General features: G+C 51.0%; 1 protein-coding gene across 1 annotated transcript; it reads left to right on the top strand.

Moving 5' to 3' along the window:
- The first annotated feature begins 60587 nt into the window (after positions 1 to 60587).
- On the top strand, positions 60588 to 259767 carry CNTFR (ciliary neurotrophic factor receptor). The gene is made up of 10 exons (XM_054283452.1): positions 60588 to 60711; positions 62870 to 63035; positions 113779 to 113890; positions 178509 to 178590; positions 205630 to 205860; positions 239258 to 239375; positions 240191 to 240357; positions 247479 to 247642; positions 257980 to 258160; positions 259622 to 259767. Exons 4-10 carry the CDS (start codon positions 178509 to 178511, stop codon positions 259765 to 259767), a joined length of 1089 nt encoding a protein of 362 aa, XP_054139427.1. The 5' UTR covers positions 60588 to 60711; positions 62870 to 63035; positions 113779 to 113890.
- The last annotated feature ends 24270 nt before the right edge of the window (positions 259768 to 284037 follow it).

The following is a 284037-nucleotide window of genomic DNA, read 5'->3' as shown; positions in this document are numbered from 1 at the left end:
TTGCAGAGGAGGCACAGCCTCTGGTGCCCTTGGGGACACCCCAAAGGCCCCCAACATCTGCACAGGGCTGGTGGATACAATGGAGGGCAGGCTCTTGCACCCTTGAAAGGCCAGGTGGGATCTCCTGGATGGCTCCTCAGGGGCTGGAAACCTCCACCAGACACATGAACTGCTCCCTCAAGGTCACAGAGTAGAAAAGCAGCTGGAGCTGGTTCACATTTTCTTTTTTTAAACAAAATGAGCCTTTTCTTAGACACTGTTTTCAGGAATTTCACCAGGAAGGAAAAGATGTCTTTTATTTCAGGAACATTTTCTTAATGCTCCAAACTGACAGGCACGCTGACAGCAAAAACATCCTGAACCCCCCTAGACTTTTATTTTTTGCACACAAGAAAATTTGCATATGTTAGCATATATATTTGATATATAATGTGTATATCCTCTGAAAAGTAATTAGTATTTTTTCAACCAGCTGCAATGATCACATGTTCCTAGGCTCCGTGCTGGCATAATTGGATGAAACTCTGCTGTACGTGTTATACTGCCGGTTTGAAGAATACATCCAAAAGTTCCCATCTGGCCCCAGGATTTCTGAATTTCTGTCAGTGTTTTAAAGCATCTCTACCGCGGCCAAAAGGTCAGTACAACATGAGAGGCTGTGGAGGCTGAGCCTGGGTGCTGAAGGTCATGTCCAAGAAACCCATCAGAATTTGTGCAGGCTCCTGAAATCAGGAGCCTGGGAGACAAAGTAGTTTGGAGAGCCCCAGTCCCTGACAGCACCCTTCAGGAGTGGGGGCTATGGCTTCAATAATCTTGTTTCTGCTTGTTTTCAGTTATCACATCACACAGCTAAACCTGGAAAGCCACTCCTGACAGCGATGTGTCATGGAAGAAATGGTTTTGTTCTGAGGATACCGTGAAGGTTTTCTGAGGATAAAGGATAAAATTTGTGCAATTTGTTAAAGGAGCTGCAATACAGCAGGAAAACTGTTGAAAGGAGAACTCTGTGTGTCACTGAGGATATGAACTACCTGCCTAAAATTGATTGTCAGCATGCTCATGCTGTGGTCGGGTGAAAATGCTCCTCATTCTCCACTCTGGCTGGATTTTGTCATGGGGAAAGTAGGCAAGAGGCAAAGTGCAAGGGTGACTTACATGTTTTCTGATGGACCAGCAGATGGATTTTTTTTTTTTTATCAGCAGATTTAAAGGACTTTAAATCTTGTGCAGGGTTCAGGTGAAGAAGAGTTTAAGAAGTAAGAAAGGGTAAGGCTTGCTTTCAAGTCTCCTTCTCCAGGAGTTTTGTTGATGCCTGTGAGCAGAGCAGTTTTGGGCTCGAGGGGGGCTGAATTCCCCGTTGTTAAAAGGAGCTCAGCCGCACTTGTCCACCTTTCAAGGGCATTGTGGGCATAAATACTGCCAAATGCTGAGATGCTACAGCAATCACACACACACTTGAATAAGAAGGTTTCTGTGTTGCCCAGAGGCAGCCATTTGCCAGCTGGAAACCCACTGCATTGAGAGGTTTCATTTCAAAGCAAGCTCAGCCACAGCAGCGAATGACATCTTGGTGTGCCCGGTGGTGAAGGATGACGTGGTCTGAGGAGCTCTCTAACAGCATGCTCCGCAGCAATTTTGAAGGAGCAAGCGTTGATAGCCTTGCCTGGGGATGGAGAGCAGCGTGGAAGGCCATGGTGAGGTTGTTGTTTGCTGCCTGTGATGTGCAGGCTGGAAATCAGGCTCCAGGCTTGAGGCAGCACAGGAACCTCAGATCTTCAGCCTAAACAGCAGCAGGAAAATCTGTTTGCTGGTTCCTCTCAGCACATGCTTGAGCTAATTGCAAGATGTGAAGGATGATGAATGGCAGAAGGCTCAGGAAAAGGCCATGCATGTTCACAAGAGCTGGGACACTCACAAGCAAATGCTGTTTTTCTTCCAGTCAGGTGTCACCAACAAAGTGCAGCTCCTGTTACCGGTGCTGCTGAACCCAAAATGTGAAACGGTGAAAAACTTGGTTTAGGAAAGCTGAGTGGGGGCAAGAAATTCAGGAATATTTGTATTTCACTGGCCCTATTTGTGGGCAAAATACCAGTGCAGCCCTGGATTTCATGCTGTTGCAAGCTTCGAAGCTATTGCGCTGTGTCTCTCAGCCAGAGGAACCTGGATTCGTGGGCCTTCTCTGGTCAACACAGGAACAATTCCCCTTAGCAGAGGGGTCACTGGTGTGCTGATAGGGCAGATGGCCCCCTGGCATGAGGACAGAGCACACAGCAGCTCTGCCATGCAAAATGCCAGCCCAAGAATGCCAGCACTCGGACCTTGCTGGAACCACCAGGGCCGGGAGAGGCACCAGGGCCAGGAGACAGCACCACACACACCATTTAAAGCCACACAATGATAAACCCTCCGGGTTCTCTGATTGTTTTCTCACTCTGCAACCTTCTCCTTCAGCAGCCACAGGACTCCTGTTCCAGGCTCTGAGCGTTACCATGGTGCTCAGGCCACCAGGGTCACCTCACCAGCTCCATCAACGCCCCTTGAACAATAAACTGCTGAGAACACTGGAGATATCTGTGATTCCAGCAAAAGGAGTGCTACAGTTCTCCTCTGTCCCCAGAGCAGAGGCTCTGAGATGTGTGAGGGTTTCATGAGTCCAGACTCGGACCACTTTCCCCATGACCTGTGCAAGCTGAGGCAGAATGGGCTCACCCTGGTACCTCTTGTTGAACTCTTGTGCCTGTGGTGACACAGGGCACCCAGCACCCATGTTTTTCTCACACTTGCTCATCTCACAGCCTTACGAGGGACACAGAATTGCAGGAATATTTTTCACAACTGCATTTTTTACACCCCCAGATGTTTCACTTCCTCTTTTCCCTCCCACCCTCCATGACACGATGATGAGAGACCCATTCCTGGAACTGGGTTAAGACCTTTGCCTACCAGCTTGGGAATTATATTTTGGGGGATTGCTTTTAACTTGCTTTTCTCAACTCCAGCCGCTGCTGGTTACTCCCTTTTGCCTGATGCCATGTCTGTAGCTTGCTCTCCCCTTAAAGTACTCTGCTAAACTCCAGCCCACCCCTGCAGGGCCCTTGTGAAGCACAGACAGGCTTCCATGACTGCCCAGATTTGCATTTATCTCACAATCCTCCAGCTTATTCATCTCCCAGTTTGATAAAATCTTTTTAGGGCTTCTCACAATCCCTCATAGTTCTGTCCTTTCATCAATTTCTTTCCTTCTTCTATTAACAAATAAAACCCTACACAGTATGATGCCACCTGGATAGATCTCACCTCTTGCTCTGTCCTCTTGCTTCTCCAAACCATTAATAAATATTTCCAGTGATGCCCCTCCCAAATCTAGTCCCTTGAGTCTTTCCCATTTAACCTCCCTCTGCTCCAAGGATCATTTTTTCACTCCTACCCTTTGTATCCCATTGCTTGAGCAGTTTTTGACCCACAACAGGATGCTGCCCCTTACCCTACAGATATTTATTTTCCTTAAGAGTCTCCTGCGAGGAACTCCACCAAAAAGCCTTTAGAAAAATCCAAGTAAATTACGTCCAGAAGCGCCCTTTATCCTATTTGCTGTATTAACTCTTTCTCAGGTTTTGGCAGAAGTCACAGATTCCTGTGTCTGCTGCACTCGTGCTCATCCTCACATGCTGTCTGTTCAAAAATCTGACCAGATTTTTGTAGGGCTGGGATGCTCTGAGTTACTCACCCATCATCAGATTTCTCAGGATCCTACCAAACCAAAGGTCCACAGGACCCCAGAATATGGGGAGGGAGGGATTTTAAAACAAGGGAAAAACTGTGGAGCCCAGATGAATATTTCCACTTTAATTAGCCCAATCATCCTCCTGGAAAGTGTACTGGGGAGAAAAAACACTTTATTTTCAGATTTTTTATTAGATTTCTGTATCTTTCATTCCCTGGTTTTGTTTACTTTTAAAGTTTCTGGGTTTTTTAGAAACGTGTTAGTTAGTGTTCATTCTTTCACCATGGGATCTTTCAGGCAATCATAAGCCTTTTTCAGACAGAAAAAATACCCCTATGCTTTTCAAACAGAAAAAAAAAAATCTTTCTTTTAACAGGAGCTCCTGGGTTTATACCCTGGCATCTCCACAAGGATGCTGCTCTTTGTGAACCCTTCAGAAGGACCTTTGCAGGCTGCAGGGAAGGGTAGAGAAGACCCTGCTTGAAAGTCAGCAAAGCTGAACTGCCTGAAGTCCAGAGCCGGCCCTGCACGTGGGGAGCAACGAGCCCATTCACATTCTGGGGGAGAAACAGAGCTCGGCAGAAGGAGCTGGGGGTCCTGGTGGACCAGAACCTGCCCCCCTGCCCCTGAGCCAGCAGCATTCCCTGCTGGAAGGCCAATGGATCTTTGGGATGCCTCAGGAGGAGCATTGCCAGCCAGTCAGGGAGGTGATCCTGACCGTCTGCTGAGCCCTCAGCCCCTCAGGACATGGGAGATGTGGAGCTTTAGGAGCAGGTCCACAATTTCTTGGTATATAAGACATGGCCAAGATCTTTGTTTGAACTTTATCTGTAAGTTTGGTGTTCAGCTTTTGGAAAGATGTCGAAAAATGAATGATTGAAAAAGGGAGCTGTAAAAATGATGGGAGGCCAAGGGAAAAAAAGAAAGCTTGGAAATGAATGTGAAGAAATTCATCCTATTTAGCCTACTAGAGAGAAGGGTAAGAAGTAATTTGACCTATAGGTATCTATACAGGAAGATGGTATTTGATATTACAGTTCTCTTTAATTGAGCAGACAAAGCAAAATGAGATCCAATGTCTGGAAGCTGAAGATGGAAAAATTAAAGGTGGATATAAGGTGCAGCTTTTTTTTTTTTTTTTTTTTTTTTTTTTTTAATAGGCTGAGCAATTAACCACTGGAGCAATTTCCAAGAATGGAAAAATTATCCATCACTCTAGGTTCTGAAGTCAAGACTGGATGGCTTTCTGAAATGCACATCCCATGTCAGTGCCCAGTCACGAGTGCCACACAGGACTGCTGTAATTCCATGGATCGGGTCCTTCAGGAGGTCAAAACCAATTACCATAATTGCACTGTCTGCTTTAAATTCCCTGAATATCCATGGCCCTTTCTCCACCACGTTTCTAAGGCATGACTACTTAAGAGCAGCACATCAGAAACCTCTGTTTAGGTTGAAAAATATATCTAAATGAAGAATTGTCATCATGTCTTTTCCTTTCCCCTCTTTAGATGACCTTTGGGAGCACAGAGGCAGCACTGAACACTTTTCCCCACCACTTTTGCCTTGAAGGTGCACCCATGGAAAGGCTACCTGGGGCTGGTCCCTCCCTGTCAATCCCATCCTAGAGCTGGGCAGTGGATTCCCATCCGGCATTGCCTCTCAGCCCTGGCATCCCCAACCAAGCTACTCCCAAACCAGCCACTTTGTGTGTTTCCCCACTAGGGCTCGTGTTTGTGAATTCCCTTCACCTCTGTTTCACTGTGACTTTTGCCCCAGGACTGGCAAACCACACCTGGCTGTTTTCTAGTACCACTGCCTGAAACTGGCCTCATTGTTTTCCCGCGTTTACCCTAAAATGTGCATGCTATTGTTTCACACCTCTCATTAGGAAAGTGAGGTTATCATGTGAACCCCAAACTGGGCAGCCTGAAGGTTCTCTTACTCTTGCTGCCCATTTCTGGCAGCACGAAGAGCTGGCACAAAGAGTGACAACAGGAACTACGCATGTTTTTGTGCTCCTGCTTCCAGGAAATTCTCCTTGTTGTGTGTTTACAGAGCACCTCGCAGAGCTGGCCTGCAATGCAGGATCCCCAGGGGCAAGCAAAGAGGAACCGTTACTATCAATTACTGCAATTATTGCAATTATAATAATTATTATTCTGTCACTTAAATTTCGGCAATTAATTTTTCCAGAGTCTAGTTCAAGCCATTTTCTCTCGGCCAGATGCTGATCACAGCAAGAGCGAGGTGCAGCATCTGCTGCTGATCAGAATCTGGTTTAACTCATGAAATACTGCAGGGGCAGGTGCCTGGTGAAGTGCAGGCCTGGGTCTCTTTGGTGGGCTCAGGGAGAGCCCATCAGAGCAGCTGAGTGTGCAGTGTGATCAGTTTGATGGTGCAGACCAGGCACGATGTCAGTCTGGGTATTGCAGGCTGGAGTAGGACTGTGCTAAACTGGGCTGCAAGGGTTCAGAGCCAGGGTATTGCCAGAGTAAGGAGAAGGGTGGGGGGGTGGATTATCCAAATTTAGGCAGCTGAAGGCTGTGTCTCTGAGCTATGGCAGCTGTCTAGCAAGTCACCAAGAGAGCCTGGACACGCCACGGAGCAGTTCATCCCATCCTCGTAGGAGCACCTCCAGCAGTGCATCACCTCACCCTCTGGTGACACCACCTCATTTTCCCCACTGGTTTTAGTGAAGCCCAAAGTGTCTCTTTAGACCAGACACCTGCCTTTAGTGGGAGGAAAATCATACCCTTCACATTCTTAATTGTAAGATTGATAAGAAACCTTGACACGTGAGAAGAATCCGTCAATCCAGAGGTTTGGGAACCACCAATTCCAGATAAACGTAGGAAGGACAAAGCAAGTGGCGGTTTCCTCCCATCAACTAGCATCAAGTGACACTAATAACACACTGTTTTGGCAAAAACCTATACAGAATATACAGGTCACCTTCCTGAGTGACAGATCTGAGACCTAAAACTGGCATCAGTTGGACAGGTCCATTGAGAAGTATTTACCTTTTTTATTTTTTTTGTATCAGCTCAGAGCTGGCTTACATGATATTCAGGGCATAATATTAACCTCATATGAGGTGCTGCTTCCTTGGGCATCACTGCTGCACCTTGTTATAAGAATTCTTCTACTGCAAACCCTGAGAAATTCTACACCCAGGTCAGCAAACTTGAAATGAAGGCAGGGAGCTGTACCTCAGGAGGCAGTCATTCTAGAAATGCTCATAATAGATATTCAATTCACTGCTGTAAGAAAAGGACTGAATTATATCTTTGAATCTTTCAGTAGCAAGACAGTAGGCAGGAACTAGGAGATTGCTGCTGTCCTCTTATTGATATCGTGTCCAATTCTGTGTTTCTGCCTTCCAAAAAGACCTTTAGTTAATTAGAAGAGGATAAGAAAACTGCTGCCACGATGAGTTGATGTTGGGGAAGGTTGTCTTCTAGTGAAGAATTCACTTACATTATTTATCCAAGGGAAAATTAAGAGGCAATTGGATCATGGCCTATGGGCCTGGGCATTGAAAAACGGTCCAGGGAAATAAATGGGACTTTGATTTGCTGGGAAAAGACAGCTGAAAATCCAGTGGTAGGCAGAGGAAATGCAGTCACACTGGTAAGAAAGTGCAAAAAGTGAGTGGATAACAAGGCTTGGCAGGGTGTCCCTCACTCCTCTTAGAGCCAAGGCTGGGGATGTGCCACGATGCTCACAAGTTATCATGTGAGCAATGCAGAAACTGGAGGGGTGGAACTTTGCTCTCCCTGCTGCTGTTTGGTATTTTGGACTGTCTGATTCCCAGGGCTACAAACAGCTGCATTTTCTCACTGATAACAGATAAAGAGTCTTTCTCACACACAGCAGTATGAGTTAGGAGTGTAGCAAAAGTCTGCCATTTTAGGCATCAGGGACAATGTCTGTTCTTTAAAAGACACTATTTAACTTCACTTGTGTAGTTGCTTGAATGTTTCTTGGTGATGCATGGGAAGATATGCAGAGAAAAAACAAAATAAATGGACCAGAAACCAGACATGAAACACCTTGCTTTCAATTTGTCTTCTTCAAATGAAGAAAATTATAAAATGAAAGGCCAGTTTATTCAGGATCCACCAGCAAAGGCCATGTTTAATTCTTTGTAAAGTAGGTGAAGGTTTCTATTATTTCAGTAGTCTTTTCAGTGAGCTCTGCTTTAGTGGTGTTTAATGGTCCTCTAGCTGAAAAAAAGAAATAAAAGTAAGGATGATTTTCCCTTTTTTGATGGCAGAGCTGCAGAAGGCTGCAGGCTGAAACCCAGGGCTGTGAGTGGGGTTTCTGGGGTGTGTTCAAGACAAAGCGGACTCTGCTTCCACATTTTTGAAAGGCTTTGGGGCTGTAAGACTGGAGGTTTGTTACATGAAGGCAAGTTGCCCAAGGTAAAAAGAGATAGAGATGGGAGAAATAAACTGTGTAAACAACTTCACGAGTTTGCTGTGTTTGACAGGGATAGAGTTAATGTTTTCCACAGGAGCTACTATGGGGCTGTGATCTGGATTTGTGCTGAAAACAGCGTTGATAACACAGGAATGTTTTATTTATTGCCGAGCAGTTCTTGCACAGAGTCAAGGCCTTTTCTGCTTCTCACGCCAGCCCAGCAGAGAGGGGGCTGGAGGCTGGGAGGGGACACAGATGGGACAGCTGACCTCAGCTGACCATGAGGATACTCTGTTCCATATGGACACATGCTCAGTACAGAAATCTGGGTGAAAGAATCCAGGGGAAGGGGGAACATTTGGAATGGTGGAAGTTGCCTTCCCAAGTAACCGTGAGGCGTGATGGAGCCCTGCTTTCCTGGGGAAGGCTGACCATCTGCCTGCCCGTGGAAATGGTGCTTGAATTCCTTGTTTGGTTTACCTGGGAGGCTGTTTCCATCTCAATCTCTGGGTTTTCTCACTTTAACTCCTCTGATTCTCCACCCCATCCCCACACAGAGGGAGTGAGTGAGTGGCTGTGAGGGGTCTAGCTGCTGTCTGGGGTTAAACCATGACAGTGAGGAATAAGTACCATTTCTTTAATCCAGCAAAGGATTGCACCAGTCAGAACCAGCAGCTAGAATTCAATTGAGGCAGATGAAATTCAATTCAGAGGGAAAGCACAGGTTTTTCACTGTGAGACCAATTAACCACTGAAACAAACAATGAAGGAAGCAGTGGTTTCCAGCCCTGCTCATATGTTGGGCTGGCATGCCATATGGAGCCACAGGTGGATCCAAAGTGGGGTAAAATTGGGGTGCATGAGGTAAGAGAACATCTCCTGATGGTGGTAGCCAGGTGAAGCTCTGCCCTGCAGGTTAGCACAGGCCAGAGGGGATGGCTGTGTGGCCCATTTGCAGATTAAGACACAGACTGGACTTCTTAACCAGGAACATGCAGAGACGTTTCAGCAGGCTCTGCTCAGCTACAACTGCATAAAGAAGTCGTTTAAGGAGGAAATGTTTATGTTTAGTTCACTAATGGGGCTTCATTAAGGGCCTTTATAGACCAAAAGACAAAGAGTAACCCAATCAAAGGTTCCTGATGAAAACAGCAAAACAGGAAAACCAGAATTTCCAACATACCAGGGATGTATGAGCCCATTCCCTGCAATGAACAGAGACACAGTTTCTTCATTGACTTGCAAGGACACTTAGTACTTATTTGCATATGAAAACATGTGCACAGAGAAGCACAAGCCCACAGAGGTGCCAGCATTCCCAGGGATCCATTCTGGCTGGGGTGGAGTACATCCAGCCTGTGTTGCAGGGTGCAGGGCTGTAGGTGTGAGCCTGGGTCGTTGATGGTTGCATCTGGAGGATGGAGTCCAAAACGGCTGAAAAGATGGGTGAAAGAGGCTGCAGAGTGGTGCCACAACAGGACAAGGTCCAGCCCTGGCCCAATGCCCTGAGGACCCAATTTCTCATATTTTGCACTCTCTGCAGCACCAGCTTGAGCTGGATGGCTCCTTCCCCAGTTGCAGGTGATCCAGGAGGAAATGCACAGACAGCTACCAAACCATCCCTCCCTCTACACTCCTAATCCACGGGGTGGAGGGATCACGGGAATGATCCCAAACCCCCCAGTGCTTCTCTTGCTGAAGGCAAAGGGTCATGGCCAAACACAGCCCTACAACCTCAATCTCCAACAGCCCGGGACAGGAACCCCTCCACTGTGCTTGTTCTTATCATTCTTTCTTTACTATTTTGTCCAACTTTCTTTACTTTACTTCTTTCTTCACTGGCTATGTCTGCTGTAAGGAAGGGTAGAGCCTGCAAAGGGACCCTTGTGGGCACTGATGTCTCAGAGCTCACCCTGGCAATCAGAGTTGTGCAGTCCCAGCTCTCTCCAAGACACACCATAGTCTTGCCAGCCAACACCAGGGCCTGGCAGTCCTGAGAAAATAGACCTTTCTCTCACAGACAAAAACAGAGTAAAAATAAAATATTACCCCTGTGAAATGTCTCCCTTGCAGCGAGTTGTGGGACAAAATTTGCCTGTGGAAAGGACCTCCTAGGCTGCTGCAGTCACTCATCCACAAGAACCAAAGCCTCTAATCCCATTAAGAAACTTATCTTTCCTGATGGACAAAAAAGCTTTCTTCCATCAAACGTCTATTCTGATGGAAATCTTTATACCAGAACTCCTTCTGTCTCACAAAGGGCCAGGGTGCAATCTAAGCCTTTGATGTTGTGTTTGGAGTATAATGAAAGGCATTAATTTGAATAGAATTATTGAAATGGCATGTCTGTTTCTGCTATTAATAGAAAAATCTTAAAACAATGAACAGCAGAGATGGGGTCTATTGCAGGGAGCAGGAACAAAGGCAGAGCATTTTGCTCTGGTTGTGTTACGGGAATGGTTTCAGGTCTCTAATGCGCTGGGCTCTGCACAGAGCAGAAACAACAAACCCTGCACGAGGCCAAAAGAGCAAAATCTTCAGACCTGGGCTCTGTCTGCACATCTCCTACAGCTCGAAAGCTGCAGTGCTTCAAAGAAAACTGCACAGAATGGATTCCAACCAAATCAGAAGTCATGGGGCCTCATTTACCTGGGCAGGCCTTGCCTGAGGGTGTTTTGGCTGCTAAAAGTTCACCTGGGCCCAAGGTGAGACTGAATGAATTCACAAAAGAGAAATCCAATCAGGATCAAGCTTATAATTCCCTAATATTTGTAGCATGGGAAGGATGCAGGAGGGGAGGATCATACCTGTGTGACATGGTATTATGTCTTCCTTACAAATGCACTTTTATCAGGATGCTGAGATACCAGAGCTTTAATCTGACTTAATAAAATTGTTCTGATAGCTTTGAGTTCTTCTGATCCCTGTATGCAAAGAAGCATTTGAGCATTTGTATTTTTATATCTGTGCATCATTGCATAATGAGCTGAAAATCATAAATCTAGGTGGATTCTGTGGTGAAAAAATAAAAACCCCAAAAAACACTTCCCAGGGGCTTGAGTTTCTAATAATTGTCTGTTTGTCTTTGCTGTTTGCTTTCCAGGAACAGGCTGGCAAAGTGACTCAGGGATCATTGCTCCTGTTCTGTGTTCTGGGAGCAGAGCTGGTGAGTGGGATGAGGCACCTTGTGGGCACTGGCTCCACAAGGAGCTCACAGTGGGAAATGGCTGAAGGACAGCTCTCTGTGTGGGATGAAATTAGACAGTTCCCCTGTCCCAGGAGACTGAGAATCTCTGGGGAAAGATGGCAGAAACATGATTTTGTCACAGAGTGTGACACAGAGCCCAAGAGATCAGGAATCCTCAAGAAGAAACTACTCAGTGGTGGATGCCACAAATCCTACCAGCATCCCCAGCAGCTGTCTCCATGAGGGAAGGACCACAGTGAGTGATGTGAGTTTATTCTTTGCCCTAACAGGTGCTTTCTGGCTCAGACAAGCTCTTCACCTGTATCCACTGACTTTACCTCCAGGGCTGGTTTGATGGGCACAGGATGGTGCAAGTCCCGGCTTAGGAATGGGCTAAGAGCACACATGGGCAGCAGGGAGATACCTGCAGGAGGGGTCTGGAGAAAACCTGTGTGCTCTGGGATGTCATTCCCAGCATTTCCTTCTGCCCTCCACCATGCAAGGAGCAAGAAGCCTTGCCTTGCACATTTTGCTCTGGGTCCCTGGCACGGCTTTGCTTCTTCTCCCCAAGACACCAACACCAAGGCCAGCAGCATCCTCCCTCCCTCAGGTTCTCTGTAGCTCTCCACTGCACCGTTGGGGTTTGAAAACATGCACACATAGAGGTCCTGCAAAGCTCTGAGAAAGTGACCAAGGTTGGAAATTACCCGGGGTACAAACAGAAAGAAGAGAAACCAGCAGTGGGTTTGCAGAGCAGAGGAGCAATGGACAGGAATGGGAGGCTTAAAATTAAAGCTGTGAGATGGGGCAGACCAGAAGAAGCTGAGAACAGGAGGCAGCACCAAAACCTGTGGTCTTTGCTGCTTTGGTTTCAATTGCCTGGCAAACCTCCTGCAACATTCCCATCCCTTTCATCCAGGATGCTGCGGTTTCTTTCCTGTCAGTCACCGCAGACAAAGCCAGCACCACATTTTCCCTTCCCCAGACTGGGGGAGGACAAGGCTGATGCTCTGCATCCTGCAGTGGGAGCGGGCAGCCTGGCAGACAGCGCTGTGCTGTGCTGCTCCCACTGTGTGTGTCCCGCAGCAGCAGGAGCCTGCTCTGTGCCAGTGCCATCCTCTGGAAGGATGCTGGACCCACCTGCAGCCAGGAATCAGCGGGCTGGTGGCCACTGTATGACACTTACGGCTGGTGGAGGTGCTGTGTTTCTTCTCTGCAGCAGTAACCCAGCCCAGGCACCCGGTTTGACAGCCCCGAGCTGCTGTCGCAGCTGCATCGCTGTTGCTTTTGCATGCTGCTGCAGAGTGATGCTGCTGGATGGAATGTTCAGCAATGTGAGTGATTAAGGGCATGTTTGTATGCACTGAAGGGCATAAAACAAAGTTTCAGCACAGCAGGAGGGTCCGCTGGGAAGCTGGGAGCAGGAGACCCATGTTGAATCTCCTTTAAGGATGCATTCTCCAGCTCTGGAATGATCCTTGGGACCAGCTTTGTGCAGGGCATGCTTCATCCCCTGCAGCAGAACTGCCCGGGAACACATTTTGTTTAGTGTTTTATCAAATTCTTGCCCCAGCTGCTGCACCAGACCCTCTGTCTCACAGGCTGCCTCTGAAGCACAGCAGTGCAGCTTTTCTGGGGGCTGTGTGGGCTGACATAGAACAGACACAGAAGTTTACTCTACCTAAAGAACTTGCAAGCTGTAAACTTTTCCCCGCTTTTTATCTGACTGATTGGCTGCTGGGTTTTCACACACACTTACAGAAGCCTGGTCTCCCAGGAACACCAGCAGAGAGGACTGGAAGCCAGTGGAAAATGGCAAAGCCAATGAAGATTTTAATGGTGTCAAACTGGGCATCTACAGCTAAGGCACACATAAATACAGTATAATGATGCATTTAAGAGGTTACCTGTCATGATAAAAGGGAGTTGCAACAAGGAGATTTCTCCAAACTTCCTTCTTTCCCCTTCTTACTCTTCCCTGAAACTTGGCATTGTTGAGGAAATGGCAAGACCTGCAACACATGGGAGGAAACACCCAATAAAACCTGGGACAGGACCAGCAGCAGACAAAGGTGCATACTGTAACCCACCCACACATTCATTAGAGTCTGGCAATTATGCTGGGTGTTAATTGCTGCTGCACCAGGCGGGATTCAACAGCACTGGCACCTTGGGGCTGGCACCAGTGCAGCCCCACAGCATCCCCTGCTCCACTCTCCTTGGCTTTGCTCAGCACCTTGCTCCTCTGTCCTTTGGCAAACCTGGCTGGCACATTTGGAAAGGATGAGATAAAGCTCACAAAATGAAGAGGTTTTGAGCAGGTGCTGGATCTATTGATTCGTCTGCTGGCCTTTCAATCGCTGGGGGTCACATCTCCAAGTTCAGCCATGAAATAACAAGGGCTATAAATAAAACAAACAGGCTGAGATTTTTCACAAGGCTCCAGTCACTAGCAGCTTCTAGAAGACAAAGTGCCAGGTGATACAGAAGTCCTCAGGATATACAACCAAAGCTGTCAGGCTGCAATCCACGAACACTTCTCTTACCAGAAGTGTGTTCACCATATGGGTGAACACCTCCCTCGCCACCTCCTCTGCCACCAGCAGCTCTTTCTCCCCTCTCTGCACCACTTCTGTAAGCAGATGATCAACTCTAGGTGATCTGGCTTAAACATAGGTGTGTGTACATATTTCCATGTTTAATACATATATCTTTACAGACAGCTTACTTTCTGTTAATTCACTGACACTTGTTGTGCGGATTCAGAAAAGGGGGATGCTTTCCCATAATTTCCATCATTTGCCATGAACAACCACTGTGAGCTGTTTAGCCTGCCCTTAAATAATTTTAGCAGCAATTCCTCCAACATCTTCCTATGGACAGGGTTTGACAGCCAAAATCAGCTCTTCCTGAGAGCACTCTTCTCTATTTTTCAGCACAAATTTTCTTTCCCTTCTGTAAGACAGCTGTGGTACAACAAATGTTTTTTTTCCTCAAGGTCAACAACTCATAGGATCATTGACTCATAGGATCTTCGACCCATGGGATCATTTAGGTTGGAAAAGACCTTTGAGATCATCAAAGCTCAACTGTTAACCCAGCACCTCTGTGTTCACCACTAAACCATGTACACAAGCACAGCACATCTTCTAGACAAACCCTCCTGGAGTCACGCACAGCATCTGCTGTGCAAAATCTGCTCATTGCAGGGGCAGAGGCTGAAAAGGGGGGATCCCAGGGTGGGCTTCCCAAGGGGGCTGCTGAGCTGAGGGAGGTGGCTTTGCTTGGTGTGGGAATGACATAGGATCCCAAGGATTCATGGGAATAGAGAATCAAGACAAATGGATGCACGGAGGCAAAGCTGCGGCAGGGCTGGGCAGTGATGATAATGGCAAGTAACAGAGTTTCATGCCAGGAAGTGGTGGATCACCAAGAGGTGTTGAAGGTCATTTAAGCTTCCTTCTCTTAAGTATTACTGCAAAATATCACTAAGGGACAGGTGTGAGGTTCACTCACACCCGATCCTCTTTTCTGAGGATACTGGAGCGCCGTGCTCTGGTTCCAGCTGCTCCCTGGTCCCTTGTGTGCATTCATTCCACCAGGCAGACTGCTCTGGCTCTCCAAGGCACCGTGTGCCAGCTGGGACAGGTAACTCCTGCCAGGTGCTGCAGACAGAGTCAATGGCTCTGCAGACAGAGTTAACAGAGGCTGTTCAGCTGCAAGTGAGGGGGTTAAAAACCTCAGCCAACAGCAGCACAACTGTTTGCTCCTACCTGCTGGCACTGACAGACCACTCTGTGAAAGCCACCCCACAACAGGAGTGCCACAGCTGTGGGGGGAGAGAAAAGCTGGGTCAGTACTCTGCGAGCTGTGCACGGCCCTGCTTGGCATTTTGCTTTCACCCAAGACTCCATCCCCCTTCTGCAAAATGGGAGTTTGCAGTTGAGCTTCTTCCTCCCCAGCCTTTGCAAGCTCAGTGCTCTGGATGGGGTACATGGATAACCAGCTGGGTGGGCTCTCCTTTGCCTAGTGAGGTGTGAGCATCACCACCACACCACAGGACTTTTCTGCCAGCAAGAGCATTAGAAGGATTTCCTCTCCTCCACCCGCTGCAATGTCCCAGAAGCTTCTTGCTCTTCACATGCCCTCTCTCCTGCTGAGTGGGTTGAAACTGGTCCGTGTACTCCAAAATCGAGAGGGGAGGCACAGCAGCCCCCTGTGCACGTCTGTACAGAGGCAGTGCTGGAGCAGATGCCTGTCCCTGAGGACACTGAGCAAGGTGAGCATGTCGTGCCTCATCCCCCAGGAGTCAGTGTCCTCTGCAGGGATGGAACTTGGCAGGCAAGATACAAGGACAATTCAGAAAGGCAGGTGGTAAAATGTAATTTCAGATCCCATGCAGGCAAGAAAAGAGAAAAAAGAGACACTGAGAAGACTGAATTATTTGCTACTCTGGAATGCTTAATTTTTCATCTTTTCTAGAGCATTTGCATAATCTTTTCTTCTTTTTTTTTTTTTTTTTTAGGTAGGGTTTTTTTGTTTTGTTTTATTTTTTTGCTTGCATTTTTTTTTTTCCTAAATGAAATGCTTTTTCATCTGTGCTACCTTGGCAGCCTGTGAGTAAATTATTCTGTGCTTAGTGCCATCAGAAGATGCCAGCTCTTGGGAGCCTCACAATGCAATTGCAGCCAAAGCCTTGGAAAAGGGGAGAAGCTGGGGACAGGGAGGTCACCAATGTGAGTGGTGCCACCACTGCCACAGAGCAGGATTCCTGCACCCAATGCAGCATCCTGTGTGTATCACAGCCTGTCTCACCCCTGCAAAGACCCTGGGGTGTTCTTGGGTTGTTGTCGATATTTGCTGCCCTGAGATGTGCAGGATGTATCTGCTTCAGCCTGCGCAACTGAAGAACGAGTCTGGACTCTTCACTTTTCGGTCTTGAGGTTGTTTATTAATTCTTATCTATAAAATTTTCTTTCTGCCCAGCGAGATCTGCTCAGCAGGGCAGCCACAGTCACTCTGACCGCCCCTGAGGTGGTGTTGCCTTTTTATACTACAAACTACAGATATCATATTCACTCTTAATTCCCAATACCTATCACCTATGTTAGACAGTGCACCTCTACTCTAAACCAATCCCAAAGTGCCAACATCACTGCAGAAAATGGAGAACAAGAAGAAGAAGAAGAAAGGCTAGACATGTCCAAGTTCCTCCATCTTGTCCCCATAACCCCCATACCAAAAATCCTAAAATCTACATTTTCCCCCTGTGAACATTTTATTATTACACTATTCAAACATGTGTGACTTTCAGGTCCTCATACAAAGCTGGTAACTTGCTCCAGGGGTCAAAATCAAACCCACAGGTGCTGCCAGGGTCTCTGAGCCCCCCAACGGGGTCCTCTGCAGCTCTGGACACCCAGAGGGATGTGCTGAGTTCCTAATGGGTGTCCCTTTGGGTTTTCATCCCGTGGCTCTGCGCTCAGGCAGGGGATGGTGCCATGGGTGGAGGTGTTGCTGAGCAGAGGCAAATCTTGCTGCTCCTTGGCCTATTCAGCATTTCACTTGATCAGAAAGTACCAAAGCTCAGAAACTCAGCTGAGGCTCTGCCAGAGTGTTTCAACTGGTTATTGAGATCCCTTGCTAAGGCCCTTCGGCACATCGTCAGGCTGACAAACACAAGCATTGCTGAAAAAAATGGAGACATTTCATTTAAAAATTGTGCTGAAACTCAGCGTTCAGCCTTCTCTGCAAGAAAATGTGATTAAACATCTCCTCTTCAGCTTGAAAACCCTTGCCAAGTTTTATCTGAAAATTCATTACACCCTCTCTCCACATACGTTTTCCAATGAATGCACTATTTATCTCCATCCTATTTAAAAATATACATAAATATCCGTCTCTTGCTGTAACACCAGACTGCAGGGCTCATGTGTGGGTTCAGAGCCAGACTTGCTTTGAGCCTCTTCATTCTCCTGTGGGTCCATAACTGTGCTGGAAATCTCTGGGTGATGGACTTCCAACATGTCTTGGGGAAGGGAGAGGCCACTTCCAAAGCGAAAACTGATTTAAATAATTTTTTAAAACCCAGAAAAGCCAAAAAAACCCCAAGCCTACACAAACAAACCAGAGAAGCAAACCAACCCAAAACGTCTTGGAAATAAAAATGAGCAAACTTCAGGCTCACTGGTGGCTAGCACAGAGCTATCCGAGTGCCTCAAGTCCTGCTCTCCCCAACCAGCCCTCCTCCTAATGGGGAATATTTATTCTGTGTTGACAGAACTCTGCTCCAGGGTGGGAGCTAATATTAATTATATGACAAACACATCCTTGGGCAGTGATTTGCATGCGGCCTTACATCAAACAACTCAAGGTCCTGTAAAAGAGGAGCGGAGCCTGCTCCTGCTCCCTGCTGCATACTGAATGAATCCAGGCATGACATTTGATTGCTGTGACCTTCAGGAAGGTCTGAACCTGTTCCCAGCCCTTGCACGCCCACACAGGTGGCTGGCACACACTCGGCAGCCCATCCTGGTGGGGCTCTTCAAACAGTTTGGAGAATCTTCTGTGAAAATCTGGGTGTACAAAGGCACAGGGTGCCTCGAGCTGGGGTCTGCCTCCTTAAACCAGCATCATATTTACAGCTTTATCATCTGCAGGGAACAGCTGGTGCCTCATCCTGCTGCACGCTCCGCAGTGTGACTCTCCAACTTGCAGCCTGATTTATGGAGCGTGCCTTGCTTTACTCAGTAAAATTTATAAATGGCACAAAAATAAATAAAAAAAGAAAACCAACACCCCCACCAAAAAAAAAAAAAACCCACAAAAAAAAACCCAAACCAAACAAAAAAACAGAAAAAAAAAGGAAAAGAAAAGAAAAGAAAGAAAAGAAAGAAAGGAAAGAAGAAAAGTGGCTGAGCCTCTTTACTTCACATCCCACCATCAGAACTGACAGGTAAAAGGGCAGATGGGAAAATACCTGCTGAGAATGAAGGAAGAGCTACTAAACAGAGATCTATCTCCACTCCTCATGAGGTTATCAAAGCCCTGGTGATCTGAGTATGAAAATAACATATTGTCAGAGCCGGGTGCCAGCAGAGGAATAGCCCAGCTACACAGGGCCTCATAAAGAAACAAATCTGGGGTATTTGGAGCAGCCCAGCCAAGGGATATCTGATCCCGGAACTGTCTCTTATTTTGCTTATCCATTTCATTACCCGTGGTTGCCTTTCACTGCCAGAAGACACGGAAACAGCACCGTGAAATCCTCTGGCTCAAGGGGATCGGTTTGGAGATGTTTGGGAAGTCTCATGATTTTTCCCCTCCATCAAAAAAAGGAAAAAAAATAAATCTGATTTCTCAATACCAAAACTTGCCTTAGGGAATGCTTGGAATTGATGGATTTCCCAACTCTAAAAGTAATTGTTCCCAATACCTTTTGGAATTGTAAAACCAAGGGTCTCTGACTTCTTTCAGTGCTTACTTAGAAATGCAACCCCAGGGTAACAGAAATGTTTGAGGCGAGAGCAGAGCAGTCGGCAATGACAGTAGTGAAATACTTTGACTGTGCCAAACCAGTCTTGGAGGATTATTATTCCCATTCTAGCCCAATCTGGAATAGACATTTTGTTTGTTTTCCTTTTTTCCCTTTCCTTTTTTTTTTTTTTTTTAAATCTTAAAAATGTTCACAGCATAGGAAAATAGCTCTGGAGAGGCTCCTGTTCTGCCAGAATCCTATAATTTCTGAGGAGACTCCATGGTTATGGTACCAGTGGGAAACTATTGGGAAAAAAGGACAGAGGCACAGAGAGTGTTCTTGTGAGAGTGAGGCTCCCCATGCCCTAACTGTGTGAAATTTGGGAAACTCCTTACTGAAAAAGGAAAGACAGAAAATTAATCTATGCATTAAATTGGGCTGTTTCTTCTGGGGTTTCTTCTGAGCCCAGCACTGGGCTGCACCTTAATGACTTGAAGGTAGATATAAACCAGTTGTGTGGAGTTTCTGAGGGGGATCCCTTTCAAATACCCATCATCCAGAAAGGAGAGCTTAGTGACTTCTCATACCCACTTCCCTTAAATGTTTTGCTTACAAAATTACTACCTGCTCATCTTTTGTTTTTGCTGTGAATATTCCCTGAGAGCCTCCTCCCGCCAGCTGGGATTCAGGACCTGCATCCTCATTTCAGGAGAGCAATTATTTTTCAGCTCTTGCTAGTGCTCTGCCTGGCCTCTGCACTGGGATATGGTCCTGACAATGCTGGGAGCACTGCAGGGTGGGATTCAGGATGAGGTTGGCTGCAGCTCATGGGAGCCTCCCCAGGAAAGAAGCTTGTGCAGGCATCAGGATCACATACGTCACCCAGTAAGAGCAGACGGCCTCACAAACAGCCCTCAGGGTGTGTGTGTGGGGGGTCTTTGTGTTTTCCTTGGTGATGTAAAAAAGCCCCAGATATGCTGGAATCCCATTTCCTGGTGATCCCGAGAGAGGGTGCGCCAAGGATGGAAACAATTTAAGGCCGCAGATTAAAAAAGAGGGAAATGAGGAGAAGATGTTGCCTGATGGTATGAGGACTCTGGAAACCCGAGTATCAGGTGATAGAGTAGAAAAAGGAGGTTGAAATGTGGAGAACAGAAAGGGAAAAGTCTGAGAATGAAAGAGAACAGCAGCTGCTGATAGTGTGTCTTTGATGGAGAAAGGGATACACACAGCTGCCAAGGGTTTTTTTTCACCTTCATGTGTGAAAATTCATGTGAATTATTTAATGAGCGGATTTGCATATTTTCAAATAAATCGCAGTTTATCCTGCCATTGCTTCTCATTCTGTTTCTGTTGACAGAAGCTGTTGCTAATCGAGGAGCTCTTTTTCTGTGAGGTTTTATGAGAGGTGCTCACTGAGACACTGTTGCTCCTTCCAGGAACGCACCAGGAGGGGAAAAGCTTGGAGACAGGATGAGATCCCTCTTAGGACACACACCAAAATCCCATTTCCCAGAGGGAACAAAATCCTTTTCAGATTTCATGCTCTGCTGCGCTTAGGGTGGGAGGAAGCTGAAGGAGGACTTGCAATGGTGTGAGGACCAGAGGAGTTAACAGTGTGGGGACAGGTCAGGAGCCTCTATCCTCTACAGAACAGCAGGCAAAACAAATAATTGTGCTGTATTAATAAAGCCTGGGGATGGTTTTTCGATAAATATGCCTGGGGAGTAAGCACACAGGGGTAGGAGAGCTGTTTCAGCCAAAGGATAGTGCTGGCATGGGAACAAATGTATATAAACTGGCCATGAATAAACCAGGCTGGAAATTAGTCGAGGGCTGAGAACCATTAGAGCAATTGGGTTTGGGGCAACCACCCAGTAGGAGCCACGGAGGCAGAAATCCAAATAGCTTTTAGGAGAGAGCACACTCCAGCTCTGAAAGGGCATTGTGATGTGTTGCTGCAGCAGCAGGGATCGAATTTGGCAAGTCTGGAATTCCCTGCCAGCCCCACGTTCTTGTGTTTCAAGTGTTTGGGAGGTTTGACTTCTATTTTTTTGTAGATAAATATGGCTTTGTGAGCAAAAGCAAATAAACTGCTGGTGGAAAAAATTTGTTTGAACATTTTTCAAGGTATTTTAAGGGCAAAAAGAGTTGAAAACAAAAGCTGAAATGCCAGTTCTCACCTCTCTATCAGAGCTATGGCAGCCTGGGGTGTCCTTTCCAGATAGGAAAGCCGAAAAATGAAGGTGTATGGAAATGTCACTGACCTGTGGGCTCAAAGAGGGCATTGAGATGGGGTATCCTGGAGACAGCGACCATCGAATTCCAGAGCGGTTTCCAGTCTTAGGCAGGAAAAGGGTCCCACCAGTGATGGAAAGGATGGAGCTGAGTTTCTGAAACGAGTTCCTCCTCATCAGCGCCTTGACAGCCCCCGCATCACATCCCAAGCCAGCAGTGTACTTCCTGCCCAAGCCCAGGTTTCTATTTGCTAGCTCCCACGAGGATGTATCAACATCATGCAGTTCATGGGTGAGCAGCCTCGTGCACCAATGTAAGTCAGGAACCCCCTGCTGGAAAGCAGAAAAGGCCCTGGGGGCCTGGTGAGCGCAGACTGACCATGATGCAGCCATGTGCCTTCCAGCAGAAAAGGACAATGGGATCCTGAGCTGCTCCAGGCTCAGCACTGCCAGCAGGTGAGGGGAGCTGCTCCTGCCCTCTGCTCAGCCCTGTGAGGCCACAGCTGCAGCACCGTGTCCAGTGCTTGCTCCCCACGGTGGGACAGACGTGGGTGTGTGGGAGAGTGCCCAGGGAAGGACTGATGGAGGGGCTGGATCCTGTCTCCTGTGAGGAAAGGCTGGGGGAGCTGGGACAGTTCAGCCTGGAGAGCACTGAGAGGGAATCCCATCAATGTGCAGAAACACCTTGAGGGAGGGTGACAGAGAACAGAGCCAGGCTCTTTCCGGGTACCCAGTGACAGGGACAGAGGCAGGGAGCACAAACTGGGACACAGAAGGCTCCTCCCAAACATCAGGAAACACTTTGTCACTGTGAGGGTGACCAAAATGGGTTGGTCCCCAGCCTGTGAGATCCTCAAAAGGCACCCGGACACAGGCAGCCTGCTCTACATGGTCCTGCTTGAGTAAAGGACAGAGGGCTTGGATAAAATCACAGAGCTCCCTGTCAGTCTTAGCTAGCCTGTAATTCCATGAGATCCACAGGCAAATTATCTGTTTCAAAGGCTCTATTTTATTTGCAATCTGCCATCTACAGTTTTCATTTGAAGCCTCCTAACTCCAGAAAAAAACTGCCATCTCTCCATCTCTTCCTTCCCTCACAATCTTGCAGACCTTTCTCACGCTTTGGTTATCAGTTTGTCAAATCTTAGCCTCAGCTTATTGGGTTCCTCCTCACACAGCTGCAGTTCTGTTGCTTCACTTGCTATTTCTGCCTTTTTCCAAACCTTTCCCAAAACAGCTCGCTCTGGGGAGCATCGTGACACTGGAAAGTCCCAGGTCACAAACAGCAGGAGACACCTACAGTGAATTTATAGGCCTCAGTCGTTTACAGAAGATGAAATTGAGGTCTCAAAGAGGAGACAGGCACAGTATTGACTGGTAAGCAGATAAATCAACACACAGCTTTGGGATGCTGTGCCTGCTTGTTTGCACCAGGAGGATCACTCTGATGAAGGAACTCCAGATGGATCTCCTAAACTGTCCTAAAGCTGCATCTGCTCACCATCCCAGTGTGGCCAAACCCCATTAAACTGCCCCCCTTTGGGGCCAGAGTGGAACGTGTCCAAATTCATCCCTAAAGACTCTGAGGATGATATTGCTGGGGTTCAAAAGTCATCCCTATCCTTGAATTTAAAGGGGTGGAATCTGGTGCCAAGGTTTTCCATGGCTTGCCTACACATCTCCCACTCTCCTTCAGTCAGTGAAGCTCTCTTTGTTTGGACCCATCATTTTCTGGCATATGAATTGAGAAACAGCTATTGCCAGAGGTGCTGAAGCACTGCAATTTAGCTCTGGGTTGCTGGGCAGCGATTTAAACTACCATAATTTCAGGAGATCCATAGAGGAACCCTTCCCTAATTGAGCCTTTTTGCTTCAGTCAGTCAGAGATGCTTATACGGAGGACAATGAGTCACTATAGGAAACATCAATATGAGAAGTCACTGGGAAGGAACAAGACTGAGTTCAAACTGCCCACAAACTTCCTGCAAATTTCAGTTCAGCAACAGCATTTCACAAAATAAACCTTTTCTAAAGTATTTTTTGAGAGCTGCAGTTTGGTTTTTAGTTATTTTAAGAGAGAAAAAAAAAAAGGTAAGGACACACACAAGAAAAAGAGCAACAGCAATCCTGTTCTCTAGCTTGTGAAGCATTTTGTGGTTGAGAACTGAGACTTGGGAAAGGAAGTCAAGGATGAGTAGGAGCTCCTTGCCTACAGCAAAACACAGGGTGAAGTCACAGCTCCTGGCCGGGGTTTGTGGTCAGAGCAGCCCGTGTGGGAGCCCAGAGGGGTGACTGGAGCAGGGCTTTGTCTCTCCACCCATGTCCTCCACCCCAACAATGACTTTGCTTTGAATCTGTGTGAGCAGAGGGGAGTAGGGTGTGTGCCTGGGAGTAGGATGTGAGCTCACACCTCAGCCAGCACCACTTGCCCTTTCTCATTAAGGCAGCCCTGTTTCCTTGCACTCCCCTAATAAACCCAGTTATTCCTTCTTGTCCCAGCTTCTGAACACATTAATTAAAAGCATCTGGGCCAGTCCATCCTAGTGTGCAGGTGAATGTCTTTTCAGTATTCATCAAGCTTCATTCTGTGGTGCCTGGTGACAATTTTATCTTCCTCTGGGGAAACAAAAGAAGGAGAGATGATGTTGCTGTAAAGAGATGCTAATCGCACTATGGGGATCTCCTCAAGAATTCGAAGAGCTCTTTGTTGTAGGATGCTGGGTCTCCTTGTCCTCAGCTCTGTCTTTCCTCTCTGATTTCTAGAGGGGGTTGAAGTTATAAAGATCTTGAAGGGCAAGGGAAGGGCATTATTTAATATTGCATCTCAGAGAATGCCACAAGCTGTTTTGAATTGGGTCTGCCTTTTCATTGCGCATGTGCAGTGCCTGCTTGACAGGGACAGGGATCTGCTCTCACCCTGCATCAGAGGGGAGGGGTTGCTTTTTTCCTGCTATGAATTTTGGTTCCTTTCTGGCTTACCAAGAGCTGAAAATGGATCACTGTCCATACATATGCATTTCTTCTTCTGGAGTTTGACAGAGCTTGGGGAGTCTCTGGAGGAACAGTGGAGCCAGGTGTGGAAGGAAGATGGTTTTGGATGGGACTGACAGTGACTGGTACCTTCAGGTGACTGTGGTTTCCTGCAACACTGCCAACAGCAAAATCCACCTCCTAATGACATAACCCAGGGGGCATTTTCTCCTCCTCCAGCACCAGTCCATTTGCAGTCTGTAGATACATCCAAGACCTGTGCTCCCAGACACAGCCTAAGAGCCAGGCATCTTCTGCTTGGGTCCCAGCTGCAGGGAACAGCGCCCAGCTGGGCTGTAGGCTGATGGCTGAGATCAGCAGTGACAATGAGGGCTGCTTTGCTATGTCCATCAACAGTGACTTCTTTGGACCCTTCATGATCCCTGCAGGTGAAGTTACACAGACCCAGACCTGCCTTGCAAGCTCTCCCTAGTGTCTGACAAGCAGCCTAGCATGTCCTGAGAGTGCCAGATGCCTGCAAAGCCTTTTGGATCTGCATGCCACATCCCAATGTGTGTTATATCCCAATGTGTGTTACATCCCAATGTGTGCCACATCCCAGTGCATGCCACATCCCAATGTGTGCCACATCCCAGTGCATTCCACATCCCAATGTGTGCCACATCCCAGTGCATGCCACATCCCAATGTGTGCCACATCCCAATGTGTGCCACATCCCAGTGCATGCCACATCCCAATGTGTGCCACATCCCAATGTGTGCCACATCCCAGTGCATTCCACATCCCAATGTGTGCCACATCCCAGTGCATGCCACATCCCAATGTGTGCCACATCCCAATGTATGCCACATCCCAATGTGTGCCACATCCCAGTGCATTCCACATCCCAATGTGTGCCACATCCCAGTGCATGCTATATCCCAGTGCGTGCCACATCCCAATGTGCGCCACATCCCAGTGCATGCCACATACCAATGTGTGCCACATCCCAGTGCATGTCCTGGGCTCTGTGGACTGGCAGCTTTGCCACCTTCAAAGAGTTAACTTCCCTCCAGGTACTCTTCCCCAGTGAAGTGACTTGAAACAGGGGCCAGCACACAGCAACAGAAAACAGGCTGGAGCAAACCATATGCTTCTGCACAAGAATAACAGCATCATTAAAATCCTGAACCAAGAACTCAAAGGAGCATTTGAAGAGTACATAGCAGCAGGTCCTGAATCCTAACTATCAGCTTCTCTTCCCCTCAAATCCTTTGTATGGGCTGAATGTGAAATCAGAATGTGTACTCAATCACAGCAACCCACTTCCTCCTCAAGTGACTCTCCAGATATGTGTTCACCTCAGGAGTGAAATGTAGCCTAAAACAGCAGGGAAACAAACAGGTGAAACAATAGAGAGAAAAGGAGTATGGGGGGAGAGGGAGCAAGGCAGACCCCAGTCACTGCTTAAACTTTGCTTATTTACAGCTTCAGCATACATATGAAGATCTATAGCACTTACACCCAAATAAATCCTCCCCTGGAGACAGGTGGCAGATATCCCCCTCCATTATTTACAGCCACTTCTCAGTGAAAACTGCAAGCTGTAAAATGCCCATACAGAGTTGGGGAGATTTATAGTCCTCCTGTATTTCACACACTGTCTTGCCCTGCTGTGTTGCCTTTGGGAAGACATGGCAAATGGACTCCAAGGTGTTTGACAAAGATGAAGACTCATTTATTACTTGATGCTTTGGAGAGAAATATTTGTACGCAGCAGCCTACACAGGTGGCAAAGGTTAATCCTCTCCTCTCCCGTCAATCCAGCTTTTCGTGGGCAAGGGGAAAGCAATGTGTTGGCAAGGGAAGGAGTGAGGAAGGGGAGCAGCAGCAGCAGTGGTCAGTGTCACCCTGTGTCCTTTAGTAGGGCCAGAGGAGACCAGGGGACTTCACTGTCGCTGACCCTTCATCAACCAAGTCTGATCTCAACTTTTTCTATCACAGGTCTTGGTCCTACAGCAAGGGGACTGATGTCCTCTCTTTCGAGCAGCAGATGAGATTTCCTCAATCCGGCTGTTGGAGGAGATGTTTGGCTTGCAGGTCAAAAGCATCCATGGCACCCAGCAACCCGAAATCCAGCCGTGACACGCCTGATTGCCCCGGGCACAGTGGGGCACAGGACCAGAGGGGCTTTTGGCAAATTTGGCTTCAAAGGGGGCTTCAGAGCGTCTTCTCTCAGGCTGGGACTCCACAAATGCATCCCCTTGTCCTTCTCTGCTGGCAGGGCCAACATTTCTGCTCTCTCCTCTCTGAAGGTGAACCCTGGGAGTGGGGTTGAGGCAAAGAGCCAGCGTGGTGCCAGCAGGCTGCCTGCTCTGGATACAGACAAAGAGCTTCAATCTCCGGGGCTGTCGATAGAATGCTTTCCAGCAGCACTAAATTCTTGGAAAAACTCGAACATGAAAACATAAAAATAAAAACACGGTGTAAAAAACAAACAATAAAAATATAACACAAAATACATCACTTAACTAAAACCGCTTACCCAGTGGCTTTGATGTTAATGCATTGTCTGTAACAACGTGGCATTCCAGCTGAATACTAACCGGCTGCAGAGCCCAAGCCCAGCCTCACTCCGGTGGTTTCTGGTTTTACTACCCTGATTTCTGCAGTCAGCCTTCCTCTCCTGGGGTTTATTAGGTCTCGTCCCCTGCCATGATCAACTAAGAGCTGTTTTCACTTTCCCTCCCCAGTGTTAATTAAAGCTGGGGTGGAGTAACCCACAGAAGACTCCTCGGAGGAGGGAGAGGAAAGCTGAGCCCAGCACGACGACAGGGTTTGATCAGTGGAGAGCTGTGTTAACAAGAGCCTATGGATGTGAGTGGGATGAGCAGTCGGTGGGGAAGGCAGGAACAGATGGTACCCAACTACGTGCAGCATGGTTCCTGGGGTCTGCAGGCTCTGCACAAGCTCCTGCTCGCTGCACAGGCTGCCTGGTGCCTGATGAGAGCAGCAGCCACAGCCTCTGCAGAGCCACGCTGACCTGCTCCTGCACACGCAGCGTGGAGACAGCGCTGACAGGATCTCTGCTGCTCCAGCCCTTGCGTGCTGCTAGCATGGGCTCAGCCAGAAATTACTGACCCCTCTTTGACGTCAGATTTTGGGGGAGTTCCTGTGCAGACCTGATGCAAGTGTGGCAGCTCTGTGCAGGTATTCAACACCCAGGTGCAGGAGGAAGGCTGAGTGAAAGCCTGGCAGGAAGGGGGGTCTGCATCTGAGCTGTGACACCTGGAGGCACAACTTCTGTTCCATACTGGAAGAGGTACCAGTTGCTCCAAAAGATTCTGGTCGCTTTGTTGATGGAGCACCTGGATTTCAGTCTCACCTGCTGTGGTCTCTTGCTGACTGCTCTGCCAGACAGTGATGGAATGGGGTGAGGGTGACCCTGAATGGGTTAGTCAAGTGCCTGCACTGTAGGTGCAGTCATGGGGCAGGAACTGAGACAGGAGACAAACTGGAGGGCTTAACCCTGGAGGCTTTCACTGTAGGTGCTGTTCCAAGGACAGTTAATAAAGGCAGTACCACAGGGTGATGGCCCTGGATGGCCCTGCCTCAGCTCACATTGCTTGCTGAGACAGCAATTGCCAAACAGACAGCTGGGGACAGCTTCCATCCAGAGCCTGTAAATCCACACCCTGAGCTGCTCCAGCCTCATTCTGTCGTTGGATTTCAACAGGTGGAGTCATGTGGAGCAAAGTGATCCAAGTTTTCCATTCCTGCAAGGTCATGGTGACCACTCTCTCTTCAAAGGAAAGCATCCCATCTGTTCATGGCTGCTTCATGCTGCAGAAGGCAGGTGGTCTCTCTTCTGTCCCTGGCTTAGCTAACATTTACTTCCACACCCAATCTTCTTCCAAAACACATTTTTGTTCTCTAAGATAAATCCTGAGGCAAGCATCAAGCACATCTGTTGCTATGCTCTGTGTTTGGCCCTGGAGCTTCTCCCTGGTCCACTTCCCTGCTGCTGGAAGGAGCAAATGTCCTCTGCTTCTCCAGCCTCCCACCCTTTTCCTGCCTTGGTACAGGCAGTGGTGCTGGGGCTCAGGGTGAGAAGCCAGAGGTGTGCTTGCTGTCTGTAATCACACAGCAGAGGTTAAGAGCAAGGCTGTGGCCGTCACATTTGTTGGCAGCACTGTGGCCTCTTCCTGGCTCTTTTGGGTTTGGATGTCCAGTGTGGATGGACAGTGGGAAGAAGGTGGCATTGGTTAGCTGAGGCAAAGAAATTCTGTTCTGAGTCAGTGGAGAAAGTGTCCAACTTGACCTAAAGTGAGAAAGGAAGATAAGAAGCAGCTGAGGAAGCCAAATATTACCTACAGACCTGAGATTCTGCCCTTCTTTTATTTTTTTTTGGCAAATTATTCATCACTGTGAGGTGTTATTTTGTCTTGCTTTAACCGAGCTCTTGGCCTTAGGTGACCCAACCTGCAGCAAGGCTCTCTCCCACATTACTCCACAGCATGCTTGAAAAGCTGTGCAGGATCCTTCTGCTCCTCCAGGCATCCTGAGCTGCTTGGTGATCTTGCTGCCTGACAGCAGGGGATATGATGGGGAGTCAGGAGGAGGAGAAATGTCTCCCAGTGAGGACTGATGAGTACGGGGATTCCTCCTGTAAATGACTCTACTCACCTACGAGCTGGCATCAGGGATAAGGAGAGAGACATCCCCAGAGCCTCCCATACAGGGTGTGATGGCGCCTCCGCCCCTCTCACCCAGCCCTGGATCCAGCTCTGCTTCCCTCAGCATCTCCTGGGCTTGCAGCCCTGCTCCACAGCCCAGTGCCTCCCACACCTGCAGAACATGGAGATGCCCATCTCCCCCTGCTCCCTCCTGCTCCCTGCTCCCATCAGAAGCCTCAGGGAAGCATGATGCTCTGTGGGGGGCTCCAGCTTGTCCTGTCATGCACTCTGCTGTGTCGTGCATTGGAAGCACTGCCTAGTGTTAATTAAAGCTTTGAGGACCCAAGTCAGGCAGAAAAGAGGAGAAAATGCTAAGAACAGCTAATTTCTTAAGCTGCCCTCTGGCACCTTTTGAAACTTACCTCATGTAGCAAATTAAAAATGCTAATAGATGGCCAATAAAAAAAAAAACCCAAATCCTTTCTTCTCTGTAATTTCAGTGAGATGAGTGGTTCTGTGCATCAATTAGTGGTGGGAAATGAGATTTTCTTCACTGGAGAAGGGCTGGGCCGAACACACAAACTCACAGGCTGGCTTCTGAAAGGGTTCAGTCCCCTGAATATCTTCAGTAAAGGCACATGGGGCCATAGTGAGCTGCCCCTCTCACTTTTATAGTTCTTACAGACTTACTACTCCTCATTGCCTTTTGTCTCAAGGCAGACTGTAAGTCTGGAGACTCAAATGGAACAAGCACCACCCCTTGTTTTTCAGAGAGCTCCATCTCATCTGGGTACTGCTTTTACATCAGTAATTAATACAAAATTACAGCAGGCACTCCCCTTGTAGTGCCTGAGGTTGTCTTTGCAGAGATGCTATCTATTACACCCCCATGGCTGCAGCAATCTCAGCTTGTGCTCGGCTGGGATCGCAGCACCTCTAAGAGTTTAGAGAGAAAACGGCCCCTGAAGGCCTTGCAGATCCTGGGCACAAGGCATGGGAAAATCTGCCTTCTCCCCCCTCCACCCTCTGTCACTACAAGGTTGCAAACTGAAAATATAGATTCCCTTTTATTCTTATGGTCAGAGGTTTGAGTATCAAACAAGCACTGTACTAGCCCGGAGCTTTGGAGGAAGGATTTTTGATATTGATGAATACTGAATAGTTTGTCCAAAGCAGGACAGCCACCAGGGCTGAAATGGTAGTGGACACCAGCTTGTCTCATGTGTATCTGCACAGGACACAAGTGAATCAGAGGAGAGACAGAACTAGAATTTGACACTCTCAGTAGAGTGCCCAAACATCAGGCACCTGAAAAACCTGCAGTGCTTTGGATCTTGTGTGCTATGCATAGATACTCTGTGATTGCTCCTGGAGCACAAACAGGGACTTGAGCCTGGAGAAGGCAAGGCTCCAAGGAGACCTTAGAGCACCTTCCAGTAGCTAAACAGGCTAAAGAGAGCTGGAGAGGGACTTTTTACAAGGGCATGCAGTGTTACGACAAGGGGGAATGGCTTTAAACTGACCAAGCACAGGTTTAAATTGTACGTTAGGAAGAAATTGCTTACTGTGAGATTGTGAGATGCTGGCACTAGTTGTCCTGAGAAGTCATGGATACCCCATCCCTGGAAATATTAAAAGCCAGGCTGGATGGGGCTTTAAGCAACCTGACTTAGTGGAAAATGTTCCTGCCCGTGGCAGGGGGCTGGAACAAAATGATCTTTAAGGTCCCTGCCAATCCAAACCATTCTGTGATTCTATGACCGTGCTATTTCTACTGAGCAGCATGAGCTGATTCCCTTCTTGTGCTGATCTTTACACCCTTTCATTATCATCTCCCATTTGTCTTTTTCCAGAAATACCTACCTGTGATCTACATTTTTGAAGCCTTGGCCCAAGACGAGCACTCAGTTAAATATACAGTCCCAGCATATTGATTTTACAGATCATCTGGAACACCTGGGAGGTAAAAAGTCCAGGGAGCTTGAAGGAGGTCATGGACAGCATCACAGTCACACAATTTGGCCTATATCCAGTGGCTCGGCACTTAAAAGCTTTCAGCCAACTAAAAGCAGTCTTGGAGTACCAGGAAGGTCTGAATAATAACTCCTGAGCATGGTTAATGAAACTTCTGTGTTTGACATATTTCAGCCACATCATGCCTCCCTTCTGCTTCTGCCCTCCCATCGCTGCAGTGGAGCAGACGGGAAGGAGCGAGAGAATTGCAAGCAGAAGCTTCTACTTTCCTTTTGGAATTGCCTTGACTTTTGACTCCCTCAAGGGCCACACGAGTTTGTTGCACAGCAGGCCCAGCCAAACGAGCATGGACACCTTTGTAATTGCTCTGGGCAAGGGAAGGTTGCTGAGAGGGGAGGAGAGGGTGGTATGTCCCCAGGGCTCGGTGACCTCACCCTTCCACTGTCACAGCAGAATCACAGGGAGCAGGGAGATGAGGCAGCACTGGAGAAGGAGAGGAGCAGTTTCCAAGCAGGGTTTTGAGCTCAGGTTGCACACACCAGGTTCTTCAAGGCTGTTGTGGCCAGGGAGTTTCTCTTGTTCCTTCTGTGGGGCAAAGTGAACAGAAGGGTCCCAGTTGGGTGCAGGCAGATTCCCAGTCACCAGTTCCCAGGATACAGTGAAGGAAAGGACGTAGCTGTACAGATTTGAGGTGTTGAGTTTTTCCTCTCCTCACAGCCAAAACACGGGACAAACTTCTCTGTACTTGAAAAACCTTCATGTTCAGTGCAGCACTGCAAACACAACCCAAGGGCAAGTCTCCATTGAGAGCAAGGCCAGCTTCCACCTCTGGGGTGATGCTACAGAGGGTTTTCTCACTATTTTTTGCAGCTCTTTGGCAAACATGTTTCAGGATCACCTCTAGCTCCTTTACACTCACAGGAGCACAGCAAAGAAAGAAGGGCAGATCTATAGCTCCAGCTTGTCTCAGTAGAATAGAGAGAGAAAAAACAGCACAAGTTTGCAGGACCTTCATGATCAATATGTCAGCAAATTGGGACTGGATGGTGATGGTACTTGCCAGCACTGAGGAGAAGTTTCATTTGCTGTTTTTCAATGAATGGTTGGAAATTTTCTAAACACACAGTGTCACCAGGCTTTGTTTTTTTCTTTTTTATTGAAGATTCACCTTCACTTCTGGTGGGACAGTGTGCAGACTTTGTGTCCAGGCTTTGGGTGTCTAGATACTTGCCATATTTCAGACCACTTACAGATAGAGACTGTCTCAGGAGAGGTTGACTTTGATATCTAGAGGTTCAGCTTTTCTTCTGTTGCTTCCCTAAAATCTCACACAACAACTCAGGTGTTGCAGCCACCAGGACCATTTTGCCTAAGTAGGACACATTCCTGGGGTGCTAATCATGCTGATCATGCTTTTCGCTTCCCTCTGCTGCAGGTCACTGTCTGAAACCTGTTGAGAAGCCTAAGTCTCTCCATGATTCCCCAGTGGGAGTTGGTTACACTTTGGGCTAACTGGGCTATCAGCAGATGCAGCTGAGACTCCTCAGACCAGGGGCCATGGAGGAGAGGACCCTGCTGTCCTAAGCCATGTCCACAGGGAGTTAGAACAAAGATATCCAGGGCTATAAGCTCTTTATCTTACACAAACATTAAATTCAATTTAATACAAAGGGGGGGAAATGAGATTTATATCTTCCAGATTCTGCTGGTCTGGGACACAAACTTAATTAGAAAGACTGAAATGTCATCATCTCCTGGAGGAGGGTGAGCATCTTTGTTGGATGCACTCACTGGCCAAATAAATGTGATCTGCTATTTCTTAAATGCCAGTGTCTCATTGCAAAGAGTGGGGAAATGACCCTCCGGAAAAAGAACAAACCTCTGCTCATCCTCTAGTCCATTTAAGGAAAATTATTAACCTGGCCTATCCTTAAATTGTGCATGCTGTAAAGAGGATCCTGGCTGTGGCTTTGAAGCCGTGAGGAGAGTTTTAGGCACAGCTCCTCCCAGCTGGGCAGCGGCTGCAGGGAGGGCAGAGAGCATATGGAGGAGCACAGGTCTGTGCTCTTGGTGCCTGCCTCAGCTGTGCAAACCCTGGGCTGAGCAGAGCTGCAGTGACAAGCAATGAGCTTGTACTACCAGAGGCTGACATCGCCAAAGGGCCTGTGGGTTTTGCAAGTGACCATTTAATCTGGCAGGCAGTGAGAACTCTGACCTTGACAACTTCCTAGAGCAGTAAGTGGTACCCACGCCTGCAGGACATTAGGGTTGTGGTTCCCAAATTGGGACCTGGCATCCATGGCACGAAAAGGAAGCAACGGGAGATGACCTGTGGTTGTCCTTGGGAACTGTACTAGTCAGCTTTTCTTCCTCAGTGGTACAGAGAGCCTCAAAACATCTTCCCTCTGCCACGGGATTAAAGCCAAGGTCAGGCTGTTCCCATGGAATAGCCAGGTCATGGAGAAATGTTTGTGCAGTGTTTTGTGTTTTCCATTCCAGCTCTGCTCTGCTCACTGCAGCATCTTTCACAGCTCAGGGAGGATGTGTGCAGGACAGCAAAGCAGGAGGATGGGGAGTGTGAGATGAAAAGCAGAGATAGGGTGGAAAGCAGTGTCCAGGACAGGGGGAGCATGCATTGAGGAGGCTGGGGGATGGAAACAGCCCTGGGACTGAAATCTTGATCTAAGAATAAGAGTTTTGAAGGAGAGATGGAGATGATGGAGAGGGAGAAGGAGAGGGAGAGAGGAGCCGGATGTGCCTCCAGATCCTTGTGGCAGTTTGCTTTGCCTAAGGCCTGCTTCTGTGAGTCAAAATATTTGGAGACACATGTATGGGGAACAACCAGGCAGTGGTGGCAGGAAATAAACAGGATGGCAGTTCAGGACTTTTCTGATGATGTTTGTTCCTGACTCAGAGGGAGGGAGAGACTGGATTGCCTGAGCCTGGTGTGGGAAGGCAGAGCCTGTGAGGTGCTGGCTTCCACCTGTGGTCCTGCTGTGCCAGAGCTTTGCAGGGCTGACCCTTGTGTGCTCTTGGGATAGGCAGTTGAACCTGCAAGGGCAACCCTTGGGTGTGCTTGGAGCCCCAAGTTATTCACACTCTGCCTCCAGGACTGCTAAACAGCCCCCAGTGAATCCCAGGGCAGCAGCAGGAGGCTGGTCAAGAGATGGCTGTGCAGTGCCTTCCACATGATATTTCATGAAGGAATTGTGGGATAAAAGGAGGAAAACTCAGACTGAACAACCTTGGGCTGACTCCTCTCCAGGCCGCTCTGGGACACATCCTTAGAAATGATGGATCCCAATCTGCCTGGATGGCAATCCAAAGCCCAAGTCCTGGTCTCCACTCAGTTTGGAAAGAAGGTGATCACAGCTCTGTCCCAAAGCAAGAGCACAGTCTAGGCATGCAAATGGGACAAGGAGCTCTCTGCAGGTGGATATCAACCTGAACAACACAGTTTCTCCCAAGGAAGGCTGAGGAGCACCTTGAGCGTTGTGATCTAACTGGGATGGATCCAGGCTCAACAGCAGTGGTCTCCCTGCCCCAGTATGGCCCACAAAGCACACATTCCATTCAGCTGAACCCCATTAAACCATCAATTTCTCAGTTTCCCCTCAATTATGGAGATCAATGACCCCTTAACTCTGCTTTCCTCCATACATTTCCTGCTTCTTCCAAATGTGGAGCAGTTAATTGCAGTTCACTGCTCATCCTAATGTTTCCTCTCTTGCTCACTTTCTCTCTCTGCTGTAATTTACTGACATTTTCTGAGCACGTTTAAGCTATGTTGGCAGCTGGATTCTGCGATAAGATTTTTTGACATCTAGTGATTGTTGGTCGATAACATTTCTATCCCATAATGAACAGAGGAGGGGAACAGGGAAGGGAAGTGCAGACAAGGAGTGATCTTCAACAGTTAGGAGATGAGATCATTATCTCTTAGAAATATGGGAAAGGCAGAAGTGAGAGCAGAGAGGTGATGCAGTCATCACAGCTGAGAACAAACCTCATAATCACCTTTCACAGGACGGGCATTGCTTGGTACAAACACAGGTGGCCCAGGGTGCTCTCTGCTTTCCCAGCTCCAGCCTTGGGATGTCTCAGAGAGGGAGTCTGATCAGAGATCTCCTTGCAGGGGATGTGCCCACACAGGGGGAAGTGCAGGTCTTGCTTTCCCTCCAGCTGGAGTTATTGCTGCTGGCCCTGCACGTGTGTTCCTGAGTGCTGGTGGGCAGCCAGACACCCTAAGGTGGAGAAAGATGGGATGGGGGGTCCCCTTAAGGTGGTGCTGGGGACACAGCTGTGTCACACTGCCATTGTCACCATCGCTGGCTCGTGGCCCACCAGCATTTATGCCATTATCAGCAGTGGCAGTGTCACTTTGCCATTGTCACCCACTGCTGCCTGGTGGGACCCCATGAGCATTTATGGCTTTATTAGGGGTGGCAGTGTCACTTCGCCACTGTCACCATCACTGCCTTGTGTCTTGGTACCCCCTCAGCACTTGTGGCTTTATGGGGATGGCTGTGTCACATTGCCACTGTCACCCACTGCTCCCTTCTGGACCCCCCTCAACATTTATGGCTTTATTAGGGGTGGCTGTGTCACCACTGTCACCCATTGCTAGCTCATGGGTTGGAACTCTGCTGGGGCCTCCAGAGCTGTGGGATCACATCTCCCTCTGCCTTTCCTTCTCTTTCAGCTGATCTAAGACCATGTCTGCACTTTCCACCTGTGCCTGCAAAGCCCAGCCTGACTGGTGAGCCCAGCGAAGGCTGAGGAAACAGGGTGCCAAGCTCCTGGTTTCCAGGAAACATCCAAAGAAATCAAGGCTGCTAAAAGTCAGGATTTGTGCCTTGGGTTATCAAGACCCATCTGTGTTTGATCTAAGATTATAAGGCTTCAGAGTCCTCTACTATCACAGAGCCAGAGAATCACAGAATTCTAGAATAGTTTTGGTCAGAACAACCTTCCGAAGGCCATCTATTCCAACATTCCAGCTACTCAGGGGTGAGCAGGCTGCTCAGGGCCCTGTCCAGCCTGACCTTGAATGTTTCCAGGGACAGGGCACCCACCACCTCCCTGGGAAACCTAGGACTGTGTTCTACCACCATGATTGTAAAAAATCTTCTTTCCTATACCTAATTTAAATCAAGCCTCTTTCAGTTTGAAACCATTAAAGGCATTATCCCTTGTCCTTTCACACTTGCGGCTTGGGGTTTGGCTTGGGCCTCTGTTTAAGCTCAGGTAAATGCACCTAGGTACAAAATGCTGTCTCTGGAGAAGAGTCCCAGGAATTTCACACAAATACTGCTGTGTGGGCTGGGACTGTGGATGAGGGGTTGTGTTCTGGCTGTGGCACAGGCACTGTGTGAGGATTTGGCATAAGGACTGTCTTAGTCTCTCTTTTGTGTCCCAGACTGCAAAGGGATGATGGTTCCTAGTCAGGGAGTTCCCCTGGACAAGAGCTGCCTGTTCCCTGGCTGCTTGGCATGATGGAGGTTTCTCCTGAGCTCCTGTACTTCCACATCTCAGCAGACAGCAGAGATAGAAGTGATTTCATGACCTTGAGCTTGTGGCGTTGGTCTTGGTCTTGTGCTGGTCCATGAGCCTCCCTGGGCACTGGTCCTTGCCCTCAGCACCTCGGGATGGAGCCCCAGCAGTGACCTGGCCTGGCTGACCTGGACCTCAGCACGCTCACATGCACTGATGGGAAATGAGACAACACATTGCTTCTAACTCCATGCCAAATAACTTCAGATGAGACCCACAGCGTGCAGGGATCCACCAGGCAGCCAGGCATCTGCCTGTCTCTGACTAAAGGCATTGCAGCCTTTTGCAGTCACAAAATTGGCGATGGGGCTGGTGAGCAGAGAGCTGCTCAGTGCTGGGGAAGCCCCAGAGCAGCAGATTGCTGCCAGAAGGGATGGTTTGCTGGGGAAGCACAACCACAGGCTTGTCCTGCTGTGTTTGTTTGAGGTGGACACTCGTGGCTGCTGTCAGGTGAGCCTCGCTAGAGTCACCTTTACCACCTGCCCTGTGACACTGCCTCTTCTCTCCTGGCTGCAGAGGGGGCTGAAGGCATGGCAGATCTTGTTAAGGAGCCACACTGAAATGCAGATGGGGTAGGACTGGACCTGACTTTGCTTTACTGTCACTCTTCTCATCCCTGGAGTCTAAAGGGTGCTTAGTTCTGCTTTCTGCCTGCGCCCAGCCCACCCCAAATTTATACCAAAGGTTCATAAGGACAGGCAGAGAGGGGCAGAACCACCCTCCTGCTCCCAAATCTCCCCTCTGCCACTTCCTGCTAGTGAAAATTTTGGAGAGAAACACAAGAGACAAGGCGCATATGGCCACAGCCTCCCCACTCCCACACCTCCCAAGATGGTGTCTTTGCCCTTAATAGCTCTTGATGGGATTTTTTTTTCTTTTACTCATGTTGTTCACTCGCTTTGGGAAACAGATGAAATTCTTGTCATCTACAAGATCTGCTGGCAGCAAGCTTCACAATTTGAACACAAACCGGGGGGTGGGGGTGTGGTGTGAGGATGGGTGGCAGGAATCATCCTTTTGTGTTCATTTTAAGCCCATTGCCTGGTGAATTCCCTGAATGCTTGTTCACTCTTGTGCTGCAAGATACAGCAAAAAAAGAATACTTCATCTGCCACCTTCTTTTAACCTGTCAGGTTACTCCCAGCATCTCCATTCAGCTTTTTCTCTGAGCTGCAGAATCCTAAGTGATTTAGTCACTTTGTGTTTAGAGCTGTTGTGCCTCTGATCGGACCTGTCACCTCTCCTTTCCTCTGCTGTTTCCAGCTCTGTTTCTTGTCTGAGACAGAGCTCAAGGCCACATCCAAGATGCAGCTTGGCCATGGTCTGTGTGGTGGCACAGGTGCCTTCTCCATTCCTCCCCCAAAAAGGCACAGCTTTCTGTTTGCTTCTTTGGCTGCTAATGAACAGGAGACTGAGACTCCTGTGAAGCTGTCCACGCCAAAGCCGCTTTCAGGAGGATAATAGCTTGTTGTCAGTTGGATACAGCTGTGTGAGGTTCTTTGGGTTTTTTCCCCCCAGGTGCATCATTTTGCATTTGCAGGAGTCACACAGAGCCAGCAGAGCTACAGGCTACTCTCTGCAGCCTCCATAACTGATTCCAGTCACGGTGTGAGCAACAAACTAATTCAGCACGGGGTTCCTGCACCCCAAATCAGGCAGGGCAAGGTGGGGCAGGGCTTGCTTTAGGCTGTTAAAATATTAATGTGTCTGCTGGTTCCTGACCTGGTTTTTAAGGATGTCTGAAGACGTTCTCTTCAGCCCCGCTGCTGTCTCTCCTGGAAGACACAAAGCCTCTGCTTCCTCAGCACACCCTTTCTTCTTCTTCTTCCACCCACTGCTCCTAATTCGGTCCCTCATTTATTGGATCAAGAAAAGAGGAACATCCCCTATGTTCTTACCAATCCATCCAGATAAAACTAATGGGATTTCAGGCTGACAGGACTCAGAAAAGACTATTTTATCTGACTGAGAAACATAACCACATGCCTCAGACTAATGGAGAAATACCTGTTGAGAGCCAGAAATAAAGGAGAGTAGCTGCCAGATGCTCTGTTTGCTTGTTAATATCATCCAACTTTTAAAACTCCTTAGTTATCAGATTTTGCAGATCAGCTTAAAAAAGAATTGCAAGATCTAAAAAACGGGAAGCATTTGCTCTTTGCTATATTAGGAATGCATTGCCCAGCTTTTCTCTGCAACTATTACAGCAAAGACTATGCACCAGAAACTGAAAAAAAAACCCCCCAAGCTGAAATTCCCTGGAAATAGCTCGTTTCCACCACAGGGAAGGGCATTAAAAAAAAATAACAACACCACCAAATAGAATCATTAAATGTGAACTGTGGATTGTCTTTTCATCTCTGATAACCTTGTTATCAGGTTAACAAGGAGAGAGGGAAGCACCACTGGAGGAAGGATTTTCTTGGGGATGCTTGGCGTTGAGGGTACCTCAGGAATGGGATGCCTGATTTTTGTGTGCTCCTCGGATGGGAAAAGGAGCTCAAAGACACTTCTTCACAGTCCTCCCAGCAGAGGGAAGTGTCGGTCCTTGCTGCGGGCAGGTCACTTGGACGCTGGGAGGGTTTGCAGAGCCTCAGAGCAGGCGTGCAGGGGTGGCTGCAGGTTAGGCTGGGGGCCACAGCCCGCTGCTGCTGCATCTGCTGAGGTGCCAGGGGGTGTCTGCAAGGCCACGGGGCTGTTCCATCCTCTGCATCACAGCCCATGCAGCAAAGGCTGAGCCTAGCCTGGTCTTGGGTAGGGTTATGGGAGCTCCTGATGCCGCTCTTAGACACGTCCTGTGCCAAGATGTTTCTGTTCTTCTCTCTCCACACGCACATTCCCATAGAAAAGTAAGGAAAAATGGATGCTCTGTCTGTCCCCTACCACAGCCCCCATCTGTACAAACCCTGCCTGCATTTGCCACCCAGTGCCCAAATCCCATGTTAACTCTGTTTATCTCACAGCACCCAAGGGGCATCATAAGCTGCTGGACTGGTGCACCTGTAATATAACCTAATTTTTATTTAAGAGGCATCATAGAAGTGCTGAAAGCAAAAATCAACCCGGTAAACCCCAAAATCTATAATGGAAAAGCTGTATTTAAGGCAGTAAAGTAAAAAAACCACCAATTTTGCTTTTGCTGGAATGCCTTATTTCTGCCTCTTCCCACCTGTGCTGTCTGTACCGACACTCAAACTTATCATTTTTCATAGCTCCCCATATCTCGTTTAATCTTTGGTGCACAAAGGGGATAAATTAAAGTTAACCTAGATAACCACGAATTTACTTTTGCCAGCTTGACCTGAGGAATGTGACTTCGAGAGCAGTGTTTATGTGATGCTGCTGTGGCCGTACACTCAGCTGGGCACACTCTCACACACACACAGAGGCTGTGGCCACACTTGTGATGCAGGCAGTGGGTGTGCAGGGAAGTGAGGGACTCCCAGGGAGCAGATCACACCTCCCTTCACAGGCACGTGAGAATGCTCAGTGCACTTCAAGCACAAGCAAATGGCTAATGAGTGGAGGAAACTGGTGTTTTATTGTGCAGTATAATAGGATAGCGCAGCTAAACACAATGAAAGGCAGACAGCCATATTCCTGCAACACAAACCTGGCTGGGCTTTGGAGCACTTGGGGTCTATTATACGAAACTCCGTGGCCTGGGGAAGGCAGAGGATTTCTGCTCCATTTACTGACATTAGGCAGGGCTGCTGCTAGCATAGGTTCACCCCATTACAGCCACCTGGCAGGCTCTCCTGCAAGTTGTCTCTCCCTGAGACATCCCTGGAGTTATCTCAGGATACGCACACTGGAGAGCTGGATGCTCCGGCAGACGCCACAGCAGTTAAACCCAGTCCTTCCCTTTCCAGTCTGGCTGCCTGCTGGGGTTTCTTTGAGCATGGATTTCCTCTTGCCCCTTTTGTTTTGTTCTCTAAGACCTCAGTTATAGTCCAGTCCCAGCAGCTCCAGGCTCCCTGGGTGGCTGATGCAGCCCCAGCCCTTGTGCCCTTGTGGGGCATGGCTGAGGCTGTGCTTGCTTTGCCTTCTCACCAGCCTCTTTGGAAGATGGATGAGCCTTGTTAGTCAGCAAGCGGCTCTAGGAGAGGACTAGGGCGTAACACACCTGCCCAGAACCAAGAAACTGGGGTGTCTTCTGTCCTCTGCTTTGATGCCTTGTAATGCGTGTCACACCTTGGAGAGGGAGATTCAGAACTCTGCAATTAGGGCTGATTTGTTAGTATTCATTAGACATACATTGTTCCTGAGCTCCAGAAGCCCCGGGCTCCTTCAGGCTGTGCTATTCAGCATCCCCAGGAGCAAACCCCTTTCCTTGTTTCTATTCCCAGCCTCATGTGAGCCTTTCCCTGCTTCTGACCATTCCCTCTCTGATGCTGCTTTCCGGGCGGTGCTTGGTTACTGATGGTCCTTGACATCTCCATCAAGAGATGCAGGGAAAGATGAGTCCCCAGCTGCATGTGAGCTGCCAGAGCAGGGATGACCTGTGCTGGGGAATTTGGGTTTGTTCCCAGGACAGAGACCTGCCCATGGCTCCACAAGCAGTGCAGATGGGGTGCTCTGCCAGGATAAACTTCACATCCCCAGGTAATCCATCCCAAGCTGCTTCATCCCCCCGGTCACCCTTTCTGCTGCAGAAGAGCCCCAGCCTGTGTAAGTGCTCCCTACCTGGAAACCATCCTCTGTTCATCCTTGCCAGGATCCTCCAGACATTTTCCAGCTTCATCTGGATGAAAGATAAGGAACAGAGGCACACCCTGTGTCCCAGTTGAAGGTGTAGTGGCTCTGTTCCACACCATACTCTGTGTGCCTTCCTAATAATTCCTGCCTTTTGCTTTGCAATTTCCATCACCATGGTTTGCCAAGCTGACATTTCACACACAGGTGCCTGCCCCTCCATGATTCTTTACTGTGTAGCCATGCTTTGTTCAGAGCAAAGGAAAACCTAAGGAGGCCTTTCAGCACAGGCTTTCTTCCACAGGCTGGTGGAGCAGCGTGAATGGCTCCTGACAAACGCCTGCTGCATAATGCACATAAGTACATGCTGCAGAGCCTGCCCTCACAGAATTCACAGAATCACTGGGTTGGAACAGACCTTAAAGATCATCGAGTACAGCCCATGCCCTAACACCTCAACTAAACCATGGCACTGAGTGCCACATCCAGCCTGTTTTTAAACACATCCAGGGGTGGTGAGTCCACCATCTCCCCAGGCAGACCATTCCAGTACTTTGTCACCCATTCTGTGAAAAACTTCTTCCTAATATCCAACCTGTATTTCCCTTGATGCAGCTTGAGACTGTGCCCTCTGGCTCTGTCAGTGCTGCCTGGAGAAAGAGCCCAACCCCACCTGGCCACAACCACCTTTCAGGGAGCTGTAGAGAGTGATAAGGTCACCCCTGAATCTCCTTTTCCCCAGGCTAAACACCCCCAGCTCCCTCAGTCATTCCTCACAGGGTTTGTGTTCCCAGCCCCTCTCCAGCCTCCTCTGGATGTGCTCAAGTGTCTCAATGTCCTTCCCAACTGAGGGGCCAGAGCTGGGCACAGCACTCCCTTCCTGCCATGCCTGCATTCCCCGCAGCTGCGCTTCACCCATCCCTGCTCCAGCCTGCCGGCACAAACCTCCCCAGCGGGGCTGCAAACCAGCTGATGTTGCTCCAGTGAGCTCTCTGTGTGTGTGGCAGTGCCAGGGGCAGTGACACAGGGATTGTGAGCTCCCTGTAGGAAGGTGGCTCTCCCTCAGAGCAAGTCCCACAGGGAAGCAAGAGATGTGCTGAGAAGCACCACTGCTCTGCAAGGCAGACATAGGAGCCCAGGGAAGAAGGAGGGGGTAATTTCCCCTCCCCAGTGCTGTCCCCAGCCACCCTTGTGGTAACATCTCACCCACTGTTGCCCAGAGCCCATCTCTGCACCCTTGCTGTGCATTGGGATGCTGTCTTAGAGGAGCACAACTCCACGTGTGACACCTGAAGGCAAATGGACTGGTTTAAAATTATGAATCCTAAAAAAGAACCCTGATAGCATGGATGGAAGGGGCAAGGTAGGGCTGTGGGAAAATCCTTATGGTGGGGTGAGCTCAGGCATTCAATTGCTGAAGCGTTGGGGGAGATGTCTGTCCCAAAAAACCTGCAGTGAAAGGAAACAGAAAGGCTCAGGGATGAGGCTGAGGACAGCCCAGATGTGCCCAGAGAGGCAATGGCAAGTAACAGGTTAATAAGGCAGAGAAAAATCCTGCCTAAATATAACCACCGTGCTGCAGGGTGGTTAGGCCATGTCCCCAGCAGGTCATTCTGGTCCTGACCTGATCCAGTTGCAGCGACACGAATAGCCATCTGTGAGTTTTGGTGTGGAAAATATTACTAATTAAAATTAAAAAAAGGAAAGCAAAACATCTGTACTCGGCAGCATCTGTCATTCTTGCTTCTTCAGGGCATCGTGCTTGGAAACTTTAAAACAAGAGGGTATTTTTAGTTTGAAAAAAAAATTAAAAGCACAATTTTAAAATTATATTTAAAAAAATAAAACCAGCTCAACTTCCTTTTTTCCCCCCCACCATTGCTGCCTGTGCTGCCTGGAGAAGCTCTGTGAGCTCCTGCCAAGGAGCTGAGCAAGGGGAGGGAGCGGGTGTGCAGAGGGATAGGGGTGGCAGTTCTACCCCTCCACATCAAGACTTGAATTCTTCCTCCAGAAATGAGAAAGCTGAGCAGGGATAAGGTCTGACTCCAGTGCTGCCTGCGCCCCTCAAGCTGCTGACGGTGTCACATGCATTAAAAACAATGTTCTGTTAATTAGGACGGGGCTGGCTGGAGACCAGACCAGGGTAAGAAAATTGGGCGATTTTAAGAAATCTTCCCTGCTGGCATATTGGAGCAAAATAAATAAAAAGTTGCCCATGGCAAGCCAGTGGGAGACAATGTTAATTAAACCTGCTGAAAAAGAACCAGGGAAGGCAGAGAAGAAAGCAGCTAGCCCCAAAAAGGGGCAGGCATGCAGGTGGTGCGTGCCCTACCTGCGTGGGCACAGTCCCCATGACCCAGTTCAGCCCCACAGGGCTCCCCTCTGGTCTGTCCTTCCATCTGCCCACCCCGTGGACATCCCAAAGCCTGGTCCTTGGCCACCATCCAGCCGCACCCCTGTCTCTGAGGTACCATGTGCAGTCTCCAGAGCTCTGGAGAACAGCAAACAGAAGCCGAACCCTTGCCTGAGCATCATTCATCTCCCCCACATATGGACATGCCCCTGCCCCCTCTGCACTGCCCTATAGCCCTTGCTGCCTGCTGGCAGAAGCCCCACACCTCAGGGGTGGAGGGTGACCTGCTCCAGAGACAGCTCCAGAGCTGCTCTGTGGATCAGTTGGATTCCTGCAGCATCTGGGATGAGCTAGCTGGGAAGCAGCAAGGCTTCTCCAAAGGGCAGCAGAATGGTTTGCAGTTTTTCTCATGAATATTTTTGAGATTTTTAGGTTTGGGTTTTTGGGGTTTTTTTAGCTGGTGGCAGAATTACCCAAGGGCTTGTGTGGTTGCCTGCCTTAATCCTGAGAATTTTGCAGTTATTGATTGGAAACTTGAAAGATTGTGAGTGAGGCTCAAACCCTTGTCTGGGCTGTGTCTGCAGTAAATATGGAAAGCCCAAGGGGACAGAGCCAGCAGGGAGGTTTGGGATGCTCTGTAGCAGTGCTGAGTGCTGCAGGATGCTGGCCAAGCTCTCTGCATTGTCCAGGCTGTCCTTCACCCCATGCATCACTCACTTCCAGTTTTGCCCATGTTGGTGACACCAGCCTTTGAGAGCAGGCTCATAATTTCTTGGCTGCTGCCAAGATTAAGGGCAGTCACCCATCCTCTCCATCCCAGGCAAACGTAAAGACAGAGAGATCTAGGTGGGAAGTGCCAGAATTTATTCAATATCCAGGCAGAGTGCTGGCTTCCTTTCTTTACTAAGTAGGCTCAAGTAACTTTTAGGAGTAAGCTGCAAGGTACAACTGGTTTTCATATGTATTTAGGTGTCTGTACATGCACTGTCATCTGGGTGGCACTTTGGAAACCTCGGGGAGATGTTCTCTTCCTGGGAGCAGACACCAGCACCTGCTAAGCACGCTGGAGAGCACAGGGACCATTCAGGTATCTCCTATCCTCTTCTCCCCCCAGGATCAACATGCCTCTGCCCTGTGTCCTGCCCACCACCTGTGCCACAGTCATCTTGGCAGCTAACAGGTGGGGAGGACAAGATGGAAGTCTGGAAGAGAAATTAGCTGTCTTTGGAGGGGGTATCCCAACAATTATCCCCCATAAAAGACAAAAGAGAGACCTGCACCACCCTGATGAAAAATGGAGTTTGGCTCTCTAAAATCAGTGGGGAAATTAGGATAATAATTCCAGGCACGAGCTGTGGAGGGGCAGGGAGGAACCCAGGGCAATCTGTGACTCCGAGAGCCTTTGCATTTCCCAGACAGATGGCACTTGGCAGGGGCAGCTGTCGTGCCGCTCGTGCTCGAAGCCTGGCTTGCTTTTCTGGGGGAGGACAAGCCACAGAGGGGAAGTGGTAAATACTCCCAGCCCCAAAATGTCCCTGTTATCAACCCACAGCCCTGCCTAGAGCCTGGAGATGCAGGAAACATGCGGGATTTTGGGCAGCAAGTGCTGGTTTGTTATTGCAGGGGCACTCGGGAGCAAGGCGCTGCACACAGGGACACACGGCGAGTGCTGGAGGGGGAAGAGCACAAGTTGTTTGGTGCCCTGTTTGTCAACAGCTCCCAGGGCGAGCTGCTGTGGAGGGTTTTAGGGGTTTTGAGTATTTTTCAGAGGGTTCCCAGGTGAGCCTGTCCAAGGATCAGGGGTGTGCCAGGCGTGCAGGGCATGTGCAGGCACAGGGGCAGAGTCGCTGGGCGCGCGGAGCTGTCGCAGGGACGGGACAGGAGCATAACCCCACGCTGCCTCAGCTGCAGCCCATTAGCTGACCATGCTCTCTGCTCCTAAATCATTTCCTGAAGGGCTTTTTGAAACCAGAAAGAAAAAAAAAATTCCCCTTCAAGATGGTGGTGGAAAGGGAGGGGAGGAGGGGGGTAGAAAATGGTGAAAAGTTCAAACACAGACTGATGTCTCGGAGCTGCTTTCATGCCCGGCTCCATCTACCAGGAGCTTCGTGTGGGTGTGCAAAAGGTAAAGCTGAGCACAGGCAAACCCTCCCCTCCACGAGGGTGAGAGCCCAGGGACCCAGACTGAAGCTTTTTTTTTTTTTTTTTTTTTTTTTCCCCTGCTTGTGACTTTTTAGCAGTCCTTAGGGGACATTCCAAGTATGTGGCCAGGCATGGAGATAGTTTAAAACACATTAAGTTCACGGACAAGGTGTCATTAGGGCTTCTTTGGAGGAGGAGAGAGGGAGGAATTATTTGAAGTTCGTTTGCCCAGAGGGAGTGCTCTCTGAAGAGGAATGGTTTCGGGGCACGGCGGGTCTGGTTCAGGGTTTTTGCTCTTCCTGCGACTTTGAGGAGCTGTTTCGTTTGAAGACATTGGTTGTTTCGGTGCAGAACGGGACAGGGAACAGAAAAGCATCAAAAGTATTTTGCCTGCCCTGCCTGTAAAGTTGCACTCCCCAGACTGTCTAGGAGAGCAGGTCGGAGCCGCAGAGTCCTGTTTCATGGGAAATATCGACCTCTTTGTTGTTGTTGTTCCAAACAGGAATGAAAAATGTAAATTTCTGGTCAAGCAAACATTCCTCAGGGCTGTTCTGGAAAATTGAAGCGACACTTTCTCAGCATTTTTTGTTATATTAAAATTCAGCATGCTAATTGGCTGTGTGATATATATTACGTAACATACCGTGAGCAAAATGCAATAGAATATAAGGTATAAATCCAAAACATTAAATGGAGTGGTTTTCCCCTAAATATGTTACCAAAATTATACCTTTCTGGCAAAAGGTTTGGATTCTATTGAAATAGCTCCTTCTTTTGTTTTGGAAAATTTGCCTGTTGCAAACAAATCTGAGCCATCCGCAGGCATAGTCCCAAGAGAAGCCTGCCCTTCCTCGGGGCCATCTTTGCATCAGGACCATCTCCTCTGTGAGGAATGGGCTCCTTCCACTGCTCCCTGCTCAGATTTTGGAAGAGCTGCCTTGTGGCAGGGGCTGGAATTTTACCAGGTTTGCTGGGCTCCTAAATACCAGGCACCTACTTTCTGGAAAAGGCAGGAGAAAATTGGCCAGACTTAGGAGAGCTTTTTCCCTGTATTAAGTCTGCAATTACAGTTGGGTTTTGTTTGTTGGGTTGTTTGTTGGTTATTTTTTTTTTTCTTTTCTTTTTGTGCTGTTGTTCATTTAAGCAATTATGAAATCAGACTTTTCCAGGCCCTCACAAGCAGAAATGCTGCTTCACTGCATGTATTAAAGTGTATTCTGGATGCTGAGGAAGATGAGGAAGGCAGGTAAGCCTGGGCTGGAACTCACTGCCCAGTCTTACCTCAGCAATGGGCTGCCCCATAGTGATGTCCATGGGTCTGGAAATATCACTGGTGAAACCTCAACAGGAGACAGGAAAGGGCTGTTTTGCTCTAAAAAATAAACACAAGCTGAAAAGAAAGCAGATATGGAGTGACTTCTGAAGTGGCCAGACCTGAGCACCATCCCCAGAACTCTAAGAAGGGAAAAAACCCCACCTTTTGAAGACAGGACTGACCTTGGATTCACATTGCACACTAACAGCTGCAGGCCTGGCTCAGGCGGTGCACAAAGCTGAGCATCCCAGGCTGGCACTGTGCTTGTCCCTACAGCTTGGTGAGTCTCAGGGTCATGATTCCTTGGGGAAGCTCCTTGCTGTGCAGGCTGCAGCATGGAGCCAAAGCCTGGCTGCTGTGGGGCAGCTGCAGACTTCAAGAGTTGCCTCAGCAAAAAGCCCTTCAGCTTCCAAAATACTTTCTCTCCTGTTCAACACCGCACTGGTGACACTGACAGTGTGTGAGGGCTACAAGAGTCTCTAATGTCTTTTTAGTTCAATGAAGCACTGAGGAAAGCAGTGTTACATGTGTCTGTAGTTATGGGACAGTTTGGGGAGGTAAATTTTTTAATAATAATCACTGCAGTGAAGGTTGCAGGACACACCCTATCCTTAGCCTGTTTTTCTCCCTAAAGAAGTCACCAGATTAACAGATTAAATCCAGCACAGGGGAAAAAAATGACCGCACAAAGCTGGACTGGGGTGGGACAGGAGCTGAGCCCCAGCTCTGTGAGAAGGAAAGGTGTTAGAACCACTCCAGGACGGCACTGATTGGAAAAACAAAACCTCGCTGTCTTTAAAAACATCTCTGTAACAGCGAAGGAGGAGCGTGGGGCTTGAGAACAAACTGTCTGTGATCAAAGCTTCTCCTAGAAGCTGCTTGCTGCGAAGTGATGCTTTGATGATGTGTTACCTGTTCAGCAGCTGGCAGGGCCCCCCTGGAGCAGCAATCACCCCCAGCCCTGCAGCCCCTGCCCTGAAACAGCCTCGTTCTTGCTGGGGCAAACCGCGCTGGGCAAGGGGCTGCTCAGCCCGCAGGCTGTGTCACAGAGTGGAGACAGGAGCTGTGCCCCCATCCGCTCTCCCTCCCAGTGTGCCAGGGCAGACCTGGAAGCTCAGAAGGTGCCCTGAAAGGCTGGGAGATCCCCAGCCTGCACTGCTGCAGCTGGCCTTGCTGGAGAAGGTGGATGATGTTAATTAACTCCAGCTGTCTCCAAAGCACGAGTGGTTAAAATTGTTCTCCCGTCTCTGCACAGCACAGCCCAGGGAGAGCATCTGCTCTGAAGGGTTTTCAGTGAAACCATGGGGTGAGATAGTGGCTGGAGGCAGAGGAAATAACTGTGGATAGAATCCCAGAGTGGTTTGGGAGGGAAAGGACCTTAAAGATCGTCTGGTTCCAGTCACCCTACCATGGGCAGGGACAGCTTTCACATTAAGGCAACAGGAAAATTACCTGCACACTTATGAGTAGGCTGGTGTGACAATTCAGGTGTCCAGGCACGACCAGAATTCTAGGGAAATTTAACACCTATCAAACTAACTGTCATCATTGTAAAAGAAACCCATCTTTTTTTTTGGGACCCATCAAACCTTTTCCAGGTCTCAAACAGAAAGAGCAAACTTCAAAGGGAAATGCAAATGGGGAAGCGTGGCTCAAAGTTTAATTGGACTTGTTAATCAGCTAGACGGGGGATTGAAGAAATAGGTGATACAGGAACGTAGAGGAGAGTCTGGACCCTGTCAAACTGAGCCAATGTTGCAGAAGCACAGGCAGATCACCACATTGCCCCAGTTTGATTTTCAAACAGAGAATATAATCATTTAGATTACCCACTGACCTTCCCTGCTGAGGCAACAGGTGCCCTGGGGACTAGATCTGCCTGGTTCTGCTGGTGCAGCTCTCATTCCCCTGGGTATCAGGGATTATGGCACAGGGGGCCTGGAGAAGCTGCAGAGCTGAGCTGGGCTGGGCTGAGCACCCTCATGGATAGCCTGGCTGGGCTTCATGGATCTGCCACAGGTCACTAGAGATGGGAGTTTTCCTTTCTACTTAAATCCCTGATATTTTTCCAGCGGACACTTCATGAGGGATCTCAGTGAGCCTTTGCTTTGGGGGAAGTGTGTGTCAGGAGATCAGGAAACCATCCTATTCCTGCATGCTGAGAGCCCGTTTGGGGATCACAGCCTCAGGGCAGCTTCTTGGGGCTGAAGAGGGATTTGTGCCTGGCACTGCAGACAGAAACAGGCATGTCTGCCCTCATGGTGGGAGAACAGGAACTGGCAGCTGCAAATACCAGCAATGCTCATTCCCAAGGGGGAATCATATTCAAAAGCCCCAGTCTTGAAAAGCCTGACAGTCTCATTTTCATACTTTTGGTCACTACAGAAGAAAAATGAAAGTTTTCCCAGCCTGAAGCACTCTGCTTTAACTTCCTGAACTTGTTCCAAGTGATTGGAACTGTGTAAGCATCTCCTTGGAGATGGACATTGCTTTTGAGGGTGTTTCCCTCCTGAAGCCCAGTGCCTGTTTTTCTCACTGGGCCCTTCTCCTGGCTATGGAGCTGCACCTTCCAGAGCCTTCCTTGATAACTGGGGAGCCCATCTGGAGCAGTCTGTGCTGTGTGGTGAAGAGCGAGACATTCTGGGGGGAAGCTGCCACAGGAGGGAATGATTCACGGGCTCTAGGAAATGCAATTCTCTGTGCGAACACGCTGGTAGATTTACAATTCCTCATCCCTTTTGCACAGCAAGGAAACTTGCATGACAATAGCTTACCAACCTTGAGATGCAAATATCTGGCATTTCTGGAGATAGCAGAGGGCAGAGTTTTGTGCTGGGACTTGGTAGCAGCAGCGGTGTGTGACTGGCAGAAACTGATTTGAATAATTGGGTGTCACGTCTCTATTTTTCTTTCAGTTTAACTACATGTGCAATTAATTAAAATAATAACCTAAACGGTCTCCTGCTGGGGTTGTGTTTGCTGCTTCACTTCAGTCTGCCATCAACGCTGCTGAAAGAGTTTTATCGAGAGTTGCTTCTTGCTGAGAGGAGCTGGAGCAGAGAAAGGCTTTCCCAGCAGAGGAACCTCCAATGCTTGTGGCATCTGTGCTCTCCCCACCCATGTCGTCTGGGTGGTGGCTAGACAACACACAGGGATTTAACATATCGCTTCCCACATCCTCTGCCTGACCTGTGCTTTGCCTGGCACAGAGAACTGCCTCATCCATGTCGTGGGAAACGTGGTCCCTGTCCTGCATCCAAGGCAGCATCCTGGGATGCTGCAGAAGGGCTTTTGGGGGTTCCTGTGAAATCAGGACCTTCCCCAGGTGTAGACACAGAATAGCCCTGAGTACCTATGACAGAGACAAGGTACAGAACACAAGACTTGTGCTGCTGAAAGTTTCCCCAGGACCACTCCACAGAGCATCAACGTGTCCAAGACCCCAGGCACCGTAGTTTTTCTGAAAGTGCCAACTCCTTCTCCTCTAATTAACTCTAATTTCTGTCAGCTGAACACGGGGGCAGCTGTCTCCAGATCCCGTCTGATAATTTTGCTGTCTGTTTCCATACACATTCCCTGCCTCACCTCTGCTCTGCAAGCCCAAGGCTGGCTGGTGCCCTCAGCAGCCTTTGCATGAAGAGAAAGCTCTGGTCCATGAGGAAACCATTAGAGGCTCTTCATTCATTCATTCATTCATTCATTCATTCATTCATTCATTCATTCATTCACAATGCTCCCTAAGTGAAGGTCAAGATTTTGGTGCACACAACATGCCTTGCAAGATCAAGGTGCATCTTGTGCCCGTTGCTTCCATGCTGCAGTTCTCTATGGAAGAAACGAAATTACTTGGGGAGCTGCGCTCCTGCTTCTCACACTCCTCCTAAACACCCTTTATCTGTGAATATATGCAGTTACAGTGGCAGCAGGAGCATAGTTTAAAAAAATCAAGATGCTTACAAGTCTTTCCCTGTTACTGTATTCATTGCTGGTACAAGAAATATTGTTCCCCTGCAGCTGAGTGCATTCACATCTCATCTTGCTCCTTTTCCCAGTTCTTTTTCTTGCCTGGCTGATTCTTTGTCAGCAGCCAACACTAATCTATCCCTGGCAGTCCCTTCCCTGCTTTTAGTTTTAAGGATGCTTGAGATAGAAGGTATTGACCATGGTTGTGAGCATGGTGCCAAGCAGCCCCTCACCCCACAAGTCCTGCCTGCTCCTGGCAACAGAAGACAATGGTAGAGATTAAAGCGCCCGGCTGGCAGAAGCAAGATTATAAACTTGTCCAGAAGAAATTGAATTGGAATTTAGCTGAATGGGAAAGCAATCAAAATTCAAAAGGTTTTGTTGAGTTCATTGTTTTGTTGGGTTTTGGGGGGGTTTTTTTGTTGGTTTTTTTTTTTCTTCTTCTTTTTTTTTTTTTTTTTTTTTTTTGCTTAAAACAGCTGTCTGAAGTAGAGCTCCCAAGACTTTGAACTGCATTCAAAAACTTTAAGGACAGTGAGGACCATTTTGATCCTTCGGTCTGACTTCTTCCTTGGTGTGAACCTGATCACTCCTGCCAGCCTGAGCACTCCTGCGTCAAGCACAGGGTTTTTGTGCCTCTTTTAGAAAAACAATCTGTATTGATAGAGAGATCAAGAGAATGGCGAGCATCTCACATTCTTTAGTAGGCCATAAGTGCAGATTAAGCTGATTTGTCAATTCTCTGAATAAAAGGATGTCTCATGCTTACCCCAGAGATAGTGAGGACCTGCTTCTGTGCCCACTTCTGTGCACAGGGTTTGCAGAGCATGAAGGATATACCAGGAGGAAAAGCCAAAACACTGAGCCAGAAGAGAAGGGGAAGGAATCTAAAAGCACTGATTGACAAAATGTTACCACTTTCCTCTGAGCCCATTGTCTGAAAATAAGAGATGGTGTGCTTTTGTTTCCATCCCCACTTCAATTAGCACAGTGGGGACAGCCATTAGTACCCAGCACGCCTCATCCAGAACCGTGACCTCCACAGAGAGGTCTCTAAGTACAGTTGTGATCTACAGCGGGGTCACTGCAGTTATTTATCACTGGTTACAGCAGAGAGTGATGTGGTATGAGCTGTTACACCCCATGTGCCAGCATTACAGCACTTTCCTAGCACGGGCTTGAAATGGCTGCTGGAGGGGAACATTTTCCTCTGGCCCTGACAATCTGGATGCTTGGAGGTGCTGAGAGACAGAAAAGGTGAAGCCCCAAAAGAGGTTTGCACCCTGGCCAGCTCAGAGGAGCCTGTGGGAAGAATCCAGCCCATGAGAAGCAAATATGGGGCACTGCTGACCTGGGCACAGCCAGACCAGAGTGGGACCATTCATGGGATCCAGCACACTGAGATCTGGGCTGTCCCAGCCCCATGGGGCAATTTGGTAGTTGTTCAGTTCTCTGATGTGTTCTCTAGCCTCTGCTGGCTGTATCTGATGGGCTGCACATGCCTGGGGGAGCATTCACCTCACCAGCTGGTTGGGATGTCTGCCGCTTCTGTCCTGCCCCGAGCACATCCCTGCTTCACTAGCCAGTGCAGACCTCAGATGTGAGCCTCACACTCCTAAATCCCAGTACACCCTCCCAAACCCAAGTACACCCTCCCAGAAGCAAAACCGCTGCTCAAAACCTCTCACAGAGCAAGAGCCACCTGAAGGCATGGAAACTGCTCCTTCTCAGCACTTCTTGTGCTCCTTTGCCAGGGGTGCGTGAGGGCCCAGGACTCACTGCTTGATAATTTGAAGGCACAGGAGAATGAGCTCTTGCTTCCCCACTCTGCTGTAGGAGCAGGCAAAAGCCAGAGAAAGATGTGGGGATGGCACAGGGACACGGTGAGAGAGTCTCAGGGATATTTTCATTTATACCATACTGTAATGTCCAGCATGGTATAAATGAATGGTATAAATGTCCAGCATGGTATAAATGTCCACTCTTCCCCTTCTGTCCAGACATCAAGTTTAGCAAGGGTCATGCTATTTATCGGAGAACACCTATCTCAGTTATACACCCCCCACACGGGGTACCACTTATATCAAAGCAGGGCAAAACGTGAGACCGCCGTGTTCCCTTTTTCCCCGGCGCTCAGCCCAGCCCCGGGCAGGCTGGGGAGGCGTCCCGGGCTGAGCAGCGCCCTGCCGAGCCGTGTGCCCGCCCCGGCGAGCCCGCTCGGAGCGCCGAGCATCCTGCCGCGGTCCCGGAGCGGGCCCTGCCGGGAGATGGCACTGCAGGCACGGAGAAACACGGGCCGCCCGCAGCAGCGCCCGAGCCGGCGCAAGCCCTTTTATTTGGTCTTTCCTAGCCTTCCCCAGAGACCCCGCTGGAAAAATATCCTTCTCGTCCCCTGTGGTCGCTGCCTCCTGGCCGCTTTGCGGTGTTTCTTTCACCTCGCTGCTGAGGAAGGCGGCGGGTGCGCAAGGGATGGTTGGGAGTAGCTGCCACATCCCTGTCAGCATCCGAGCAAAGAGGGATGGAGGCACAAAAAGTCTGTGCCCTGTCCTTAAGCGGTGAAGACACCCCTTTCCAAACATGTGGTTTGCAGTCTCAGACTCTGCCTGGAACCCTCCAGAGCATGAATATTTCAACTGCAGCCTCCTCTGGATCCATAATCACCCAAAACTTCCCTAGGAGCTTTTTTTTTTTTTCAGTTCAAACAAAGAAGCTGTGCAAGCATAATTAATTTCCCTGTCTCTAGGTGGGAAGCTTTGCTAAAGTGGCTGTCAGGAAATCAAAATTTACAGCACCTGAAGTTTTGCTAACTCGCTGTTTCACGTCATGTTATCAGGGGAGATGCAGATTTTCTTGTTTCTCATGAGAGCTCGAATCTCCACCTGGACGAGACTGAGAAATTTCGGCAGCCTTTTGCAATGCTGGCCCAATTTCCTAAGGAAATTTCATGGGCTTTTCCTCACCCTGCCAGATTTTTCAACACCTTTCAGGAAGTCACAGCTGAGCAGTTTTGGTCAGGATAGTTATGCGTTTCAGGGAGAATATTTGGACTGTTAGGTCTTCTTGGCAAACAGTTGTTGGATACTCCCAGGATGGGTGTTTGTGCTCAGCAGTGGTGCACTGTCCCAGGCAGCAAGGTGTTCCCAAAATTGGATATAATGCGAAAACTCAGTGAGAAGACACCCATAATTCTCTTGCGAAAACACATCTGTTTGGGCTTAGATAAAAGGTTCCACACTGATGCTGTCTTAGGCTTGGGTTATTTTTTTTACTGATGGTTGGGTATGTGGTGGGGGTTTTTTTGTTTGGTTTTTTGGGTTTTTTAATATAATTTAGTTTGGGTTTTTTGTTGGCTGGTTTTGTTTGTCCCTTTTTTGGGGCAGGTGGGGAGAGGAAGGGGTGGATGGAGTGAGAGGAGCTCTTTTTTATTTGCAAATTCTCAAATCTGAAATTTTGAGAACAGGAACATGTAGGTGCCCTACCTGCTCTGAGGAGATGATAAAAAGCAATTATGCGTTTTGACGTAATGCCCTATTCTGGCGTTTTTACAGAGAAATGGTTTGCCCAGTTTAAAGAAGAAGCCAGATAAATCTGAAAGAAGATCAGTGTTGAAGGGTCACAAGTGGAACGTTTCAACTTGGGGGTAAACAGGCAGGTGGGCTGGACACCCTGTGATTGTGCCAGGCGTGTGAGAGAAAAGCAAACATTCGCCCCCTTTTGGGCTTGGCAGTGGTGAAGGTGAAGGCAGGGATGGCTGGAATGCAGCTAATGGAGAAGAAAGAAAAGGGAAGATGGCAGAGGGTGCAGGAGCAGAAAGAAGAGGGGGTATTTTTCCATTTTTATGAAAGGACTGTATGGTGCACAGCAGTGTCCATTGTGACTTTGTCAGTGCCCACAGGAGCCATCCATCTCATGGCATTCGTCTACCCCACACAGAGGCACCAAGGAGCTGTGGGGTGAGGATGGGGCTTAGCCCAAGAGGGTTTCACTTGTTTGATTGATCTTCGGGACTTTTAGAAATTTATCCTCAAAGTTAAGGAAGATAAACCAGCAAATCATTATTAAAAAAAATGCATCTTTGAAAGGTTCGTATTCACTGACAGCCAAAAAGTGGAGGGTACAGGAATGGTGGTAGTGGTGGTGGCATCTCTTCACAGGCATCGTGTTCGGGATGGTGACTTCCCACTGTAGCTGTCTCCTCCAAAGGCAGCTCATGGGATCTGCTGTTAGAGATGGGAGCTCTCTCTTCTCTTCATCCCCTGCTCCGCACACCCGGCACTGATGTTTCCCAGGTGTTTCTGACTTGCAGGGTTTGAAACTGAGTCACCTTTGATTTCTCCTGACGTTTCCCAGAATTTTTTTAACTGCAATATTGTATTTATCCCAAATGTGGATTTCTGGGGAAATCGTGCTTTTCAGCTAAAGGCAATAAAGAGAAAAAGTGAAACAAAATTAATCTGTCCCCATCAAAAACCCCCCAAAAAACCAAAAGTAAAGCCAATCAAAAAAAGCACCACCAAAAATCCCCAACCCTTTTGGAAGTCATGGGGGCAGGGATTTTCAAATTCCTCACCAAAAGACATTCAAAAAGCAGCTCTTTCACTTTTTTTCTTTCAAACCCAACCTTTTCATGCTAAAAACATCAAACTGCTCTAATCCCTGGCTTCTGCTTTCTTATGTGAAGAAGATGATTTGTGATAGAAGCCAGTCCCGCAACCAGAGCAAGGAGCCACGCTGCAGCAGATGCTGGCTTGCCTCGAGGTGTTAATCCAGAGGCGGATCGTGGGGATGAACCAGCCCTGCTGGCACCGGCCACGGCTCGGGAAGGGCTCACACGTGGCTGGAGAATGGTGGGGTTTTGTGGCAGGGGCTCTCAATCCAGGCAAAAGCCACAACCATCAGGACATCCTTGCTCTCTGCAGGGCTGTGAGAGCGTTTCTGCCACGCAGAGCCTGGGGCAGTTTGGTGCAGTTCTGCCGCAGAAGGGGCTGGAGGGAGAAGGCTCCAGAGCAGTGCTAACCTGGGTGTGCCCGATGCCATCCACATTCCCTCTGGACACCTCCAGGGCCCTCGACCCTGGCAGTGGTGAGCCCCTGTAAGATATCCTGATCCATGGGGAAAAAACAACCGACCTGGCAAACACACAGGATTATGGTGCTGATTTCCCCATTCCAGGAGCATTGCAACACTAATCCTGTAATTCAGTGCAAAGTGGTGCAAAACATGATGATCGCTTTAATGTCTCGGCGCTTGCCTGAGATTTCATGGGGTTGCTCTTCTGGCACCACAGGAAAGAAAGTGCTGGAGGAAACCTTTTCCAGACCCCAATCCTCTTGTTCCTCTCTCAGAAAGACATGTGCAAAAATGTATTATATATATGGCTTTGATTCCACGCTGAGCCCCTTCCGAGTGAGGAGCTGGCAGCCAGGGGTCATGTGGTGAGTGGGTGATGGGACAGGCGTTATTTATAACAGGTGTCAGGCGATACTTTGTCATCGATATCTTACCCGGCAGTGCCAGCAGCAGCAGCACTAGTGAGGGGTCTCTCCATATTCCAATCTCTGTTTTCCAGGAGTGGGTTTGGTAACAGCATGCACCGAACCTGGCATCCTTGTTGCACATGGAAATTTCACTCATTTATTTCAGCTGACTGGCAGGACCCGGTTCCCTCTGTACCACTCTGCATCCCAAATCATGCTAATCACCCATCTCCGTGCCACTTGATGCCCATGACCAGGGCTGCATCTAAGGACAGGATCTTCTCCTGCACAGATCTTTGTACACAGACATGGCCAAATCACACACCCTGTGCAGGCTCTGGAGGTCCCCACGGGCTCTCCTTGCCCACACATTGTTGTATGCATGCAGGTGCTCACCACCATCACCAGGACTCTTCCCAGGCAAATGGGTAAGGGGCTGGAAAGCCACAGCCAGGTCCTGTGCTTATTATCTCCAACTTTGTCTTTCTCATGCACCTCCCACTATCTACACAGGAAGAAGTTTTGGCAAATGTAATAAAGACAAGGTGAAGTTTTACATAAAATATTCTCTCCTGCTATGAGTCCTGAGGAATTTTAATCAGTCCAGGAGTACCAGCAGAATTCCTTTGCCTGCAATCTTTTCATGATCTTGCTTTCCCCTCTTGTTCCTCGTGGGGAGCATTTGCTGAGAAGATGATTAAATTGGGCTGGTAAAAAGCTCGTCGGCTCCATAGCTTCCATCTTTTCCTGCTTCTTTGCAAGAACATTTGTACTTTTTTCTGGCCTGCGGCATGCAAGGTCAGCTGCTTTCTTTGCAGTTTTCTTGTACGTTTCCTCACCATTGTTGTGGGGTTTTTCCCCCTCCAGAGAATCTCTTTTGTGCAGAGGCGAGAGACAAGGCTCCTAGCTCAGCCTGCTGTGTTGTTGTTCGCCTGAAGTCCAGCAAGAATTCAAGGAATGGTTCCCCACGTCTCCTATTCACCTTGCTCCTGCCAGTGGCAAGGGGTCGGGCAGGGGGCGGATATTTTGGGGAAGCTGTGAGCAAGGAGTGCAGACTCAGGGGCTGATGTGAGCTCAGGGATTTTGGAGGGCTGAAACTCATCTGCTGTTGCCTGCCAGTAGTTCAGTGTAGGAATTTGGGCATTTTCCTTTGAACAAATGATTCACCAGTAATCATTTAATCAGCTCTCCTGATGTTTGAATAATCTGTGAGTAATTTAGTCAGATGTTTGCCACAGAGTATCAAACAAATGGTTTGGAAAGACACTGGCTCAGACTCTCACCTCGTATATGCTCAGCTTTGGGGTAAACCAGGCCAGTGCTGTCCCCTGCGCTTTGGCCTCAGGTGTCCAAGAGATTCACAGCTGGCCAGGACCAGCCCCAAACTGGCCAGGTCAGGATGTGACCATGGCTCAGCTGTACTGTATTTCTGCCACGCAGCTGTGGAGCATCTGCTCTCCTGCCTGGGGTACCACAGCTGCTGGAGGCTGGGGGTGGCGTGCAGTGCCCCAGAGTGGCATTTCTGGTGATAAGTGTCCTGGCTGGACACCAGTGCACAGCCTTGTGAGGAGCCCCTTGCTCTCTCTGAGTGGCTCCCTCTGGGTGCTGTGGATGGGGAAAGCAGCCCAGGGTGATGGACTGATGCTGGCTCATAAGCTAATGGAGAATAATTTCCCCAGGTTCAGCTCCCTGCCTGGACCTATTAAAGCTCCAGTATCTTTCCATTCCTGTCCCCACAAAACCACCTGCTCTCCTGACACACTTCCCAATGGCATCAGAGAGCTGCTGCTCCTCTCAGAGCTTTGACTCCTTCTTTTGCAGCTCTGATCCTGGCTGACAGCAGGGAGGGGTGGAGAGAGAGAATGAGGGTTGGCATTTTTTTCCCTTTTCTTCCATTTTGTGACTACTTCAATCCAATCCCGACTTTCTGGGCAGGAGGGTCACTCCCCAGCTTTGCTGCATCCTGTTGAAAAGCCTTGGAGACATCTGCTTTTGCCTGTAGTTTTCCCTCCTGGTTTTTTTTTTTTTCTGTCTCTTTTTTATTTTTTTTTTCTCCTAGGACCTGCTGTCACAGATTCCCCCAGAGTCCCAACATGCTAGTTATTCTTCATGGATAAAACCACTAACAATAATAATTTATTGTGCACTTTCATCTGAGACAAAACATCATTATTTCCATCCAATTAATAGTGTCTTTTAGCAGCATCAGTGAAAAACCAGAAAAAACCTGGCTCCCACCCAGCCCCCTTCCTCTGCCTGTGTGACATTGTCTCCACAACTGCAAAGAGAGGTGGTAGCTTTGATTTGATCAACACTTATCTAGTTAAAACAAAAGAGAACTACTTTTGTAGGCTTGCCCAAATATTAGGTTTTTGGGTTTTTCTTTAACAGGAAGATCGGGAAGAGAGCTCTGCTGTTTTGTTACTACTGTTGTTTTCTTCAAACCAGGAGAAGTCCTGGGATGCCAGGGAAAGTGGGAACCTGCCAATGGGAGTATTTCTCCCAAGTCTCTCTGCAGAGTTTTCTCGCATGTGTTGTTTCCTGAGTCACGGGGATTTGAGCTGGGAACGCTCAGATATCTGGAAGCTGGAACAGCCCTTACTGCCGACCTGAATGCTGATGTCCAGGGAGCAGCACCCCTGCCACAGTCACTAGGCTGGAGATAAGGGCAGAGGATGTGCATAATGGGATTCTGGGCTCTGCAGGGCTCCCCAAAATCGCCTGTGGGCACTGCTCCCTGTGCCTTGCTGGCAGCTGGCCCCTGGCAGGGAGCAGGCTGTTTCTTCATGGGCATTTGTCTTTTCCAGGCTGGGAAAACAGAGGTATTTTTCTGCACGCTGGCAGCCAAGTGGGGGATGTGGCTGGGGAAGGCTATTTCCCCCAGGCCTCTTGCTCCATGGCATCCCCCAGCCAGTGCCACCAGGGTGCCAGTCGGCCTCTCCCCAGACCCTCCCCACAAGGTGTTTGCCTTTGCCTGGGCAGCTGGCAGGAGGCAGGGGTGGATGACCTGCAAGGGTGCCTTTCCCTCGGCCTCCTGCCCACCCTGCCCTTCCTTGCCCCGAGGCCGCTTGGCTGTCCTTGCTCACCCTCCCCATTGGCTCCTGCCTGCTTGGCCTCGCTGCTGCTTTAATTTTAGCAATTCCTTGGAAAGAGTCATTTTCCATAACTCAGCTCTCAGCAGAGCCCTCTGCCTGCCAGCTCTGCCTTCTCACACGTGTTGCTGGCGTGCCCCAGCAGCACACGCCTGCACCTGCCCGGCCAGGCCTGCCTGTCCCAGCCCTTTGCACACCAAATCCTCACACCCGGCTCCCGGCCCCGCTTGGCACATCTCAGCCTGGCACTCCCAGTCCTCTGGTGCTGTGGCTGGAGTGGCCAACCTGGCCCAGCTGCATGGCCACCCCGGGGGCTCCCCCCTCACCAGGAGTAACTGGGCACAGCACAGGGTGACATCTGTCCTCTTTGCCCTGCAGACCCCACCCACACGTGTGACAGCTCTCTGTCCTTATCTGTGATGGGAAATGCCATGTTCCCACATGCTGCAGGGGACCTCATAGGCTGGGGTTGTGATGGATGAGCAGGGTGGGCTTGTTCAGCACCCAGCAGCAGCTTTTATTGCAGTGGGGAAGGTGGGTGCAGGTGTGGCTGTGCAAGAGGAGCACAGCCCACACGTGTGGTGGGTGTTTGGTTGTGCAGTGTGTGTGAGAGGGGTGAGAGGCTTTCATGACAGTGAGCCTCTTCCTGTGGGCATTGCTGGGCACTCCAGGAGGGTGTTGGTGCGAGGGAGCACAGCACTCACGAGTGGGGCGTGTGCGAGGATGCGCACGGAGATGGAAGCGTGGCTCCTTCTCTTGGGTCCGCATCTCGTGCTGGAGGGAAGGGACAGTGCATGTGGAGGGTGCATTGTGCATGACCCTGTGTGTGGGTATGTGTGTGATTGTGTGTGTGTGTGTGATTGTGTGTGTGTGATTGTGTGTGTGCGCACAGGGCACGTGTGAGGTGACCACGACCCTGCTGCTTCCACTCTGGGGAGGTGGGGGGACTTGCAGGGACTGCTGCTGGTGATATGTGTGTGTGTCTGTGTGTGTGGGGGGGGGGAGGGGGGGGCGCCGTCCCCACGGTGCTTCCACGAGTGTGGATTTGCGCGGGGGTCGGTGGTGCGCGCGTGTGTGTGCGGTGCCTCCCTCCGGCTCAGCATCCGTGGGGAGGGAGGCGGCGGCGGCGTGTCCGCAGGGGCGTGGACCAGTGTGTGGCCGTGGGGGGTGCGTGTGTGGGTGTGCGTGTTTGTGATCCTGTGTGTGTGTGTGTGTGTGTGTGTTTGCGGGCGGGTGCGCGCGGCGCGGCGGGGCCGGGAGCGCGTCCCCGGCGCTGTGCCGGGGGGTGCGGGCTGAGCTCATCGCTGGCTCCCCGGCGCTCCTTACCAGTGGCTTCTGCGGTCACATGGGTTATGTGCTGGAGTTTAAAAGAGCTTATAGCCCCCGAGCCGGTGCAGAAGCAGCCGGTGGTTGCATGGGGTAGCGCCGGGAGCGGCGGCAAGGAAGGCGCCGTGAGTAGCGGGCGGCCGGGGCCGGAGGGCGGCACGGGATGTACCCCCACCCGCGGGACGGGGGAGGCGGCCTGCGGGCACGGGGGTCAGCGCAGGCGAGCCGCGGGGCCCGCCGCCCAGGGAGGCGGAAAGGAAGGTGGGGGGAACGCTTTCTTCCCCCGCATTGGCTCCCGGTCTTGTGCTCCGTCCCTCCCGCCCCGCAGCCGCGCACCTTTCCAGCGCCCGCGTGTGTCCGCGCCCCGACGTGGGCCGCGCGTCCGCCCCCCCGTGAGGAACCAATTTGGGCAGCTCAATACTTTCCTGCCCCGCCGGGCGCGTGTTCCCGGCGGGGAGGGATGGGGGGCGAGGGGCCGGAGCGTCCCCGCACCCTCCGAGACAGCGGGTCCGCATCGGGGCGCGGCGGTGGCACCCCCGTCCCCTGCCGGCGGGACCTCCGTCCCCTCCCGGCCGGGAGGGCATCGCGGCCGGCACCAGGTTGAGGGCTGCGAGGGATGAGCTCTCCCTGCGGCAGTGCGCGGGGCTGGAGCGGCTGGGACTGCGGGGCGGCTCTTTGTAAACCGGAGCCCGTGGATTTCCTGGGCGGGAGAGCAGGCTGCTTCTCCGTCTCTCCAAAGGCGCAACCTGCCTTCTTCTCTGCTGTGGCAGTGCAGATTTTATTTTTTCTTTTCTATTTTTTTAAATTTTTTTTTCCCGATGTGTGATTTTTTTATAAGAAAAGTGTCTGCATGGTGCTTCTGGGGAACTGCTCTCCCTGGGCTAGGCAGACAGTTCATCCCGAGCGTGAGTACAAGGGCTGCTTTCCAGAATTGCATAATACACACCGATCCCTATGCTGCTCAAAACTCCCTGACATTTCCACATCTTGGTGACTTCCCCCACTGCAATCCTGAAAACGAGTTGTGACTCCAGTCAGCTCGTGAGCCAATTTGTGGTGTCTCCACTGAGGACAGAACCAGGTCTGCATGTTCCAGGTTCCCTGGCTCCTCTGGCAGTTGTTTCCTTAACCCGTAAACTTTTTTTGGTGTAACGATCGGCACTTTTTTACTCTCTTACGTTCCCTACCCCAAACTTACGGACACATGTCCAGGTCTGTTCAGAGCACAGGTTACAGAGAGGGGATTGCCTGCAAAGCCGTTCAATTTCTTTTCCCCACCCTTTGTGTTTTACTCTGTGGGATGATTGAGGAGGTCCTTTCCTCGGATTGCTTTTTGGTCGGGAACTTGCTGACATCTCCTCAAATTTAGCGAATTTCACTGGCTGTGCCCACTCTCAGCACACCGCGCTGTGTACTCGTGTGAGGGACAGGACCTGCACACGCTGCTGCCAGTCCCACTGGCTGTGTGTTCAGGCAGTGAGGCTCTGACATTGGCTGCTTTCTGCAAAATGTGCAAATATTTGGGAGCAGCCGATCTTGCTCCCGGATCCCTGCCTTGCCCCTATCCGTGAGGAGTTAGAGCTTTGCTGTGATGTGTGGAGATGTGCAAGGGATGCTCGTGTCTGGCCGGGCAGCATGCTGACACCAGGTGCTGGGACCAGAACTCTGTGGGGTTCACTGCACTAGGAGGACTTTCCCAAGACAGGCTGAGCTTTAGAAATGAGAGCCTCATGCCTGCCAGCCTTCCTTGCGACAGCTCCTCAAGATAAGTTTATCAGAGCCTCTTGTCAGAGCAAGCCAAGCCATGATCTAATGATCGTACATTATCTTTGGTCTAATTTACCCCAAGAGGACCCCATTGTGCCAGGACTCTGCATCCCCTTTCCCCTGAAAAGTGCTCAGCAGCTTCTGGACTTGGGAAAAGCCCTGATGGCTCTCAGAGCCACAAAGCTTGTGATGCACACACACATTCAAATAACTGTGCAGCCAAGGCTTAGCTTTTGGGGACGTGACTGACTCTCTGAAGCTGGCAGCACGAGTTTTGTGGGTGCAAGCCCCAGCTCCTGGCCACTCTCATTTAATTCCCTGCAAGCTGGAGACACGCATCCTGCTCCAGCTCAGTCTGGGGCTGGGTGTGCGCCTGGGGAGCCTGTCTCTCAGCTCTGTCGTTTATTATTGCTGCCGCTGCCATTATGCCTGACAAATGAGAGTTGCTGAGTAATGTGCTGTTTGTGTGTAAATATCTGAGTGCTCGCAGCTGAGCTCACTCCTGCCACTTTGCAGGAAGCCATCTCAGCACCTTTCCCCTGTGAAGACCCGGGAGTGCACAGCGTCCTTCTGCGGGGACCTCCCCACCGCCAGCTCTAGCCTCCGCTCGCCTCTGCTTCCCTGCAAGCGTGAAGCCTCCATCCTCTCCGGCTATCGTGGCAGCCCTTCTGCTTTCCTGAGTGTGAGTCAAAGGTGGGAAAGGGCTGTGTGTGTGTGTGTGTGTGTGTCTGTGTGTGTGTTTCTCTGTGTGTGTGTGTGTGTGTGCACAGTTGCTCCCGAGGGTCCGTGTCCGAGGCAGAGTGAGTTTTGGGGACTTTGAGTGTTTTGATGGAGACAGTCATGCATAACTAGGAAAGGAGTTTTTTGGTTTGGTTTAGGTTTTTTTTCCCCTGCCTGCTCAGCCCCGAATTCCCCCTCATTTCATCCCAGTACTGATGAAGATGCTAAATTGCTCCTTCCCCTATTGTTTTCATCCCATTTGCAGATTAGCATCCAACTGCTTCTTGCAGTCAGTACTTGCTCAGCCCAGCTAGGCTGATCGCAGCTTTTTTAATCTCCCCTTGTAAATCAATCCCTTCTGCCTCCTGATAATTTTTGTCGCTCATTTTTCTGAAATCCCTCCAATTTGTCCATTTTGTGTCGGTGACGTATGCCTGGCCCTAAACATGATGTATACCAGGCATGGCAGCGTGAGGGAAGGACACCTCCTCCCCTCCCACCCCGCTGGGGCTTGTGATGCTTTGTCAGCACTGAACTGAGTTACTTCCCCATTATTCTAAGCTATAGTCCCTGCTCGGTGTTGCAGAAGAAAGCAGCATACTCAGGTCAGTGCCCTGGGGAGAATTCCTCCAAATTTTGGTGATGGGTTACTGAGGTTTGGTTGCATGCTGGTAGCAGATGCTGGAAGGGGCCGGTGGTCTAGGTGTATTCCTGGGGTGCCTCTTCCCACAAGAACTAATAGCTGAACAGGAGGGGCGAGGAAAATAAGAGAGGGCAAGATGGGCAGATGGGGAAACTGAGGCACGTGTATGCACATTTCCTGTGCATCTTTCCAGCTCTTATTTAGGTGCTCTGTGTGTGGGGTGTGGTTGCACTTGTTAGTGTTGCAGCTGGCATGGGCATTTTCTGAGGAGATGCTGGGTGTTTGGTCAGAGCAGGCTGGCACACTGGGATGCTGGGCTCTGGGCTGATTTTGTTCATTGCTTCTCGTGCTCGTAGCCAGAGCCTGATGCCACAGGTGCTCTCATGGGGAAGAAGCAGGGTAACAAAGTGCCTTGCATTCACGCACTTTGAAGTTTTATCATGCCAAACCCTGAGCTCCTAGGACTGAGCATTCCCATTCCCTGGAAGGGCCGTGCCCTTCCAGGATCTGTCTATTTTTAGGAGGAGTTGTATTCTGGACAGTGTCCACTGCAGATGCTCCCTGCCTCCTCCTCTTGGCGCTCCTCCAGGGACACCGTTTGGGCTCTCTGCTGGAGGGGCCGCTCTTGCCGGGGCTCCTCCAGGGCAGAGCAGAGCCGAGCGGATGTGGGACCGTGGGGATGCCCGCTGGGCTGTGGTACCCCGGGGTGCTGGGGAGGGACGGTGAGCTCACGCTGTCCCTTGCATGAACTGCTGGGAATTCGCCGTGCTCCAGGAGCCAGCAGCACACGGTGGCTTCCGCACGGCGTGGCCAAGCAGGGGTGCTGCTGCTGCCTGCGCCAGGTGGTACCCGGCGCTCGGCGGTGCCCGGCGCCGGCCCGTTCGCCAGGATGACACTAGGGGGCACGAGATCTGCTGGAATTCCTTTGTTGGGGATGGGAAAGGAGGCTGCGAAGCTGCTCCTGACCCTTCGAGCCCCGTGCATCATTCCCCCGCGCGTTTTGTGGGAATTACGAGTGTTAAACCCCACGAGCTGTCCCGGTAACTCCTCCTGCCGCCAGGGCAGGACGCGGCTCTCCGGAGGCTGCTCCGCTGGCTCTGCCCGTCCCTGGCCGTGGGAGCAGCAGGACAGGGATGGAAGCGGTCAGCCGGAAACATCTCCGAAGCAAGGAGGTGGTGGATGCAGCCGGAGTGCCAGGGAATCTCCGGGGAATGTGGGAAATCCAGGAAAACACCTTAGCATGGTTTTAATGCCTCTCTAGAGGCGTTGTCCAGAGCAGGGATTAAGTTAGATTCAGGGCTGGCTTTCAAGATGCAGCGTGTTATGGTTTCATTTTCTGCTGGTTGTTAAATTCATGCATGATGTCTCCTCAGGGTCATGTTTTCCCAAAGCAGCAGAAACTTTAGAGAGTCTGATTTAATGAATGGTTCTGATCGACCTGAAACATGGAGAGTGTGTGTGTATATGTGTGTGTGTGTGTGTGTGTGTGTATTATATGTGTGTCCATCTACATATCTGGGTGGGGTGCAAAGAATATGTTTTTGAAGGTATGTTTATGCATTTCTGCATACATCCAGCTGTAATATTGTCCTGAGTCCTTAAAATCTATTATTCCAGCTGTGAATGCGTGTATATATATTAAAGCACTGTATACTGGAGTCTTTCTCTCTTGTTATAACAAACCTCACAGAAAGCAAATAAAGAGACATTGTTCTCATAGCAAGCTTTTAAGGGCTCAATATTTATCTTCTATGAATTTTGATAGTTTTTGTTCAGCATGTTTGCAGTTATGATGGTGGTGGGGGGGTTTGCCTATCTACTTCAGATTTTGTGCTGTTGGGAAACTGAAAACATTTGGATCGTTTCAGCTTATTCATTAGGTAATGAAAACAGAAGTCAAGCTTCTGGATTGAAATGTTGGCACCTGATATCATTCTGGCATGTTAATTTCTCAATGGTTAGGGTTTTTTCTAATGCCTTCCGTTGCCAGATACCAGGCTCCTTTGCTGGAGCCGTGCTTCTCTCGCTAGCCCCCGGGCAATATTTTTAGTAGGACACTGATGCATCGCAAACACTCCTGTACTCCGAGAAAAAGCATTGCTGGCTGTTGTTGGAAGTAGCGCCAGGATGGGTAGAAAGGAGAGATCAGAGGAGGACGGTGCTGCCGCTGCGTCGGAGCGTTCGCTTTGTGCCTGAGACGGAGGTTTTGTGTCGGGTCGTGCAGGTGCTGTGCCTGAGCGGATGTGAGGGCAATTCCCCAGCTGGCTTCTGAGGCAGGGCTGAGGAGCAGGGGTTTATTTATTTTGAAATGCCTCGTGAATTGGAAGGAGGTCCGGGAAGAAGTGCCGAGTCAACTTTCAAGTCAATTAGGGATGTGTCTGGAGGTGTGAAGTGGTTTGAAGAGGACAGGGTGATTTGTCTGAAAGTGTTACCTAATTAGAGGGTATAGTCAGGGCTCTAATTAGCCATGACACCCTAAAGATGTTATCAAAGCCCTCTTGGGGCACGGCTGATCCAGTGCCGTGGCTGTGAGCTCTCTGGTCAGCGTGGCCGCGCACGGCCGGAGCTGCCGCCCTCTGGGTCAGAGGCAGCCCTGATGCTTGAAGAGGCTCTTTTCCTTTTCAGGTGACTCGTGATACCCTCCGGGGCTGCTGCCAACGTTGAGTGATGTTCATAAAGTCACAGAATGAAAGGAAAGCCTGCAGCAGTTGGAAGAATTAATACTGGTGCCCACTATGGGAAATCTCCTCTCTTTTCCCTGGGGGGCATCACTTTCTGCTGCTCTCTGCCTGGGGGGAGGCTGGAGGAGGAGGGCTGTGAGGATTTGCATTAAGTGATGCTGTACCAACAGCTGGTGGAGGAGTCGTGACCCCTTTCTTAGCATTGGCTGACAGAGGGGACATGGGATCTGCTGAAATCTGGCTTGCCCAGACCTGGTTGCATTTAAATACTATGCAACACACCCTGTGAGGGGGAACTGGTGCAGGAAGGAAGCAGTACAAGAAGTGCTGGGTAAGAGGGAAAGGCTCCTGGGAAAGCTTTTCTCTGACATTGGAAGGATCTTGCAGCCTGCACCTCTGCGGGCCACACCTGGGTGGTGGGTGGTTGTTTCCCTTTGGAGAGCTGGGGCTGGGGGTTGCTCCCTCTGGGGCTGCTCTCACTGCCTGCTGTTCATCCATCAAAACCATTGTTCAGTCAGCCCTGTGAGGAGAGGAGAGTGGGAGCTGCCCATTCCCAGCAGTGGTGCCAAGAGCCAGTAGGAGCCACCTGAAGCCAGGCTGGTGGATGGGTGTGGAGAGCAGGGCCCATTGCCATTCTCCGCAGCAGTGAGCAAAGGAATTCTCTCCTCTCTCAGGGCTGAGGTCCCTGTGCGTGTCAGAGCCCTCTGAATTGCCAGGAGAGAGCAGTGGGTAGCTCAGACCTCCTTGGCAGGAAGGAGCTACTGTTGCCCCTGCGTCAATGGGAAATGAAATGGATCCTGGGGCTAGGATGTTCCCTGTGTGCTTCATCAGTGCTGCGAGGAGCCTGGCTCTGCAAAGGGACTCTCTTTGCTTGTGTAGGTGGAATTGCAGCCCCCCAAATGCAAACACACAGCCAGGCACACTCCCGTGCTCCCAGTTACCGAGGGATGTGCCTGCTTTTAATTATGTGGGTGTTAAGCCAGTGAATTCATTTTGTTCACAAAGTTGCAGCCTGGTATTTTCCTACTGCTCCTGGTCTCTGGTGGCATTCCCAGACTCTGGAGCACATGTGAAAATAACTTGGGGACTGGGTTTGGTAACTTGGAGGACAGTGCCACGCAGGGTTGACCCAGGCAGCTCTCCCTGAGCTGTTGCTGTGCTGTGCCAGGGCTGCAGGTGCCACGCTGGATTTTAGGGTGCTGTGTTATGGGTGGTGGATGGGGAGCTGCTCCCTGTGCTGTCACAAGCTGATCAGCACAGAAGGAGGGACCTGCACTGCTGCCCTCCTGCCTGGGGAAGCAGCCTGGGTTGGGCATCTCAGCGCCAGGCACGAAATTTGGTTATGAATTCAAACAGTGTCTTGTATAATAAAACAGCCTTATCTCTGCTTTTGCCCTAGGTACACTCTGCACCACACTCCTTTTGTCTAGGGCCTAAAAATGCTGGTGATAATGAGGACACATCCTTTTTTGTGGTTAAAGTGTGGTTCTCAGATGCAAAGGGAGGCAGCCTGTGCTAGACTTCACCACCAATGTGTGATTTACCCTCCTCTGTGCCACTGAACTGAGGGCTTGAAAAACAAATATGTTAAAAGGAAGGAAAGACAACAAAAGGCTGCTGGTGCTCTGAAATTCGATCAAAAAAAGCTCTGTCCAGTCCTCTGGGCTTCTCGCTTAACGAAGAGTTCTAGAAATAACAGTGTTACAGGAAAGTGCACCCACAGATAACTGTGGGTTTGGGGATGGGAATGCTTTTGCGGAATGATGGGAGCTGGGTTGAAGTTCATTTTGGGTATTGAAGTTCATTTTGGGTATTTTTACACCCCCCAGAGCAGGGGTGTTACTGTCACTCCATGAATCCAAAGCCATTCAGAGCTGCATGGGACCTCTCTGCTCTGCAATCCTTGTCTAGCCTGTTGCCTCTCTCCAGCGTGCCAGACACACATATGGGTGGGAGGCTGCTGGATTTGGGAGCCCAGCTGGTGGGGGTGGGAGAGGTCCCACGGAGCTGCCGCCGCTGTTTCTCCCAGCTGGGTTCAGAGCGGTTTCCTCTCGCCCCACGTCCCGGCCATGTGCGGGGCGGCCGGCTCCCCACACGTGTTGCACAGACACATTTCCGTGCTGCCTCTCGGTGCCTGCCCACCTATTTGCAGCTGGGGGAGCTGAAGCTGCTCTTTCTTGTGATTTGTTAAAAAAAAAGTCTCTCTCTGGATGGAGTTGTCTGTGCTTTTATTGACCTGGTTACGGGAACGACAGAGGCTTTTCCGTCTCCTGGACGCGTGATTTCTGCAAGGGCTCTGGAGCAGGGGCCGGCTCTTGCTGCTGGTGTGTTTCCAGTTCTCCTAACGTGATTAGTTTGACAGGCCCATTGGGTATGCTGGCGAGTCTAGTTTTTATTTGGTGCATGAAAGTAAGTGCTGTGACAGGGCACAGAGCACCAGCTAATGCTGACATCTGTGCAGGAGGGACAGATGTCAATATTTTTGGACAGTATTTTTGGCTGTGCCTCGGACGTGCTCTGCCACCTGGCAGAAACCCCTTGCCCTTTTGATGGGGCATTTCTGTAATGTCTCAACTTCCTGACCATTTTGGAGACTCTTCCCTTGTATCTGCAGTTGGAGTTGTTTTGCCAGAAGGTGCAGTTTGAGCTCAGTGAAACCTGAGTGCTGAGGACATTCCAGGCATGCACCTGATGACTCTCAGTGAAGGTGTCCATCCTTCAGAAGTCCAACAAGCTACCATCAGTCATTCCCATTGGCATATTTGCCTGCTGGGCTCCAGTTTAGTGCATGTTGCCATCTTCCAGCAATGCTGAGGCACACCATGTTTTTGGGGCTTGTTGAGGTGGGAGGAGGACTGGAATGGGGATCATCGATCATCCCTGCTCTGCAAGCTGCTTTTTGCTGTACAAACACATCTGCTCTCCCCCAGTCCTCTTTGATCTGGATCAGCAGTTCCAGCTTCAGCCTGGCTTGTTCAGCTGCAGAGCAAGGATGAAGAGGAATTTCCCCAGCAGCCATGGTGGGTCCTCAACTCCAGGGGCATGCAGCACTTGTACTTTCTAGATCTGGTAAATCTGTACCTCTGGTCAGGCCAGAAGTGGTGGTGTTTTTTCCCAAGCAGGGCTGCCTTATGCATAGGGTAGAGCCATTTCTGCACAACTGGACCTGGTATCTCCCCATTTCCTTCCAGAGCAAGGAAGGACTTACATGACTTACAAAAGAGCCAATGGCAAAGGATTTGTGTTGATGATTTTGACTTTGCCTCTCCCAGGGAGCTAATCTGGCCTGTCTTTGGGTGTAGGACCAAAACTGGAGGTTTAATTCACTGCACATCTGCTTTTAGGCTTGGAGGGTTCCCCAAGGCTGTTTGCTGTGGTACATTACCGGGGTCAGCCTTTAACCTTGCCACCACTAGGGGTTGGAGGCAAGCATCATTGCCTTTAAAGAGGGGAAGCTGAAACCTGGAGTGGCTGTGGGATTTCCTTGAGGTCCCAGAGCAGAGCTGGTGACAGAAAACCAGATTTCTTGAGTTGCTAACAGCTCCTGCCAGCTGTGGGACACATTAGTAAACACTTGAGTAGATCAAAGTAGGGCATCCGGCTCTTTGCGCAGCACTGTGCTTATCTGTCTATCTGTCTGTCTGTCTGTAGTGCTTCTGGCAGTCAAACCTAAGATGACATTTAAAGGCTTTACTTTTTTTCTCTCTTGCTGGTTTCAGATCAAATTTGCTGAGTTGTCAAGCTGAAGATTCTTTTCTCCTAAGTGCTGGCCCAGCAACAGCTCACTGTGCTGCATCCCTGCCTTGGAGGAGTCCAGCTGGGTTCTTCCTTCCTCCCATCCCTGGCTTTAACATGTAGGGGCTGGAGCAACAGCTCTGCTGGTGGACAGGAGAAAAGAAACAGATTTTCACTTCCTTCTTCTCCCTGTTGATCAGGCCATTCTAGGCTCAGTTAGCAGCAGCTGTTCAAAAACAGCAGACAGAGCCAGGTTTGCACTGAAAAAGATGTTTTGGGGCGGAGAGGGCAGTGATAGAGGCTTGCAGGCAAACCCTCCTCCCTAAGCCTGGCCTAGGTCTCAGAGGCAGGCACGTGTGCTATGAGCTGGTGGGCTCTCAACAGAGTCCCAGCAGGCTGGGTGTCTGTCTGGAGACAGCCAGGACGAGTGGCACCGATCAGCCTCTGACCCAGCGGGTTTCAGCAAGGAAGGCGAGCGCTGTCCTTGTGTGTGATGAGGAAATTGCTCCCGTGTCCCTGGAGGCTGTCACTCCAGCACTTTGCCCTGCTCTGCTGGTGGGGAGCGGCATCAGAGGATGCCTCTGCCGCTGCTGTCTGCCTTGGGGACAAGCACAGACGTGTCTCCAGCTGGAAGTCAGCTTGGGGAGTGGAGAAGCCTCCCCAGAACATGCATTTGCAAGCTCTGGTGTGTGGCAGTCCCTCCCAGGCAGTCACAACCTCCTGCCACTGTGTGAGCAGGAAGGCTCAGTGCCTGCTTCCTGGCATGAGGAGAGGATGGAGCTTACCCTGCTCTGGAATAGGGAGCCAGGAGTGGCTGCAGGTGCTGGAGCTGGAACCAGAGCCATCCCCTGGTCCCAGCACCAGCAGGCGGCTCCAGCTTCAGTCCTTGGAGCATTTTTGAGGGTTTTGTGCAATGTGGTTTCAACTCCATCCCTTCCTCTTGTGCAAGGCTCCTCCCTGAGCAGGCACAGTGACAAAGTCAATCCTTAGACAGCTGTAGTTCTCTGGATTTTGCCAGCCTCTCACCTTCCCCTTTACATTCACCAGACCCTGCCTGCTGGGAGCTCTCTCAGCTGTCCCTGAGCAGCATCTTTCAGCAAGGATGGCAGCTCAAGAGGGTCCCCCATAGCTCAGTGGGGTGCTGCCAGTTTAACCCAGCCAGTGGCCCTCTGGCAACCCCAGCTGTGCTTGTGGGGGATACCAAGCAGCTGCTAGACAGCAGAGACACAAACTGACCGGCACCTTGGCTTTTCAGGGCAGAGTCATGTCTATGTGGATGGAGCAAGGCTGTGTGACACAAGCACTTACAGCATGGGCTTCAGTGACCAGAAAAGCCAGAGGCTGTTCCTGTTACCCAGACTACGAGATGGAGGAATTTATTTATTGTTCTAACTCCTTTCCAGAAGTGGTTCAGAAGTCTCAGCAACAGGCAGCTCTCTAAAACTGAGACGAAAAGCACAGGATTTTTCCTCTTGCTGTGTCTTGGACAGTTAACCCTTTCAGCCACCAGGCTCCATGGGACTCAGGATCATCCCTCTGGAGACACCTTTGGGCATGGCCCTGCCCACAGAGCAGTAGTGCTGAATCCTTCCATCTGCAAATTTGGGATCTGCCCTGGGTACAGACTCTGTCTCACTACTGCTCAGTTTGAAAGCCTTGCCTCATCATTGTCCCCCCAACAATTGCTGCTGTAGACATTAATTTTTCCCAGATTTTTGCTTCCCTTTGAATATCTCCGCTATGGATCATTTTCCTTGCATGTGTTAGCCGGTATTTTCACAAAGCTGAAGCTTGTGCTATTTCCTGCCTGTCTTTCTATGCTTTCACTTGCTCCCTCTTCTGTCATGCCTAAAACCACCCTGGGCTTTTTTTCTGCTCACATCAGAAGAAACTGCCCCTCTTCTTCTGAAAGGTCATAAGATGGGAAGAAAGGGCCATTTAAAACATGAGGAGTCCTGTCCACCCACATCGTGCTTAGCACGTCCCCAGCTGGAGAAAAGTGTCTCCAGACTCCTGGGGTGGGAGGATCAGCCGGGTGTCCTGTGGATGGGGAGAGCCTTGCAGGGCAGGGGCAGGCTGCTGAGGCTGCCAGCAGTTTGTGAGGGCTGCAAGGTGAAGCTCCTGGCTGCAGCAGTGATGGGAGGGGATCTGGGAGTTCCTGTTCCAGGAGGTCTGAAGAACCACACAGGATGGGTGCTGAGGAGGGGGCAGCAAGGTCAGGCTGGATGGGTAAGAGGGGTGTCTTCTCTCTGGTGTTGTAGCTGGGGTTCCATGTAGGGAAGCAGGGAGTGTAAAAATCAGTCAGTTTGTCCAGTTTGTCCTTTAGCTGTGTTTTTCCACCGTTCTCTGTAGATTCCCAAGTGGAAACTTATTTTAGGCTTGAAGCCACCCTAATGCATTTTGTTTGTCTAGCTGTGGGTGCTGTTCTAGCTGAGTCTGTGTGGGGAGTATGTGATAACTTCTGTTTTAATGTCTCCTTCTTTAGTTCTGTGGTCCTTAATTGATATTTTTAGTCTTTTATCTCATCCAGCTGCTGCACTTGTCTCTCCTGAAGGAGAGTGATGCTGCAAAGAGTGGGACAGGTTTGCTGCAGATCCTCAGGCCCTGAGCTGGGGACAGAGCATCCCCGCTGTTGGCTCCTCTTGCTTTGCCCTAGTCCTCATGCCATGCTATGGCATTTTCAGAAGCCATGAGCAGGCCTGTTTGCAGGGGGAGACTGACACAAGGTACTAAGAGGATGGAGTGGAAAGGTTGCTTTACCTATCTGGAACAATGAGCCCCTTTGTGCAGGTTTTTGGTTTTTTTTTTTTTTTTTTTTTTTAGACCTTACCTTCCTTGTACCCTGCCTCAAAGAAGCAGGAAAATACTGCTTTTCCCAAAGCCAGGTACCAGGGGACCATCGCCTCCTGCTATAAGCTCAGGAGTCAGACAGCAGCTTAAACACTAAATATATCTGCCTCTGCAGCTCTTGGCTTTTACAAAAATAAATCTTAAGGAGGTAACTTTTTGCTGTGCAGTTCTCAGGGCTGGCTCTGCTGTGGTTTCCACTGAGATAGCATTTGGCTAACACAGCCAACCAGGAGTGGAACAGGCCTGGAGCTGTATAGAAAGTGATTAAGATAAGGCAGGGTTATGATTTGCCTGTCTGATCCTGAAGCTTTGTGCATTATTTAGTGTGTGTAGCAGGAGGTCAGTAGCCTCCTGATAATTTTCATTAGATTAGTCAGGCAGGATAATCACCTGCTCAGGAAAAAACCAACTCGACACTGTCTGTTCAATAGTTGGGGTTTAACGAAAATAAATAGTCTTGTAATTATAAGGACATTGTCAAGGTCAAGAGGCTCAAAGATTCGCTTTCTTTTTTCCTCTGGTGTGTTTACAGAGATCCTGCAATTCTTTGTGAGATTATTTTTTTTTTTCCTCCCTTAAATTCAAACCGAGATCTTCAGGGCTCTTAAAAGAAATTCAACACTTCCACAGCAGCGGACGTGAGTGGTGTTGCAATAGCCAAGTGGTACTTGTGCCCTGCTGCAGCTGAGTGACCCCATGCTAATGAGCAGGGCACTTGCAAGCGAGCTGGGAGTATGTGCAGCCAGCACAAGCAGAGCTGAACTGGAGTAGAAATGCTCTCCCCTCCTCCTCTGGGCTGACTGCAGGATGGATCCAGCCCAGAAGCCTGGGTCCTGCCAAGCAGGCAGAGGATATCCCTCCCTGGGAGCAGGCAGCCCCGCACGAGTGCCACCCTTTTGAAATGAGGGTGTGCATTATCTCCCATGGGTGACTTTGCTGCTGTAATTAGCTGAGACTTTCAGAAAGCCAAGGAAAGAAGAGGTGGGAGTGAAGGCTGATGCCATAATCAGTACCAATGGGTTCTGCAAAGGGTGCTTTGCTAAAGCAACTGATAGGTTATTAAGGCTGGGGTTGGTGCTTGTGCAGTGCTGAAATGCCTGCCCTTTTTCACCCTAGAAGGGATTGTGCTTGCTATTTATCTTCCTCATACAACAATAAAGCCCAGAGGGACCTTTGTAATCTTCTTAATCTGTCCAGCTGCAGGACTGGTGCTTGCTGGATGAGACTTAGGAATGGCTTGCAAGTGCTCAAGGTAGAGTCAGAGGTGATGGTACTAGTCCAAGGTGATGTAGAGCTTGCTGGTGCTGTGGCTCCTTGGCAGTGTTCTGCCAAAGCAGGTAGCCTTGTGTGGGAAGTGTGGCAAGCTCTCAGCTCTCTTTCCTGAGCTCAGCTGTGAGCCAAGAGAGCTGCAGGGAGCCTTCAAACATGGTAACCTATATGGCAGAAGAGGCAGGGTTTGCATGCTTGTGCTGGCTGTGCATGCCTCTACCATGGAAAAACAGCGCTGATGTTGTGGCCGCACGAGCTAGTTAGTGCCCTGAGTCCTTGCTGCTTTTGTTTTGTTTTGTTCCCAGTCTAATTGCTCATAAGTGGGGATTCTTGTCATCAGAGCTGGTGGGGCTTGTGCTCAGCCCATCTTCACTAAAAATCTGCTGCTCTGGCTCCCTGTCACAGGCTTTGACAGATGCCCAGAGGAAAGCGAGGGCATGGCTCGGCCTGATATGCCAAGTGACTGATGCTTGGTCTGATGACTGATGCCACACGTCGCAGCAGGCGCGCGGGTGCTCCCTTGCTCTTCCTCTGCTGGAGATGGGAGGAGAGGGGGCTGCCTTGACAGCTTGCTTTGAAAGCAAAATTACTCCAGGGCTGGATTTCTTCTCCCCCCTTCCCATCATCTTCCACCCCCCCCCCCCACCCCCCATTTCTTTCTTGCTTGACAGAAAAAGCATAACTCGTCTTTAATTGGTGCTTTGTGCCTGTCTCCTGACAGAACTCAGCAGAGAGGGGGCTGGCTGGATCAAAACAGCTTGAAGTTGTGAGACTGTTATATGTCTGGCCTCCCTGCTTGAAACAAAAAAACCCCTAAACTTTTATTTCCAGTCCCCCCTGTCTGTTTTAAGCCAATTCCTTGCGAGCCATGAAAGCAAGCAGTGGGAAACCTGCTCCCAGTGCTTCTCAGACATCCCATCGAGGAGCACGCTGACATGGGGCTGAGCACGGCACACCATGCACCTGACCCTCAACTGAGTCTGGGATTTGGGGCATCTAATTGCCATGTGTGTGGAAGGTGTCAGACCGCTTCATCATCTTACAAATAATTCCTGCCAGTGCCTGGAGCACAAATGTTGCATGGCGGATCAGGAAGGGAAGTGGTCTGCGCTCCTCGGGCAGAAGGGGGAACAGACCTGGCCATGAGCTTGGTCTTGAGCAGTGGCCATGAGCAGTGCTTCCTATAAGAGCAGGGCAAAAACAGGGTTAGAGCAGTGCCCCTGGTCCTTTCAACTGCCCTGTTGTGGTTTCTCTCTCTGTTGAACATCTGCAATTTTAAGAGGCCAGGTAGCATTTCCTGGGGGTGGGTGGGGTGATGGGAAGAAGCCCTTGCCCTTGTAATGCCTTCAAGCTCCAACTCTGGCAGAAAACAGGATTATGACACCCCCTGGAGCCTTTGCAGACTGGGCTCGCCCTGGTCTTTGCAGAGCAAAATCACAGAATCATAGAATGGTTTGGGTTAGAAGGGATGTTAAAAGATAATCTCATTCCACCGCCATGCTATGGGCAGGGTCTCCTTCAACTGTCCCAGGTTGTTCAGAGCCCCATCCAGGCTAGTCTTGAGCACTTCTAGGGATGGGGCACCCACAGCTTCTCTGAGCAGCCTGGCCAGTAACTCAACATCACATTGTTTGCTGTAAGATGTGCCTCCTGCTTGGTCGAGCACTCCTTTCTCCAAGGCGCTCCAGTTCCTCTCCTGGATTTCTGAAGAGGCTTGGGTGTCTCCTAATGCTGCCTGTTCCAGCACTGTCTATTGGAGTGGCTTCCAGGGATATAAGGCATAGACTAGGTGTGTCATTGAGATCCTTGCCAGTTGGATCTGTCCCTGTGCAAGATGGGGACAGCAAGAAAATAAATTGTTGGTAATTGTTTGTTTATTTGTTTGTTTGTTTGTTTCTGCTCTGGGGCTTGCAGGTGTTTCTGCCTTTCCCCAGCCAGAGGCAGGGATGAGACATCAGCCTGCAAACTGTTCCTGGCTGGGAACAGTTCCCCTAAACTCTGCTGGGCCGTTCCCCTAAAGTCTGCTTTAGTGCAGACCAGCCCTGGTGCAGGTGGGGCAAAGGCCATTGCAAGTGGCTTCACAGCAGTTGCTTGGTCCTTTCTGAGGTATCAAAGCAAGCCTAAAGCTGGGGTAATATTTCTGTAGGTGTTCCTGGGGCTCCTATTAAGATGATGGGAGAAAATTACAAAGGGATTGGTAGCTAAATATTGGGCAATTCCATGAGCATCATCAGGAGCCATGCTACTGTTGGTGAGCAGCACTTTAGGGGGAAGGGGATGCTAGGAAGAGACTTGTAGGAGGATGCAAAGAGGGAAATATCTGCAGCTGGAGGCTGGAGAGGTCTGAGCAGGGTCTGTTTGCCTCAGGAAGGCAGCTGCAATGAAGGCATGTGCAGAAGTGGGGGCCTGGAGGAGCTGGGTGCAGTCAGAGGGGTGGAGTGGTGTTACAGGTGATGTCCTTGAGCCAGGGAAGCACCATGGTGAGCTTGGTGGTCAGGGGGAGGATATAGTTGTTGTGGAGACTGAACTGGTAAATTGGCTTGTGCTGGGCTGAACTGGAAGTGACAGCTATGTCTCCATGAGGAGAAGTCAGACTTAAAATGCTGCAACTACTTCACACAGCCACCAAAGGGCTCTGAGCAGGGTCTTCTCAATATTTGGTCGGTGTTGAGTACAAAGGAGGAGGGAAAGAGCTGGAGCTGAGTCTTGGCTGGATTGATGCAAGTCATCAATCTGTGGTGAACTGTGGCACTGCCCGTGGTGAACTGTGGCACTGCAAAGATCTTACCCCACTCTTGGGACAGGCAAGGAAGGGAAACATCACCTGAGAGAGACCAAAGACCTGATGGGCTGCATGTTCTGGGGATGTTCAGACTGTGGGCAGGGCTGAAAGCCCAAAGGAATAGGTATTTGAGGGAAGCAGACCCTTTCAGCTTGTTTCTTATTATAGTCTGCATGGGAGCTTGGACCCTCTTATGGGAGGGAAGAAAAAAAAATGTATCAGTTCCATCACAGTAAAATCCTTATTTGCCAAATAATCATGTCCACCGCTGTCTTCACTCTGCATTGTCGGATTTTTCTTCACTTTTTTGGGGACTGTTCCAGGCATTCTCCCTCATGGGTGGTCTCAATCTCCTATCCACAATGCTTCTTGCAGCCACCCAGAGCCTTTCCCAGCTTGTTCTCTGCTCTGGGTTGAGCAAGGCATTGATGCTCTGGATTGTTCTTGTTTCTGAATTTGTGCAGTCTATTCAGCAGATCAGTATTTAAGACCCTCCCCAGAGCTGGCTGTGTGGGAGAAGCTGGCAGCCACATTTGGGAGCCACTTCTGTCCCACTTTTAGTTCCGGGTCTGCTCAGGGTTCCCACCCCACCATACCAACAGAACTGCTTGCCCTCCCCAGGGATGTCTGGAGAAGAGCAGAGCAAGGTGCTGTAACCTGGTAGTTTAGGTAGCAGTGCAGTCTTTTTTGCTTTTACTTCAGCTTTAGTTACTGTTTTCTTGACAGTGGAAAATAACCAGTGTATACCTATTAAGTTCCTGAGAGGTCCTAACTTTATTTCTAGGCTGGAAACACCGTACTCCATATGTCAGGAGCTGAGGGCTGCAGTACTCCCAGCAGTGCCCTGTCACCTCTGGGGAGCAGCCCACTGCTTCCACAGCACAGGTGCTTTATTGGTATCTCCTTGTTCTTACTGCTAGGTGTGTGATAGACAGTGGCTCCTCAGCCCTGAGTCTGGAGGCAGGAAAGTGGGTCAGAGCAATGTCCTCCAGCAGAGGAGGTTGTGTTAGGAACTTCTGGCGCTGTGCTTATGCTGTGGGCACCATTTTTCTGCCCCTTCAGCCTGCTGAGAGCCCAACCTCCGATGTGTGTGCCCCTCCCAGGTGGAGAAAGTGCAGAGGCTAGAGGAGGGGATAGTCTCTGCCTGGATCCCTCTTTGAATCGGTGGGATTCAAAGCTGGGGAGGGAGTCCCTCTGGCAGAGGGAGTGGGGAGCCCTAATTGCCCCTCTTCCCAAGGCTCCCGCGCGTGTTAACGACCTGTAATGGGACGGGTTGTGCTAGCCCATTAAGCCCCAATGGGGTCCTTGTCGACTTAAAAGTGTGAGGAATTTCACTCAACCGTGTTAAAACACTTCCACCCCCTTTAATAGCTTCACGCATTGATTTAACCCCCTGGCACCTGGGGTTATTGGCTGGGAAAAGCCATCTGGCTCTCCGCAGCCTCCTGCCCTGCCTTCACGCAGCTACTTTGGCCATCATTCGCATTTCTGGGGGATCTTATTAGCGGGAGGGTTGTTGGAGCTCTTGCCTTTGCCGTGCTCCTGGTGGCCGGCTCGGCACAGTCGGTGTGGGGAGCAATTTCCCTCCCATCGCACCGAGCGCGGCCTTGCTTTGCTGCTTTTAATGAGAGTGCTTTTGCCCTGGCTTGTGTCAGCTGCAGCCCACCTGTGCTGCCAATTACTCCAGCGAATCTGGTGTGACCTGCCGGGCTGGATGTCCGAGGTTTAAGTGTTTCTGAGCTGCAAGGTGTGAAAAATCTCACCAGTGTTGAAACGGCGGGGTGGGGGAGCGGCTTGCTGCGTTATGAAAGACCTGAGGACACGCTGGTATCAGGTGCTGTTGATCGCCGGGGAATTTAGAGAATCAAGGGCTCGGTAATTGCAGGCGTGTTGCCAGCATGTTGAGAAAGAAATTCTTAATCACAGGCTGTGTGCCCTAATTCTTTATGATTTTTTTTTTCCTAGTAATTGAATTAGTTGAATGTGTACTGTAACACCTCGCTGCCTGGGTAGGCCGGGAAGGACGCACACGCAGGCCTGAGGTGTGCCTGTGTGCAGACGGGCTGACAGGGCTCTGTGGGAGCGGCTCGGCCGTTCTGCTACATAAACACCATGCATCTGTCACACATTTCCCTTTTCTGGAGAAGCTGGCATGCCAGCCTTGCTCACGCTGGCCCAGGCACCGTCCAAGATCAGCTCTCTGCAGTGCCCATGGAGCCATGACTTCCTTCTGGCTGGTGCCTGATGCTCAGATTCTTCCTGTCTCCTTGTAAAAACTGTTGTTATTGCCGCGGTTTGAGTCATTGCAGGGCAGGTTTGAAGGGGAATATTGGCTGGGCTGGTGTCAGCCCAGGTTTGTTTTTTATCCTGCACTGGACAAAAGGCAGTAGTGGTGTGTGGAAATTGTGGTAGCTGGGTTAGTGCTGGGGAGTGAACCCTCTTTTGGGGCTCAGTGTCCCTTCTGTTGTTTATGCACCAACAAGCAACTCCCGTGTGTAAATGCACTGATGCCTGAGGCACACATTTAGAGTTACAGCTGGCTTGTGATCCTCTGGTAGGGCACAGCAGCTGAAAGCTAGGAGAAGACACACATTTTGGATGCTGGCTGGGCTCTGCAGTGGCTTGGATGTGCTGTGGTCCCACCTGGGTGCTGAGCAGGAAGCACAGTCCATGGGGAGAGCAGTCCCTGGCAGCACAGCTGCAGGTCAGACGTGTCACAGCAATAGCAACTCCTGTTAGCTCTAGCTCTGTCAAGGTTTCTGCTGTGGAAGAGAGCTTGCCTATAGCAAGCAGCTCTCAAAAGGCTGCAGCAGGGCACTTGGTGAATTTTAGGGCAGAAGTTCTGCTGGCTCTTGCCCTTTGTGGGATCAGCTGTCTCCATGTACCATTCAGAAGTCCTGTGCTCCCTAATAAATACCTCTGCAGTGAGATGCAGGGAAGAGAGCTACAAATATCCAAGGTGGGGGGATTTCAGGGAGAGCAGTGAATGAGTGAAGAGGGGTGTGCAGTCTCCCTCCTTAGAGTAGGGAGGGCAGGGGGATAGATGCATTTAAAAGAAATAGGAAGATACTGTTGGTGAAGTGAAGCCTGTTTCAAACGCTTAAACCTGCCCTGGACACCTGTGGCACAGCCTGGCCTGGGACTTTTCTTTTTTGGCAAAGATATGCCTTGTACATGAAAAGCTGGTCTGAGTGACCTTCTGCGTCTGGCTGTCAGAGGAAATGTGCTGAGTCGAAGCAAGTGTTTCCAGAGCTGAGTGCTCAGCTCAGGGTCTGTTTATCTCCATGCTGAGATGCTGGGGTTGGCAGCCGGGCTGTGGTCCTTCTCCAGTGCCTGGGCTCGCTCCCAGCCCAGGCCCATCAACCACTTGTGATATGAGCTTCCTTCTGACTCTGAAGGTCAAATGGCTTGTAGCAGGGTGACAAAGGAGCCCTTGATTTCAAAGAGATTGTTCTTGTGCCTTGCCCTAGGAAAAGTCTCATGGGCCGGGAAGCATGCTGGCTGAAAGGAATGCTTAAAATGTTCTTTCTTTGCTCCTGTCAAAAGCCCTTGCAAATGTGAATCAAAATATCTGCCACAGTGCTTTCCTGCTGCATGCTTTAGGCTGGCTTATTCCTTGAGAATGGCTTGGTCAGTGCAGCCAAATGTCCCAGGATTCTGTCCCTGGCAGCGGACAGTACTGGACATGCAAGGAATGGCATAATAACAGGGTGAGCATGTGCTATAACTCCAGCCTTTGACCGTCTCAAAAGAGGATTTTTTCCCCTCTGCTGTCAGTGTGTCTAAGTGCATCGATTCTAAGAAAGCAAGTCCTGATCACCCAGAGCATCACCACCCACCCACCCACTCTTGGGAAGAGCTGAGGACCTGGCTGAGCTGGATTTTTCTCCCTCTCTCTTTGGGAGCTATGCTGCTTGTGGGATACTCATCCCTCACCCTCCACCACTGCAAAGCCTGTGTTTCTGTGCCTGCAGCTGCAAGGTGCCCTCCAGCAAGGCTCTGTGCTCTGAGGAGCCTTGGTGATGCTGTGCACCCCAGCTTCATGCTGCATCCCTCCTCTGCCCAGACATGCCTTGTCAAACGTCTCCAGGTACAGGTTTTATGCTGTATGACAGTAATCTGGTTGTACATCTTCAGCACTGATGTGTGACAGCTCTAAGATCAAGCACATCCCAGCTGCACCTCACAGAGGTTTTCCCCATCCCTTGCTGTTCTTGGTGCTTTGTTCAACTTCTGCAATAAAGCAGCTGAGGTTGCTCATACTGGACAAAAAAAATATCAACATCTCGGCCTGAAAAATACCTCACAGATTTGTCTACACAACTTTAAATTCAGAAGGAGGACCCATGAACTGGCAGCACCAGTTCTGGTAAACCTTTGGCAGTCCCCCTGCGATCAGGCAGAAAAGGGTCTTGAGTGACTTTGCCATGGCAGAAAGTTATGCTGGGGATGGAGTAAGGTTGTGATCACTAAATTGATCATCAGCCTTAGTCCGTCGAGATGAGGTGCTAATTACCGTCGTCATGTGTAAACTGAAGGCAGTGTTCAGGTGCTGGGAGGCAATGACTCCACTTATGCACGGCCGAGGGCTTGCCAGTTGGAGCAGCCGTGGCTGTATCGCATTTGTAGCCTGATTCGAAGGCTTCCTGCTCTGCTCCCGCCGCAAGTGTGGCTTTCTACCATCTGCTTGCCCTTGAGCTGCAGAACGCAGCTCTTGGCCAGGGCGGTGATGCGCAGGGATGTTTGCAGAGCAGAGATGAACTCCATTTTTTAACCAGAGGGGAAACACTAGCAGGAAAGATGCTGAGTTCTCCCAGCTCTGCCATTGTGCTTCACTGGGAGTGATGCTGGGGCAGATGGGAGCGTTTTGGTGCTGCTCCCCAGCTCAGTGCAGTGTCTTGCTCTTTGTATAGATCATAGCAGGCTGGTTTGGTGCTTTCAGGTTATGATAACCCTAACCAGGACCTAGCCTGCAGATGTGGTGCTCTGCCTCCTTGGTAGCAGTGTGCCTACATTCTTTTAGGTAACCAAAACCTGAGTGGCTGTAGCTCTTTCCTTATGGAAAAAACAAAGGACCGGCTGGCTCCTGCTCCCCACGGTGGGGCAGGGTCTGAGCAGCCAGTGGAGAGCATGTTCCCTGCATGGCATTAAGCCTTGCACATTGCTGTTACATCTGGCTGTGAAGCCTTTGGGGGAACTCTCTGCTGCCCGTGCTGTGTAAGTGTAATACAAAATCCAATCTACTTAAGATGCAGGTCTGTATCCAGTCTCTCCATGCTGCAGCTGTGGGTCACAGATGGTCACTTAAAAATCACAGAATTCCATGCCTTGAACTGAAGGAGGCTGTTTGACCCAGAGCCTCGGACCGAGATGCTGCACAGGCAGGTGAGGGAGGGAGAAGGGGAGAAGATTTTTTTTTAACCTCTTTTTCCTTGTACCATCCCTTTAAAACGATTCAAGCTGTTTAGGGAGTAGGTGGGTCAGAAGGCTGGCAAGGATGGGAGAATGAGGATGAACTGTCACTTGGTGATGGTCCAGAGTACCCGAGGAGCTTATGCAGGGCTGCCCAGACGTTCCTGCTGGCGGAAGATGAAGTGTCTGTGCTGTCAACAGCTGATGGAGAGCCCCAATCTGATGCCTCCCTGCATCTGCTGGCCCGAGTGACCTTCCCTGGGAGAAAGGGACCTGCCAAAGGGTACTTTTGCTTTCCCTTCTGCTGTTTCCCACATTTGGATTGGCGGTTTGGATTTGCATTTGATTGCAGAGATGCCACGTTTCTCCAGCATTGTCCAGCTCCTGGGGGACAGGCATGGGTAAGGCCAGCTAGTGCTACCTGCACCTGCCTGACGCTGGTGCTTCCCTGAGAACTGAGAGAGTGGGACAGAAATGGCACAAGCTGCAAAGGAGCTGGTTGGTGTGCTTTGATCTTCCCCTCTTAAACAGATCATGCAGGTGATCAGCAATCCTGGCAGGCTCCTTGTGGCCGGGAGTGAGAGCATCGTGGCAATGCAGGGAGCAGAGCGCAGAAGGTTTGAAAGGGCACTGGGAGGTCAGGGCTCAGATCCAGCCCAGGGTAGTGTCACTCCAGGCTCTCCCAGGTGATATGCGGGAGGATATTGCTGTTGTGTGGGCAGATTGCTGTGATCCCTTTAGCAGGGCATGGTCAGAGGCATTTAATTAGCTATCTGGCCCTAGATGGAGTGCTCAGTGCCCTGTCATGTCCGGCTGGGCTGAGGACAGCCTGGTAAAAGGTTACTTTGTGGCACAGCACAACGTGGGTTGCTTTGAAATACTGAGGAAGGAAGGAAGCAAATCTCCCTTCCTGGTTTGTGGTTTGTTTTTTTTTTTTTTTTTTTTTTTTCCCAAATCCTCTTCTAATCAGAGGGATTAGGCTGATTGTTGGCATGGCAGTACTCTGACTGTCCAGATGATAACTTCCATTCTTTTGTCTTAAGCGATGGAAAGTACCAGCAAGAAGTCTGTTTGCAGGAAATTTATTGAAAAACAAAATTGTCTGATACCCTGCTGAAGCTGGTGGTTTCTTATCTGCCCTTTGGTTGTTCAAGACCTTAGGCCAGCAGAACCTCAGGTGGAACAAGCTCCTGTTTTAGTGCTTGAGTGCACAAGGGCACCTTGTCCTACTGTTAAGGCTAGAGTCTGTGCACATCTTCTGCATTCTCTGCATCAAGGAAACAGTGGGAGTTTTAAGGTGCCTTGGTTTTAAGGCTTCTCTCTTTTGTGGTCTTGCTGTGGCCATGAAGATCTGAGCTTTCATGACTGCATTCCCTGACTTTTAAGGGCCACCTTGTCTCTTATGACAAAAATCCACGGGCTGTTTTATGATATATTCCAACATTTTTCTGCTCACAAACCTGCTCTCCCTCTCCTACAGCTGCTCCTGTGTGCAAGTGCTGCTGTGTGGCTGTGAGGTTTTGCCTTTGCAGCGGTTTTTGGGCTGCTCAGTGAAGCCTTCAGTGTCTTGGGTTGAGGATGGCTGGTCCTAGGGAGCAACGTGCTGCTGCATGGGGTTGGGATGGAGCACCTGGAATTCGTCTCCTCCCAGCATGGGTTGCATTTCTCTCTTCTTGTTTCAGTCAGTAATGCCTGACTGAGCTCATCTTGCTCAGGAGAAGTTTGTGCCTGCCTTGCCAGCTCTGAGCCCTTCTAATACGCTTCCCCAGGCATTTATTCCTGTGCTTTCTCCAGAGCTGTCACCAGCTCAGAGCACAAACGTCTTCAAGATTGAATGCTCTCGTGTTATCATTTGGAAATACATGAGCAAAAAAGATTTTTGTAGGGAATGATAATGATCTTGATGTGTTTGCAGTCAATGAGACATCAAACTGCCTCTTCTAGGGCTCCTCTTGTGTGAGAGAAGCTGAAGCCTTACTTTTAGGGAAGGATCTCTTGCTTGGTCACACATTTTTGCGGTACCTGCAGCCACCAACCTCCTGTGATGGTTATTTGTCCTGGGAGGTGAATCTGTCCTTGATTCAGGCAATTTCTTATTGGGGACATTTCCTGGAAGGGAAGCTGTGGGGTGAAGGAAAAGGGTTTTCTTTTGCCTGCACCCCAAACTGGGTCTCAGCGTTGAAGCATCCTGATGTCTCTCTAACACCTTGCATGTGCTGGTGCCGTGGGTTGCAAGCAATGGCGTGGCAGGTCTGTGTTTGCTCTCCCATTGCTCCTGGAAGCCCGGCTGTGCCAGAATCCAGCTTCAGACTGGCAGCTGCCTGGCCCTCTGAGCGGCGCCACTGGCCAGCAGGCTTCAGAGCTGGTGGCCCGGGGGGGCGCAGTGCAGGAGCTGCTCTTGGCACCTTCTCTGCTGCGCTTGGCTGCCAGCTCCGTGGTGTCTGCCACCCCTGCTTGGAGGGGACAGGCGTGCTGAGGGTTTGATCTTGCCAGCTGCTGGCAGAGGCACATTTTAATTTCTGTAATGGACCTGGTTCCTGCAGAGATGGTCCGGAGAGAGATAAATCACACGGCTTGGAAAAGAGAGGTTGGGGTACCAGGTGAAGGAAGAGCCCATCTAGTTCCCATCCAGTTTCTTCCTCTGCTTCTTGTCTTTGCCAAGGCAGATATGCTTCCTGCAGTCCTGGATCCTCTCCAATACCTTATAGTTTACCAGGCTGGAGATGTTATAAATCACATAATTCACAAAGGGAAGGTGCTGAACCAGAGAGTTTCCCGGCCCTAATGGGAGCAGGGAAGGAAGAAAAGGAGCAAGAAGGGCTGAAGAGAGGAGGGAGGTGAGGTTTGAGCGAGTGGGAGATGGTTTTTGGGTGAATATGAAGCAAGCAGGACCCTGATTCTCCACAGGCAGAGGCTGATTAAAGGAAGGTGGTATGTTGCTGCAGCCTGTCACTGCTGCTTCCCATCACTCTTTCCCCATCTGTCCCCACATTTGTCACAGCAGCTGCAGGAGATGACTCGGAGGTGGGTGATGTTTCCAGATCTGTGTCTCCCACCATCCCTGAGAGGAAAACAGCCCTGCTGTGGGTAGTTCCATCTGCAGTTACTCTCTGTCCAGGTTGGCCAGGCCTCTTCTGCTTCCTTGATTGAGACTAATGCTATTAAAAAAAAAAAAAATGCAGTCTGATTTTAGCATGTGGGCTGCATGCAGCATCCCGTCTGGAGAGAGGGACCTTGAATGTGCTGCCAAAGCAAAATTTTTCCCCCCTAAGTCTTCTTGCTTATCTACCTTTTCTCTGCTTTTCTGCTAGTGCCTTGCTGCTGAGCATAGGGCCTTTCTGCAGTGAGCTGGTGAAATGTGGTCCTTGAACACCTTTTTGAAAATTCTCCAACTGGGGAGGAGCTGTGAGGTGCTGGGATGCATGGCCTGCATCCCATGTGTCTGTCCAGTCACCTCCTGAGAAGGCTCCAGCCAGCCATGGCAGCACAGTAGAAGCAGAAAAAGCTCAGTAGCAACTAACTCCATGTGTAATGGCAAAAACAAAAACAAAACAAACAAACAAAAAAAAAAAAAAAGAGAGAGACTCCTCCCTTCTCAAATTTAAGAAAATGACTGAAAAGAAAGAAAAACTACTTTTTCTGAGGACTCATTTTGTCAGACTGACCGGTGAGGTACTGTTGCCAAGGTTAGGAGGCAACCTAGAGGAGGGCAGGACAAAACTCCAGAAAGTCAACAGATGAGAATTGAACTCTGGCTCTGATGCCCCAGGACTGTCCAGTTAAATTTACTCTCTTAGATAAGCTCAAGGAAGCAACTTGGGTCGTGCAAATGCCCTGGTGCTTTGATATCCTGGCCTGAGCACAAACCCATGTGTCTTTGCAGGTCCTTCATGAGCTACTGAGAGGTTTTGGTTTGGTTTTTATGCATTCCCAGCAGCAGTTCTGCCCCTTATCCCTGTGCTGCACTTTCCTGTTTGCTTGGAGCTGATGGAGACCAGAACACGCCTCTCAGTTTGTAATGAGCATGGATAATACAGATCAGAAGTGCTCTGGGAAATGACGTTTTCCTTCAATTATATGTGCTTGTTACTTGTGGCAAGGGCAGGAAGTGTCCCTGAAGGTGAAGGGTGGGTAGAGTTCATGCAAAACCAAAACAGCCTGTTTTGGCTGGTTCTTCTAGCCTCTCCTCCCTTCTCAGGGAGGTTTCTTTGCCCTGGTGCCCGGAAGCCACACTTGTGCTCCTATCTCCATCAGGAATGGTTGCAGATGAGCACCTCAGGCAGTGCAGAGGGAGCACACAGCCTGCTCTGCTTGCTGCCCTGCAACAAGTTGCCTTCCTCTCTCCCGACCTGGTTTTGTTTTGGTTTTGGTTTTGTTTTTTTTTTTCCTTCCCTACTGCTGCTGTATCTGCACAGGCTCTATCGAAATCTTTCCAGGCAGGGCCTCTTTCTGTGTGAGTGGTGTTGGAGCTGCTGTCCAGCTGAAGGCTCTGGGAATGCTGCAGAGACACAACTGGAAGTGGATGTTGGGGACAAGGTGGCTCAGCACTGATGCTGAGTGGCAGCACTGCAAGCACACCAAAGTCTGGTGACCAAAGAACTTGTGTTGGTTCTACTGCCTTCAGGAGAAGGTGATGGGAAAGCTGTGATGAAACAGTGAAGGACTCTTGTGGGAGGAAAAAGTGCCTGGGGCAGGATTCTCGATGTGTGGTTGTAGGAAGCTTTACATCCCCAGAATATCTTGCCCTGTTGCATTTTTAGGCTAATAATTCTGTATCTGGGGAAACTGAAGTAGAAAGTGGACTTTGAAATGGGAGGCTCTTAGAGGTGTGAAGTGGCCCTGGAGAATTGCATCAGGGAGAGGAAAGGAAAAAAATTGTGAGAAGACATGCAGCAGTGAGGGATATAAAATTAAGAAGTGTGCTCATATGTGCATTTCTGCAGGCCTGGGAAGAACAGTCAAACTATTAAAAAGTCATCTGCAAGGTGGCTGCTAGATGTCAGAGAGGAGTGTGGATGCTCTGGAGTTCACAATGGGATGAATCTCTAAGTGTCAAAGTGTCTGTGGTGCATGATCTCAGCCTTTCCAGCTGGTGATGGAAGGAAGGAGAAAATCTTTTTCACAGTACTGCCAGGGAGAAGAAAATAGGAGAGACAATAAGCCCATTAAATAGAATTGTTTTCTCACCAATTTCTTTTCCTCTCTCAAATTGAGAGAGAGGAAAAGATTGAGATCCTTGCCATGTCTTTATACCTGTCTTTAGCAAGACTAAAAAAGCCCAAAGAGATGTGAGGGAGATTGGGAACAAAACATGACTATACAGAAATAGCTATTAAGGAAAGCTTGAGGGTACTTTGAAAGCATCTCAAATGCTTGGCTAACCTCAGCAAATACTCTTCAGGGCATTAAGGGAATTAATGATAGAATTTAAATAACTGTGTCCCTTTGCTTTAAAAAAAGAAGGTAGTCTGGTGCCAGGGGTGTTGACAGTGCAAATGACGCCCCAGTCTGAGGGGCAAGAAGGGCTCCCAGTGAGTTGATCCTGTCCCCACATGAAGTGGTGTAATGTCTCTGCACTCTCACATGCAAGTTCAGCTCCAGGATGCCCCTCTGAAATGGGATTACAGCCCCAGCCTGAAAGCTCTGTGCCATTTATTACTCAGCTCAAAGAGGCATCCCAGGCAGCCGTGCCTTAAAGGTGAAGTGAGCTGCAGCTGGAGGGGTGAGTGAAAACCAGGCTTTGGTGTTGCAGGTGAGTTTGAGAGTTGCAGAGCTTCCCTGACAAAACTGGTTTCAATATGGAAGCAGGAATGGAAGAACAGTGAGACTTCAAAGTGATGGTGAAGCTCTTTGAATGCCTGTCCTGACCTTTTGAGGTTGCTGGTCTATCCAAAGTGATCTTCCCCTTGATCCAGTCAGGATGGCTGACTTGCATTTTGAAAGCAATATAATCTGCCTTCTCTTTTTCCACTGGCCTGACTCTGAGAACATGGGCTTCTCCTCTGGCAAGTCTCTTACATGTGAAATTAAGAGATAAAGGAAGGTGCAGAGGGACATCTGAGGGTGGGCTGTCAGTAGATGCCCTTGGTGTTGTGATGCAGGTTGGCTTCTGGTTCATCTTTTTGGCTGGTCCAGGGAAGGGCACCAGGGCCTCTCCAGTACTCATCTGCCCTCCTCTGTTACAGCTCAGGCCCTAATGGGTCTGGTGGCTTTCAGATGTAGCTGAGACCTGGGCACAATACTCACCTCTCCAGCCTAGTTCACCCTCTAAAAGTGACCCATAAGCTGAGTTTTCTCCTTAGCCTTTGTTGTGTAGAATCTGGGCAGCCCTGGACGTGAGTCCCACTGCCAGCAGAAATCTCCCTGCACTTTTGCAGGGGGTGATTAAGTTCTCTCCTGATCATCTCTTGGCTTAGTTGAACCAATCAAGCGCTCAAGCCTGTGTCTGCACAGCAGGCTTTCCAGTTCCCAATTCATTCTACTAATTATTTTTGGAAGCTGTTCCACTTCCACAACCTCCTTTTTTTCCACAAGTGTGGACACCAGCACTGGAGGCAGTAGTCAGGAATAGTCTCACTGTGCTCTAGCAAGAGCTAATACTAAGCTCATGCTGTTAAGGATACTCCCTGGTGTATGCAGGGCATTTTTTTCCCTTAATTATATTACTGTGCTTAAACAGCCTGACTTGTGTGTAGGAGCCGCAGAGCAGATTTGGAGCAGCATTTTGGGATGTAGGAGGCTCTTTTAAGTTAACAAGTGGGCTGCAGTGTTTGATTGTGCTGGCATAGGTGGTGCTCAGCTTGGAAGGGGAGCTTCAGCCAAGGGGACACAGCAAGGAGAGCCAGTTGCCCTTGTGACACTGGGCGTGCAGCTGATGCAGCGTGGCAGGGCTGTGCTTGTGCCATGGCCCCGGGTCCGAGGGTAGGGACGGAATAGTGATGATGACTGGGGAGGATCGGTTTTCCGCTGAGCAAGTAGGTGGAAAGTCAGGCAACAAAATTAGCTGAGTACACAAACAGTCTGGGCTGGAGGAGGTTCTCTCCCCTGGGAGAGATTGAGGCATGTGGTGCCTTACGTAGCAGCGATGGCCCGTGTGTGCTCACCGTGCCTTGGCGCTCTGAGCTGACAGTTGTTGAGCTGCTGGCTCTGTGCTCTGTCCTCGTCACTCCCAGCCCCTTTCCGGTGACCAGCTGTGGTAGAATATCTCCTGACACATGCTCCATCCTTCTTGCTGCTCTTTTCCCACCGGTGGTTGAGTGCCCTGTCCTCCATCCCTGGGGCACTTGAGCTCAGTTCTGCGTCTTGCTTGGATCGATATGTCCGGGTGCAGATGGTACTGTGGGACAGGTAGGACTCTGTAAGCCCTGTGCCCTTTGGTTTGTGCCAACTGAGCTTTTAACAGCAGAGGCTGTACCTGTGAACATCATATGAGACTTCAGAAATAGCTGTGATTGCACTCAGATTGTGTCCCTGAGCTGCTGGGTGCAAATGTCAGCACACCCCTGAGCATGGAGCAAGTGCCACCCCTGTCAGCCTCTTCCCTGACACACAGAGGATCACAGAGCAGAGGTGATAGGTGCAGCTGAGCATAGCAATAAAAGTCTTCAGATCCTCAGCTGTTTGTCACCTGGAAGTGACAAACATGCATGCTCTTGTCCTGGCAGCAGGCTGGTGGGCAGTGATTTTCCTTGGATCCCTGTAGCTGTGGTCTCTGTGGGAGGTTGTGGCTCACCAGGACCCTGCAGGTGGTAGCTGTTTCTAGCACAGGTCTGGAACATCCTACCCAAACTCCATGAAACAAACAAACAAACAAAAAAAAAATTGTTGCATGGTTTGGTTTTGTTTTGGTTTGGTTTTGGTTTTTTTTCCTGCAGTGGGCCAGATCTGCTATTAAGTGTCAAAACACCTTAGCAGGTGGTAACTTTTTTTGCAACAAAACTTGATGCAGGAATGGAAAACTTCCAGCAAAGTCTTAATCTGACTTTATTTCTGAGAAGGATGGGAGCTCTTTCCCCCCAACCTATCTAACAGGATGCAGATAAACGTTTGGCAAGGTCTGAATGTAAAGTCCCTTGGTGGGTCAGAATTCACGGTACATGGTAAAGCAATAAGAGGCTTGAAGGTGTCTCAAGTGGCATTGCAAGTAATCTCTTTAATTCTGCTTTTAATTTATGTCTGCTAATGAGCAGGGAGGAGTGGCAGAAGTTTTAAATTCATCTTGTGTAACTTGGAAAAGAGAATGAAACTTGAGGAGCCGCCAAAAAAAGGGAAAAAACAGGCAAGGATGTGAAAAGACTGTAAGGAAACCAAAACAAGAGAGGATGAGAAATGAAAACTCCAGGCTACTGCAGGAGGGAAATTAAATCCTATGGTGTTAGGAGTTTAGATGTTTCCTGTGCTGAAAGCATCAGACTTCAAGCATTTTGCAAATGGAGTCCAGGGGCCAGGTTTCTTTCTGCATAGTTTGGTGTGCACCATGCTGGGTTCCCATCAGCTGCCTGGCTCCAGATGTACAATTGCCCTGCTTAGGCAGGAGTGGGAATGGGGGGAGAACTCTCTGGTGGTCTCCTTTCTTGGTGTGCATCCCTGGCGACTCTCCCCTGCTCTGAGGCTGCTGGTGTCTGGGCTGAAGTTAACACTGTGGGTCCTCCAGGTACTTGCAAATAGCAGCTTGACCTGATTCCCTGGCTGGTTTTGGGTCAAAGGGTCACTCTGACTCATAAGCTGCTTCTTTGGCAGCATTTATCACAGAGCCAATAACCTTGGTGTCTTGTAGCTCCTTTGTCATGGGTGTGTGCCACCAGAAGAGCAATAAGGAAGGAGCAGGGAGTATGGGAGGAGCAGGTCTGGATTTTCTGTTCTTTCTTTCTGGCCTCAAATTCAGTCTGAGAAACCCTAAGGAGGTGTCTCAAGGTGGAAAACACATTGGAGAGGACTGGAATTGTGTTTTGCTAGATCCAAAGATGGCCTGTGGCTCTGCCACCAAAAGTAAAAAAAAAAAAATCCAGGCTGTGCAAGCTGGGGGAGATTTTGCTCTGTCTCACACTCACCCACTGGAGTGGGGCTTTGGAACCAGGCATCTTAAACCCCAGTTTATCTTTGTCTCCTCATGGCTGCCTCTGGACAAGGCAGATGTTGAATTGCATTGCTTCCTCTTCGTGCTCACGTGCAGACCCCCACATCCCTGGCTAGTAAATTCTAAGCCTAAACTTCTCCACAGGAAACTGCAAAGTAAATATTCTCTTTTGGAAACTTCTTTCCTGGTTGAATTGACTCTCTTGGTACTTTCATGCATTTTAAGAAGTCAGAACAGCTCACAATTGAAAACAAGCAATGTTTAGCTCCTGTGAAGGGAAATAGTCAGGTACCAGAAAGACTGTCATTTTCACCATGCTCTTACAAAAGAGGGTGTTACAGTAAGCTTGCTTATTTCACTGGAGGAAAATTCAGCAGGCTTGATGGAAACCGGATGAGACAGGCAGAGTAAATGGATTTTGCTGGGCGAATTGAAAGCAAAGGAACGCACGTGTGGTGGCTGGTCAAGAATTAACTGCGTCTTGCAGAAACCAGGAATGAATTAAGGACAGAGAACTAGGAAGCCCTGAAACAACATCTGTCCAGCTATATTTAAGATCTCCTCACCTGTGATATGACTCCAATGAAAACTGGACGCAGTGAGCCAGGTGGCTCTGTTGAACTGTCTCGCCGCATTTTGGCTCTCCGTGGGCTGGAAGGATTAGGAGTGTTGAGCTCCAGCACGCTGCCGTGATGGTGTAAGGTGAGTTGAGGGGGCTTTCTCCAGATGCAGCATCCAATGGGGTCACCATCACCTGCTGGAGGTGGCCAGGAGCTTGGGAGAACTGCTGGGGTAGGGCAAAGGAAAAGGTCAGATGCCTCCTGGTCCCTGACCTCCAGGGGAGGAGTGATACCCAGCCTTGCTCGTGGGGCAGGAGGTTCTGCAGTGTTTTCCCACTTTTAGAGGGTGATGCCCAATGAGAACAGTGTGGGGATCTCTGTATCCCTTACTGGCACAAAGCATTTATTCCCTGTTCCTGGTGCAGCATCAGCAAGGACCCTTCTGTTGCAGTGGGACCTCTGTCCTGTCTTGCTAACAGCTGTGTGGGGGGCTGGGGAGATGGGGCACTGGAGAGGTCTACAGCATCTTATTTGTGCCCTCTTCTGCAACAGCTCACTGCCATAACATGAGAACAAGGCTCCCATCCTGCAGCCCTGCAGGCTCTGAGCAAAACTACTTGTTTGTACCATTATAGCTACAAAAAACAATATTCCAAGGCCAGGGGCATGGGAATGTATTGGTTTTGTATGCAAGGCTTTGGTGGTGGGGGTGGGAACTGCAGAGGTGGTTTCTGTGAGAAGAGCTGCCAGAAGCTTCCCCTGTGTGTGACAGAGCCAAAAACAGCTGGCTGCAAGACAGACCTGCCACTGGCCATGGCCAGGCCCACCAGCAGCTATGGCAGAGACTCTGGGATAGCAGATTTAGGAAATGGGAGAAAAAATGCAGTTGCAGCCAGAGCCAAGAGGAGTGAGGGTGTGTGGGAGTGGCAGCTCTGCAGAGAGTGAAGGCCTGGAGGGAAGAGGTGCTCCAGATGTCAGGGCAGGGATTGCCCTGCAGCCCATAGTGATGACCAGCGTGAGGCAGCTGTGCCCCTGCAGCCCTTGGAGTCCCTCCTGGGGCAGATATTCATGTGCTTTCTGTGGAAGACCTCATGCCATAGCAGGGGGATGCCCAAAGGAGACTGTATCCCTCACTGGAGCAGGCTCCTGGCAGGAGCTGCGGCCTGTGGAGAGGAGCCCACACTGGAGCAGGTTTGCTGGCAGGACTTGGGACCCTGTCCACGTTGGAACAGGCTCTTCCTGACCCTGTGAGGGGATCTGTGCTGGAGAAGTTAATGAACTGCAGCTGGTGAGACAGACCCACACTAGAGAAGTTTGTGTAGGACTGACTCCTGTGGTAGGGAATCCACTCTGGAGCATGGGAAGAGTGTGAGGATTCCAGTCTCTAAGGAGGAAGGAGCAGCAGAGACAACATGTGATGAACTGACTGCATTCTCTAATCCCCATTCCACTGAGCCTCTGGGAGAGAGGAGGTAGAGAAAATTGGGGGTGAAGTTGAGCCCAGGAAGAAGGAAGGGGTGAGGGGAAGGTGTGTTAAGATTTGGTTTAATTTCTCATTACCTTACTCTGATTCAATTGGTAATAAAATACATTAATTTCCCCAAGCTGAATCTGGTTTTCCAGTGGCTGTAATTGGTGAATGATTTCTCCCTGCCCTAATCTTGACTGAGGAGTTTTTGCTGTATTTTCTACCTTCCCTGTTCAGCCGAGGAAGGGAGTGATAGATTAGCTTTGGTGGGCATCCAGCCTGGGTCAGCCCACCACAGGGAACTCTGAGCTTCATCCCCAGGGAATAACCAGGCAGGAGTCCAGCAGAGGGGAGGGCAGCATGGTTGGGTGTGCTGTGCTTCTCCCAGGCTGATGAAGGAGCCTCAAAACTGCTGAGGGCTCTGTTTAGTGTGTGAGGACAGCTACAGGCAAACAGCCTTTCTGGTGTCATCCTAAGGTAAACCACCTTGGCAGGGAAAAGTCTGACTGCCAGCATAAAATATCCTCCTTAATCATACCCCAAGATACTCCTCTAGCAGAGACTTCTTTCCTAAACAGGAGTGACATTGGCCAGGTATAATGCACAACAGCAGGCTCCTTGTGTAGCAAATATGACCCAGTGTTAGCTCTTCCATGTTGGCTGTCTTGCTACCCCGGTGAGCACTGAGGCAGAAATATGCTCATTAATAAAAAAATATTGTGCTCTGCCTCTTGGTAGAGACTCTATTTACTTTAGTAAAGGGAAGTTATATTCTCCATCAGTATAAATCAGGAGTAGTTGCCAGTGCTGTGTCCCTTGGCAGGCTCATGAGCTCCAGCCAGAGATGAGGAGCAGAGGCACTCGAATAGGGGGCAAATAATAAGCAAATTATAAAGCTTACCATTTATAAGCTTATAAAAAAATAAGCAAAAGCAGGTAAAAACTGAAGAAAGGTAGGGCATCTCAAGATGAGGGAGACTGCTTGGGAAGAGATAGCCTGGGAAATGCTTAAGAAGTGTCTGTTTAACCTTAGAGCACTACACCCTACATGTAACCCATGAATTCATTTGGATCTCAGGGCTGATGATCCATACATGGCTCTTGGACATTTTATTTATGTTTTCTGTGCATTTGAAGCCAAAACACCTGGAGTCCCTCTTCATCACTGACCTGTATAAGGTGCAAGGTGGAGATGTGCTTGGGCTCAAAGCCTTGACTGCATATTCACAGATTCACCTGGGTCTTGCCTTCTCTGTTGGAAATGGCTGGATGTGAAGCCTCTGCTGTTCAGCAGAGAGATGCTGCCCATCTCTGTGTGTTGGTTGGTGGCACAGACCAGTTCTGCATCATGGCTGGTGTCAAGGCTGAATGGAAACTCCAGGATGAGAGGGATGGACAGTCAATCTTACACAGGCCCTGATGGCAAGGGTGAGCTAAGTTTATTTCCTCTTTGCCAAAAATTAAGTCCTTCAGCTTGCCAGGTGTACCAGCAGCCCTCAGTTTTGCAGAGCTATCAGTGTCCCTGCTGTTTCCAGCACAGGGTTCCGTGTGGCCCCACTACTGCTCTCCTCTGGACCTGTTCCATATCAGCCTCTCCCTTGCTCCACAGCTGGCATGGCCACTGCCTGGATTTCCCCTTCCCTGCCAAGGTGCTGCCTGCATCTCCCTGTGTGTCAGCAGGCACCTGGATTTCCCTGTTCCTTTGAAGGGAAAGGGAACTTGCTTGCCTGGAGCTCCCACTGGATTTAGAGGCAGACTGTGCCCTGGGGAGCTGTAGGGCGATCACTTTCCAGTTGCTGTCATGTCAACAGAGGCTTGCTATGGAGCCACAGCTGCTGTGGGACAGGCTCTCTGTCTGCTGGAGGGTTTGTTTTCTCTCACTAGCCTCCTTTGCTGGGTTAAAGCCTTTGACCTGATGAAGTCTGGCAAGCTGGGCTCCTTGTGGAGTGTGCTTTGGGAAGGGCATTGCTTAGCATTGGCTTGTAGCTGCCCATTGCAAAGTTAGCAGCAGGATTTTTATCTGCTGACAGCATTCCTGGGTTCAGCAGCCTGGCAGGAGGCTGCCTGGACCCAGAGCTGTGGTTATGCAGCTGCTGCAGTGCCTTTTGCAGCACTCTCAGAGCCCTGTGCCACTGCCATTGCTGGAGCTGTTGCAGGGGCTGGAAGTGCTTATAGGTGTGGTGGTATCCAGCTGCCAGGCTGTGTCCTCATTGAGTGTCTGCATCCTGGGCTTTCCCACTACACAGGAGTACAGGCAGGGTTCTGCCTCTCCCTGATACTGCAAGGGCAGAGCATTTTCAGTGTGAACTATTTCTGTGCCTTTCACTCGCTTAGAAATGTCCTAATCTTTATGCTAAAGCACTTCCCTGCTCTCCTCTAGCAGGGCTGGGCCCCAGTGCCCCACACCTCCGGATTTGTCTTCCTTACCTCTCCATCCTTTTAGGCCCCCAGCCCAGCCTAGCAGTGCTCTGGGGAGAAGCATCCTTTGGGAAATGGAAGCTGGGGAAGCAGAGAGCAGCAGGATGAGCAGAGAGAGCACCTTGTTGCATCCTAGTCAGCAGTGCCACCTGCGACTGTCACGTCTCCTGCCAGCCAGATGCTGCCCGTGGATCCCGTCTCCCACAGATGGGCAGGCACGGGGAGCCCATCGAGTGCCTTTTAGCAGGAGGCCAAGGCTGCTTCTGGAAGCTGGGAGGACAATGAAGGCACTGAAGCAGCCAGAGCACGGCCGGGGGCAGAGGGGGACAGGCAGGCAAGGGGAAGCCATGCAAATGGGGACTTTGATGTGGCTGCAAGGACGGGGCTGGAGCATTGTTCCTATCACATCACATCAGTTTCACATTCCTCATGCAGGAGTGATCAACGCTTTCAGGGCCAGACAAAAGAGCGGGGAGATGAACAAAAGCGAGAGGGGGGGCTTTACCTACTGCAGAATAGGGGCAGAGGATGAATTGCTCTCTTGGCAAGCCATGGAGATGGGCTGGCGGTTGCTATGCTTTAGAGCACCAGCTTAAAATTTTTCCCTTTTATTTAGAGGAGGGGAAAAATAAAAGGTAGGAGAAAGGGTTTCCTGTGTGTAAAAGAGGGTATAAATAAGATAGCATGACAAGTATCTGTGGTCCTCTTGCATTCCCTTGCCTGGTCTCCCCAAGTGATGACTCTCATCCTATTGCAGAAGTGCCTCTTGAGAAGAGCTGGCAAACATGGGTTTGACCCAGACTGCAAGGTGAGAATACTTCAAGGGAACCTTCTCCCAGAGTTAGCAAGGTGAAGGGGCTTGGAAGGGCCTGACCACAACCCATGGAAGATGGGGCTCTGCAGACCCAAGAAGGTTGCTGGCATCAGCAAGAGCTGTGTTGGAGGGAGCTGACCATTGTGCCCACCTCTCCTGAGCTGAAGTGTGAGGAGTAGAAGGGTGGAGGAGGTGAGGAAGCACTTCATCTTTGCAATTGGTCGTTCTGGGGTCCGGCCTGCTGCTGCAGGGAAAACTTGGTAAAGGCCCTTTACTGGGCTGGGTTTTGCTGGAGCTGGAGAGCAGGGATAGAGCCCAAGGCAGAATACGGCACACGTGCGTGTGTTTTTGTGCTGCCATCTCAGCCTTTGCTGCAGCCCCAGTGGCTAAGCCCAGGGTCACTGAATTCTGGCTCTGCTCACTTGTTTTTCCATCCCTGATGTCTCCTGGCTCTCGCCTGTCACTGACTCCTCTCTTCTCTGTGAGCTGGATCCCCATTCTGCCTTGCCCTCAGCTTCCTGCTTTCTCTGCTGTCATGCCCTTACCTCAGGAAAGAGTGCATTGTAACAAATCTCTATTTCCCCTTTGCCTGTGCTATCTGCAATTCGGATTTTGCCTGTGTTAAGTGGAACTTAATAGCTCCTCAAGGATACTCCAGACTCTCAGCCGTTCCCAAAAACCTCTCTCCTGTGCGAGCGCAAACCTTGAACATTGTCCCCACTGCACAGCCATGCCCTGCTCTCCCAGCCCCATGCACTGCTCTGGCTGCCCCCCCTTAGCCCTGACCCAGAGCCCCCTCCCCTCCCTCAGCTCCGGGCCCCTCTGCCTGAAAGGCTGTCAATCAGGCTGAATTGTCTGGTGGTTTTGTGATGTGGAAAGACTCCCACCAAGGAGTCAAGGGCCAGGCTGAGACCTTTAAACTCGATCCCATTTGTGTCTTAAATCAAACAGGAATCCAGGTCTTGGGATGGAGGGGGAGGTTTAAGGGGATGCAGGGGCTCAAAACGCCTCCACTGCCCCCCCTGAGTTTTCCTGGAGTCCTTTCCCCACCTGCACTGTGTGGAGCAGGGAATGTGCCCATGGCCCTGGAGTTTAGAGCTTTGTTTCTCTCTGTAGTCCTCTGTTCTGGGGGTTGGCAGCACTGCTTCCTTTGGTGCTGTCCCTTTGAACCACCCTCTGCCGTGGGGTACATGGCAGAGGTGGCCCTCTGAGCAAGGATTGAGGAATATGCTGGGAAATGGAGACTTCCCTAGGGAAGTTGGGAGCATGTGGAGCTGGAGAGGCGGGCAGAACTCAGCAGCATTTCTGGTCTCACCAGTTTGTGGTGGCTGCTGCTGCACGGGAGGATGTGGGTGCAGAGGACAGATCAGTGACTGATGCCCTGGAGATGGTTGCAAGGTTAAAAGTGATGGCTTAGCCTCCTCCCAAGACTCTACAGGTAAGCTTGACCTTACTGGACTGTTGTCATTGCAAAGAGGAGAGTGCCCTGGTTACAGTCCCTGGTGTGCCCATGGCTCAGTGGCTTGAATCACACAGTGCCTGGTGTTGAAATTCATCTGCTGGTGTCCATAGAGTGGGGATAAAACCAAAATGAGATGGCCCAAATTCCCAATCTATTGCCAGAATAGGGCATTGGGGCAGACAAAGAGTGTTAACCACTCTCTGCTTGTCCTTACTGTGTTTAAAGATAGGCTCAATCTGTAGAAGAAGATCATCTTAAATGGCAGGTTGAAATTTCTGGTTTTTTCCCTAGAAGGGGGTTTGACAGCAGCAGAGCTAGAGCTGCCCTAGGGCTGATCCCCATTTCATCTCATGGGGTTTGCTGGGGTTGCCCTTGAATGAGGGCTGCTGCAAAGAGGAGGGAGAGCAGGGCTGGGTGGGGAGCCAACTGCTTTTTCAGCTCAGTTCATGTCTTTCTCTGCCTGCTTGTGAGCAAAAGGGTTGCTGTTCGTTTTTTTATTCCAACTTCTTTCCAAAGTCCGCATAGGTCAGAAATTTCATTTTATCTTCCCCAGGGTAAGTTGCAAATCTCTCTTCCCCTGACAGAGCCGTGTTTTCAGGAGAAGCCTGGAGCTGCCTTAAGACATGTACAAGCTCAGAAATGCAGTGGCTGTGTTTATTTTTTGTGTTCTGGGCAAAGTCAGAGCTGCTGCCGGTGCTAAGTAAATACAGAGCTACCCTCATGAGTGACTGCATTAGCCAGGGCCATACTTGCTGCCTGCATGAAACCAGATGGATCTATCTGGGGACTTGAACAGCAGCTTTCTTGTGACTAGCAGAGGCAGAGCCACTGGCATTTGGATTACCAGCTCTCCTGTGCTTTTAACAGAGTGCCAATGTTTGACAAAACCATTAAGTTAAATTAGGCCCTACGTGTTTCAAGTGGATTCTGAGACTTCTGACTGACTCATTAGCAGAGCTGTCTCTTCTCCCTTTCGTCTTTCTCTCTCCCTTTTTTTTTTTCCCTTCCTCTCCCTCCTCCATTTAATACCCTCCCTGTAGCAGGTTTTACTGCTGACATTTAAAAGCAACATGTGGAGACTCAAGGAGAGACCTGGCATTGGGATGGCGCTGCTGTGAGCCCAGACGTGCCGGGTCCCGCTGTGGTGGGCAGGGAGGATGTTCGGAAGGTGTTTGCTTGAGGCAGGCGCTGGATCCCACAGAGCCTGCGTATGGATCAGCCAGGGATGCTCCGCTCCCTGCAGAGCCCACGGCTGCTCTGCTTTTACCCATTGCCAGTGTTATTTATGGCCGGGGTTGCTGCTTTTGCTGGGCCGTTTCCAGAGGGCAGAGAAGGATGCCCTGGGCTCCCCGGGGCTCTCCAGGGATAGCAGGGAGCATCGGTGGGAACGGGGGCAGCGGCAGCACGGTCTGTCCGAGTCACCTTGACTTGCCTCTGGCGAAAGTGAAGTGCTTTAAAGAGGCACAGGGCGATGACCTTGTAAATGGATGCGTGACCCAAGTGCTTCCCCGTGGCGTCGGCTTCTTTGTGTCCCTGATACTGCTCTTCATGCCTGTGGGGCTGGGGGGTGGTTGCTGGGGTCTCATTTGCACAGCTGTGTCTCAACCGTGCAAGCTCCGATAGTCACTGGTGTGAGAAATGCTGTCAGCCCTTCCCTGTCTCTCCAACACAGCTTTTCCTGGGGCAGCAGAGCCCCTGTGGAACCTGGCTCTGGCTCCTGGTAGAGCTGTAGCTGCCCTGCAGGGTATTTGCGGGGTGGAGTGTGAAGAGGCTGAGCGCGACAGGGGCGCCAGCACCTGCGGCGCTGGGATTTGGAGGGATGGATGAACTCTGCATGAGGACCAGAGGCAGCTGCTTCACCGGAGCTGTGCTGCTGTCTGAGGTGGTGTCAGGAAAGAGGGAGAGCAGTGGCATGCAGCGGTCTTAAAGGCCAGGAGGCCAGGGATAGAAAAGCACTCAGTAGTGTTGGAGTGAAGGTTTTCCAAGCAGTAAATGTGCTGAGGGGGATTCGATGGAGCTTGTGCACTAAGGAGAAGATCCAGCAGCTGGATGGTGGAACAAAGCTGGAAAGGGCTTTCTGCTGGTGTCTGGGGTTTTGCAGCACTCTGGTGTGCTGCTCTGTAGTCCTGGTCCATGGAAGCGCACTGTGCCAAGCGCTGTACTGGCAGACAACATTCCACATAGAGGCTTCTGTTCCTCTGCCTGAAAACTTCAAAATATCAGTTGCAGATTATGTGGGGACTGCAAGCTTTGGAGAATCTGGTCTGCACTGCTGGAACAGCCTTCCCACTGAGCAGGTCACTGCTCTTTGCACTGAAATGCCCTCAAACCCCTCTGCTCCTGTGCACCTCTTGCCCCGGGTCTTTGCTGCCTTGGCCCCATGTTTATCAGGTCATTCTGAGATGTGGCCTCTTGACGCACACGCTCTCCCCTCTTGCTCTTCCTGTCACAGACTGTCTGGAGAGGAGCCAGGAGCTGCACGAGGGGAGCTTTCAGCAGATCAACATGATTTGGTCTTGGGTGTGCAGAGCTGGAGTGTTAACCCACGGAAAGCACATCTGGGTGAGGCCTTGGGAGAATGTCAGCACTGTGGAAGCTGCTCCCATTGACAGCAGAACATGGTGCCTGTCACCATATCTCCCTGCTGTGGGCACAGCCCCCACCCCCATCAGTGTCTTGTTTCTCTGGGTGCTCTCTCGTTATTTCCATGTTCATTAATGCTGATACGCTCAATTGCATCAGCTCGTTTTGAGGGACCAAGTGCAATCCTGTGCCTTCATTTGCATCCCCGCTGCCTAGCTGTTGCCCAGGCAATGCCAGGTGCTTTGACATCATTACCCAGCCAACTGGCATCCTCTCTGCCCCATTAACCTTCCTGTAATTGACTTCAAATTGAACGGGGAAGGGAAGGGGAGGGGAGGAGGGAAAACTGTCTTGAAACCGCAACTGTTTGTGCCACCATGGAGCAGGGCTCTTCGCTTTTTGAAGGTAAAACTGTGGCAGTTGTTTACAACTGGATACAACTAGGTTCGGGAGAGGTTTCTTATCTGTTCGGAAGCTGTGCAGTTTGTCTTGGTTTGTAGATTTCCCCACCACCGTCTCCTGGGGGAATGAGATGTCAAAACTCCTTGGGGTGGTTTTGGACAGGGGAACTCAGAGGGTTTGTGGGGAAGAATGATGTTGGAGATGCTGGGAGCAGTGGATCTGTGCAGCCCGGGGAGGGAAGGTGAAGCAGGATGTTGAGGGGCATCATGACAATCTCAAACTCCTTGATGGGTAGGGAGAGGCAGGAGATGGAGGGGTCTTTGTAAGCACCAAGGGACAAGGCACATACCACAGCCCAGTTTGGGGTCAGGCATTGAGAATTATCTTGTCCCTATGTCAAACACTGCAACAGGAGTAGGAGATGGGGATAAGTCCCATCTTTGAGATTCTCAGCCCTGACCTGCAGAGCCTCTGTACCTGAGATGGCTGATTCTGTGCCCCCTGCATGGCATTGAGTTGAGATCTGAGTCAGGCTGCAATATTCTATAGCTCAGATCCTAAATCCACTCTGGTAACCACAAGTACTCCTCTTTTTTTTAAAGTCTAAAACTTAAATGTTGAAATAGTATAAAACTTCTCTGGCATTTTTCCTATTTAAAGGTAGAACTTGCTTTTTATGTCATTTTTGTTTTGTCCCCTTTTGAGCCAAAGTCACCCAAACAGATGCTTCACTACAGATTCTCTACCACTGAACTGGCATCTTCTATCAACTTGAGTCAATTTTATTTATTCACCTTCTGCTTGCACAGCACAGAGGCTGCCAAGTCTTCCTGTGTTTGCTCATGACTTGTGCTGGATGTAATTCGTTAGGCTTAATTGAGCTGCCAGAGGAGAAGGGCAGTGCAAGAGTGGATGGATGGAACCCTTGGCATCAGCTGCTTGAGTGCCAAACCCAGCAGAACTGCTCCAGCAGAGCCCCTGGATAAGGCAGGTCTGTCCAAAGTGGGTAAGTGCTGAGCTTCTCTTGCAAAAGAACTTCCCATGTGCTTCAAAGCTGGAGCAAAGGGGTGAAATACTTTAGAACTTTACTGCCTTTTATTCATTATTTACTAATATTATTGTTTTATTACTTATTACCTGATACCTATTAAGAGAGGAGGTAATTCTGCACTGTGCCCTTAGCTTTTCAGAAGGCAGAGGAGCTGAGGAACTTTTGGCAGGAGGGATAAGACCTAGGATTTCACATGGTGTGATCCTTCCTACCTGGCACGGGCTGTTTCTTGCATGGCTTCATCTCCTTATTCCCTGCAAGATGCAGGAGTCCACACAGGACCAGAAAAACCTGGGGCTTTTTGTGCAGACCTTGAATTGCTGCTGGGCTGTGGTGATAGGAAAACTGCTCATCCCCTCCAAGAGAGGAAATCTTTATTTGGGGTGAGCCTTGGGGCTGTGACTCCTGTGCTGTGTTATAGAAAATGTCTGATGGAGGCAATCACTGGTGCTTGTGGGTGGTGGTCTGGGGTCTGACTCTCATCTGGGAGAGGGTGTTCAAACCTTTGGTGGCCACAGTGCTTTGAGGCAGGTCAGGGATGCAGGGAGTGCAGCATTAAGGATCTCTGGGCTGAGGCAAGCAGCTCAAGCTGGAGATGGTGTGACTGTGCCCTCAGCAGCTCTCTTGGGGAGCTCAGGCCCCTCATATTGCACTTGCAGTCAGTGAACCGTGGTGTGAGGGGCACAGCTCTGCCTCTATTTCCCCTAGAGCCAACAGAGCTTGGTATCAATTAGCAGCTTAATTTGTAATTAATAACTTGCTGTCTCTTTTCTAAATGCTTTCGGAGGGGGCTGATACAGAAGGGTCACGCAGCCTGCAACGTGCTGTCATCAACTGCCAAGGAGCATCCTGAAATTTGGGGGATAGGTTTGGACATGGGTGTTGTTGGGGACCAGGGAAACAGCCCTGGCAGGGGATTGGTGTTGGGGAAGATGAAACAGGAAAGCCTTATAAATATGATTGTCTGGCAAAAAATTTTGAGAATATAAAAAATATAAGCAAGATTGAAATGAAAGCAAGCTTTGAGATCCCTCAGTTACTGAACAACTGGAAAACAATGGTGTGGCTGGCTGAAGGTAACCCCCTTTTGATGAAACAACACCCTCTGCTTGCAGGCAGGTCCAAGGGTCAGAGCAGACCCTGCCAGCTTGGCAGAAGGGGTCCAAAGAGGAGTTTTTAGGGTTTAAAATGTAACACAGTATGGTAATGTAATGATTCCTATAGGCTGTATGTAAATGCTATAGGATTTGTATATGGTACTATATTAGTTAGTGAGAATCAGAATATTCAACACAGAAGAAGATTTATTGTATTGTAACAAGAACCTCGCTCTCTTGCCCTTTTTACTCCTCTTACGCTCTTGCTGTCTTACCCCTCTTACCCTCTTACCCTCTCATCCTCTCTATCCCTCTCTTCTCTCGGGCCTGCTCTGAGCTGTGGCTGGCAGCTCCCAGCAGGGCCCTGCACCCAGGCCCTCTGCAACAAACCACAAGTTCTACAACCTGGCTGCAGAGATCTCTCGTCTCTGTCCGTCCTGACCGTCCTACCCCCCGATGTTCCTACAGATTGGGATGCAGGCTGTCCTGGAGATGAGTCTGGGACCTCAGGACACCAATGCTTTACTGCATTTGCATGTAAATGATAACCGTGGGGTGAATGTTGATCCCTGAGCAGGGCTCAGTCCAGGCACTTCCACCCTTGCAGTCCTTCAGTGGCAGCCAGCTCAGCAGTGCTGGGGGCTGCCCATGTGTCTGGCGGGTGCTGCGAGGGGCTGGCAAGGCTATCCATCCCTTCCCCCTGCGAGTGGGAGCTCCTCCAGCAGCACAGGCTGCCTGTGCCCCAGTCCAGCTCTGGATCTTCCTTTCTGAGCCTGACATATGCCATCTTCCTTGCAGCTCTTTGTGGGTTTCCCTTCCTGCCCATATGGATGGTTGCTTTGCTGGCTGTCCCATCCTGTGGCGGTGTGAGGGGACTCCAGCCTGCAGGGTGCCCTCTGCAAAGGTCCCTGCTGTGTAGAAATTGGAGCTGCTTGCCAAAAGTGGCAGTGAGTGAAGAGACAGCAGAGATACAATCAACCCAGGGCCTCCCAGCAGAATGAACTTGCCCTTCCTTGTGCCCTGGGGAGATCTGCTAGCTTTAACAGTGTAATATGTTGCTCTCCAAATAGTCTTCCTGGTACTGTCCTACAAGAAAGAGCTGGATATAACAATTATGCCATTCCTTACCAATCCCCATTCTGCTCCATCCTTCTCTGGCATGCATGCTCCATGTAAGTAGCACAGAGGACTCCTGCCTTTGTGTCTTGCTCCCATCTGTCCCTCCCACTTTTTTTGGAGCCTGTACTCATTTTAGGACAGAAGTGCTGTCTTCCTTTTTCTTTAGTGATTATTCCTGAATGATCAGGAATAATCAATCATTTTGATTGAGAAATCAAAAAAAGTGTCTGTGTACAGGGAGAAAAAAAAAATTTCTGTGCTTCACCTGGCAGAGGAGAGATGGCACAGAAAATGCAGAGAGGATGTGTGCAGCTGTGGGAACTGCTGGAAAATGATGGCAGGATATCAGCACTGGGGGATGCTCTGCATGTCCCAGGTGGAGTGGGAGACAGGATGTCTGAGGGATAGATGTTCTTCTGTCACTCCAGCCTAGCCTTCCTTGTGTGAGTGATGTAACTGGGTTTAAGTTGTTTGTGTTTTTCCATTCCAAGGCTTTTCAGTGCCCAGCTGTTTGAGCCAAGTGTTCCCTTAGCACTTGAGGCTCTCTGTGCAGGGAGAGATTTGCATCTGAGTTGTTTGGCATTCATTCGCTGTCCAGTGGGTCTCCTGTCTGGAAAGGTCTGCAGTCGGGTCAGAAGCTGAGTTAATTTGCACTGGAAGGCAGGCATACTTTGTTTTGCATGCTGGTTTCTTCCAGAAATCCCATTTGAGGTATTTGTTCTCTTATTGAAGCCGTGTTAGGAGCCATGGCAGCCTCCCTGCAAGGCTAGAAAAGAGACAGCTAGCCTGAAAGGTGCAAATTAAACCTGTGCTCAGATAAAAACCGCTATTGCACTGTTAATGTGGGCCTTTTTACAGAGTTTTGGGGCTTTTTGCTTCCAGCTGAGGAAGAAATACTTAGCAAGAGTCCTGTGGGAAGTAAAGCAGGCTCCAGAGTTCAGTTTGCAGCTACATTGGATTAAATACTTTGAAAATTTGGGGGAAAAGTGCCAGAGGGTCTTTAACTCTCATTTGGATCAGCTCATGGAATGATGAGACAGGGCAGGCATTTTGGCACAGCCTGCCTGTGAGGAAGGAGACTTAGGAAGAGCAGCTGTGTGGGGCTGTGGTGCTGCTGAGGATGGGGAATGTGGCCACTGCTCAAACACAGGAGGTGTTTGGTTTGAATTTGATTATGCAAAACCTTTGCTCTTCCCTGCCTGGGTGCCAGACTTGGCACCTGTGTGGGTCATCTCCTCTGTGTCCCCAGGAATATGTCCTTCAGGGATTGCTCCAGAGCCCACCTCCAGCTCCCAGCAGTGTGTGTTTGCACCCTGGGTGGTTGTCATCACTGACAGCCCAAGGGCCATGGGTACAGATACCCCAAAATCATGTGTGTGGGGAGGGCAGATCCAGCTGCAAGTCTGGAGGGGATCAAAACCAGGAGAGGCCATAAACCTCTTTGCTGTTAAGAGGCTCTGGATGACTTGTTAGACCTCTGTGTGTTGGAGACACTGTTTGCACAGTCCCCAGCTCATCCCAGCCTGGGGGTGCTCCTGAGGCCTCAAATACACCTTTTTCATGCCCTGCAGCAAGATTGTCAGGGCTTTGACAGGTAAAAAGTGATCCCTACTGAGTGGTATCAGCACTTGAGCCTTCCTTCACCTCCACTTGCACCCTGCCCAGCCCAGGAGGGAGCTGGGAGAGACACCCATCAGTGATGCCAAGGCTGTGCCATCTGTGGAGGGTCTGGTGCCAGTGGAGAGCCAGCTGTGGAGTGCAAAGGGTTAAAGAGACATTGACAGTAAACAGAAAGAGAGGACAAAGCAAGTCTGCTGTAATTATGTAGCATTTATTATTAATACGCTGGAATTGCTGGAAGCAGGCTCTGTAATGTGAATACTGATACAGAGGTTCAGAAGACAATTTAGCTCATCTGTCTGTTTATTAGTTCCCTCAGCTCCGGCAGGCAGTGAACTAAAGCCTTGTTTGCCACTGCCTTGTTGCTGTCCCTCCCTCTGCCCTGAACTCTTCACTGTTGCCATAAAGAAACCTGGTTCTGTTGATCCTGCAGCCGGGCACTGCAGCAATGTGTGGCATGATCCTGGATAGCCAAGCAAGGCTTTAATCCTTGACCTGAGCCTGCCTGTTTGCCAGGCAGGGCCCAAAGCCTGGCACTGGGCTGGGCAGAGCCTTTGCCTTTCTGAGAGCAGCACAGCCCCAGCTGAGGCTGGAGTGGGATGTCCCAGCTCCCAGGGCACAGGGCTGCAAATCCTTGGGGCAGCAGCAAGTCCATGTGGCATGGGCTGCTGCAGGTTGGGCCCCACAGCTCCTCATAGGGCTGTATGAAGGGAGAGGACAGAAGAGGTTTAGGAAGCTGGGAAGTAATTGGGAAGGTGTCTAGGAAATAATTAAAAGCTGGTGGGGTGGAGAGAGCACGAAGAAGTTAAACCATCTGTCAGGGGTTTCAACAAGTTTCCTTTTCCTTCTATGGCTTGATAGGATTTGTCATTCTCACTTCTGTCCAAGTTTCTGAGCTTCAGCCTGGGTTTTTCTTGCATATCCTGAGCATATAGGACATCCATTCCCTTATGTATTATACAGTAGTTTAAAGAGGATTAAGACAATAGCTAATCTAAATGATGAATGATGTAGATTGCTCAGCCTCTGAGCCACCATGGTTTTTCTTGCACACAGATTAGTCAGCTCAGTAGCTAAATATTGGGGCAAACAGTACAAATCCATACACATAAGCCTCCCTGGCTTGAATAGGATAGAAGGATTTAGAAATGGGCTCCGACACCGCTCTGTGTCTTGTCACGGCGTCTGCGGCCGCCTCGCTGACACGACGGATGGGGAAGGCGGCTGCTGCACAGCCCAGGTGGCCGAGGAAATACAGCATCCAGTGCTGCTGGGTCGATGCTGCCATCGGATACAGATGGTGGCAGGAGGGGGAAGGGATCGATGCTGCTCACCTCCCTGCTGCTGGAGCCGGCTGTGTGCTGCTTGAGCCCGGGGAGGCTGATCCTGCCTCCGAGAGAGCAGAGGGATAACACAGGCTGGTGGGGTTTTACTGGCCTGAAAAGGCTGGTGTGGCTGGTACCTGCCCTCTGTCCCAGCATCAGTGCCAGGGTGGGCAGGGATACAGGGCAGGCACCAGCCACACCAGCCTACAAGCCCCAGGGAGTGTGACCTGTAGGAGAGAGTTTGTACTAGCACTGGACTGACAGCAGGTTTTTCTTAAGCTCTGAAGCAGAAGGATTTAAATCTTTTATTTATATGTCTGGTCGAGCCTGTCAGAGTTCTGTCAAATATTTTTGACAAGCAAAAATGCCATTTGCTTCAGCTTAATGAAAAATGATTTTTATTTTCTCCCCCCCTCCAGGAACTAAAGGAATTGTAGTTTCAATTGTAGTTTCAACCCAAAAGCTCCTCAGGAAAAAAAACAACACATCACGAAACAAAACCTAAAACCTGATTGTTGTGAGAGTTGGCTGTTAAAAGAGGCTCTGGGCTGATGTTTTGGGTCTGTGTAAAATGAGGGTCTGGAGAGCATTCAATCATATGGTATCTCCTTTTATGAAGCTTTCTGGGCATATTATTCTAATGACGTTTAATGGCACTGATTTCTTCTTCTTAACCAAGTGGGTCTTTTCCCAGTCCCACATCATTTTAATTTGTTCTCCTTCTGAGAAGCATGAGAGCTGGGACTGGCTTGACTTGGCACAGAGGAGGAGCTGTGTTGATGGTTGTCTCATCCCTCCTGGTGGGGATGCATCTGGCTGTCTAAGGCTGAGGGTTGCGTGGAGGCAAAGCTTGCATCAGGACCAGCACTTGTCAGAAGACCTGTTCTCGAATGTTCTCTGTTCCTCTGGAAATAATTTGTTTTCTGTTGTTTAATAGGGAACAGTGTGGACAATATGGTTTGGCCAATACAGTGTGCCTAGCCCAAGGTCTTGTAGCTAAGCAAGCCCTGCCTCCTCCTTCCTCCCAGGCTGAAAATTCTTGGTGTGCTTGGAATGCCATGATGCAGAAGATGCTTTGTTCCCCTTCCCATGTGCCTCTGTGTGAGGACCAGAACTGTGTGTGGTGACCAAATGACAGTCACACAGTGGACTTGTGCAATGGCCACACGGCCTGGTTGGGGGCAGAGGAGTGCTGGACCCTGTGGGATAGGTCATCTCCACCTCCCGAATTGGGTACAAGCCCTGCTCAGGGATGCAGGATGGATCTGTGTCTGGATTTTACGTAGTCTCCTCATTGAGTGAGATCTGGGTTGAGATTCAGTCTGGGTCACAGCTGGCTGTGGAGAAGGTCTGGTTGCCACAGCTGGAACTGCACACAGATCCCTTCAGCTGGCTGGGTGGTGTGGCCAGACACACAGATACTGCAGGCTTGGGGAAAAGATGGTATGTCCCCCACACGCTCTTTCCTCTTCCAGAGTTTCAGGCAAGGCTTGCTTTGCCTATGCCCCCATCTTTGGGCACAGATCTCCTTTCTCCATAGCCTAGCCCAGTGCTTGGTAAGAGAGGCCCTTTCTTGGGTGCCAGCTGGGAGGAGGGTAGGGCAGTGGGGCAAGCTGACAAACACTCTCTGCTCATCCTGAGCTGTTTGTCTGTGCATCCTGACTCAGGATCAAGCTGTCACAGCCCCGTTCCCTGCCTTGTGTTGCTTCCCCTGGGAGCTGTCAGGAGGCTGCTGGAGCCATGCGGTAACATGGGTCTCGGGGAGGCAAGCAAGGTCAGATGTCTGCTCAGAAATGAGATTGGCAATGATGCCACCGGTGCTGACAAATGGCCTGTCATTAATCTCTGACTCATGGCAGCGGAGAGGGCAGCACTGGAAGAAACCCATGAGGTCACTGGCAGCCTCTCTCCCACGGGACCTGCACACAACTTCCACCCTAAACCTTTCTGCAAGGGGTGAGCTCTTCCCTGGGATGGGCGGGGGTTCTTTTGCTACACACCTGCCCTGAGATTTTGTGTTTGTGTGCAAGTGCAGGGCACAACTCCAGACGAGCTGCAGTCAAGGCCCTAAGCACCTGGGAACTGGCACAATCATACAGTCCCTCTGGAACTGGATTTTGGCTTGTGGCATAGCTCTGGCTCAGCACTGCTGCAATCAGGATGAGGGTTGAAACAAAGCTTGTGTTTTCAGTGGGTTGCAATACCGTTGTGAGACACGAGGTGCTGTGCTGCTGGGAAAGGCTGCAGGGAGCTGGGGGAGACAGACTGGGATGCTCAAACCCTGGCTGAGCTCCCTCATGCTGGGGCATTGCCAGGGCTGAGTCTGCAGGGTGCTCAGCCCTCTTTCAGAGGAGTCTTTCCTCCTCTCCTGCTCTTTGAGTCTCTTCTCATGCTTTTTGTAGAAAAGGGGTGTTTTCTCAGTTGCAAAATACTCATTGGAGGTGATAGCCAAACAGACAGGACTTTCTGTGGTAGTGGATCCTGATGCAGATGCTGCGCTCCCTGCTCAGCCATGCCGGTGAGCTGCACAGGGCTGAGCTGCCTTTTAGGGCAGCTGTTGGTGCTACAAGAACAACCTTTGCCCACGAGCAGGGAAGAAGTGACTTTCTCCTCTGGATTATTTGTGGGTTGCTTCAATCTTTTAGGACGTAACAGGAGATGGTTAATCCACCTCAACTCACTCCAGATGCTTGAACCTCTCAGCGTGCACTGGGGAGTGGATGGGCAGCAGAAGGCAGAGGCTGCAGTGTGGGATTTGGATTGGGATTGGGATTGGGATTTCTGTGCCTGGAAGGGCAGGGGAGAGGGGTGCACTGATAGTGATGAGGAGGCACTGATTTTGGAGAGTGAGGGCTGCCACCACCCCAGGCTGCTGCAGCAGTGGCAGAGCCTGAGCTGTGCCTCCAGGACCTTCCCTCTCTGCCTCTGCTGAGCTACGATTTAATTTTTCACTTTTCTTCCATCCCCTCTTAACTGGAAGAAGTCCTAAATAAAGTTGCTGTCACTTTTATTTATGGGCACAGAGGAAGACACGGACAAAAAGCCTGTGTGCTCCTGACAGCTACAAAGCATCCGGCTGTTTTTCCTCGCTCGCCTTGGCGAGGCAATCGATCTGGGCACAGGCAAGCACCCTCCCTGCATGCATGGGGCTCCCACGTGCCCCTGCCCAGGGCACCCACGAACATGGATGGGAGGGGGCTCTGCATCCTGGCCCTCAGCTGCTGCAAAGCCAGGCTTGTCTGGGAATACCTGTCCTAAAATCCTGGACCCCTAAAAATACAGATGCATGAACACGCCTGCCTTAAGAATCCATCACAGGCTTCTTGTCTCCATCTTGATTGGTTCCAGTGAGGTCAACTTTTTTTAATAACTCCTGGACTTCAGCAGGGAAAACTATTTCCTTCAGGAAATAATATAATTAAGGCTGCCTGACACTTCTGATTATAAGCCCCTGTCTTCAGTTGCTTGAAACTACGCCAGCCTTTAACCATTTGGACTGAAACTTCACATGTCTCTGCCTCCGGCTGAATTTTTTTGGAAAATTTTAGCAAAGAGAGTTTTAAGCTGCTCTCAGAACAGGGTTGGGGGGGGAAGGCATTAGTTTATCCACAGTTAAAAATAAAATTAAAAAAAAAAAAAAAGAAGCAGAAAAATTCTTGCAGTTGTGCTGAAGGAATTCCAGTATCTTTGTGCTGTGAGTCTAAGCCTGACAGTTTTTGGGAAGGTTTTGAGCCAGGCATCAGGGTTCTGCTCGTTGCTGACGGCCTAGGAATCCGCCTTCCCCGCGCCAAGCGGCGAGGCTGTGAATCGCGGGCTGTGCGGCTGTGTCACACACAGGATGTGCGGGGCTGTCCCCGCAGCAGGAGCTGCCCTGCAAAACCTGTGCCCCCCGCTCCTGCGGGGATGCCTCGCTGCTGGGAAATGCTGGGCCCCTTCTGCTGGTGCAAGTGAAATTTGTGGATCCCTGACCAGCTTGTGCTGGACAGAAGGATTTTTGGCAAATGATGTGTGTTTGGATTTTTAATTTTTTTTTTTCCATTAAGCAAGTGGTTGAGTTATCCGTTAGCCCTCGCTGTGCCATGCGGATGCATCATGTGGGACATGCAGCATGCCATGAGTGCTGGGCTTCCTCCAGCATTTTGCAAGGACCTGTTTAAAAAGTTAGTGCTTTTGCAGGCAGGTTTCTCTTAAGTCAGCTTGTTGCTACAGAAATGGCCAAAGCAGGAGAATTTCAGTGAGGCAGCCCAGACAGGCCCTATAAAACAGGTGTCATGCTGATGATGTGCCATGACCATGGCATTGCTGATGTCCTGGTGATGCAGGGTGAGCTCAGCACTGATGCAAGCCCTCCTGCAGAGACCTCACCCAGGATTTGTCCCTGCTCTGTGGCTGATGATATTTGCTCCTTATGTGAGCCCCCCTGAGCTGTGACCAAGGCTGTCCCATTATTATGGGGAAGCACAGCTCACAGATCTTCCCTCTGGCTCAGCAGTAACTCATGCCCCAAGTCAGGTCCTTCAGCTGGTGACCTGTTTTGGACATTTTGAGTTCCTCTAAAATCCAGTTTGACCTCAATTTGAAGCCCCTACAAAAGCAAGTCATGCCTTGATTTCCATGTGGAAAGCTGGGCTGCTGGATCTGTGGCTGGGCTGGCTCATCTGGCTCAGTGCAGGGCACAGAGGTGGCAGAGAATGTCACTGCTTTCCACAGGTTCCAGAGATGTCTCTCAGAAAAGGCACTGGGATTATGCACTTTGCACCCACAATAATGCACTGTCTCCCTGAGGGTACTCACTGCTAAGCTCAGTCTCTCTTCTCAGGTCCCTGCCAAGCTGGAATTAGGGCCTAGGAGGGTCTCTGGCAGGTAATGATAAATGATCCTCATCTCTTGCTGTAGCCTGGTCTCCTTTCCTGTTCCGCTTCATCTGTGGGTAGGGGAAAAACCCAACACTCCCAACCAAAACTGCTTCCAAAGAATAACCAAAGAGTTACATTTGCATTGCAGAGAGGAGGCTTGGTGGGGAGCAGCCCCCTCCCCTCCTTGCCAGTCACTCCTCAGCTTTGGGGTGCCTGGCAGAGCAGGTTTTGAATGGTGGGGCATTGTGGGTGCTGAGCTGGGGGCAGCTGGAGTTAAATTTCTTGGTGGCTGACACCTGACAAGTGTGATAAATTGCGGCACACCGTGGCTGCCGGCATGACAAACAGTCAGCTCCCCTCCTTGTAAACTCTGGGAAAATTTTGTAATTATTTCCAAGCACTTTGCAAATGAGGGTTTCGCCATCAGGCGCCCAGTGTAGTTTCAGGGGGTGGTCATTTATTTATTTAGGTTTTGTAGGCAGGCGGGAGGTGGAGGGGGGGTTGTAGTTTGAGTTTCTGCAGCGTCTTCCCATTGGCTTCTCCAGGCTTTGCATGAGGTCCTGGGAGGAACTCTGGCAAGCTCATCAGCTGAGGGTTGGGTGCTAATTAAAGCCTGTGGTGTTCCAAGCTTGGAGTCACTGTCACCCTTGGGAAAGAATCTCTGCAGGAGTGAGTCCCAGACTTTTCTCTTGCCAGTGGGTTTTGGCTCCTATTTTTCATTTTTAATAATGCAGAGCCACAAGACTTGGTTTTTTTTTTTTTCTCTTCAAAGCATTTAAAAAGAAGTAGGGGGAGCAATACAACCTCGGCCACAAGAGCTGGATAATGAGCACAGATCTTGACTGATAATTTGTTTGTCTAACACAAAAAGCGTATTTCCTGCTGTAAGGGAGGGCACCACTGGTTACACCAGTGCCTCTGACTCCATCTCACCACACAGCGTGTCAGACCTAGCACAGAAAGTCCTCCTCCCGTTTCCAGTCCTTGGTGTCTGTGCTGCAAAGCCATACAGGCATGTTTTCCTCTCCCCACCCCTGGGTTCAGTGGGACTGGCCTCTCCCTGCACCGTTTAACATGTGTGTGAGGCTTTTCAGGATTAGGGCTCCGGCAGCACAAGACCTCACGGGCAAATGGCTCAGTGCTGGGCTGGCAGTGTGGCGCTGCTGTGCTGCTCTGTCTGGGGAGCATTGCTGTCTGTCTTTAAAGAAGATCAGAGATGCCCCACACTGCAGGGGTCTTTTTTCCCCTCTCCCATTTCACGTCTCTGAATCGAAATAATTAAGCAAATACGTGCTTTGGGGCTGGACTGTGACGCTCTTGTGGGAGGGCTCTCATTCTAACCATGTTCATGTTTGCACCGGTTACCCCCAGCTGTCAGGGCTGGGAAACAGATGCCCCCCTCCTTGGTTCTTTGCTGAACCTGAAGCAATGGCAGAGTTTCACCTGGTAACCTGACAGGCTGTCTCTTCTGTTTTGTTGAAGAAAATCCCAGATCTGAGAAGTGAGGGTTGGACGAGCAGCCCGGAGAATCGCCCAGACGTTTATGAGAAGTTGGGGACACCCCAAGGACTCTGGACGGGTGGAGAAGTAAGAGGTGGGTTAAAAACCTTGCTCACCTAGCTTGTCCTGAGTTGGTGTGCCTTGTGGGAATGCAGGACATGTGTCTTCTGGTGAGGATGGTGGTGTTTATTAAAGTGTGGCAAAAGGCTGCTCTTGGCTCTGGCGTGTGAGCAGCCTTTTAGCTGCTGTGCAAAGAGGGCAGATGCTGAGAGTGGTTATTTAGCATGTGGAGGGGGAAGTGTGGATGAACAGCCTGGAAAATCCCATGTTATGGTCTGCCCATGGACAACTTCTCCAAAAAGAGCTCTCCCACTTGAAAGCCCTTGGGCAGCTCAAAGGTGCACAGTCAAACCACAGCAGCAGAGGTCCCGTGCTGTGGCTGAACCACTGGAGCAGGTAAGTGTCACCCAGCCCAGCTGTGTGGTGGAAGGTGAGGTGCCACCTCTTGCAGACAAGTACAACTTGGAGCTCTCAGGTCTGCTGGGTGGTTTTTTTTGCTTTCCTGCCCTGGCAGACTGCAGCATCAGGGATGAGGTGGATGGGCTTTGCTTGGAAAGGAAAGCACCTCCTTAGGAGACCATCACCACCAGCAGCCATGGGCTAGAGGCTGCCCCACCTCTGAGGCCTGCTACATAGGTTCTCAGTATGGGGCTGTGGTAACACACTGCTGTTTGAGGAGGGCTTTGGGATCATGTTCTTTGAGCCATGGTGGAGCAGGGAAGGAGCCTGGAGATGGAGCTGCCCCACCTGGGGATGCAGACCCTGCAGAGCTGTGCTGGGGAAGCCTGGTGCTTGGTGGTGCTGTGCCTGGGAAAGGAAAATGATGAATTAAAATTTAACAAGTCTCTAAATGTCAGACAAGGACGTCTTAAGTGGGAATTGTCACCGTTTGACTATTGCAGCCTCTCACTTAGCTAAAACTGCATGGCTTTAATTATGTTGATCCTAGAAAGCAGTCGCTTACACTGAAGAGGAGAAACTTTTGACCAGAATAGCATGAATAATGAATTTTCCCTGCCCTCTACCCCTGCATCATGCTTCCCAGAATTTTTTTGCAGCCCCTTTAACCCTGGATAAGCAGAGTCCTTTATCCTTTGAGCCACAAGCAAGGACAGAAATGCTCCCTATGTGCATGCTTGATTGTTTGCCCTGGAGTTAAAAGGTCAAGACTGAGGATCCCAGGGGTGGGCAACACCTGATGGAGCCACAATGGTCAGTGGGCTGAGGTCTGGGCGTGCAGAGGTGCTCTGCAGCAGCAAAACCCTGCCCTTGGCGTTGCTCCTTGGTGGCATCTGTGGAGCAGCATGGAACAAGGACTCCTTCCCTCCCCATCCTCGAGGTGGATCAGCCCACCCACGGGACTCCTTACAGCTCTGCAAATAGAGCAGCTCGAGCAGGGTACGTCGCTAATAATACCAATTACTGTTACATGCTGGCTACAAGGTACACTGGCAGTAATGGGATCCTGGGGGGATGAAATGAAAGCGATATAATATGGTGAGATAAATTAGCGCTGTAAAATTAGCCATGGGTCTAGTCAGGGATCTGACAAATGTGTCGCAGCTTTGGTACAAGCTCGGAGCACTGCTGAATTGGATTTAGTGGCCCAGAGCAGAGCATGGGAGCAAGGGGAAAAAGGGTTTGAGGGGTCTCCATGCACACGTGCTACCAGTTAATGCTGCTTGTTTCTTCCTTGAATTCGCGCAGCGATATGTCCCCTGACACCTGCTTGTGCATGGCAGCAGATGAGTAAGAGCCCAGCCCAGATGATGTGCTGCTAGAGGAGCTTGGGCCTGGCAGAGAGCTGGGAAGGGGGTTGGAGAAGCATCAGCAGGCTGGTGCTGCTGCCAGCTTTGCTGCGTCAGCTGCCCATCCCTGCCCTGCATCACTGGCTGCCTCTCTCAGGTTTGCTCCCAAAGGGTTTGGTGGGATGTGTGGCAGGCATTTGCACAAGTTTTAGCGGTGTAGGAAGGGTAGGAAGCTGCTTTCTGCTTCTCTGTGGCAGGCTGACCAATTTTCCCAGACCTGGATGGGCTCTGGGGCAGAAGGATGTCTGGAGCTGGGCATCCCACAGCCCGTGGACTTCTCCTTGTTGATCAAGGGTGTACAGCCAACTCTTTCCCATCCAGATGCACACTTTATTCCTCACCCTCTGAGGCAGAGGGTGGAAGCCGGGAAATGGGGTTTTGTGCCTCATGGAGACTCAGAAATGGGTGTGGTCACTTCCAGTGGGATCCACTTCCTGGTGGCTCATTGGGACTGGCTCCACTTCAGGGATGTGAGCACTCCTGCCCATGAGAGGATGGGAGCTTCTCATGGATTTGTAAGTTGCATGTTTAATGGCTGACATATTACATTGGATATGGAGAGAGACAGGCATGATTTAGGTCTGGTTTGATAAGGCATGTTCTGTGACTCACTATAATAACAAAGGGAGAGAAAAATTCTGAATATGCTTTGTAGTGCCCTGCAGTGGAGCTGAGGGGGGCAGAGGGGTGGCAGAGCCATCTGTGCAAGGCCTCTCCCAACTCATGCCAGGATGGTTCAAGAGGAATGGTGGGCACGTGGCAGACGTGTTGTGGGAGGGAACCAACTTGTCACATCCCTGGGGATGAGTTTGTAGAGGTCAGGCACTGCAGTTCTGCAGCAGAACCAGCTTGAGAAACGAATGCCAAGGGATTGTCTCAGCACTGCCCAGAGAATCCCCAGGGAGCTGAGCCAATTTGTTTGCTGAGCCTGTGAGGACAGAGGAGGAGATGAGCTACCCTTTGTGGGAGGTCAGCCTGGCCACTGCCACTGGTCCCTGTGTCCTCCTGCTGCCCTCCTGCTGTAAGCACGGCACAGGGTGCAGTGGTGACACTTCAGATATATCAGACCCGAGCCAGCCCCAGGGCTGAGTTGTCCTGCTAAAACCAGTGGGGGGGATGAACTGCAGCAGCAGAAAGAACCCCTTCCCTCAACTTTCCTGCTGGAGAAGTAGTGGTGTAGGACTGCAGCAGGACACTGGGCCAGCAGCTGGAGTGCCAGTAGCAGCATAAATAGAAATACAACTTCTCAGCTTCTTGTGCAGCTATGATATATCTTGTTTATATTGACTTTCTTAAACCTCTAAAATACATTGTAGATTGATCTACAAATCTGCAAAAAGCACCTTTTTTTTTTTTTTTTTTAAGCCTAAAGCAATTTTCTGCCTGCTCCTTGTGGTTGGCTCTGAACAGACACATGTTCTCTTGTCCTATTTGAGGCTGGCATGCTGCCACAGTGGTAGGAAGTTTAGCAATACTTGAGCTGGATCGATTCAAGCCCATTATCTGTGCTGCCTGGGACTTGGTGGTGAAGGGGAAGAACATATTCTCCCCAGACACATCAAAGCCCTGTGATAAGGACACACAGTTAAGCTCTATTTATAGATGGACAGATGTCTTGCCAAAGCTTTGCTGCTGTCACTTGATTATGCAGTTTTTGAGTGCTTGGATCTGAAGGTGGCTGAGGTGTGTCCCCCCCAGGCACAGCCCCAAGCAGTACAGCTTCTAGGAGGTCTTTTGCCTTCTTTCAAGAAGGGACCTGATGTTTAGATATTAACAATGAAGTGGCTGAGAGATCTTTTCTTGGAGTTGGTGACCAAGATCAATAGTCCCTCATCTTGTTGTTGCAACTGCATAGACCTACAAAGACTTTGGAGCTCGAGAGCAGAGCTGCCAAGGATGTCATATCAGAACTGTGTGGCTGTTGAGCTGAGGGCTGGGGTACCTTGCTTTTAGCTCTGCCATCCTCCTAGCAAAGAGATTTTTTCCTACTGTCCACCCTAAACCTCCCAAGCACCAAGGTGTGTAGTCAATGACATGTTGTATCTCATGAGTTTTCCTTCTTTATGAAAAGCTTTCAGGGATATTTCAATCAGGGCCAGTCATGGAAGCTGCTTATTTGGAGTGGTTCCCCAGGCCAAGTTGTCTCGGGTCTTGCAGTGTATGTGCACATAAATGTTACATGAGTATTTGATTTTTGAGGGGGACGGTGGAAAGGGTGATGTGAAATGGGTTAGCCAATCCAGATTCTGCTCCAGATGTGAAGGAGTGCTGGTGCTCATTTCACAGAACTATCCTTAATTTCCTTCCATATGTTGCTCTGTCTCAGTAGTTGTGAATTTGGCAATGGGAGAAGGGCAAAGGCTTCATTCTACTTAGCCTTGAGTGTTGTTTTTAAAGATGCTTTGCTGGTTTTCTCTTGGTACTAACCCTAGATAAAGGAGGGAAAATCTTCTCCTAGCATCCAGTGGGAACCTTTTGTTTCAGATTTGCCCACTGTCACTTTTGTTTCAGATATGCCCACTGTCACTTACCTTCTTGCTATGGATTGCTGTGAAGAGCCTTGCTCGGTGTCCTCAACAGCTTCCCTGGATATTTCAGTGGACCTGGCTGAATTTCCTTTAATTAATCAACACTGAAACTTCTCTTGGGGCTTCCAAAACTATGGGCAATGTCTTGATGTGGTTCAAGTGCTGTGTGACATGCTGGCTATGCCTGTGTTCCCACAGCAGCCCAGCCTGCTGCTGATCCCTTTGCTGCCTGGGCAGGCAACTGGCAGGACCATGCTGGCACACCAAACCACAGCAATGACATGGAGAATTTCACAGAAAGTGCTCTTTTTTAGGCCTCAGTGAATTGTGGCTCCACAAGGGAAGTTGTTGTATATGGGCAGGTTTGGGGACCAAGACCTGACTTCATTCATTTATTTAACACTTACTAACATCTATTTAATCTTGATCAGGTGCAGGATAGGTGCATGGTGGATCCTGGCTGTGTGCCATTCCCAAGGCTGGGAGAAAGGAGATTTCTCTTCCCCGGGGTGCCCATAATGTGTTCTCCTGCACGGCTCCTGCAGAGCCCTCCGAGCACTGTTTGGTTTTATTCTGTCTCCAGGGTGCTGCTCAGCCCTGCTCGTATATTCCTCTGATGAGTGGGCAAGACAGGAAGCAAATACCTTTGTTACAAAACCACATATGGGCTTTCAGTGGGTGATGATACTTCCCCAAGCTATCTGTCTAGTGAATGCACTTTCCCTCCTGCTTGTTTATATTCACAGGAGCGTTGGCTTAGCTGCTCAGGTGAGCTGTAGATGTCAAGAAAGGTGTCAGTTTCAGGAGAAGGCTTTAATGCAAGCCTTCCTGCTGCTCTGTGATGGATGGTGGAGGACACCCCAATGTGCCAAGAACCAGGGGAGAAGGAGTGGGACATTCTGCGGGGTCTGAGCCATGGCTGGGAGAGTGGCTGCAGCAGTGCTGGGGGTGACATTTTACAGCTGGCCCAGGATGCTGATCTACAGTGTGACCAAGCTGATCATTCAGTAGATGAGGGGTCTGATGGAGGAGAGCTGTGTATTCCAATTCAAAGAAATAACCATCAGCAAGAAGGGCTGGACTCCTCTAAAGCCATTTCAGAGGGTGTTATGGGTGCTGTGGGTCTCATGGCTCCAGGAGGGCCTTGGTAGTGGATGCCTGCTACTCTGCCCAGTAAAGCTGGAAACCATGGGGCCACAAACATGAGATGCATTTGCCTGGGGCGGCCATTACCCCACTGAATCCTGGCTCTGAGACATGGGGAGCTGTTGTCAGCCTAGTGGAGGGCATATGTGTGTGTGTACCGTGGGCATCTGTGGCAGCAGATGGAAGGGAAAAGTGCAGACCTTCCCCCTTGTAGTGTCCCTTAATGCCCAGGGAGAGTGGCTGGAGGTGGGGATCTACTGGGGAAGCTGTTCAGCTGTGATGGAGATGGGCAGGATCCCACATCTAGGTGGGAAGAGGAGCGAGGGGCTCCTTTGTACACACCTGGATCCCTTCCATGGCCGTGGCACTCCCAGTGTTGTGAGCACCACTGAGGTTGTTCAAAGAGGAAGTAAACAGCAGCACTGATTGCACTCTTTAGCAATGTTTAATTTATTATTTCCCTCTCTAGGATTACTCTTTTAAAGTTCTGGATAGCTCCAGCAAGCCTGGACTGGGGCCCATGTCTCCAAGGCAATTTACTGCACACACCAGTCCCTCAGCACTCATTACAGCCCGCCGTGAGGACACCTCAGTGCTGCCCTTCAGTAAGATCACATATTACTGGCTCTTTTTTCTTTCTCTTGCCCCAAATCATTGCACTTTATATCTAAAAGGAGGGGCATGCAGGTGGGGAGCAGCACAATTTATGGATCAGAGATTTATATGCTGCTGCGACGCTGTATTTTTTCCCCACAGTGACACTTTATTGCCACAAATTACCAAACAGGCAAGGTTACGCGAGTGACAGCAGGCAGAGCTGTAAAGGACAGGAACAAATGGCAGCAGGAAAAGTACCCAGAGGAGAGGGGGAGGTCTGGCAGAAATAAAAGAAGGCGGGACAAGCATCAGAAATCAGTTTGCCTTACAGTGGGATATATGGGGGAAACCTGGGAATCAGTATGCCATCTCTGGTGCATGGGCATGACATGGGGATGGGAGAGCAGCTGGCGGTCTGGGTTGGGATTCAGTAAATCCTTTGTTTTTAACTTCTTTTTTCTTCCCCCTCTCCCTAAATTGAATTGCCAGGTCCTTCTCTTCTGCAGGCTGCTTCCTTTTTTTACTTTCTTCTTTTTTTGGCTTTTTTTTTTTTTCCCTGTAGAAATGGCAGGTTTGTAGTTGTTGGTTTTTTCCCCCCATCTTCAGGGTGGTGTCTGCAGGGAGATGTGGGGATTCCTAGGAGGTGATGGCATTCAGAGGGTTATTTAGAAGTGTTTTGCTGTGGAAATGACTGCTATATTTTCTTACTTTATGGTTGTGGAGGGTGCAAATATCCCCGTCTTGCCCTTTTTGGGGGGCAGCATGGTCACTTACCTCCATCTGTATTAATACATTCAATATCCTTGATGGTGTGTGGAGGACAAGTACCAGGCCTTGGGCAGAGGAGTGTCCAAAACATTCTTTGGCTTTGGTTGAGCGACTCTGTCTGCATCCACTCACCCAAGTTAGATCAGCTTAACTTCAAACAAACGTGAAAACTGACAGGCTGGAGTTTGGCAGAGGTATTAAGGGTGCCTTTGAGCTGGGGATGCTACTCAAAGCTGCCGGGGAGCTGTCACTCTATTATTCTTGCAACAAAACACTACCGGCAGAGCTGAGAGCCTCAAAGGCTCTGGAGCCACAGCCAAAATTGCATTTAACTTGCAGAAATGTGCTACAGCCATGGGGCTCACCATGCCAGCCCCAGGGACAGTCAGCACTGACATGTTCCCCCCTTGCTGGCAGCACAGAGGGGATTCGGGGGCACCTCTGCACCACACTGGACCATTGCACAGGGCAATTTGACTTGTCTGTTCCCATGCTTGTAAAAGATAATTTCCATTGAATCCCAATGCCATAAGCCAGGTATTTAATCTTGCTTGAAGGGAGCATGTCTGAAGCATGCAGGGCATCACAAACAATGGTAAGCAATCAATAGGCTAAATCCTGAGGTCTCTTACCCAGACTTTGCCGGAGTAAAGGTTGACAAAGTGCTGAGTAGTTACTCCAGACTTCAGCCTTGAGCTGAGGGCAGAAGTGATTGACTGATTTATTGATGATGCATTTTACTATGAATCTAGCCTGTCTGTTAGTCACAAACGCTCATTTAAGCATAAATCGTGGTCTGCCATGAGCAGATAGCTTCTCCTGCAGCAGAGCTGGGCAGAAAGATTTTAGATGAATGGCTTATTTGGTGAAAAATAGTTTTGGATCAACGCAAATAGCTTGTGTTTCTGTGTTGTGCTTGGCAAATAGCCTCACAGAAGAAAGTGAAAGCCCACTTGCGAAAAAGATGAAGAGCTGGATTCTGACATGATGTTTAGATCTCTTTTCCAACTGGTTTTAGGTTTTCTTCCCAAATCAAAAAGCCAGACAAGTTTCAGAAGATTCCTCTGAAACACTTTTTCCTTGCCCTCTGAAGCCCTTTCTCCTTATCCTCTGTTCCTGGTTTCTGCAGCAAAACCAGCGACACACAGCACTTCTAAAACCTGACGCTGACTCCCTGTGAACCCACACCTCATTTATTTTTAGTTGGCCCAGCAGCATGAGGGCTCAGGCTCTGGCAGGCATTCATTCACTGCTGCTGAGCTGTGGTCTGGGATGTGTAAGGCTGCTGGATTTGCTGCCCTGATGGGGGACAGGGCTTATCCTGCCTTGATGGAGCCTTGGAAGGTTTGGAAGAAGGGTACAGCAGCCAAGAACCCTTCAGCCCCAGTGCAAGGCTAGGCAAAGCATTAGCTGTTCCTGCTGCACAAGACTGTGCAAGCCCTTTGGAGGTGTCTGTGGTGTCACCTTCACCCCAAACTCTCAGCAGCTGGGGTGTGGCTTGCTTGCTCCCCTGTTCTCAAATCACCACCCTTATTTCGATTCCTTAGGAATAATTTCTTACTATTCAGGAATAAAACCATGCTACTCAATCACCTCCGTAGCTGCTTTTCTTTGTCATAATGCTGCTTTTTCTTTGTTTTGAGCCTGGCTGCTGCTGGCTACATCTGCTGTGGCTCCCAGAGCCTGTGCTTACCATGGCAGCAAGTGGGTGCATCCGCAGTGGATGCTGTAGGAAACCTCTCAGACAGATTTGTGCATGTGTGTGCCTCTCTCAGTATTTCCTGTTAATTAATGGACACTGGAGTCTGTCGCCTGTAACAGCACTCACTGGCGGGTGATAAATTGTTTGTATGACAAGATGGCAGTGAAAGCCGGGCGAGCTGCGGCTGTCGGCGCTGGGTTTGGGAGCCAGGGGTGAACGTCAGTCAATAACTGGATAGGAAGAGGGATGGTGAAAAGCCCAGCAGCTGATTGCAAGATCCCCGAGGAATCCTGCCTGCTCGTGCTGGAGGAATCCTTGCTGTGGGCTCCAGCAAAAGGGTAGCGGTGCTGCACCAGACCCCACGCTTAACTGGCACCCCCCAGCCCTCTTGATGCTTTTTCGTGTGAAGGGAGGAAGGAGGGTCTTACGCCATCCCTACTCCACAGGGATGGATGCTGGCTAGAGCTTGTAAGGATACACTTGGATCAACCTCTCCTGACCCACACTGGGTTTTGCTGCCTCTCATACCATGAAAAAGGCACCATGCCAGGGCCTGGGTTCTGTTCTTCTGCACAGTTACAGCTTCCAGCAAACCCTCCTTGATAGATGCAGTGCCCTGCAATGCTGCCAGCACCAGAAATCCCTGACATGCTTTGCCTGCTGATGCCAGCATGCTAACACTGGCACAAGGCTTGGCTAGGCACCTCTGTGTGGGACCAGGGCTTTTGGTGACCTTGATGGGCAGCCTTCGTGGCAGCAGCTGTGTCTACACCACCAGTAGCTGGGTTTAAACCAGCAGCAAGGCGTGGTTGAGGTGCTGTGTTGCAGAGCTGACAAGGCTCCATGGATGTGCTGGAGTTGGGGCTGGATGTGGTGAATCTGGGCTGCTGCTGTTCACTGTGTTTTCAGCCCGCTCAGTTGTGGTTCTGGGCCCAAATTGAGCCCTGCATAGGACACTCATCCTAGAAAAACAGCACTGGCACCAGAGTCCAGCCTCCTGGGGAGCAGACATGGACTGACATGGCTTCTTGCTGCATTCCCAGTGGGACTGGTCCCTGCCCCTGCTCTGCATGCTGTGCACTGTAAATCCATCTCCATTCCAGCTGGCACGCTGAAGCTGGGCTTTAGTCATCTCTTGTGCTCATTGGGACTCCAGCAGTCAGAGCAGGGATCCCACTCAGGAGGACAGTGTGGGATCTGTGCTGCCCTGGGACCTGTTGTGCTTCCCACAGTGCAGGGGGGACAGTCTGCATTTACTGGGAAACGGAATTATCTGCTTCCCCAAGTGGGGAAAATAATAATAATAAAAAAAGTGCCTTCCACTAGGTCATGAGCCATTACCTCGAGGGGCCCTTCATCAGCTGATGAATTCTACTTAATAAAATAAATACTGAGAGAAAATGTAATTGGATTTCATTTATTACCCAGTTCCGCCTAGCAGCCCCAGATTATACAAAAGCAATTAGAGAAAGCTCTCCATTAATAGCTATCTTCAAGCCGCCCAATGGGTTCATTCCATCAAACCTTCTGGCTTGTGTAATTTCCTTTCTTGGAGCTCGCTCCTGGCCGGGGGAGGATGTGGGGTGCGCAGCGCCATTGCCAGCAGCCTGTAAACAAAAGCAGCCCTGTCTCTAACATTTGCACAGGCATCATCTTCCCAAGCATGTGGCTCAGCCAAAGGGTATCCTGGTTTAGGGCGAGGAGCCAGGGCACCTGGGCAGTTTGGCTGCAAACTAGGGCTTGGTTGTGCCTTCCCTGGGATGAGAGCATCCTTCCTCCGTTGGCATTCCCGCGCGGCAAATCTGTGCTGCTTGGCAGAGGGTGGGTGTGCAGGGTCCCACAGGGGCATCAGGTACAAAGCTGTCCACCTGAGGGCCTGGCTGGTTCTCTGATGCTATTTTTTCCTGTAATGCCAGCGGGTTGCATCCCAGCTTCTGTCTCTGGCACTTTTCAGGGACACACAGTGCAATAGTTCCGCTTCCTTGGGTTTTTTGCTGGGAGCACAAGGAAAGCTTGGTAAAGCTGGCTAAGGTTGGGTGGAGGAGGATGTCTCATACTATCTCTCCGAAAGTCTTGTGGCAACACAGGGAAGCATGTCTGAGGATCCTCACGGGGCACAGGCAGATGTCTGGCACCTGTTGTCACTGAGGACAATGGCAGGTTAATCTGCAGCAGAGGCTTAATCTCTTATCTTTTTTCATAATCCCTGTTTACAGTGGTGGGTGAGGAAAGACAATTACAGTGGAGAAGGGAACTGGGGGGAGAGATGCTGAATGGTCCTGGAGGATGGTTAGTGAGGAGTGGTCCATGGTGGAAGCAGAAGGGGATGAGCACATCCCTTGTGTATGTAGCATGAGAGGGTGAAGCCCTCTCCCTCACTCTTCCAGCACTTGAGGAAAATTGTCTGGCCATGCTGCCTGCTTTTGGGCCAGTCTCATTTATGAAGGGACCACATTTTTGTTCTACAACAGCAGATGCAGGGCTGGAGGGACAGAAGGAATTTTAAATGTTGGTCCCCTTGCAATGCGGAGGAGGAGGGAGGGCTTGAGGAGCCAGAGGTTCTTATTTTCTGTCTGGGGGTGACATTGTCTTCTCATCCTGCGGTCACTCGGAGCAGAAGCCGGCACCCTTTCTCAGCTGAGACAACCAGATCTGTTCCAGCTGATACCTTGATGGAGCCAGAGTGGTTCATCAGGGATGTACCAGTGCCCATCACTCTTGGGAACTTGCACTTGGCTCTGGCATCTTTGCATTTACCCTGCTGTACTCTCTCCCCCACGGTCCCTTGCTGTCCCCTTTCCTGTCTCACTTTTCATCCCCTCCCTTTCATGCTGTAACCTCCCTGGCACAAGGCTGGGGTGAGAGTAACAGCACAGCCAGGAAGGAGCTGAAATTTAGTTTCAGACAAGAAGCAACATAAGGCGTAATGCAACCGGAAAGGTGAGGGCAGATGGAGAGGGCCGGCAAGGCTGTGTGGCTCTTCATCTTCATTACAAGGCTGATGTCTGTGGTCTTGCTTCCGTGCTGCTTGCCAGCAAGGGAGGGATGGCTAGCAAGCAGAGATGTGCAGGGACAGCTCTGCTTGCAGGAGGTGAGGCTGGTCCTACTGGATGGTAGGGAGAAAATCAGAAGGGAATTTACTGGGGGAAGCAAGCATGGGAGTAGGGGGGTGCACAAAGGTGATGTGGTGGAAGATCCAAAAGGGACAAAGAGGGATGCCCTTCTTGATGGGAGATGGCAAATGCCTCGTAAATGCAAACTGACTGCTCACCCTGGGTACTCAGGGAGCAAGGAGAATTGGAGTGTTTGAGAGCATAGGAGGGGAGTGGTTGATGCTGATATCATCAGCAGGGGAGGCTGGAGATTAATCTTGGCTGGAGAGATGGAAGGTGGTAAGAGGGTACCTTGCTCAGAGGAGGAAGAATTAGAGCATGAGATGGTGAAACTGTGGGTCTGAGAAGAGGGCTGAGGTGTAGAAGAAGGTGGACACCTTTCTAGCATGGAATGAAGGATGTGCAAAGCTCAGACACTGAATGTTGGGCTGCCACTGATGTTCCCTCCTTCCCAGAGCAACATCTTGTCTTTGGCCTGAGGGTTAACCTTGGGCTCAGTTCTGAGATGACAGAGAAAACTCCAAAAGAAGTAAATCCAGCCTCCAAAGAAGAGTGGGGACTTGAAAACTGCTTTTTTTCCAAGCCACCCAACAGCAGTGACCACATGAAATCTTCCTTTTTTACCTCACTGTTTATTTTTTACAGGGGTCTTTTATTTATACCCCCTTAACATCCCTGCTGTTAAAGCAGCCTTATTAGGATGCTGCCCATCACCAAGGAACTCTGCTATCGAAAAAGAGCATTAAAGATTCAACAAATAGCTGAGAATTGGGATTGATCCTAACCTCCCATAAATGGGAGTACCTTCCCCCATTAATCAGCCTTGGTTTTCACTTACAGGATGATGGCCTCAGTGCTACACTTCTTCAGGACTAAAAGCACGTTAAATATTTATCACAGCTGAGTATTCACTTCCCCCACTATTGCCAACTAAGATCCACTGCTTAAGCCTGCGTTGGCTTGACAGGTTGTGTAGTGAGGTGGCATGCCATTAGGAAACCTCTTGTGCCAACATGCTCTACTCATTTGCTGTGCTAAGCACAAAGAGATGGTGGCATCTCTCATCTCAAAGCATGGTCAGCATGGGACTGTATTATAAAGCCTCTCTGCTGGCGTTTTGCACTATTAAATTAAACATACTAGGGATAAGATGCTTGTATCTGCTCTTTAGCAGAGGGCTGGATCATCCACACTCCTCCAGGTCTCTTTTAATCTCAAAAATAGGATTGTTGAATCCAAACTTCTTGGTAGGAGTGGCCCTCTGTCTGTGCTGAGGCTTCGCCCCATGTCAGGGTCTTCATTAGCAGTCCAGTGTGGGGCTGTTTACATTGCTGTGCCTGGAAGCATTTCCCAGTTTATGACCATGCACTCTCCTCTGCTGAAAGGATGAGGCAGCACTCTCTGCCTTTCCTTAGGGGGCTGGGAGGCTTGAAATTATGACAGGGCGTTCAATGATCCAATTATTGGTCTATACATATGTAGATACATTTTTGCTAATTGTGCCAGGTGTGCCCATAGTGTTTCAGAGAGCAGCTATTTTAGGAGCATCTCTGGAAGCTGCCTTGCCATTTTGCTCTCTGATCGTGTGCTGGCATTTCTTAAAAGGTGGCACTTGACTTTGAGAGCTCCTGATGACCCTCAGAGGCTGGAGAAAGCATGGGCTGTGCCCTAGATGAGATGCTGCTGAGAGCAGACCCTGAGCCACGATGGGAGCAGTTTACCTGCTCAGGAAAAGCTCCCTGCGATGTCAGGTGGAGTTTAACTTCTGCACCGGGGCTCAGCGCGCAGACTTCGCTTGGCCAATTCCGAGAGCTGAGATTGAGCTGTTGTTGCTGGGTTAGTGCTTTTTTTTTTTTTTTTTTTTTTTTTTCATTTTCAGCTTGTTGGTTTGGCATCATCATGATGCATGTCCCCGTCTTGGCACCCACCTCCCGCCGCCCCCAGCTCCAGTTCGAGCTGCTGATGTGCGCAGCCTGGCTGTAGCCGTTTACATGTACGGGCGCACAATGTGTTTCATTATCCTTGTCTCAAACTTGTTTTGCTGCTGTCACGCACCAGAAAAGTTAAACACGTCTGATCAAAGGCATGTAAACACAGCTTCAAAACAAATGCCCTCGAGTCCTGCCAAAAGCACAGAGCTGTCTCCGAGCAAATCACGTCTCGTATTCCCCTGCCTGTGCCTCCTGCTTCTCCGAGAGGGTGTGCGATGCTTCCTGATCTCCGGGAGCCTTCTGGGCTGCTGTTTGCATCGTGGAAGGGTTGCCCGCTGAGAGGATTTGCACCATCGAGGCAGCTGGGAGGAAAGCAAACCCTCAGCCTCAGAGCAGGAGGGAAAACTTGCTGCATTCTTGCATGTGAGAGGCAGCAAACCCCAATGGTCTGCAGCTCTGCTGGGTCGAGGCAGAGCAAAGCGTGATATGAATTGGCTGGAAATAAAGGTGCCAAGTGTGCTTTTCCCAGGTGTGCCTCGTGCTCCAGCTGGTGTGCTACCCTGATGCAGTAGCTGTAGGACCAGGAGCACCCGAGGCTACAACTGCCTGTGCTGCCAGGGCATCACTGGGTTTGGGCTTGGCTTGAGGGAGAGTCAGCCAATTGCATCATTTGTGGGATGAGAGGGGCCGGACTAAGGGTCTGGGGATGGTCCCAGACCAGGAGATGCTTCTGCTCTGCTGGGTTTCCAGCCCTTTTGGGGGGCACGGAAGGGTGAGGTGAGGTGAGATTTGCATCTCTGGCTCAGGGACTCTGATGTCACTTGATTTGCCATGAGATTGGTAAAAATAGGGAATTCTCTGTAGTGGCAGACAAGTCAGGTTTTCATCTTAGTACAGCTTTACAGAGGGCTGGATATGCATTTTAAATAGGAATGGAAATCTTTGGGCTTTTGCAGCCTCTGAGGGCAGGTGTTTTCAGAAAACACTGGCTCCTTTCAAATCTGCCAAAAATCTATTCACAGCTTGGCTACCAGTACGGCCAGCAAATAGTTTGGGAATTCATGAGCTTGTGAACTGACCCGGACTCTGCAAATGAGTTGCCCAAGGTCTTTGCCAAATGCCTTTGAATAATGGACATGTCAGAACCAGATGGGGTTGCAAATGGCAGGTTATTAGTGCCCGGTGCCGGTGCCAAGCAGTGCTGCACGTGTGTGCAAGCACGCAGTACGTGCATGGCATTCCCTGGAGCGAATGGAGTGGCTGGGTTGCTGCAGGTAAGATGATCCAATGGGTCTCCTTCAAGCCACCTAATTGCATTAACAGGGGAGATAAAATCCCAGTCATCCCCCACATTGCTGCTGGACAGTGGCAGGCAGGCTGTGAAATGCCCCGCAGGCAGTGGGGACATGGTCAGAGGTTAACGATGGTGTCAGCCTTCATAAATCATCCCTAATGAGACCTGGGAAAACGTTGGCTTGCAGCTCTGATGCATGGCTCGTCTTCCCTGTACTTTGGGCTTTTTCTGCCATTTGGTTTCCAGGGTTATCTCTGTGAAACCTTTGTGAGGCTGAAGGCACTGGAGGCTTTCCTGCGTGGCAAGGAGTCCTGGGCTCTGCTCCTGGCACAGGCAGGCTGATGTGCTGCAGAATAAACACATTTCCCCCCTCTTATTTCCCCTAAGGACAAGTTCATGTGTCCCTAGGGTGCCAGAAATCTCGGGCTGGAGGGCACTGCCTGTGTCCTCGTGTGGAGGAGCAGCGTGCTCCGCGCTTGGTGATGCTGTGGGTTTGGGATGCCTCCAGGTAGAACCCGAATCATGAAGTCTGGCTGGTCCAGTGCTGCCTCTGGGCACCATTCTGGTCAGACAGAGGGCTGCGGGGCCCTCTCTCAAGCCTTCCTCCCAGCCCTTCTCACCTGCATTGGAACCACTTGATGGGGATGGCACCAAATCCAAATGCTTCGTCTGGGAGAATCTTGCGCAGGAAGCAGGACTCTGGCTAAGTTGTGCAAGGTAGGAAGATGGAAGGGGGTTATTAATGTCCCCACCAAAGGCAGCACTGGGGCTGGCAGTGGTGGGCTGCTCCAGGCTGTGTGTGGTCCCTGCAAAGGCTGCCAGACACCGGCCGGGACACTGGGAGGAGTGAAGCAGGGTACAGTGAATACTCCCTCCGATTTATTATTTATGAAGTACTGTCACAGCCCTGGAAGTGTTGTGACTCTCAGAAAAGCTGTAGGAATGTACTAATTAAAGAACACAATGGGAATGTAAATTGGGAAAGCTCCCCAGGGGGAAGCAGCCCTGGGGGGAGCTAATTTGCCAGTCCCCACTCCTCCCCTGCAAACTGGCTGAGACACTGGAGCAATTAAGGAGGAATTTGAGTGTTAAATATAATCTGGAATTGTGTTTTTGGCTTTTTTTTTTTAATTGGTTTATTTTTCTCTTGGGTAACTGTGTTACCAATTCTGTAATCGCAACTTTAACCCTCTGTTCTGCTACAATAGGGGCTTTTTGTGGGATTTTTTGCGGGGGTTGGTGGTGGTGTTGGTCTTTGTTGTTGGAAATAAATTCAGGTGAGTGTGCCAGCACCAAGGTGGCATGTCACCTCCTTGTGTGATGAAGGATATATGGCCCCAGGGCAGGGCTAACACTAGCCGATCTGGTAAGAGACAGTCCCTGACTTTGGAATCATGGAATCACAGAATGGTTTGGGTTGGAAAGGATCTTAAAGATCATCTAATTTCAACCCTGCCATGGGCAGGGACACCTTGCACTAGACCACATTGTACAGAGCCACATCCAGCCTGGCCTTGAAACACTTAGAGAGATGGAACATCCAAAACCTCTATGGACAACCTATTCCAGGAATAAAATACTGATTGTCAGAGTCGTCTCCTGAAATCCATCCTAAAAATATGGCTTTTTTGGTTGGTCTTTTTTCCTGCCCATTTCTCTTCTGTGTGGCCTGGCTTCCTCATTGTGCTGTTTTCGCTTGTCTTGCCTGCTCAGAAAATACATTTATTTGGTGTCACTGGAGCTGTGGCCTGTAGAGCGGGCTCAGGGTACTGGCTGTGACTTATTTCTCTTTTCCTGTCAATTTTTATACAGTCCAGGGTGAGAAGACAAATGTAGAGACTGTCAGAGATGTGAGGTGAAGTGAAGACATGCTGAGGCTGTGGTGGTCAGCAAGGGGTGGCCATCAGCTCATGTGTCCTTGGTGTTGGGCTCACAGGTCACTGTCTCCCCGTGTCCAGGCATGCAGCTGAGCAAAGGGCTTGTGTTCTTGGGCTTTGGGGTTTTTTCTTTCCTTTATCTCTAGCACACACTTCAGCATGCTGTTTACTGCAGGGTCTTCAAAGCTTGTAAAAGAGCTTTGAGAAGAAAAACCGGCGTGGTTGTAGCTGGCGTTGTTTGTGATGGCTTGGTGTTGGATCATTTGAAGATGGTGTTCTCAGGCAGGCAGCAGCTAGTGTGTTGCAGGGTCGTCCTCCCTCTCTCATTTTTATCCTTCTGATTAGCTTGAATATTTATTACATTTTATCAATAGGCATTAGTTGCCTGAGATCCTCATCCATTGCTAGCTACCGTTTGCAAGGGTTTGAGAGCTCTCAAAGCCGAGACATCGGAAAACATCATAGATGTAGATTCATGTGATAATGAGAACCCTCAGAGCAGTAGGATTTTGTCTGCCTGCAGGGGCTGACGTGCTCTGGATAAGCTAATGCTTTGTGATAGAACAGCATCCCTGGTCCTAACCCTGAAAATCCTGAATTCAGCCTTGCATGAGGGCTGCAGAGCATCCCTCTTTCTCCCAGGGGCATTGGAAGGGAAGCCCCCACCCACAGAGCCTGCTGCAGCAGGTGACTTCTGCTGCCACCAGACCAGGCTCCATCCTCAGGGTCAAGCCACAAAACCCCATGGCTTCCTTGCTGTGGCTGCTCCCTGACAGCCTGGTGGCTCTTCATCTCCTCTGCCCAGCTGGATCCAATATCTGCCTGTGGGGAAAAGTCACACCCAGCCCAGGAGCCTGGGGAGGGCTCCTCCCTGGCTGGGGCTGGACAAGCTTCTCCCTGGCCAGGGCACGAGGGTCCTCTGGTGGAAACCTCTCTGGTGCACATCTCCCACCACGGGCCACATCTGCCACTGCGCAGAAATGGGCCCTGGGGTTTCAGCATTGTTCAGAAGATCTCTGCCAGGATCCAGAGCAATCCCAGCCGCTTTCCTCTAAGCCTGCCTGTATTTATTGCCATTTGTTCTGGTTTATTTTTCCAAAAATAAAAATGGGTTGAAGTGGTACAAAAGCTGGGGAGGAAACAGGCTGGAGGAGCCTGAGGAAATAAAGATTTAGAGATTGTGCTGCCCCCTCCCTCCTCCTTCTCATCACTAACTCTGAAAAATCCATGGAAATGTGGAATTTAAAACCATTCCACCTTTTTTTTTTTTTTACTGTAGGGCTTACAGATTCCATCTATTACCCACAGTAGATAGTCTGGTGAGGCAAAACAGCCAAAAAGTTGTGTTTTCCCTATTTGAAGGTGGGGAGGGTAGGGCTGGGAACCTGTGGTGGAGCCAGGAGCATGGCCCATACCTCTCCAATCACTGGCAGTCTCTTTCTTCCTTTCTTCCTTCCTCCTTCCCTTCCCTTCCCTTCCCTTCCCTTCCCTTCCCTTCCCTTCCCTTCCCTTCCCTTTCTCTCTCTCTTTCTTTCTCTCTTTCTCTCTCTCTCTCTTTCTTTCTTTCTCTCTTTCTTTCTTTCTTTCTCTCTTCCTCTCTTTCTCTTTCTCTTTCTTTCTCTCTTTATCTACTACCTGCAGCACTAGCAATAGTCTTTTAGAGACCATGCTGGGACCTGCTGACACTCAGGATTGCATTCAGGTTCCAGAATGGCATTTTCCAATGTGACCTCTGACCAGCCTGTGCTGTTGGGGTATCCAATTCTCCCCAGAGCTGATGCTGATCACTCTCCCTTCCTCCCTCTCTCACCATCTGAAGTTAGTTTCCTCTGGAAGACAAGGGTCAGGAATACTCGGGTGCTGACGGATCAGTATGTGCTTTCCTGGATCGGGGCCTTGCATTCCTCCTGCCCGTCCAACTGGATGCGGGATCCCTTCAGGGCTTGCAGCCCTGGGGAGATGCTGCAGTGGGGCATGAGACCCAAAAAGCAGCAAAACTTCTCACCTGCAGCCCCTGCTGCTGGTGCTTTTCTGCTGGCAAAGGAACTCATTCACCTCTATTGTGGGGATAAATTAAAATCAAGGAGCAGCTGCTGTGCGCCAGGCTGGGTCAGGCTGGTGGTGGGTACCGGTACTCAGTGCTAACCCCAGCCAGCTCATTTAACTTTCTGACCTGCGAGACAGCAGCTTCCCGCTGGGAAGCAGCCCTCGGCTTTGCTTGTCCTGTCTTTGGGCACAGGAAGAGGCTTCCTGCAAGCGGGCGGTGTGCGACCTCAGCGGCGGGGCAAGGTAAGTCACCTCCTCGGCGGGGCTGTTTGCACAGCTGCGAGTGGCTCCAAGAACCCCACATTCTTCCCCGCGCCGAATATCCGGGACAGGCATCCATCCCTCCACTTTCATTTCCGTCGGCGAGCCGGGCGAGCCTCGCCCGAGCATCCGAGCTCTGGGGCTGGCCCTCCGTCATCCCGCCGGGCCGGTGGCAGCTCCATCCGTGCTGCTCGGCAGCGCCGGGAGAGCGCTGCCCGTGGGAATGCCGCCCTGGAGCGCACCCGCGGCAGCCGGGCTGTGGGAGCAGGAGGCTCTCTGCGACCCCAGGGCGCTGACAGCCTCCCTGCGCAGAGCCCTCGCTGTCACCCGGCGCGCTGTTGTGTTTCTCTGCGTGCGGATTTTATGGCGCTGCCTCCGGGACGCTGACAGCCTGCTGACATCCGTGGGTTGTGGGTTTCTTCCCTTTGCTCGGCTGCCTCCATCCCCCCGATACCCCGGCGTGACGCCCATCTTCACGCCAGCAGGCTCTGCGAGGTTTTCATGGCTCCTCTCTGTTCTTTTCCTGCTTTGCAGAGAGCTCCAGTCCTGCCCCATTTGCTCCGAAACTGCACAAAGTGGCGAACCCAGTGCAGAGAGCGCGCTGGGGCAGCCGCCCGTGCTGGCCCTGGGATTTACTACAGGCAGTTTGTTTTCCCGAGGAAGTTACTTTCCAAGATAGCATCTGGTCTTTTATGAGGTCTGATCAAATAAGGTGGTATGTGTGCAGGCAGGGGGTGGTGTTTTTATGCTTGTACATGAATTTAAAAGTTTTATAAATAGCAGAGTGATGAGATGCTTTCTTAGTCCAAAACTGCATCTCTTGTTCCTGTGGTTTTGCTGAAATTATTACTGGATCCAGGAAGCAAGCTGCTTGTCTGAAACAACACAAGGGCAGTACAAATACTCATGTCTTGGAAGATACACATACTAGTAGTAGAATACAAGTAGTATTCTGCAACGTTGATGCAGAATTGTTCTCTAAGAGCATTACTCACAGCACAAGAGGCAGTCAGCCACAAAGGTTATGGAGGAAACCCAAATATTTCTGCACACAACTTGCTGGCCCATGTAATCTCTTCAGAGAATGGCAAGAGACATAACCTGTTCTTAGGGGCTAGGGCTCAGTTTGCAAATAATTTTCCTGGAATAAAAAAAAAAAAAAAAAGGAAAAAGGAAGAAAAAAAGTGAGGTTTCATTGTGTGTTTGTGGGCAGAGCCAGAGAGATAAGCTATATGCAAATTTCCAAAGTGGTTCTGGGGTTCCACTGGTGCACAAGCAAGTCCTGCATGGAAAAAAGACTAGACAGAAACTTGCTGTAGAGCTGCTCCTGGTTATATCTGTTGCTGTTAAAGCTTTGGCTGAAAGAAAGGAAACGAGAAATGGAGGTGCAACTCTCAGGTGTTAGCTTTTGGGGGAAGGAGGATTGGCTGGAAAGCATGGTAGTGATAGAAGGGGAAACTGTGCTATCTGCACCCCTTTCATCAATGGGTGGTGAATGAGTGATGTGCTAATGGTGTGTGGGGACCTGATTACTTGAGGCTTTCCATCTGGGAAGTTTTAAAAGTATTTACAGAACTGTATCGTCTCAATTATATTTTCATGCTACCACCTCACCTCTTCCCGTTCCCTTTCCTCCTCTATGTGCATCCCTTTCACTACCAATGGGCTGGCTGCAGCGGGGCAGGCGGGCACCATCCCTGTGTGTCCCCTGTGGGAAGCCTGGCTTCCACGGAGGCCACCAGCACCTGAACTGCTCCAGGTGCTTCGGGCAGCCGTGGAACCCGCGGGGATACAGCCTCCCCAGGGAGAGCTGCCCTGCCCTCCTGTTGGTTTTCACAGCATCTGCCGCCTTTCCTCTGCCTTTGCGGAGGCGTGCCTGGATGGGAGTGCTTAATCCGCGCTCCCGCGGTGACCCCCGCGGAGCCCACCCTGCCGACAGAGACAACACCGCGCCGAAGCCACCCCTCGGCACATCCCCGGCTCCGGGATTTGTTTTTCATTTCCTCTCGGTCTCCCCTCTCTCCCACTGTGAGATGTAAGGGTTTGGCAGCGGATCCCATTCACCCTGTTTGCTTTCCTGCCGAGAATAATTTCTTCAGGGTGTTGCGTTAGCAGCGATGGGGGGCTGAGCCGAAACCACTCGTGTCTTCTTGAAGATGATGTGAAAAGCAAATCTGTGCTGTGTGACTTAACCTCCTACCTCCTCACCACTCCCCAGAAGACCACCACCAGCTTCCCCAGCTCCTTCCTTTTTGTGCTGTTCTGTATACTTCATTTTTTCTGGAAAGTTTTTAAGCTATTCCTATAAACTTGTACAGAAAGGGAAAGCAAAAGTCACTCCTGTGAGGCAGAATGACAAAAGACCTGGTATTTCCACTGCTTTAAAGCAAACCATCATCAGGTGGGACTAGAGTTTTCTTTGCCACATCAAAAAAGTATTACCTAGAAGCAAAAAAAATCCCAAACCAAACAAATCCCACCTTCTCAGCAGGATATAGAATTACCAGCTGATTTTGCATCTGCACCCAGGCTTTTCTGCTTGGCTGAACCTATACCAGGGTGTCACTGCAGTCATTTCTAGTTTGGTACCAGCTGTCCTACAGGCATCTGTGAAACAGTGCCCACATGATGACAGTGTGATGCTGTGTGATGCAGGCACTGGATTTTATGGAGATCAGAGCTGCTGGTCAGAGGTAGATGATATTTCATGTCATGAGCTTCTCCTCTTTATGCTGTAGAAATGGCCATGAAGCCATTCATGTAGAGGGGAAGGATTTTGGGAACAAGAAGCTAGTTGTGTGTGTGTGCATGTTTATAAGAGAGATGGGAGAGGTAAATCCTTTTGATAGATCCTTTTACTTCAGCTCAGTAAAGGGCCAAATAAAAAATAGCCCTGAGCTTTGATTGAAAGCCTGGGTGCTGCTTTACCAGGAAAATGCTACTTGCTGTTGTTTGCACTGCTGCGAGATATTTACTCAGTGCCTCCTGCCAGCAAGTGTTTACATCTCTCAGGAGCAGCTCGCCCAGCAGGAACTTGCCTCACATCCCCGTTTCTGGCTGCTGGTGGTGTGAGGACACTGGGATCGAGGCACTGGGGCAGCCTGCAGCTTCATGGAGGACAGCTGATGTGCCAGCAGCTCCTGCTTCAGCGTCTTCTGGAGCCTCAGTGCTGTCCCCAGAACCTCTGGGGGGCTCAGTGGAAGCAGGAGGAAAATGCCTCCTCCTGGTTTTGTCCTTTGGTTCTGCCTCCACCTTGGCTTGCTCAGCTGCCGTGCTGCTCTCTGCAGAGGGCAAGTCTGGTGCCACGAACAAACAGCACCAGGGGCTTTCTGCAGCCAGTGCACGCTTGTGTCTGAGTTCAAAGCCATCTTTCCATGAGGGCTTCATAAACCATGCTGCTCCCAGGCACATTTCTTACCTTTGGCTGAAGTTTTTCTGGGAAGCAGACGCAAACTGTTCATGGGAAATTACTGCGAGGTATTTGCTCCGTGCTGGGTGAGCACTGAGGAGGAGCAGGCAGTGCCTTACCCTGACCCAGGAGCCCCTGCTCAGTCCTCTGCCCTTGCAGAGCAGTGGAGCAGATAAGAGATAGCTGCCTCATGATGTACAGTTTTTTTTCGCCCTCCAGCTTTTCATTTGGGATGCGGTGAGCATAAGCAGGGATTAGTTTGTTAAGCTGTGACAGTTCATTAAACTTCTTGGACTTTTTCTCTGCATTTCCTCTGCAGACACTGATGATGGCTGAGCTGGTGTGGGGGTGTGTGTGCAGATACTATGGGACAGGGCAGGCAGTGGACATTTTTGAGATTTTAGTTTCCAGACACCCTTATCTATTTGCAAAGCCTGGCAAGTACCTGCAAAAACTTCTGCATTTTAGATATTTCTATTTCGAAAAGCCTCTGGAAGTAAAGTTCATTTTCCTTTGCTATTTTTTTTGCCTCGAAGAAGCCTCTTTTTCTGTTAGGAACTGATGGCTAAGGCTTAGATGTGTAAAACTTGGTGAAATTAATGGGAGCCAGGGCTTGGATCTCCTGCACGGCTCTTAAATCCTCTGACTTGTAAACAAGGAGCCTAGTTTGCAGCTGACTTTCAAAGTCTGCCAGAGGAAAACCCAGAAGGCTGAAGGTAAAACTATGGGATGCTCACAGGGAAGGGGAAGGGAGCTGTGTTGTGTTCTGTGATTAATACCTTGTTAATTGCTGCACAAATAGCAGTTTGGAGCTTGTTGTGGTGAAGTGTCAGGGCTGTGCCGGTGGTTATCACCATCACACCAGTCCTTTTTGGCTCTGAAGCCTGTGTAACCCCATTTTTCAGGCTTTGCAGGAGACCCCAGCACTCAGGACTCTCTGAGCCCCTGCAGTGGGTTTGGCTGCCCCACTGGGTTGCTGTGCATGGGAATGTGCTGTTGGCTGTATTCTTCCCACTGTGAAAAAGTCATCTTGGAAGGGCAATTAATTGCATGCAAAGCTGTGCCACCCCACAGTGAGTTTCAGCCGGCACATAGCACAGGAGGGGCAGCTGAAGGTAGACATGTGAGAGCATCTCTTGTGTAGCCACAGAAATCTCATTTGATCCTCACTGGTGGGAAAGGAAACGAAGCAATAACCCAGGACAGTTTAATAGAGTTTGGGTGAAATACAGTTGTTTTTGTAAGCTGGTCTCTGTGCAGTGAGGGCTCTTTAGCCCGTTTGTTGTGCTTGGCTCTGCTCTGGATGTTGGCATCAGCTGCTCTGCAGGTGCACGTGTCTTTGGCAGGAAGGAGCTGGGATTTGGGGATTCGCCTTTGTTGCGGGAGGGGGGAGAGCAGGGGGGTGGAGGGGGGAAAAGCAAAGAGATGATGGTTGTGTCTTTCAAGTGAGTAGGACACACTGGGGCAGCGGAAGGACACAGCCCAGGGTTCAGTGGGGTCTCAGAGAGTCAGCTGGAGAATGGGGTCCTATCCTGGTGTCTCTTTCTGCTGTTCTGGGACAGAGCAAGAGTGAATACTGCAGGCTGTGCGGCTGCAGAATTAAGATGAGGCCAGCTCTGGTGAGCAGAAGTTTGCCCCAGAGACAAGACAGGGAGAATTTCCTGTCATGTCCCCAAAATCTTGAGAGTTCAGGGCAGCAGGAGGGTTGTGCATTTCCAGAGCAGAGCCCACAGGGATGCAGAGAGATGACATTTTGGGAGGTTTTTGCAATGTATTTTCCTATTGTTTTCCCCTCCACCTTTGCTCCTTCTTTCCTGCCTTATGCCGTACAGGGGACCAGCAGAGGTCAAAGAGGACAAAGGCACAAAAAAAAAAAGCTCAAACCTCAGGCACCCCTGAGGAAGTGCTTTCACCCCCCCCAGCCAGTGGTGGGATGGAATTCCCAGGGCAGCTGTCCCCAAGGCCCTCGGATGTAGTTCTTGGGGGACATTACTGCTGTGAGCACTGCTGTGTTTGCCAGCTGCTGCCCAGTTTTGGAGCACAGGGACTACTGGGAGCAGGCTGAGAGCCCCTGAGGGGCTGCTGTGCCCAGCAGGCAGAGGAAGGGAAGAGGCTTATGTTTGCCCCAGCAAAACCCTGCGGATGAACAGAGCTCCGCACGCTGGCACCAGCCCAAGGCATCTTTGCTTCCTGCCACCCTTTCAAATTAAGCAAACGATTCATTTTATTTCTTTAATTTTCCAAATGGAAGTGAATTGGCTGCGCTGGCAGGTGCCTGATTGACATTCCAGAGAGGATGGGAGGCGGGGGCTGGGGGGGCTTTCTGATCCATGCCTGCCCCAGAGGGGATTCAGCCCTGCTGCTGGGGGCCACTTTATCCTCTCAGGAAAGAGAAAGGAATGGTCGAGTTTCAAGCCATAGGTAAGACAGTAGCAATGCTGAGCTCCTTCGAGGTCTTTCCAGGGCAGAGGAGAGAGCCATGACACCCCTAGTGCCCCCTATTAACTCCTGGCATTTGGTGTTTTATGAGTGTGGCTTTTCCTCTTGCTTTTATGAAGCTTTGCAGACCCTTTCTCGTGCATTCGTTCAGTCCCTGCCTGCTCCACAGGGATGCTATCAATAAATGACCCTGGCTTCACCAGTAAAGGGAACAGAGTACCCATTTGCAGGGAGCTTTGGGGTGGGATGCTCCTGCTGGGGACCCACAAAGAGGGCCATGCACCCCAGCCCCTCTGGGTGCTTGTTGCTGCACCCCTAAACCTCCCTGGCTCTGCACACAGGTGCAGGGCTCTCTGCAGAGCTGGCTGCAACTCTGCCGGCAGTGAAGGAAGTGTCCAGAGATGGAGAGGGGAAGATTAGCCCCACTACATGGCAGTGATTATCAAATCTATCCGCTGCATTGGTGAAATGAGCGGCAGCTGGTGGCTCGCTGCCCGAGTGCGTGGCGTGTAATTAAGGTCTAGCTCACCAGTCTCTAAAGATCCCTTCCTAATCTCTGGCATCATGGTCTCATTCTGGCTTTTAACCCCTGCTGCTGTTTTTCTGCTCTGTTTTTTCCCCTCAGCTGCCCTCCCCTGTCTCTTGGAGAGCAGCAGTGGGGTGGGAATCCTCCTCTTGACCCAGTCTGAGGCCCTGGAAATGTGAACCCTCAGGATCTGAAGGCATTGTTGGCTGTCCTGGAACTGAATCAATCCTACCGTGAGATGCTACTGAGCCACCAGGGCTTTTTCACCTTGCCTCCATCTCTCTGAAGTGTCTTGCCTGCTCCATGGGGTCCCTGGGAGAGTCCAGGGGGACCAGCCTTGGCTGACCATGGAAACCTCTGAGCTGTTCTACGGTGGAGCAAAAGAAACCTGGCTGTGTCATGGTGGTGATCCTAGTCTAAGCATTAAAACAGCAGTTTAATTGGCCATTTGAGGGAGGAAAGCAATTCTCACACTCCCCTCACCTGCTGCCAGGGAGGAAATCTCCTCTGAGTTTCAAACTGGGACTAATGTTCTTGGGACCCATGCTGCTGCCTGCTGCTCTGCTTGGTAAAGGTGTTGCCAGCTCTCAGTCTGTTTGTGGCAGTGGGGAAACTGAGGCACAGCATGCTCATGCAATGCATTTGGAGCTGCTCAGCCTGTGTCCCAGGCCAGCAGGACTCCCAGCAGGGCAGGACTGGCCGTAGGACAGCAAACCCACAGCATCATCCCTGTGCCAGCCCTGAGGAGTGACGGGGTCCTACCAACTGCCCCCCGTCTCTGCAGCATGCCCTGCTGTTCCAGCAGCTGCGGTCAGCTGTGCAGAGGTTGCAAGCTCACAGAAACAGAGTTTCTGCTTTCCATAATGCCCTGCCTATGGAGGACAAAACCCTTGGCAGTTTGAGAGTGGAAAGGTAAAACATGAGCTGTCTGTGAGCTGCATGGCAGCCAGAGGGATGCAGATAAAAGCTCTGCTGTCTAGCACCGAGATAAATTTCATCTCTGGCTAATTCAGGAGTAAAAAGGAAACTCGGCAGCTGGGTTTTGTAATCCTACACAGACAAGGTTTTCTGGGAGACACTGGAGCTGACTCATTTTTACGTGGGCATTAGAGATGTGACAACTTAATTGCAGCGAGTTCTTTGGAAGGGGAGCAGGAATCAATAGGTGTTGGTTAAGGCACTCGTTTTAAGATAACGTCTATTTGTTAAATTATAGTAATTTGTCTCCGTGCAGCCTCAGAAGCTGTTAATTGCGAGCAGCCCAGAGGGTCGGCATGCTCTGTCCCAGCTTGAAACCCAAATAGTGTCCGTGCCCTTTGGATGCCGGGGATGGACGCGCTGGCAGTGCTGCCGGCTAGTGGTGCCGCTGCCGCGGTTCAGGCAGGAGGGTCCCCGGCTCCGGGGGACGCTGAAGGTTATGAATCCAAGCCCTTAAGCGTGTCCTGTAATCCCTTTTCTGGCGCGGAGAAGAGGCAGCCTCTTCAATTTCCAGGGCATGAAGGGCCGGAGGGTATGCATTTCCCAAAGGCCAGCCCAAGGCTGCGGGTAGAGCAGCCAAATACTCAGCTTATTTGGGCACGGTGGGGATTCGCCTTACAAGGCTGGAGAGTAGTTTGTTAAACTAAAAAAAAAAAAAAAAAGGCCCTAAAAAAACAACGTACCCTGGGACCAGATGCTGAGTTTTGCATGCTGGAGCAGCAGGGAGGTCTCCACGGGCTCCCGGGGACTGGCCCTGCTCCAAATGTGCATGCCCAAGCCCCCCTGCTCCTGTCCTGGTCCCGCTAGGACACGGCTCTCCTGGAGCTTAGACGTTTCTCTCCGGGGCTTTGGGCTGATGTGCTCCGGGCTTGGAAGCGTGTTGCAACCAGGAGAAGCTTCGAGGGGATGCTGCTGCTCCTCGATGGGTTTGAGGAGTGGGCTGTCCTGCAATCACAGAATGCTGTGGGCTTGAAGGGACCTTAAAGACCATGGAGTTCCATCCCGCCCTGCCGTGAGCAGGAGTGCCACCCACTGGACCTTGGGGCTTTGGTGTGGCACGGTGCGGCGGATGAGTTCCCCCAGCTGGTGCGTGCTGCAGACCTCCTCCCTGCTCCTGGCAGCTCCTCCCTGCTCCTGGCAGCTCCTGTCTCCTTGAGCCACTTCGTGGGATGTGGATCCGGTGGGGCACTGCACACATGTGTGTAAAGGTTCCACAGGGTGATAACGTATCTGGAGGTGATGGGTAACCCCTGCAGGAGCTGTGTTTTCCAGCCCCGTGCAAACCACCCCTCAAAAACCCTGCATTTGTGTGTATTTTCGCGGGAAGCAGGAAAGTCTCAACAAGCCCCGTGTGTTTTCTACTGAACGTTTTGCTTAGAGCATGCTTTATTTTTCTGATTTTCCCTCTGCTTTTTCCGGCTCTTCTTTCACTCCCCGGCCGTGTGAGCACAACCTACTGCCACCTGGTGAGAGCTGTCTGATGCTACACATCCCCTGGGCAGGGAGACTTCCCCGGGCTGCCTCCCTACCTGGCCGGCTTTGCCCTGCCCTGCTCCTCACAGTTCACACAGCTGGTGCACAAAAGCAGCAAGGGACTGAGAAGAACAACATCCAGATCAGAGCATTAAGCAGAAAAGGCTCTTGATGGAGCAAGGGGTTGTGTATTCTCCCTGTCTGACACTAGGGATATCTGTTGTGCAGTGATCTGATGGTGCTTGAAGTATCCTCCAGAGCTTTTGGGAAGAAGGAGCACCCAGAACTGGTTTAGAGCTGTGCTGTGGCAGTCCAGATGAGGAGCGGGACCAGGTGGGCCCTGCTTTTCCCTCCACATCCAAAATGTGTGTCAAAACCATGCAGAAAAGAAGCCAGGAGACAGCTCTTTCTCCATCTCAGCCCTTCAGTGCAGAACAAGGTGAGGGCCTTGGGTCAGCAGGCATAATTTCCTTTGCAGGCCATGTAGCCAGCAAGGCTAGCACAGCTCACCCAGGGCTTTCAGCCTTTGGTACAGGCCCCACCATGCTCCCCTGTCTGCCTTCATCTTCCACTCACCCATCAGAGGGTTAGCCCCTGGATTTGGTACTGGAGGGTTAATAACTGAATTCTGCCTTCACTAGTGGCTGAGCTTTGGGTGCTGGAGGGAGCAGGATTTGACCTTCCCACTCCCATGGTCTCTCACTATCTCCATAACCAGCAGAGATCCCAGCAAGAAGGGTTCCACCCTTGTTCCCTGACCTGAAAGGGCAGGATGCTCCAGCACAGCCAAGCACGGAGCAATGTGGGTGTGCTGCTGGGTCCCGGGCAGGTCCCGCCAGGGCAGCCAGGAAAGTCCGTTGCCTGTGGGTGTCCATTGGATGTGTGGGTCTGCCCCAGGCTTTGTGTTTGCCTGCCCGAAAGGACACGTGTGTTCATCCGTGCATGTGCTCAGAGGGGTGGGCAGGGTGCCCACACGCCTGGGGTGTCGAGAGGGTTTCTGTGCTCGCAAGCTCCCGGCTGGGGGGACGGCGGTGTGCACGTGACAGCCTCCGTGCCTGCACACCGTCCCCATTGATCTCATGTGCTGAGATTCTCACAGGCACCCAAAGGAGTCATCGAGCTGCGTGCTGATGGCTGCACGCTGCCAAAATCCTCTGGAATCCTCTCCCCTGCGTCGCCCCTTCCCAGGTCAGCGTCAGGCTTTGCCGCAGCAGGTGCTGAAACCCGTTCCTCCTCGCGACCTGCCTCCCTTGCTTTTCCAGCACATTTTCCAGAGGTCAGTCATCCCCTCCCCACCGCTGGATTGCTTTCCTGCCCCTTCCCACCTGCTCCATCCACCCAGCAGATTTTTGGAGCTGGAGAGCAGCTATGTAGGGGTCTTGTTGGGGGAACATGAGTCCCAGGGAGAAATCAATCCTATCATGACCTGGAGCTGAAATCTTGGAAACACCATGTTCTGATCCAGCAGCTCTCGAAGAACCAGGGCCGAATATGGCACTAGCTATTTCTGGCCGCTGGCAGCTATTCCTGGCCTTGACCCCAAGGTCAGTCCTTTTTTCTCACCTCCTTCCCTGTGCGCCGGGTGAGCTCAGTGCAGGGTGTGCACACTGAGCCGACTATAAATAACAGCAGCTATGGATGACCCCTTGGAAGGGCTCCGAGCGGAAAGCATCCCCAGCTCTGCAGGCAACCAAGATCCCCTGCCCCAGGCCAGCTGAGGGTGATGGACTCTGCCTTCCCACCTGGGGTGTTTTCTGTGGGATTTTGAGTCCCAGAGCCCCACTCTTCCCTGTAAGCAGCCATTCAGACTTTCAGGCTGAGTGACTGCTCATGGCTGAGTTTATTTTTTTAATATTTCTTGAAATCCACTCAAGATCGACTTGCTGTCCTGCAAGACACCTGGGTTGAGATATCCTTTTTCCTCCAGATCTCTTTTCCTCTGGGGAGTATTGAGCAACCCGGTGGATGTGGCAAGGGGAGTGTCCAGGAGCTGCGTCTGCAGGAGCCTGCATGCTGCTACAACCTGCCTTTTCTCAGTGCTTTCCTCTTCTCCCTCTTTCCTTCTCCACACCCTCACTTTCTCTGCACTCTTTCTCCCTTTCTCCCCACTCTCTCCTTCCCTTTTCTGTGCTCTCGCCTTCCCTCTCCCTCAGTTTTCCTCTGGGCTTTTCATCCCTCCTCATTTCACTCTGTAGCTACCCTGCACTCAGACACACTCCCTTCCGTACTCCCACAGTTTTTAGCCCTCCTACTCTATTCCCTTTCTCTCCTTGATGCTCCCTCAGCCCCTCTCTGCAGCTGGGTACCATTTTGCTCTGCCAACACCAGCTGCCTTGTTTTTCTGGTGGCGCAGCAAATGTTTCTGCAGTGTTGTGGAGATTGCCGAACAAAAGGATCTTTTCATTTCAGCTGCGGGATGGAGAGGGACTGCGCTGCTGGCCTGAGAGGTCGACGCTCAGGTGGCTCCCACGCCTACATCCACCACCTCGCCAGCCTGAGCACTGCCCCCCATCTGTGGAGACGAAGGGAAAGCCTGGTGGTCTTGGGGTCGCTCGGGGTTTAGTTGAAAACACCCAGCTTGTGTTCACTTGTTCCCCCCCTCCTGCCTCTCCCGCTGCAAAACCAGTGTAATTGGAGCAGGAAATTAAACATTTGAAGCGTTAACGTGATAATCTGCTGGTTTAGGCTTTGTGGGGGGCAGGGAGCTATGAGCTGAGCACTTTGTTGCTGCCATGGTGTGCAGAGACGGAGAAGGGACATGGTGCCAACAGGGTCTCCCCAGCACGTCCCACACTCTTGACCCACGTGGAAAAACCACAGGGAGGGCTCTTCTTCAGTTCACTCTACCTTGAGTGGTCTTTAGGCCCTTGGTTAGGATGGGTTTTCATTTTTCCCTTGGTCCTGGTAGCTGTACTTCATTGTTCTTGCTGGTGAGATGAGGACCACTGCTGGTGAGTGGCTGCACCCATTGCCTGTGATGAGTTTCTCAGTGTTCTGCTGGTGCTGGTGGTGCTGGTCCAAGCAGCAATCCAAGACCTATGCATGGACCACATCCCCAAGACCGTGGTTTTGGAAGCATTCAATCTGGAGAAGAGAAAGCCCAAAAAAGCTGTAAGCTTTGAGAGATGCAAAAATCTCACAGGGAAACCAGCCCTTGAGTCCCTGGGTCAATACACTACAGGGGTAAAACACAGTGTGGGAGGTTCAGGCTGGGCGCCAGAAGAAATGATCCTGATGGAAAAGATGGATAGATATCCAAACTGACTGCCAGGCAATTAAGTTGGGTTTTCCATCTCTAGAGGCATTGAAGAGCTGAGCAGATCCTGATCAGGATGACTGCACCAGGATGGTCCTGGGTGCAGTGGAGGGTGCATTCCTCTGAAAGAGTTTGGGCACCAGGCAGGCGATGGAGAGAGGGTGTTCCCTTAACTCCCCAGTGGAATGTAAAGATGACTGGCACAACCATATTATGTTTTTTAATTTCTTTTTTTCTTTTTTGGTCAGGCTTGAATTGTCAAATAGATGCTCACATTGTAATTTTTTACTTTAATAGGAATCATTTGTAGAGAGATCTGCTGAGTTCAGCATCCTGGCTAAAGCTTTTGCATTATGGAGAGTTGCTGTCTTTGCAGATGGATGACTTTCAAGGATTTCTAAATACACAGGCCTGTCTGTCTAAACAAAAGTTCAAATGTTGTGCAGTTCACTGGTTTGGAGCAAATGTCAAAGAGGCAGGACTGGGCTGTCACCACTAAACAAACCTCTGTCCCATTTTTTTTTGCGCTTTCCACAAAATCCTGCACGAATTTGGTGTGATCAGCTTGTTTCTATTTATGGGGCGAAAAACCAGTGTGGAGCAGAGCTGTGGAGTTTTTTGCTCTGCTTGAGCTTGTGAGAATGTTGAAGGGAGGAACAGTGCCACAATTGCTATAACCCCCTTCCCTGTCCAAAAAGCCTTTCAGGGAAGAGATTGTGACCTTTCCTGAGAAGCATCAGTCTCTCTTGGCCTGAGATGCTGAGTCGATGCCTTTTCCCAAGGATCTTAGATGAAGATGAAGGTTGTCCAACATGCTCCCTTGTACTGGAACATGACCAGCATTCTCTCTCTCACCCATGTGGATGCTTGTCTCACTTTTTCTAAATAGTACCCCAAAATACAGGCTCTGGAGCCACTGGCTGCAGAAGTGGGACAAGCTCCTGCTTGTGTCTCGTGGGTTTTAACGTGCTGCAGGCCATGTGGAAAAAAAGAATATAGCTGTTTGCTGACAGGGATGCCACCAGGAGATGCCTTTGGGGTTAGCGTTTAACTCCTGCCCTGACCTTTGTCCCTTTCCTTGCTGCAGCTCTGAGGGCAGGGAGAGGGGAATGTGCTGTCTCCAATCACACTTGTAGTGGAATGGTGAGATGGTATTTGGGCAGGAGCTCATATGTGCAGCTCTCTGTGTCAGCATGGATGTATTTGAAGGCTTCCAGAGTAGGTGTCATTGCCAGATTCTTACTAGTGTCATCACCAGATTTTTACTGGTGCCAATGGGCGTGGTGAATCCTCCCCTTTCGCCACCCAGTCCAGTTCACTGACAAGCTCGTGGAGGGAAAGGATCATCCTTGGCTGCTAACCCCTCATGGGAAGGCTTTTTGGGATGGAGATAGCAGCCTGGCGTGGGAGACAGGAGACCTTTTTCCCTGACACCTGCATATGGTGCGACTTCGGCACAGCCTCTCACATCCGGTGTTTTTTGTGTGTTTTCCGAGGCGTTTTGTGTTTGCTCCTTGGCCGGTGCTGGGAGGACTGGATTGGAAAGGAAAGGGATTTTCATACTTCATCTTTTTCTCGCCGGGGCCTGAAACGTGAGCACCTCTGAGGCGTTGCCGAATGAGGTGGTAATGTGTTCATCAGCTGGGAAATCACCAGACCTCAGAAAACAGGGAGGGAGAGACACACAAGGATTTGTGTCTGCCCACCTGGCCCTGGGCAACTGTGGTTCTAGGATGCAGCTGGTGAGTGTGAGGAGTGCACTGTTGAGGAGCATCCCAATGGTGTTGGGAAAGCTGGGAATTCTGCCTCAGTTTCCCCTCTGTGGGCAGCAGCTGCCCTGGAGAGCTGTGTGGACATGGCATTTGTAGTGATGTGCTGAGAGTGGTGCTCCTCATCAAGGGCTGAGGGAGACATGAGAAGAGAGAAGACCCAAGTCATTAAATACCTAAATATGCCAAAAAGGTGCCCAGGGGAGCCTGCCTGCTGCAGGCCATCGGTTGACCCTTGGCTGTGTCCATCCAGGAGCAACTTTCTGTGGGAAACAGGTCCCATTTTTCTGTCTGGATAATCCATCCATAAGGCCTCATGCTGACTGTGGTGGCATTTCTCTAGACCTTGGTGTTCTTTTTCACAGAATGACTCTTCCTTCACCCACTCCCAGTGCCACCACACACCTATAAGTCTCTTTAGAAATCAAAGCACTTAATTTTTGTTTCAAACTCACCCTGGCTGTGGTTCTATGGGATCCTTGGTGGCAGCACAGACCTGGCTGTGCACCAGGTGCTACTTGTGTAAATACAGCAGCTTGAAGTTTCCTTTGTAGTGTGGACCCTCCTCCCCTTCCCATATTCAAGGAGCATTTGTCAGCTCCCTTTTTTTGCTCTCTGTGCCTCCTTTGTCTTCCTGTTTATCCACCTCCTTTGTAAATTAAAGTCTCAGGCTCCACTCCTTCTCTGTATCTCATTGCTTTTATTGCCTGTCTCTGAACAGATACTCTTTAGCCCTGATTTTTTTAATGCAGGATATCCAGGATTAATCAGAATGTTCCAGGTCAGGTGTATCGTTGATTTACAGCATCACATACGATCCCAGCCTTTATATATCACCTAACATTTTGTTTGCCATTTTAGCTGTGGCCACAGAGCAAAGGCTGACATCACTTTGCTGCCTGTTTTCAGCTAATTTAGGCCGCAGCAATGTATGTGATTAGTTCAAAATCTCCCTTTCAGCATGCAGTGCATTGCATTTATCATCACACCACGCTTCCTCAGTGCCTGGCACTGCTGCTGACTTTGATGGTCTCCCCTATCCATTGTATTCTTGATTAGCCTAAATAGTATTATCATCTGCCAGTTTTTCCTCCTCATTGCTCAGCCCCTCTTCAAAGCATTAATAAACAGATTATAGCATGCTAAGCCTCATCCAAAACCACGAGGCACAGAGACCTGGCAGTGCCAAGCTCAGTCCAAGCTGCTTTGGCTGCTTAGTAAATTCAGGGTGTGAGACATGACAAAGGTGACAACAAAAGGAGACAGAGAAAACTTTCATGGTTTTGTTACAAGTAAAAGTGTTTCTATTCTCTGACATGCCCATATTGCTGCCCCATTCATTTTATGAATGGCTAATGCCATTCTGCATAACCAGATATGCTCTTAGTGTTAATACTTTGAAATGGAACCATTGTGCATTTAAATAGCAAGGGCCTTTTTAGGGAAATACTTAGGACTTTGGTTTCATGGGAATAGCATAGTTTAATATGAAAAAAGTGTAGATTATTATTGATGTGAGATATGGTAAAATTATGGATGTGGAGATACGCTTGCAGTTAGATCAATGAATGTTATTAATGTGTAAAGATATGATTTTTATGTTTCTTTTTTTTTTCCAAAGGGTTTGTGGTTAGTTTGTATTTTGAGCTTATTGATGAAAGAATTGTATTTATTTTGAAAAGTCAATGATTCAAATCAGGGCAATTTTTTTAATGGGCTGTAACTTGTAAGCAGCATAATAAATTTTCTTTGTCATTTACAGAAGTATTTCCCTTTGTGCCCAAGATGAATGTGGCAGTCTTCAGGTCAATGGCTCCAGTTTTCCCTAAGGTAAATTCAGGAGGTGCTGAGCTGGCCTCTTCAGGGTGAAAGCAGCTTGCAAGCAAAATCCTTTAAAATTTGCATTATTTAGGAAAGGAAACAAGGGAAGAGTGATCACAGCCGTGTTCACAATTTTCCTACGTGTTGCCCAAATTGAAATAAATGTAGTTCCTAAAGTACATAGGAAATGTGGCAGAAATAGCACGTCTGTGCTCTGGTTTGTAGCCTCACGGCTTTTTGGAAGCAGCTGCTGCTCTGGCGGCTGCGTCAGCATTAGCAGACCTGCGCTCCATGAAGGTCCCTTCCCATCTGCAATCAGGATGGGTGGTTTTTTCCTACAGTATGCCCTGGCAGTGATTTCTGATGTTTCCTGCAGAAAGAAAATACCATGAGAGTTGTGTCTTGTGCTCGCTGTAACCAACTGCTCGGTGGTTGTATTGAGCAGCCTGCAATTGCTGCGCTGGGTGGAGGAGCAGCCTGTGGCTCCCTTTTCACTTCCCTGTTTATTTCGTTTGTTTTGTTTAGAACTTCACTGTGGAGAGGTTGGGAACTTTATCGCAGCTTGCCTACCTCTGAAAATCTCAGCATAACCTGCTTTGAAATGCTGGCTGGGAGGTGGAAGAAGAGCTCCCACTTTTGGGAGGGTGCCCTGTGCCGCACCCCCTCCACTGGTTGTGGCTTTCCTCTTGTCTCAGGGAAACTGTGCTCTTCATAGCCCTGAGCAAGAGCTGATCAGAGATGGGAGAAGGACTATGTTGGCATTATTTGTGTCTTTGCATTGGTGGGACCAGATTTCTGCTCTGACTCTGAATTCAGCTTGGGTCCCTGCTCTCCAGAGTCCCACTGCGCTCCAGAGCTGTAGGGAATATTGTTCCTCCAAAACCTCCATTTCCCTTTTTAGAGGATGGTGGTAACTTTCTTCTGCTCCTATTTTACTCAGTAAGTAGGATGAAAATAGATGAGGTCATTGGTGTCTATACAGGCAGATTTGGCCTCCATTTTCTGTTTACTAGGACTGCATTAGTTATGAATAATGGCGCGTCAAACTACTCGCTCCAAGCAATTTATTCATGGGATTTGGCCCTGCTTGCTGTCTGAGAGTTGCCTGCCAACAGAATCTGATTTTTAAAATACACTTACAAACATGCAGACATTTGCCCAATCTGTTTGCAAATATATCTGGGCCTCTGGGTGCTCAGCCCTTCTCTCAGGATGGCACGGCTGAGCTCCAAAAATCACATCCTGATGTTTGAATCTGTGCATGGGCAGTGGCCGTGTCCTTTGAACCAGTTAAAAGAGGTGGAAGGCAATAAGTCATGGGTGATTTTAAATAGTCTTCTTTCTCTTTTTGCCCCAGGGAATGTCATTATGTGAAGCTGGGGGCACACATGCAATCCCAAGCCTTTGAGACAGGATTCCCTCCCTAACCCAGGAGAGACGGCAACAATTTCTAGCTCATTTCTTGCCGTCTGGCAAATTTTACGTCTGATTTTTTGCTCTGTCATGTCCCCACAGAATAACCATTGATTTATATAGCATCCAAGTCCAAAACAAATGCTGGATACCTGTATTCTCTCCAAGAAAGGGTCCTGCTCCCCAGACTTGGATTAGAAAGCCGCAACCAGAGGGAAACCTCACTTGCTGTGGTGTTGGTGGAGAAGGGATGGAACAGCCCACGTGTGATGGGAGGCAGCCACCGGCCTGCGCTGCTCTGCTGCTGGTAGGATGTGCCTCATGGGCTGCTCTTTTCCCAGGCATTGCTTGCTTGATTGATTGCTTAATTCACGTGCCTCTGTGATAGCAACTGTCATGCAATGGCTCTTTTGTCAGGCTGGACTGAAGGATTTTATTCTTGGGAGACAGTTTAGGCTCCAAGATGCTTCCCGAGAATGCCTGGGCTGTTGTTCCCATGGGCCATATTTGGAAATCCCAACTGTTTCTGCTTGGCCAAAAGCACCAGTTGATTTTAAGGGATGTTTTGTTTGTGTTATTGTGCAAGTTTCTGGCCCCTGATGGTCTTGAAAGAAAAAAAGCACCAAAAAAAAAAAGAACAACCTAAGAAAACCCCACGTTCCCAGCTCACAAGACATTTGTACTAATTAAACAGCAGGGAATTTGCTTCACTTCACCACGGGTTTGATTTTTAGGCTTCTGTCAGGCTTTTTGCACACAGATTGCTACAAACCTCATTAATATGGATGGTAGATGTCATACAAAGTTGGGAAGGTTTTTCCTCTCTAAGTTGGTGGGTTCCAGATTGAAGATTAGGGATGTATTCCTAAACACCACCCAGTCCCATTTCCTGCTATTCCAGATCCTCTCCCTTGCCTCTACAGAAAGGAGGCTCCTCAGTTTATTAGGGAGTGATTTATGCCAGGAGCCTGTCCAAGGTCCTTTGTGCTGCTGTCTCTGTCCCTGGATATAGAGGGATTTTGGGAGAACTGCATCCCAGCCAAGACAACAAGAAAGATGCACAACCTCCCCTGGGTACCACACCACAACTGAAAGTCTTACTACTTTTATTGTTAAATTCTGGAGCCACAGGTGAGCTTGGGAATCCCCCTTTGTCCCAGGGAAGCAAAGCAGTCCCTGGAAAGCCACTAACAGATTGGTCTTTGGTGATTTACTTCTGCTGCCAGCAGAGCAGGCTGGGTGCCATGACAAGAGAACCCTCTGGACTGTAATAGATGTCCTGGTGTTGCTTGCAGTACTGGGACCACAGGGGCAAAGCTCCTGCTCCCCCCACTTTGGAGCAAGGGACTAAATCCCTAAGCCACATCAGGGCAAGCCCCTGCTTCTTGCTCTAGCAAGGTTTCTGATTTCAACCACAAATTCCCCTCCTTCATCCAAGAGATTCTCCCTGAAGCACCCACCCCTTCCAAGGAGTATGAGGATCTTTTTTTCTCCCCCTCCTATGCAAAATCACACAGTCAACGAAATCTTTTCCAGCGCTAATCCTCAGCTATGCAGGAGGACTCCTTCGGCCCCGCGATAGTAGGGGAGAGACAGATGTTCAGCAGATAATTAGTGCAGTTGTGCAGCGCCTTCCTGCTCGAAGCCTGGATGCCAGAGCCTCCAAGTAAGTTGCTGTGTGTCTGCCTGTATTGCTTTGTGCTGCAAGACCTCTTTGGAACACCAGCACCAACAGGACTTGCTGCTTTGGGAGACACCGTGCTCCCCAGAAAAGTCATCTCTCACCCCAGTTCTCAGAGTCATTTCTCCTCCATTATCCATTAAAACATCACTGAGACTCTCCAAAGTCTTTTTCCTATCAGTTGTCCCCAAAAGAGGTGCTTATTTTTCCCTTTTGGAAGTTTTCTGACTTCAAGGGTTAAATTCTGGGACAGAACAGCTCCTTCCCACTGAGGGTAGCAGCACTGAATGCAAAGGGAAGTGACCATTTCAGTACAGGACAGGGAAAACACTGAGAGTTTCTAGAGGTTTCAATTCTTAATTTCCATTTTTGAATCGTTTTCAGAAGCAGCCAGGACAGGCCTAGATTTTGGTTGAAAACCAGGGAAGAGGAGTCCTGACTCCTGTTTGACAAATGACGTCAAGTTGGGTTGCAAATGCCTTGCAGAAACTGGGCTTTGTAGGAACAGGTGGCTCCTTTTCACATTTTGCCATGGTGGTCCTGAGGTCCATCATCAGCTAAATTGTTTCCTAGTAATTGGTTTGTGTGGGTGTGATGGCATCTTTTAAGAAGCCAGGTCATTCACAGGGCACTGGAGTGCAGCTGGGGGCTGTGACACAAGCCTGTCCTCCCAGTGGGACTCCTGCACCAGCATCTGAGGATACCTGGCAGCCACGGGGGTCAGAGGTGCCCAGTGTTAGGAGCATTGGATGCTCCTATGTGAGAGGTCCTGATGGTTGAACTCAATGAGATAAAAAAGTCTTCTTTTCCAACCTTAACATTTCTATGAGTCTTGGTTTATTTGGCTCATTTCCCCCCGACTGGGAGGGAGTGGAAATGCGGAATGCTATTCCAGTTTCCCAGGGCAGCAGCACCACCCCCTGAGGATGAGCACCTGCATCCCTTCTGGTGTCAAGAAGACCTGCCCATATTTCCTCTGTGGTATTCTCCAGCTGCCTCTCCCACCTAGACTCCATTTGCTCTCAGAGCTCTGTTTTGCAGAGCTCCTGCCCCTCTGATACCTGCTCTCCAGGTTGAGTGCCTATGGCAGCTCATCATGGATCCGATGAGAGCTGGCAGCTCATTGCACCCACACGAAGGCAGCCTGGCAGGAGGACCTTCACCAGAGCATGCTCTTTTAACATGTTTTTCAGCAAATTTGGTGTTGTCTTTTAAATCTTGGTTATTTATAGAGAAGCACTGCTTGCTTGCTGTTTGCTCATGGGGTGGGGATGACCTCAGAGGGGGCCTACCATGTTTGGTCCCAGTTGCTGGAGCAATTTGCAGGTTGGTGAGTGGAATAGCAACTGGAGAGCCCAAAAATGGATCCAAATCATTTATCCTTGCTCTGTCCTCCTCTAGGCAGCTTTGTAGGTTGCTCAATATTCACCATGCAGCATGAACTGACTGTTCACAGCACTTAGCGCTGTAAGATTAGTCTTTTGGGGTTTTTCTTTGTTTAAAAAAAATCCTTTTTCAACCAAAAAAAGGGCAACTTTTGATGCATGTCATTCCTCCCTTCTTGCATATGTTCATTTTTGATTCAAGCACACTGTTGAAACCTTTCCTCCCTCACAGAGCAAAATCCCCTGGAAAAGAGCAGAGTCTGCTTGTGTGCATTTATTTTTACTGGCTCTTGAAATAATTTGTTACTTAAAAGGAGAGAGGCGGGAAAAAAGATTCTATTACTGATTGAGACCACTGAGCATTACTGTGATAGGAACAAAAATAATAAGGTAACAAGCAGCTCTAACCTCAGCTTAATTAACACATCGTTAAGATCAAGTGTGTGGAGAGGTAATGGCTCCGTGTCACTGTGCCTGGCACCATGTTCTTATGGGTGAACTGGGAGGTGTGGCGACCCAAGAAATGCATCACAATTTATTTCTTATTTGAGTGTTTATTCTTTAGCCCCAGTGTAACCTAAGTAATTTTTCCAGGGGAGACCAGCAATGCTCGTAGCAATTTTCAGGTAGGAATTGGAAGAAATGAGTATTGTGAGAAAGGGCAGCATGTGACGAGGGAAGGTTTGCTCAGAAGTGCAGGCAGGCCCAGATCTGGATCCTCGGCTGCTGAGAGCAGTCAGGAAAATGGGAGATGACTGAAAGCTTTTAGTGCCGGAGCTATTTGTTGACGTCTGAAGCAGATCGCTTTCTGATCTCATCTCCCCTTGCGCTGGGCTTGGAACCAGAAGGAGAGGTAAATGGGTCAAGATTCCCAGGGGGGTGGTGAGAAGGGCCAAAAAGCAGGCGTCCACAGGGGGAAAACAGTCGATTTGGCAGGTCTGGAGTTCATTGAGAAGTTATTGCTTTGGAAGGCACAGGAATATCTGTTGGGAGTCATAGAAGAGTTATTGGTGTTGGAAGTTATGATGTAGAATTATGGTGGAGGATATAGAGACCCTTATAGAAGCTCAGCAAACCTGTGAATCCATCTATCTAAGCACCCTCAATTCCCACTGAAATCCTCTTGGAACAATAATAATCATTTAACAAAGGAAATGGTTTTTGACCCAGACAACTAAATGCATTTCCGCTTAGTGCTTCCCAGCCCTCGCCTGATGCTCAGCCGTGTGTTGAGGTTGCCTGTTATTTTCCCAGACATCAAAGGCTTTGAAGGAAAAAAAAAAATGCAACTGGGGAAAAATTGATTGTTTGCCATGAAAACGTACCCTGAAAAGAGCAGTCTCAAGAACAATTAGCCAGAGGTATGCAAACAGATTGCAAAGGAAAACACGACTGGGGAGGGAGCGTTCCCCTGGGAGAGGTGGTGCAGTGCCCTGCTGGTGCAGGAGTGGTTAAGGAGGATGAGGGCATTGCAGTGACATTAATGTCTCCTTTAATCAGGTTTTGTATGAGTGGATGGTGGAGGGGGATCTACTCCAAAGGAGAGCTGTCAGGAGGGAATGGAGGAAACCTGGGGCTTTGCTCTGCCTTTGGAATGCCAGGTCCTATCTAATTCACCAAAACCCCAAAGAGCGCCATGCCCTGGATGGAAGCACTGATCTGCTGCTACCCTCTCTCCTTCAGCTGGGGAACTGGGGCTCTGAAGTGGTTTTTTTTTTATTGCCTTTCCTGTAAAAGGAAGTGATGGTACCCACACATGGTTGCTGCTGAATGTCTCTAGCATGGACACCTACCTGCACCAGCTCTCCTTCTATGAAGCCCCTTTTGGGGCTAAAAACTTAAACTAAATGAGAAATTTTGCTTAATGAAAACTCACTTTCTGCCTGCAAACTGCAACATCTCTTCCTTGACAATGGAGAGAAATAAATGCAGCTTTGTATGGCTCTGTCTGCAGAAGATATCATGAGCATCTGGTAAGGACCTGGTCCCCCTGCAATGGCAGTGCCATGGGGCCACATGCAAGCATCGAGTTCATTTTGCCATTGCAATCTCATTCCTTTATTTTTGTATTTATTTTGAACTAAAGAATGATCGTTCTGAGGAGGGATCAATAGCCCAGCTGAGTGTTCAAGTTATTAACTCACAAACAAACAGTGTCAGGGCTGATGGGAGGAGGAAGAATGTCAATTTTCTGTGCAAACGTTATTGCGAGGAGCCATCAAGGAGTGTTTTATTTAGCAAATCGGGGCTATAGGAAACTGCTATTCCCGTGCTGGGAGAATGGAGAGAGTTGAGGAATCAAATTATGTATCTGGTAAAGTGTCTCAGGAGGGTTAACCTTCAGGCTGAGGGTCAGCCTGAAGGGACCAGATGGGGAACAATGTCATGTTTCTTTTCTTATCCATCTGCCCATCTATCTTTGCCCTCTCCAGTGAAAAAGCTCTCTGCTGAGTCTTTTCTCTCCCCTCCCCTCATTCTTGGGATGTTTGCCTTCACAGGCAAAGGACATGAACCTGTCCTAATTCTTTCCATAGGAGGAAAAAGAGGAGCTGTCCTCTTCAAGCCATCCTCCATTGGAAGTGGCTGATAAAAAAATGGGGAATCACCCACTTAGCGCCGTTAGGGCTGCCCACAGAGCAGAGTATGTGTTTTATCCTCCTTTGAATCCCCATCCTCCTCTTGCCTAGAAAGGTGTACCAGTGTTTTACACCCCTTCAGATCATTTTTGCCTTGTGCCCATATTAAAGAGTGGCAGAGGGCTGGAGGGCCAGGCTGGCAGCTGGGGCTGTCCCAGCTCTTAGCAAATCCCACCATGCATTAAAATCTTTGGATTCCCAGCCCTTTTCCCCTTTTATGTCCCGTGTCAGCAGTGACTCAGGATGTGAAATGTATTACCAAGGTCGGAGTGTACACTTTGAAATCTCAGCTGCCACGGAGGAGGTGGCTTTGCAACACAGAAAATGTAGCTGGTGTCTTGCCACATCCCAGGCTTGCAATGTTCCATGCAATATGCTCCCTTGACTGATGCTTAGGAGGTACCTGGGGGAAAAAAAAATCTTCATTTCATTGCTCTGCACTCAGGTTTGTCCTGCTGCTAAAACAGAGAGGGTGAGGTAGGATTTCCGTAATGTTTTGGTGTGGATCTCTCTTGTGGAAGTTTTTACAGCAAGTGTGCTGAGCCCTTATCCTGCAAGGGCATTGCTGTGACACTAAAGGGCACTGGGAGGGCTGCAGCAGGGAAACCTTGGGGCTGCCTGCTCAGTTTTAGTGTGTTCCCTGATGAGCTTCCAAAACCTGGTGTTACTGTGGGGCAGAGCACATGACAGTGCCATCCCTCTGCCCTTTTGTGCAAGGCTGATTGTGGGAAGGCAGTGCTCTGCTCTGGCCCAGTGAGGGTGAAAAGGGTGAGAGGGCTCATTTGCCCATCTAAATCCCCTCCTTTTGCACCACCAAGGTCACTGCTCTCCTTTCTGCTGGTAAAACCTTGCAGGTGGCAGGTCCTCAGCAAAGGAGAGCCTGATGTTTTCAGGGAGCATGAAGCCACTTTGCCTTTACAAGCCCATAACAATAGGGTGGGAAAGAGTCTTTCTATTGCCATGCAGCCATCTGACATCTAAGAAAAAAATGTTTGCAATTGAGGCAAACATCTTTTGTTCGCTCAGCCCTGCATGATCCTGTTCTTGTGATGCCTCTATTTGCATGGTCCTGTGGGGATCTGTGGCTATATTGGGTACACCCCTGCCCACTGAATGGGGTCTGGCTGTGCTGGTGCATTACAGCCTGGGAGCTTTATATCCCCCAGAGAGCAGCCAGCCAGTTTTTGGGATTCACGAGTGTACAGTCCTCATGCTTTCTAGGTGTGTAAGGGAGAGGGGCCTGATGCTCCTCAACCCAACCATTGTTCCTTTGCTTGCTGAATCACGTCTCTCAGGCTGGATTTTTAGGTCCTGATGTTCCAGTTGCTGGAAGCAACAGATGTCATGCCAACCCCACTTGGCTGCACGATTGCTCCTTTACATACCCTGTGCTCACATGTGTGTACATCCCAGGCATGCTCCTGTGATCATTGCAGTGTCTTACAGGCTGATGAAATGCCTTTTCCTCAATTAGAGGTGGAAAAAATAGTGAGGGGTGGCATTGGGTTCACATCCAGTGAACTCCTCCCACTGCTGGTTTGCTGTGGAACATTGTGCTGGGTTCCTGTGAGGAAGTGCATGAGCTGCCTTGCTGAGCAGCAGGCATATCCCAGAAGGCAGTTGTCTGCAGTTCTGTGCCACATTTCTCACCCCAAAACACTCTTCCCTTCAAACACAATTTGGTAGTGACTTTCTGCTGTGCACATTAGGTCCTCATACACCAGCAGAGTTCAGGATGGAGAGGGGTGGTTTGCAGGGCAGAACAAGTTGTGTGAGGAGGCAGAACAGCACAAGCCTTGCCCTTGGATGAAACAGGAAAATCTGGCCATAAAGTCCAATGTTTTATTCCACATACAGCAATTGCTTTGAAAAAAAATTAAAATGAATGAGCCCTTCACATTTTTGCAGAGCTCTGGTCCCAATCAAATGGCTGGACTGGGAGAAGCATTAGAAAATGGGGGAACAATCTCATGTTAGTCCATTGGGAAAGTTAATAGACATTTTCCATCCCAAGTTTGTAGGATTCTGGGCTTTTTGCAATAGCTGTTTCACTTAAACCACAGCTCTGTGCATTGCCTTGCTCAAACTGACGGCTCCTTCCCCTCCAGTGGCCCCGCTTGTCTCATTAAAGCTCCCACCTTTCCGCTGCTCAACTGAAAATCAACAAAGGGAAATTTAGGCTGGATATCAGGAACAATTTCCTCAAGTTGACCGTGAAAACGCCTCCAGGGAGGAACAGCAGAGGCTTCGTTGCTCTCAGTGTCTAATGGGTTTCCCATCTAGGTGTGGGAGGGAGAGCAGCCTGTGCTTGGAGCCGTCCGGAGAACGCTTGGCATCCCTGGCTGTGGGCAATGGTCTTTCCCTTCTTTTGATCATCTCCCTAGGGAGAAGCAGAGCAGGTGTTGCTGATTCTCCTTCCTTGCTGCTCTCACCCCAATGCTTCAGGCATGTCAGTGCAGTGGATTTCCCCATTAATAAACCCTGAGATAACTCCCTGCCTGGGACAGCAACCGAGGCATATTCGACTTGAAACAGCATGTGCTCGCTAGCTGTCCAAAAACTGATTTCAGGTGAGAGTAACTCCACACGTGTGCTGGAAAAAGCAGGCGCCTTCGTTCAATGACTCACATTCTTTCAGCATCTCCTCCTTGGCCCTGTGTTTGCTGGAAGGGGGTTTCACTCACAGTTTTTCTGCCCCAGGTTGGCTTGGCTTGGCTCTTTCCCGTGTTGGGGTGAGCCTGTGCCTGCCCTGTTGGAGCTGAATCCTGGCATCACCACATTGCACCTTCTCTACAGTCTCTAAGGAGCAATCACAGGAGAGGGTCCCAAGGCATTCTCTTCCTGGGGAGGCTGGTTGTGGCATGTCACCATGTTGGGATTTAATTTCATGCTGGACTTTTTAACTAATTATTTTAATTGGAAATGCTATGTCTCACGCTAATCCTCCATGACCAAACAAATGGGCAGGGAGGACTGAGGAGCTGGGATTTTACTGAGGTCGGTCAGCTCAAAAGGAGAAAACCATGTTTTTCTGAAGGGAATGCTTGAATTATCATGGAGGATGCTTTGGGGCAGGGGAAGCCTGGAAAGGAGAGGGCATAGGCAGGGTTGCCATTTCTGGCTGGCTGGTGGTGCAGGCAGAAAGTGCTCACAGATGCGAGGTTCTGAATCAAAGTGAAGCAAACATCCTGAAGAGCTAAGCTGAGGGGTCAGCTTGCAACTCAGACAATATGAGAGATGGGAAGAAGAGGCGACAAGGAAGGAACAAAGCCCTAAGGGGAATGAAATCCTCACTCAGACTCCTGCAGCATGTTGGAGGACTTCTCGGAGATCAGTGGTAGTGAGCAACAGAAAACCTAAGCATCCTACAAGGATATTTGATCTTACCTTGAAACACTTTCAGCCTGGAAGCCTGGTACATGGAAAAATGCAAAGAAAGAGCTCATAGTTTAGCATCTCACCATATGGTTGCTGTTGCAGGAGCTTTGAAAGGAGGAGAAACCACATTTGGGGTGTGAGAGGGAGATCAGAGTTTTCGCTGTCCACATTCCTCATGGTGCCATGTGGATATCTTATGGCTATTTGTGGACATTCCCCTTGCAGGGACCTTGTGAGGCCATACATATGATGGAGAGAGAAACCCCAGCACTTCTGGGGACCACCATTTCAGGGTGTTGGCACGTAGTATCCCACAGTGATTTTTCTGGGTCACATGGCCTTCCTTTCCCACCCTCCCTCCACAGCTGGTGTTGAACAAATGCAGAGGAGGACATTTAATCCTTTCTTTGAATAATTTCATAACCTAAGGCCAAAGGCTACAGATGAGCATGGCCTGTGGGGGACAGGGAACTCTTGAAGGTTCTGGTCAGTGTGACAGGAGGTGGTGTCAGTGCAGCAGCCGCCAGGCTGTTTTAAAGCAGAACCCTCTCTAGATAGCTTTTAAAAATGTACGTGATATCTCACAAAAACATGGTCGAGGTGTGGATTCCAGCTGTGCACTTCAGAGATTTCCGATCTTTTGTTTCCCGTGCATGAACCCAACGCACTAATCTGCAATTTGGGTCTGTCTCTGCTCTTTGCTCCAGCCGGTGGAGCTGTGCCGGGAAGTGGGACGCCACGTGTGACCCGCAAGGGCTCAGCAGAGAGCAAGCCAGGAGCAGCGAGGGGGAAGGGGAGCAGGTTGGGCTGGATTTCTATGGCTCCGTTTGCAGAACACTGTCTTGCTGTGCAGGACGCTTCTGGGAGATGGGGCATCTCCTTGGATGCTCTTCTGAAGGCTGTGGATCCTTGCAGAAACCTGCTGCCCTCACAGAAGAAGCAGTGTGTCAGGGCTCTCCTGGCCTGCACCCACATCCCAGTTCACTGAGGAGGCAGAATCTTGCTTGGAGTCTTGCACAGAAGTTCCCTGAAACTTCAGTCTTTGGGCAGCCTCCCATGAGGGTATAGTTGTCACTGTCCCAAGCACTAGCAGGCTCTGGGTAGGGGCAGAACTATTTTCCTTGTGCGGAGCCCATTTTCCTTATGCATCACAGAGGACCAGCAGGACACGGGTACATCTCCAGGCCTTTTCTCTATTAGCATTGTCCTTAGCCCTCCAAGGTGGGCCCTGGGTGTCTTTGCCCTCCTGTGCACAGGAGTTTCATGGGCACTTGCATGGCATCACTGGGGAGACTCATGAAACAGGATGAAGACCTGCCGCCGACCACAGGGGCCAATACCAGCAGGATCCATGTCAAGCAGTCTGGAGCCAGGGTGTACCAGGCAGCTGGGAACACAGGCCTCAAGAGGTTCTTTGGAAAAGGAAGCCACAGCCATGTAACACAGGCAGGACTGTTTCTGTAGCATTCTGTGGGCAGGGAGCAATTCCCTTTGGGAAGCCCAGATGCAGCCCTGCAACTTTTCCCCAAACCTTCTTAATTTTGTCACTGACTCCAGCAACGTGAGGGCTTCCCTTGCGCCATGAATGCTTGTTTTGCAATGGAAGTGACATTTGTTTCCCGCAATGACGACACTTTGCCCTTCCAGAGCCAGCTGAATTCTTGCTAATCCTCCCTTCCCTCGATTCACACATTTTTTCTTCATTCTGCTCCTAGACCACGGCGCTTCGCTAAGCGTCGCAGTCAGCAGCAGGTAATTTAAGCACACATCTGCTTGCAATCTGGGAGGAAGGAGAGAGGCAGTTTGTCTTTGTTAGAGGCCTGGCGGTCATGGCTCTTTGCTTACCTGGTGGCACGAAGAATTTTCTGTGGCTCTGTGGGGGCCAGCTGGGAACCAGAGGTCAGCTAGGATGGGGACACAGTGCTGGGCTCTGATCCCTTGCCCAAGGGCATCTTTGGGCATGTCCGGCCAGGGCTGATGTGCTGCATGACCCAGCTTGAGCACTGGTATCTGCCACATTTGGCTTCCTCATCCCTCTTCCCTTAGGACCCCTTCTTGTGACTGCTGGACTTACAGCCTTCTCCAGTGAAGGCTTGCTGTCCTGCTGGCTGGTGGCACCCAGGCTTAAGAGACAGAGAAAGCCACTGGAGTCAGTGCCTAGACCCATGCCCTTATTTCAGGAAAACTGAGGGTTTGGTCCCATCTCTATGGATGAGACAGGGAACACTGAATTCACAGGAGGAGGTTAGAGCTATTGCTGGGGACGTGGGGGGATTGAATAGCACCAGCCATTAGGAAACCAAGGCTTGTGTCCTTCCAGTGCTTCAGGGCAAGCTTTTTTCAGCAAATTCTCCATCCCCTATTGCTATTCCCTCTCTTAGGTTTCCTCTCAATACACCAAGCTGCTCGGTTTATTTTTGGAGCTGCCCACTCCCCACTGGCAGAACAGACATGCCAGTGCATTTATATGTCAGAAAGGCTGAAGGTCTGGAAATCAGGAGGTAACTGCTGATTTTTCTGGGGAAATGAGGACATGTCCCTAAATTTTTCCAAGGAGCTGTAGGAGTGGAGCGCTGCTGAGATGCTACCATGGGAAATTTGGGCTGTAGAAGGATGCTGCAACCCTGAAACACTCCTCATGCACCCATGCAGCCCCCTCCTTCCCTGTTCCAGTCCCTGTGAGTAGTTTTTAAATGCACTGATGTCTTTTTTCATGTTTTGCTAAGTTTAGACTGCTTGCCTTTTCTCTTGGTGTCCCAAAACAGCTGCTGAATGAAAGGCAATCTTTTTCTGATATTCAATACCATAAGAAGGAGTGATTTGAAAATGTGTTGATTCCTTGGACTGTGGGAAAAAGACCTGTACTGCTGGCAAAACTGGGCTGAAAAGTAATGTGGGTTTTTTCGGGGTGGGTTTTTTTTTCTTTTTTTTTTCAATAGGTTCATGGAAAAACAACTCATATTTCTTCATTGCTTTGAATTTTCCCTGGAGGATTCCAAGGGGCTGAAGTCTTGTGTTTCTATAGACTTGTTTGCGGAGACGGCAAAATACGGTGGATTCACACAAAAGCCTCAGATTTGGTAGTATTGGAAAAAGGGGATCTGTGTAATGCCCTGAAGCATAGTTCTTACAGCCCACAAAAGCCAGACATCCCAAGGGGAGCCCAATGCCAAAATTAGCTGAATTCCCAGCCACATCAGTGGGGTGAAGTGGCTGTCCAGCAGCCCATGCTGGAGGAGCTGTGCTCCCTGGCCCTTGCTTTGACACAGATGTTTTGTGTCACACTCGGGTCCACTGGCAGCAATGGCTTTCCACTCCCTGTGCCTTCAGGGCACCCGTGAGGGAATTGCTCCCACCATCAGGCTTTACCCTGCTGGCTGAGTGTGGGGTGAGAGGCTGATACCCAGGCTTGGTCCAGATGCTGCGCTGCCGGCTGTGCGTGGGCTTTCCTCCACCCAGAGAGCAGCCTCACGTCCTCTAAAGATTGCATGTTTGAGATATGTGTAATATTAGTCCACGTAAATCACATCAAGCCCACAGTTTCCAGCACTGCTGGCTTGGGCTCTTGCAGACTGGCTCGCTGTCACTCAGCCACGGGCCGTTTAGGTTAGCTTAATGAGGAAGCCAGACTAAGATGAAATAATTAATGCAGCTGTAGGAGCCTTTGGGGAATTAGGGAGCTGGCCCAAATCTTCCTCCCCAACCAAAGCACTCCAGGCCTTTTGTGAAGGTTCGGAAATTCTCCATTTCCACTGGGTGCTGAAGGTGGGTCTGTGGTCCTTCCAACCCAGGATGCTCCCAGGAGCTCTCTGAATCAGCTGCATAGGCATGGAGATCTGGACTGGCTTCAGGGCAGCAGCTGGGCTGGGACTGTGAGCAGGGAGCAATGTGGGGAGTCACAGGTGTTTTGGGAAGGTGAAACTCCGATGACAGGAGAGGAGAATGGTGCCAGGCTCTGGAGGATGCTCTGTGGTTGGGATGCTCTTGTTGGCTCCAAGAATGGGGAGATGGGTGAGGGACTTTTTATTCAGGGCTTTCCCCGCTCCACCAGTGCAAATGGGCAGTGACAAGGGGAGGCACCCCCTCCCACTGTGGTCCTGCTGCTCAGCACGAGCCCAAATTAAAGAAGGTTTATTTAGTAAACCCATTCCAGGATAAAGGATTTGATTTATAGGCGCCCGATAGCGCTCCAAGGAGAACTTGTACAACTTTAACTGCATTTTCTCAGCATCACACCAGCCCAATAAAAGAGAGTTCATATGCACTGCACAAATTCTCACTTCCAATATAAAAAAGGTTTTACGAGACTGGAAGTCTCACTGGCTCTGTGGGGCCGGGTGTATTGGCGGATACTCCGCATGACAGACCCTTGATTCCTCTTTGAGTTGTCAGACTTCAGTAGCATTTACAGCTATTTAGCTATCAAATTTTATGTGCAGCTCTGAGAGAAATGTGTCTTTTAAATACTGCTCTGTCTCATAAACAGCAGTCTGTTAAACCATGTCAATGATACAAGCAGTTTGTGGAGTCCTACAACACAATCGCCTACAGGTCCGCTCGTTACCTGAGCAGCAAAGTGCTGAACAACTCACAAAGTTAATTTCTCGAGCCGGTTGTCTTGGCTGGGGATCAGCTTGCCAAGCAAAATCTGGTAATAACCATGCTCCAGCAGCCCATATTCAGGTCATGTTTTAGCTGGAGTCTCACTTGCTCTTTGGTCACTCAGACAAGGATCTGGTGTTAAGTCATCTGCACTATGGTTATGCCAAGAAGCCATCAGCAAGTTCACATCCCTGGATTTTTCCAGCCCAAAACTTTGAGGCTCAGGATCCTTTCCTTTCTACAGAATGACCCTTTGGTCTTCTCTTTCGTCTTTCTCCTCAAAGAAGGAGCTGGAGGCAGAGTGTTTCCAAGGTGCTGTCCTTGACCTTGGTCATAACAGAATCCCTTCACTGCCTCTTCAAACTTCCCCCTAGGACATCCTTTCCTGTTGCTTTCTCCCTCTGTGCTTTTCCCAGCCATGGTTCAGGGCAATAGTATGTACCACATTACATCTCCACTCTATTTATTCGGTGACCCAAGCTGAGCCTGCTTGTATCAGATGAGGAACAGAAGCTTTCTTGCCCTTTCTGCCGATAGTGCAATCACACCAGCTCCAACACTGGGATATAATTTATGGACTCTGAGCAGCAGGTCGGATCCAAGCCAGACATGAGCTTTCAGACTCTTTTATTTCATTCTTTACTTCTTCTTATTTTTTTTTTTCTCTCTTAAACTTATTATTTTAGTGTAAACTGGTAACTTTATGCGTGTTTTGAGCTTGTGCCGCTTGGAAGGTGTAGATGACATGGAGAGCCTGGGCTTTGGGCGCCTCCACCCCAAGGCGTGGGGTAACGAGCACTTGGATGCCTAATTGCTGCCGTGAGCTGCAGCCTGGGAGGTTTGCTCTCCCATCGCTGCCGTTTCTGTGTGCAATGAGCCGGGGGGATGGCGAGGAAAAACATATATATATATATATATATATATATATGTGTGTGTGTGTGTGTGTGCGTGTGCAGCATGGTTATTTTCAAATACTAAATTGCACCTGCAAAAATAGAAGCCAGGAAAAGGACTGGCAGGCAGCTTGGATCTGGGAGGCGCCATGCGTGTGGAGCAGAGATGGAGACGGCGTCTCCGAGTTCCTTTCCCATGCTCGCGACGCCTGATAGTTTTAGCGGACATGGCTTTTCCTCCCACTTGCATTTCAATTAATCATCTGCTTGTCAGCGCTCTTCTCCCCAGCTCCCCTCCCCGCCGAGTCCCGGGGAGCGCTGCGCACACATGCAAGGCGCCCATGCACGCAGCCTGCGTGCTGATGGGCTTGGCCGCTCATTAATCACTCACGGGTGTTGTGTGAGGCGGTCCCCCCAGAAGGAAGTTTGGAAGAGGGAGAGACAGACATCTCCTTGGTCTCTGCTTCATCAATGGGGTTGAGCTGAGCACAGGATCTGGCCCTGACATGCTGCGGTCCTGCGGTCTCTGTTCGTCTCCATGCTCGACGTCCCGCTCCAGGCAGAGAGCTCGTCAGATGTGTTCACCCAGATTTTGCCGTCCAGTATCTGAAACAAGCGCTGAGCAGGTCCATCCCCCTCATAATTTGTGGGGGACTTCATCATATTTCATTTTTCTTGGCAGTGGCATGCTCATCTGAAATGGCTTAAGAAATGGCCTGAGGAAGCTCCAGTCCATAATCCTGCCCCTCGCAGGGTAAATACTGAGTGTGGACCAGTTTACTTTGCCTATTTGGGTTTTGAAAACCTTCAGGCTTAGGTCCTACAACCTGTCTGGGTTCATCTTCCAGCAGGTGATTGTCATGACACTATGCCTTCCTTATGGCAAGCCTGAACCTCTCCTGTTGCAGCTCTTGCAGTTCATGCCTGTTGTCTCTCATCTTCCCACCATGGAGGAAATCAGCCTGTCTCCATCACCTCAGTGATCTCTAGGTAGTTGTTGTCAGGTTGCTGTTCAATCCTTCCAAAACCATCACTTTTACAGGCTGTGCAAGCCCTGTTTTTTCAACCTCTCCTCATCCCCAGCCTCATCACCACCCTTCATGGACTTGCTGGAGGTCAGCATTGCCAGTCTTATACCAGAGCCCCAAAACTGGGCACAGTGCTCCAGATGTGGTTTAAGGACTTTTTTTTTTTCTATTTAATTTTTTTCCACAGTGAATCTTACAGACCCTGCCTAGGCATACATTTGGCATCAAATTTCCCCTTTCCCATTGGGAAAGCTTGCCGCAATATATGAAAATTAATAAAGTCTGTATGTGTGTGCATGCTAGTGTGCACACTTATTTAGGGATGATTCCTCTTTTGAGCATTCAGTAGATTTTTTTTCTTACTAATACTTTTCACAAGTGTCTCTAGGAACTACAGTTTGAGCCCTGCACAAAGGTGCTGCTCTGCTCAGAGGCTCCTCTGCAACCCCAGCAGAGCTGTGCCCTTTTCCTGAGCCGTCTTTGACTTTGCTTCCACAGACACTGTGGGATCAGATGGTTCCTTTTCCTTTCCCGTCTTCTTGCCCCGGGTTTCTCCTAATTAGTGCTCTGAGTTTTATCTGCCAGGAAGAAGCTTTTTTTGGGGCCAGTCAGAATTGCTCCAGCATGGCTGGTACACTCTGTGCTGGGAGATGCTGTAGCTGGAGAGAGCAGATTGTTAGGAATGAGGGGTGCAGCCAGAGCTGGAAAAAGGGAGCACAAATGCCTTAGGAAAGCTTAAAGAAGGTTGGGGTCCAGGCAGGCTGCAGAGCAGGAGGCAGAGGTAGGGGCTTACAGAAAGAGGGGGACTCAAGGGGAGCAAGGGAGCATTTGCTGCAGGTGAGCATCCCAGTTAGAGCATGAGAACACTCAGTGTGAGCTTGGCTCCTTCCAGAAGAGCTCATTGGCATCTTGCAGAAAAGCCAATGCTGCTGAGAGAGGAGCTGAGGGTGAAGAGGGGGAGCCAGCAGCACTGGGGGGAGATGAGGGACCAAACAAGCCATGGCAGCCATCCCCTTGCTGGGTCAGGCTCTGCTCTGTGGCCACAGTGAGTATTTTCAGCCTTCCTTAGTTTTGCAGAAGGGCTTTAGCTAACAGATATGCCCAGTGGCAGGTCCAGGATGAGCCAACTCCACATCCCTGGAGTGGAGAGCTGGGATGTGAATTGAAACCTTTTCTGTGCCAGGGAAGTAGAAGCCAGGCTCCCACTCTGCATCCAGGCAGGATCACAATAGGCTCAAGCAAGTGGAAAGCAGCAAAACCAGGGGCAGAAATCTGTTTCCCCACATTTGCTGCTCATCTGTGGCTCTACCCTGTGGTGAGCTCAGTGAGCTGATGAGTACGAGCAGACCTGACCCTGGCTCAGTTTTTCCTTTGTTCTGCCATTGACAAATATTCGGGGATTGAAGTGAAATACTGTGCTTTTCTCTTCCAATGAAAAAAAAAAACAAAACACAAAAAACCCCCAAAAACCAACCAAAAAAAAAAAAAAAAAACAAAAACAAAAGGGAAGGAGCCCCTTTTGCATACTGCACCGGAGAACCCTTGTCATCCTGTAGCAGGAGGCCAGCACACATGAATATTCCTGTGCAATATGCGCAAGTGATGAGCCCCATATGCAGGCCTTGGGAGAAATTAAATGTTTTCTACGGCATTTTCCAAAAAGCCTTTCTATCAAAGTGCTTGGCCAGGAGCCAAAAACGCCCCAGCTTTCATGGCCCCAGCTGGTTGACACTTTTTTTATTATTTTATTTTTAAATGCTGATGAATATTTTCTAATTAGAAAACAAGCCTTCCCCTAAACTGAGTCTTGCCCCAGTGGATGGAGTGGAGCCAGAGACTGGGAGGGGGTTGGAGTCCACTGGGGATTCCATGGCTGCTCTTGGCTGATGGATTTCTCTTCCTTTGGCGCTGGAGCTTGCAGGAAGGGTCCTGAGACAAAAGGCACACGTGGCTCACATCTGCCCTGCCATGCCTGGGGGAAGGCAGCCTGCCAGGCAGGGGTGGCACCCTGGTTCCTGCCTGCTGCCTGGCCCCCGAGAGAGGGGAGGAATGCGGGCAGGCTCCAGGCAGAAGATTTGAAGCACACCAACTTCCTGGGGGTGCAGCTAGGCAAGGGGATTTCCAAGTCAAATTTGGCATTGCAAATGGCTGTCCTTCATATGCTGCCCACAAAGGCGAGAATGAGAAAAGCCATGGTGTAATTTTAGGGATGGAAGAGATTTTAGGGGTGGTTGTTGAGGAGAGGCAGATGCATAAGATGAGACTTGATGCTGGCACTTGCCTTGAGCACAGGATCAAAAAGTCCTGATAGTTTTAAGGCGTGTGAATGGGGTGCAGATTTGGAGGGCTATCAGGGGCATAAAAGGGAGATCAGCACTGGTTCTGTGAACTGGAAGGAAAGGAGAGTCCAGAGTCCAGTAAGAGCCTGGCTGGTAGGGCACGGTGATTGTGCAAGGAGTGTGGGGCCAAGCAGGAGAAGTATCAAGCACTCCCCTGCTTACTCCTGGAGTCTGGTAGCATGGCCACCTCCAGACTGCCCTAGGGTAAATAAAGACCTGGATGTGTGCTCCTTGGCTATGAGCCTTCATGGCAGATCGCAGAGGCCACTGCATTCATGTTTAGTGTTTGGCTTTGAGGGCTTGCTAGTGGAAAACGTGTCTTGCTGCAAGAATAGTGGCAGCAGCTGCCCTCACCTCCATCCTCTGTGACAGCCACATGGCTTGAGAGTGGGAGCTCACAGGGCAAAGCTCAGGGGATGAAGAAATGGCTTCTGGGGTCTGGCAAGGTGGGATTCTCCTAGCTGAGTTGTTTTTCTCCTATACAGCCAGGTTGGCTTCAGACTCCTTTCATTGTAGGTAGTTGGCTAGGAAGGTGATGGCATGTCCACCTTGGATGCTATATCCCATAAAAAATAGGAAAGAAGAAAACGAAGAAGGGAACTGAGCAGTTTGACATCACTAAATCAGTTCTGGGCCTTGGTACCAGCGTATGTATCTTCCCACCCTTGCAGGGCTGAAAACAAACTGGATTTTAGTCCAACCTCTTCTTTATTGAGTATTCATTTAATTCTGCTGGCTTTGCATGGCAAAATCTTCCTCCAAGAGTACATCTTCTTGACTTTGTTTTTTGGGAAGAGGCTGAGACTCACAGTCTCACACCATGCCTCACCTGCCAGTGGCAGCACACAGAGATGCTGGGCTTGCCAGAGCCATGCTTGGTGGAAATCTTCATTTCCAAAAGGGTGTTTTGTTTCCCCCATCATCACCAAGCACACCACACCATCCCAGCACGGGTCTCAGTGGACAATCACTCAGTCCTCCTCTCTGCCCTGCGGGAGCTGCTTCCCTGATGTCGGGCAGGGAATACCTCCAACAAACATGTTAATTTGAGAGCTGTTAAAGCCCAGGGGCAGCAGGAGGTCACAGTCGGCACAAACAGATGGTGTTTTGTCCTTGATAATTAAACTTTCCTGTAGTTTTGGGTGAGATACTTTCTTGACTTTTATTTCAGTGCAGCTGCCTTCAGCCAGCTCCATTTCTCCCTCCTCATCCTCTGCTTGCCCTCATCAAACACTGCCTGTGAGGTCTGGGGCAGGATCCCAGGGAGATGGAAGGTCCCCAGGGGTTTTCAGAGGGGTCCCCAGCAGCCCCTTGGTCTCACCCACATGCTCTGCTGGCTCCAGGCTCTGGCAGTCAGGGCCCCTCAAAGAGGCAGCAGTTGGAGGCCAGGAGAGGGGGCCAGCCTGGGGTTCTGGGGTACCCACAGCCCATTTCAGCAATGCTGCTTCTGCCTCTCATGGCTGCTTTTCCCCTTCCACCATCTGTATCCAGCCAGTGCTAAGTTGAGAGGGGGCAAGGGAGCAGGGGCCAGCGAGGTTCTGCTGCAAACTGAGGCAGCAGTGATGCCAAGACAGCTGCTGTCCATCCATGGGGCTTGGCTATGGCTAGGGACATTTCAGAGCAAAAAGAGGACATTTTCTACCCCCTGCTATCCCTGGAGGGTGTTTGCAAGGAGAAGAGGGGAGGTACATCACCCCAGTGCCCCTGCCAGCCTAGGCTCAGTTCTGGGGCAGACCCCTGGGCCTACTGAAATGCTGCTGGCCCCTTCCAGCATCACTGGGGCCAACATGGGCTGCGTTCACCCAAGGGTGGGATTAGCTCCTGCCTGCAATGCTGCCTCTGTCACTTGTCATCAGGGCATTATGAACCATCCACATGCCTCAGTTTCCCCCCTCAGTCGCCCCCTTCAAAAGCTGGGTGCTGCTCTGTCATATGGGCACAGACCCCAGGAGGCTGCTCAGGAGATGCTGGGCACCTGTGGAACCACATGGGGTGAGAGTCGTGATGGAACTGGGTGAAGCAATGACCTACAAACCCCATCTGTGTGCAGGGTGGGCAGAGTTCCCCTCCTGTCTTCTTTGTCCTGCCCAGGTTTTGAGCAGTGTTCTTGCAGTGAGGAGGGAGGCAGGGGGCAGCCCGTTTGCAGGTGGAGGACAAATGTCCTCGCTGTCACATCTGTCGGGTCTCCCTGCAGTGGGCTGTGATGCCACAGCAGCTTGTGGGACAGTGACCCCAGGAAAGCTGGTGGTCTGAAGCTTTAGAGGCAGTGGGGACACAGCACCTCCCGTGGAACCTGGACAGGGAAGGACAGCAAGCAGGGACCACTGGGGAGCACACATCCCCAGCATCCTGAGCCCCTGTCTGCCTCCTACAGTGTTTGCTGCTCTCCCTGGGCCTTGGAAGCTCCCTGACTCCTGCCTACCTCAACCTCCTGCCAACTTGTACTGCAGGCATGGAGGAGAGATGATACAAAGCAGCACAAGCCATAGTCACCATCCCTGGAGGTATTTAAAAGACATGTAAATATGGCACTTAGGAACGGGGTTTAGTGGTGGACTTGGCAGTGTTAGGTTTATAGTTGGACTTGATGAGGCTTTTGTCCAACCTAAATGATTGATTTTATGATTCCATGATCCTGAGGCATCTCTGGGGAGGCAGCATCAGAGTCATTGGAGTGTCTTCCTCTGTGCCAGCAGCTTAGAAAAAAAGAAAGCCCAAGCAAAAAGCCAAGCTGAAATGAAAATGCCCAAGAAGCTCTGTACAACAGGGTGTTTCATCAGTTACTCTCCCAGTACTGCTAAGCCAGTATCTTCTTCCCTCCTTGGACAAGACATCTGCCAAGATCTCTTCCAGTGCTCCTCAGTCCAATCTGCTCATGTCCCTGAGCCCCTGCTGCACAACTTCAGGCTGTCATCCTCCTCCAGCTCTCTCTCAGCATGTTGGCAAAAAGCAAATCTGCCCTGCTGTTTGAGCCGCAATGCTGTGGCCTCAGTCCTTGGATACCTGTGTTGGTTCAGGAATGAGCTGTAGCTGTCCCTGGCTTGGGGACATCACCACTGGGAGGTTTACTGGGGCCAAGCAAGCATGGTCCTGCCTGTGCTGGAGGAAAGGGGTCCTGCAGGGTGCCAGCAGCCTGTTTGGGGTTGCAGCTGGCAGTTTTGCCCTGCTTGCCTCTGTTTCCACAGCAGTGCTGTGCTCTTCCCCTCACACAACCCCAGTGCCAGCGAGCTCAGACACAGTGCCCACGCTGTGTCCAGCCCCTTCTCTGGGTGCTGCAGAGAACAGCCCTGCAGAGGAGCAAGACTGGGCTGGTAAGATATGCAGTCTTTGTGTTTTAAATAAGGTTTCTGTGGAACTTGTGTCTGCAGGTGCTATTGAGAGGGATGCTAAGCTGCTGTGGCCGCACATGCCCCAAAATCTCTCCTAGCAGTGACCACAGGAAACAGCAGTCTCCTCTGTGCCATGTCTGCTATGTCATGGGCATCCAGCTGATAGAAGAAGTCTGTCTGGACAAGCCCTGCCTGTCCTCCCTTTCCTCTTTGTTTTGCTCAGGATGGCACATGACTGTGCCACAATCCAGATTTTAATACTAGGCTGCTTTTCTCTGCCCTGGAGCTTTGGATCTGAAGGGATGTTGTGTATTTCATAAAGCAGCCTCACTACAGAGTCTCCCCAAGGCAGAAAACAGGGTTGTGAGAAAAATCCTTGGGGGACTGAAGGGCAATGCAGCCCCACAGACAAAAATAAGAAATGTTGCCAGCATTTGCTTGGAAAGCAGAAACTGAACCTGGCATGAGACAGCAGGACCTTCCTAAAGAATTTGGGATAATTTGCTCAGTGTATGGGAGTTTGGTTTTGATTTTGTGGAGTTGTTTTGGTTTTGTTCTGCATCATTAATTTTCTGCTTTTGTGGGTGGAGGCTGGGAATCGAAGTGCCAAAAGTCAGCATAACACCAAGAGCTCCATCCCACAGTAACCACAGCCTGGAGACTCAGACTGAGCAGGAATTGCTCCCAAATATGTCCATCTTAGGTGATTTCTCCAGCTTCCAGAGAGGAGCACTGGGAAGCACCTGAACCACCAGCACTTCCCATCTCCAGTTTCTCTCCCTTCTCTGTCTGATCCCTTCTGTCTGTCCCTGACGTGGCACCACCTATGGAAAAAGCACCGCTCAAGACCTCATTTGAACAGAGGCTCCAGATAAAAAGCGCTGGTTCTGGCTGCTCTTTAATAGAAGCAAAGATCCTATTGATTTCTGCAATCTCTCTCTGCAGGGAGCCAGGAAACGCTCAGTGCAGAGGAAAGCTGAGTAAAAAGAGAGGGAAAATTTCATTTTCCATTGTTGGTCTGAGCTTTCCTGCATCTCAAAGGCTGCCTGGGTGGGGCTGTGGGCTGTGGAGAGGCGAGGCTTGGGTATGGCAGCACGGCTGAGCTTCCTACCCAGGTGGCACTGGTGTCTCTGAGGAATAGAATAGTCCTGGGAAAATGTTGCTCCCCTGCCATGAGGATTCAAGCCCCTGCAGCCCTGCTGTGCCTCCTCACAGTGCTGGTGTTGAAGATGTGTGATGCTCATTAGTATGCTGCTCCTTGTGCTGGCTTTTATCACTGCTGGAGCAGACAGCCGGCCTTGGAGTGCTGCCCTCCACATGAGGAAAAGCTGGTGGGCATGGTGGGAGTTTGAGGACAGGTATGGGCTGTGAGAAACATCCCCCTGAAGGCTCCAGGAGGGAACAGGGAATGGGCAGCAGCAGGCAGCTGCCTGTGCAGCAGCACTGCCCCACAATGACGTGGCACCAGGGGCAGGGTCACTGGAGAGGCTCCCAGGGATTGTACCTGTCCCATGCTCTCTTGACATGGTGCTCCTGCCTGTCCTGGGGCCATGGAGGGATCAGAGCACCCCAGTGTGTCCCAGGGGTGGGCTGCACTGTCCTGATGCTTTTGGGCACCAATTTGAAGAGCTGCCAGTTGTGAAGTGAGAGCCCTACCCTGCTCCTGGAGCAGGAGTGCCCCAGCCCCTGGAGCTGCAGGGTGACAGCCTCACTCCTAGGACCCTCAGGACTCTGCTGGTCTTTCTACAGCTCCCTGCCCCAGTGGCAGCATGTCACCATGATCCACAGAAGCAAGAAATTACCTGGGAGCCAGCTTGCCAGTCTGGGGGATTCTCAAACAACATTCTGAGCCTTTTCATGGGTTGTTCCTCCCTAGACCATCCCAGCTGCCCCTGGAGCTCCTAAACTCTGCATTACCCTCTGAAAAGCAGCTCTGATTTAATCTGATGCTGGGAGGGGCTGATGCTCCCTCCCACATAGCTGCTTTCTTCAGCCCCATGGGTATGGGGAGCAGCTTTGGTCATTGCTTTTCACACTGACACACCTTGCCAGTGGCATCCATGGAGCAACCTTCAGCAGGGATGTTGGAACCAAGAGCTGTGCAAGCCCACAGCTGCCTTCGGGGGTGCACCTTCAACCCAAGCAGCTGGGAAGCTTTGTGAGGCCCACCCTTCCACCATTTGCCCATCTCCTAGACCACAAGGGCAGGAGGGTGTGTGCTGCCATCCAGGGGTCCAGCAGTGCTCACTGGATGGCAGAGGCAGGGTGATGAAGGAGCTCTGCTGTGGGGTGCTCCTTCCTCCAGGCTATCCTCCTCCTTGGGGTCTTTGCTTCATTACCAGCAAGGGAGGAGGTGGAGGGAGGAAAGTCATAGTCCATGAGAGCCAAGAGTGAATTTATTTCAGCGGGCCCAAGTCATCCCTGTGGCACTCATGGTCCAGTGGGGCAGTGCTAATTGCTCTATTGACAGTGGGGGTTTAAATTAGATTTAAGAAAGCTTTTCAAGCAGTGGGGATTCTGTCTCTGCTGATAAGGCTTTCTGATAGCACATATGAAGGAGATGATAAAGTCCCTCTTTTCTTTCTTCCTCTTAGGCAGCAAAGAGGAGTTTAGTGCTGACAGGGCACTGTAAGGCCCGAAGGCTTTAGGGCTGTTAGCAAGTGTCTGATATTAAGTGGCAACTATTTTTTTCCTCTGCTTCCCTCGCCTTGCTGCCAGGGATGATCTGAAAGGAGGAGACAGCACTCAGTGCTGTCGGGTGCGCAAGCAGAGCTGCCCACATGTAGTGCAACCCCTGGGAACCCAGGGCTGGAGGGTGTCCTGCCCCCTTTGGTGCTTCACTGCTCATGGCAGCACCACACCCTGCCCCTGGGAGGGATGGCATGCCACAGGAGGCACCCTGCATCCCCAGGGCTGGGAGAAGCTGTGCCAGCATCCCTGGCCTAGGCTGAGGAGTCGAGGGTGGCTTTGGTAAGTGTGTTGTTTCTCCTTCAGTAACGCTGGGGCCCAGGAGGTGCCTGCTGCCAGTGTAGGGGCACTGTGATGCCTGCAGCTGGCACCTGCACTACAGGCACAGTGCCACACCTCAGCAAGAGGCAGACTGGGACCTGGCCTGCAGGACAGGTGGGCTGCAGTACCTGCAGGCAGCATCTGCGCTCCAGGTGTTGGGTACCAACACAGCCAGCCCCTGTGGTGCAGGTGTGCAGTAACACCTACACTGGGCAGCTGCAGTACAGGGGGTACCTGAGCACGTGCTGGGGGTGTCTGCAGCACAGGGGAACTGTAGCAGCTACAGCCTGTGTCAGCAGACAGGTGTCCATCCCCAGCACAGATGACCATGCAGAGCCTGTGCCAGCAGAGAGATGTCCACGCACAGCCCAGGTGTGCAGCACAGATGTCCATGCACAGCCCAAGTGTCCATCCACAGCCCAGGTGTCCATGCACAGCCCAGGTGTGCAGCAGAGGTGTCCATCCCCAGCCCAGGTGTGCAGCACAGGTGCCCATCCCCAGCCCAGGTGTGCAGCAGAGGTTCTAGCACAGCACTGACAGTCACTGTGGGCTGTGCAGTCGCACCGTGGTCCCTGCCCGCAGGACAGGTGCTGCAAAGCTCCATTGGAAGGCTCAGGGCAAAGCTGGAGGGGAAGCAAATGACTGAACAGAGTTTGTTTTTCCCCAGTTCACCACTTCAGAGCCAGACTCCATAACAGCACCTGGTGGTGAATTGTCTGATGGAAGACTTTGTCATGGAAACACTAGGTTTTGAAACTACCACTTTTCTTCTGAGGCAGCCACACAGTTCTAGAATGAGGGTTTTGTTTATTTACCATTGCTGAGGGGCAGCCTGTGGCAGGTGAGAGTTGTGGTGGGAGACTGGGGTGCAGCCCACATCCCTCACCAGCCCTGCCCTAGAGCTGCTCTTTCCAGGTTCCAGTTGGTACTCCATTGCTAGTGGAGAGCTGGAAGGGATCCATCCCTTTGCCTACTAAAAAGAGGACACTGGGACTGTTGAGCAGAAAATGTCATCCTACTTTTTGCCTGGATAGACTGGAATCCCTTGCCTGGAATCCCTTTCACTCTTGCTGTACGCCCTCCTGGGACTGTCCTCACCCCATCACACCACAACAGCTAATGTCACATTGCTGTGCCCCTTCAGTCCTGATCCAGCTCAGGGAACACAGGCCTGGAAACCTTTGGTTTACACTGAGAGCTGCTGGAGGGGACCTTATCCATGTCAGTGTTGAGTTGCCTTCTGCTAAGAGGGACAATGGCTGATGCCATCACTATCCTTGGTATAGAGGACAAGGCAGGGAAAGATCAAACAGGAAGCTGGGGACAGGGAGGATGGCTCCAGAGCTGCTGGTCCACGACTTCATATGTTCCCTCTCCCCTTTTCTTCCTCCCCAGGCTCCTCTTTCCTCTCTACTTCCAAGAAATTATTCATTACTGGGGGAAATTTACCTTTTGCACAGAAGATTAAGTTTCACACTGTGGGCTTTGCTGTGTAATAAATGTGGTTCCCCTCCATCACCTATAAACTGCTCCCTGCTGCCATGGGGATATAGCTCAGAACTCTGCACACCTTGTCAGCTGCTGCTCACTGGCCTGTGCACCCGAATGCCAGGGTGCTGGCTTTTACTGGGAGAAACAGATAAGCAAGCAAATACAGCAACAGGAATTTGCATTGGAAACATCTGCAGAAATTGCAAAGGCTTTGTTATGTGCTTGGGGGAAAAAAAAATCAACATGGCTTTGGGCAAAACAGTCACACAAGGCAAATACTGCATGGAAAATTGCAATCCAAGTGAGAAGAAGTTGGTTTTCTGGCTAGATTTTTGTCCTAGAATAGCTTCTCTCCTCCCTGGTCACAGGGCTAATCTCTAAGAAGAAATGAGGTTTCCAGGGTGAGAGCAGCCAAGTGGTGAATTCTCTGTGCTGTCACTGTAAGCCTCTGCCTGTGTCCTGGCCATGCCACAGAGTCCTCAGGGATCTTATCTGGGTCCCTCTGCTCTCTCTTACTCCACCTGTGTCCCCTGAGACCATCAATGCTCTGGGACAGGAACCATTCCCTGCTGCATAACTCTGTTTCGATGCTGGCCTAGGCACATGGGCAGGAGCAGCAGTAATTATTTTAAGAGCTGATGAGATAAGGGAGGAGCAGCAGGGGGTGGGCAGCAGGTGGCTTTGCTCCCTGGCAGGGCCAGCAGGTAGAATATGATGCTGGTGATGATATTTGCACTGAGCCAAGCTAAAGACTGCATCAAGGAGATCTCACACTTTCCAAAGAGCAATCTGGTTGCTGGGGGTCCAGTCCTACCTCCTGTCATTGTCCCCAGAAATGGGGTGACTGCACTAGCTGGAGATACCTGGGCTGTGGTGAAGGGAGGCTATGGCCCCTGGTTCCTTGCCTGCTGCAAGTCCTGGTGCCACCCATCAGCTCCCAGGGCTGCAGAAAGGGAATATTCAGTGGAAAGTAAATTTGAGTGTAAATAGGGAGAGTTGGCTCCTGGGTTGCAGGTGGCTTCCCAGCTGCTCAGAGTCTGTCCCACATGCCAGCAGTGCCCCAAGATGTGGCATTGCCACCTGCCTCAGGTTCCAGCGGTCACCCACTGCTTGAGGTGCCTCTTGTGATGGCAGCTGGAGCACAGGTGGGGTCACAGTCAAGGAGCCATGCTGTGGGCACAGAGGGGACACATGGAAAAGGCAGCGGAGGGCAGGCATGAGACAAGCGGGGGGGAAGAAGAAGAGTGAGTGATAAGGAGATTGTAATTAGCACTTGGCGCTCCTCGCCCAGAGCTCTCAGAGGAAGGTCACCTTCACCTTCATTATCTCTGTTTTACAGATGGGGAAACTGAGGCAGTTAGAGTGATTTGCTCAAGGTAACCTGTGAGGGCTGTCAGCAGGGTCTGGGTCTTGCCTGTCCATGCTCTGCAGCACCAGCACACTGGGAATGGCTCTTGCTGTCAGCCCCTGGAGCCCAAACCCAGCACTGAAAGATTAAAGGACATAGATCCCTTCTTTGCCCATCTCCAGGCTCATCCTCTTCAGACCCACTGTCTCCCCAAGCATCCCCGCCCCTCAGAGACATTTGAGATCAGGCTGGTCAAGCTGCACCCCAAAATCTGCTCGTGCAATCCCACCCAGCTGCTCTTGCCTTCCCTCCAGCCCTGCCAAGGCTCCCTGTGAGCCCGAGGCCATCTGGGCTCCTGCAGCAGTCCTGTTGGGTAATGGAATATGTTTTGCTGGTTTTTTTTTTCTCTCACCAATGGAGCTCCCTCTTTATTTAGGTTTAAATGGATGCCATCTGGCTAATGAGCCCATACTCATGTTCTAGATTAAAAGGCAATCCTGTGCACGTTACCGATACGGCACTGGAGATTAGAGAGGCTTAAATGGTTTTGAAGGTGCAATTTGCTTTTCATGCACGGTGCAATTTACTTCCTGGTGGGTGGGCCAGCATCCCTGTGGCTGTCCCCAGCAGCTCACTCCTGGCTCTGGTCTCCTCTACCAGCCCTGGCTGCATGAAAATGAGAGCTTGGGCATCTCCAGCCTGGCAGGGCCATGCAGGGTATTATTGTAGTTATTGCTGCCATTTGTCCACTCCTAGAGGGGCTTTTTGTTGCAGGCAGGATATCTTCATCACCTGAATTCTTAGCTGTCACCCCCTCCATACCTCCCTGTACCACAGCATCCCCTGGCACAAGGCACAGCTCACCAGGACAGAGCAGCCTCTGCCCCTCTCCTAGCCCACAGAAGTGGGGGACAACTGTGGCCCATCAAGATATTGATGGCAGGTGGCTGAGGCTGAGGTCTCTCCTGAGATCTTGCACATCCTGCAGCATCAACTGTGAACTACCTGTGTGTGCTCCCATCTCCTCAAAACCCCTCTGCAACCCATTTGCAGGTAGCACTGACTCCTGGGATGATGCTGCATCTGCCAAGGAGAGCCCCACCAGGGATTGGGTTTTCTAAGGAAAATGTTGAGAATGAGACAGGGAAGATGGAGCATTTGTGCAAGGCATGTCATCACCTCCAGGCACCTCCCATGGAAAGTGCCACAGGCTATGGAGTGATGAAGCGTGCCCCAGCAAAATGCCTCATTTTGCAGTGAATTTCCCCTTGGCTGCCATGGAGCTGGTTTTACAGTCATCTCCTTGCAGTCCCATCACTGGGGTCTCTCAGCCCTAGGGGCAAGCCCTGACTGCTCCTGCCTGTGTTTGCTTCCACAGATGGCTAACCCTGTGCCGTCAGCGTGCTGCGTGGTGCTCGCCGCGGTGGTGGTGGTGTACGCCCAGAGGCACAGCCAGCTGGGTGAGTCCTTCACGCCCCCTCCCAGGCCCTGGGGGTCCTCAAAAACGGGAATCCTGCTCCTTCAGCCCCTCTCTCCTGGGGGAATCTGGGCGCACCCTCCAGGTGTGCCTGATATTATTGCTGTGCATGTTATCACTTCTCTCCATGACAAGTGTCCTCTCCACCCCACCACTGTGGGCTTTGGGCATCCTGCATATCCCTCTGCTGATGCCCCTTGCCCTGCCCACGGCTCTCTGTGTCCCTACTGTTTTGGACCCCTTTGCCCACTCTTTTGTGGACACTGCCCCATGCAGCCTGCCCATGAAGGGATGAGGAGTTGGGAGGAAGCACCAGGCTGACATCTCCAAACTCTGATCATCCCTGAGAGCTCCATGACACCTGGACCCATGAAAATGATGGATGATGCTTCATCCTGCTCTCACCTCCTTCGATTGACTTAATCTCCACTGCCACCACACATCTGTGCCCATCACTAGCTCACATCTCTCCAGGTTGGCAGATGATTCTGGCTTATTTTAGTGGTGGCTTTAGAGTCACTGGTGGCACTGGGAGCTGGAGGAGCCCCACATAATCCTGGGTCTAGGCAGGAGCAGGAAGATTAGGAGGGATGGCTGGTCTTAGTGTAGGGTCCAGTTCTGCAAAAATGGGAAAAAATGGGGAATCTCCAGAACTTCCTGCTTTTCCTGGCAGCCTGTCTGTAGTAGCTTTTAGAAGATCTTGGAGGGGAATTTTGCTCATTAACTCCAGTAAAGACATCTATGCATCCTTGGGCTCTGTGAAATTGAGGAATCCAGCCAGAGTGCCCACTGAGCTGCCTTAAATCCAGTTGGGTGGGTTTACATTGCCACAAGCTTCCAGGTTGGACACAAAGCACCAGGGTTTGGCGGCACATCCTCATTGCATGGGCACAGCCACTCTCTGGACACGGAAGGATCTTGCTGGCTGGTGTTCCAGGAAGGTCCCCAACCCCTTCCCAGGGTGCCTGCTCAAAGCATTTGGGTGCTGAGCTGTATGGGATGGTGGTGTGATGCTTCCTGCAGAGAAGCAAAGCTGCTCTCTCCTGCTGTGCTTGCAGGATCACTGCCTGGGGAGCTTTAAAGGACCTGGCAACAGGACAGCAGAGCATCCTTTTGATGCTTTGAATAGTAACCCAGGCCTGCTGCACAGGGGGGTGCACAAAACACAGAAGTGCCAGGTACTTCAGGGTTGCACGCACTTGAATTGCGTTGTCTAGAGAAGAACAAATGCTGCTGCTCACCAGTGAGCAGGACCACACATTTTGCCGCTGACAGCTGGTGCAGAGCTGCAGTCACTGTCACCTTCTGCTCTGTGATACAGCAGGATTGAGGGGTTCAGCAGCATAGCCTCCCATGTCCTCGTGTCCCTCATGTTTCCCCTGCCTGCCTGTGTCTGGGAGGGAGATTTTTGGGGCACCAGCTCAAAACTGAAGCTGCTGAGGCCTGTGTGCATCAACAACTGCCTGAATGGAGTGTGAGAAGTATGGCAGGGCTCTTCCCATCTGTAGCAGCTTCACTGGGTGACAAAAAAGTGTACAGGGTCAGAAAATTAATTACGAGACAGTAGAACACCTTCAACACTGCCCTCAATCTGTCCCTCCCGGGCACCTCTCTGAAATTCCAAGGTTTGCTCTGGGCAGGAGCTTTGGAGCAGCAGATCTCCCTCCCTGTAGCCTCGGAGAGGCTGCACACAGGCAGGTCAACACCAGAGACCCAAATCTTGTGCCCCGTGCCCCCCAGCCAGAGCTCATCCCCTGCCCTGCTGCAGCCTCTCCTCACCAGCCGAGCCCAGAGCTCATCCTCCACCAGCCGGGCACTGGGGCTGGAAGTGCACAGCAGGAATGGGGCTGGAAGTGCACAGCAGGAATGGGGCGGGAGGATGGTTTAATCCCACTGGTGGCAGGGACCCGGTGGAGTGGTGGGGAGATGCTGGCACAGAGTCCATTTATCATGCACTTGAGGCACGTTCGACTTTAATAGCTCATGAAGCACTCTAAGAGATGCATTAGCACTGAATACTTGAGTGAGGAGGATGTGACAAGCTGTTAAGTGAGCATGAGCACGGCGGAGGGAGCCTGGCCACCCTGTGCTGGCTCTGTATGCACCACGGTGATTACTGGAGCGTCCTGCAAAGTGCCACATGAATTAATAAAAGCAGCGTCAGGCTTGGCGAAGGTGAGGCTATTCATGTATTAACCCCTCTGCTGCTCGCCTTTAGTCCTTCTCCTTGGAGCTGGCAGAGCATCTGTCTGGGATGCAGAAGCCTGGGACGATCCCCAGTTAGGGAAGGGAGTGGAGGGGCTCAGAGGTCAGTGGGTTTGGGGTTTCTGTGGCCTTTGGGGTGGCAGAGCTCCCTTGCTTTGCATCCCTGGCAGGCTGCTCAGGTTTCATGTGCATCACACAGCTGGGGACTGAACTTCCCAGGGGATGGGCACTGGGTGGTGGGAGACCAGAGACATCCATCAGGGCAGCTCCAGGGGCATGCTCAGAGCATCTAATGTTCTGGCTCTAGCAGTGGGTTTGGGCTGTCCTGCTGCGGGGAGAGGTAGAGGGGCAGTGGAAGAGGGTGTGCAGGACTGTCATCCCCAGTGCATGAGTAATCAGCTTTAGATGGGGCTGCCAGATTGGGCCAACCTGCCTGCAGAGATGGGCATTGCCCTGGACAGCCACAGGCTGTCCCCATCCGCACAGATCCAGCTGGCATGGAGGGATGGATGTGATGGTGTTCACAGGGGTCCCAGGACGAGGGAAGAGACATGAATCTTGACTCATTTTTTGAGAAGGCTGATTTATTATATTATAATATGTATTATATTAAAAGAAAATTATATATTACAGCTATACTAAAAGAATAGAAGAAAGGATTTCATCAGAAGGCTAGCAAGGAATGAAAAGGAATGATAATAAAATCTTGTGACTGCTCACAGCCTCAACACAGGTGGCTGTCATTGGTCGTCAAGTAAAAGCAATTTTACATGCTGGGTAGACAATTCTCTACATCGCATTCCAAAGCAGCAAAACATGGAGAAGCTGAAACTTCTCAGGAGAAAAGATCCTGGCAAAAGGATTTTTTATAAAGTATGTCTGTGACAGATGGACAGGAGCTGCAGGAAGAATGGGAGAGCACAGAGCAGGCAGAACAGGCTGAAAACCTGAAGAGAAGGGGAGAGCCTTGGGCCCTCTGTAAGGAATCAAAGAATGGTTTAGGTTGGAAGGGACCTAAAGATCACCAAGCTCCAGTCACACAGCCATGGACAGCAACAGCTTCACTAGACCAGTTTGCATAAAGCCCCATCCAGTCTGGCCATGAACACTTCCAGGGATGGGACATCCACAGCTTCTCTGGGCAGCCTTCACCAGTGCCTCATCATCTTCACAGTGAAGGATTTATTCCTGATATCTAATCTAAACCTACTCTTTTTCAGTTTAAAGCCATTACGCCTTGTCCTGTCACTGCATGTCCTTGTGAGAAGTCCCTCCTCAGGTCTCTTGTAGCCCCTGTATGTACTGGACATTCATCCCAAAGCCTTCTCTTCTCCAGACTGAAAAACACCAAGTATTTCAGCCTTTCCTCATAGAAGAGGTATTCTAGCCCTCTAATCAACTTCCCATTATTGTGGATAGCTCAGTTTTCCTTCGTGTGTTTCGTTCTCCAGGCAGTGGCTGCTGCCAATTTATTTCAGAATGGAGGAAGGTGCTGGGGGAAGCCGAGCAGAGCGCGGATGCGATTGCTGTCTGCTGTGACACTCACACCTTTGGTTGTCCAAGGCCTCCACTCTGTGAGAGCAGAGCTGGTTGGGGTCCCTGCAGTGCAGTGACCTCCTCCCTAGCAGGGTCTGGGTTCCTTCAAAGGTCTGGGAGAGGTCACTGCACAAGCTTTGGGGTTTAACCCAAGCTCTTATGTGGGAAGTGTGTGTGTGGCAGAGATATCTCACCACATGTCAGGCTACAAAGTGTACTTGCGTGGGTGATTTCAGCTTTTTGTACTGAGTGCTCTGACTGCCTGTTGCTGGACTTACTTATTGCACCCAATGCCTAAGGCAGTCCTGGAAAGAGGGAGCTCTGCTGTGACCAAGGTGTCTTCCCCATCCATCAGCCCTGCCAGAGTTATGTCCACATCTGTCCCAGATTGAGATTTCTTTGCTTTTAAAAGAGGAGTAATTCTGCTTTATTGATCCTCACCTTGCTGAATTAACTCATGTTTAAACAATAATTATGTTTTCACCCAGGAGAGGAGACAAAGAGATAAAAGGCTCTGGAAATGAATGCACTTCAGATGCCACATGCTGGGGTTAATTTATTGATGGGTGAAGAAGCTCCCATCTCCTCTCTTCCTCACCAGCTACAAGCAATTAGCCCCCATCATTCCTCAGCCGAGGAAAAGAGAGATTTTGTTTCATTACTCTCCGTTTTTTCTTGCTCTCTTAAGCCCTGACTAATCTTTTGCAGTCGGTTCTGCTGCAAAGCCTCCCGGGGGCTCCAGTTTGCACATACCTTGTTAGAAATGCTGCTACAATGACAAAGCCCGGACCAGTAAATAGCCTTCAAAATGCACAGCAAAGCCAGGCAAATTGGCTTTTCAAAGAGAAACCAGCTGTAGATAGGAAAATCTCTTTCCCCTTCTAGAATTGCCCAGCCTTGTCTGTGTTGCATTTTTTGGCTGACAGGGGTGTGACCAGCTCTTTCTGCACTTCGCTTCCTCCAAGTAAGTGAGCCCATGCCAGGGAGTGCCATCTGCCTGGCACGCTTAAACCAGACACTTTGAATTTGGAGGTGTTCTCTGGATTTGCTGTGTAGAGATGGTTTGTACATTCACACCAGGCTGTGTGTTTTGTTTGTAGACATTTGTGTAGGCTTTGGTTGCTGTGCAAATGCAGTTGAGTTGAGGTGACTGGATTCAAGAGGTGTGATGGGGTAGCCTTGTGCATGCAGCCTAAGATGGCTCTGCAGGAGTGCTATCTACAAATATACATTCATAAGTATATTTGAAGTATCTCCTCTCCTCTCCTCTCCTCTCCTCTCCTCTCCTCTCCTCTCCTCTCCCCTCCTCTCCCCTCTCCTCTCTCCTTTCTCCTCTCCTCCCCTCCCGGCACTGTCACAGTGTCCTTCAGTCATGCATTAAGTGACATGACAAACATCTGTCATGTGTTGTTTGTTTGTGCACCCATTCCCCAGGGTGAGTTGTGTGTGCAACAGAGTGATATGGAATCTTTGTAATTGCCAGGGCACAGGCAGTTGCTGGGGCAGGCGAGGTCAAAGGAACTGACGGTGTGTGCAGAGTGGCTGGCTGGGAGGCTGGAAGTGGTTCCTTCTTCCAGGCTCAGGCTGGGGCCACTTCAGGAAAAAGCTCTGTATTCTCATTACATAGCACCTTCCTACCTCCCATGACACCTCCTCCTCCTGCCTCTGGCCAAGTCTTGCTCTCAGCACTGCTACTTTATCTCCAAGTGGCTCCTGACAAAGCCTTATCAGTGTTGTCCTCCCCAGGACACCGTCCTGCATTCTGCCAGTCTGACCTACATTCCTCCACTGGAGATGAATGGACTTGTGTTTGGCTGCATAAAGCACATGCTCATGCCGAGGGAAGGCTCGTATATTAACTGCTCTGGACTCTGTGTGTCATGGACTCATCCCTCCCATTATATACATCAGCCCTTGTGTCACTGGCAAACTTTGCCAGCAACAGTTTTATGTTGCCTTCAAGATAATTGATAAGACGAGTGATTAGCAATTGGCCAAGAACATATCCCGGCGGGACCACACTGGGAACACCCTCCTGCAATGATGATTCCCCATTAACAATTAATTCCCCATTGGCAATTACATTTTTTAATCCTTCCTGTTATAACTCTGGATGCTCTCATTATCCAGCTGGCTGAAAATACCAGCCTCACTCCACACTGCAGCCCCATTCAGCAGAGCCTGCTTAAATCATTCTGAAGGCTGCCGTTCAAGGGCAGGCACCTGCTCTCTGCCTCTTCTTGCTCATTGCTGCTCACAGCTGAGCTAGCCCAGGCTCGTGGCCATCCGCTGGGATCCAGCATTTTCCCAGTGGGATTACTGCATCTGCTGGGGGACAATCTGCTGGCTCATCCCGTGCTGGCCAGAGGTACAACCTGGCTGTAATTCAAGCTGATGCCTTTCCAAGGAAGGTCCATCATCTCCACCCTTGAGCATTCATTACTGTGATGGTGTTCCCACTGCCTCCCCATCTTCTCTGCCAGCCCACAGCTGCAGGGAAGCAGAAGAGACAGCAACCCCACCTGCAGGGACACCCCAACTGCAACCTGTTGGACTCTGCTGCACAGTGTTGGGGTGTTTAAGTCACCTTTGTTGCTCTGATCTTCCCTGGTGAAGATCAGAAGAAGAAGAAGTATCCCGGACCCAAACCGGCACAAACATCTGCATCCTCCCCTTTCCATTTCTACCCCTCTCTCTGTTCATGAGCACCTGGCTTTTATTTTTCTTTTTTTTCCCAGCACAAGATGCATCTCCCGAAAGGTTCTCTGCCTGCAAAATAAAAGAAAACAGCAAAAATAGCCCAGGGTCCTGGAACAACTTTTTCTATTACTGGACATCCCCCTGAGCTCAAGTAGATTTCCTGCCCAGACACAGAGTGAATTACGGCCAAGCTCTAGGCAGCTGACCTTGTGGTCAGCCAGAGCAGAGGCTTGCTAATAAATGTGGTCAGCCCCCACCACAAACAGCCTATTTTTAGTGCCTGTGCTTTCTTGCCCACTGCCTCATCATTCCATGGGTTCCAGAGCCGAGCATCCCACAGGGGTCCAGCCAGCAATGCAGGATAGCCCTGTCAGAAGCACATCCCAGGCTTGCTCCTCTCTCCTTGGAGCTGGGAAATCAAGAGGGTTCATTTCCACAGATTGCCTGTTAATTTTGTGCTGCAGAGAGTCGCTGGTGTGCAGCACAGCGTGGCCTGTCCTGCTGGGACACACTGCTCGTGCCTGTCAGACAGGGATTGGAGAGCTCACAGCTCTTACCTGTGAGTGAAAAATAACCACAGGTCAGCAATAAGATTGATATCCCATTGTGCTAAGTGCTGGCGGATGCAGGAGGTGAGATGTTCTAGAAGTGCAAGTGGGGGAGAGAAGGGAGGGACAGGAGTAGAGGGACTGGCAGTGAGGTGAGAGGAAACACAGCTTGATGGTTCAGGGCTTTGAAGTCTTGCTTTTTGCAATTTACCAGAGTTTGCGAAGAAGCTGCCTGCTTTCCATGTACAACTCTGGAGTCACTGGAACTGAATTTGCCACTTTCTGGAAATTGAAGTAGTTGTTCGAAATGGAGCTGATGAAGTTCTGGAGTAAAGTGGAGATCTGTCCCACGTGAGCCATCCAAGAGCTTGGAAGGAAACCTAGCTGGCAATATCTGTGATGCTAGCAAAAAAGGGAACTCTTCCCAAAAATAGGATCTGTGTATTGAAGCAGATCACAAATCTGCAAAAGAATCAAAGACATAAAATAAAAAAGAAAACACAGCTTTGGAGGGTGGATCTATCCGGGCTATGTACAAGCCTGTGATCCCACAAAACCTGTGAAAGTAGTTCATGTCTGTGGTGAGAAGAGGAAACTGCCAGGAGGATCACAGTCTGCCAGGACTCATTAGTTCTGCCAGTGTTAAGGAAAAACATGTCTCAGTCGTTTCTTAGGCTTCATTACACATCAACAGACAACAGAGGAGGAGGAATGGGATTTGTAGTCCAGCACCCAGACTTCTGGAGAAGCTTCAAGTGGAAGAATTCTGCTAACGCAGGGCAATGCTGCCACAACCCCAGGGACAGAGGGAGGACCTGCCTGGCTGTGGCTGTGCAGAGAGGGCAGCACTAAATTTGTGGATCACCTGCATACGCCAGAGAGTCCTTGCCAATAAATCCTTGTTGAAACCCAGTGCTGAGCAAGGCCTGCTTGCTGGGGAGAGGCTATGAGGAAAGGTTTGGATTTCCTCTTGACATGGCATTGTCCTGCTGTATGGAGCAGGAGCATGGCTTCCTCTGCTGACAGTAGTGGTAAATGGACACATTGCCACAGCAGCTGGGAGCCCCCAAAGGCTGATAGAAGCCAAAATCTCATTTACACAGATTTTCAGCCCTTAGGAAGCCGAGGTTTAGTCCAGCAGAGAGGGAATAGCCGTGGACCTTGTTCTTTATGTGAGCACTGACTGCTGAAGAAGAGCTGTGTCCTGTCGAGCACTGAGCTCCTTTTGGTGGGGGGGAAAGCAATCCTAATCCTTTCCTTACAATCTCAAAGTCTTGCAGAAATGGAAGATCACATAAAACTGTGACAGGTGAAGTGGAAACCTTCAGTGCTTCAGGGATTTGGCTTCAATTAGCTTCCAAAAGCTCGGAAAGGTCTCACCTCATAAGTCACATGTGGCCATCCCAGTGAACCAAATATCTCATATTTCCAGAGCAGCCTGCTCCCACCAGCCCATGTGTCCAACAGAACTTGGACTGAATGTAACGCTTATTATTTATCCCATTTGAAGAGTTTCCAGTGTCTGGATGCTCTGAGACTGCAAAGCCAATTTCCAGCCAGGCTCAAAGAGCAAAATGTGGCAGCCCTGGGGCAGCTCTGGGCACCACTTTTAGGAGCTCACAACCTCAGCAGTGGGTGCTGCCAATCCTCCCCAGGACATGTCACAATAGCTGTGTGTGGCAGAACCCAGGACCAAAAAGTCAGGAAAGGCTGAGACATTCAGGTCCTGCACATCCATTTGTAGTGTTGGGCATGGAATCACTTGCTGCTATCTTCAGCCCACCTGTGACACATCTGGGAGCAAGCAAAGCCCTGGACAATGGGAATGCAGGCACAGCAAGACTTTGAGTACAAACACCATCCTCTCTGCTTCCTCAGGATTTTCTGGGGTGGGAACAGAGCAAAGATACCATGGAGCATATTCAGGAGTGCAGTTGCTGGGACACAATGTCCACAAACCTGTGTTATCAGAGTCCTTGGTGGGGTTAATCTCTCTGAGCAGACACTGTGCTTCTGTGGAAAGGGAAATACCAGATTCGTAATCAGGCCTGGAGATGCTGGAGTGTAAAAAGTATACAGTACAAGTTGCAAGATGTGCAGTCTGTGCTGTGGATGAAAAGAGCGTCTTTCAGGATAAGTGGCCTTGGGCAGCACTAAATGGGGTGGATCCATGCAGAGAAGCCAATATAATTGTGGCATATTAAAAGGAGAAAGAAAAGAGGGATTGAGGAGGGGCGGTGGCAGGCTCGTTACAGAGGGAAAAAGCGATATGTGTCACCTTGTAATGGCTGCTCCTGGAAGGCCCATCAGGTGGAGAAGTGAAGTGAAACCACAAGGCAATTGACAGTGATGGAGGCAGGAGGGGTTACAGCAGTATTAGTCCTGTATGAACCATTGATCTCTTGGTGTACAATTTGCTGGAAAACACTGCTATGCAGGCTCAGCTGTTAGCAGGTGCTAATTGAAGCCGAGCAGTCTGGAGCCTCATTGCACTGCCTTCCCTTGATTAGACCAACACTGGGGAGGCTGGTGCTGGGGAAAGGGATTTGTGGGTGTGTTTCACAGCACGGGGATAAAACAGCCTTCGTCTCTACTGAAGAGACAAGAGGAAGGAGATAGAATATTCTCCGTACACAGTTGTCTGCACCTGTGTGCAGGGAGTGTCCCTGGCAAGACACATCCGCTTCTCAGTTCAAAATTCCCCATGGATGGGGCAAAACCTCACCTCAGGGTGCAGCAGTTGACAGAAAGGTAGTGCCTTTCGTGCCAGGTTCCACACATTTGGTCTTCCTAGCTTTTTTGTTTTGCAAAGCCTGCAGCACTTCCCCCAGAGCACACCTGTGTTAGCAGATTTAAGTCATTTGCCAGTAGCCAGGCTCTTCTTAGTTATCCATTCTGGAGCTTTGCAAAACAGCCAGAGGTCTACAGAGCTGATGCTAGAAAACATTGACCTGCAAGGCGGGGAGCCTGTGGGATTTCTGCCAGCCAAGACCTCTGTGCTTTGTGGACAGAGGAGAGCTGGCACCAGCACACTGAGGGATTAACTGGGATGCACAAGCAGGGCTGCAGCGTGTGGCCCATCTTGCCTGATTCCTGCTGGATTTGCTGAGGTGTTTTGAGGTGTGCCCACGAGGGCATGCATTTCTGATGTCCAGGCCTTGGGTGTGCTGCTGAATATCAGCTCTGCTCACAGAGGGGTGGTGGGGAATGGATGCCCTGCTCCTCCAAAGGGCACTTCTGTTCTCTGGAGAAAAGTCCACTCCATGCTAGCTGGTCTCTGCCACCCAGTGCCTCCAGCATCCAAACTGAAATAAAGCAAGGAAGTTGATAAGCATCCCTCACAGATGTAACAGAGCTCCAGAGAGGGATCAGGGTCTCATCCTTGCATATGAGTGGCAGGAAGGCAAACTCACAACAGCATCACCAGCTGAAGACTGGGGTGGTGCAGAGCGTACACACAGGGCTCCACTGCTGGGAGCTTATCCTCATCAGCCCCACATCCATCCATCCATTCATCCATCCATCCATCCATCCATCCATCCATCCATCCATCCATCCATCCATCCGAGTGAGGATCTTCTCCAACCAGGTGGTTGAGTTCTGCTTATCATCTGCATTGTTTATGCACAAATCCTCTCCTAGAGGGAGTGTAAATTGAGCCTGGAGTGCTCTCAAAGGGATTCTCATCCACAGCCATGAACTTGAGACTGTGCAGGATGAGTCACAGAGAGCCTCTGACTCCAGCCAAACCACGAGCCCTGGCAGGTTGGACTCCACTGAGTTCGTGGCTTGTCTGAGCTGTGGTGTGGTAGCTCCAGCTGACTGGGTGCTATGCAAGGGAGAAACTGAGGCACATGGGAGCGAGAGTGTGTTAAATCCAGAAGCCAATGCTTGTCTGTCTGGTCCTCTCCTGCAATTTCCCATGGGAAGCCTCCATGGCTGGCTACTACTGTGAGCCTGGAGACCTGCCACAACCTGTGCCAGCTGCTGGGACAACTGAAGAGGCTGGGTGCAAAGTGTTGACAATCCAGTGATGTTGCTGAGGTGTGGTGGGAGGCTGTTGAGCCTTACTGGAGCTCCTGTTGTTGGGGAGGGCGTGTAGCATTCCATAGGATGCAGCAAGGCAGGAGCCTGGTGCTCGTATTCATGGCACAAGTTCCTGTGCTCAGCAGACTTGAAAAGTAATTTTACCTTTGTGGTGGAAAGCAGAGTCTTGTGTCTTTCCTCAGTGTGGCATAGTGGAGGGGCAGATCAGGAGCTGGGATTCCCCACTGGTGCCTCCTCACTCTCAGAGCATCACAGAAGCCCTTTTTGCAGGGCTAGGAGCCACAGCCACAGGCTCACCTTCTAGTGAGCTCCAGTACTGCTCCCACTGGTGCTCCACTGAAGTCCATTCACTCTCCTGGGACTCTGCCCTCTCTCCTCTGCTCTCAAGAAGCCTTCCCATCTTTGTCCATTAACACTCAGCCCTTGCCTTCCTCTCTCTACATCACTTTGGGCACTAAGGCAAAGGGCTTTGCTCCTCCTTGGTTTTGGAGGGTGCTTGTGCTCTGTCTTTGGCCCCACACAAGCACCCTCCTCTCAGCCTTGCTGGGTGTAAAAGCTGTGCCAGCTCCATGGTTGCTGTTGGCAGAGAGCCTTTAGGGATGCCTGCAGGATGCCTCACTGCTGATTTACAGCTGCTGCTCACCAGGGTCTGCCCCAGCTCAGAGGACTCCTCCAGCTCTCAGCTCTGACACAGACATGCCTGTCCATCCCTCCTGGTTTGCAAACAGAGTTTCTGTTGTTTTCAACCCAAGTTGCTGGAGGCTGATCCTCGCTTTTATGGAGTGTGAGCCCTGAATATTCAGGGAGCAGCGCTGAAGTTGGTGTGACCGTGGTTGGCAGGCTCAGGCCCTTAATTAATTAGCATTGATTGTATTTCCAACAGTGGAGGAGGGAGCTGCAGCTCAGGGAAGCAGTGAAGTGTTGCAATATAATCACTGCAGCTATTTCCACGCTGCTGGTTGGTGCTCTTCAAAAGTTACCTAGCTGCTGCATTGGCAGCATGGTAGACAGAAAGGAAAATCCCAGGGGAAGAGTAGCAACACAGGACTTTGGAAGCTGTCATTTTCGAGGAAACATCTGTCTGTATGTCTGTGCAGGGTAGGAGTTTTTAAAATGTCTTGTTTTTTTATTTTAAAAAATACTTATTTAGTTATTTGTTTGTTTGTTTGTTTTCTGGTGATTGACATTGCCTTAGCTTGACTCAGCCTTGTGAAAGGGGCTGTTCATGTCTTTTGCATGGCACCCCTGGGCTACTAAGAAGTGCTGTTTAAGAAGGGGGATGTGCCTTATCTGACAGGAAATTTGGAGCAGGTTGCAGGGCTGGGTCAGTGACTTTAAAGTGGGAGTTCCTGCCCCATCTGAACAAGATACCCCGTGGACAGCCCCTACTTCTATGCCATTGAACCCACTCACTCTGTAATCTGGGCAAATCCAGAAATTGCACTGAGCTCTCTAAATCTGTGGGCTTTTGTATCTATGATGCATTTCTTTCCCCATATTTTTGCAATTTTATTCTTGGCAGCTCCAGAGAGGTGGGCCTGAGCATCCTTCTGATGATCTATGAGAAGGACTTTGGGATGCAAACCCAGAAGGAATACTTCAGGATTTAGGCAGACAGATTTAATCCCTCCACATTCTTCATCCTGCCCTAAATCACAGCTCCAGAATGAAGAACCTCACAGCGAGAGCTGCCATGAGCACTCACAGCTCCTTTATTGCTCTTACCTGGTGTTGCAGAGGTGTCTCCCAGCCTGGTGACTATTGAACCCTCCTGAAAACATTCAGTGCCTTTAATTTGTGCTGTGGCATGGGGCAGCAGCAGCTCCCAGGTGTAGGAGCATCAGGGGGTGGGACGGTCGGGACGGACAGAGACGAGGGATCCCTGAAGCCAGGTTGTGGAGCTTGTGGTTTGTTGCAAAGGGCCTGGGTGCAGGGCCCTGCTGGGAGCTGCCAAACACAGCTCAGAGCAGGACTGAGAGAAGAGAGGGATAGAGAGGATGAGAGGGTGAGAGAGTAAGAGGGTAAAAGCATAAGGGAGTAAAAAATGTAAGAGCATGAAAGGGTAAGAGAGCGAGGTTCCCGTTACAATACAATAAATCTCCTTTTGTGTTGAATATTCTAGTTCTCACTAACTAATATAGTACCATATACAAATCCTATAGCATTTCCATACAGCCTATAAGAATCATAACATCACCATACTGTGTTACATTTTAAACCCTAAAAACTCCTCTTTGGACCCCTTCTGCCAAGCTGGCAGGGTCTGCTCTGACCCTTGGACCTGCCTGCAAGCAGAGGGTGTTGTTTCATCAAAAGGGGATTGCCTTCAGCCAGCCACACCATTGTTTTCCAGTTGTTCAGTAACTGAGGGATCTCAAAGCTTGCTTTCATTTCAATCTCGCTTATAGTTTCTATATTCTCAAAATCTTTTGCCAGACGATCATATTTATAAGGCTTTCCTGTTTCATCTTCCCCAACACCCAGGCTTGTCCCTGCACAGCCCATAGCCCCACAGTGTGCTGGGCTGGGACTGTGTGCTGCCAGCTGGGACTGTGGGGGTCTTCCTTTCACATAACATGTGTGCACAGATGCCTTGCCAGGGTTCTGGAAAAGCAGTGCCAGGGCTGGGTGAGGGGTGGGAAGTGCATGTCAGCAGGCAGAGACCTTCGAGTGAAGCCTGGTAGCAGAAGGGATTAGCGGGTACGGGCTGCTGGGTGATTTAATTGTGTTTTCCTTCCTCCAGTGAGTTTGCACCATTTTTCTTAACTTGCTTAGCCCCGAGGAGTTTTTTAGTGTAACCAGTATTTATGGAAAGGTTTTTGCTTTGGTGCCTCACAGGGAGTCACTGGTGTGCGCAGCAGCAGCCGTTTCACAGCCCCACAGTGCTGCATCCCTGCAGTGCCCAAGTGCTGGCATCCCGAGGGCCATACAGGGGTCACAGGTGGATAAAAAGGCACCAGCTGAAGTTAATTCAGTGCTTTGTGGTTTTGTATTTCAGCAGGGTCAGGAGAGCCCCACCAAACCCTGGTGTCAATGTACCAGGTGTCGTAGATACAGGGAAGGAGGAAAACCAGAGCCTAGCTCTGATGAAAACATCTCTCCTGGGCCAGTCATTTTATCTGCTTTGGGGACTTCTTCTCCATGTGTAAGACAGGGAGAGCGGTGTTCTCCTCATTTTTCTCACTCAGTTGTCAGATCCTTGTGGCAGGAGCTGTATCTTGCTGGGTGCCAGCACCAACCAGTGGATGACAGGGTGGCCATCCCCAGGGGGCTGCAGGCTCTGTGATGGTGTGAGTGCTGAGGAAGAGCTGCCTCCATCCCCTGCGCTGGAATCCCGTGCTTCCCATGAGGGGCATCTCCATCAGGGAGTAAAGCGCTGGCTGCCAATCTGTGCTGGCCAAAACTGATGGGGAGGATCCTCAGGGGAGCAGTTTTCTGTTGGACATTAAGTCCCATCAACATCCAAATGTTTTACAAAATTTTATTTCTCTGTCAGGGGAGATAAAAAAGAGATGAAGCGTAGTTGAAAGAAAGTTTGTCTTTTGTCTGCAGTTTGTCTTTTTGGGTGTTTTTCAGAAACGGTTCGGTTTTTCACTTTGAATTGACACCCCCTTCCCCCTTAAAAACCAAATGTTTTGCAAAGCCTTTTGTACAACTCAGTTTAGAAATTTTGGAAAAAACCTAAAACACATGAAAATCTATGGTTTCCTTCTGAAGAAAGGAACTTAGCTGTTTTGGTGGGGTTTTTTCCTCTTTAACAGAGGATATTTGTAAATTTTGGCTGTCGCCCTGGTGGAGGCAGAGCAGCATTTTCAACTTTGCGGCACCCTGAGCCTGCCCTGGCCATGCCAGAGCTGTGGAGGGGCTGCAAGCCCGGGATCCTGGGGCAGCAGGGGGAATCTCCTCTGGCCCATTCCCACTCCTGGTGCTGTCTGCAGCCGCTCCTCCTGGGTGGGCTGCAGGGGATGCTCTTATTGCTGTGCTCCAGTTTTTCTCCTGGTAACCTCAAGCTGGAGGTGGGGGAAGCGCGGCTTGTTGCTTGTAGCTGCTTTCCGTGCGCGTGTGCAGAGATTTGCACTGATTTTCTCTCCTTAAGGACTTTCTGGTAACCCCCCTCACAGGCAGAGCATGTGGTTGTTTGCAGGCTTCTGCCTCTGGGCAATTTCCTCCTCCTCATTACTACCCTTCAGTCCCTCATCCCTTATCCTGTTCCTGATGGAGACAGTCTCTCACAGCCGACACATTTCAGAGATGTTTTTTTCACTGCCGAAGCCAAGATTTTTCTCTCTCCCATTGCACTTCATCTGGAAATGGGAGGAGGAAGCAGGTTTTGGGTTTGGTTTGGGATTTTTCTTTTTTAGCAATAAATAATTTCTGAATGCTGAAGAGGCAGGAGAGTGAAGCTGGCGTTAGGCTACATTGAAATACTCCATTTGTTCTGGGAGTCTTTCTCTGCCCTCCTCCAGAAAGCTTCCTCTAGTGTTTAATTTTAAAGCAAGTCATTATTATTTTTTTGTTTTCTTACTTTCCAGAGGAGATTCCTCTATTTTGGCTTGTCTGGAGATTTCTATGTACACCCGATTTTTTTCCTTGGCTTTTGTTTGCTCTTTGATTTCTTTTCGCCAGGGTTAAAAGCCCCTAGTCAGCAAGGTACTTAAACACATGCTCAAAGTTAAGGCCTTGCCTAAGTGCTTTGCTGACTTGGAGCCAAAGATATTTTCTCAAGTCCTTTAAATGCTTCAGAACCTGAATTCAAAACGTTTTACAGAAATTCCAGATTTCAAGTATCTCTTGTGCTAATAACAGTTGTAATTCAGGGCTGCCTTCAGATGACTGGAGCTCTGGATATGGCAAGCTTCTGAATAGTCTTACTTTCAGAAAACATGCCTCCCTAAAATCTGCTTCAAACCCAAGAGCTCTCCAGAGAACAGGGCACACTTACTTGTATTTCAGTCAATGAAACATAGCTGGCCTTCTAGCTGTTGTTTTGCAGTAAAACACTTATAGCTTTTAAACACTGAAATTTAGGAAATAATCACAATTGGTTCAAGAATGAATGTCTGCTCCTGAACTAAGATTTACTTATTATCCCCAACAAAGGCAATAAAAAAACCTGCGCCAAACTGAAGACTGTCTGACCTGGCAGGATCAGGAATTGGAGGTTAGGAGATGCTATGAAAGGCAGACTGGGCTCCCAAAAGAAGTGCTGCTCTCTGCTTTAGTCAGATGGATGGCAACAAAAGTGGTATGGAAAGGGAACAGCAGTGGGCAGACAGGCAGGAAAAGGCTGTGTCAAAGAGGAGGAGAGGGAGGAGGAGAAGGAGAATGTATTTCTAGAAGCAGAGAGGCCTCAGATATCAAATAGAAAGTGCAGCGTGTTTTTTTGGGGCTCTGCATGATGAAGCCATGAGGGTTCTGCATGATGAGACCACCAGCCAGCCAGTGTGAGTTGCTTTGGAAATGCTCAGCTGCTTAATGAAGAGCACCTTCTTCACAGGTTTTGGAAAGGGTCCTGGACATTGCTGCTTAGGGCACCAACAAGGAGCAGGGCCAGGCAGGAACTGGCTCAGTTAACAAGTGCTCAAAGAGTTGCGTGCTCCCTCCTCTGAAAGCACTCTGTGGTGCTGCTGAGAATGAGACCAGCCCTGCTGAAAGCTCCTGGCTTACTGGCCTCATCTTAAGCTTCTCTGTCCTGAGTTGGTGTGATCTCCTCTGAGCTTCTGCACCGTGCTTTGCAGATAGATGCAAACGGGATGTATCCAATCTGTGATTCTGTGATATGTGCACATCTGTTGGGCTAATGATCTTCAGAGGTCCCTTCCAACCCATTCCAAGGTCCTGTGATCTGCACAGGAAGGCATGCAAAGGCTCTGTCTGCCCCAAAGCACTGAGCACTTCTGTCCCCTGCTCTCTCATGGATCTACTTCTTGCTTCTGGGATCTTCCCCACAGTGTGCAGAAAATCCTGTCTCTCCTGCCTGCTCAGAGACAAATCCAAAAGACACTGCCACCTTTGATAGTTCTCTGACTGCAGAGTAATTTGTAAATTTGTAACTCACATAGCCTGTGGATTTATGGGGCTCCTGATTTTGGGGACCACAATCCTGCAGTCATGACCTCCATTGTTCAGATACACTTTCCAGCCTGATTCAGCCCCAAGCTGGAGCCTGTCTCCAAGCTCTGCTCAAGATCCAGGATCTCTGTCCTGGCTCCTATTGTGTGGTCTGTAGTACTCCATTAGCTATACTCAGCAATTTATTTTGTGTCTCTGGTGTAAGTAACTCTTCCCAGCGTGCCATGGCTCTGATATGTGCCCATCTTTGCCCCCAGCAGATACTCAGTGTGATGGGTGGGCTGCAGCTCTGCTGGCTGTGACACAGCTCAGAGCATGCAGGTGATCCTTTCCAGGCCTGGCTTTGCTTGAGCATCCTTCAGAGTGAAAGGCATCAAATGTGAATGTAGTATCTTGTTACTGCCAACGCAATTCCTGACCCATGTCTTAGTTCTTAATGCAGCCCCTACCAGGGGGAGAAGATGAGTGCCTTATTTTTAATACTGTTTTGAAACAGCACCAGACTCCAGATATGTAGGTGTTACTAGGAGGAATGATGGTGACTGGGTCAAAAAAACCCTCAAACTTGGGAAAATGGTTCCCATTTTATCAGTGTCCATTCTTCGCACTCTCTTCACTGTGCTGCCCTGGCAGCAGCTCAGTTCCCCTGCTATTCTGTAGCCACATGCACAAAGAAAATCTTGGTGTTGGTGCAGGGGAAAGAAATCTCTCTTTTGGGAAGAAACAAGCCCTGTGGTGTAACCTTCAGTGGATGTACAGGTGGGGAGGAAAGTTGTGGTGCTTTTGTTGAGAACCCCAGGGAATGCCCTGTCCCCCATGTCTTGGTGCTGTAGGCTGCACCCCTGTTTGGATTTCTCAGTCCACCTTCGGTGATGCTTTTGAGTCCTGTCCCTGTGTGCAGTGCACTCTGTGCCTCCTCATTGTGAGGTTGAGCAATAATGAGGAGGATGAACCCTGAGTACCTGTGATTAAAAAAGCAGAGGAGTTTTTCCATCCTCAGGCACAGAATTTCATGTGTTAAGTTGTAGTTACCCCAGCTTCAAGCCCAGCTGCTGCCGATCCACCCAGGGGCGTGAGCATTACATCTGTAAGGGAAAGCCACTGGCCTACAGCAGGCAGAACCCAAGCCAACAGACAGACAGAAAGAGCCTGAGGGGCTGAATTTTAGAGCTATTAAATGATTAAATGCAAGGGGAAAAAAAGTTAATTTAGCATCGCGGTTGTGATTTTACACACCCAAGAGCCTGGAAATTGAGAGCTCTGCTTCTCACACAGGGATCGTAACTTGGCACAGCACAGATTGTACAGTATGTAAAATTAGACTGGAGAAATAGTAAATATGCTGCAGGGACCAATACTGTCTTGGCAGAAGGAGGATGGACTGAGTGGGACCCAACAGGTCTTTTACGCCTCTGACTTCCATAATTCTGTGCTAATAAAAAAACATTGCACAATGCCTGATGCTAATCCGCAGCCCTGAGTGGGGTGAGACGGGAGCTGGGTTGTTATGTGAACAAATAGCAGTCGCCCCCAGAGTATTTGAGTGGAGCTAGGCTGCTGTTTGAGGGCAGGCGTGTGGGCATTGGCAAACAGGGATGGGGAGGTGTGCGCTGTGCGCAGGGCTGGAAAGGCAGGCTGAGGTCAGTGGGGAGTGAGGCATCCCTGTGTCTCTATCCAGCTCTGCCCCCACCTCCCCCTCCCCAAACCTCAGTAAATACAGGCGTCTTCACGCTGTTGCTGGACCACAATGAGCTCTTCTTGTGTTTATGGCCCTGATTTGGGCACCTAATTCTGAATTGTATTGATTTCCCCCTAAACAGCATTGAAAAGCCTGATCTAAGCACTCTTCTGTGGCTTAGAGTTATTTGTCCTGTCTGCATGAAAAAGCGGGACCAAAAAACAATCCTCTAATTCATCCATGGTGTTAGCATCAGTCATTTGGCAGCGAAGGTTGAAGGCTCAAGTGAGCCAAGCTTGGAGGATATTGGTGGGATTTTCCTGCTGTGTGTTGGTTCCCCTTAGTGCCATTCTCTCTGGTGTTCCAGCGCCTTTCCCTCTGTACCACTCCACATGCTGGGGCAGCCCGATGAAGTACAGGGAACTGGAGGAGTTGCTGCTTTGCCAAGCAACTGCACTTCCTCAGGATGAGTCATCTCAAGCTGACTCCGCAAGGAGGCCAAGTGGGCAAGGTCCCATCCAGCCTTGCCTTAGGATGAAAACGGTGTCACAGCTCAGCCAGCTGCAGCAAGGAGAGCACTCAGAGTCCCAGGGACCAGCAGAGCTGGGACAGACATCCAAGTGATGGTCTTACCAAGACCTTCTAGGAAACAGGTCAACACATGAACTCAGGTCCCCTCTAGGGATGCAAGACCAAAGCCTCCTGTGGGAAAAAACTAAAAAGCCAAGATCACCAGCCCAAAAGAATCCAGACCTCTCTGCTGTAGAGCTGCTGAGAGAGAGAAGCAGAAGTAGCAGCATCTGCTCCTGGTCCCAGCTGTGTCAATACGACATGATCCAGGATGGAGGTATCGACCATGGCAGATGGGTGCACACCAGCCTTAGCACCCTTGGGCAGAGCTCACTCCTACCCTGAAGCCATGGGAAAGGACAGCTTCTTTGTGCTCTCCTGCCCATGCGGGAGCTGAGGAGACTCTTTTAGAGAGGCAGGATGGATTTGGTTGCTGTTCTCAGTTTTGCTTGACCTCTGTTACCAGGTTTAAGTTATGCTTGGGGCACCGCATCGCTGTACAGCTCCTGCTACTCCCAGTGAGAGCTGGGCTTGATGGTGTGCAGGAAAACAAGGCTGCCTCTGACACAGAGCCCTTCTGGCCTGCAGCCAGGAGCACTGCCAGTGTGCAACTCTGGGCTGATGTGATTTGGCCGGTCTAGAGAGCTGCTAGAGAAGCTCTGTCCCAACATGGGTGTGAGGAAAAGGCAGCAGTACCAGGACAAGACACAGACATAATTAGGCACAGAGAGAACACCCTCTGCCCTGGTGAGATCCCACTCAGACCAGACCAAAGCTGTTGATTCAGCCAGTCTGATGATATTATACAAGCAGAAAAATGACACTTGAGTTACTTGTCTGAGAAGGCAGCATTCCTCATTCTCCTAGAGTCTCTGCCAGCCAGGGCTCCCCACTGGCCAGCAGCCCAAAAGACATGGGGAGCTGCTGCATCCCATGGGCTGAGCCAGCGCTGCAACAAGGACTTGGCCCTCACTTGAGAGTGTGTATCCTCTGCTTGCAGCAGTGGGTCTCTGTCCTGTGGTTTCCTGATGGGTTTAGCACTGTGTTTTCTCCCCAGGAGGGTGCTGATTCTCTGCCTCTGCACAGCCTGGCTGGCCCCTGTGCATGAGTGATGCAGGTGACATCGTCCTGCTGGTGCTGCCATCCTGTCTGGTCCTGTCACCTGGAGCTCAGCCTGGGCAGTGGCATGTCAAGCTCATGGCAGGGCAGGCATCACACCTCCCCACTGCTGGACCAAGTCCAGGAAGGAACCCGTGGGTTGGACTATCATTTGTGACAATGGAACATTTGATGGTAAAAGTGTCCCCTCATCCTCAAAGCATTAAGGCTCATGGGAGAGGCACCAGCCTCATGCAGCTGAGCAGCTAGAAGGGCCAAGAAGGCCCTTGTCACCCCTCCATAGACATCCCCAGCTGGGTTTGGGGGCAGCTTCAGAGGGAGGCAAAAGGGCAGGCTGGTGCAGAACTGGAGCAGAACTTCTGCAAGAGCATCAGGGCTTTGCCAACGCCCACAGGAGGATGTTTTGTTGTCACATCCAGACTGAGGGAAAAGGTTTTCCTGCCCTGGGTCCTGCCCTGAGCCAAGCATGTCAGAGGGATCAAGTCCCTCCTTCACAACAGTCCTGAAGCAAACCAAGGTCTGCTTCCAGGCTATCGTGGTGTGATTGAGTACAAGTCCTTTAGCACCCATCTGTTATCTCTTAATTAAAGTTTCTTTCTAATTATTTTTTCTTGTCAAGAGCAAAGCTGCTGACACCAGGGATTTACCAAAGTAGAGCAAACAAATGCGGTCTCTGCTTTCTGCAACTCTTCATTAATGGACAAAATTTACTTGGAGCAGTCCATATCTTTGGCTACATCGATGATACTTAATTATGCTTGTTTCCTTACAAAGATATATCCAGTTTTAAATCACTTGTGGAAGAAGTGCCTCCTTAAGCATGAAATTTCTTCTAGTTGAAAGGAGATTTCTGCTGGCAAGAAAAGCTCTGCAAAGACCAAGTGGCATCACAGGGAATAGATGTGAGATCAAGACTGGAACGTGCTTTGGGAAGCTGGGGTCAGGAAATCCCCTCCATGGCCAGGGGCTGCCTCATCTCAAGAAGGGCAGGCTTCAGGAGCTGTCAGACTGCACAGGGGAGTGGAGCCACTGGCATTCCTTGGACACAGCTGGTGCTGCTCAGGCCAGTGGGCAAGGGAGAGGCCATAGGATTGTGCCACCACCCTGTCCCATGGCTGGAGCGGGTCAGGAACATCCTCCCACAGAGGCTGGTCAGGCCACCTCTCTGTCCCCTTGCCCTCTCCATCCTCTGGGGCTCTGTGCTCATCTCCTCCGTGGGCTGATTCATCTCATTTATCATGGGAAGATGAGGAATGAAACACCCTTCTGGTTTATATGCTTGGAAAGCTCTTGGCATAGCCCGGGCACTGTGTAAATATTAAATGTGTAATTTATTCTGTACACAGACAGCTAACTAGCTGCTGAGACAATTATTTGTGGCTGGTTTCTCAGCTGTGGGAGGGACACGTGAAGGCCAGCGGGGTGATGTGAAGGCCTCTGTCCAAGGACATGTATGTAGTGCTCTGTCCCACTGCAGAAGTGCTCCATGTCCTGTCAGAGAACGTGGGCACCTGGCCTTTCTCACTGTGCTGGTTTCCCAAAAGAAGGGCAGGCTGTGGAACCTGCAGGGTGCTCTTCCCTCTCCCCAGAATGCTGCAATGCCTTTCTTCTGCTCATTCTGTGCTCACTCAAGCCACAAGCCTGCAGTGCATTTCAGCACAGCACTCAGAGGGAATATTTGTCCCAGTCTGCCTGCAAATCGCTGTGACAGGGAGGGTGGTTTTGGCCCTGTGTGTGCCTGCTGGATGTTGTCTTGCCACAGGCCCTGGCTGAAAGACCCCCATTAAAGGGCTGTGGTGAGCTCTGGTGCCAGGAATGCTAACTGTCCTCTCCACTTCCTCTCCTTGCTGTTCCAGTGACCCCTCAGGCGTCTGGGCACAGGCCCCCAGTGCCAGTCTGTGGCTCCACACATGCCAGTGCCCTGCAGCATTCCTGCCATGCCTGGCAGCTGCCCATGCTGGCTGGGTGGGAGCCTTAGCTGGAGCAAAGGCACAGGAGTGGAGATGGAAGGTGCCAAGAGGAGTTCTGCTTGTTCCTAGCACAGTGCATGCCAGGGCAGTGCTCACCTTTTTGCAGGATTTCCTTGTGCTGTTGCCCTTCCAGTTTCTATGTAGATCAAGATTTCATGAAGGAGGAAAATGGGGATGAGGTTTCTATTGGATTTCCAGCTGGATGGGTTTGGGAAGCATAGAATATATTTCCATGGGCCCCATGTCTCGGCTGCTTGGTCTCATTTTCCCTCCACATCTCTCTGCTGGATTGCTGTCTGCTGTCCTGTTGGTCCCTGTTGCAGTTGCAGGACCTATCAAGCTGCCACTCATCGTTGCTAGTGCAGCAAAGCAGCTCACAGCTCATTTCACCAAGCTGCCCCAGGTTCATTACTAGAATGTGTATGTTTATCCCACAGCTAGAAGCTCTGATGTTTATTCCCATCTTCCCTCCACTGCAATTTTGCAGAGATGTGGGTAAAGCTGTGATTTCTCCCATTGTGCATCACCATGGCGCCTTTCTAGATGTGGGACTTCATGCTGTGCCTGGCAGGTGTGCTGTGCCTGGCAGAGGATGTGGCCTTTGGTGGCATTGGATGCTGAGGCATGTTGGTGGTTGGTGTGCAGCCCTTCTATGGTGATGTCATTTGACCCAAAGGCAGCATGCTTTGGAGAAGCAGGGTGGTGCAGGCACATGGTAGGGCAGCATCTTGAAGTGTCAGTTCTAGCCAGTGATCACGTCCTTGTTACTGGGAAGGAATCTTTGGAAGTGTCTAGTCCAGAGCCCCACTTGGAAAAGCTCTGTCCTCAGCAGAAGACCAGGTCAGCTGTGGCTTTGTCAGCAGAGCCTTGACAAACTCCATGGATGAGAATCCCCCTCTCTGTGGGTACCTTTCCCAGTGCTGTGTTACCCTCCAGGAGAATAAATTATCCTCCATGTCCAGCTGGAATCTTCCACCAGGACACTCCTGTCACCAGCTGATGTCCATCCAAAAGGGCTGGCCCTGCAGGACAGGCACCATTGTGGTCATTGACCCCATGGGTTACCAGTGAGTGACACGGTGACCAGGAGTGTGGACAAACCTCCCTTCCCTCCCTGTTCAAGGGAGCTGTGGAGCTCTGGGTTCTCTCCTAGCCTGCAGAAAGTTCAGGATCCCAGCAGAGCTCTGGTCACCCCTGCTCATCCCCATCCTACAGCAGAGCTGCAGGCTTCTCCAGCATTCCAGGGGAGCTGTCCCCATGGTGCCCTTTCCCAAAGAGGCTGCCGCACATCTGATGTCACTGTCCCACCCAACTCCCACACCTGGCGTGGGACAAGGGAGGACATGAGGACTTGTGTCTGCTCCAGTAAGATCCTCAGCAAACCCTGCTGGATGAAATGCCTCCTCTGAAGCTGTGCTTTGGGTTTCTCCTTCATCAGGAACCTTAAATCATTGCCTTGGAAAGGAGCATTGCCTTCAAAGACCTGTCTTCCAGGAATGGCTCCCTCAGCCCTTCTGGACGAATGCCAGTGTGTTTGTACTGTGTTTAAGGAAATAACTCAAGGTGACTTTTTTCCTTCCCAATTTAGTCCTTCAGCCACAGTCCTGAGAGGCAGAGCTGTGCATCCCAGAGCTTCCCCCGATCTCAGTCCTTCTCTGGAAATAAGCACCAGGCAGGCAGGAGCCAGGCAAGGGTGGCAGGTCTGTGGATCCATCACTGCACTGAGCCTTTCTCTGTGCAAGGCTGGTGGGTGGTGCAGTGGTGGGTGTCAGAGCTCCAGTGTCTCTGATAAGCAGAATTCCAAGTGTAAGGACAGGATGGTCAATTGTCCTGTGAGCCAACAGGAAATGGGAAGACAAAACCTCTTTACCTTATCAATCGAAGAAATTAGAGAACTTGAGTAAGGTGCTTGAATTCTTACTGAAACTCTGGTATCTGTGTTTGTCTATCCACACATGTGCCTAATCATCTGCCTGTCCATCCATTCATCATCCAACCATCCATCCACATCCAGAGCCATTTAAGTAGCCAGCCATCCACCCAACACCACTCACACTCACTGTCCTTCCATGCATCCTTTCCTCCATTCCATTTGTGCCCATCCAGCCTGCTGTTCATCTGTCTGTGGTTACACACATTCATCCATCCACTGTCTTTTTCCACTTCTGCCTATCTGTCTATGTATCTGGTCCTGTTCCAGCTATCCCTCCTCACACAGATGCTTCATCTTAGTTGTTCTCCACTCTTTCTGCCTGTCAGTACATTCTCCCAGCTTTTTAGGACCCTTGAAACACATTTTTCTGGTCAGCACAGTTTCCCAAAGGTTTTCCATCCTTGGCTTGTGTCAGAAATTGTACTGGGGCATCCCACCAGCAACTTACAACAAACCATTTTTTCCTTGTCCTTAGCACCCCCTTTCCCTTTTGATGTTTCCTCTAGGGATAACATCCCCAAAGGTGCTCTATTCCTGTCAGAAGCAGGTGTCCTGACAGACCATCTGCAGGATGGCTGAGACCTGCCAGACATTCCTCCAGAGCCAGCCTTGCAGATGGGATCAGGATGTGGCCTTAGGCACAAGGAATGCTGGATCTTATCCATGTGGTCCCACCTACCAGTGGGACCCAGGAGCTGATGTCTGGAGAGGGAGGAAAAAAAGGAGAAGCCTTGGAGGTGCTTATCCCATCTGTCTCCACTATCAGCTGCTTGCAATCTCCCAAGGCTCACTGGGCAGCTCGGTGTTTTAGGTCATCTTTTGCTGTGAATTCATTTACACACTGTTCCCCCCTCCAATGTTGACATCAACAACATCTGATGGATATAGATTTCTGTAATTTAATCACAATTCGTGCAAAAGAAAAAGACCACTTTCTATTGCTTGTCTTGCTCCCCCTTATTTTATTAGGAGAAAGAGCAAGCAGCCCTTCTCTATTTGTCCTCTTCATGTCACTTGTCATTGCTAAGGTGTCTGTCACATCTTTGCTTGGTTGTTCCCTTTTATGGATGAAGGGTTAGAGTCTACTAAACCAACTTCACATGGAATCTGTTTCAAGCTTAGCTGTTCTTGTTTCCTTCCTTTGCCTTGCTTCCAGGGATGCTGTGCTCATAACAGCATGGGGACAGGTTTGTTCATGGCTTTTGAGTAACAGTGCTTTCCATTTTGGGTTTGAGTTCTTGTTCACCACCGAGCTGATGTTCTCAGGGAGGGGAGTGTGATGACTCCAGGGTGGGTTCCCGTGGAGGCTGTGGCATATTTGAAACCATGAGTGTGTAGGGAAGGAAGGCTGCATGCATTCCACTGTGCGTTAATCAGCACAGGGTTACTGCCTGGTGGTCTGTACCACGGTGTCCTCCTGCAGCACTTTGGAGCCCAGCTGGGCTTTGGCTGCCCTGATAGCCCCAGCAGCACTCTGTCTTCTCTCTGCCCTGACCCCTTCTACCTGTGAGTTACGAGGGTGCTGGGCAGATCTGATCCAGCTCGGATCTCCATCAGACTTCAGCAGTGACATCTTCTACTGCTACATTTGACAGCTTGTTTTCACCTTTGGTCTTGTGACTTTAGCTGCTATAAATCCTCACAAGGACTTTCCCCATGTGTCAGGGCTGCTTAGTTTCCTTGGAAGGCACCTTGTCAAATGTGATTTTGAAGCCCAGGAGAATTTTGAGAAGTGAACCCCCCTTGTCTGTGCACAAAGGCTTGATGAAGCCTTGAAGGAACCTCATCCCTATTCATCCTCCCATCCTGCTTCACCCTGTGTCACGCACATGCACTCACGTGGTTTTATCCTTGCCACATAGAGCTCAGCACAGCCAAGTGTAGCAACACAGGAAATATTCAGTTGCTAAGGATCATTAATGAATGTCAGCTCCAGCTCCTGTCCAGAAACCTGAGAAAATTCAATTAGGCAGCTGGTGCCCAATGAGCTGTGTTGCCCCACTCTGTTACATCAAACAGCTCAGCAAGCATCATGTTATTATGGAAAGAGAAGAAAACCCAGACAGGAGACAAACAGCACTGCATGCACCAAGCAGCTGTGCCTTTCCACAGCATAGCACAGTTAGTTTGCAATCGTCCTGCCTGGTTTACTGGATAGAGAATTGCAAGGAGAATTACCTGCTTCCCATCTGCACTAGTAAATACATGGATTTTGCTGGTGACAAGTCCTGAGGCTGTGTGATCTCTCTGCTGGGAGTTTCTGACACATGTGTTTGGTTTGTGTCCTGCAACAAGTCACCTGGACACACGACTGGCAATGCCTTGTGTGTCTGGCCATGCTGGGGGGTGTTTGGCTGGTGAGCCATACGTGCAGCCCTGACATGTGTTCACATAGCAAAGGTGAGAGGAAGCCATCCTGTGGGCGGAGGTGGTTCCTGATCCTCTGGTATTTGTCAGCTGGTCTAAAATAAATCATGGCTGGGGACAGGAGCAGAACTTGGGCTTCCCTGTCCACCAGCAAAGTGTCAGTCCACACCCCAGTCCTTCTCTTTACCTCCCAGACAAGAAGGTAAGATCTTATCCCCAAGGCAACTGTTCTGAGGGGCTCTGAGCTCACCTGTTTTTCCCCTTTTCCTTCCCACAGAGAGCCACACCCAGTACGAGCGGGTAGGTGCAGACGTGACCATGAAGTGTGGCTCCATGGAATGGGACGCAGCCGTGACCTGGACAGCCAACGGCACCGACATCGACGAGTCCCACCTGAACGGCTCCTACCTGGTCCTCAAGAACGTGGACCTGTCCCAGAGCGGCCAGTACTCCTGCTACGAGGGCTCCTCCTGGCACCTCAAATACCAGACCAACCTGAGGGTGGGAAGTGAGTACCCCAGCATGCCACATTGAGGGGGACAGTCTCTGCTCCCATACAGAGTCTCCACAGCCCCCTCTCCTACCATGTCAGCCCCTCTACCTTCCATACATGGGGTTGTCTGCTGCACACTGCTGTATGAGGTCCTCATGTCATACTAATCCCATTTGGAATCAGCCACTCTGCCCCAAGCTTTGGATCAAAGCTAGCAGGTTAAATGATGCCTCAGGAATAATTTGAGAAGGGATGTAGCTTCTTCCTCTAGTCCTGTGACACATCAGCCATCTCTGTTGGTGGAAAGAGCTATTGGACAGGATTGCAGTCAGCCAGGGGAAGCCCTGGCCAGGATTACAGCAGTGTGGTTGTTTCAGAGGAGCAGCACAAAGGTGTTGCAGGATCCTGGGTGCACAGGTGTGCTGAAGGACAGCTGCTCATTCCCCAGCATTTTGCATATCTCCGGCACGGGATGCGCTGATTCCCGGGCCTCAGCAGGGGAGATAAGAGTTGTGCTGTATTTCACATGATGCTGAGAGCTGATAGCAGCTGTGTGTTTTAAGGGCTGCTGTGTTTGTACAGCTGATAGCAACTGTGTGTTTTGCAGCACAGCATGTGCAACTGGCAGCCGTGGGTGTCTGGGAGCACCAGCCGGCATGGCTGGCTGTGGGATGGTAACTGTGATTCCCAGCTGGGAACCCCGCCATCCAGGGATGTGTCGTGTAGGTGGCTGTATGTTCCCAGGTTTGGAAGACACAGCAGAGTCTTCCTCTACTCCTTATCTCACCTTCTGCACTGGCATCAGAGCCAGGGTGGTGTTTCCATCCTAGGCCATGCTCCAGGGACAGAGGGTCACAGGAGGGTCTGTGTAAGCCCTGGAGATAAAGCATGAGGTTCACTGCACCTAGAGATTTGAATTTTAGAGATGCTCTGCAGTGTACAATTCATTTAAGGATGTGTGGGATGAATCCTGGTGTCTGGGCTGAGGAGAAGGGATGCTGGAAGGAGCTGGAAGGCGATGTGAGGAGCAGATGAGGGGAAGCAGTCAGCACAGGGCAGGGTTTACACCAGTGAGCAGGAGTGGGGGCTGGGAGCATGGCAGACAAAAAGGCCACTGCCCAACAAATGAGTCAGGGGCTTTTTATCTGCACTGTGCTCAGGAGGTGTTCACAGCTGGGTCAGAGCCAGAAAAGGCAGGAGCTGGGCCCAGTGCAGGCAGCAGCACAAGGAGGTTGTGCAATTCCTCTGCTTGGGCATGTGCTCACCAGATCCCATCTGGGGAGAGTTCCCAGGCTGTGCCAGTGCACAGAGGGCTGCAGCCCAGGCCTGCAGGAAACAAGGGGAGTGGGGAGACTTCCGCGGCCTTCAACCACCTCCTCTGTGCAGCTGTGGCATCGCTGTGATTTTGCAATGGCTCCTCCATCTGCTAAGCACCTCACTAATAGTAATCTCTGTCAATCCGCTCAGGGACCCGTGGGAATTGCTCAGCGTTAGAGCCCAAATCCTGCTGTTCCCTATTACTGTGTGTTCCCATTTGCTGGAGAGTCACAGACCCCTGAGCACTGGGGCAGCTGAGAAGCCCAGTTGGACGCTGCTGGGGCCACCAGCCTCCAGAGAGAGGGTGACAAATAAATAAACAAGTGTCTGGCATTGTTAACACAATTAACTGTGCAAGGAACTAATCAGGTGAGACGCTTTTAGTGGTAATTAATTTAACTGTCTGGATTTTAATTTAACGCTCTCTGTGAGGTTTCTCTTCCCAGCGCTGCACCCCCAGCCCCTGCCCCCCTCACCCCACCCTAAGTGTCCTGGCTCTGCTGGAAATGATTGATTCCCTGGAGGTGTGAGGATTCATGCAAAGGAGTGGATTTGGGAGCATCCCGGCAGGGAATGGAGGTGGGCTTGGGGATGGAGGTGGAGATGGGTGACTTGTGGGAGGTTTGCAGCATGGCTCTGTGGTAGCATTGCTGCTGCAGCTGAATGCACTGGGAGCCCAGACCTGGGATTTGAGGGATCTTGGACTCATTTCATTTCAATTGCATGGGAAATTAAATGAAAACAGGCCTGTGCCTGCATTTTTCTCATTTGCTGGGGCAACAAGAAAGCTGATTGCAGCGAGAGTGAGAGGCTGGGGCTGCACGTGGAGAAGTGCTGGGGATCTCATTAAATAAATGATGGTACCTGGAATGTGCTCCCCAGGCAAGGCAGGGGTGATCCTGAGCATACAACACCACAGGAAGGATGTGTAGAGGGAGCAGAGGAGGGTTGAGGACCAGGAAAGGGTGTCAATTAGCCAAGCAAGCTCTGTCGTGGGGATCAGCGAGCACAGGGATAAAGGGAGACCTGCCAGGAGTCAAGCTGAGCGAGACCTTGCAGAGGAAATGAAAAGGAGGTTTATCCATATAAATACGGAGCAAACGAGGAGAAAAGAGCAGAGTTGGTCCTGCAGACAGGTTTCAGGGGAGATTAAACATAAGCTCGGCAGAGCCCGATACCAAATGAACCCCACCAGGTCTGAGCAGCGATGCTGAGAGCCAGGGCAGCACAGGCTAAGGGAGAGGAGGGAGCATAAAACCTGGAGGTTACCCTCTGTTCTGGAGGCACCTTCAGTGCATTGAGGGCTTGGGGAGCACCTCATCCCCATGTGAGGACACCTGTTCATTAGCAAGGCTCATTAGCAGCTGAGAGGCCAGTGGTGGTACCCAGTGCAACGTGTCTCCTCGTCAGAGAGCCTGACCCCACAGCACAGTGGGGGCCACACGATGCACTTGGAAGAGGGAGCAATTAAAGACGTGGAGAGAAATGGAAAATGGGAAAAAAACACAAGGAGGGCCTGCCAGGGATATATCACAGCAGATTAACCTGATAGCTCTCTTTGATAAGGGAACCGGTTTTCTAAGCCCAGAAATGTGGTCAGTGTAATCTGTCTTGACTTCAGTGAAGTATTTGCTATGGTGCCACATGGGAAATTATGAGTTAAACCAGAGAAAATGTGGATTAGTACGAGAATTGGAACACAGCTTAGGAAATAGCTACAGGGGATCAGATTGTGCTGAAAGGGGGAGCTCCTGGAAGGGATGGGGAAACTTTGGCACCGTGGTTGGACTGTGTTTGGGCCACTCTCTGTGGTGTTATCTGTAATGGCTCTGGCCCACAAGGACCAGGGGCTTTGGTTGGAAATGCCAGTGGCTAAGGAGGGACAAGAAGATATCTGAGGTGGGGATTTTGTGCTGAAAGGACCAACATGCTACATTAATGGTGCAGGCACAAATGTGGGGAGGTGTTTTATCAATATGCTTCAGCAGGGAGGAGGGAAGGCACAGATAGCTCATCTGATGCCTTAGATGGGTTTGACACCCAAGTGCACATCATGGGGGATGTGGCTGGGAGCCCAGCAGCACCCTGCAGAGGCTGGGAGTAGCTGGGCTGTCTCACTCACTGCAGAAATGGGAGCACTGGTGCGCATGTAGCGGGACAGTGTGCATTCAGGGATGGTGAGGAGGGATCCCCAGGCTTGTCTATTGCTGAAGGTCCCAGGTCAGCCCTCTACAAGGCATGCATCCTCCTCAGCACAAATTGGCCTGAGGGAAGCTGGCATTTCTGCAGGGGAAACCTCTTCCAGGGCACTTTGAGCAGTGACTTGTTGGTCTGCCCCTTTCTTCAGGCAGCTGAGCATGAGGTGAAGCACAGGAGAACAACCAGGTGCTTATCTTCAGTGATCACCTGCCCTGCAGCCTGACAGCAGCAGATGCCCACCAGAAGCAGGAGATGGGTCCAGGTCTTTTTACACGCCAGGCATCCCTGTCCTGAGCGCAGGGCTGAGCACCAGGAGCAGGGCAGGAGGGAGCACAAAGCTCTGGGTAACAGGAGTGCGGTGCCGGGCTCCTGGCTGCCCCCACAAGCCACAACTCTGGATTTGGAAACGCGCAGCCGGAGGGCCTGGGGGTGGATATAACAAAGACGTTGGGAAATAATGCACTCTTGAGGTTTGGCACACGGCGCTGTGCGTTACAGAATGTTATAAAAATACTGCTAATGGGCCAGAGAGGAGTGGAAACGCGCGTCGGAGAGGCTGCCAGAAGCCGGAGAGTGCACATGAGAGCGGGGAGGCCTTGTGTGCAGAGAAGGGAGGGAGGCAGCGAGGGCAGGCACCCTCCTTCTGCTCCCATCCCTCCATCCTCTTCTGACCTGCTTATCTCCATCCCAACCCAGCACCTCCTCCCCTCTGCCCTTCTGTCCTGCTTTGGGGATGTCCAGGCCCTGGTGGACATGCATCTGACCCTCATCATTCGGCCTGCTGCCCAAAAAGGCTGCTGCCTGACAGGATGGAGTGAAAGCATGGGGGAGGAAATACAGCAGAATCCCCTCCAGCAGCAGGGGCACGGATTGGGATGCAGGCAGTGGAGTTGTCTTCCACGTTGCAGTGGTGGCTTGGGGTCTTGTGGCCTGGTGCCAGCCCCAGCGCTGTCCCATGGGCATTGCTGCCTCCCAGGCCATGGATGTGGGAAAGGGACTGGCAGAGTACAGGCAGTCCCAGGCTGGCCTGCTTCCTCCATGTCTGTCACTGCAGTGGCTGGCGAGAGAAAGAGGAAAAAACATGCGGTTTGACGGAAAATGACATGGAAAAAACAACCAAATTAACAGAAAAACAAACAAAGCAAAACCAGGGAGAGGGAGGGGGAAAGGGGCAAAGCAACAGGAACCACATGTGAGCGGGAAGGCCAGGAGAGCCTGAGTGTTCTCTGGACTGATTAGCAAGCAATCAAACATCGGCCACTAATAAATAATCAGAGCCTCCCTTTTCTCTGCCTTAGAAGTCTTTTTCCTCCCAGCTGGGCTCCAGCTGCAACCAGAGGGTTGTACTGCAAGTTTGCATCAATTATTTGTTGTTATTTTTGAAACATTTTTTTCTGTTTCACCTATCCGAAATAAAGAAGCAAAACAAGAAGGTAGTGACCTCTCAACATAAGACATGCACCTCTGGCTCCTCCAGGGCACACATGAGCGTCCCATGATGGGCACTGGCTAAACAGTGGGGGAAGGCAGTCCCAGGGACTGGTGTGTCCCTGCCTGTTTCCATGGCTTGATGGGTGGAAGAAAACTGCAGGAGGGCACTGATGACATGCCACTTGGGAGAACAGAAGTTTGGTGGCACCAGGCTGGTGCTCCTGCCTGGATGCTGCTGGAGAAGCACAGGTTCTGGGTCAATGTGTGCAGATAGTTCCTTGCTCGTGTCCAGCAATCTGTGATGCAGAGCTTTTTTTTTATATTTTAATTATTTTTAAGAAAGCCCTTTTGATGGATTTTTTCCCCTCTGAACTCTTCCAATCCTTTCCTGTGGTGATGTAAACTTAGGCTATTTCAGGAGCAGCATGTTAAACATGACTGCAACCATTCCCTGGCACCAGGACCAGCTGGCAGGGAACAGCACCCACCCGTTTGATTCATCCCTCTCTCCCTGCTCCTGCCCTTTAGGGATAGTCCCACACAAGGGCAACCCCAAGGCTGTGCCCAGGCAGTGCTTGAGGGCAGGAATACATCAACATGGACCAAACCTACAGCAAGGGTGGAGCTAATAAATTTAAATGACAGTTGATATTCCAGAATCAGAAGATGCACCCAGAACTGTTGGGTTCATTACTATGGAAGGTTTTTTCTCCCCACTGGGGGCTGGGTAGGTGCATTGGTCCTGGGGTGATTCACAGCCAAGCATGACCCCCCCCAGTTCCCGAGAGCCACAGAAAGGACGCAGCAACAAGCTTGCAGGTATGCTTTGTTCTTTGAAATTCAGCTTTATTTCACAAGGCATGCAGGCTCTCCTGTCGCTGCCTTCCCACATTGTGCTGTTCATGCATGGCTGGGAAAATTCAGTGGATGAACTGTGCTGCTGCCTGCCACCAGATTTTGGGTCTTGGCCCAGCTGAGAGCTGAAAAGGCGTGCTGGGTAACAGTATGCAAATTACTATCCCGGCTCTTTAAGGAGAAAGCCAAGAAAAACCCACCCAAAAACTCCACCACGCTCCCAGATGCAATTAGTCCTAATCGAATTAGGAACCGGACTAGAAAAACAAACACGTTAGCAGGCAGCAGGCGACCTTTCCTCCCCGTGCGGTGGGCTGCAGGCTGCATGCCACAGCGGGAAGGGCTGAAGGGAGCCGTGCCCCGTGGCCCACGCGTGCACACACCCAGTGTTCGCTCGCACCCGCGCCCCGCTGCTCCGCTCCTCCTTCCCCTCGCCGGGCTGGGCAGCCAGCCCAGCTGCAGCATAGCAGAGTGATGCTTCCTTGGCTCGCTCTGTAAAACATGATAATCTGGGGCAGCCGGTGTCAGGAACAATAAAAATATCCCCTCTCCCATGCTTGCGGCTCCGCTCTTCCCGCGGGGGAGTTGGGGACAGCAAGGAGCACGCGGTGGTGGGGCCAGCAGAGCCCCACGGGGCATTTATGAGCAGCCAACAACAGCACCAGCAGCTCTGCCCTGGCCTTGCCAATGCTGTTTGTGGGAAGAGCATGCCCAGGAGGTGGCCCATGCATGCAGTGTCCCATTCCCATATCCTACCACTGGTAGCTGAAGGGATGTGGCAGCACACTTGACCCCAGTGAGCGATGAGCCCATGCCGTGTTGGGGGCTGTGGCGAGCTCATGGCGGAGTCGTGGCAGGAGCATCACGTGGCACAAGGGCACTGAGAAGGGGAGAAGTTGGTCACTCCCTTGCCGTCTTCCTTCAGTAGCAGAGTTCCAGCAACGAGACAGAGCCAGGGATGGAGTGTCTGTCAGGCTGCTTAATATGCAAGAACCCTCTTAGTGAATGTGAGATCCTGAGCTTTGGAACTCCACGTGAAATGAGCCCCTGTGCATCCTCTCCTGCAGCTGGGCTGGGAATAAGATCATGGGATAGGACTGAGCACAAGCCTGGCTCCAGCTGCTGGGCTGGAGGAGAAAAGGAAAAAGGATTTGGGGGCTTGGCAGCTTCCTGGGAAACCCTCCTCATCCTTACCGAATGCTGCATGCAGCACCAACATCCTTGTCCTGGGTGGATGGCAGCACAGCCTCCTTCTGCTCTCCTGAGGTTTGTTTATGCTACCCAACATGACAAAAACAGCTCTGTAATTAAAGAATCCCAAGTCCAGTCTAAACAGCTTCCCACAACCCTTGCTCTGCAGTGCCAGGAATTCGGGATGCCCAGGGCTGGGAAGACAAACCCTCCTCCTTGGCTGGGGGATGCTGGCCATGGGTGGGGACCGTGACTGGGGGGACACACACTGGTTGTCTGTTTGCACTGGCCTCTGCTCCAGGAAGGATTTTATCTGAGCTGCTCCTAAGTGCCCCTTGTCAAAATATTTGGTGTGTGCTTCCTGCCGCCCACCAGCAATGTGTCCCCATCTCCCAGGGTCCTGGGAGGGGAGGAACAGGCTGGGATACACACCTCCTGTCACTGCAGCTATGGGACAAGGAGCAGAGGGGTCAGTGCTCCACATGTGAGTGCTGCTTTCCTTTCTCCACCAGAGCTCCAAAGGGCTGTGGTACTTACATAAGAGGGTGCTGAAAGAAGAAACCCCACCAATGTCACCAGCACAGGGTGTGAGTCTTGCCTGTCACTGCCCACATGTGCCCGTGTTTGCAGGTACCCAAGCCAGGCGGTGTCACCAGGAATGGGAAGATCCTCAGTGAAGATCCTCAGTGTCCACATCCCTCCTGTCTGAAGGAGAGGAGATAGGCAGCAGCAAATTCTCATCTTTTACCAGTATGCAAAGCTCTTCCATCTCTCTCTGAAACTTCTGGCAGTGGCTGGGAACAGCAGTGGGGTCCAGCATGCAGTGAGGTGCCAGCCAAGGGCTCAGCAGGGTCAGGGCAAGGCCCAGGGTACATCAGCATGAGAGACATTGTCATTAGCTGTGGTTTCCCGAGCCGCTGAGTCTGCTGTAAATAATTTAGCAGACTAAATGTGTGCTAACAGCAGGTCAGGACAGGGAGCAGAGGAGAAGGAGCAGAGCTTTGGGCCTGGACTGCAGGGAAGGGCACCAGGATAAAGTGAGATTATTTTCCTCCTGTTAGCAGGACAGGGTGGTGTCTCCCCCCCGGAAAAGGAGTCAGAGGGTTCCCATGCCCAATGGATCCCGTTCCTCCCCAGTCCCTTCCTGAGCTGTCAGCATCAGTACCAGAGGCAACTGCAGGACAATTTCCAGTTGCTCTTGCTGCAAGCACTTTAATGCTGTTTAAACAATTACGCAGTTGATAAATTTTGACAAGAAGAGATAGAAATAGCCTGGGAGAGCCATGCAGTAGAAATGCTCTAAACAGATGTCCCTTTTCTCCCCCTCCTGTGCTCCCTGGGGGTCTTTATCGTTTGCTGCCAACTGAACAAGGCAGCGTTCGCATGAGTTAGGGTGGTGGGGAGGGGGAGCAACGTGCCTTATTAAAATGGTTTATGATACCACCCTGGGGTGACGGCTGCTTGTTTTCTCTTCAGGATGGTCTTCTCTGCACTGGCAGGAGCCACACAGAGCCTGCTGAGCATGGGTAATGTCAGGCTGTGTGCCCCTCTCTCCACCAGCTCACAGGTACTAGCCTGGGTAGCCTGGCTGCTGATGATGCTGGGGAAGGAGAGGGGTGTTTGCCTAAAGCAAGTGAGCAGTGACAGGCTGGTGTGCCAAGCAGCGTGGGGAAACCTGGTCTCGCTCTGGGAACCAGCAGCGTGTGCACAGAACGTTGTGTCAGCAGGGACCAGCAGTGGCTCTCCAGTGCTGCAGTTTGCCCCAAGTGGCAGATGTGGAGGACAGAGGGATCACAAAACTATGACTGGACCAGAGTCAGGTTCACAGGGAAGCTCAGTGTCCTGTGTGGCTGAGTTTGGATGTGTAGAATGAGAACGTGGATCCTCTGGAGTCCAGGAGATCACTCAAAGGGTCCATGGCAGGAAACCAAGAGGAGGTTTGGAGCTGTAGCTCAGGCCTTGGTGCTGCATTTTTGCTCATGTTGGGCTGCCTTGTCTTGAGCATTCCCAACCCTGGATGTTTTTCCTCTCCACAGCTGGACAGTGTGAGTAGCTTTGTGCTGGGCACACCCCAGCTCTGCACATTCCATGAGGAGCAGCCTTGCATGTCATGGTTTGTCACATGTCATGGGTGCATCGTGTCCTCTTGGTCAGGGAAGAAAGCAGAGGGTTGCAACCAGCTCTCTGCCTTTTGGCTGCTTTCTGGCTGCTGTGTGACCTGTGTTGGTCTGAGCCAGTGCCTGCTTCCAGCAGGCTGGAGCCAGAGATCTGTGAAATATTTTGTTTGTATGGTGGATGAGCTAGAACTTGCCATCTTTTGATGTCTTTGCAGTTGATGGGGTGCCATTGACTTTTTTGGGGAAATAGCTGCTCAGCCCTCCAGTGCAGAGTTCATCCCTGCTCTCTCCATATGGACCTAAGCTGCTTCCCCTTCCATCTGTGCCTAAATTCCCTGAGCTTCCAGCCAGGTGCAGCTGCTCTCTGAAAAGGCTCTTTGGCCTCACCAGCATCTTCCTCCTCTTTCTCTCTTGCCGTTACAGAAACTCACATGGACTCCAGTGCTGCCCTGGGGACACAGGGCAGCCTGTGCCACCTCTCATTCCTCCCCAGCTTGGTGGAAAACAGAGATGTCAGGGTCTAAATGAAAAGACAGAAGGGGAAATTAAGACACAGACTGGGGAGGAATTTTCTGAAGTCACAGAATTGAACTTAAAAACCTGTGTGATGATTCTGTGCCATCCTCACCCTCCAAGGCTTCCCAAATTGGGTGTGTTGGTTGGGACACCCCCAATGCCAGGACTGCCACCCACTGCAGCCCACCCTGGGGACCCCTGATCAGCCAGGTCTGCATGTTTCTGCATCCCACCATGGAGTGGGACAGCTCCCAGGCAGCCAGCCTGCACGTGTCGTGGGCAACCTCCCCTTTCTGCCACAGCCTTCATCATCCAGCCCTCCCTCCCATTCCTCCTCCCTTTCCTGGCCAGCATGTGGGTTTGCCCCCACTTCTTCTGCTCACAGAGTCCTGAATTCTGGGGAGAGGGGAATTCCCCTGTCTCCAGCTGACCTGAAGGATTGCACTTAAGTGGCCAGATCAGGTTCAAAATCAGTTTCTACCCCTGAGTTCCTGGAGCAAAGAGCATGGAGGGAGGAGCTGGTACTGTGGGCACCCCTGCTGTTCACATCGATGCAAAGCAGGTGTGATTATGCTGCTGGGTGGCTCTGTGCAAAAGCACCAGGCTGTTCTTGCTGCGGGTATCAGTGGTGATACACAGCCCCTTTGCCAACCCCACTTGCTTTGCTGGAGCAGCATGACCACACCAACTATGCTCCCATCACCTCCAAAGGCTCAGGAGGGGAAGCACTGCTCACTTTTTTAGCTGCCAAAGCAGTGTTCATGGATGTGATTTTTGCCATGGTGGTGGGAGGACTGCTGTGTCAGCCCATGGGGGGTTTGTCCAGAAGTGGAAAAGATAAGTGGGGTTTTTCATGGGCATTAAAAAGCTCACAAAGCTGCTGTGAGACACAGTCATTGCAGGCATCGTTTTGCAGCATTTCCTTCTCCCACTTCCCTGCCTCTCAGCAAAACTCAGGGGTGATTCCCAGTTGGAGTGAGTGGAGCAGTTGCCCAGGAGCAGTGGCAGCATGAGGTGTGTGCTGCTAAACACCTCCAGGGCTTAATTATGACCAAAACCAAAGCAAAACAGCAGAGAGCACAGAAGACAGCTCCTGCAGGAGGGTGCCAGGATGGAGGTGCCCCATACAGTGAGTTTGTGTTGTGACAGGCTGGCCAAAAAGGGGACTCTTGGATCCAAGACTGAGCCAGCTCTGCCAACTGCTGCGTATGTACAAACAAAGACAATATTAGATCCTTGCTTAGTTCCCGTGATGTTATCTAAGAAATTATTTGAGAAGGACCCTGGGAAAACAGGAGTGAAGAAGGACATGAAGGGAGCAGGGGGAACTGCCAAAAGGAGAAAGACTTAAAATAGTCTGTTCAGTGACTTCAAGGGGAGTTGGAAAGATGCCTTGACTCCTTTTGGTAATTACCTCCAAGCAGAGAAGATACTGGGTACTAACCCAGCGAGCAAAGGCATAACTAGAGCCAATAACTGGAAGCTGAGCCACAACCACATTTGAATTAGAAATGAGGCTCATATTTTTAATAGAAAAAATGATTAAGCATTGGAACAAACTGCCAAAAGCCGTGTCGGCTCCTCTGTTGCTTGTTATCTGCAGAGCAAGGCTGGCTGCCTTGCTGAAAGATGGTTCTGTCAAACACGAGTTATTGGGCTCAATAGAGGGGTAATGGAGGGATGTAATGGCCTGTGCAACCCAGGAGGTCAGGTGAGATGAACTAATTTTCTCCCATGGCCTTCAAGTCAGTGACTTAAGGGAGGTGCACATCCCTGTCTTGCAGATTTAGCTTCGTGGTTGCTGTTTCTTTCATCGGAGACTGTGGCTCAGGTGTTTGGTGGTGCAGATCAGGGCTGCGAGGAAAAACCTGCAGAACAGGGGGATGTGGGGTGTTCAGAGGATGCTGCTTGTCCCTGCTGAGGATGCTCCTCACCCTGCTCCATCCCAGCTCTGTGATGTCTTGGCTTTCTTTGTGCCCTGCTCCTGGCTGGGAGACAAATGTTACCTCAGAGCTGGGGTGTCTGCAAGGCACAAGGCAAGGCAGGAAAAGAAAATGGGGCAAAATGGGACAAGATGGCTCAGGTCTGAGAAAGGGAAGGAAGAAGAGAGATAGATAGGAAGGAGATACTCATGTAAGCATTATCATGAAGGACAGAAAGCTCTCCCAGCCCGCCTTCGAGGGAGGAATTGACAGAGAGCTTTTGATGAGGAGCCGAATGGAGATAATGTGCCATCAAGCAGCACGAACTCTGCCTCCAGCGTGCAGACAGGAGCTTGGCATAGTGCACCCAGAAGCACTTACCTTCCTTAATGGCCAGGCAGAGCCTCCCAGGCCACCCCATTACGAGCTGCCTCCCCAGGCGAGCTGGCACAAAGTGCTTGGCCAGCCCAGGAGCAGTAGTGCCACAAAGCCAGTGATGCTCCAGCCCCAACAATCCCAGCGCCTCCAACTGGGTGTAAGGCAGACCCTGAGAGTACAGTGGGGCAGCACACAAGTTTGGAGTGAGGCCTGGTTAGTTTGTCGCTTTTTGAAGCTGTCTGACCCCGCCGGGAGCAGGAAAAGCCTTGCATCAGTCACAGGGGGCCGTGCACCCTGCATGTCACCATGCTGGCATTGCTCACAGGGCCACTCCCCACTGCCGGAGGAACTGGTGGCCCAGGGTAGCAAAAGAGCTGTGGTGCTCTTGCAGCTGGAGTTTCAGGGTGGTGTTGCCTGTGGGCAAAGCAGCACTCACTCCCCCAGGCTCTCCACCAGCCCCCTGCAAGCAGCAGGCACAGCTGGGCTTATCCTGGGAGGGCAGCCCAGCAGAGACACAGGAGGAGGGAGTGCAGCCCCAGCACAGGGCTCCTGCCGAGCAGCTTTTCCCCACAAAGGAACTAACATGCCAACAGCTGCTGGCAAACACAATCCAGGGCAAGTATCAGCAGGAGGAGCTGGCTCCTGCTAGGAGAGGGCCACGTCGTGTTCACCTCGCACCCCGACAGTGCTCCCTGCTTTGCATGAAAGAGGTGCTTTGGTTGCTGACATCTGTAGACAATCAGATAAGAATTAGAGTTATTCCTCTAGGCATAAATGGTATTTCTAATCTCATAATCCCTTAATATTGTTCTTACCAGGATGTGGCTGGTGCTAATCCCAGAGAGTTTGTTCTAGGGCAAATTTCAAGGAACCCAGGGAGGTGCAGGAGGAGGGGTTGCCCACCTTCTCTCACTTCAGTCCTGGAATCCTTTCTGGGTGCAAAGCAGGCAGGGACAGCACGTCAGCCTGCAGCCCCTCTTCCCACTAGGGAAGTCTGAGGATGCTCACACTAGGATAGAGGCATTTCAGAGCCCTTTCACCACTGCTGTAAAAAGCCCCTGCAGGTGTTCGTGCCCCTATGCCTGCTCCATGTTTGTCTCATGGCTGATCAGGTCTGTAGCACCAGCAGTAGGCTCCAGCCTGGTTTAACCACTTGGCTGCTTTCCAAAAGCAAATACTGACCCCTGAGGAGCACATGGGAATTCTGTTCTGAAGATGTGCAGTGAGGGAAACACCCTGCTCCTGCAGTGCTGCAAAGTCCGAGTTTCCCAGCCAGGTGAGGGTGATAAGTGTTTTGTAAGGACCTTGAGCTGCCTTTGGTCCTAATTTTACACCCTTTTTGGGATAGTATAGGGAGAACCACTTGGGTTGCTCCTTACCCCCTGTCCTGACATTGGTGTGCTGGATACAGATGTGCCCCTCTTCAGCAATGCACAGTGGCCTTCCATCCTGGCCACCTTGCAGGCACAGTAAAGGTGCAAAGTGAGCTGGAAACATCTCACCATCTAGTATCAGAACAGGCAGCAATTCCCACTTCTCTTTTCCCTGCTGCTCCTTCCTTTCTGCAGCCCAGCCCAGCTGTGTGTGACAGCTCCGGTGGTACTGCACCACTCCAGGGCCTTGCACACCTCTCCCACCAGGAGCTGGGATGAAGTTCAGCCTGGCTGGGTGATATCAGGCTCCTGTGCTGCCTGCAGCCATGAGCATCCCACCACAGCACAGAGATGGAAATTGGTGCTCTGGGCACCAATCCATCCCAACAGATGGTCAGGGGCCAAGGTAGCATTGTCTCAAGGAAGCAGTTTGCAGTTCAGAGGGCCTGGAGTGTGCAGGCACAGGTCTGTGTCTTTCCTGTCTCCTGGGTTCCTTCACTTTTACAGCAGCCGTTGCTTCTCCTGCCACTTCAAGTTTTTCCCCACTTTTATTCTGCAAACAGGTTGTAGAGGCAACACAACAGCTTCAGCCATATTTTGGGCATCTCCTTCATCCTGGCAAGGTGAGGGTGTTGGAGATGGCTTGGCAGCAGTAAATATCCAACAAGTCTGTGTCTGTTTGTGAAGTTGGGAGAGCCTCATGCTGGTACAACATGCCCATGGCATGGGCATGCAGCAGAGCAGGGGATGTGTGAGGAGGCTCTTTCCCTAGGGAAGCATGCCCATCACTGTGCCCTCCACACTCCCCTCACACCATCCTATCCACCAGCAGCCTTCCCATCTGCCTTGCTGAAACCTGTCCATCACTGCCTTGCAGCTCTGAGCAATTTGTTACCACAGCTACATTCATTTTTCCATGCAGGGAGGGGTCAGATCTCTGCTTGGGTGAGGTCTCCCTCGCATTCTTCAGGGCTGGAAAGGAAGGACAGGGCTTGGCCTGGAGGCCGGGCACTGAGGACTGTGCCATGTGAATACTGTGATGGCAGGACTCAGGACAGTGTGGTGGGATGGTGCAACTTTTCCAGGAGCTCCTTAGTGTCTTGCAAACACTGAAACTCTGAAAAGTCTCCAGGAAGAGAAGGTTGGATAGTGTAGGTTTGCAGTGAGCCAGTCTAATCCTGCAGCATACATCCCTTCTGCTCTCTGAAGGGCGGCAACTGGAGAAGGAGCTAACAGGAGTCCTCATTGCACTGGGAGATGCTAATCCTCAGATTCCTAAGCAGTTTTCCCAGAAAGAAGAAATTAATGGGATTTGCAAATCACTGGCAACTTTGGAAAAATGCCCTGGAAGTCAGAACCAGATGAAAATTTTTGTTGTATGTTGTTGCAGAGTTAAGCACTTTGTGTTCAAGATTTTGCTCATTTTATTTGGGTTTGATGAGGTTTTTAATTAAATCAGAGCGAGCTCCAAAAGGAAAAGCCTTGAAAATCTAACTTTTCATTTCAAATCACCAGAAGCAAAAAACCCCTGCTGTTGTGCTGTTTCTGTTGTGAGCAAACAGGCTGCAGAGCAGCCACAATGTCTGAAAGCCTTTGGCATAGCCAGATCTGTGGTGGTCCCCGGGGCAAGGTGCTGGTAGGACAGTCTGCTTTGTACCCATTTGGGTGGTCCTGGTGCAAACTGGTCCTGCTGGGTCCACGGCAATGGGTGGGAGAGCAAATGCTGTTGTGAGCCGCCTGGAACTGGTGTGGGTGCAGAGCAAGGGCTTACCAAGCCCAGAGACACGAGGGTGGGAAGGACACAGGTAAATGCGTCCATTGACACTGTGCACCTCTGCCCCCTCCCATGCTTCCCATCCCATCTGTGCAGGACTACCATCACTCTGCCCAGAATCTGGCTTTGCCCTGTGTCAAATCTCAGACATAGAGTCCTTGAGATCAAGCAGACATCCTAACTTTGCCTGATTAGGGCATTCTCATCTGCAGAGGGAGGGCAGTGACAGCATTCCCTGGACTCTGATGACCTCCAGAAGTGGATTGTGCCTGTGTTATCTCCCTTCTATGAACAGCCCAGTCCCTATCTCTCAAAACTTGTTTAAACCAGCTCTTTTTCTCCTTGGGGCTGGGATATCATTGCTGTTCACAGCCGAAGGCCCTCATGCCTCCATGGAAATCATCCAGAGCTGCACCAGGAAAAGCAGATAATTAAATTCAGGCCCTTGCTTTTCCCCCATCAAGCAGATGCAGCATGATGACAGTCCTACAGAGACTTTATTTGGGGCAGGGGGCAGAAATTTCAGTCTTGAACCTCCCCATAGCAGCTGCTGCTATGTGTCCTCTGAGCCAGGGACCTGCTCCCCCTATCTGGCCATGCCTCGCTGGCTTATCATTTCCAATCCTATCAGAAACAAAACTGCTGCTGCTTAATGCTTCATTACAGGCTGTTATGTGTCTTCTGCACTGCCCAGGAGAGCAGCAAGGAGGGCTCTGACTCTATTTAATAACTGTTTCATGGTCCCTAATTGACAGATAAAAACGCTACTAACTCAGTTTCATCAAACATAAACCATGGGCAGGAGCAGTGGTGCCCTTCTGGAGCCAGGGTGGCAGCATGGATTTCGATCCATTATTTTGACATGGGAAATCCATAATATGCCAATCTGCCATCACAGTGACGGGTTTATGCCTCACTTTTTTCCCCTGTTGGTTTTGGCTTTTGCAGCCTGGGGGAAGCTGTTGGGGAGGAATTTGGGGAAGGTTGGCCGGGGCAGACAGAGGAAATGAGATGGTGGCTGGTGCTTTATTCTGAGGGGCCTTTCCCATGAGGGCCTGCAGCACCCTGGTGCTTGGCAGTGAGGATTGGCTTTGCAGCATGGGGGATCCCTGTCTGCTCACCTCAGGACTGTCCCTGACCCTGGCAGGTCCCCAACCCCAGGACTGTCACACTATGGTTGTTAGCCTGAGCCACACTGGCACCCTGGGAAAGATTCACCAAGATTTTCAGCTCTGGTAGAAAAGGACCTATATGTGCTCAGATGGAACAGGTAAAGATTTAATTTTGTAATTTGGAGATGCTGTTGAATCAGGGTGTTTATTTGTGCCATGGCTGGTTAGCAGGATTATGTCATTCCCTGAGGCATTCTCCTCCCTCATTTTGCTGGTGTAGGTGACCAAGTGACCCAGACTTCTTCCATGCTCTGTGCTCAGAAACTCCAGACAGAGAACCCCCTATTCTCTCCAGGAATAGTAATGATAAATGTTGTGATTCAAAAGCCACATGCTGGACCTGAAACCTGCTATTCAGATAATCTGGGATGTGCCTTATCAGATCCCACATGGGGCTGGCACTCAAAAAGAAGTCTTCGGAAATGAGATTTTTCAGGGCTTTCTCCTCCCACCACAATGACTGGAAACTTAAATACCAGCTGGGAGTCCTACAGGTATTTGTGACTGCTGCTGGGGTGGGAGAGCCACACTCCCAGGAGGTGTGGGCAGAGAGGTGGAGTTGCAGGGAAGTGTTGAGGGCTCGTAGCTCTGTGCATAGCAAAGCAAAGCTGACGGCCACTGAAGGCATGCTGAGAGGATGAGAGGTTATTAGTAGTGAGCGCTTGAGGGATAACACGGGAGATATTGATTTAAATAAAAATCACCATAACAGCAGCTCTAACAGTACCCTGTGGGTCACTTGGAGGAGAATCAGAGGCAGCAGAGCTCCCGTGCTGCCACACTCAGAGCATTTCCTAGCTGGAAATATCACTCTGGGGAGAGCCAGGACTGCTGCCCATGCTCCTGAGCAGGGACAGAGGCAGGGACAGGGACAGGGACGGGCAAGCAGGCACTGTGCCAGGTGTGCAGCACACACTGGGATGCCTAAAGCGCACCACTGCAGTGGACAGAGAGGCTGGACGCGCCGTGACCCACGGGGACACACCGCGCTGTTTGCAGCTCTGCTGGGAGCCGCAGTGCCCGGACATGGCTCTCCATGATCTCAGCCAGCGCACAGCCCCCGTGGAGGTCAGATTCCCGTGCTGTGAGTCAGCTGCATTCCTCCCCAGGGTCAGCCAACTGCGCCGGGCTTCGGCGGCCCCAGCTGCCTCCTGCCCCGACGCTTGCAGTGATTAACTGCGCCGGGGATGCTCGCTCGGGGTGGACAGCACAAAGGGTCTCAGGTCAGCTGGGGACAGCTTCAGCGGCTCCTCCATGGGAGAGGAGAGGAGCAGAGCAGTTTCTCGGCCACCCTTCATACCAGGAGTGCTTTTATCAATGGGGCGTGAAGGGGTGATAAAATGCTACCAACCGCCTCCATAGACAGCTAATCCATCGGTATGGATTTGTTGTTAGGGAATCCTGCGGGCCCCTTGTAGCTGGCTGCAGCTCTCCTGCCATGGGTACAGCCACCTGCAGCACCAGCTGTCCCCAGCGCGGCACGGAGCCGTGTCATGATGTGCTGTCAGCAAACAGAGATGTGATGCGAGATAACAGCCAAGCTGTCAAGACAGGGAAGGTCTCAGCACCTAACAGAAGGGTTTCTCCACGCCGGGGATTTTTGTATGTGGACGTTTTTGTGTGGCTCCATCTGATCATGAGCTTCCATGAGAATTGGGTGTTTTCTAGGGGAAACCTCCCATGCCCTTCAGCTTTACCATCGAATATGGGCAGACCCATCTGCTGGACCTGCTGCACAGACAGCACAAGGTGGATCTACATTACCAGATCTCTTGTCACTCCCTGCTCAAGGGAATTAAAACCACCTGGAGCAGCCCCCTTCCTCTGGGAGGACTCAGCTTCCCTCAGGCCAGCTCACAGCCTGGTTCTGGCACTGAGCAGCGTTTGTAAGGGTCAATCCAGCACATTCAAGCATTACAGTCCGTGAATGGAGACACCCACCCAGCCTGGAGCCAGCCCTGTCCTACCCACTGGGCTGTCCTGGCAGCATCACACACCTGATCAAGATCAGCTTCTCTCTGAGGACAAGGCAAAATGAGCAAACTCACCTGCCCTGGAATGGCTGCTGGGAGTGGTCAGGTGCCAGGAGCTGTGGCCAGGAGCTCCCCATTGCTTTCTGTGGTACCCCAGTCTCTGCTTTGCACTCAGACTCTGCACTGAGACAGTCACTCAGGTGTAATGTCCCTGTAGATTACAGGTGTGGGGCTTTTTTACAAATCAACACAACCTTACTGTGAGGATCCCAGTGCAGTGCTGCAGCCCTCCCAGCAGCACCCCTGCCCTCTGCACAACCCCTCAAGGAGCTTATTTCTGCATGGAAAACCCCACATGGGGCAAAACTGAAGGAGCACAATCAAAATCCAGCTGTGTGGGGCTGCACAAGCCTTACTGTCAGTGAGTCCAAGCCAGTGGTAGTATGAGCACAATGTCAGCATCTGCAACAGGGGTAAGGCTATTTCCAGCACTCTTGGAGGCCAGCTTACAATGCTGGGATTCTCTCCAGCTAAACCACTTGGGTTCAGATTTTCACTAACCCACCTCATTTCCTCATTTTTCTTAATCTCCCAGCAAAAAAGTTAAACCACTGGCTGCTTTGACCAGCTCCTTGCCTGGAATTAAATGACAAACTCCTGGCCACTGGTGGTCCTGGGCTGGCTTGTCCTTGGAAGATGGCAGAAGAGAGTAAAAGAGGGGTAATAGAGAATAAAATTGCAACCATGGAGCTTTGGCCAAGCAAGCAGCTTTGTCCTCAAGCATTACAAGAAGGTTGACCCCAATATCCTTGTGCCATGGGAAGAGGCAGATGTGTGCACCCCCTGCAGCATCCCTGTGATGTGGGATGTGAGGAAGACCTGGGGGCCCAAGGCTGCTGCCTGCCCCGCTGTGTGGCCCCTGCAGGGCTGGATACTGCCCTCAATAGATCCCTCTTTGAAGGGCAGCTTTTCCTGTGAGGAAAGCATTCAGCCCTAATATGAACACTTCCAACAGCAGGGAATCCTCTTGAGCCTTTGGCAAGCTCTTCCAGGTGTCAAAAACATTTACAATGTTTTATGCATTTTCATCAGGCTCTGATCTCTTCTCTGTGGTGCCCGGTGACAGGACTTGAGGGAATGGCCTCAGGTTGTGTCAGGAGAGATTTAGGTTGGATAATAGGAAAAGGTTCTTCACCCAGGGGATGGCTGGGCGCTGCAACAGCTCCCCGAGGAAGTGGGGGAGTAAGCACCAAGCCTGACAGAGCTCAGAACTGTTTGGGCAATGCTCTCAGGCACATGGTGGAATTCTTGGGGCTATCCTGTGCAGAGCTAAGAGCAGGATTTGGTGATCCCTATGGGCCCCTTCCAACTCAGCATATTCCATGATTCTGTGAAAACCCTGCAGACAGGACTCTCCATAAAAAGGAAAGATTTGATTTGCTGTCCCCAAGTGTCTGTCTGTCCCCATCAGGCACAGAGAGAGTTGAGACAGACTGCTTGGCCCAACTAGCTCCTTTCCAGGTGGTTAAATATAGATAAAAGCAACTGAGAGCATCAGCCCAGCCCTTCAGAGAGGTGACTGTCCAGCTCTCCATGGCATTCCTGTGAAGTTTCTCACCAGGCTTGGCTTCCATCAGGGTGGCATCTCTCCTGACTCATGGCTTGGGGAGGACAAAATCTGCCCTGTACGTCCTCACTCTATGATTCAACTCTTCTAAATTCTGCCTTGAGAGACATCCTACATCTTGAAAGGCTTTTGGCCATGTCAGGGCCAGCATCCCCATCTTGTAAACCCTCAGCTCAGGCAGAGCTCAGGTGGTTTTCCTTACTGAGATCTATTGGCAGCTTTACTTTTAATAGCATGTACGTGATGTGGAATGGGATAGACCACTCCAGCTCTGGCTGGCACGTTATAAATCTCAGAAAGAAAAAAAAAATGCAAAGGGCCAGGAGACTTGGGGGGGGGGGGGGGGGGGGGGGGGAAAGGGGGGGCCATGAAAAAAAGGCAGAAGAAAGAGGCTGTTTTCCCAGAACCCAAAAGCAGACAGGGGTGGGGAGCGGGAAAGGCAGGGTCGTACGGCTCGCTGGGGCAGAGTGTGCAGTTGTTTATACTGGAAATGAGTTTCTGTTTATTGCAAGCTATGGTGGGGAGACCACAAAGTGAACGTAAAACAAAATGGGAAGGGTGTGGGAAAAGTCAGGGGAGGGGGAGCGGGTGCGTTTGACAAACTCCAGAAGTCACGTCCAGTAATAAATCAAGCCGGGATCTGTCCCGGGACACAGGACCCAGAACATCTGCTTGGGCTGCAGGGAAGCCAGGCAGGCAAGGAGGGATCTCCCGGCCTTGCCTGGGGCCAGGCAAGAGACAGAGGCTTGGGCAGCTCAGCCACCCATGGGTGCTGAGCTCAGCAGTGCTCAGATGCCGGCAGAGGTGTCAGAGCACCTGGGGTTCAGCAGGGAGCTGCTCTCAGGGCTGAGGGGTTTAACAGGCATCCCCTGTCAGCCTCTCCATCCTCAGTAGCCTTCCTTGACTGCTGTGTGCCTCCATTTCCCTGTAAGGTGACTGTAAGGTGGCACAGGATGCTTTCCTCCCATCTACCACTTTTCCCAAGCCTTGCAGCAATTCCCACGTGGGCAGGCAACTCCTGCATCATTTCAGAGCCTAGGCATGGTGTAGGTGTCACCAGGAAGGGAGGCCCACTGCCCAGTTCCTGGGCAGCAGGAATTAGTATGTTAACGGGGCTAGTGGTGAAATGAGAGACAAATCCCACAATAACTCCACTGGGACCAGCAACGCATCCATTGTGTGTACAGACTTTGAAGGTATTAAGTGCTAAGGATTTTGGTTTGACATCTGAATGCAGCTGCATTGTTGTGAGAAGCCCTTGCAGGTTATTGCTCCAGACCAAACCTCCATAAATAATCTATTGCCTTGGGTGTAGTGCTTCGGAAGGGGCGGTGAATGTTTGTTTTGCTGATTTAAGCATTCCCATCCTTTTCTTCCTTTTCCCCTTCCCTGGAAAATGGATCCTATTAAACACTGCAGATGACACAACTCATGCCAATACATTTGCAACCCATTTTGGCTCATAGCGAGAGCTGCTTTCGAGCTACAGACTTCCTCAAGTGTCCAAGTAAAGCATCAGCATGGGGGTGGAACAAAGACAGTGCATCTGCCCGGTGGGTCCTGGCCCTGTTCTTGCCTTTCCATCCCATATTAGTGCAGAAAGCAGGACAGAAAGCCACCGAGATGCATGTGTGAGCTAGGACCCCAAAAGTCATTTGAGTTTCATTGTGCTGGGCCATGGTTTGAGCTGCTCTGCCATAAAGCCATGGGGGCTGCTGTGGGATCTGCTCTCCAGAAATGTCTCTGAACAACCTTCTGGGCATGGGGCAGGTACCAATGCAATGCCTCCAGCACCTCCCTCTGTCAGGCAAACCCAAAGTCTTCCCATACTGGGTCCTGGCCAGGTTCAACCTCATGTCACCACTGGAAAGGGCCAAAACTTTGGCAGCACCACAGTATTTCCCCACTTATTCCAGATGTGTTGCCTTCCTTCCCATGCTGCTGGTGACTTATACATCACAGGACAGACCTAACTGCATTGGCATTAACCCAGTCAGAGGTGTTTTTTCTGCTCCAGTAGAGGATGGCAAACTACTGGATAAACCCAGACTGCGCTGCCCTGTCTGGTTTTTGCCAGCACACCCTTGCAGCCCTCATCTGCAGCCAAGCCCTGGCTCTCAGACCTGTCCCAGCTGCTCACCTCATCTCAGAAGGATTGTGGGCCATCTGTGTGCACCAAGAGGAGAGTCCCTGTTGCTGGAGGTGTTTGCAGTGTGCTTCTGATTCATGATAGGGAAGTGGGGCTCATGTGAGCCCAGACACCACAGCATCCTTATGCTGCTGGCAAGGTCCAGACCACGGGGCTTGCTCTTCACCTGTAATTTTCTGTGAAACGCTTCAGAGAGCACAGCAAAATCCTTCAGTGACTCTAATAACATTTCTCTCCAAAGCTCTAGGGTATTTCCCCCCCCCATCCCTGTGAAGTCATGCTTCAGGTCTGCTGAAATCCTAGCAAATGCCTCCTAAAATCCCCTGGAGCTCCTGCGACAGTTTATTGAGTCCAGGACTGTTTGACCTTGGAGGGGGTGAGAAAGGGAGGGGAAAAAAGAGCAGCTCTAGGCTTCCCTGCCAAACTACTTGATCCATTGCTGAGCCCTTGCAGGGACCACAACACAGCCAGAAATCTCTCCCAGACCATCAGTGGGGTATCTGGGCACAGTGCCTTCCTCTCTCCTCTGCCCAAGGTCTCTCAAGCTTCTCCCACTGTGCTGGGCAGTGCTGCTGCATGAACAATGCGCTGTGTTCCCTAAAAAAGCAGCAGTGCCCCAACCATTTGTGCATGGTGCCCATCCCAGCATCCTGGCCCCCTCATGCTGCCCAAAAAGTGTCTGTGATCCTCTGGGTCCGAGCTCCTTCCCTGCTGTGGGTGCTTGGAGTGTGCAGGAAGGTTGCCCACCCTGCGGGAGCTCCGTGCTGGGAGCTGCCACCATTCCTCAGGAAATAATTAAAACACTGATAGCAGTATTTTTACATGACAATAAGTGCTTCAAGTGCTTTTTATTTCTTCTTTGTTGTAAGCAAATCAGAGGATGCGTGGCAGGCTGCTGTCCTCCACGAGGTGGGAGAGGCTGTGCTGAGCATCCAGATTATCACTGTCAGGGCAGGCTTGGCAAGGATGCTGCTACTGCCACTGATCCGGTGCTGATGCTCCCAGGGAAGGTGTGTTTGCTTCTGGGGTTTCATTGTTAAAAGGCCATCGATAAATTACAGGGAGTCCGGAGGAAAATTGATTAAAGAATTAAAAGATATCCTATGACCTAAAGGGGAGATTAGGGGAATTTAGTGAGGTGCTTGCTGCAGAGTGGAGCTGGGGATGGTAGGGAGGGAGCAAAATGAAAACAACCTTGCAAAGGTGGTGATTAGAGCAGGTGGAAACAGTCTCTGTGAGTAAGTGAATTGGTTTGTGGCTCACGTTTTGTTTTGCAAATGCCAGGCTCTCACACACTGTGGGAAGGGGCTCCCCAGGCTGGAGCTGCCCTGGCCACACATGGCACAAACATCCCCTGGGGTCTGCCCACTGCTGCTGGTGGGGATTTAAGCATCGAGCCAGGATTTGAGGAAGATGAGCGTCGTGTTCATAAAGCAAAGGGCCTTTTTTTAGCTCAATTTCTTTACAGATGGGCTGGATAATGGGACCTCCCTTGAAGCCAGCTGAGTTAAGGACACGGCTATTACTTCCAAATGCAGTGAAGTTCGGAGCTGTGTGACTTACATCATCCCAAGGACCTCATTGCCTTAAGAAAAGAATGAGGCCAGGGTCTGATTGAGGCCTGAGGATAAAAAACCAGACATTAGTAAAGAGAGCAGTGCTGTTGAGCAGTGCTGTTAGCTGAGCTGGTATTGCAGCCCAACGCCTCCTGAAATGTCACACGCTTTTGTTTTTCATCTGCTTGGACACATTTTGGGTGAGCTACAGAGACTGATGATCTTCCTGCCTCCACCCCAAGGTACCAATAGCACAGGGGAAATTCCAGCTTGACCTGGGAACACTCCTACTGTTATTGACATGTCTAGTATTTTCTCAAAGACAGAGAGTGAGCAGTTAAGGACTCGTGTGGAGACCTCCTTCCTTATGATAAATGAGGCATCTTCCCAAATGCCTGTCATTATCGGGCTATCACCATCCCTGGGCAGCCAGAATAACACCACAAACCAGAGCCACCCCTGTGGTGTCCATCTCAGCTCCAGTGCTGTGATTTTTCCAGACTTCATCATGCAGAAGCACAGGTGGGATGAGTCAGGTGGCTTCTCTGGATGTACCAAAGGAGGCTGACTGCTGCTGGGAGGACTCTCGCATATCCAGGGTGGGAATAGCATGGGGAGAAGATCCTTCTGGTCCTAGGTCAGTTCTCTACACTCACCTCCAGCATCTCCTTTGGCTCCAGCCTAGCTGTTTTTGCAAGGAGCCTGCAGGTGCTTTCCCAGCAGAACTGCAACAATGACCTGAAGCTGGGCAAAGCCACCAGCATTGCAGGGGACAGGGCTCTCCACACTCACAGCACGGTCCTGGCAGCTGAGGGGCAGGCACAGGCTGCAGATCAGCCCCAGGAGCAGAGCAGCATCTCACCAGGAGATCACGTGGAGCAGAAGGGCAGCCCCAAGGATGTGAGTCACTGGCCAGGGGATGCTGAGTCTGCGTGAGCAGACCCAAATGCCATCAGGATGGCCAAACACGGGATGAGCAAATGGCTCTGCCTGTGCACACATCTGGTGTGCTGTGTGATACAGATGCCCACTTTTAAGCCCCCTGTCCTGGCTGAATCCAAAGCAGAGCAGCCAGTACAGGCTCAAGGGCACCATGGGGTCTGTCCTGTGAGGGGATGGAAGAACAGACTGTGACATATTCCTAGCAGAACACGTGGGTGAAAAGAGAGGGTGGTTTTCAATAAGTGCTGAGGGAAAGAAACTTTACATCCGAAAGACAGTGCTTGTGTGAGGAGAAAGGGGGTAGGGGGTATATCTGCTTACTAACCACTCGCAACACTCCTCCTGCCCAGACAGGAGAAACCCAAAAATATTCTCTCTGCTGCCAAGAGAGTCAGAAACCTCTCCATTTCCCATGGGTGAGAGGCCTCTCTGCCAGCAGGTACTTCCCTCACTGGGGAAGAGGAGAGCAGGGAAGGGGACCTAACCAGGCTGCATGTCAAGAGAGATGAAGAGAGAGGAGGCATTTTTGGAGAGCTGCTGCCTGTTAAAGGCAGCCCACACTCCCCCACGGGGAGATAGCTGGTAATATTCGTGGCTAGCTTGTTGCTCAGTGCATGACAAAGTGCTTATAGCTTCCCTCCAGAGGCTCCTCCTGGATAAATATACAACTTCCAGGAGTTCTGGTGGGACGGCTTCGCCAAGGATACATGGCTGTTGATGGTCCCAGTTGTGTCTGATCACACCTGGTATTTTCCCTGTCTCCTCCATCTGGAGAGAGGATGGATTGCTTTCTTGCAGCTGTTAAATAAGGTGGTGGAGGGGGCAGGGGCATTGCATGGTGTAGGCTGTGCAGTGAATTTCTGCCTGGAGCTGGGGAAAGAGGGAGAAGGGAGTGCTGAGTTCTCTGCTGTTTGCAGTGCAGGCATGAAGGCAGGGGATCCTTGGGGTCCGCAATACCTGAAGAACCCTTGGGATTACCCTGCACGACCAAAAAAGGCACAGCTCTCCCTCTCAGCACTCAGGGACGTTTCCTCTCTATGTCTTCTCCAGCTGAGCTCCCAAAGGAGATTGTCGGGGCTCTGCAGGCTGCTCTGGTCAAACCTTTTATCACGGAGAGCCAAGGAAGGCAGCTGCTTCTCCCTGGAGACCAGGGCTGTGCTCCCATGTGCACCCACCACCGCCTCCCTGGGGTGGGCAGCAGCTGCTGGGGAACCTGTGAGTTGCAAGGAAGCGTCTTGTGCCTGCATTGCCTGGGCACACTGCATCCAGCCCCATGTCAAGGAGAACAGTCCCCCAGAAGGAGAAATTAATTTGGCAGGGACTGGAAAACCCCATGTAAATCATGCCCTTCATCTTTCCCAGCCGTTTTCAAGGAGACAGGCCCAGCATTTGGCTGGGTGGGAGCTGCAGGGGCATGAAGCTCTCCTCTCCAATCCCAGCCGTGGAAAGCCCTGAGAATGTGCAGAAACTGAGGGCACATCAGCCCCCTGCTCCTCTTCCCCGCTGCCCGGGCATGGCAGACTGGCGTCCCGGGATGCTCCAGCCCTGAGCTGCAGGCAGGGAAATGCTCTCCGTCCCCGGAGCATCCCGAGCCCCGTTTGCCGGCACTTTCCCCTCGTTTGCTGCACGCTCCCTCACCCCGGCCCGCTCTCCATGTCTGCAGGAGCTGGACGGGGGCCCGGCACAGTCAATCCCCGAGCAGCCGGTAACGAGGTTCGGTCATCACTGCCCGGGGCTATGTGCGAACCGGTGACCTGGCTCTGAAATGGTTTATGTTACATGCAAATCCCCTCGCAGAGGTGTTGGGGGAGGAAAAGCCGGCCTCGCCGTGAACTCCCCGGGCTGATGAGCAAACCCCAGCGCTGCAGCGAGCTTCCCGTGCCCGGCGCGGCGCTGCCGCATCCCGCCGCATCCCGGGTACCATCCCCGGGGTACCACAGCGAGCACCGCGGCCCCGGCCCCGCTCCAGGGCTGGCGGTGCTACTGTTATACACAAAACAATAATCAGCTGCCGTAACGAGGATGCAGAGTAGCTGAGCTGGCTTCCCTGCTGTTGTGCCGGCTCCAAGTGGAAACAGCTGCATTTGGTTTGGTTAAATGTTTTATTTACTCACAATTATCCCAGATAACAGGTTTGCGTTCGTTTGTTCAATATTTAATATTGTTTCAGAGCAAAGCTGCTCTTCGGTTTCTGGTGGAGGACTGGGGTGGGTCAGAAGGGATTTCCTGCTGTGGTGTGGTCCCAAGTGGAGGGTGGAGGTGTCCTGCGTTCCTGCTGTGCATCTCTCCCTAAGGCACCCGGCCTGAAATGCTGCCCCATGGGAATAAAGTCACCTCCAGGAGAACAGCTGGGTTTGGAGTGCTGGTGTGCTCAGCAGGATGGGCATTTCCCTGGGACAGCAATGCTGCCAAGCACCAGGGCTGCCAGAGGGAATGGGAACAAGAGAGTCTGTCATGGGTTTGGGATGCCAGATGGCTTCTGCTGCCTAAATCACCTTCCCATAGCATCCTGCACCTTGGGGAGCACCTCCAGCAAAGGCTGCCATTCCAGAGAAACAGCCCACCCTGTGTCAGGGTTGCCAGAGCCCCTCTGCTCTTGCTCTTCCCTCTCACAGGTCAATGCTGTGAGGTTTGCTTGATAATTTTCCAGAGGCTGGAGAATAGTCGGGTTTGAAGAGCAGCTCTGCTGTGCTGGAAGCAGCATGGCCTCATGCACTGCAGGATGGTGCAAACTCCAGTGAGCCTGTGATCACACTGGGAGCTTGCCCTGCCACTTTGGCTCAAAGTGGGATGCTTCTCTTCTCTTCTCTTCTCTTCTCTTCTCTTCTCTTCTCTTCTCTTCTCTTCTCTCTTCTCTCTTCTCTCTTCTCTCTTCTCTCTTCTCTCTTCTCTCTTCTCTCTCCTCTCTCCTCTCTCCTCTCTTCTCTCTTCTCTCTTCTTCTCCCAAAAATTTACAGCATTGCCTCTTGCCATGCTCACTGAATTTTCTACAAGGGAAATGAGAAAATCCATAGCTTGGTTTATGAGCCCCAATCAGTGTAAAACAGGGCCTTTTAGAAATTTATCTGTTGCTGAGTCCACCTTTTTCTCCAGCACCTTCTTGGGGAATAAATTCTTGCTCTTTGAGGCTGGGGAGGTGGCTCTTAGGTGGCAGCAGGGCCAGGGGTCTTTGGCTGCAGCTGCAGGTGTCCCTGGCCCATTTTGGGAGCTACCAGGGAGGTGCTGCAGTGTTGAGTCTGAGGGCTGGGCTGGATGCTGGCTGAATGTGGGCAGCTCTGGGGATCAGCTGGGGTGCCTCACACTCCAGAGGGATATATATCTTCAGTGTCAAATTTCAAGGGAAAGGAATGTCCCCCCAGAAAATGTCCATTTGCTAAGCTTGGGGTGGCTTAGACTGAAAGGGAGAGACCTAAACCCTGTCTGCATCACTTGCCCAGGTCACCCAGGAGGTCAGTGAGAAACAAACCCATCTCATCCTGTGCCCCTGCACCCCTGGATTCTCTAATGCCCTCTAAAATGAATTTTGCTGCATCAACTAAAAAAAAAACAAAACAACAAACAACAACACAAAACCAACAAATTAAAAACACCTGCTTTATCCTTCTTGAAGAAGTGGTGGTTATGAGCATGATGTTCCCAGAACATAGGGAGCATCACCTGCTGTCCTCCACATCCCTTCTCATCCTCACGCTTATCCAAGAAGAACAGATGGTCAAGGGGAAACAGAGCAAATTCAAAGCCTCACCTCCCTCCTTTTCTCCAGCAACAAAACAGAGTTGCACCCAAACATTTGGGTCCATGGAGGGACTGTCCCCAGCCACAGCCGTGCTGCACTCCAGCACAGGTGGCACATGGCAGACAGGTGCTCCCCTGATACACCTGGCAGTAGAAATATGATTTATTCATCATTGTTTTCTTTGTTGTTTCCTACCAGCCTCCTGTACACAAACAGGCTTTTAGAAAAGCAGCATTAGATAAATAATACATCGTGCTGGCAGCCAGCATGTGCATAACAAAAGCATCTGTGTGGATGCGTGTGTGGAATAGCAAGGTCTGTGCCCACGTGCTCAGTGCTGGCATCTCGTGCCCAGGTGGGTTCCTGTTGTGCTGTCCAAGCCTCTGCACCTTTGCTTTTGGTCAGTTGGGTGGCTTTTTCTCTGTATTCTGTATTTCACACCACAGCACTGGTGTGAAAAAAAAAAGTCACTGGGTGATGCCAAACTCCTGCTGCCAATCTCCTGCTGTTTGCACCCCATGTGCCCACTGGACCAGTGCCCACTGCTCCTGCCATGGGCACGTGGGGTGCAAGCAGCAGGAGTTTGGCAGCAGAACAGCACTGGTTGTGGGGCAGCACGCGGCTCCTGCCCGTGTGCAGGCAGGCTGTGTCACAGCTGTACCTCTAGCTCGAGCACATGCTGCTGCCATGGACCCTGGAGCTTTCGCTGGCCCCAGACCGAGATGATGAGTTATGCAGGTGACCCCAAAAGCACACCATGGGCTCATTATCCCCCATCAGCCCAGCGCCTGAATGTGCCCCGAGTGCACCAGAAAAAATACCTCCTACAGAAGTGTTTGAGAGGCCTCTTAAAACTTTTATTGGTGCTATTTTTTGGGTCCCTCCACCTGTGGAGCAAGGCATCTTTAGTGCATTCAGCCCTCAGCAGGAGAGGAAAATTATAACTGATCCATTTCAGAAACCTCTAAAAGTGACCTAAAATAACTTTTCTATATATAAAAGTGTCATGATTTTAATGTCCATTATCTCATGACCTAGCAGAGCTAGAAAAGCTCTTGTAGATCATTTTTAGTGGTTTCTAAAATGGATTGGTCACAGTTTTCCCCTGCACAGTGGGACTCAGGGTACAAGGACAACTGGGCTTTAGAGATGAGGAGGGAAACAAAAATCGGTTTCTGTGCTGGTGTATCCAGAGCTGTTTCATCCTCCAGGACTACTGCTGTCCCCAGCTGAGCAGAAGTCCTGAAGCTGGTCAAGTGACAGCTATTTCCAAAAAGCTGTAGAGACAGAGTTAAATGGATGCAAAGCATGAGGCTGGGAAAGCCAGCTCTATCCCTGCCACTGGCCTTTTCAGGGATCTGCAGGGACAGTGACCCTGGCACCAGCTTTCACTGATGTGGCAGACCCATATTTTGCTGGAGCATCTCACAGTTTGTGAGCCACATGCCCAGATGGGACGTGCTCAGCTCTGAGCCTTTCCTCACCTCACCCAGGGCTTTTGCAGCGAGGCTGGTTGCAACCCAAGCCTCTGGGAAACTGCCACAGCCAGGCATTAAACATGCTGGGTTTTCAGAGAGGACATCAGCAGAGCACATGGGAGAAGTGGCTCCCTGCCATGCAAGAGGTTAATAGACAGATTAGAGAGGGCAGGCGCTGTTTGTGGCAGAAGGAAGAGAGCTCTGCTTTTACAGAGTTCAGCAGCTCTATGAAGCAACACGGGTGTAAATATTTGCCAGAATTAGGGAGGCTGTGTGCAGGAGCCCAGGGAGGAGTGCCCGAGTAGCTCAACCTGTTGTTTGGGCTGTTTGTGGTGTGGGGCAGGTGCTGAGAGCTGGACATCATCTAGGGGAGGATGGAGAAGGTTGGAGCAGGACACCCCACACCCAGCAGCACTGCCTAAAACCTCAGGGCAGAAAAAGCCTTTAATGCTGCTCCCTTGATGGCTTTGTTTTCCTCCACTGCCTTTCTTGCTCTCTCTGTTGGCCTGATGGGCTGGCCGACCTCCAAAGACAGCATTACAGCACGCTGGATCGATTGGAGCCTGCAATTTTATTTGCTGTCTTTAAGAGCCTTTGATGGGCAGCATGAGCCGTGCCAGTGAGCGCCTTTCCTGGGAGAGGAGGGGAGAGGAACAAGGTTGCAGGCTGCCATCTCCCATAGGAGGATGAGGAACCTGCCACCAGCTTGGAGAACACACCAAGGCTGGGTGGGCAGAGAGAGCCCTCCTGATGCAGCAAGGCAGCTGGGAAGGGGTTGCAGCTCCATCCTTTGTGGTGCCTGGCAGTGGTGGCCACGGTCACCCATGTCACAGCCCCCAGTGGCACACTGCATGGGCCTCACACTCTGCCATGAACCTTCTGCCCATCAAGGTGGAAAAGGGGATATCTGCCTGACAGAAAAAGAGGGCAAAGGTTGGGCTGAGACAGGCTCCATACAGCAGCTTCCCTTGGGCTGCATCTGTCCTTGAACTCTGCATCGGGAGGGCAGAGATGTGAGGATCACTTTATTTCCCTTCCCCAGGCCCTCCTTCCACCTCTGTCTTGCTGAAAGGCACCAGAGGGTGAGAGGTGGAGCAGGCTGGACACAAAAGGTTGGGGCTGCTCTTGGGGGCCAGCCTTGAAGCAGAGGGCAGGATTTTCACGGCACTCAATGCTGTGGAAATGGGGCACCTTCAAAGGCTGCTGCAGAGAGGGGATCGAAGCGGGATGCAGGATGCGCAGCCCTCCCTCCTCCTCCCAGCCAAACGAACCTGGAGGAGTGAGCCCGCCCCAGCCTCCTCAGCGGAGGAATTAGCACAGATCACCAAGAGCCAGATCCGGCGTGATACTGGAGACAACAGAGATAAATTATCCTGAGATGGACTAATTGCGGCGCACAGCAGTGCAGCATCTTGTGCCGCGCCGGTAGGGCTGCACCCTGCAGGACTCCAGGAATGCTCGAAAAAGCCCCGCCTGCTTCAGCCCGGCTTCCCTGCGACTCCCGGTCCCGAGAGGAACAGCTGAGCACCAGCAGCAAGTGTGCGAGTCGCCCACGGTGGCATCCCCGGTGTCCCCGGCATCCCCGAGCAGCAGTGCCAGCCCCATCCCGCTTTGCCGGGCAGGTGCTGCTAGCCCACAGTGCCACCACGCGGTCACCCGGCACCCAGAGGCTGTCCCCAGCCCCCCTGCACCCCTTCAGCCCCCCCGGGACGCCCCCGACCCCCCCATTGCACCCCGCAAACAGCAATGCTGCCCTTGCCCAGGGCGGGCAGGGAAGGGGTTAAGGAGCCTGCGGGGAGGAGGAAGAGGATGGCGCTGTATCAGGGATCAGGCCCTTGTCTCTGGCTTTGCGATTAGCCATTCTGTTTGGATGTGGAGGGTCTGCTTGAATAATTTAACCCGGAGGCTCATTAACCAGGCTCTGGCCTTCGTCTGCCGGCTGAAGGCTGAAATGGCCATTAGGAGGAACACGGAGCGGAGCGGCACAGCCCTCCCTCCCTCCCTCCCGCCGGCCCCCTCTGCTCCCGCTCCCTCTCCTCCTTGCTCCCTGACTCTGCTGCGCTTGGCTCCATTATCAGCCGCTTGCCCTCCAAGCCCTGCCCCAGGGGTGCGCAAGGCCTGTGCCTCAGTTTCCCCGGTGTAGACCGTGGTAGGCTGTAGGCTCCAGCCGCAGATGGGGCTCGTTCCCGAGAAAGCTGTGCCCCAGCGTGTGCCATACCAGCGACACCTGGGCTCCGGGGCTGCCGGGTCTGCTCGGTTTGATTCAAAACGCCTGCTGAGAGAGAAGAGCAGGTCCTGGGATACTCCCAGTGGACGGATGGGGATGAGGGCTGACGAAGGAAGGGGAAGAGGGAGCACCACAGGATCAGACAGCCTTTCCAAGGGGAATCCTGGCGCACATCCAGCCCAGAGAGTGTATTTTATGGCAAGGCACTGTGTGCCAGGGTGCTGTTCTTAACAATCAGTGCAAGTGCCTGGGTACCAAGAAGAGTTGATTTTGGTGTCAGATCAGGTAAGGTTTTTACCCACAAGGGCAAAATTTATCAGCCAAAATGTATCAAATCTCATTCTTTGCATGCACCTTCCCTCAGCATTTCGCAGAGCTTTCCTGCAGCCCTTGCTGTGCTCCTGCAGAAAGCAGAGTGCACTGCACATGCCTCCAGGAAAGCCAAGTACAGTGTAAACACTTCACTGGGTTTAAAACCCTCTCATGCCTCCAACCTCTAGGATCAGCTGGCGAGGCCAGAGTGTTGCGGCCTAAAATGCTACTAGTAAAGTCCAAGGTAAAGAAGCAAAAATGACCTTTGCATAATATCCACAGATGTTTAATTCAGCAGCATGGTGAGATGTTCAGGTCCCAGCCCACACACATGGAGAGTCCCCCTGTCCTTCTCTAGGGGCCTGGGGGCTGACCCTGGTCTCAGGGCAGTACAAAGATAAGGGCCAGTAAGGGAAATGGGAGGCAGTGGCTCAGGAGCACCTGTGTTCAGACATAGGAACGGAGGAAGGAGCCAACAGGGTGTAACTTAGGAGATGCATCCCAAAGCTTCCACACCAGAGGAAGGCTGCTCCCCCTGGGTGCTCTTATCCTGTCTCCTGTTGCCTCTATGACTCTTTGGAAGCAGTGCAGCAGAGTCAGGGATGCTCTTCCCCATGCCAAAAGCATCAACACTGTTAGTCCTCTTACAGAGCTGGATTGTCTCCACTGGTTTTAGATTGCTCGTCCTCATCTTGGTCCTTCTTCCTCCCTTTGGTGACCTCTGATCATTTGGAGGACCATCCCTCAATAAGTTTATCACTCCCCAGGGGTGTGGCAGAGAAAGCTGTGAGCAGTGTAGATTAATGGGGTCAAGAGAGCAGCACCTCCTCCTCATCAGCAACATCCCTGTCACAGCCTTGAAGACAATTTTCCCTGGTACCTGCAAACCATCTCTATCACTCCACCACTCATTAGAAGCAGTGAGCTGCCCAAGGAGGTGAGCTTTGCACTTCCCAGCCCAAAGCAAGGTGCCATGGAGGACTTCAGCAGGAGACAGGGGCAAAGACCCCCAGATCCTTCCAACACAGACCAGTCTTCCCTTGCAAACTCTCCCCTCCCAGTGTGGTAGCAGCTGGCAGTGGTGGGTCGTCCCTTTGCTCAGAACATGGTGATAAGCCCACATCAGGAGGTTAATTAGGTTAATTGCCTTTTCTCTTTCCCTGGCAGTGCCCCCGAAGGAGCCAGTGCTGATGTGCCGGTCCAACAACTACCCAAAGGGTTTCTACTGCAGCTGGCACCTGCCCACTCCCACCTACATACCCAACTCCTTCAACATCTCTGTCATGTGAGTGTCTGGGAATGAAGGGTGCAGCAGGGTGAGTTTTAGTCCCCACAGCCTGGAGCAGGTCTCAGGTAGTGCCACGAAGTCTTGGGGCAGTGGGTCTGACCTGTGCTGAGCATATGACATCAGTGTCCCAAAAATGGGCATGGGGAAGGATTTTCTGAGGACATATAAACTGGATGTTTGGGATGAGGACTTTGTGCCAAGAAAGTTTCAATTTCCTTAGAAGGGACCAAGAAAGTCCCCATCCCCCAGGTCCCCGTTCTGTGCTTCCAAAGACCATTGTCCCTGCACCACTTGTCTGTAGTGGATGTTATGCCCACTGTTTTTTGGCACATTTGGCACAACCATGCTCTTTTCCTGGTGTAACTGATTGTTGTCGGGCAGCAGCAGTGTGTCTCACGTAGAACTGGCCATGGCATGGCATCATTCCCTACCCTGAGCCAGAGTTCTGGCACAGCCCTTATGTGGGCTGATGCCATGTATTATCTTCTGAGGTTGTGTCACCATCAGGAGACCTTGTTCCTCCCATGGGAGGGCCAGAGCCAAACCCAACCCCAGCAGGGTCCCATTCTTCCCTTGGGGCCAGCATGAGGATGTTCACTGAAGCCTCTGTGTAGGCCTGGGAGAAAACCTCATAGACAGGAGCCCACACAATTCCCTGGCAGGAGGAGAGCAGCCCTTAGGCTGCAGTGAGGGCTGGTGCATGGGGACCATTGTCTTAGCGGGCATGCAGAGCTGCACAGCCTGCCTCCTTCCTCCAGCAGCTTGGGAAACTGCATCCACAGGTAACAGCTCTTGTCACCTCTGCTTTCCAGACACGGCACAAAGGACATGGTGTGTGAGAAGGATGCCGTTCCCAAAAACAGGTGTCACATCAGATACCTCCAGCTCTTCTCGACAGTGAAGTACAAGGTGACGCTGACAGTCACGAATCCTCTGGGCAAAAACTTCACCACGCTCACCTTTGACGAGTTCGCCATAGGTAACTTCCACAGCAGCAGCAGGCGGTGCTGGGGCTGGCTTGCTCTGCATTGTCATCCCTTGGGAAAATGGGGCAGGGAAGGGACTGGCTCTCCAGGTGGAGATTCTGGATTCTCAGACCCCATGGAGATGGAATCTGAGCCACTCTGGCCTCCTCCCTGTGCTCCTCCCATTCCCAGGGCCCTGCTGGTGCCTGAGCATCCTGGGGGAGCCAGGCAGAATGCCCACAGGCAGACTCCATGCTGGTCACATCAGTGGCCTGGTGTCACGTGTGATCCCACATCAGTGTCATGTGTGATCCCGCTCCTAGTGGTCCAGATCACCCATGGTTGCTGAGTTCTTCCCTGTTTGGGAGACTGGGGAAAAAGCTGCCGGGTATTAGGGCAGAGAGCTGTGAAAATTGTGAGGCCCAAATGGTGTTGCCATTCTTACCCCTCAGAGGATCCCTAAAGGAGAGGTTTGGTATTTGTGCTGGAAGCAGAGTCATGGGAATTAGGATTGGAAGAGAAATTGAAATGTCCCATTCTCTAGTCTCCAATCTTAGATAGATGTCTCCAAGATAAATCTCTCCTATAGTCAAGTCTCCCCAGCCCTTACCTAATACTCTCCTAAAATCCCTGTTCCTTCTTTTGCACCTGTTCACTGCCCCACCAGGACAGCAGTGTGGGACAGGGAGCAGCAGGCCCTGTGGGCTGGGGTGTCCATGTCTCAGGCTGTGCCACAGGGATGCTTCCCAACCATGTCCAAACCCAAAGCAGAGAAACTTCCCTGACTGCAGAGGGTGGGCATGAACTGAGCAATCCAGTGCCAAACACTGCCAAGCAAAGCAGGGAGCTTTCTTCACCATCCAAAGCTGGATTACAGCTGGTGCTGTGACATCCTCAAAGAAGAGGAAAAATAGGAGAGAATGGAGTTCATGAATACACTGGAAAACAATTTTCTGGTTGCGTGTGGCAATTACTGAACCTGAAAAACAAATAAGTGAATAACTAAAGTGCAGCCAGTGGTTGGTCTTTGCCTTTGGTGTGCTACACATCACAGCATGGAGAAGCTGGAAGTGCTGGTGTGCAGGAAGAGGAGCTCCACTGCTCTACCAGATTTCCCTTTTGTACTCCAAATCTTGAAAAATATCTAACAAGGCACCAGCTCTGAACAGAGCAGGGAAATAACTTTGGAGTGGGACTGTCCTGCTATGTGTCTGCAGCCATGGTCCATACCTGAAGCTTGTGTTCATCAGTGCTTTGGGAATGCTGATAACAAGGGAGAGAGCTTAGAAGGGAAGCGGTGGAATTTCAATCACTTGGGTGCCTTTAAATGGAAATTGTTGTGTTTGTGGAAGATACACTCCTTAAAAATGAAGGTAACCTCCAGCCTGCCTGACCCAGGACAGCAATTAAGCAACATTTTCCAAGTTCCTTGCATTCCCTCCTGCAGGAGTTCAGGGCACCATCTTGTAACATCTGTATCCCACCCAAGCCCTGCCTAGCTTCCTAAACATCTGCTCCTCCATCCAGCACACAAGGGCAGCTCCCCTGGGGAAGCACACCCAGCTGCAAGCCTCGGGCATCCCAACACCAGCACAAAGCTGGATCCAGTGCAGCAGTTTGAACTCGGCCCAGGTCGGGGGAGTGGTGAGCAGAGGCCAGCACTGCCCCGGGCCAGCCCTTAGCTTGGGTCTACTGTTGCTGCCTCTTGCACAAGTGCCTGGAAGGGTGCAGGGTGCCTGGACACGTCTCAGCAGTGCACTGAGGGGTTACACCACCTGGCATCACCTGGCTCCAGGATGGCACTTGGGGAAGGGGTGATGGGCTGGTGCTGATAGGAGAGGCCATGTCCTGCACCAGCCCACTCCCATGACCACTTCAGTATCCAGTGGCCTCAAAATCTCCATATTCTGCACAACTGCGAAATTCTCCTCCTCAGGATTTGGTACAGGTGCCATGCACCAGCAGCACGGACAGGGTGGTGACAGAGTGCTGAAGCAGGCAGTGGCAGGCTTAGCAGATCATTACAGCATCTGCTGCTGCTGACAACACCACCCACCCCAAGTGGAACCTCTCCTCATGCCATCCTGGTGTTAAGTGCACTGCATTTCTGCATTTTGCTAGGCAGTTTTGCCCCAGGTTGCCTGCAGTCCTCACTGAAGCTTCAGTGTCTCTTCCAGCTTTCCTCTCTGCAGCTGCAATCCAGGACTGTGTGGGGAGTGCTGGAGGTGTGGATCTAGCATCCAGTAGGTTCTCTGGGGATCTCAGCTGGCCTGATGAGCTCTCATCTGGGAGATATTTCTGGGTTTCCCTTTGCTAGATGGAGAGTGGAAAACCTATGGCTCGGGGCAAAGCCACTACTTTGGCTCATTGAGAAAATGCTGAGTGGGAACATTGCAACATCTGCACACATCCTGCTAAAATGAAGAGACAGTGTCATCCAGGACCTGTGTGATGCCTCTCCAGAAATCCCTGGGCTCTGGCTGTCAGAGCCTGCCCTGTGTTTTTCCCTTAGCCTAGAGAAAAACATCATATCTTCTGCATGGAGGTTAAAGTGCAGCCGCGTAGCCCCGATCTCATGCCCTGCTGGGGACAGAGCAACCCAAAGCCATGGAGAGAGCAGCGCAGGGCAGGCAGCTCTCCCTCCCATCTGAGCTGGGAGAAGACCCTCTGCTGGGGCAGACCACCCATCCAGCCTGGGCAAGCACAAAAACCCCCTGGGAATGAGTGACCTCCTTTGGTTTTGCTTCTTCACTCCTTTCTCCATCCCCGAAGTCGCCAGAGGAAAATCCTTCCCCCAGCCGCTGGGAAGATGGTCTCTAATTGAGTGGAAAATGACTGGTACTTTCTTTTGCTGTCCTGAGCCCATGCCTTGCTGGCAGTCATGCCGTGCTGGTTATTAGCAGCCAGCTGCAAAGGGTCACTCTGCATTGTCATTTTCAGTGATGACTGGAAAAGCTTTTCCGGCCCTCTGGCCCCCATCTCCTATTGGTAGGAGATCCGGACTGCCTCCTTCCTCATCTTGCTCCTGCAAATTGTTTTCATAATTACATCTTCTGCAAAAGTATTAATATTAATAAAGGTGAGTGTGAGGAGGTTCTGCAGAGCCCTGCGGACATGAGGCTCCAGCCTCAGAGAGGAGGAAAAGGGACTGTAGGGAAGAGGACCTGGAGGCAGAGGAAGATGCCAGGGAGGAGTGAGGTGGTGTGTAAGGAGCTGACACCTCCTTCATGATGGCTGGAACAGCATGGGGACATTTTTGGCCGACTAGGACACAACCACACCTTCCTCACTTGTGTTTCAGCCCAAGAGGTGTTTTTTGCATTCCCCAGGAAAGCCAGGACAGCACCACCATGCAGCAACATCAGCATCCTGCCTCAGCACCTTTCTCCTCATACCATCCTGGGGAAAAATATGAGAGGATGCACAGCATTAAAATGAGGAAGGCAGCCTTGGATGGAGCCTTGCAGGTGTGGATACCTTCATCAAATGTGCCGCCCATGCCTTGTGTGACCTTGAGAAGGTCATCTGATCATTCCAATTCCAGCTCTGGGCTGATGAAGATGCAGAGCATCTCGGAGAGGCTGCATGATGCCCATGTCTGTATGAAATTCAGAGTCTCTGAACACAGGTATACAGTTGCCTAAGCAGAAGGTCAGTTCAATTCATACTACTTAGGAAGGCAGAATTAAATTACCTAGACTGACATTTGGCTAAGACATGGAGTTTAATATCCCTCTGCTCATGGAAAATGCCAGGGGATATTTAATGGCCGCAAGGGATCCATTTTAGTGCTTGTTGGAGAGATGGGATGGGCGACGGGCCGCTTCATGCCACAGGGTCTCAGCTGCCTTTATGAACCACCAGATTCATTTTGAGACATGTCTGACAACAGCCAGGGGCGATGGATAGCTGAAGACTCACAGTTAACAGGCGTGAGCGTGCAGCGCCTTAAGGAGAAGCTGCTCCCTGATGCTCTTCTTGCGCTTCAAGCCCTGTCTTAGACACAGCAGCCAAAAACCAAGAGGGAAGAGCTGTGAGTAGCCTCCTGGCCAAGTCGCCTTCCCAGGAATGTCTGATGATGCTCCCTTAGCTCTGCAGGATAATATTACATCTGGTTTTATAGCCGCTTAACCAGTACTCAGCCTAATGCCCATCATCCATTATTATTATTACTATTACTGCTTTTATTACGTTACTGCCTGCAGGCCCTCAGTGAGGACAGGGCTCTATTATGCTGGCTGATGTACAGCCAGACAGCCCCTGCCTCACCATGTGCAGGCTGAATGGAGGCAGACAAAGGCTGGGGAAGGAGGTGCACTCGTCCCTGTCTGCAGGGTATAAAGGACTCCTTCAAGGTCATACAGAAATCAGAAAGCTGGACACAGCCTGTCTCCCCTCCCTCCTCAGCTGCCCCCGTGGGACCAGTCCAGGTGTTTCCCGTGATGAGCACAGCAGGATGAGGTCTGTCCTAAGAGATATAGGTTTGTCCTCTCTGGACTGGCTGCCAGAGGTATAGGCCCCTCTCCTGGCTGTTGTGTCCCTGCTGCCTTGGAAGGACATGGCAGGAACAGTTTTGGCTTTGTGACTTGGGAGGGATTGGTCCTGCTGTGCTCTTTAGCCTGGGCAGGAATCCTGGGGATGGAGGGACACATGAGGAGGTACCAGAGACTTTTGGTTTTCCTGTTTATCTGCTGAGCTGTTTGAATAGCAGCTGGGAACATGAAACTGCAGCCAGGGCAGCCTTCCTCTGTGCACCAGCAACAGTGTCCAACTCACAGGAGAGAGGCTAGGCATCACATCCCTGCAAAATGGGCAGGTGACTCCCACCTCAGCCTCAGGGCACTTTTTTTCCTGGCTTCCTTTAGCGGTCACAGTAGTATTTCTCATTGCTGCCCAAGCACATTTGCTGTGCCCAACTGAATTTAATCATGCCTTCAGGCTGGCATGCTAAAAACCAGGGCCAGGCCCCCTGCATTACCCCAGGGAGTATCCATTGCATCCATCCCTAGCCCAGCACTTTCCTTCCCACCTCCTCGCTGCAGAGCTGCAGTTCACAGTCATCTGCATTCGTTCAGCCAAACAGACTTTTGTTTTGCAAACCCATCCTGCTGAGCCAATGCTGGATTTATACTTTTCCGTATGTGTTTGGACTCCAAGTCCCTGTCGATGGAAGCTGATGTCCAGCCCCAGCCCTGGGATTCGGAGTGAGCAGAGGAATTGCAGAGCCATCTGGAGTAGCTCAGCACAGCACAGCCCCAGAGAAGCGTTCCTGCTGCCGAGGATAAAGCTGTAAATGGAAAATTGCGCCCTGTCCTGCCACAGAGAGGAGCCTGTGGGAGCTGGGAGGGGGCACTGGGCACTGTGGTCAGGCTCACCAGCTGGCCAGACCTTGCCAGAGTCTCTGGGAGCAGCCTCTGAGCCTGAAATGACATTGGGAAGGAGGAAGCTGTCCAGCCCTGCTGGCACTCACTGTGACAGAGGGAAGGTGGTGAAAGCCAGGTGGTGGTGAAGATGATGGTGGTGATGGCACGCACACAGCAGGGTGTGTGCCCAGGTGCTGAGCAAGAGGAGGCTGGGGAGACAGAGGTAGTGGTGGGCCATGTCTCAGGGGAAACAGGTCCCATTGAGGTAGCTGGGCTGTGGCTTCACTTCAGCACCCTCTCTGCCTCACCTGCAGACAAGGAACTGAGTTCCCAAAGCATCACAGGCTGGTTTCTCCTGAGAGGGGCAAGCGGAGGCAGTGCAGGGACAGTTGCTGCAATGCCACCATCATTCTGGAGCAGGGGTGGCAGCAAGCAGCTCACGTGTGACTGCACTTGCCCCAGACTGGCCAGACATCAGCACCTGGTCTCATTTGAGTGAGGGAAAGATGCCTTTCACACACTGGGCAGGGCTGCAGGCAGGCTTGGGTGATGAGGGAGCAGCTCACTCACCACCACCTCCTTCCTCTCTCAGGGTAAGCAAACCCCTGTGAGGGCATCACTGCCCACCCACTGCAGGTGGGACAGCATGGAGAAGACCTGACTGCAGGGCAGGAGCTCTGCCGGGCAGAAGGGGGCTGCCCACAGCCCCACCATCCCTCCCCCATCCTGGGGAGGGGAGTTTGATGCTGACATCTTGACAGGCTTCTGCTCAGAGCCCGGGGACCATTGTTCAATCCAGAAATTTTCAGGTCAGGAGGGATCCATTTGCCTGCGTGTGGACTTGGAAGGGGCTTAAGGGCCTTCGCAGGACAGGAACACTCATGTGCATTGCTATTTTTGGAGTGCACAGAGAGCCCTCATCCACCTCTGGCACAGCTGTGTGCCTAGCTCCATGTGTCCAGCTCCTTCCTGACCATGATTAAAGGATAAGCATGGGCGTACACAAATTTTTTAGCTTTGCTGTTGCAATTGGGAGTTCGAGCTGTCAGGATTTGATCAAACCCTTGGCAAGGAGCACGGACTGCTCTGCAACAGGCAGCGACATCCATCACAGCCTGTCTGGGATGAGCTTCCGGCACTCTGGAAGTAGCTGCAACATCAAAGCACGTTGCATAGCTCACAGCCAATTAATATTCACCTGAAATACATGGCAGGTAGCAAGAAAATATCCCCATATCCCAAAAGCAGAACAGGGCAGTGAGAGAGAGAGAGAGCTGGGTTGGAAGGTGACCAGGGCAATCCTTCTCTTTTAGTAAATACAATGTGCCAATGCTTTGAATCCTCAAAACCCCAGCCCTGAGCTCAGGGGCCAAACTCTGCCACATTATTGTGAGGCTTGAATGTGTGTCAGACTCACAGAAATCACAACTCACAGCAGTTGCAAGGAAAGTGCAAGATTTTGGCTTGGTGGGCTCCTCATCCTGATCCAATTAGCCCTGTGTAGGAAGGACGCTCTCTGCCCTGGCCTGGTTGTTTCCATGTGTCTCCAGTGCTGTCACCTCCTTGGTGGTGGTATTTTGAGCCAGGACAGCCATACAGCTGACCTGGACAGCAAAAAGTGATTTGCATCTAATTAGTTTGGGGAAAGGATGCATGTTGGCTGCTTCTCTTGGAAAGCACGTGGTGCAAAACCAGCCAGCTTTGCCAGGGGGTGTAAAGGGAGAAAGCCACATGCAAAGCTTTGCCAATCCCCCTTTTTTCTTCTCTTACAGTAAAACCAGACCCTCCGGAGAGTGTGGTGGCCAAACCTGTGCCCAATAACCCTCGAAGACTGGAGGTGTCATGGCAAAACCCCTCATCATGGCCTGACCCTGAGTCCTTCCCACTGAAGTTCTTCCTGCGGTACCGGCCCCTCATCCTGGACCAGTGGCAACACGTGAGTGACCCTGCACTGCCTGGCATGTGAGGGACAGGGACGAGCTGCTGAACAAGCTGCATGGCAAAAAAGGGTTCAGGGACAAAAAATATGTGTATTTACTGCTCAGGCAACGTGGAGCCTGTTCCTCTCCTTCTCTTTCTCATTGCTTTTCTCTTCCTCTCCACCTTTTTTGTGGCTCACACTCTGCCTACAAATGGCTCTGCAGCCTCTCCCTGCTCCACATTTTCATCCATGGCCCCTATCTACTTTCCATACATATGTTCTGTATAAAACTTGCCAACGAGACGTAAAAGGCATTTAAAGTATAAATGTCACCACATTTAAATGTGCCTCTGCCACATTTAGATTTTGAACTGGAGATAAAATACCGCTCACCATAACTCAGAGCACAGTCATCGAGCAATTGCTGAGATGTTATCGTATTTCTTACTTTTATTTCTTGTTTCTTTAAAAAAAATAGTCAGTGAAATCCTTGGTAGCCTGGAGGACAGATTTCATTTGTTACTGCAGTAAGATAACAAACGGGGTTTTTTTTGGTTTTTTTTTTTTTTAAAACCTCTGTGTGCTGCTTTTATGCTCAAGTTGGGTAGGAATGCATTCTGTGGCTGGAGAGGAGGTGCTGCTGCTCTGGCATAGTTCATCTAGCATCCCTTCTGTGCCCAAGCTGGGCCAGCTGAAAGCCAGTTAGGTGCTTTGCTCGATAAAGGATTTTGCTAAAAAAACCAAAAGTGAAATAAGAGGCATGACTGGGTCCCTGGGCACCTGCATCAAAGAGCCAAGTGGGATTTTCTTCCAGCCAGCACTTCCTGGGGAGAGGAATGTTGGAAGAGTGGATGGGAGTCTTTGCTCGTGGCTCTGTGAGGTGTCTTGGTGACTTTTTCCCTTTGCTTGGATTTTTTATTGAGGCAGCACCACGGGTTGTGTTTCAAATTGCAGTATTTGATGATGGCTCTGAAAATGAGAGGGTTTTCCTGCTTGCCTCTTTGCCCTTTGCTTCTCTCCTAGTAGTGGGAGAGCATCTGTGGAGCATCCAGAGGGGTTAGAAAGCATTGGTAGAGATTGGCTATTAGTTTTTTGTAGGTATTTCTTTTCATCTGGGGAAGGAATGCTCAAACTGTACAATCTGTATAAAAAGGGGAAAATTTAGTGGGAACTGCCAAACATAACACTGTTTTTTTCCCAAGGTGCGCAACTGTGGTGGAAAAAGCTGATGGTTTTACCCTGCGACAGCCAAATACTCTGGTTTGCACCCAAAAATGTTGGGGTAGCCACCGAGCTACCTCCTACCTCAGCACCCTCGGAGTGGCTGGTCCCTCCATCTCTGGGTGTGGGGTACCATAACTGCAGAATCAAGCCATGCCAGTCCCCTCTGGCAGAGCCCTGAGGGGATGCTGTGGCCTCTCCATCAGTGCCCTCAGGCAGGCAATGACAGTGGGAAATTCATGGAGGTGTCGGTGACACTGGTGGCAGGGCCATCCTTGTTGGTAAAGGCAGGTTTTGGGCAGTAAAAATGTAACTTCTTCTATGTAAAAGCACCCTGAGGTGCAGAGAGACCCTCTCCTGGTGGGTACAAGGATGGCTGGGAAGGGTTTCATTTCCCAGCATTTCGGGAAGGTGCAGCAGTCCTGGGCGCAGCTTTTAATCAATATCCTCTTGCAAAAGACATGTTCCTCATCACTGACTGATGGAGAAGAGTGTTTGGGGAATAATTTGCTCAGTGAGCAAGTGCAAGCATTCAGTGAGTGAGGTGCCAGCCTTGTTTTCTGACTCCCTACCCTGCTGGCTGGTTAATGAAAAATTTGATTTGTGGATGATTTGAGGAAAACTGCCGCTATTCATCAGATGAATTATTTGCAAAGCCTAATTCAATCGTTTCCCAAACACCAGGGAAAGGCAGTGCTGCAGCAGCTGGAGCTGCTCTGACCCCAGACCCCACTGGTACGTTCAACCTGCTTAGCCCAGCTGAGCACCCTGTAAATGCAGGTGTTTGTACCCAAAATTAACCCCACCGATGCCATCATGCTGGGAGCATGCCCAAGCCTCCCTGCACTCTTTTTTTGCCTTCTTATTATTTTGGAGAGTGTCCCTGTCCCCCCAAATCGAGACAGAAGAGGGAAGGACACGGTTTGGTAGGTCCAAGTCTTGCTCATGTGTCCCTCTTGCCCTGCAGTGCTGGTGTTGGGTCTCAGCTCAAAGGGATGAGTGCCCTGAGAAAGGATGAGGTGGTCACACATGTGATGCTTGCATGGAGGTGTCTTAATTCTCATGGAGGTGCAAGTCTCTTGCCACGAGCTGCCCCCCACCTTGGCTCTTGCTGTCCCCACTGGCAGCTGGCACAGAGAAGTCCTTGCTTTTTATGCCCACACAACCTGCACACTGACAATGGGGCAGTTTGGAGCTCAGCAGGGAGAGAAGATGTCCCTGCCAGCAAACAGCAGTTGGGTAACCTCATGTTCTGGCACGTCACTGTCTGCCCAGGGTCCACAGGCTGAGCCCTGTCCCTGCCTCCTCATGGCAGCCCACCTCTGCTCTGGGTTTTTAGCATGTACTTGGCAGCACTGTGGGAAGGATGCTCCCACAAAGGAGCATCCAAGGCTGCCCAGAGACAGAATATCCATGCAGGCCCTGCTCACACGTGGTGTTTCTTGGCAGAAGAAGCAGCTTCTCTTTCACCTCTCCACCTCCCGTTATCTTTGCAGGGTCTGATTTATGCACAGCACCTCGGCAGGCAGGACCCAATGAGCACTAATAGGATCAGATGGATGTCGAGCTGTCGAATACCATAGGGCCTGATTCAATCAGCGTCTGCTTTCTTCCAGGCTCTTCCTTTCAGGATTTTAATAATGCCAGGGCTTGGCACCAGAAGATGAAGCCATCCGTGGCGGGAGCAGTGGATCTTATCGAGACTGCCACAGTGTGAGCTGGCCAGAAATGCAGTTTGCCTGCTCCAGAGAAAGTCCAGTGGTGCCTGGCCCAAGCACCCCACTCCATGAAGCAATCTCTGGGGCTGACACAGCGGTGGGGAGAACACCCTTGTCACCTGCCCAGTGCTTTGCAAATTGGATTTGAGCCCCAGCATGCCATTTGCAGTCCCTTTCCCCTGCTCAGCAGCACCTTTCCACTTAGCAGCTCTCATGTTGCAGTTTGCTCTGGGAATTACAGTGATGTGCTCTGGGAATTACTATCATGGAGGGATGATGATGATGAGTTCTCACATGGGCATGCAGTGAAGCATGTGCCACCTCACAGTAGCTCCCTTGAACCTGGGCACAAGCATTTCGTAGCTGTTGGGGATGCAGCCATGTCACATCGTGCCACATCGTGTGGCCCAAAATTCCCCTCCACCCCACCAGCACTGAGCTCACTCTGAAACTCAAGCAACTTTAAAATCACACTCCTCCCTTTCTGTAAGAGGGGCTAGTGGTTTCTCTGCTGCCAGAAGAGAGATGGATATTTGTAGCCTAAACAGGTTTTTTATTCTCTCCTTTTGGCAAAATCTCCCCTTCTGTCTCCTAAATATAAAACATTAAATGTTTAGGGTATCCTTTATTTTTCTCCCGCTTTTAAGTTTGTAATTCAAGCCAGATTAGCGTGGTTTCCTCTTCTGTTTTATAGCCCCATCTTGGCCCCAAGCGAGCTCTCCTAATGCTCTCAGATGTTCCTCTAATGGCTTACCTAGGCTGGAACTGGATACCCTTTCCTAATGGATCACTAATAGCCTGTTTCTGGTTTTACAGGCTCCCTCAGTTAACTCGCAGCAGCAGCAGCAGCAGCAGCAGCAGTGCTCGCACATGCCATCTCCCTGCGCGCACATCTGCACGCTCACCCCTGCGCGGCCGGGGGGCCTGACACCATCCCGGGCATCTCCGGGGAGCCACGGGCAGGCCTTGCGCCCATCTCGCTCCCTTCCCATGGCGTTTTGCGGAGCCGCATCCCCTCTTTTCGCCGTTTTTAGAGGGAGATCACGTGCGCTGAGCGCTTGCCAGCTCGATGCACATCCCAGGAATGTGGCAGGGCTCAAGACGGTATTTCTTGTGCAGCGTCAGAGCTGGTGGCCAGACCGAGGGAGGATTTCCTACTGTGGGTTGCCAGCAATTTGCAGATGCCGTCCTGAAGTCTAATTGAACCCATTGGCCGCGCTGACAACATGAAATGTTAACGAACTGTGAGGCGGGATGCACCTCAGATCTTGAGATTTGCAGGAAAAGGTCATGAGATATTTAAAGCTAATAATGTGGTTGAGTTCCCTCCTTCCTCTCTGTGTTGGAAGCATTAGGGCCATGTTCGTGAGCATTTGCAAAGGCTGGAAGCATCCTTCTCTGGAAGTGCAAGCAGAATTGCTCCCACCATCACAGGATTTTAGGAGCTGGGGCAAAAAAAACCCAAAAACCCCACGCAGACATCTGTGCCTGCTCTGATGCAGTTAAATGATGGGGTTTTGGGAGCAGGAATGAAAAGTTTGTGGGCATTGCCAAATACTTAGTGTTGGGTTTGTTGGTGCAAGCATGGCATTGTCCCCTAGACTGACCTCCCTCATCCCTGTTGGAAGTGGCTGCCGGGGTGGGCTCAGGCTTGTCTCCCAGGGCAAAGCGACATTTTTTCATCAGAGAGGTGAATCTTACATGCTGTCTCTGGAAGTTCCTGCCTTGGAGCAGCCTGAAACAGCCTGAAAGTGTGAGCTAATGCATATATCCCGTCTGTGATGGGCAAGGAGAGGGATGGAGCAAGCTGGGTAGGAAGGCAATTAGTGCCACTGCCTGCCACAGCAGCGTCCCCGCCGGCACGGTGGCAATGTCACTTTGCAGCAGGAGTGCCTCCTTGTGCCCATTTGCATCCCCCTGTGCCTCTGCTGCTTGGCCTGCACTCCCCCTCTTTGCAAGGCAGTCTTGGCAGGGAGGTCACCCTGAGCAAGCTGGGTTACAACTTCACGCCTGGTAGCTTTTATTGCAGCATTTCTCTCCCTTCCCCTCCCGGCTGCAAAGTCAGTGATTAAAAAAGAAGAAAAGAAGGGGGGGGGGAGAAATCCAAAGAATTAATAAGTGGGAGCAAAACATTTAGGCTGTAATAGTGTCACTCGCAGCTCAGTGTGGGGCAGGCAGGGCTGGAGCAGAGATTTTCTCACAGGAGGACGGGGGTGGGAAATGCCCAGAAATCATGTTTTCTGGGACAGAGCAGGTTCAGGACCCTTGGCTGGCATTGCCTGGGTGCTCTCAGTCCCCTTGGGAGCTGCTGGTGACCTAAAAGCACTGAGCACCTGACAGCTGTGAGGGTCCCACAGTGCAGCAGAGCACACTCACACGTGCATGTCCTCACCTGCAGACTCACACAGCCACAAGCAGGTAGGAAGGTGCTGGCAAGCCTAACTTTCCCTGCATGCCGACATGCAGACCACACTGGGCAGGTATCTGTGCTCTGCCATGGCCTTGCACAAGCTGCTTTCAGCCATATCAGCATGGTGAAGGCATCTGCAGGCAGCCTATACCAGTGCCAGCCAGGTTAGAGCTGCTGCTGAGTGCCCTCAGCATCCCTGATCCCATCTTCCCCAGAGCCACGAGCAAAAGTGACTTCTGACAGTTGTCACTTGGCAGGAGGAGGCCAGCACATCTGGAGAAAGTTTCCTGTTAGCTTGTTTTCCTGTAACAGCCCCTGCTTTCAAAGATGGTCTTTATTTTGAGCCAGAAGGATCCGCTCAGCTGCATCTGGTGTGGCACAGCCCAGGCTGCAGAGGAGCCCTGTGATAGCTCATCCTCCAAAACCCTCCAAAACAGCAGGGCTGGGCTCTGTGCAGCACCACAGCTGACAGCAGAGAGCACAGCTCAGACCCTGCTAAAGTGGCTCTTCCATTACATGGTTGGCAGAGAATAAGAGGGGGTCGTTCACTTTTCCCAACCTTCAGTGATCCCAGAGTCCAGGTAGGAAGATTTGTCTGGGGTTATACTGACTGATTCTTGCAGCTCTGCAGAAGGAGGAGGTATCTGGGGGCATCTTTGTTAGTGATCACTGTCATTCATATTTGCTCTCCAGGCATGTCTTTCAAAGGGAAAAAGCAAAATATTTCTTTTCCACGTGGCGACATCTTTTCTCAAGCTGCACTGGCGATTTGCAGTGACCCTCCTGAGCTTCCCAGTGGCAGGGGAGTTTGCTTAAGATTGCTCCTGCTTTTGGTTTATCTTGTTCCCCAGGACAGGTGGAATTCCTGCTGGGAACCCCCTGCACTTGCAGGGACTGAAGGCACCTGAAACAGCAGTTGTTTGTGTGGCTGAGTCCCTGCACAGCTCATTGCAGCCCAGTGGCAGGATCTGGCCCTTGCTGTGGGGAAAGGGGCTGTGAAATAGAGCTCACTCTGTGTCCCGTCCCTACCCCAGTTCCAATTTCCCCCATCATCCAGCATAACTCGAGTAGCATCCAGGAGGAGGAGTTGCAAGGATGCCAGATGTTTGGCAGTGCCAGGTTGTGCTCTTAGAAGGGGTTTCTTCCCACGAGTGCTGTGGGTAGGAAAGGCTGTGTGACCACACCAGCTTCACCTTACAATAGCCAGGGAGGGTGGTCCTTTTATTGTGGGGAAGGCAGACTCATCTAGGCTGGATACAGCACCTGGGACAGGTGTCACACACATAGAGAGAGTGCATCCCTGCCTTGGGACAGAGGGGTGCCATCCTCATCCCCATACTGCCAGTGGAGCACTCCCTTCCCACTGCAGGAGCTGCACTGGACAGCAGGAGCTGTCAAGGAATGGGAAACAGAGCCACTGCCACCACAGGGGAGCCAGCAAACACATTTTCATGTGGGATGCAGAAAAGGAGGCATCTGATCCCCCCTTCTTCCCTGCACCTGCTTTCAACACACACCAGCCCCCAGCCCACCTGTCGGGGCAGAGGAGGGTGGGGTTCTCTTCCCTGCCTCCCTTCCCTATCCCCTTCCAAAGGCCATCTGGGCTTCAGACCTGCCCAAGCATCACCCTGCTTACCACCAATTGCTGCCTGGTCACCCTGCACCAGGAGCAGAGCCTGGGTGGGAACGGGGCCTTGGGAGCAGGATGAGGGGAGCTCATGGGGGATAATGGCTTCCCTAACTCCTGCTGTGCTGAGCACTGAGACAGGGACAGCAGTGTGGAAGGAGGGCAGGCATGGGTGTTGGAGTGTGTATGGCTGCTGTCCCCAGGCCCCCAGCCTGTGCAGGGGGGACCAGCATGGACGGGGGAAAGCCAAGTGGCATGCAGTCCTCCCCTCAGCCTGCCCTAAGAGTCTGTCTGCATCCCATCAATGTGGCGCTGGCCCTTGTGCTCATCCTGGCACTTGGGGCTGTGGGTGGGCACTCAGCAGCTCTGTAATCTTTCCAGGCAGGAATGTGGGGGTATGTGACCATGGCAGGGAATGGGATCCCAGCCCACGCTGTCCTCAGCAAGCTGTCATCTGAATTACTTAGATTCAAGGGCTTTTTTGCTTTTTTTCATTTCTCTCTCCTCTCTCTTTCTCTCCTCTCTCTCTGTCTTTTATTTTTCTTTCTTCTCTTTTTTTTTTTTTATTTTTTTGCAATGCTAATGGCTCTGCATTGCACTGGCTACTGATCCCTCATTAATCTGGGCAGCACTTCACAGCCAGTCAGAGTGACTTTTGGCAGGTGCACAAAGGCAGGCAGCGACACACAAACCCCCACCCTGGCCAAAAAAATTACCATGCACAGCCTTCCTCCAACTTTTGTCTCTGTGTGGCGACGACATGGATTAAGGAATTTCTCCCTCTGCCTTTGATGCTGTGTGTCCACCCGTCCCCCCACAGCCTCCTCAGTGTGTCTTCCCCCAGTTCTGTCTCTCTCTGTGCTTTCCCGTTTGTGGTGGCATTTCTGTGTTGGGTCATGGGCACCCACCCGGTGGCTTTCTCCCCACCATGACAAATGCTGGATGTATCCAGCAAATGTGGCTGCCCAGCTCAGAAGTTCTGCATCCAGAGGCTGTTTGTGTGGGAAGAGATGGATGATACCATCCATGCTTTCTCTCTTTAACTGCTGTGCAATGCAGAGCTTAGGGCAACATCCTCCCAGGTCCTACAAGGAAGGTGTGGGTCCTGGGGGGACATCCCCCTGCCCAGGCAAGGCACAGATTTAACCCCATGGTGCCTGTGACACCCCACCTACAAACACAGCTGCTGGTTGGTTGTGGGTGGGAAGAGGCAGGAACTGCTCCCAAGGAAAAGCTGGGAGGAATCTTGGGATGGGGAAAATGCTCCTGATGGGAAAGCAGCCTGGGCAGGTCACCAGGACCTTAGTAGGGCTGGCCTGCCTGCAGCCTGCTTGGTGCAGGTCCCAGGGAGGAGTCAGGGGTTCAGAGCATGCTGGAAGTCCTGGACAGAGTCATACATCAGCTGGATAAGCCCAGCATCCTTCAGACCCCTGTCCCCATTCTCCAATTCCAAGCCATACCCCAGCACTGAGCAAGTCAAGTCAGCAGGGCAGCTCATGCTGTGAGGTTTCATTTCATTTAATTATCGTTAGGAGTTAATTTAACTTGATTCCCTTGGCGTTGCCATCCACACTGGCGGGTGCCACCTAAGAGCCCCCAAGGTCTGGGTGGCACAGAGAGCCTCACTGTGCCACTACACTGCAGGGAGGTGCCCTGCCTAGCACACCAGATGATTCACAACCTGGTGGGTCCCCTGCCTACCCACCCCGAGGTGCCTGGGCTCCCGGTGGAGTCAATCCTGCATCCAGATGTGCTCCAGATGTGGGGCTCAGGTCAGGCGGCAGGAGCAGCTGGGATTGCAGAACCCAAGTGCTCTGATATGTTCTGGACAGAAGGCTGGAAGTGGGAATAGGAAAGGAAAGGCTTTCACTTGGAGCAAGAAAGCAAAAATGCCCCTCCTCCTGTTAGGAATTCCCCAGAGTGACAGTAAAAGCCTGGAGGGGGCTGCAGCTCTCATGCCAAAGGGATTGCATCTGTGCTGGGCTGTCACATGTGCTGCACAGAAGGGACTGGAGAAGGGCTAGTTCTTTCTCAGGGTGGGCTCCTGCCTTTGAGGTACTCCTGCAAGCTGTGGGGTGATGGCGCTGCCCATCTGGTGTGCACACATCCCTTGTGTGTGGACAGCCATGCTGCCAGGGCAGCCTCATCCCACAGGTGCCCAGGTACCTCCTGGGCACCCCAATGGTGCAGCCCTCCCTTCCTCCCCTCCTCCCTTTCTGACTAGGCAAAAGTTTGGATCTTCCTCCTGTCATTGAGCTGTTGGTGCTGCCCAGGACAGTGTGATTCTGTGCCTGACCTCCCTTCTCCTGGCTGGCTGGGGACGTGTGGAGGAGCCCACACGTGTAGCACCATGGAGCTGCCCCCACCCATGACGTGATGCTTGCCCTGCTCGAGCCCCTGGCTGGGCACAGTTGCTCACAGCTGGGCTGTGTCAGTCCCACACCACCCCTCATCCTGCAGCATCTTTATTAGGAATGTGTCTGGGCAAGAGATGCCCTGTGTGCCCCCCAAACCACGCACAGCAGCAGCACAGGGGGGTACTCAAGTGGGCAGCATGTTGGTTCCTTGGTCTCAGAGATGGGCTGGGGGGCAATATCCCACCCAGCCTCTCCAGATACTCCTGCCCTGGTGCCTTGGGTGCTGAGCCCTCCTCCTCTATCAGGCATGTGTGTTTGCTCACTGGGGTTGGTGCCATCAGGGTGCATTTCTGCTGAGCACCTGCATCCCTCTGTCCTGGAGCCAAGCTCCAGATGGATCAGAGATCCCTCGGAAGGTTAAATGGGGTTAAACCATTGCACTTTGCAGCACGAAGGACAGCAGGGTCTTCTACGGCTCAGACAGCAGTGACAATGGGGCAGAGCAGGGAATGGTTTCTAGGAAGAAACCATCGATCATAACTTGATACTTGTCCAAGGGCCCAGCTGGAGAGATGCAAGCCAAAACAACGGGATGCCAGCAGGCTGGCCAGCGGTGCTGCTGGTGGGGAAGCCTCCTCCCAGCACTGGCAGCGGTGCCCTGAAAGCGCGCTGCACATCGCAGCCACTGCCTGCAATATCCAGCTCCCAGCTCTGCCCTGGCGTGTCCGAGGAGCCCACACTCACATCTGCTAGTTTCTGGTGACCTCTAGAGGAAGCTGCTCCACTCTGACGCCGTGAGTTTGGGAGTGGAACCAGGTCTTTAAACCTTTAGTGGAGTTGCAGCTGGAGCATCTCCCTCCACTTCCCTCCCTGTCCTGGGTTTGTGCCTCTGCCCACAAAGCTTCAGTATTTCCAAAAGTTGTGCAAAAGCCTTGTTATCATCTTTTAGCCGAGCTAAATTGCCTTACACCTCCCAGGGACCCCTCTGACTGCCCTCCTGTCCCCTCTGCTGCCCTCAGGTCGAGCTGTCGGACGGGACATCACACACCATCACGGATGCTTACGCTGGCAAGGAATACATCATCCAGGTGGCAGCCAAAGACAACGACATCGGCACGTGGAGTGACTGGAGCGTGGCTGTTCATGCCACCCCCTGGACAGAGGAGCCCAAGCATCTCACCACGGAGGCCCAGATCACAGGTAAGAGCCTCCTCCCAGTACAAACAGGAGGAACACAGAACTCCGGGCTGAGGGATCTCCTCTTGCTCCATGCAAGTTTTGCCCACAGCAAAGAATAGCCTGCACTTTGCCCCCTCCTGTGGCCTTGTCAGCAGGTGCAACCATGGCCTGAAGGATGCTGACTCAGCTCATCTGGGTCCAGCATCCTTCTCACCGGGATACTTGGGGCAGGACAATGAGGCTAGCCATTGTATTATTGTTGTTGTTGTTGTTGTGGTTGTTGTTTTTGTTGTGGTTGTTGTGGTTGTTGTGGTTGTTGTTCCCTGGAGTGTTGTCTCCCTCCAGCCCTCCCTCCCCTCTCCAGTCCTACCCCCTCCACACCCCTGCCCCCTCACAATGGCTCAAAGGGATGCCAATTCAAAATAAAAGCCACCAAGTTAACACCAAGTCTCTGTTTCTAGGAAAGAGCTGGGACTCTGTCCAAATGGGTGTTATCTGTTTCCCAGAAAGGATGGAGCAGACCCTGCACTGGTTTCCTTGGCTTTTGTGCAGAAAAATCCCCCTTTTCAAAACAGCACCTGGTAGAGCACCTGGATATTCAGGCAGCAGCAGGGATTTACAGCCCCCACCACCATTCCCAGGTGGATAAAGCCCCACAAGGAGTGCAGGAGCACTTTGCAGCACCGCTACTGTCAGGGTTTTGGTTTTGCTTCCATTCCCACCTGTGTTGTGCTAAATACAAATGTCCTGTCAGTGTCACCTGCCCTGTGCAGGCACACGAGTGTCCCTCACACACCCATCCCTGTGTGCCTGCTGCAGCCAGGTAGGGCTGATGTGGGACACCCCAGCTCCAACGCTGAGCCCCGCTGTGACGCCTCAGTGGAGTCTGAGAGATGCTGAGACAAACTCTGTGGTCCCCAGCATCAGCCCAGACAGTCTGGCCTGGACATGCTGGGGCCATCTGGATGTGGCCAAAGCTGCCTCTGCCTGACTGCTCATCCAAGCACTCCCTGCAATCCTGCACCCTCTGCAGGCACAGACAATCCATCCGGTTCAGGACAAAGCAGGACAAACCTTGTGAGCCAGCCCAGCAGACACAGGCTGCTGTGTGTGGCGTGTCCTCTGGGTGAGGGATGCTCTCAGCTGAGCACTAGAGGCTCATTGTGACTTCCTAGCTAAGATTCCCACAGACCTGGTGCATGGAGTGGCTCAGCTGGTCGGGATGGGGATGAGAAGGATGCCCAGCTCAGCCTGATGGCAGAAACATCTCCAAGCAGTAGGTGCACCATCACAGCCAGGGAAATCTCATGGATCACACTATCCCTTGAATCATCCCAACCCTCTACCTCAGCCCTAGTGTGGTATAGCACTGAAAAGGGCAATTTGGAGCCAGGTCCAATCCACACCAGAGCAGGGCTGCTCCTCTGGGATGAATCCCAGGGCATCCCAGCCCTCCTCACCACCCACTCTCCTTTCTTGCAGAGACAACAAGCGCTAGCACCTCCTCTTTCATGGCACCACCCACAACCAAGATCTGTGACAAGGGGGCCGTGGTGGGCAGCGGGGCCATGGCAGTGTGTTGGACAGCTGGACTGGTCGTGGCTGCCTATAGTGTCCTCTTTATTTAGTGAGTATCTCCCAAGTCTGAGGCATGAGAGGCAGGAGGTGGGTGCTGGGATGGGGCAGGGATACAGGGATATGGGATATGGGGACCCTCAGGGTTCTAATGTGGGTGGGAAGGGGATGCTCTGGCCAGACTGTGGGGGAAGGGCATTGGGAACAAGTCATTTGGGTTTTTCTTGCAGTTCTGTAAATGCACCAAGTCTGACTGCTTTTCCAGATGGATATTTAGCTGGAGGTCTCAAAAATGGCTTTTGAAGCAAAGCTGGCAAAGTGGTCAGTCTTTGATGTCTTGTTCTCAGCAGCCCTCTCCCATCCTCTCTGCTGACATTTTTAAGAGGCAAAGAAGCCACATGGAAATCTAAGGCCTTTGCTTAATGATGAAAGAAAAATTGTCCGAGATCAAAAAATTCAGATTGCATCTCAAAAATGTCCTTAATTTGGCTTAGGATGGAGCTGGCAGCCTGGAGAGCCACAAAAAAGCTCCTCTCCTCTACAGACCAGGGCTGCTGTCTCATGGGTGTCACACCCAAATGCCCTTTCATATTACCCAAGGACAGGGATGGATCCTGGAATCAGCCACATGTTTTGGGAGATAAAGGATAAGCCACCCCTCCTTTGGTGCCCAGAGATAAGATCCTTGTGGGCAGGGGGTTCTTTGCTCCCCTCTGACAGTGTCATCTCATGTGTGACACCAGGAGTGGTGGGGGCATGCAGTTAGAGGAGGGTGGGCAGGGCGCAGCCCTGGGAGGAGGAGGAGGTGGAAATTTGGGTACCTGAGTGAATTTCTCCTGCGGAAAAAGCCGGGAAAAGGGGAAAAAGGAAATTCCGCTGGGTGTGTCCCACGGGTGGCTGAGCAGAGCCGAGCTCGGAGCGACCCCGTGACCCTTGTGCTCCCCGCTTGCAGATCTCCATCCGTCCATCCACCGCCGCCCAGCGCAGCCGCCTCCCCGCCGCCCCCGCCGCCCCCGCCCCGCTCCCGGGTCGAGTCTCTTCGCTCTTCGATTTTGCACACATTGAGGACGCACCACGCTTCTCGCCGCCACTCCGGAGGAGGACAGAGCTGCTGCCGTCCCCTGGGGGGCCGCAAAATCCCTCTGCCGGCCCGGAGCGAGGAGACAGACGCCCGTCCGTGCCCCTTTCCTCCGCCGAGGGGAGCGAGCCGAGGGTCCCGCTCATACAGCTAAACCCCCCCACGCCAAAGACGTGCCCGCCGCCCCCGCGGCCGCGCACCGAGAAAAGGGGATATGAAAACGGGGGGGTGGTGAGGGGAATGATGCTCCAAGCTGTTGTACCCCCTTATGGCAAAAGGGGGTCCCCCAAGGACTGGACTCGCTCCCCTGAGCTCTCCACCGCGTGGCGAGGCTGGAGGGGGGCACGGATTGGGGCGGGAAGGGGGGTCGGGTCTTGGTCCCCTCCGAGGGGGTGGTGGAGAGGGCACCTGGTGGCTTTCACAAGTGCGATGGGGAGCAGGGAGCTGGCGGGGTTTTAATGGGATAAAAAAAAAAAAAAAACAAAGGAAGTGAAACACCGGTAAAACCCCCCTGGCCCTTGCCGAGCGCCTGGGAGAGCTGTCCCTCCGCCTCCCCCTCCACAGCGCCCTGCAGGAGCCTTCGCCACCCCCAGCCCCGACCCAACATCACCCCCAAACTTTTAACCGTGTTGGATACAGGGAATCACCCCCATTGATGTCTTTGTCTCAACAAAAGCAGAATAGCTCTGCTGTTGCCTTTAGAGCTGGAGCCCTGCAGACCTGTGCCCCGCTGTCCCCCGCTGTCCCTGGCTGTCCCCAGCTGTCCCCATGCCTGCTCTGCTGTCCTCTCCTCCCATCCTGCCCGAAGCCCTGTTTTGTAAAGACACCTCCTCTTGGCCCTGCCTGGACCCAAGCGCAGTATTTAATACCATACGTCCTAGTATTCCCACTGTTGACATGCTGTATTTGAATTTTTTATAGATGTATATATATAAAAAAAAGAAAAATAATCAAAAAAAAAGTAATAGAGGGGATAAAACTAAGCTCACAGAGACAACGCACACGCACACACACACACACAGACACACACACACACACCAGGAGAGACTGTCTTCATTAAATGTTCATTTCATGATGACTGGCGGCTCTGGGTGTCATTTCCCTTCCATCTGGGGAGGGGGTTTTGGCTGCCTTCTTCCATGCCTGGTGCTGGCTGAGCTGGGGAAGACATGGGAACAGCATTGAGAGGACACACACGCACCCTGGAGCCTGCTCTGCTGTTTGAGACCGTAGCACCATCGTCCCCGAGAGGTGGGAGACCCAAAAACTGCCCTTCAGAACATCCTGAGAAGGTGCCCAGCCTGGGGACTCCTGGTGAGGGAAAGGAGATGGTTGTCACCACCCCATATGACACCTCTGCTGTGATGGGGAAGTGCCACATCTCCCCATTCATGAGCCCTGGAGAGTCCCCTGTGTCCCCAAGCTCTGGCTGCACCCTGACGTCCCTCGGGCAGGCAGGAGGATGGAGACCTGCCTGTGCAGCCTGGAGGTGGCATGGAGTCACAACTAATGCACTTCCCATGTCTGATTAATAATTTCATGTTAGGAAAATGTCACTGGCCCCGCTGCTCTGAATTAAACTTCTGTCAGGGCAGGGCTCACAGGGACCCAGTGTGGGGGCAATGGATGCAGCCAAGAACATTGTTGGAGTCTGTCCTTTCCCCATGTGCCTGGCTTGGGAGCACCCCCTGGAGCATGGTGCCGTCAAGCGATGCCCAGGGGGGAAGCTCCACTTTTTAGAAAATTACCTCTCTGGTGCCCCAACTAATAAGAGGGAGAAAATTACCTCTCTGGTGCACCCCTCTGGTGCCCTTCTCTGGTGCTCCACTTTTTAGAAAATTACCTCTCCAGTGCTCCACTTTTTAGAAAATGACCCCTCTGGTGCCCCAACTAAGTCTCTACAGCAGGGAGGTGTGTGTGGCTGGCTGGCTGGCTGGATGGATGGACACATGAATGGGGTGGATGGATGTGTGAGTGGGTGGAAGGAAGGAAGAAGGGAAGGAAGGATGGAGGTGAAGGAGCCACAGCCTTGGCTCTGCAAAGCCTGAAGGCAACACCAAGCTGGTCACTTGCTCCCACCAGGCACTTTCTGTGATTTGAACAATGTTGGAGCTCTATTTAGGGAAGAGCTCAGTCAGATGCAGACCTGTCTCTGGCTTGGCCATGCTGGCGGCAGCGCTGACTTGGTTCACTGGTTAATGTTCCATTACCAGACAACATGCCTCCGTCATTTATTAATGTTTCATTAGTGTTAAAAACATCTGGTAATTAATTATGCACTAATTATGGATTCACAGTGCTAAAAGCTGGGGTAATCTACCATAGCAGATGGCTCTTTGGGGCAGGGGGAAGGGACAGCTCTTAGCAGAGATGAAAATGTCAGGCCCAGCCCTTGCTAGGGGGAATCATCCCAGACAGACAGATCACCTTCATCTCCTCCCAGGATTTCCATGGCTGGTCCAGAGGCTTGCTGTCTCAGGTTATTAAGCAGAAGAAACCTGTCCCTCTCAAGCTCTTTCAGGGACCAAGGGAGTGGTGCTTCCCCTGCTCAGGGCAGCTGTGTGAGAAGCCATCTGAGAGCAGTGGCTTTCACGCAGAGCCCCAGGCATCATCCAGCACCTGGAGCTGGTACTCGGCTTTCTGCCAGCTCTGGGATGCTGTTTGTCAGCCCTTCCGTGGTTCCTGGCCACGTTAAGCAGCAGTCTATAAAGCAAGGGGTGTCGTAAAAGCCCACTCATTAAGTGCCCCAGGAATATTATGTACAGATGTGCAGAGATGTTTCAAACTGGAGAAGGTCCCAGGGGAGCATCCCTGCCAAGCAGAAAATCCATCCACTTAGCAGTATAAATCCATACAGGAAGAAAGAGGGAATTACAATGCTCAGAGAAACCTGTGCATCACATAACCTGAAATCCAATACATCACCCGGGTGCAATGGGTCCCTGCATCTTCCCAGCACATATGTGGCAGTAAATCCCACCTTAGGTGTTGTTTTTGGGCTGTTGCTGATGTGAGAGCAGCCTTGCACGGAGCTCCCCAAGCTCTGCAAGAGGGATCAGAAGTGTGACTGGAAAGCAGGAGCTATTTCCTGGAGACTTGAAGCCTTGGAGGAAGCAGGAACTCCCCATGCTTGAGCAAGGGGCTGAGCAGTGGAAAGGGTCTGAATGCACCTCCTGCATTCTTTCCTTAAGTGGGTGCTAGCAGAGACCTCATTCTCCTTGATCCAACAGTCAGAAAATCTGCCTGCTCCCATACCAGCCTCCCATCCAGAGCCTGGATCTGCCAGGGGACAAAAACCAGTTTATTTATCCCAAATCAGGCTGACAGGAATGTGTTGTGCCGCCTGTGGTGGGGTGGAGGAAGGAGGAGCAGTGGGTGCTGTGTTGTGTGTTTCAGCTCTGGCAGAGCGTCAGTCTGGCACAGTCACAGGTGAGAAAGGGGAATGAAAGCAGGCTCAGCTGTTGAGAAAGCACACCCATAGCTGCACTGCTGACCCGAGCTGGGAGCTTGCTGTGCTGGGTGGAGATTCCAGGTGGGATCTTATGAGCCAGTTGGCAGAGGAGAGCTGCTGCATATTTGCACAGTGGAAGATCTGGTCTTCCAGGGACAGGGACCCTCCTCCATCACAACAAATGGGAGAATGTCAGGTGAGGTGAAAGCAGCAGGAGCTGGTGGAAAGGCAGTCCCTGGGATGAAAGCATGAGGAGCAGCATCTGTGAGGGGTGAGACTGTAAACAGAGTCAGCTTGACTTGGAGAAGCCCAGACTCTCAACTTGCAGTAGTGTCAAGTCCAGCAAACACAAGAGCCCAGCCCAAAGCACAGGTATTAATTCAGAAGAAGCTGATGTCTCCTGTACAGAGCTTATGTCTCCTGTACACTGGATGCCTCTGGCAGATTATAGCCTTCCTCCCAGGGATTTCTTCCCCAGTGGTTAGGGGGGTAGCTCAGACAACAAGATCCCACCGTGAGGAAAGCCTCTTCTCTGACATCTTTGGTGCAGGAATGAGCCCAGGAGCTTTGAGTTAATCAGCCACCACCGCACAGAGAAGCAGATGAGGCTGCAGGTGCAGACCTTGGAGGTAGAAACAGCCTTTGGCAGCCTCACAATGGGCAGAGGTTTGTAGCAACAGGAGGTGACAGATCGTCATAGCAAACCACAAATGACAGTCTTGGACCATCTTATTTGTTGGTGGCTCCAGACGAGGACTTGATTCACCTCCAGAAGAAACTGCCTGTTGTTTGAAAAGCCCCCAAGCAGTGATGCTTTTCTTCCTTGTGTCCATCCTGACTGGCTCGATGTCTGTCCTGGCACTGTGCCCCTGGTCCCTACACATTTTCTGCCTGCAGCCTCATGCCCTCCCTCCCCACTAGACCCGCTCTGAAACCTCCTCACTGCCCAGATGGGCAGCTCCCACCACTGTGTTCCCATCTCCCATCACTGCCCCAGTGCTGCAACCTCCCTGCTCACCCCCAGTCTGCCCCAGCCCCCTCCCTGATCTGGGCAGGGTGACCCACATGGATTATGTGCTCACAGCATCCCAAACCTCCCTACAGGCAGACACGGCAGCCAAGCACAGCCCACCCGGCTCAGCTGCAGCGTGGAGACCAGACCACACCAGGGTCCTCTAATAAGCAATTGACTCTTTTTTTTCCTCCCTTTCAAGAAAAAGCCAAGCATTAATTTGGCTTCTGCCACTCTGTTTATCTAATAGCATCGCTGATTGATTGTCTTATTTATAACCCAGATCCGGTGTCTGGGCTGCTCGCGGAGACGGAGTGATTGATGGAAAGAAGACAGCCAGAAAGGGACTTAATGGAGCCATGTGGCTGAGCAGCGCAGTAGTGGCTTAGGCCTGAAATGAAAAGTGTCTCCCACAAGTCTGGGCTCCTCTCCTCCTTTCCTGCGTGGTTCCCAGGGAAGCTGCTAAGTGCTGGGAGAGAGCAGCGTGCTCCCTGCGCCCTGCCAAAAGCAATCAGGGACCACGCTCAGGTCTCCTCCTGCAGCCTGGCCAAGGGGACACAGCCAACAGGGACTTGGACTGCTTCCTGAGAAGGCGTCACACAGTCTCTGGGAAGGTTTCCCCCTTCCAGGATGGAAGGGATGGTTGAAAGGTGTGAGACAGCCTGAACCCTGCCCAGCCACCAGCCTGCTGTCAGGATGCTTGTTCTGCCAGCTGGAAATCAGGTCCCTGCACAGACACATGGTGCAGAGAGAAGCCTTCCCTAAAGGGCCCACCTGCGGGCTGGCAGCATCTTCCAGAGGTCTGTTATATCCAAAGTTGGACTGAGATAATTCTACATCCCTAGGGAGCTTCTCTGTTTGTCACACCCAGTGGTCACAAACCCCAGCAGAGTCACCAGCTCACATGTGAATTACCCCAATGGAGCCATAAAGCACCAACAAACAGGGAAGGAGATGCAGTCCCAGGAGGTGCCATCATTCAGGGTCATGCTGTGGATGTGTGACAGCCTGGATATGTCCCAAACCTCAGTCTGCAAATTCACCCCAGGGCAGCCTGTCCCCAACTGCAGGATTGGATCGTGGTCAGGATATGGCTGACAACTCCAAGTCCTCAGGAAGGCATTTGGCTTTGATCTGAGCCAGAACTGAACCCTCATCTTGTCCATAAAGATCAGTTTAGGAAGAAAAAACAACATACTGGTTCAGTCAAAATATTTCATAGCTGTTTAATGGTCTTTATTTCATGTCTGATTGTAACAGATAATCTAATACAAGCCTCAAGCAAAGCCAAACACAGTTGTTTCATTATGAAGGACCCCATCAGCCAGCTTTGACGTGGCCAAAACCCACTCCTTTCCTTTTTTTGTTTCTTTTTCTTTATTTTTTCACCACATATGAAATTTGAGGAAAACCAAAGCAACTTTGTGAACACTGCTGTTTCAGTGGATTGAAAGAAATCATCCAGAAACCAGAAAGAAACTAGAAAGGAGACAGGTCTCCAGTACTGGACATATTGATGCTCCCAACGCCAGTGCTTGGCAAACACTATCCAATGCCTTGTGATAGTTTTATTGCTTCCAGGAGAAACCCCTCCTTGGAAAGTCCCCCTGGAACAGCAGATATGGGCAGGTGATGAACACTCACTCTGGCAGGGGTGTCCCCAGTCGTGGTGGTCCCTCTGTGGGTGATGCCACTACCACCTCACCATGTGTCCAGGGCTGGGAGGAGAAGGGACCAGGACAGGGCGATCCCTGCAGAATGCTGGAAGATGGAGGGGCCCCTGAGCAGTGAGAGCGGAAATGGCCTTTGATGTGGAAGCTCTCCTTTCGCAAACACAATGACTCGCAGAGAAGTTTTATAAACATGGCTATTGTTGCTCCATCCCTTTGGTGGGAACAGATGGTCCGAGCGCTCTGTTCGGCCCCCCTTCCCTCCCCTCGCTCCCTATCCCCATTAATAAAGCCTCGGCAAGTCCAGCACCGCTAAGGTTTTCCCAAGGGGGATCAATAAATAAATGTAATAACAACAAAGGGGCCCATGCAGACGAGATTGGGTTACAAAGAGGCCTCGGCCCCCCTCCTCCTTTCCGGGTGAGAGTCACTGCATGCAGGCACTCTGGCCAGTTCGAGGAGAGGTTCCTCCATCCCCACTCTCTGTGGGAAATGAGGACAGGATCTTGCTGCTGAAAGAGCCAAGCACCACCCTGCAGTCATGGATGGCAGTGTCTGACCTTGGTGGTCACTTTGGCCATGGGACATTGATGGCAAGTGGCTGCCAGATCCCCACCTTTGGAAGTCACCTTAGGTAGCTGTGGAAACAGGTTCAAACACTCACCCTGGGTGTGCAGCAGGCAAGAGCCTTCTTCTAAGATTTCCTGGCTGAGAGGTTGATCCAGATCCTTTCCAGAAGGATCCCATCCTAGAGAGTGCACTTGGGAGCAGGAATCATGGCTTCACCTGGGCTCACTTTTTGCCTCACTCTTGCCTGATGAAAGACCAGACAATTTTCTGCCCAGCTGGAAGGCATTGGTGACCCTGACCTACTCCTCAATGGTGTGCTGAGGTTTGATGCAGGTTAGCTGGGATTAAAGCAGGGCAGAGCAGCTTGCAGATAGTTTTCTCCTGTGGAAACCACCAGCATGCACCAAATGCTGCCCATGAGAGTGCAGGGCAAGAGAGCAGCTTCTCCAGGAGCATCAGTAGGGCTTGACAGCAGCCACAGCATCTCACCAGACTCTGTATGGTGGAGCAGTCACATGGAGGCACTCCATCGAGTGGTCTCACCAGTGGGGAAGGAGGAGATCAGCTCCAAAAACCTTCCCAGGAGCTCATCTACTGAGGAAGGGCCGAAGGCTGGAGTAACCCCATGGGCAGTTCCCAGACAGGACTTTGGTGACATGCAGGAAGAACTGAGCAGATGGTTTGATCCAAGAGCTGACACTGAGCCCTGCTGACACATCCCTGTTAGCTGCCATTGTCCAACCTCCTCCCCAGCTGGTCCCTGCTGCTTGGAGGTGACAGGATGCTGGTTTTATCTGTGCAGGACTCCTGCAGCTGGGGGTCTGTGGGATGAAACGTGTTTCACACACGCACATGCATGCACTGCCGCCTCCCCTGCGAGTCCCTGCCTCCCCCCGACCCCTCGCTCATAAAAAAATTAAAACTCTAGATATCATCTCTCACAAACGTGGGTTTGAGGCCTCGTCAGTCACCAGACACGTCCCACAATCTGCACTGGCTCCAGACAGCTGGAGGGGCTTGCTGGAGGACCAGAATGACTTCATGCCGCCTCCCACATACCGGGGGTTACCCAAAGTGCTTGGTGTGGGGAGGGGAGCACAGGGGCACAGGGCCCCATCCTCACCATGTGCCACCGTGCCATGTCCGGCACCCAGCTGGGTGCTGCTGGCCTGGGGAATGACAGATAGAAAGGCCCTCTCGAGGGGCAGAGGCTCTCCCTGTGGGTGCAAGCAAGGCAGCTGGGCTGGGCTCCTGTGCCGGGGAGGTTTATGAGGGCTGACCCCTCACTCCGAGCGCCTGGGGCAGGAGAAATCCCACTCGGCCTAGGAGTGCAGGTGCACGAGGCTGCCGGGGAGCGGAAAGGGCTGCAGATGCATGGGGGATCCGGCAAGGGGGAGCTGGGGCCGGCCTAAGCTGTGTGCTGCTTTGGGCCCATCTCCCCATGCCTGCTCCGGAGCCCCCTGCATTGCCCTGCAGTGCTGCACTGCTCCTGGCAGGGCTGCCTGCACACAGCCTGCCATGGAGAAGCTCAGGGGTGCAGGAAGACTTGCACCATGCCAGTAGATGTGCTGCAGGATGTCCAGAGGAGACTCATGGCATTTTGGGGGTGCCCACAGCCTCCCCTGGGTATCCCAGGTGCTCGGAACATGAATTCATACCTTAGTGCCTCACATTCAACCCTGGTTTAAATCTTATCCAGGACTTCCTAGCTACTGTAATGAAGGCAACAGGAGCTCACCTATTAGGTCCCTATTAGGCCTGATGCCTCAGCCATGGTGGCATGAAAGATGATGTGCCAAAGGCCTCAAGAGAGGATACTGGTGATGTCCCCCACTCTGGGGGCTCCTGACCTCCCTGCAACACTGGGAGATGCTTGAGGCCTACCCTGGAAATGGTACCTGGCATCAACATAGCCCTCAGTTCTACAAGGACCACCCTGGGCAGTAGGTCCTGCCAGTCTGGGACGTGGGGATCTTCATGTGCAGGGCTGGCAGAGACCTCTGCAAGAGCAAAAGGGATTCCAGCTCATGGCCCACCTCCCCCATTCAAGGATCTGAATCCTTGCCATAGGAGCCAGGCATGGCATTGGGAACCTTTCCCTGAGTGAATTATAATCACCTTTCAAAAAAAAAATAAAATAACACAAAGCAGGTGGCTGAGCTCGAAGGTGGATAAATGCCCATCGCAGAGCACCTGGCTGAAGCCAAGCACAAGCTTAACTTTGGACTCTTTGAAGTCAGCACATCCTTATGCTCTCTGTCGATTTGGGGCTTAAGCCCTCTGTGGGTGCCTTCTAAATGCCTGGGTAATTTATAGACTTGTGAGGCTGTTCAGAATTTTTTCTGTGAACCTCTTGCATGAACCCAGTCCAGCTGGTGGGGTCATGTTTGCCTCTCATCCACAGCTTGGTAGAAACACTGTACAATATGAATCAACCCCAAGAGTAAATGCTAAGACTTGGTATCCCAATCACAGACTGCATCTCTCAGGCATGCCATCCCCTGCTGCATGGCCACTTTACCCTACCTGACAGGCAGCCCATTGACTAACAGATGTGCACACCCCTTAATTACAGCACAGTGAATCCACTTAGTGCTGTTTTGTTAGAGATCTTGTCTATTGGAGGAGCTCAAGTGGTACTCACTCAGCTCAGCAGCCCAAGCCTCTGGATTTCCAGGCCCTTAATATTCACTCTGATCTGTTCATAAGTTATTCATGGGGAGTGGGAAATGCCTTACAAGAGAACTCACTCCAAACTGCGAGTGCTTCTGAGGCACCTTGCAATCTGCTTGCACAGGGAAAGGAGGGGAAAGTAATGAATAAATGATTGTTTACAAATTATTTACTTGTCTCCACTAATTTCCACATTGTTTACCTGGCAGCATGCTCAAGTCAGGAACAGTTAAAGACTTCATCCTGGTGTATGAGGGTATGGAAGTAGAGCAGCATGGGGGGAAGGAAGCCGATGAAGCAGAAGAGCAAGGAGCCAGCTTTGGCTGTCAGAATTGGCTGTGGAGTGTGGTTTTGCTTGGTCCTCACATTCCAGAAGAAATTGCTGCACAGGGATGTATCTCTGACATAACTTCCTAGGATGCATGGAGTTGAATCCAGGGCCATCTAAGCTGCTGAGGGTTCTAAAGTCCTTAAGAGGACTACATTATGCAGAGGATGATCAAGCCTTCCTAGGAGTTCACTGTCTATTCCCAGGGAGCCAGGACTTTGTGGAGAAAACCATGAAAAGGTCCTTGCTGTGAGCTATGCAGCAGAGTAAGACCTGGCAGAAAGGCTGAGCTGTTTTGGTATCAGCAGTGTAAGGTCTGTGAATGTGGGAATGAAGATGCTTACAGACCATGGCATGTTGTCCCAAAATGCAAATGGGAAATCTGCCCTGGGGCAAAATCACCCCAGCAGATCATGGTTACCTAAGGCAGGCAGCAGAATGAGCCTGTCTTCCAACTTAAAGCCATTTTAGGCTTCTCAGTCCTATCTCAAGCTAATTTCCCACAGTAAACCAGAGACAGAAAGTCACCGTGAAGAGGAATGGGCACCAGCAAAGTTAATGTGTGTGTGGTGTCATTTGGAGGAGAAAAGGGCATTTGGCTATGTCAGGAGAGCTGGAAAAGCTGGGAACTGGTCAGTCTCAGCTGGATTGATGTGTCTTCCAGACTTCCCCATGCTTCATCCCCCTCCTGTTGCTCAAGGGTTTGTGAATTCCCTTTGGCTGAACATTCAGATCCTGTATCTTTTCACACTAGGTGCTGGAGCATCCTGGGAAACATAACTATGGAAGGAGGCACAAGATGCTTGCAGAATGGAGGGGGAAATGCCTCCTGAAGCTTGAACCAGGACTGCCACCAGCTGCTGGCAAGAGGGCTCAGGGCTTGGATAATGCAGCTCACAGTGTGTGATTAACTCACCCTGCAGGCCAGTGACCCACAGGACACAGAGTGACGCTGTGAATGAGGGACTGGCAAGTCAAATTACCCAGCTACAGGCTGTTTTCATTAACCAGCATGGAAATATGTACAAGATGGGATAGAATCATGCCAGCAAGACCCAGGAGCAGCCTGTCCCCAGCACTCACAGCTGCCTGTGCTGTGACCATACCCTGGGGACAGGCAGCAGTGCCAAGTCCTCAGGCTGCAGGAGACTGAGCAGAGCTGCAGGCACACCAGGGTGGGAGGGGAGATTTGGGATGTTACCACTTGTAGCATGGAGATGGAAAGCTGTCTGCAGACTGCAGGACACCTTTGGGACCTTGTCTCCTCCATTCCATCCCTGGTCTCAGCTACCCGTCACCGGGTAGCTGGGGTCCCACCACTCCTCAAACTCCTCCATGCCCTGCCCGGCTTGGCACTGACCCTGCTCACCACAGCCTTCCAGCTCATCACTCCCTGTGAGCAACCTGTAAATCATCCTTGTACACAAATCTCCCTTGGCCTTGGGGAGAGGGAATTTATCCCCCTAGCTCAGCTGTCAGAGACCTCTAGCTGCCAGAAGTGATCAGGATGCTCTTAATTCATTGCAAAGGGTGCAGGGCTCCAGGGAAGGCTCCCATGCCTGCTTCCCTGCCAAAACTTTGGTGCATGCTTGTGCCCCAGCCATGGACACTTTCTAGGAAAATTGCTCAGCATGATTTAATTGCTGTGCTCCTGAATGAGGGCACATGAACCTGGTCACGAAGCAGAGAGGCAGGAGGGGACTGAAGGCAGGACATGCAGCCTGGGAGACTCTGATATGCTCAGAGTGAGTATCTACATTGTGGAGACTCTCCCAGCTCCCTGGAGAGTCCTGAAGCATCCAGACCAACAAACAGCAGGCAGATGATTCAGGATTGCCCTAACCCTTGCCAGGGCCTTGTCAAGTCCCTCACAGAAGCATGAGCAACACATCCAGATGCAAACATCTGGCTGTGCAGCCCCTCTCATCATTGACCCAAGGAAATTGTGCAGCTGAGAAGGCAGGAGGGAGGAACATGTGGAAATCCCTGTAGGTGCCTTGCCCAGCGCATGGATCCAGCAGGGATGGGCTCACATCTGGGTGAGCTGACAGGGAGCTGGCAGCAGTGCACTTGCTCACACCAGTCCGCTGATCTCTCTCCAAAGCCCCCCCAGAGCCTGCATCTCTGGGTGAGATGAACACTGAGCAAATACCCCTGCTTTCCTGCCACAATTACCCTCTTTGACTTTTCAACTTATCACCTGCACCGAGGTTTATAAAATTTTAAAGCTAATGGCATCTCTAGTAATGATACTGCAGATGTACAAGCTGCATCCTGGGATGAATAAATTATAGGAGGCCGAGTAAATTGCAATGGGAAGGACAGCAGCTGCAAGATGGAAACAGATGGCTTCACAGTGAGCCACAGCTTGGTCTCAGTGCGGGCTGTGTTCCCAGGGCTGCCCTTTCCGTGGTGGCCCTGCAGAACACCTGGGCACACCTGAGGCTGCAGATCCCCGGAGCAGCAGCAAGTGCTGCAGCCAACATGAGGGGCTGTGCAGGTGGCTGAGTGCTGCTGTGGGACTGGGGCTACAGTGGCAGTCTGTGGGTCAGTAGTAGGAGAGTAGGAGACCTTGTCTTCCTTCTGCTGCTCACTGGGTTCTCACACAGGGGGAGCTCACAACCTGCAGAGCTGACAGAATGCTTGGCAGCTTTCTTTAGGGGAGGTGGCTGTGGTGTCATTTACTGCTACATTTCTCCCAGAAAAGCCTTTTCTGCCTCTCTCCACCCTGCTCGTGCGCACAGACACTTTGAAGAGTGGCTCATCCTACTCCTCTGCCCTTTGACACGAGGCATGCAGATGTATGGCAAGGATGCACAGGGGGCTGTGCCTCAGGTGCATGTTTGTGTCCTGTTGGTGTGACCAAAGGGGTCACCACAGATCAGTGCTTGGGCTCCTTCACACTGAGGGGCAGCACAGCCCCAGCTGAAGTCCAACAGTGCCGCATTTCCTGAGCTGTGGTTCCAGCAAAGCTAGTAGCACACTTGTCACATTCAGCAGGGTGACAGGACAGGGCTGTCTCTGTCCCAGACAAGGGACAGGTTAACAGAGCAGCTGTGATTCCCAGCTCAATTAAAGTCACATACCCCCTGGCTGCAGTGTTCCCCTTTCCCTGTGCCCAGTTTCACATCCCAAACTCATCCTGAGACAGGTAACTCCTGTCAGGGCATGTTCAGGGCTCCTCAAAAGCTGCTCCAATCATGGCCTCAGATATTAAAAAGCCTGGCCTGATCCTCACTACAGGACTGGGGTCTCAGCCACATATCTGCTCTCCCCTCTGATTTGTTGCTGGAAAAGCTCAGCCCCAGTGACATTGAAGGGATGCAAAGTAAGACACAGGTGGGAGAGGAGCCAGGACATACAGACAGGCAGTCCCTAAATCATCCTGTTCCCTGCCTCTCCTTATGAGAACAGCATCCCCTGGTCAAAGGCATACACTGTGGAGCCTCTGTCATGGGGACCCCAGAGAGGCTGATTAAAGTGGGGACTTTTCTCCCAGAACTGTCAAGGCCACCAGAGGTTCTCTGACAAGAATGCAGATCTTCAGTATGCAACCAGCCAGCATGGCTCCATCTCTGAGGGATCCACTGTTCATTCACACCCACACCCTACACACACGGGGTCCCACCAGCCTCACCCCTCCTGCATGGTGGCAGCACCACAATACCCCATCCTGCTCCTCGCAGGTGTCCCTGGTCTGGATTGGGAATGTGCAAGAGGAATTCACCCTCCTCTGGTCCTGCTGCAGGGGTGGCAGGAATGCCAGAGGACCATGCTGCCATCCTAAAAGGCCTTGACAGGCTGGAGACAGGGCCCAGCAGGAGCTTTTGGCATTCAGCAAGGAGAAGTGCAAAGTCCCACCCCTGGGGAGCAACAACCCCCTGCACGGATGGACATTGGGGCCACTGAGATGGAAAGGGCTGGAGATCCTGGTGGGCACCAAGCCGGATATTAGCCAGCTGTTGCTGAAAAAGACTTACTCTGGATTGGATTGCAGAAACTGCTGGCAGCAGGTCAAGGGAGAAGGTCCCTGTGCTCTACACAGCAATGGTAAGGAAACAGCTGGAGCCCTGTATCCAGTTCTGGAATCCCAATAAAAGGGATGTATAGAGTTTAACAAAGGGCCACAAGATGATGAAGGGATTGGATCATCTCTCCTATGATGAAAAGATGGCAGAGACTTGTCCAGTGACAGGACAAGAAGCAGTGGGCACGAACCAGAACATGCGATACATTCTTTTATTGGCCAAGTGACCAGCCACAGGAGCAGATTGACCAAGGGGATTGTGGATTATCATCTTGGGACATATTCTAAGCCTCCTGGATTTGGTTCTTGCCAACCAGCTCTAGCTGGTTGGGCCCAGATCAAGCAATGTTTAGCTCTGGAGGTCCCTGAAAACATCTGCCATTCTGGGATTCTGTGAGCAACTTTACAGACGTTACAATTTTTGCATTATGTTACAAATTTTACATGCATTACAACTTTTGCACTGTATTATTTGCGTGCCTGCAGGTTGGAGGCTGACAGGGCTACACTCAGTTACCCAGCCAGGAGAACTTGGGCGCTTCTGGAGACATGGCCAAGCCTTAGCAGAGGGGAGAATACGTTCTCAGAGCCTGTTTACATCCATGGGCTAAACGAGCCCAGCAAGAGCAACACCTGGCACCAGCACTGGTGGGGTTCACTGCTTTGTCAGCACCCCCAAATGCCAGCTAAGCTCAGGGTCCTCAGAGCATCCCCAGAGCTGAGCTGAGAGGGGAGAAGGCAGCCTTTCACTTTGTCTGGAGAAAGTTTTGCTGCACTGGGCAACACCGTCTGACTCCACTTTCTTCGACGGATTCATTGCCTCGTTCCAGAGCTATTGAGCAGGCGAATGTGTCCGAGAGCAGATGGATCCGCTAAGCGGCTCTTTCTTGCACATTATCTCATACAGTTTGGGTGCAATAAAACTTCCAGGCAGAACAAATCTTCAAGCTTGTGCCGTGCCTTATTTTTAGCTGCGAAGTACGTCTGTTTTAGTGCTCCTAATCCCCAGCTTGGTAGTAATTTATGGAGCAAGCTCTTGGCTCACTTGGGCCAGAAGATTTGTAGTAAAACTTTTATAAGTTGCAGAGATAAATCCCATGGACTCTTGCAGTCCCGGGGGACTCTCTTCCAGAAGTATGTTTTGCTGAACACTCCCTCAGCATGGGTGTATGTTCAAGAGAGAAAGCCTCAGATGGCTGAGAATTAACTATCCTGGGTGTCATCATGATCTGCAAATCACCTGGAAAGGGAAATCAGGGGAAGCCATGGATTCCCCAATCTCAGCCAGAATGTTGAGAGTACCTGCCCAGCAGGAGCTGTTTGTCCCACATTTAGGTCCTCCAAATAGTGTCTGGCAAACCCCAGGGATGAGCAACATTATCAGGCCATGCCAGGCAGTGAGATGCCTGAGACAAGAGTGGTGGTTCTGTCTTTAATGGGGTAATTGGTGTGATCAACCACTTGCATGTGCATCAGCATGGAGCTTTTAGCATGGACAAGGCTGTGGCTTAAGAACGGGGCAGTAGCAAATGTCTATTTCTCCACAGCCTTGCACTCCCTCAGGGAAGGAGTTTGCAGGATTCAGCAGTACTCTGTGCTTCAGTGGAGTAGGGGGATGAAAAAAGTCAAGTCAAAAAAGAGTAGAGAAGGGGAAAGGGATCAAGACACAGAACCCCAGAGCAGCCCCTTGCAGATCCCAGTGGAACCATGGGCCCATAGCTGTGCTCCCAGCTCACCCATCCATAGGCTGTGTGTAGCACCAGACCTGGTTTTCTAGAAGCCCAGATGTTTTCTGGAGCTGGCAGCTCTCAGAGATGCCCTGTCCCTGAGCCCAACAGCTGGGCCAGGGGCTGCTGTGCAATGGCCATGGCACATCACAGCAGGGACAATGTTGATTTGCCATCCACATGCCGTGCTGCAAAGGGCTGGTATTTGCTTTCAGATGTTCTTAGATTCACACAGACCCATATCCTCAAATACTTCATATTCCCAAGAGCACTTTTCCTGTAGAGAGGGAATATTTCCAGAAACCATAAAGGAAGGAAGGTCAAATCCAGAGAGGAGCTGCTGCAATTCTGCACAACTGCATAACCCAGGCAGGTACCACCGTTAGCTGCAGCTGATGGGTAGATGATCTCCTGGTGCAAAAATGGAGCAGCCTTCTCTGTACTCGGCATAAGGACCATGGAATCACAGAGGGGTTCAGGTTGGAAGGGACCTTGAAGGTCACCTTGTTTCCATCCCACTACCATAGGCAGGGACATCTTCCACTAGAGCAGGTTACTCAAAGCCCTGTCCCACCTGGCCTTGAACACTTACAATGATGGAGCATCCACAACTTATGGAGGCTCTTGAAAACCCCCTGGTGCTTTTGCCTGCTGTTGTAGTGGGAAGGATGGGTATTTCTCAAAAGTTTCCCAGTAGCTGAATCAGGGATAAAGCTATCCCTGCCCAAATTTAGTGCTTCTGTTTGGTGTTCTTTGGCAAATGCAGACAGCAGAGTCTGTCCCATCCCAAACTGTTGGGATCTGATGAGTCTGGGCCCATCAGGGGATGGCCCTGAGAGGTATCCTCACACAGTCCTCCTTCCAGAAATATAGTTAGTCCAGTTTCTGGCATCCATCAGGGATATTTTCCTGGGAGAAAAGTCACCCAGACACCATCTGGAACTCGGAAACATTGGAAAACCCCCTGTGCTTTCCTGTCTCTCATGTGTCTGAACAAGGAATATCTGACAGATTATCAGCCACATCCTAAACAAAATTTTACCTTCTCAGTCTCCTGACTGGTGCTGGTCCCAAAAGCCTGCTGCTCCCTCTGCAGCTCACAGCCCACACGTCTTCTGCCCTGTCACCCTCCCCAGCCCCAGCCTCTTTCCCCATCCCTTGTAGGAGCAAAGTTGCTCTCCTGTCACACTGGAGAGGCTTCTGTCATTGTGGGCATCCTCTGCTCCCTCCACAGGGCTCTGAGGGTGCACTGAGCTGAGCAGATCCACCCTTTCAGAACGCACAAGGGTTTTACCAGCATGAAACTGGCAAAAACTTTCAGCGCCTCTCCCCGGTGTCATGCAGAGATGTGACCTCTTGGTGCACAGGGTAAATTCTCAGTGACCCGGGCTTCCCATGCAGATCCCAAAAAGCTGACTTTGCTTTCTCATGTATTTTCCCATTTTCAACCTCATTTCCCTAGTGAATGAGCAGGATTCATACACCTGGAGCAACGTGCACCCAGGCAGGATGGTCACGAATCTCACCCACCATGGAGAAAGGAGATAAAACATTTCCTGAGCCAGCAGCAGGAATTGCAGCAGCTCCACTCAACCTGAGCAAGCCCTGGCTGCTGCAGGGAGGGAGCAGGGGGCAAAGTCTGAGAGGACCTGTTCAGAGAATTGTTGGGAAGCAGGTGTGCAGGCTCTGCTCTGCTCCTGCTGCTGCTGCTGTTGCTGCTCCTGCTCCCATTCCTTCTCCTTCTCCTGTTCCTGTTTCTCCTCCTTCTCCTTCTCCTTCTCCTTCTCCTTCTCCTTCTCCTTCTCCTTCTCCTTCTCCTTCTCCTTCTCCTTCTCCTCCTTTCTCCCGTTCCTGCTCCCTCTCTCGGCGGTCTGTGCTGCCCTCGCACGGCTGTTCTGGGAGCGCTGCAAGGATTCTCCAAACGGAGCAAAGGCACCCACAGCCCCCGGCTGCGCTGCTCGGCTGCCACCGAGCCCCTGGGACATCCCGAGCAGGCGTGGATTTACCAACAGTGATGTCTGCAGGGACCCCCGCCTCGGGGGCACTCCCTGGCAGCTGCAGCAGGTGCTCTGCCCTGGGAGAGCTCACACAGACCCCCAGTGAGGGGCAGACACATCCCCAAAGGGGCAGACGCATCCCCCTCTCCCACACCACCCCCTCATCCTGATTCCAAGAAAGAGGCCCAGACCAGCTTCCAGCAATGACCTATACTCCAGGGACTTACTAGAGACAGTGGCTTTTGACATACTGCATAAATCCCTCTTTTATGGTCACAGACTTCTCCATCTGCCCTACTGCTCCTCTCCTCCCCGTGTACAGCCCTGCCATGCTGCTCCTGCCACTGCAAGTGGCACCCTTTGCTGCACAGGCGTCATTTCTCATGGGGAGCAGGTGTGAACCCAGTGACACACAGCCAAACATCAGATTTTCCTGGTGCCTCACATGAATCCCCAGCCCAGAGCATCTCTCCCTGGTGCAGGGGTGGATATTGCTCCCTTTCTCATATGGGTGACCAGGTTCTCCTTTAGACCTGTCCTTGCTCAAGGGATGCTTGCTGTTAAATATTAAATTCCTCTGTTTTCCTGGTGCCTCTAGCCTTGAGACCTTCATCTTCTCGTGACCCTGTGCCACAGAGGTTATGCTGTTATCCTCTTTTGTTATGCTCCTTCTCTCCCAGGTGTCCCACTCTGCTTGGAGCCACAGGGAGCAGCAGCAGCAGCTTGAAACAAAATGGTCAAACTGGATGCTTTTCCCTTTTTCAGGATTGGAAAGCTGTTGCCTGAAGGAGCTTCTTGGAGGATATACCAGCAAAATTCAAAACCCTGGTGAAGTTTTGAGTGAGGATGGGGTGTGGCTTGGCCCCTCTCAGGAAATCTCTGTCTCAAAGAAAAAGAAAAAAATCTCTGTGCTGCCTACCTGAATGCCAACACATTTCTGTTCTGCTTCTGGGACAATAATTACACCTGACACAGTCCACACAGAACCACTGCCCTTTGCACTGTACTTTTCCTGATTTTTCAAGTCCAAAACTTTGGCTTTTCAGAGTTTTTTGGGTTTTTTTTTCTCAGAATAAAAAACTCCCAACAGATATCTGCAGTGTTCTGACTGTTTCAGGGTTCCATGTACCCCTCAGCAGTACTAGGCCCCTGAGCTCCAGGGAACCAGGAGACCTGGAGCACGGAGGAGAGATGCACCTGCCATCTTCTGCAGAACAAGCCATCACTGCTTAAAGGGAGCTTGGCTTACAAAAAGAGGGAATTTTCACAAAGGCAGATAGTAATAGTGTATGGCAGAATAATTTTAAACTAAAAGAGAGATTTATATTAGATGTTAGAAAGAAATCTTACTATGAGGGTGGTGAGTCACTGGCACAGGTTGCCCAGTGAAGCTGTGGATGTCCAACCCTTGGAAGTGTTCAAGGCCAGGTTGGACGAGCTTTGAGCCCCTGGCCTAGTGAAAGGTGACCTTGCCCAGGGCAGGGGGTGCTGCAATAAGGTCATCTTTAAAGTCCCTTTCACCCCAAACCATTCTGTAATTCTATGAGATCCCTGCCGTTAGGTATCCCAGCGCTCTTTTCATCAAGTGTGAGGAGCATCATTTGGCCACTTGAAGCCTGATGCTGCCCTCGCCCCTGCTGTGACTTTCTCAGCAGTAAAAGTGGGGTCGCACAATGCCCAGGGAAGCTCCAGTTTGATGGGTCGGAGTTGCTGGGTCTACAGTTTTTGTTTGTTAATTGCTGCCCCGAGATGTGCGAAATGTCTGAAGAACGAGTCAGAGCTCTGAAGTTTTCGGTCTTGAGGTTGTTTATTAATTCTTATCTATAAAATTTTCTTTCTGCCCAGCCGAGATCTGCTCAGCAGGGCAGCCACAGGCACTCTGACCGCCCCCGAGGTGGCATCGTCTTTTTATACAAACGACATATATCACATTTACTCTTAATTCCCAATACCCATCACCTATGTTAGACAGTGCACCTCTACTCTAAACCAATCCCAAAGTGCCAACATCACTGCAGAAAGTGGAGACCAAGAAGAAGAGGAAGAAGAAAGGCTGGACACGCCCAAGTTCCTCCATCTTGTCCCCATAGCCCCCATACCAAAAATCCTAAAAACTACATTTTCACCCTGTGGTGATTTTATTATTATACTATTTAAACTTCTGTGACTTTCAGGTCCTCATACAAAGTTGGCAACTTGCTCCAGGGGTCAAAATCAAACCCGCAGGTGCTCTGGGCTGTGTGCCAGGGTCTCCGAGCCCCCTGGCAGGGTCCTCGGCAGCTCTGGACACCCGGAGGGATGCGCTGTGTTCCGACAGCTGGGTACGGAAGGTCCCGTGGGGCGGGCAAAGGGGACAGAGCAGGCGATCCGGCTGTCTGCAGCAGCGCGGGAGCCCGGAGGAGGCGATGCTGCCCGGGATGCGGAGCCCAGCCCCGCTCGGCAGCCGGGAGAGGGCAGCCGCAGCCCGAGCAGCGCGGCCGGGAGGAATTCCCCATCCCCAGCCTGGCCGGGCGCTGCTCCCTCTGCCCCGCAGCCCAGCCCGGGGGCGGCCGATCCCGCCCGACGCGCACACACCAGCCCCGTGCCCGTCCCGAGGTGAGCGTCCTCCTTCAGCAAACCCACTGCGTGCTGATGGAGCCGGGATCCTGCCGGGCAGAGGGTTTTCATCACCGTGTTCTCAGTATCCCCATCTTATCCCTATTTCCCAGCTCTGTTCCGTGCTACCCCCATTCCAAAGGCGTGGATCTGGGCTTGTGGAAGGCAGTTCATGGGACTTTTTGTATGAAAGATCAAGGCCTTTCCCATCCCTGTGAGCCACGAGCCAGGAGCAGCCTCCAGGGGCAGTGCTTAAGGAGAAACCCCATCCTGCCCAGATTCACAGATGTCAGCAGGTACCAGGAACGGCTGCATCAGCAGGATCAGCAGCATCTCAGCTCTGCTGGGATTTGCTGGAGAGATGAAGAGTTATTCTGCCGTGAGACTGAGGAGCAGGAACGTGACTGGTGTGCTCCTGGGTCTGAACAACCAAAAGATAGCCTGCACACTGTCACTGAGGGCTGTGGGAAGCAGCCAAGCTTGCCCATGGCAGGGTCTCTTTGTGTGGTGCCCGGGAGGCAGCTCCATGGGCAGCATCCACATGCTGAGGGCTGGCACCAGGGAGATGGGCAGCATCCACATGCTGAGAGCAGGCACTGTGCAGAGCCAGGAGAGAAATCCACCCTCCAGAACACTCCCGTTTTTCCTTTGTAAACAAATTCTCATGTTCTTTGGGTTGGTTTTTGCTTGCTATCTCATCCTGTAAATTTAATGCATTGAAAAAGTCATACTCAAATATTGCCATGGTCCTTCAGTGAATGTCTGCCTCGATTTTATTTTGGTAAAAAAAGCACGTCTTAGAAATTTAAGATGCCTAAATACAACAAAACTAATATCAAACTCTTAAAATCATCCTTAAAAGGCAAATGTCTCCCCTTCCTAGGTTTAACTCTCTGTGACTCAAAGCACTGTGTCAATGATTTCAGACCAAGTGTTGAGCCTTGTTTAGCAGGCTCCAGCACCCAGCTGCCTGTCCTGGGAGAAGGGCTGCCAAGTTGTCCATGGTTTCAGGAGCTGGCTGGCTTTCCCCTGTTTATCAGCTCACTAGCACTTTCTCCCTTTAATAGCAATGCAATCCAGCCAGCCATGTGACCCTGCAGGGACCAGGAGCCCTCTGAGGGCTGGGGAGGTTTTGTTTCATGTTCCCTGGTGGTTTTGGACTGCACTCCCGAAAGGCCAGCCCAGCCCTTGCTGCTGCCTGTCAGGCCCTGGCAGGAGGGCAGGCCCTGTAAACAGCCATGAGTGTAAGGCACCTCTCTGTGCTTCCCTCCTCAGCTGAGAGCTCGCCCGTGTCTCTCAGCATGCAGTGTTTCCCACGCTGCCTCCCAGCTGCTTGCAGTGCACAGTGGTGGGAGCAGCTGGGGTGGTTCAAGTCGCCAGAAAGGCATCTGTCCCCAGCCCCACATGGAGGTGTTCCCAGCCCTCAGCAGCCTCCAAACCTTAAACTCCACCCTTAAAGCAACTATAGTCACTGCTGTGGTGTCCTCTCTGGGGTGAGGGCCTGCCACAGCAGCAGGGGTGGACCAGGCTCTGTGAAGCTGAGGGCCACAGGCAACAAAAAACTGGGGTCCAAAGAGTGAGCCTGGGCTCTGAGCACTGCAGTGGCAGCTGGGCTGTGCTCCCCACTCCTCCTTTCAAGGTCAGGTGGATGAAAGTCCCTGGAGCAGCAGCAGTGCAGAACTCGGGCAATGCTCACTGCTGTTTTGCAGAGTGGAAGTGAAGAGCCAGAGAAGATGTAGCCAGACTGGGACGTCCGGGTGTTGGTACAGGTACTGTCTGTGATGTGGCATTGGTTTGGGCATCCATCAGCAATTTGTCTATGGCACAGGGTCATGAGAAGATGAAGGTCCTGAGGCTAGAGGCACCAGGAAAATAGAGAAATTTAATACTTAACAGTGTGTCTGGACATATCTGGGAGAAGCCACCCCATCTCGAACAGGATGGTCTTTGCACAGCACTGAGCCTCCTGCCTTTTGCTCCAGGTCAGGATTGCTCCCAGCTCCAGGATAGTGTGATAGCTCTGATGGTGTGAATCAGAGCAGAGCAGGGCTGGCAGGGCAAGCACTGCAGCACTTGGGGTTTTTGCTACCTTCATTTCACAATGTGGGCAGCCCAAGCTGTGACCATAATAAATAAAGTGACAGCCAGGGAGCAGAGCTCTCTGGTTTCCTGTACACCTCAGGCTGGCCAGGGTAAACACACAACAAGCCTGCACTTCAGACGGGGCCATGCCCACAGCACGTCAGCCAGAGCCTGGACACATGCCAAGCCAGCCAGAGCAAAGCCACTGAGCAGGAGGCTTCACAGGGCAAGTCCCACACAGGGCAAATACACTGGTGCTGAAGGGCACAGCCCCATTGCCCCAAGATGCCTTCATCCAGCAGGCACCTGCAGCTCTGGGATGACCACCTGTGTCTCTGGGATGTCAGGGACAGTCACTGGGGTTGGGTTACAGTACGTGTGTGCCCCATCCTTGCCCAGGCTGCAGGGTTGTAGAGGATCCTCAGACAGGCAGCCCTGAAATGGGTACTGGGAGAGGCTTCACACCATCAGCCAGGCCTGCTCATGAGGAGACACACCCTGTGGCAGTCCCCTCTGCACAGAAACCATGAGAGGACACCCCAGATTTCCGATGCACTCATCTCCAGTCCCCATAGTCCTCTTCCATCCATGCATCTGCTCCCCTCACATCACACAGGCAGAAATCCAGCGAGTGCTAACTCAGCCAGCAGGGCTGCGGACCAGCGTCCCCTTCCCTCAGCACATCACCATGACAGGGCACCTGCACATCAGCATGACACCTCTCACTTCAAGTCTGGCCCAGCTCCAGGTCTTGAGCTCATGATCCCAAACCTCTCAATCTCCTCACCCAGCCCAGCACATGGGAGCCCAGCTCATGGATGTGACCAGCTTCCTTCTGGCAAAGATCTCAGGACATCCCTGAGCACACAGCAGCAGCAGCAAGGCACGCAAAGCTGCCAACAGGGAGGTAGGGCAGCACACAGCTCTTATGTGATGGCCCAGTTCAGCTTGTCCTGCATGGGTTTGTGGTAGTGTAATTCAACCCCCAGATGTCTGCTCACATGTCCAAGCCTTGATCTACCTGGACAAGAGCTGTCAGCTTCCTCTCTGCTCAAGAGGAAAGGGAGGTCCCTAAATTCCGTCCTTTCGGGCTGCTGAGAAGGAGACCAGCTG

This window comes from Melozone crissalis, unplaced genomic scaffold, assembly GCF_028551555.1.
Source record: "Melozone crissalis strain CALT ecotype California unplaced genomic scaffold, PUWL_Pcris_2 ptg000036l_1, whole genome shotgun sequence".
In the NCBI taxonomy this organism is placed as follows: Eukaryota; Metazoa; Chordata; class Aves; order Passeriformes; family Passerellidae; genus Melozone; species Melozone crissalis.
This window is presented reverse-complemented; position numbering and strand designations above follow the sequence as displayed.

Coding starts and splice junctions, on each gene's coding strand:
- CNTFR (XM_054283452.1), top strand. CDS start 178,509: ATGGCTAACCCTGTGCCGTCAGCGTGCTGCGTGGTGCTCGCCGCGGTG. Junction 240,358..247,478: donor CTTTGACGAGTTCGCCATAG/GTAACTTCCACA, acceptor CTTCTCTTACAG/TAAAACCAGACCCTCCGGAG. Junction 258,161..259,621: donor CACGGAGGCCCAGATCACAG/GTAAGAGCCTCC, acceptor CCTTTCTTGCAG/AGACAACAAGCGCTAGCACC.